This window comes from Pituophis catenifer, unplaced genomic scaffold (assembly GCF_029215685.1).
Source record: "Pituophis catenifer annectens isolate HBS135680 unplaced genomic scaffold, rPitCat1.0.hap2 SCAF_1, whole genome shotgun sequence".
NCBI lineage: Eukaryota > Metazoa > Chordata > Lepidosauria > Squamata > Colubridae > Pituophis > Pituophis catenifer.
Genome location: NW_027256881.1, coordinates 118,387,299 through 118,652,390, shown reverse-complemented (window position 1 = coordinate 118,652,390; position 265,092 = coordinate 118,387,299). Strand labels below are relative to the sequence as shown.

The 265,092-nt window shown below is 38.6% G+C and overlaps 4 protein-coding genes across 8 annotated transcripts; 3 read left to right on the top strand and 1 right to left on the bottom strand.

Moving 5' to 3' along the window:
• The first annotated feature begins 43,763 nt into the window (after window positions 1–43,763).
• On the top strand, window positions 43,764–98,213 carry FAM135A (family with sequence similarity 135 member A). Of its 3 annotated transcripts, none has more exons than XM_070932914.1 (22): window positions 43,824–43,877; window positions 53,389–53,474; window positions 55,133–55,258; window positions 57,679–57,758; window positions 64,698–64,837; window positions 67,155–67,225; window positions 68,034–68,207; window positions 70,672–70,798; window positions 71,327–71,480; window positions 74,469–74,546; window positions 80,707–80,762; window positions 81,571–81,726; window positions 82,880–82,953; window positions 83,782–83,936; window positions 84,561–86,796; window positions 88,195–88,352; window positions 89,216–89,307; window positions 90,693–90,790; window positions 92,840–92,991; window positions 94,074–94,184; window positions 95,502–95,615; window positions 96,847–98,213. In XM_070932914.1, the coding sequence occupies exons 3-22, from the start codon at window positions 55,182–55,184 to the stop codon at window positions 97,050–97,052; spliced, it is 4,509 nt and encodes a 1,502-aa protein (XP_070789015.1). In that variant the 5' UTR covers window positions 43,824–43,877; window positions 53,389–53,474; window positions 55,133–55,181; the 3' UTR covers window positions 97,053–98,213. The 3 variants fall into 3 exon arrangements, with proteins under 3 accessions (XP_070789013.1, XP_070789015.1, XP_070789016.1); XM_070932915.1 differs by having other exon boundaries at window positions 43,829–43,897; XM_070932912.1 differs by lacking the exon at window positions 53,389–53,474 and having other exon boundaries at window positions 43,764–43,897.
• A 4,463-nt stretch (window positions 98,214–102,676) lies between these two features.
• On the top strand, window positions 102,677–109,272 carry SDHAF4 (succinate dehydrogenase complex assembly factor 4). Its single transcript, XM_070954633.1, has 3 exons — window positions 102,677–102,774; window positions 104,962–105,114; window positions 107,954–109,272. Exons 1-3 carry the CDS (start codon window positions 102,714–102,716, stop codon window positions 108,061–108,063), a joined length of 324 nt encoding a protein of 107 aa, XP_070810734.1. The 5' UTR covers window positions 102,677–102,713; the 3' UTR covers window positions 108,064–109,272.
• Window positions 109,273–122,823: 13,551 nt separating this feature from the next.
• On the top strand, window positions 122,824–183,536 carry SMAP1 (small ArfGAP 1). 3 transcript variants are annotated; one of them, XM_070932910.1, is made up of 11 exons: window positions 122,824–123,096; window positions 146,177–146,310; window positions 148,494–148,579; window positions 149,579–149,654; window positions 155,028–155,105; window positions 157,352–157,432; window positions 166,392–166,476; window positions 174,877–175,010; window positions 176,787–176,973; window positions 179,704–180,050; window positions 182,592–183,536. In XM_070932910.1, exons 1-11 carry the CDS (start codon window positions 122,979–122,981, stop codon window positions 182,724–182,726), a joined length of 1,461 nt encoding a protein of 486 aa, XP_070789011.1. In that variant the 5' UTR covers window positions 122,824–122,978; the 3' UTR covers window positions 182,727–183,536. The 3 variants fall into 3 exon arrangements, with proteins under 3 accessions (XP_070789011.1, XP_070789009.1, XP_070789010.1); XM_070932908.1 differs by having other exon boundaries at window positions 122,923–123,096; window positions 176,808–176,973; XM_070932909.1 differs by lacking the exon at window positions 155,028–155,105 and having other exon boundaries at window positions 122,924–123,096; window positions 176,808–176,973.
• A 319-nt stretch (window positions 183,537–183,855) lies between these two features.
• Window positions 183,856–202,230, bottom strand: B3GAT2 (beta-1,3-glucuronyltransferase 2). Its single transcript, XM_070932911.1, has 4 exons — window positions 201,673–202,230; window positions 188,536–188,680; window positions 184,093–184,241; window positions 183,856–183,999 (listed from the first exon to the last, which is right to left on the bottom strand). The coding sequence occupies exons 1-4, from the start codon at window positions 202,228–202,230 to the stop codon at window positions 183,913–183,915; spliced, it is 939 nt and encodes a 312-aa protein (XP_070789012.1). The 3' UTR covers window positions 183,856–183,912.
• Window positions 202,231–265,092: the final 62,862 nt, after the last annotated feature.

Here is a 265,092-nt window from a genome sequence, read left to right as displayed (position 1 = left end):
CCTCTTCACTTAAAGGAGCCTCTGGAGGTTCTGAAGGCCCTGACTGAATCCCTGCTTCTGGCACCACATCTTCTTCAGCCTCCTCACTGACCGACTCAAGCGCCGGCTGCACAGGCTGCTGGCGCAGCACCACACCAGCCTCCTCATCGTTGGGATCAGCAACAATCTGCGCAGGCCGCTGGCGGGCCACAACAACCATTCGCCTCTCCCCAATAATCACTCACATTGTTTTATTTCACTATTTAACTGCCTTTTTACTGTAAGGGTTAATCAGAAACACTAACACTTCAGCCTCAACAAGTTATCATCCAGCAAATCCTGTTTAAGGTTATTAGGCAGGAATAAATAAGATTATTTGCTTCTGGGTTCCACTTACCTTTGCTACCAGTTCGGAACTGTGAGCGTGCACAGCACTTCTGCGCAGAGCGCTCGTGATGACATCCGGGTGGGTGGGTGGAGCCTCGCACCGCTGCCACTACCAAGGCAAACCGGTAGAAACCCACCACTGCTTCAGTTACAATTGGGAATTGGAACCATTTTTTATAGGGGCTTCACTCCTTTCTCAGCAGGTGGTTCTAGTCAGTGGTACTGGGGAATGAGAGGTTGCCACCACCACCCTTGGGGTTTTCGCAGGGATGCATTTACTCATCAATGCTGCTTAACAGCTATATGAAACCATTGTGAAAGATAATCCATCAGTTTTGGGGGAAGTGTCAGTATCCAATTACAAGTTGCCATTCTGGGATGAACCATAAATGCAATGGAGGCCTTGATGGAATATCTGGAAACCATGCTGGTCTGGATGAGACAAAAGAAACTAAGATTAAGTTGCTGTTTGTCTAGAGATCAGTTGGTTCTCTTTCTGCTGTGGTTGCTACTCTAAATGGGGAGGGGGTCTTCTTGGACTCTTGTCCCCTGCCTGGAACTTGTGTCTTCTTGAACTGACAGATATTCTTTCATGGGCAAGGGGAGGTCATAGCAAGGAGATCCCCCTCACCCAGAGTCCAGCTCCAGAGCACCCTAGAAGACATAGTAGGTGTGCTCATTGCAACACCACCTAGAGTAAGAGAATCTAGCAATGACATGTGGCTCATCCCTACTTGCATAGCATATTGCAGTGTGTTGTACCCAGAACTATGTTCGATGAACACTTGGAACCAAATGAAACAATCCATATATTTACAGGTGAGGTGTATTACTGACAAGCAGAATCCATATTGCAGGCATTATACCAGCTACCAATAGATAGGTACAATTCAGAGTATTGGTTGTGATGTACATGGCAGAATACCTTCTCTGGGCAGAACCCACCCACCCAACCTGCACATTCTAGATGGGTATGTTGCAGGTTCCCAAACAAAAGGAAAGTTATTGGGTATTGGAGATCATGTTGGTGACAGACTCCAGTTCTATGAGACAACTTCCCCCATAGGTCAGACGAGCTCTGGCTCTGTTTTAAGAATCATGAAAATGGTGTCATTCTGAACTTTTGAAAGTTGATGTCACCTTTAATGTACAGGTTTTCAATCCCTTATTATAGCTTAATTATTATTTTTTATTTATGATTTATTATTAAACTTCTATGCTCCTCATCTCGCCAAGGCGACTCTATGTTTTTACTTTTTCTCCTGCATCTTTTTATTGTTATGAAAAGGTGTCTTCTGGTTTAAGGAGTATATAAATGAGAGAAATGAATAAATAAAAATGCTCACCACAGCGGTGTGATTAATGATCAGGAAGAGCCTAATGTTGCAGAAAGGGAGGGTAAAAAGGGCAGATGGTGGATGGCAGGATCCTTCTCTACCACCCAATTGTCTCTTGTTGCAGGTCAACAAATTCTTGGGAAGAAAAACACCATAAACTCCCCAAACCACAAAGCTTTTTCTAATAACTTCAGTAGGAGTATAATTCTATGGAAGCATTTCTTTTTTGTGCCAATTCTATTTTTATTTCACAGCAGATCACAAATTCTATTACCCCTATTTATAGTAAGTGTCAGCAGTTAGTAGCTTGCGGGCTGAATATAGATTTTTTTTTTATAAGATTGCCATCTGGTTTCCCCCATCCCTTCTTACACTTTCCACTCTATTTAAAACAGAAGAAGGAAAAGATGATGTAGGAGGGAAATCAGGAAATCTCTTCAGTGTGCACTTTAGCTGTGATACAACTCACCCATTGTTGCCCAAAGAATATACTCTCATTTTTGCTTTCTTTCAAACAGATGCTTGAACTATGGGTTTTGCAGTTGTTGTTTTTTCAATTTTAAAACATGCATAAAATCGTGATTGTGTCCTTCTAGAGACCATACACAGCACCGCAGGGGGAAAATGTATTTTAATTTAAAAATGGATCTGTCAAACATTTCCATAGCAATGGGCCCTTGGCTCTGACCCATTTTCCTCTTCACTTCTCAAGTAAAGACAAACGGAAGGTACTGAGAACAAGATAAGTTATATGGAGACATAAGGTTCAGTTAATGACTACAAAAATTACATAGCTACTTAGTTATGATAAAAATTCATCTTGACTTTAATTCTAATTTCTAATTTCACCCTTTCAGATTTGATGATTTTCTCTTATTTATGCTACCTCCAGTGGTGTCATCTCATGCAGTGTGTTTCTTCTTTTATTGTTCTCTCTACATTTTGTAAATATGTGCACTATTTTTTTAAAAAAACTTATTAATAAAATATTGGAACCTTCCTCTGTTTTTTAGCATAGGAATTCATCTTTTATGGCAGTGTGGTGGCCTAGTGGTGGGAGACGTTTGGCTCCCATTCAGAAGGTTGAGAGTTTAATCCTAGGTAGTGATAGATGTTTATCTCTTAGGGTGCAAAGAAAAAAATATCTGTTGTGAACTCTGCGTGGAATCAGGAAGGGCATCCGGCCAGTGAACACTCATCTCCATTCAGCCGCCCTGACTCTATCCCGAATTAAGGGATTACAGAGTCGTAAAAGGGAGTTTTATACATCTTTTATTTAGGTATTAGTGATTGAATAATTTTCCAATATTTGTTCTTGTTGATGTCACTTTGCCTTCCTCAGCCTGATTTTGATTTGTTTATTTATTGACCCTGTACATAACTTGGAGGCAGATGATATTTTTAAACCAAGGGTGAAATGCTACTGGTTTGCACCGGTTCAAGTGAATCGGTAGTGACAAAAGCTATTGGTTCAGTGAACCGGTAGTAAAAAAAAGCTACCGGTTGGTCCAAACAGGTATTTCCGATGATCAGCTGTGCCGCGCAATTTAGATTCGCTAGAAAGCAGGAAATCCTACTTTCTAGCGAATCTAAATTGTGCGGCACAGCTGTTCCGCCCCCTCACTGTTCTACTTACCTTCAAGTGGCTCCTTTTTCCATGCGAAGCACGCATTTGGTGCGCACTGTGTATGCGCATGTGCAGCCTGCATTTGGTGCGCACTGTGTATGTGCATGCGCAGCCTGCATTTGGTGTGCAATGTGCATGAATGCATGCAGCATGCATTTGGCATGCACTGCGCATGTGCACACAGCATGCGTCAGGCAAACACTGCACATGCACATGTGCACAGCATGTGTCAGGCATGCACTGTACATGTGCACATGTAGCGCATGTCTTGCGCACACCGCACATGTGCGGGCAGCGAATCGGTGGCAAACCACGGAGGATTTCATCACTGTTTTAAAACCCTTCAACTTCCCCACCCCACCTCACACCAAGACCTGCTATGTTGCCTCATCATGGCAGGGGGAATGAGTGAAGAATGAGACCGTATACCAAGAGTACATATTCTCAGTAGGGTCACCCAAGGCATTGCGTCATCCCAGCTTCCCAACTAAAGCAAGTAGGTACCTACATTGGGCAATGAAGGAAGATGCTGGAGGCAGGTGATCACTTTGGTGACAATAGCAAAGGCATTAATTAATACGGCATGCGAGAGGACAATAATAAAGTTCTATATGTACACCAAGAAAATCACATGGATAGAAAATACAAAATGATTGGTGATATAGTACTAGACAATGGGCCCCTCAGTTCAGATGGCATTAAATATGCTAATAAGGAAGAGCAAAGGCTCTTTCAGAACATTAACGATGCTTATGTCACATCTAGATTAAAGCTCTTGGGATATTTAGTTGCTGATGTTGCTATCAAGGAGAGACAGAATTTCAATGGGAAGAGGGAACATAAAAAGCATGAACATGGGAAAGCTCAAACATAGTGAAAAACGAAATGAAACAACTACAAATTGACATCTTAGGCATCAGAGAATGGAGATGGATTGGAATTGGACATGTTCAGTCAGAGGATCATACTGCTTAATGCTTGAAAAACCAAGAAGGAACAGTATTGCTTTTATATTTAAGAGTATAGAAAGAACAGTACATGTAGTCCTCAAATTACAACAGTTTGTTTAGTGACCATCCAAAGTTACAATGGCACTGAAAAAAGTGACATGATCATTTTTCACATTTATGACCATTGCAGCATCCCCATGGGCACATGATCAAGATTTGAACACTTGGCAATTGGTTCATATTTATGACAGTTGCAGTGTCCTGGCATCATGTGATCATCTTTTGCAACCTTCTGAGAAGCAAAGTCAATGGGGAAGCCAGATTCATTTAACAACCGTGTTACTAACTGAACAACTGCAGTCATTCACTTAACAACTGTAGTAAGAAAGGTTGGGAAATGGGGCAAACCTCACTTGACAAATGTCTCACTTAACATCTGAAATTTTGAACACAATTGTGGTCGTAAGTTGAGGGCCATCTGTACTTGGTTACAATGCAAAATTAGACTTCATGGACAACTCTTAATATCCCATCAAGTCATCCTCAAGTCTGTGCTCCAACATTGATGCAAAAGAGGAGGAACTTGATGAGTTTTATGATAAAGTTCAGTTTGAAATTGACAAGCATGCAAGCAAGATTGTGCTACTTATGATTAGAGACTGTGATTCCAAAGTTGAAAACATTGAGGAAAATGTAATTGGCTTAAGAAATTAAAATGAAGTAAGAGAATTTTTACCACTGACACTTTTGAACTTTGGTGTTGGAGAAAACCCCTAAAAATACCATGAACAGCTCTAGAAAACAAACAAATGGATCATCCAATGAATCAACCCAGAGTTGTCACTCAAGGCAAAAGTCATCAGGCCCAAATTATCCTACCTCAGATATATCATATGAAGACTCAGCTTCCTGGGGAAAAGTCTAATGTTGGGAAAAGTAGAAGGAAAGAGAAGAGGTTCACCAGCAGCAAAGTGGATAGCCTCAATAGCAATAGCAATAGAACGTAGACTTATATACCGTTTCATAGTGCTTTACAGCCTCTCTAAGCGGTTTACAGAATCAGCATATTGCCCCTCCAACTATCTGGGTCCTCATTTTACTCACCTAGGAAGAATGGAAGGCTGAGTCAACCTTGAGCCTGGTGAGATTCAAACTGCCAAACTGCTGGCAGCTGGTGATCAGCAGAAGTAGCCTGCACTACTGCACTCTAACCACTGCACCACTGTGGCTCATACATACAATACAGAGGCAATGAGTACAATTTAGAAAACCTGAAGGACCAGGTTAGGGATAGATGGTCATGAGGAAAATCTATCTATGCAGTTGCTAGGAGTTGACACCAACTTGATAGCACATCCAACCAACTGAATATTTTTATACAGCTGAAATTGAAATATTTAACATGGGAAGCTCAAAATATATTGTTTCCTATCTCCTTTATCTATCCTTGACTATTAATTATTATCCAGATAAAATGACTGCAATGTCTTTTGGAAAAAAAATAGTTCAAACATTGACAAATCCAAGGAAGAATACAGTTCTAAAACTGGAAAGTACTCACCGAAGCATATGCAGTATTTTCATAAACAGTGCCTTTATCACTTACGTTTCATTTCATATTTAGACTTCACTTCAATTTGTTAATAAGTTAGGCTGATTAAAAATGATAGTGGAAAATGTCAGATGTCATTCAAATTTTGTTTTCATCTGATTGCAAACATTTTTTTTTCATTATGGCCCTATAGCAAATTTCGGGTTTTTTTTTTCCTTAATGAGGGGTTAACATGAAGCATTAGAGTCTAAACTAAGTCTAAGCCAGGGGTGAAATCCAGCAGGTTCTGACAGGTTCTGGAGAACCAGTAGTGGAGATTTTGAGTAGTTCGGAGAACCGGTAGTGGAAATTTTGAGTAGTTCGGAGAACCGGCAAATGCCACCTCTGGCTGGCCCCAGAGTGGGATGGGAATGGAGATTTTGCAGTATCCTTCCCCTGCCACACCCACCAAGCCACACCCACAGAACCAGTAGGAAAAAAAATTGGATTTCACCACTGGTCTAAGCCTTATTGGTAGAGTTATCACTCCTTGCTTTTCTTTCTTCTTGAATATTTAGAAAAGGTAACAAGATCTATGAAAGAAGAACAAAACCTGGGCAAATCAGTTGCATCTAAGGATGTTGAATGAACTCAGCAGGGAGAGTCATAAAATAATATTTCAACCCTGAAAACTTCAAAACGAACTTTGGTGCTAGTGTTACTTAAGACATGTACTTTACACTATTCTCCCAAAATGAAGCAAATGCTGTCCAAGATAGGGGATATTTGGAGAACTCTGAAGACCACAATAATAGGACTAGGAAGGATAGGCTGCCAATCCCCAGTTTAGGAGATGGTAATTTCTTCCCTTTTTACATGCTTAGAACAAAACCAGCTACAAATGCAAGCAAATGGAGGCTATACTCCTTGCTGAAAACATACAATAGATGTAAATAATTTTGCAGGGGATTGAACTATGCCTTAATATTGTTTGAGAGATTAAGAGACTTTCTTTTCAATAAGATACCTGGATATACTGAGCTCTTTTAGGACAAATTCGCATGCGGTTTAGTGCTCAAATAAAAATCGGGGGAGGCAAGGAAAGGGTTTCACAGATACCATGTGGGAAGCCACTTATACCAACACAGGTCTATCATTAGCTGAGGGGTGGATGGAGAGTGCCTTTTAGCGGCATTAATATCATTAAATGGTGCACTTTAATGGCCGATATTACTTATGCTGATACCTTTTCAGTGTATCCTTCAATCTGTTTTTTTTTTAATAGAAAAGGAAAGTAAATGAAAATGACTATGCCCCATTGTGTACCTAAAATTGTTGCCTATGGTCAACCCTATTGAAATTTTTTGGTTAATTATAACAAGGGTGAAGTGTTGTGTGTTTTGTGGGTGGGGGTTTACCTGTATTATTTTTACTAAAAGCCATAATCCAGTTAAAAGATTCTGAAACAAAAATTAAAGGAAAAGCAGTTTAAACTAGCCATCTAGTAGGAGTACAAATGAGAGTTTTCTCAGGAGCAAAATAAAATAAAATAAAATAAAATAAAAATTCCGGAATGTTTGAAGGTTGAAAGTCTATCTGAAAAGAACATGCTTAAAAGTCAGCATTAAAGAATCATCTGGGAAATGTTTTGGTGTGCTTGTATGTTTTTCTAAGTGCTACAGCCAATTATGCCTAAAAGAAAGAAAACTCAGAGCAACTCATCATTGCCAAGTATGATGCCTTTTGCAATATTGGCATTATATACCTTTGGTAAATACTGACCACATTCTGATCCATTCTGAAGTCCCCAAGTGTCTCTGGTATTAGGTCTCCTTACAACACTCAATGGTCCTGTTGAAAGTTTCAAGGGAAAACTAAACTATGACAGGTATGAAATGCCGGAGTAGATCTAGATGCCAGAGAATCAACAAACTGTAAATCTTCTCTTTTAAGAGGTGAAACATTGCTAACCTCGAACTCCCACCGTTTCTACAATTAAGCTTATTTTATGATCTCTCAACCTGAGTCATTCCTTCTCGTCTTGTTTCTTGATACAAGTGTTTCTTCATGCCATCAAACTTAGTCATTCAAAAAGGTAACATCTGATTCAGTTGGAAAAGAAAAATAATGCTGAGTGCATTATTTTACCAATAACAATCTACGCCATAATTCTAGACAACTTACTCCAGCAATTTCATTTATGGACTAAGAAGCAAAAGAGAAAGAATGAACATGTGTGGCACATCGCAAGAAATATAGTTGGTTTATAACAACGGCTGCCAACAATTGCTCTTGTTCTCAGTGGATGTTCTGTAATACTGGTATAATCACATTGCACAACTGCCAAAAAAAAGATAATCTATGCAAGCTTCTGCTGTTACATCACCCCCTGAGAATCTTTTCAGAAACAGAGCACCACAAAACCTTTTGACTACAGCATTGAAAAATGGTTCCCACAAAATCAATCTTTAAAATACTTCAGGAAATAAAATGGTGGGAAATAATTTTTTCCCCAAACTAGTTATAGAAATAGAAATGCGATAAATTAAATTAAATTAAATTAGTTCTCTTTTGTCATGTCATTGGAAATGAAAGGGATCGAAATGAAAATATAGTTAAGTGATTTGTTAATGGAGGCCATTTCTATCAAGGAAATGGTTTCATTTCCTTATTTTTGTTTGAGTTTTAACATTGGATACATCACCTATGACTCCACCGGAATAATGCAGAGGATGCTAATCATTTTGAAAAAATAATCTGTCAGGATATAATTGGTGATGGATTATACCAGAGAAATGAGGTCATTCAGTAGGTGGTGAATAAGCAGGCAGTTTGTCTCAGGTCTTGTTCTTAATTGAAAGAAGTTGGAGGTTTCAATCAGATCACAGCTACTAATTATAGTTGCGTTAAAATCTTTTTTGTAAGGGGAAAAAAACCATACACCTTCCATCCTACCAACAGTCCTGATATATTTATTTTTCATTGCTTAAACTGAAGATCACTTCCACATACATGAATGAGCCAGAGTTTCAGATCTCAGTCAACTCTAACATGCATATATTAGTGTCCTGTTAACTTATATATATTTTTCTACCTGCCTTTCCTGATAATACATGAAAATGGATACAAATGAACTGGCAGTTTTAGGATTTACTCACTGACAAGGTTTGTTTAGGGAAAGAAGCAAACCTTCCTATAATTTTAGAAGGTAAATATGACAATTACTGTTTTTGGAATTGCTGCAAAGAGGATGGAAAGTCACTTCTTTATATTTCTTTCTCTCCCTTTTTTGCTACCTTTTATCTTTTTTTTTTTTGTTTTCCTACATTTTCTTTTGTATTTCTGTAGTTTATTTAAAATCTATGTAAAATCTTCTTATAATAAAAACTACTTGCCAAAAAAAGAAGTGAATAAATGAATCTACCAGTCTTCTATCAGGTGATCAACGAAGATCGCCAACAAATCCTCATGTAGGCTCTAGGACAGGGCTTTCTAACTCCTGGCCCATGGGCCGGATGCATCACGCACTGGCCACGGCCACGCTCGGTTTAGCGAAGGGGAAAAAAGTCCTGATACATCACATGACGCCAGCATAATGCTGTGAGTTTGACACCCCTGGTCTAGGACCACTCACTGCTGCCACTTTGCCGCTGCCATCTTGCCGCAGCTACCTCCCAACAGCCATCGCTGTGAAGGCTCTTAGTCATAGACTTAGAATAACTTTACTTTATTGTCACTTTGAATGTACACTAATCGGCATACATTAAAATGAAATTTCATTGCATAAAGCTCTCAAAGGGTCTCCATCTCCAATATACACTACATATACATGACTAAATAAATAAGTAAATAAATAAATACAAAATTATGCATATACCCACATATACTATATGACATGGAGAAACAACACAGTTTAGTTTGGATGTGTACATGCACATGGCAAGAGAAACAAATCTTGCAAGTTTGCCAGACGGATGGCATAGGGAACAAAGCTGTTAAGGAATCTGGTAGTCCTGTTAGAAATACTTTGAAACCTCCTCCCAGAGGGGAGCAACAGAAACAGACTATGAAGTGGGTTTGTGGGGTCTCTGACAATGTTTTAAGCTGTAAGCACATAGCGCTTATAAGCAGTATCCTGAATGACAGGAAGGGAGCTTCCTATAATCTTCTCGGCTGCCCTTACCACTCTCTGAATGGACTTTCTATCTAACTGCAGCCACCAAACCAAACAGTGATGCAGTTTGTTAAAACGCTCTCAATCGTGCCTCTGTAAAAAGTTGCCAGGATAAAAGGAGAAAGATGTGCTCTCTTCCTGCTGGAGTAACCAGCCCGGAACTTAGCCTGCTTTTTGCGATTGGGAGCGAGTCACCCTGTCACCATCCCTGCTTGCCTCTCTCCCCGCCCACCCAGGGTCCAGTGCAGCCCAAGATTGGCAGCTTGCCAGCTCAGATGCAGATACAAGTCCCCAAGTTGAGAATGGTGTGTGTGTGTGTGTGTGTGTGTGTGTGTGTGTGTGTGTGTGTGTTCTAAAGATATTCGGCTGTATGTTTCAAAACTTAAAGTATTATACATCTGATATTTTATGTTAATCCACACTCAGAATTTCTAGATGACCAAAACAAACCTTGCTTCGGTAAAAGGATAATCCACGGAAATTAGCCTTTTATAGTGGGAAGAGAAACATTATTCTACAACATGATCTGCAGATAAACTCCTCTTAAAAACTCAGAAGCCAGATTGACTATATCATTTGTCAGTTTTATCCATAAATGAGGTAAATGATATGTGTTTATTATTTTGATATTGTTAACCAACTAAGTGGGAGAAGGATTAAGAGTTCACTGTGTTTCCCAATCCCAATTATGTACACAGAATACATGCTTATACTAATTGTATTAGTATTTCAAAACAAGTTAAACTTGCTAATCTAATCTAAATTAAAGGCACGGTGGCCTGCAGGTGTTTTGAGTACGTAAATGCACCATGAACAATCCTTTGAATCTCAGAGCAATTAAAATGATACTTCTGTCAAACCCTGAAAATATTAAATTCAGGAAATTATGAGTCAGAGATCAGAAATAGATTAACACAGCATTATACAGTTGGGAACAATGGGAGAGAAGAATGAAAGAAGGCTCCCAACAAAATCAAGTAAAGAGAAGCTAATGAATGTGTGATACTCAAAGGCCAAACCTGTAGACTATTGAGAAATGATTCCACGCCCTTCTCCGGAGACTCAGGGCGGCTTACAATGTGCTAAGCAATAGCCTTCATCCTTTTGTATATTTATACAAAGTCAGCTTATTGCCCCCACAACTGGGTCCTCAATTTACCTACCTTAGAAAGGATGGAAGGCTGAGTCAACCTTGAGCCTGGCGAGATTCGAACCTGCAGTAATTGCAGGCAGCTGGTCTTAATAACAGGGTGCTTTAGACCACTGTACTACCAAGGCGCTTATTTATTTATTTAATTTATTTGTCAAGTATGTATTAGATAATATATATAAGTATAAGCATGAATTGAATACATAAAATGAATACAAATAAAGGGAACATTAGGACAGGGATGGTAGGCATGCTGTGCGCTTATGCACACTCCTTACAGACCTCTTAGGAATGGGGTGAGGTCCACGGTAGACAGTTTTAGGTTAAAATTTTTTGGGGGGGTTGGGATGAAATCACAGAGTCAGGTAGTGCATTCCAGGCATTGACCATTCTGTTGCTGAAGTCATATTTTCTGCAATCGAGTTTGGAACGGTTCACTTTTTATTTTATTTTTAATTATTTTTATTTATTTATATTTTCCATATAAATCATTTCTGCCAAAAGCCAAAACCAAGGGACACCTCATGGTGTACATTTAAAATGTTTCAGTTTGATGCTGCAACCAGAGGCTTTGTCCGAGTGAGGCATTTGTCCGAGTGAGGTATTGACAGATATGCTTCTTTTACTCTGATACTCTTTGGAGGCCTTGACAGTGGCGTGTATCAGACAAATCACAGAGAATCTAAATTATTCCAGCAAAAACCCATATGGGGATCAAAACACTGTCAGCATTCCAGAAAACCCCCCAACTCCCAGTAAAGACGCGGAAGCAGGCATTTTCCAAAGTTCTCTTTACTAGAATAGGTAAACTGGCACATCTGGCAAATCCCGAATCTGAAAAGCCCGGGCTTTCCTTCAGTAATTCAAAGCTCCCAAAACCATCCCCTTTCTCCCCAGTTGATCACATGCTCCAACCAACATCCATTCCACCTCGACCCAGCCCCTGACCACTCCTCCTCCAGATCGCCCTGACCTTGACCGATAGGAAGAATGCTATTATGTCTACTAACTCCCCTCTCCTAAATCCCCCCTCCTACTTTCCCACACATGAGGAGGTGGCAGCATTGAAGCTTCCGGCCTAATATGGCTTCCAAGGCTGACAAACACATTATAGATAGGATGGGGATTTCTTCTGTCACTGGTTCAATTATTCATCTTTTCTTTTATTCCAACTAACTTCCAAACATTCTCAAGTTTAGTATTGCTGTATGTCTTTATCACCTAGTTTTCATATCACCGGTTCTAGATACTACCCAAAACAGATGACACTGCCTGGAATGCATTGTAGGTCCCCATCTCCTTTGTCTTGCTTTTGTGTTGCTTTAGTAAAGGTTGCTGCCTCATTAAATGGGTAAATGATAATTGGGTAATACTTTTTCTTCTCTAATCCTTGCATCTGTATTACAAAATACTTACTGAGGTCTTTGTAGGTTATTCTACTTCATATGGTATTTATTAGCTCAGGGGTCAGTAAGCATAATTCATATTTTGAGATCATGTCATTTGGCTTTAAAAATAAGGGTATTTTGGCTATATAAACACTAATGCTGAAGTTTAAACATTAGAAATATAGGAAATTATTTAAAAAGAGAGAAACCTTTAAAATGTTGAAATTGAGTTGTGTATAAAAAGCAGCACAACAGACATATCTTTCTTCAAGGGAACACTTGAATATATAATTCAATATTTGACAATGATGGAAAGTGTTATATTATTCTTCTATTCATTCCTTGATCGTTGTAATTTTTTTTTCAATTCCAAACCTTTTAAATGAGAATGAACACACCTTGGTGACAGTCCAAGTAGAGGGCATTCAAATTTTAAAACTTTGCAGCACTAAATATCAGGGCCATATATTTAATTAAGAAATTGACTTTCTGCAATGTATCACCGCTATCCTTTATTTCTAAGTTAAGGTAAAACATATACTTTGTGAGGTTATCAACAAGGGCCAAACTAGACAAATTCCATTTTCATTTTCTACATTTGTCTTGGTACTTATTTATTTAACTTTACAAATAACTCAAGGTGGCAAATATATCCAACACCCCTTCCTCTTCCTATGTCCCCCACAACAGCAACTCTGAGATCCAATTTGGTCTAGTGGTTAAGGCACCAGGCTAAAAAGTGGGAAATCGAGAGTTCAAATCCCACCTTAGCCAGGTGGGTGATTTTGGGCCAGGCACTGTCTCTCAGCCTCACAGGATTGTTGTTGTTGTGTGAAGGGTAGGAGGAAGAAGGTGTGTTTGGATATGTTCACCGCTTGAATTATTTGTGAAGGGCATGATCAAAATTAATAAATAAACTCTTAGACTGTCCCAGGAGACAGCTTTATGAGGGAAATCTACTCTCTTTATTTTTCCAGGGAGAACACAATCTGTTTCATTTTCCATGTCATATCTTTGAGCTTTTTTTCCTTTTTAGCTGTTAATAAGGCTTGTGTTAGTGCTGCTCTTGTCTTTTTAAACATGCTTTGCATTTTTGCCAAGTTTAATTCTTTTTTTAAAAAAACATACGAAGATTATTTGATTTAATTGCTCCTCTAATCACATGAGTCATTGATCGGATGCCCACAGTGAATTTAATATATGTGCTGATTAGTTTCCAAAACCATGAGATAACTCTTCATACTTGAGAATTCTCCAGAAATACTGGCTGTTCTTTTGATGTTCTTTTGATGAGGCAATGCCATGGGAAATAGCTATGAATGAAAAAAAAAATCATGTGAAATATACTAGCTTACCCACCACAGTTTTTGTTGGGCCTCCAACTGTGCTGGGCCTAAATTCTCATAAATCTCAGTCAATCTTTGACATGCATCCTTGGAATTAAGGAGTTAAGGAGTTAATTTGGGAATTAATATAGTGTTTAATACCCCTAGAGGGCACCAGATTGGAGACAGTTATTCTATTCTGACTGCCTGAAGTGAATTACAAGGTCTCTAAATGCAAGGATTTTATTGTGTTTTTCAGCCATCCATTCCTCAGAGTTTTATCTTTCTTTAAAATATTCATACTTTCTAGGAGGTTTCAAAAATGTTTCAGAAGCTGAAGAGACTTCATATTTAGTGCTCCAGCTTTGGTTTGGGCTTTGAATGATGTAATCAGAAGTCTGAAAAGATTTTCAATAATGTAGATCTGTCTATCTACAAAGAAAATGGGAATTGGGAAAACACCCATTTACAAATGGAAATTGCTCTTTGGATTTGGCCTATAAATTATCTTCCCACTGATGTAACCTCTAACTGATGCAGCATACAAATTCTTTAACAACAGTTTGGTGCTAGAATTCAATATTTTTTGCCTTTCTTAAACTATAGTCTCCATTGTCTCTTTGCAAGTAAATCAATAAATAATTTGAGCTGGCTTTTTTATTCCACGGAGCACACACTTTTGATACTTACTTAATCTACTAGAATGCCTGATAGTCAAATTGAATTTTTAAAAAAACCGAACTCTTACAGTAAAATTATATATCCTATATTGAGATCTGGCCAAGCACTTCAGATGGATTCTTACAGCTGTGGCAAGTAGCATGAAATAAATAATGTATTGCCTGACACCCTTCTCTTAAAAGATATGATGGAGTAGAAGGGCTAGATCATAATGTTATGGTGCATTTAATGTATAATAAATTTAAAGCATTGTAAATAATACTTGGGTCTTACTGCAGGTAAGTGTTGAGTGGGTTAAATTGTGACAAACAGTAATGGCAAAAGATTGCTAGTGACTTTCCCCTACCATGCCAATAACATAATACAAAAATAGAAGAAATGTAATTGATTGCCCTTGCTTAATAGAAATTTCTCTATTAATTTCTCTATTAAAGTTAGGAGTGCAATATGGCTTTTAAATTATATTTATTCCATTAAACTGTACTAAAAATTTTAAACTGGGCCTTCCCATATCCTTAAGTTCAGGGAATAAAATAAAACTAGTGTTGTTAAAGATTTATGTGTTAGCTCACTTGGATTCACTGGATGAGCTTGAGCAAGTTGGTATTTCTCAACCTAATTGTCCATTCCTGCAGTGGGAATAATTGCGACCAACATCATTGAAGTGTTGTAAGCATATAATGAGAAGCAATACACACTGCAGAAAGTGCTCAGATTTATGAGTGATTATATTAATAATAATAAGTCATGGTACACATTAGGGAGACCATAAACAAAAAGAAATTCTGAGAACTGTACATAAATTGTACTACCAATGTATTGTTATGGATTACGTTTTACTTATGGGTGGTAAATTAGCATCGTATATAATTACAAGTTAAGTATCCTATACATATTGCTTCATACTTTAATTTTAATCTCCAATCATGATACCTGTGAGACAAGTTCAGACGCAAAGAGAACACGTTCTGAAATTCACATATGGAAATATTACTTAGGATGCAAGCATATACATTTACCTAGAAATGAAGGAAATGAAGATTTTTCACTGAAACCAATAGGATTTTGTTGCACCTAGACCTGCGTAGGTTTCCCTTTTAAATTTTAAAACAGTTTTATTTAAAAAGCAAGCTCTATTTATTTCAACAGATATTAAATGTTTGGAATCCCAAGTTTCATCATTGCTGCTTCTGGGTTTATTATTATTGCTTTCATACTGGGCTAATTTCTTGATTTGACTTGACTTACGTTGTAAAATATTGTCATTTCTTAGAATGTTTTTAGGACGTTTCTCTTGAGTATTAACTATTACAAAAGATAAACTGTAATGAAGTTTCACTTTCTAATTTGTGTCAGGAACATCATAGTTGTAAACAATACATCCAAGAGAATACCAATTTATAGGCAGCAAATATTAAGACTTTAAGACAAATTATTATTTTTTTTTTAATTTGATTTATATGCTGCCCTTCTCCGGAGACTCAGGGCGGCTTACAATGCGCTAAGCAATAGCCTTCATTCTTTTGTATATTTTTACAAAGTCAGCTTATTGCCCCCACAACTGGGTCCTCAATTTACCTACCTTAGAAACGATGGAAGGCTGAGTCAACCTTGAGCCTTGGCGAGATTCGAACCTGCAGTAATTGCAGGCAGCTGGTCTTAATAACCAGTTTAATAACAGGGTGCCTTAGACCACTGTACTATCAAGGCTCTTTTTTATGTCCTCAAAGTGTTTTATATGTCTTTAGAACTGAGATATTAAACAACCAGAATGAGTGCATATTAAATAGGTTTGTTTTCTCCTTAATTCTGACACCTGCATGAATTTGCATGAAGGATCTAGAAATAATGTTTTGTGTTGCATTCTGAACACCATAAAGACAACCTGGATAGATACAAATAACTTCTAGGAATGTGCATTTTTTAGGATTACTTAATGGTAAAGAAATGGCTGCAGGGTTTGTTTATGCTAATGATGCTCAGGCAGGTTCTAATTATTAGGCTGCCACCCTGGAAATCAGCAGTGTGAAAATGTGCAGAAGCCACAGTTAGGCATAATGATATAGGATAACAGCCAATATGAATTAAGCTATTATTGCTCTACTGAGATCTCTCAAACTAGTCAGCCTAATGATGATATAATTTGCAGTTGAGTTGGCCTATCATTAGTTTATTTTTGTTTTAGAAAGTTGAGCAAGGGATTATATGTGACTAATTATAAAAAAATATTACTGCTTACCTGCTTCTAAAACTGCCAGAAGAAAAGAATGGTTATTTTGAATGTAATTACTCGACTGGCAGACTGTATCGTGGCAAAGAGATTGTAGAAAGCAAAGCCCTTTGAAGGAAGAATGGGAGGCGGGAGGGAAGAAAAGAAGGAAAACAAAAGGATTTTGCTTGGAATTGTGTTTCATTAGATCAAGGTGTAGCTTGGAATGCTTTGAACCGTATGATGAAATTATCTATGGATCTCTTTTAAGTGATTTGGTTTCCCACATAAAACTGTAACTGACCTACTTTGATTTGTGTTTGCTTGAACACTGCTGATAATAAAATTGTGCAGTGTCAGTAACATAGTGAGTTTCTAAATAAAATGTACTGATTGTGTCTAAGCCTAGCAAAAATAGGAGCAATTGAGAAGTGACTAAGAAAAATGCTCGAAGGCATATGAAGATTTCATTATGAAGAGAGATTGTTTAAAAATATAGTTGATGTGTAATAAGGATAAAAAAAAAAAAACACGAAGAGAAATGGAGAGTTCCTTATTATAGCCTTCTAATCTCATGCAGTTTTCTTTTTTCTTTCTTTCAGTTGCTATAAAACATTTTTCAGACTTTATATTTTCTTCCTCATGTCTTCCCACTTTGTCCTATTTATAAATGGAAGCAAGGTCTTACAAGGATAGAAAGGTATAGAAAATTGTTAGGGAATGTTGTTGATGCAAACTAGATTTGACCAGATTTCCTTTTCTACACTCTTATCTCATGTGTTTAACCTTTTTGCTTACTATTTCTTACTCCTTTTCTGCCCTTCACATAAGGACACCAGCTCCAGATAGATATGATGGAGATGTGTGGGTGTGTGGCTATGATATAACATTTATATTTACAAATGCAAATGCAAATGTTTTGCAGCTCAACATTGCTCCATTTTTCTTCCATAGGAAAGGAAACTGAGATAAACACCTGCATGGGTTAACATCTGATGTACTAGCTCCACTTTAAAACCAGTGGAAATATTTAAAAGCCCAGCAAAACTAGTATTTATCCATTTATTCATGTGTTAAATTCATTAAAGGTTTATTTATACCTTTCTGATATTGACTTTCCCTTTTAGTTATACTAATTTTTATGACCACAGACCCACTGTTTAGCTGTTTATTGGAAGCAAATATTGCACACCTGAATACACAGAGAGAGAGAGAGAGAGAGAGACGCAAATAGTAGAAGGGATACATTCCCAAGGTGCTATGTGATTATTTCACACCATACTCTAGAATAGTGCATAAGGAGCAAGGAAATAATTTTTGATGCCAACAAAAATGAAATAATTAAAATACTATAATGTTAAGGAAGGGACGTGGTGGCTCAATGGCTAAGACACTGAGCTTGTCGATCGAAAGGTTGGCAGCTCAGTGGTTCGAATCCCTAGTGCCACGTAATGGGTTGAGCTCCCATTACTTGTCCCAGCTTCTGCCAACCTAGCAGTTTGAAAGCACGTAAAAATGCAAGTAGAAAAATAGGGACCACCTTTGGTGGGAAAGTAACAGTGTTCCATGCGCCTTTGGCATTTAGTCATGCCGGCTACATGAGCATGGACACGTCTTCAGACAACACTGGCTCTTTGGCTTTGAAACTGAGATGAGCACCACCCCCTAGAGTCGGGAATGACTAGCACATATGTGCGAGGAGAACCTTTACCTTTACCTTAATGTTAAAAAGACAGCAATTTCTACTGCGTGGCTCTAACTAAAAACCATAAAAATGTTGTCCCCACTATCATCTCATCTCAATTGCTACTAAAGTCAAAGAGTACACTAGTAGTAGCCACAACTTGGGGTTCTACCATCACATTCTTCTACAGAGACCAGTTCAAATAGCTTTATTGTTTCATTAAAAATGGATGTTATCATTTACAGCAGGATGTATATATCAAAATGCCCAGTCAATAGTGCTTTTTTCAGGGGTGGGGAACAGGAATTCTGTCAGTCTCATTACTAGCAATTTATTGATACATTTGTGTTGGAATTTATATGTCAGGATAAAGAATTTTCTTTTATTGAAAGTGACTTTAGGAAATACTGTATATACCTTTAACATATTCCTCCAACCTTAACCTGATTGAAGTTGAGAATTCTGAACGCTGCTGAAAGCCTTCTGGATTTCCATGGTGTCACTGAAAGTCAACATTAGTGGTGTGTTACACAAGGACTCAGTTCCAGGCTGAATTGTATGCTGAGTGCCTGTGCAAAAATCGTGGCCATCAGTTTTGTAAGCCTTTGTGTTTTTTTTTTTTTGTTTTTTTTTTAATTTGATTTATATGCCGCCCTTCTCCGGAGACTCAGGGCGGCTTACAGTGCGTTAAGCAATAGCCTTCATACTTTTGTATATTTATACAAAGTCAGCTTATTGCCCCCACAAACTGGGTCCTCATTTAACCTACCTTAGAAAGGATGGAAGGCTGAGTCAACCTTGAGCCTTGGAGAGATTCGAACCAGCAGTAAATTGCAGGCAGCTGTGTTAATAACAGGGTGCTTTAAACCACTGTAGTACCAAGGCTCTGGTTAAGATCAGAATTTCATAAAGTGGGGCTACTGAAATTCAGGGGCTGCCAGAACATAATGTAGATAGTATAATTCAATATGTGTGGTTATCTTATGCCATCTTTTCAACTGCAAACAACATTTCAAATTCTCTGATTGATTCCCAGTTCAAGCAGACCTAAAGCCAAGAAAAGTTTAAAACAAAGGGTGCTGGGTGATGTTGACCTAATATCTCTTAACCGTGATAAGACCTTGAAGTGGCTGGTACAATATAAATCAGGTTTTCAGATACAAATACAAATTAAAGATTTACATGCTCCAACATCTTGGAAGAGCTCTCTCTAGAGTTGGTTTGAACAACCAGTTCTGTGGTAAGGCACAAGATGTTTGTTTGGTTTTTTTGCAAAAAAAAATTGAATGTATGAGCCTTGGTGGTGCAGTGGTTAGAATGCAGTACTGCAGGCTACTTCTGCTGATCACCGGCTGCCAGCAGTTTGGCAGTTCAGGTCTCACCGGTTCAAGGCTGACTCAGCTGTCCATCCTTCTGAGGTCGGTAAAATGAGGACCCAGATTGTTGGGGGCAGTATGCTGACTCTGTAAACCACTTAGAGAGGGCTGTATATTATGAAGCGGTATATAAGTCTAAGTGCTATTGCTATTGCTATGTGGTGCTCCCAATGCTGAAAACATTGTACGTATTGATTGTGCTCTGAATTAAAGAGTGATTGCCTAGGTCCATCCTACATCTAAGATATTCTTGGATCCTCAGAATTGGTGTAGAAAGTAAATTATTTTACTTTTTTTTTTGCAGTAAATGAATTTGCACATTATTAGGACAACTGGGTCTTTTGTATCAAAAGAACATCCTGAAGAGAACGGATCACCTAGAAAAGATTGGGGTTGATCATAAAAGCAATGATATAATATGAATATATTCTATAAAATTTCAGTTCTGCTTATAGTTTCCTAATATGGCAAATTATTCATCAATGAATTAATTGTTGTTCTGTCATTTTTTCACATGCTTCAGTCATTTAGACTGGCAGATTGCATTAACATGGCAACTATATTTTCCTATTAGAAACAGGAATTCTAGAAACTACTGTTGCTGCTTTTCTTGCCATGTTCATACTCACTATGGAGCAAAATACGGAAAAAAAATACAAAACCCAATTTCAGTACCCATGCAAGATATTATCAACTAAATTTTCCTGCACTTTCATAAAAGCTTGTTTATAGAGAACTTATACAAAGTGTAATATTTTCAATAGAAGAGAATATAGTAGCTCAGGGTTGAAAATGTGAAGTCCTTGGTGCTCTCTGAGCTTGCAAACATTTCATTACCCAGCCAGCATCCTAACCAAACCAAATCCCAAAACACAAGGGAATTCCTGACTGTTTGGTATTCAGACAAATCAGCTATCAATAGACACATAGAAATAAGCCATATATAAACACTATTCAAAGGAGATAAAAAAAAGATAAGGAAACAAAAAGACCAAATCACATCCTCTTCAATAGCCAACAATCACATAAGCAATGATTAACACCAAACAAACAATCGAGGAGAAAACAATACCCTAATCAAGGAAACACCAAGGAGAAAAATACACTCCCAACAACACTGGCTGGGCAAACTTTTTGTCAGGCCTAAGCCCAAAGACCATACAGTGAAATCCAATCTCCCCAGATGAAAGCTATAACCTTCTAACCTAATAGCTATACTCTGGGAGACTCTAACGTGGGACTACCACAAACGTTTTCCTCCTTTCCCAATCCAGTTCATGACTGAATAGTCTCTTATTTTGAGCCTCTCTCTGGAATATGTTGCCTCTTCTCTAGGATGCAATTGTGGAATTGCCGAGATTCCTACACACACACACACACACACACACACACACACACACACACCTTCTCCAGCTGCACATTCCACCACACTACTGTGTATAAACAAGGAGAAGATCTCACACTCACTCAAACTGATGACAATACCTACAGTAGTTGGGTAATAAAATATCTGCAAGCAAACAACCAAGCTCAAAGAACACCAAGGATTCCACAATGTAAGAATTTTTATTACAATAAATTATAATAAAATAAATTGTAATCAAAACGTGGGAGTGGGAGTATTCATTATATTCATTTGTCTTTGTAGAACATTTTTTGTTTGTTTGTTTCAGTTAAAGTTAGTCTCTGGGCTATCAGTATCATACTGCTTTCCTTCTAATATTAATTTGCAAAATATTTCAAACATTGTTGAGAATAGGTTATGATATTAAGAGATTAGCTGTTATATGCTACACACCCACTCAATTTGAGAGGATGGAAAATTCCCTATAACCCGCCGTCCCTCATTAATACTGATTATACATTGTTAGCTTCCCTAGAAATTCCACCTAAACCAAATGTCAAAGACTATACTGGTAGAAATGTCTACCTGTGGACTACCTTCAGTGGGAATTAATAAACTTATCATAGTGAGGACACAACATGAGCATACAAACCTAAACGGTAATAAACACAACATCTAACATGTCCAAATTTATCTCAATCATCTCTAGAGGCACTAGATTCTACTACAACTCTATCAGTCCCCAGTTATCATTCCATGGTCCATCTAGAAATCGTGAACTCCTTTTGTACCTCAAAACATTATTTTGGGAGGTACAAGAGATCTGTAATGGGCAGTAGAAATAACTCTGAGAAACAGGAGGAAGACCCAGACACTGGCCAGATAAATGAAATTTGAGTACAGTGCAGAAATGTAATTTGCAAAAGCATCTCAGATGTGACTCTCCCTAGCTCTAATGAAAATAAAGGGAGGGGGAGCCCACTGCAAGATTCTGTTGCTGTCATCTTATAAGAGAAGTAGAATAATTACCCATAACTCTGGTTCTTAGGTCTGGCCTACTTTGAATGACTAACAAGACTACACAATGCATCAGGCTACAAAAGACTTGTAGAAAGCCCATGCAGCCTTTTTTGTGACAAAGATTCAGACCTGAATAACTCCTTTGCCAAGTAATCTGAGAGAAGAGGTAGAATGCACAATAGGAGGGATTGTAGGCACACATTCTACATCAGTAGACACACTTAAACCTTTCCACAGGCCAAGAATCTTGTGATTGTTCATAAGCTATTGTTTGCCTGCAGATTCCTCTTGAATTAATACTGTTAATTGCCTGTTCTACTCTTCTACTCTTCTCAATTAACATCTTCACTGTGTGCTGGATCTTCAAGGTCAACATTGCTGATTTTATCATGTAAAACAGATGTAATTTGATTTCTATTATGGTTACACAGCAAAATATTCAGGTAAGAAATATTTCAAAAGACTGAATTTTGAAAAGATTGGTTCTCCTGAAAGATATATCTGCATTATTACTGCATTTGTTTCATATTAGTTATCTTGCCACATTTATTTTAGTTCTTGTCTAACATGTTAATTTTGTTACTAGGCAACAATTCTGATCACACTTCATATTCAGTGGCATTTATTTGAGTAAACATATTTTAGGATGTTCTTAATAGAAGTTTGTGATTTCTTCAAATTCTGTTTCTGCTTAATTCAGATTACAAATTAAAATCAGAATACATATAGTCATCCCTTATTTATTTTCTTATGTTTATGATGATTTGATAGACTGTATTGTTATGGAATTATTTTAGGGAAATCATGGGAATAAGAGACCTTGGAGGTCTTCCAACCCCTTACTCAAGACAGGAAACCTTATACCATCCTGGACAAATGTTTGTCCAATTATTCTTGAAAATCTCCAGCTCAGAGCACTCACAACTCCAGGAGCCAAGTTGTTGCATTGATTAATTGTTACTGTAAGGAAATTTTTCCTTAGTTTTAGATTGGATTTCTTTAACAAGCTTCCATCCATTGCTTCTTGTCCTATCCTTAGGCGCTTTGGGAATAAGTCAACACCCTCTTCTTTGTGACATCCCCTTAAGTACTGGAAGACAACTATCATGTCACTTCTAATCATTCTCTTCATAAGGCTAGACATACCTAGATCCCTTAACTGATAATCGTTTGATTTAGCCTCCAGATCCTTATCATTTTTATTACTCGTCTCTGCATACTCTTGGCAATTTTTTTTTTTTTGTATTATGGAGACCAGAACTGGACACAGTATTCCAAGTGTGACCTCACTAGTGCCAATAGAGCAGTACTATCACTTCTCATCTTGACGCTATCCTTCTGTTGATGCAGCCTGGGACTGCATTGTTTTTTTTGGTAGCTACAGCACAGTGCTGGCTCATACTTAAATCGTGGTCCACTAGTTCAATATCAATAATACTTTGAACAGTGGTGGGTTTCAAATTTTTTTAATACCGGTTCTGTGGGTGTGTCTTGGTGGGCGTGGCATGGCTTGGTGGGCATGGTTTGGTGGGCGTGGCAGGGGAAGGATACTGTAAAATCTCCATTCCCACCCCACTCCAGGGGAAAGATACTGTAAAATCTCCATTCCCACCCCACTCCAGGGGAAAGATACTGTAAAATCTCCATTCTGTCCCCAGTCCAGGGGAAGGTTACTGCAAAATCCCCATTTCCTCCCAATCAGCTGGCACTTGGGAGGCAGAGAATAGATGGGGATGGGGCCAATCAGAATTTTTACTACCGGTTCTCCAAACTACTCAAAATTTCCACTACCAGTTCTCCAGAACTGGTCAGGACCTGCTGGAACCACCTCTGACTTTGAATTAACAACAATATTAGAAAGTTTTTTTTGAAATGTTTTCCACACAAAGAAGAAAAACAAAAGTCTGCAGCATCAAGATTCAGGGTTTGTGTTTTTTTAAAGTGGTGATCCTCAGAATGATGGCGCAGAATATTGCTTTATTTATTACTATAAATGTTCCATTAAGCCAGTCAAAGAATATTAAGAAGTGTTGGAACAAAACTGAACACATTTAAAATCACAGTCAGGGACTGGTATGGATGATACTGTATCTCCTACAGAGACTTTTTCTCTGTAGGTAGGTATCGTGTACCACTCTACAGACAATAAGATATTATTCTCTGATTTTACAGCATGTATGCCAACATTGTCTCCATCATTGAATGATGCTCATATAAACAGCAATATAGAATAGAAATACTGCAATAGAGATATTAAAATGCATGAAGAGGCTAAGTGCAATATTTAAGATAATGGGCTAGGGAATCATTGTTTGCACATTTTCTAAAATATAAGCACTCTACTGACTTGAGGGCAGAGAGGTTATGGGACCAGACTACCTAAACAATCTGCTATTGAAAGCAGGCACAACTGTTTATATTAATAGGAATGGTTAATCAGCTTTACAGATAGTTCTTTTCTCATTATTTATATTTTCCTGAAATACATATAGCTGTACTTCGTTTAGCAAAACTTAATTAATTATGGTAGAGATATGACTGCTTGAATTCTTTTAAAATGGAGTTACAAGTGCTGAATTATAAAGAATGTATCCTTTCTTCGTTTTTGCCTGTTTAAGAAAAAGGGGCAGATAAAAGTTAATGTTGGTGAAAAAAAGAAACCAGTAAGACTATAATCAGGTAACAATGTGTATCTTGATAAACATTTACTACTTCTACTATGTCAGAGAGCTACAGAAAACAGTAATGTTCAGGGGAGAAATATTAAGAATAAACATTTTGTCACAGAAAATGCCTAATCCATCTTTTACCAAACCTAAAATATTACCAGCAGTTTCTAATTCTGATCTTTGATTTTCTGATCATTTTCCTGGACTTCTAAACACTGAAAGTTTCCTATATTGAGATAACTATTCTATTCTGTTTCCTACACAGTCTACTGGGAAAGCTGTAACTAAGTGATACGGTCACATGCAGTCACATTTTATGAGCACACCGTTTAGCAACAGAATTTCCTGTCCCAATTGCCATGGTAACTTGAAGATTACCTGTGTTGGATCTTGCACAAATATCATAGACTATCATCTCCTGAAAAGCGTGATGGGGAAAAGGAAAAGGATACTTGCCCTTTCCTTCTACTTAAAATATTAGAGGGCTTCCAACATGAAACCTGAACATTTACTCCAGTGGTGGGTTGCTACCGGTTCACCCTGGATTGGGCAAACTGGTAGCGGCAGTGGCGGAAAGCTCTGCCCATCTGCCTGGATGTCTCTGCGCATGCGCCCAAAAATGAACCGATAGCGAACAAAATTGAAACCCACTACTGATTTACTCATTTATTTATTTTATCAAATGTATATATGGCTGTCTATCTTACACAAGATTTTTCTGGGAAGTGTACAATAAAACCAATGATGTACACATATTATAGAACCAATTAAGCAATTCAACTAATTATTAAAACCAAATTACAAGAGGATTAAAATCATAATGTTACACGCGATGGAGCCACTGTGTGGGGTCCCTGCTATTGAGGGATCCTCAGGCCTGATTAAACAACATATCTTGAAAACTTCCTGGAAGGCCAAGAAGGTTGGGGCTAACATCCTTCTCAGTGAGGATACTGTACCAAAAGGCAGGTATTGTGGCAAAAAAGGCTTGTCTCCTAGCTCCCATCAGATGGAATTCTTTGGCAGATGGGACCTATAATATGCGTCTCCTGCTGGATCTGATGGGTTATAATTTCTTATATAGCAGGAAGGCCCTCTTTCCTTTGTTTTATCCTAAAATATTTGAATATTCTTCAAACGAAGTTGCTGCCATCTCCTTCAACTGATGAAAAGAATTTTTAAAATGTAGAGATAATTCTATCATGTATTTATAATTAGTTTAATCTCTTCAAAAGAGCGCCAATTTTTTCACTGGAGTAGAAGGATTTGAAAGAGACATCAAGCTAAATTTATATGCTGCTAGAGAGTCAATAGGATCTGGTCAACATCTAGATTCATCCATCCCCTTTCTCATTTTGTAGGTGGTGGCAAAATCCTGCCAAGAAAACTGCAGGGATTTGTTCAGGCAGTCACAAAGGGTCCACGCTGACCTGAAGGCATCAAAGCAGAAGATGAAGATGGAGATTTGGCCTAATGCTTGGCAATATTTCAACAGTTTCTGCAATTCTAAGGAATGTATGAATGGATACAAAGATGATTACTGAAATTAGATATTTTAATTTTTTTGTTTTAAAAAAGCTCAGAACAAAAAAGCTACAGTACTATAATGTTAATTTATCTTGTTTTGTGCCCTGAAGCCAGGTAATTAGACTCTGGCTCTGATGCCAGAGGAATTCGGAGAAGGGAGGGTAGACTTAATAGAGAAAGCCATGACATAAAAATAGTCCGCAATCAAGAATCTCATAACTGAATTTAAAACAATGTCAGGACAAAGTTTCTCCATCAATAATCATTTTCTTTTCCTTTTCTTTCTTACTTTAAAAACTACCATATTTTTTGGACTATAAGATGCACTGGTGTATAAGACGCACCAAGATTTCAAGAGGTAAGCAAGAAAAAAAAAGTTTTTCCCCTCCTCGGCCCCCTGCATGCCCTGTTTTTGCAAAAGACCGGTCCATTTTTTGCCTGTTTTTTTCAAAAACAGGGGCGGTTCCCCCCCCCACAGCCCACAGGAGCACTCTGCAGGCCTCCCAAAGCCTCTGCATGCCCTGCTTTTGCGAAAAACGGGCTTGTTTTTCACAAACACGGGACACGCGGGGCGGGGCTTCGGGAGGCCAAAAATGGCTGTATTCGGTGTATAAGATGCACCAACATTTCCACCCTATTTTTGGGGGAGGGGAAGTGTGTCTTATACTCCAAAAAGTACGGTAGCCATTTTTCCACAGTAGATCAAATTAATTGGATTTGTGACTGATATTACTGAAGTAGTGGCAAACCTTCATAAATTTTAGCATTCACTTTTGGATTTAATAACCAGTTATAGATGTTCAATGGCTTCAACATATTCATAGATTCTTTTTTTTTTTTTTTTTTTTTTGCTGTTATGCACCTTATGAGTCACATCAGTCTTTTGAACTAGTGTAGTTAGTTATAATAAAGCCATGGTTTCACCCTTCTATCTATTCCAGAGACATTGCACAAATAGACTTGTTTAAACAAGAACAGCAACATCCAACTCTGGTAATCAAAATATGACCCTTCTTTTCGTGTTGGGCACTTCTTTTTTGCACAATTTTCATCCCCTTCTCTCTGATCAACTATTTGGAAGCCAGTCTCCAAATGTCTTCACTGTTGCTGAAGCCGGCCTGAGAACAGCAGTAGTCAGTCAATGCTCCCATCAAGTAACCATTAAGAGAAATTTAAAAAAAAAAAAAATCCAAAAAACCCCAGGACTCATACAATATATGGACCCCTGAGTCATAGTTCCTGATGTAGTAGAAAACTGCTGCAGTTCTGCTCCAGATAGACGAAAACTAAAATAAAACGTTAGCAGACACCACATAGAAGCATTTTTAGCTAACTGGGGGAGACCCAGTTTCTATAAAACCCTTTGTTTTTTCTGTTTTTGATTAAGACGCTGGAAGGAAAACATAGCATTATTTTTGTAGGCAAGTACAATTTATAATAGTTTCAATCATGGTGGCAATTTAGAGCCACTGTATTCTGTGTGCATTGAAGGAAGTAATTGCTAGCTTCAGCCTAGACTAGTGCCTGGGTAGTGAAACAACTGTTCAGTGAACATTGCTTACATAAGGAGGGAAAATCAAGCTGGACAGGTTTGGATACATTTGTTTGTTTTTCAAACAGGGACTGTGAAACTGACTAGAAGGATTGTTATTAATGCTTGTCTATACAAACCACCAAAAAACTAAGTTTGTTTATTTTTTTTAACGGAGATATGAAGCTGACTATACTCTAAGAATCATTAAGATCCAGCTGGCTGACAGCATTGGCTTTATTCTTTCACAGGATAATTAAAACGCAGCAGATATACAATAAGGTTTTGTTTACACCCAGAAGCTGGGAGGCATTGTGATACAAGACTAAAGCTGATCCAGAAACAGACTGTTCACAAGACTTAGTGTTGTAAAGCAAACACACAAAGCCAACTTTGCTCTCATTTCAGATGAACTGGCAAGGAAACAGAGAAATGCCAATTCAGCCCTCAGAATGACCTGATGTCATGGAACAAGCTGGCCTAGAGCTGATATGGAAACAGCAGAAACAGTATGTGCAACGAGATCTTTCATCCGTTATCAAGAATACAGGTTATTCAAATTGAGAAAAAATAAAATGGTTTAAAATGTTCCACGATTGGATAATGAAAGGCTTCTTTAATAAACATTACTGTATTGGAAAGTTAAAAAATTTCTTCCCGTGATTATGCCCTTTATAAGATCCAGAAGCTCCAAGTTTGAATTACTGCTATGGTACACATACTTAACTGGGAGTAATTCCCATTTGCACACAACAGGAGGCCTTAATTTGAATCAAAATGCATAGTATCGCACTGTAGTTCTTTTAAAGTTATGGAGCCAAGTGCATTTCTGAAGGGAGAATTCTAGAAATCCTTTATTTCTAGTCATTTCTAATCTCCATAATAACATGAAATAGTTATGCTGGTCCTCCTCTTGCTCTCTACTGAATACAGAAGTGTGAGATGGCATGTTATAATCTATTGAAGGGCACCTATAGAGGGGCCTTAACTACCTTCTTATGTGTGTCTTCATGTAGCATTTTGATCAAGCTGTTGCGCTTGCCATTTTGGCCCCTAATCTCAAACACAGATACTCTGAACAGTCCAAAGAATATGAATGAATGTTTACTCTGATCAATGAGATATACTTCATGGCCTACTATTTTCATGGAAATTGAAATCATTACACACTGTTAAAAATAAATTCATCAAAGAATAAAGATAAATGGGAAACAGTAAAAATCCAAAGCATGTGCACTTCATTTGCACACTAATAAGAAATGCTTAATAACGCTTAATAATGCTTTATAACACAAGATTGGCTCTATTAGGAGCTAGAACAGAGACAGAAACAAGAAATAGGGAATTATTATTATGCATATATCTATAAAATATACTAAAAGCAGCAGCTAGATTTAAAGATTAGATGTTGAAAGATGGTGTCACAATGTATGTTTTAATGATATTGTTATTGTCATTAGAATGGAGTTCCAAAATACTGAACAACTAAATAATGAAGGCCTATATTTTAACTAAATATGTATAATAACATTACAATTACATGAATATGATTAAAGTAACAAATACTAATATTAATATTATTACTTGTATCCAAATGAATGATACCCAGATGCCTCACTGTTCATGTATTGATATTGATGTATATTCTAAGATAAAATTTATAAAACATAAAAAGAAAAAAGAAATGCTTAAGATTTTGCAATCCAGACTTCAACAGATTTATATAAACCAAACAAATAAATGAAATATGTAAATAAACAAATACTGTAAAAAGAACAAGCTGGTTTCAGAAGATGCAGTAGCTGCAATGCAGATCACATTGTAAACCTCCAGTGGGTAATGGAGAAAGCAAGAGACTTACAAAAAAAAAATTAATCTTGTATTAATTACACTATGGATTTTGATTCTGTAAATCATAATACATTGTGAATCACTCTTAAAAATGGATGTACCAGAGCAACTTACCTACATTCTGAACAATTTGTATACTATCTAGAATGGGAAAGTTAGAATGGAAAAAAGAGAGTCAAAGCTGAATAACATCATCCTATTTAACTTTTATGCAGAACATATCATGAGTTAGAAGAAAGAGAAACTGAAATTAAAATTGCAGGAAGAAATCTGAAGAATGTCCGATATGCTGCAATCTCTTGGTGAAGGTGAAAAAAGTAAGAATGCTGATTTGGGGGTGAATATTAAAAACCCAAGATTACGTCAAATGGAAATATTACAGTACTAACCCACTACAAATAGGTGAAGATAAACAGTAGTAGACTTTATCTTCTTGTGCTAAAAAAACTTTAACTATAATTATTACATGTTAAAAAACTGCTCTTTGGGTGAAAGAGAAATCAAATAGTAAATCTAGACAAAATATTAAAGAGCAGAGACATAGTTACAAAAAGGTACTTATTGTGAAGGCTATGTACTTCCAGTTGTTACAAATGTTTGGGAAAGCCAAACTATCAGAAAGTTTGAAAGAGGAAAAATTAATGCTTTTGAACCATAGTGCCAGAGAATATAATTGAGAATCTCTTGTATTATATTAACAACAAATAATTTATTAGATTAAATGAGCACAAACAGTTACTAGAAGCACTAATAATGAAGTTAAAGCTTAAATATCTCAGACAATTAATACAGAGCCAAACATTTTTCATTAAGACATAACGGTGATGCTTAGAAAAATCAAAGACATAATAAAAAACCAGTTGGCAGAAGATAAGATAGTTACAACCACTGTTATCATATATAAAAAAGCTTATAAAATCTCAGAGAAGTTGTTACTGACAAATTATTCTGTGAATGAGGTCACAAGAACCAGAAGTGGCTTTGATGACTAAAAAGCAGGTTATTCATTAAAATCAGCACATGTCAGCTTGTGAATACTGTTTGACATACAGAAATTTTATAAATTATTTGAAAGAAAAATGTTTACCTGCATTGTACTGATTTCACTTGGGTCAATGCAATCCTAAACCCATTCACTATGGAATAAGTCTTACTCAATAAAGTAGAACATGTTTTCAATTTTCATAAGATGCACTGTTCGATACTGAGAATTCTATTCTGGGTTTTTTCTTCTTTCCCCCTTTTTTTAAAGAGCTGACAAAATCCTATACCATTTGAGTGACTCATTTTCAAAACTATTAATCGTTTCTAAAGATTTTGGCATTGATGTTGTCTTTGCTAGAGAAGTTCAATGCCCTATTCCCTCTGGAAAAGAAAAGGAGGGTGGGAGATGAAAAAAGGCAACACAGCATTATCAGAAGTAATATAGCTCGAAAAAAAATAGCTCACAAATGAATTCTCCTAGTTCGTATTATTTTTGTCAGATTATTTTTTTGTGTTATAGCACTTGAGACTGAGTTCACATTATCTGCTTCCGCTGTTCTATTTTTGTTTTACTATTAAATATAAACAGTGGATGGAATCAGGGGGAATGATGGGAGCAAAATTTTATGGAGATAGAACTGTGCAGCATTCAGTAGTATGATTTTCACCATGGAGCTTGAGAAGAACCAGTGCAATTCATCACAAATATGAATGCATATGAAATATCTCCTTCTACCTCCCTCTCTTCCTCCGTCTCTCTCTCTGTCTCTCTTTCTCTCTCTGACAAGGTAGATAAATGTGGACATTGTGGTTTAATGGAATTTTAACTGCTTAATCAATTAACCCAAAATGTGCTTGTAAATTGTTCTGAATCATTATGGAACAGTTTCAAGTGGGATCACCCAGGGCTTTATTCTGATCCCAACAGTATTCAAAATCTGCAAAAGCAATTTATAGGATAGTATGGGAAGGACTTTTTATGGTTAAACATACTTAGACTATATGGTCTAAAATTTGTGTTTATATTTATGATTGTTACTATTTATTTATTTATTTATTTATTTATTATATTTCTATACCGCCTTTCTCCCGTAGGACTCAAGGCGGTGTACAGTCAAGAAAAATATAGACACACAAACATCATAAAATTGCTAATTAAAATTGTTACTTAGTTTGGTCAATTAAATAAAACCCAGAATTAGATAACATTTAAAAAATCATTTGCATGTTTGTATGTTTAGCCCTGCCTGTTGGAACATCAGGGTCTTGAGGGCACGGCGGAAAGCACGGAGATCAGGGATATTCCGTATCTCCGGGGGCAGTTCATTCCAAAGGGTTGGAGCCCCCACAGAGAAGGCCCTCCCCCTGGGAGTCGCCAGTCGACATAATTTGACTGACGGTACCCTGAGTAGTCCCTCCCTATGAGAACGAACTGGTCGGTGGGAGGCTATTGGTGGCAAAAGACGGTCTCGTAGGTACCCAGGTCCTAAGCCATGGAGCGCTTTAAAGGTGATAACTAACACCTTGAATCGCACCCGGAAGACCACCGGGAACCAGTGCAGCTCGCGTAGGAGAGGTGTTACATGGGCGTAATGAGCTGCGCCCATAATCACCCGCGCGGCTACGTTCTGGACCAGTTGGAGCCTCCGGGTGCTTTTCAAGGGGAGCCCCATGTAGAGAGCATTACAGTAGTCCATACGGGAGGTAACTAGGGCATGAGTGACCGTGCGCAAGGCGTCCCGATCCAGAAAGGGACGCAACTGGCGGATCAGGCGAACCTGATAAAAGGCACCCCTGGCCACGGCCGTCAAATGATCTTCTAAAGATAACCGTGAATCCAGGAGGACACCCAAGTTGCGGGCCCTCTCTGTGGGGAGCAAGATCTCATCCCCTATTGTCAGTGATGGTACCAGCTGACTATACCGGGACGCCGGAAGCCACAGCCAATCGGTCTTGGAGGGATTGAGTCTGAGCTTGTTTCTCCCCATCCAGATCCGCACGGCCTCCAGGCAACGGGACATCACAGCAAGGGCATCATTGGGGTGGTCTGGGGTGGAGATGTATAGCTGTGTGTCATCAGCATACTGATGAACACTCACCCCAAAACCACGGATGATCTCACCTAGCGGTTTTACATAAATGTTGAACAGAAGGGGTGAGAGGACTGACCCTTGCGGCACCCCACAAATAAGGTGCCTCGAGGTCGACCTCTGCCCCCCTGCCAACACAAACTGCGAACGGTCAGAGAGGAAGGAGGAGAACCACCGAAGAACAGTGCCCCCTATTCCTAACCCCTCCAGCCGGTGCAGTAAGATACCATGGTCGATGGTATCAAAAGCCGCTGAGAGATCTAATAGGACCAGGATAGAGGAGCAACCTCTGTCCCGAGCCCTCCAGAGATCATCCACCAATGCGACCAAAGCCGTTTCTGTGCTGTATCGTGACCTGAAGCCCGACTGGAACGGATCCAGATAGACAACTTCATCCAGGTATCGGGGTAGTTGTCGCGCCACCACACTCTCAACAACCTTCGCAACAAAGTGAAGATTGGAGACTGGACGATAATTTGATAATATAGCCGGGTCCAGGGAAGGCTTCTTGAGGAGGGGCTTCACAACCGCCTCTTTCAAGGTGGCGGGAAAGACACCCTCACTCAGGGAAGCATTTATAATCCCCTGGAGCCAGCCTCGTGTAACCTCCCGGGAGGCCAGTACCAACCAGGAGGGACACGGGTCCAATAAACATGTGGCAGCATTAAGCTTGCCCAGAATCCTGTCCACGTCCTCAGGAGCCACAGAGTCAAACTCTTCCCAGATAACGCTCTCAAGACCTGCCCCCGTCTCCTCCCCTGGATCTACCCAATCGGAGTCCAGGCCTTCCCGAATCTGAGCGACTTTATCATGCAGGAATTGTACAAAATCCTCAGCTCGACCCTTTAAGGGATCTTCCCGTACCCCCACCTGAAGTAGGGAGCGGGTCACCCTAAACAGCGCAGCTGGGCGGTTCTCTGCAGATGCAATAAGAGCGGAGAAGTAGCTAGACTTCGCTGCTCTTATCGCCACTAGGTAGATCTTAATATAAGATCTCACCTGTGTTCGGTCAGATTCAGATCGGCTTGTCCTCCAATCACTCTCCAGGCGTCTTTTCCGACGCTTCATCTCTCTCAGCTCCTCGGAAAACCAAGGAGCTAGACGAGATCGGCATCGGGTCAGAGGCCGCAAAGGCACGATGCGGTCCAAGGCCCCAGTAGCCGCCCTGTCCCAGGCGACCACCAGGTCCTCAGTCGAGTCGTGAGCCAGAGTCTCAGGAAATGGCCCAAGCTCCATCAGGAACCTTTCGGGGTCCATCAGGCGCCTGGGACGGAACCATTTGGTTGGTTCCGTCTCCCTGCGGTGGGTGGAAGTGACTTGAAAGTCCATGTGAAGGAGAGAATGATCAGACCATGACAAGGGCTTGATGTCTATATCCCCTATTCTTAGATCATTCAGCCACTGATCAGAGATAAAAATCAAGTCCAGAGTGTGATTCCCCAAGTGGGTGGGGCCTTGAACTACCTGGGTCAGGCCCATGGCCGTCATGGAAGCCATGAACTCCCGAGCCATCTCCGACATCTCACCAGCAGATGGCAGGTTAAAATCCCCCATAACAATAAGTCTGGGGGTTTCCACCGCCACCCCGGCTATAATGTCGAGCAGCTCAGGCAGGACCGCTGTTACGTGGCAGGGAGCCAGGTATGCAATCAGTAGGCCCATCTGAATCCCCTGACCCCACTTCACAAGGAGGGACTCACATCCAGCTATCTGAGGAACAGTGGCCTCCCTCGGGCAAAGACTTTCTCTAAAGATTGCTGCCACTCCCCCACCCCTTCCCTGAGCCCTTGGCTGATGGAATGCACGGAAACCTGGCGGGCACATTTCCACAAGGGGAACTCCTCCCTCCTGGCCTAACCAGGTCTCCGTAATCCCTGCCAGGTCAGCACCCCCCTCTGAAATAAGATCATGAATGAGGGGGGCTTTATTTACCACTGACCTGGCATTACATAACATCAGCCATAGACCCAGGGTCTGAGACTCTGAACAACCCGGGAAACGAGCAGTGCTTTGGGGGTCGGAGTGGGCAATCGCTCGTAAACATCGAGTGCGCACTCCCGAAACATAATATGGCCCCCTGCAGCCGTCATATCTGCCCCTCCCACTTACTATACTAATGCCCATTGCTTCATCCCCCTGCATCCTTGTCAGATTTCTGTCCCCATCCTCCCCACCATGATTATCAGACCCATTACCCCTTTCAGTGGATTTATGGATCCCCCCAGATCCATTCCCACAATCCCTCCCAGAACCCCTTAAAATAGAACTTAAAGATTTATCTAAAAACCCCCAAAGCCGTCGGTTTTTTGCAAACCACCTCTCAGGGTTCCAAAACCCGTCCTCAAGGGCGGCCCTTGATAACTGAGAGGGCCAGACATGCGAGAGGGGGGAATCTCACAGTGCAAGGAGCTCCGCAGTTGAATACATCAAAGATAGGAGCGAGTTGAAGGAGATGAAGGATCATTTTCTTCTAAGAGTGTTAGAGATGGTTAAGACAGGTAATTTAAAATAAGGGAGGAAATAGATGTAAAAGGGAGACCAGTAAGTTACAAATGTCAATACATCGGAACATCATCGCCCTCTCACGACGATGGGAAGTCTTGTGGTTGTAGTAAGTCCATCCAAAGGAGGTGGGGGTAGAGGTCTCAAAAGGTCGTCCTCTCACAGCGACCAAACCATTTGAAACAAACAAAGAGAAGGTGGTCTATCTCCCCATAATCCAAGACTCTCGATGTCTGTATCTCCTCCAGTCCTGATACCAGCGATGGCCGAGGATTAGATCAAAAAAGTAAGGCAGAGCCACTGGACAAAGTATTTAGGGTTAAATAATCAGGGTAATCTTGGGGGAACAGGTGGTAAATAAAGCTGCAGATCGATCTAAGATTGCAAGTTAACGCTGAGTGGTCGTAATAGACCTAGATCTGATAAAGGAGAGAGGGACAGTTGAGGGGGAGAGTAAGTCATCATCTCCAGTTTGTAATCCTCAGTCCCTATCCATCACCTTGCTCAGGCTACTTAGTTCAATTAGTTTAATAAGTCCTCAGAGTTTCAAGAAAGAGGAGTGCAACAGATCCCTAGAGGTTGAAGGGATCTAATTTACTGTTGAAAAGGAATAATATAAAGAATTTAGCAAATATGAATAAGATTTTAACAAAGTATTCTTTTGAGCAAAAAAATTAAAGTTATAATTAAAATGATGCAAAACATGCTTGGCAGAAAACCAAAAAGATGCAGAGTAGTTGTTTCTAATATAGACGTTTTACAGAAATTTCCAAGCAATAAAAATTAGGATATAAGCCATGAAAGTTCCAAAACAGGTTTTATAGCTGTTGAAAATAGATATACTCTATATTCTAAAATTACATATAAGAAAGCTTTATTATAAATGACAATTCATTTGAATTCAAATTATTTCAATTATGTGACTCATAAACTCAGAACACAATTTATATAAGCAAAACAAGTATTTTTAAAAAAAATTTAAACAGACATGTTTAAAACAGATATATTTTTCAGGGTAAATTTTACTACTTTTTTACATTTACAGGTAGTCCTTGTGTTATGACCATTCATTCAGCAACTATTCAAAGTTGCAATGGTGCTAACAAATGGTACTTATGATGGGTCCTCATAGTTCGGGCTGACAGTCATGTGATCACAATATGTGACATTCCCTATAGGTACTGTTCTGCCCCAGCTCCAGATTTCCGAGGATATTATTAAGTAGCAAGAAGTAGCAAGAATAAACAAGACTGACAAAGGTTGGCAGCCAGCCCAGAAAACAAGATATGATAAACCAAAAATACTCTGATAATAATATGAGTTGTTTCCAGCAAGAACACACTAGCTGCATGCGACTTAAATAGGCTAAGGGAGTGGCCAATTATCCTCAAGCCCTACTCTCGAGTAGGCCTTCTCCTCCTGAGTAGCCACTCCTGCCTTTTGGCAGCCCTGCGTGCTCGAGCATTGAGGAGAGGCTCCTCCACTTCGCTATCTCCACTTGAAGGAACCTCTGGAGGTTCTGAAGGCCCTGGCTGAGTCTCTGCCTCTGGCACCACATCCTCTTCAGCTTCCTCACTGTCCGACGCGAGCGCTGGCTGTGCGGGCTGCTGCCACGACACCACACCAGCCTCCTCTTCATCGGGATCAGCCACGATCTGCACAGGCTGCTGGCGGGCCACAACAGCTACCCCACAAGCAGTGTTAGGGGGAAGCCAACAGGAAAACAGAAGTCACAGTCAAGCACTTGTTTAGTGATTTGTGTTGTCACCACTTAATGATGGGAACAAGGGCTATTGAAATTGCTGTTGCTAAGTGATGTGATATGATCATGTGATTTCATGCTTTATGACCATGTTATTTAGTTGTGGCAATTCTGGTCACAATAACTGTTGTAAGCCAAGAACGGCCTATATAGAGATAGCTACATCAAACACATATATTAAACCATATAGGAGCTGCAGTTTAAGACTTTCAATTCAGGATGCATATTCGCTACCACAAAATGCAGAGCAGCCAGCACTTGTCTGCAGAATCCACCACTTTAATAAAAATAGTGAAATCATTATACTGTTGCAAGACACATTCTGTCCCTTTAGTATCTACAAACAATGAATGTACAAAAGAGGTAGGGCTTGGACTGTGCCGCTGCAACACTGTTTTCTTCATTTTCCTCTTCCCCCTGCAGATGCGGATTCATATGTCATGACTTTTAGAAGCTAAGACTAGACAACCAATGATCTCCTGGGTCATCCTTTCAGAGATATTTCCTTACCTAAACAAAAAAAGAATGATCAAAGGTGGGCAAAAAAGCAAAGGGAGCAGAAGTTATTTCCTGCTAGTTTCCTTGTGGGAAGCTGGCAGAGAGTATCAGAAACCTTCCTTCCTTCCTTCCTTCCTTCCTTCCTTCCTTCCTTCCTTCCTTCCTTCCGTCCCTCCTACCCTCCTTTCGCCTGACTTTCTTTCCTCCATGTCATTCTGTCATTACTTCCCTTTCCTTCTTAGTAGGCAGGTAAGTAGCTGCTGCTGGGTAGGGGGAAGGAACAAGGGATTGTGCAAGTGGCTGGGAAACTGTCATGGGATGTTCAAAATGAGCATCACATAACCACAGCAGTGACAACCTGGCAGCAGTGAAGCAGCCACAACTTTGCTAAACACGTGTTAATCAAATGCATAAAATAAAAAAACAAAGAAAAAGCCAGCATTTCAAAGTTCCGCTGATTGGGGGCGGGGGGAGAAATGGCTAATATTACACTACTAGCTGGATACCTGTGCTTCGCTACAAAACTATGTGATGGGACTCGATAAATTGACACTTAGAGTTTGAAAATTAATGAGTAGTTATGATCGACCTTTCCTCTCCCATTCTCTCCCTCAGGCTTGCCCCATAGATCCTCTCCTCTCCCCTTCTCTCCCTCAGGCTGGCCCCACAGAAGCCTCTCCTGTCCTCTCCTTTCCTCTTCTCTCCCTCAGGCTGGCCCCATAGATCCTCTCCTATCCCCCTTCTCTCCCTCAGGCTGGCCCCACAGAAGCCTCTCCTGTCCTCTCCTTTCCTCTTCTCTCCCTCAGGCTGGCCCCATAGATCCTCTCCTATCCCCCTTCTCTCCCGCAGGTTGGCCCCACAGAAGCTTCTCCTATCCCCCTTTTCTCCCTCAGGCTGGCCCCATAGATCCTCTCCTATCCCGCTTCTGTCTCTCAGGCTTTCTAGCCCCTTCTCTCCATGAGGCTTGCCCCACAGAAGCCTGTCCTATGCTATCTCATTCTCTCCAGAATTATTTTCAAGTTGGGAGGGGGAGTAGTAACTAATTAGCATCAGAGCGTGTTATAATAATATAGGAAATACTAATGCTCTGATGGTCATTTTGAAAAATCCTTTCTTAGGGGGCACCTAGAAGCCAAGAGGAACATACGTGGCAATTTTCAAGTTTGTAGGCTTTAAGGTTCTGGAGATTTCGTGATTAATGCGTGAGTGGTTTTCACTTTTATATATATAGATTGTATTAAATAGAATAAGGAGAGAATATAATAAGAGTATGAGATTGCCATCAAAGGCAGAGGGCAGAGACTGAGGAAATGGGTGTACCTCACAGAGCACATTTCAGCCAATTGGAACAAGAATATTTACGTTAGATAGAATTAAGTAAGCAAACCAGACTTCCCTGCTTCTAGCAACAAAGACGAAAAACAATGCTGTATGTTTGATGCAGAGCTAGAAAACTCAGAAGGTCACCTTCCCAGCAAATTACAGGTGGACTGAGGACAATGTAATTCATTCCTCACAAATTCCTCATCCATTCAGTTCTTGCAAAATAATAGGTGGCTCATTCTCATGCTGGGTCATGTATGGAACAGTGTCCTAAATTAGGATCCAGAGAAAGATAATGTCTGCATTAGGTGTTTTCACTGGAAGAGTAAAAAAAATATTTAAACATTAGGAGAAACATTAATTTTTATTACACAAAGTGTATTTAGATCTTTAATTGCTTTGTTACTTAATACAAAGGCAAATAAAGTTACAGTCCTAATTCGGGAGAAGTCAACAGAGATATATTAGTAGGATCATATTTATACAGTGTGAAATTCTATGTAGTCTTGCAAGAAATATTTTTATATTGGATTGTTATTTTGTTCACACTGATGATATTAAAAGCATTATCATGGTGACATTGATATGCAGGATTACTTGTAATACTCTTCTATACATTGAGCATACTTGAACGAAGGAACCAAATAAGAACAGATAGCAAAGAAAAATAGAGCTATTTAGTTATTTTTTTTCAGTCTTTTTCAGCAAAAGAGTAAACATTCCACCACAAAGTTGTGAAGAACAGGATAAAAAGATAAGTTTGAAACTTGAAATTGGTAAAAAAAACAAAGCCAGATAATCATCTTTACTTTAAAGAAGTTCAAAAATCCAGAACTAGAATAAATTACATTCTAAAGTACTGAAAGAATTAGTTGGTGGTCTGACAAAACCCTTTTGTCTGAGAAATCCTGGAGAAAGGGACTGAGAGATAAAGGAAAAAGAATGCTGTCCTTATCTTTAAAGAAGGTACATAGAGGAAGAGCATCCGGGGAGGAACACCCAGCAAATTATACACCAGTCAGCTTAATACTGAAATCTAGGAAGATTCCAGAGCACTTAATAATTGATTTGTAAGCACCTTGAAAACAATACAGAAAGGAACAGAAGTCAGCATGGCTTTGTCAATGTATCATAAAGACTTGGTAGGATGTCATACAGAAGACTCGCTGTCTCTTGCTTTAGAAGGCAGGGCATAGAATAACAGATTTAACTTACAGCAGTACAGATTCCAGAGGAATGTCAGGAAATACTTCTTAACAGCAAGAAGAGTTTGATAATGAAATGTCACTCAGAGACATAGTGAGCTCCTATTCACTGAATGCATGGAAGCAGCAGAAGCTGGACAATCATTTTTATGAAATGCTTTGATGTGGATTCCTGTATTGAGTGACCAATTGGATTTGATGGTCAAAATGGCCTCTTCAGCTCTTATATTTGCTTAGAAATAAACTTCATTGACACCTTGAATATCAATTTCACATAAATATGCATAATATTGCAGATATGTCAATATTTTATCGTATGAAAAGTGGCTATGAAAAGGCAAATAGATTCTATTTTGGAGAATTAATGATGAAAAGGTAATCTAAATAGGAATTATTATTTATCACAATGTTTATCACATATACTTTTTTTTTTAATGAGCTGAGCTAGATCCAGAATTTGTCATCGCAAAATTAAAGTGGTTTTTCCATCCATGAAGGAATAACACGGTGCAATAGTTTATGCTGTAATTCTTAGCAGTCTGGTGTTTCCATAACTGTTTTGGAAGATAAAAGGATTTTCCAACCACTGAAGTAGATTATACTGGTAATCAAAAAAAGAGGAGAAAATCAACGATCACATTCACCTTTTAGTCAGCAGGAATATTCTAGGTGTAACACTGCTTTGATATCATTCCTTCTAGTGGAAGGAGAAAAAAAAACAGAATCTGACATGAATTTAACAATGAGAGTCAACAGTTATTCTGAAATTAGCTTTTTAAAAAATGAAACAAGCATATTAATTATGTACATTTAATTTGAAACAAGCAATTTGTTTCAAGTTAGTTTGCAAAAAATGCTGTATTTTCAGGATTAATTTGTTGTAATTAAGATATGTTTTATTATGTTTCTTATTTCTAATGTTAAAGTTAATATGTCACTTTTAAATTTATTGTAACCAAAATTCATTTTATTTTTATTATCTCACCTTTTAGATACAAAGCTGTAGTTCACAATAACAAACTACAGCTAGTCCCTGACTCACAACAGTTTGTTTAGTGACTGTTCGAAGTTACAATGGCACTGAAAAAAGTGTCTTATGACCATTTTTCACACTTATGACCATTGTAGTCCCCACATGGGTGATTTATATTAGGATGCTTGACAACTGAGTCATGTGTGACAATGAAACATGGGTATCACAGGGTAGATAAAAACTCAGTGTTCCAGTATCTACTATGGTTCAATTCAGATCAGGTTACTGCCTTTGCTTTGATTTTCTATATGTCACAAACAGGAAGTATATGTCAATGGTGACCAAAGTAAGAGATGACTGGTAAACCATTGAAAAAATAGTGTATCATGAGACTTCCCACATGATAAGCAATACATTAGGCATGAACCACAAGCTGAATACACACCACAACACACCAAACCTGAAATTATAAAATACATTGGCTGAGTTCACACAGCACATAGATATTTAATGTGCACAAGTTTTTTTTAACAGAATCCAACACTAGATGACTGATTATTTTGTATGGAGACAAAAACTCTAATTGAGGCCAATGCTACTTTTTGAACTAAACCAAAAGCCGAGTGGTGTTATTCAAACTCATTTTTTTGTATGAAGATCTCCATTTAGTCCACATTTTTTTCATTTAAAAAAAAACTATGCATGTTTGGTCCAAACTGGTGGTAGCTAATTACAACATATAACAAAGATCTTGGAACCAGGAAAAAAAAAATCCCATTTACAGTATTTACATCAGAATTGGAAAACATTTATATTTCCAAGTCATAAAAAAAATGAAGAAGTGAAATATAGGAATTGAGGGAACCTACAATGTGTTGTTTAAACTGAAGTGCAAATTCACTGAAACACCTTGATTGGGTTTTCCAGAGTGTCTTTGGATTGGCTTTCTAAAATGACACTACTATAAAATCTATCACACTTTGAACACACTTTGAAGACCAATAAGTACAACCTCCTAAACTTATTCCATCTCAATTATTCACTTCAGGTTACGTCATTCCCAAGGAATCAATTCACAATTGGAACAAATTTACACTGGTCATCACAAATCTTTTTCAATAAAAGCTCCAGTTTCTTTGATGACCTTCCGTTTGCATAATTTTCAGCTCAACGTGGTGCTTATCATTTTCACTCCATTGCTTTTTCCTATGTTATTTTAGCTACTTAGGAGAAATGCTAAAGTAAGTCACTATTTCTCCGCTTATTGGTAATATACACGGTTTCTGAAATAATGTACTTGATGCGCTATGAACAGGCTAAAGGATCACATAACACACCCATATTATTAACATAACTAGAATTACTGTGCGGTACTCTTTTATAATGATGTGCAATGCAACTAATGTCCTATTTTTTTAAAAAAACTGTATGCAAGCCATGTGAACAGCTCGAAATATACACATATGCCAGAACTTGTTTTGGAAGCTGAAGTTTAATTGTTCCCATTAAAAAAATATGAGGTAATACCGCACTCTTTATCTGCCACAGGGCTTTTTTTCTTTTTCTTTTTTTGGTACTACATCTTGATTAGATAAACTGCTGGTTATTTGAGGGCCACATTCCTCAAGGTTGTTTTTTTTTTTAATTCAAGATAATAAGCCTTTGAAGAAAGAGCTGGACTCTTGTTCCTGAGATTAGCTGGCTTTCTATCGATACCCAGAGAAATCGTCCTGCCTCCTTTGAAATTCACCTTTTGAGAATCCACCTTCTGGTTTTCGCACGACCGCGATTCCCAGGAGAACTTGGGGATTCGCTTTAAGGCTGGATTGTTCTACTTATATTTAATTTACGTCGCTTTCAGGGACTTTTCACGTCCCTGAGGCTCCAAGGAGAGACCGCTCTCTCTGGAAAGACTCGGCAGAGGCAAATATTTCTCTGTAAACTGGGAGTGTAAACCGGCCTAGAGAGGTGCGGCGCCTGACCGCTTCTCGAAGCCGCGGCAGCAACTGGCTTGCTTCTTCCATCCCTTCCCAGGAATTCACCGGGAGGAGAAACTCTTTTCGGGCCAGGTAGCATCGCACGTAAGTCAACGCCCCACCCCCACCCCGTTCGTCCTTCAGCATCCCCACAGCGGCGGTAGCGGTGGAAGGAAAACGTGCCTCCAGAGGGTCCCTCAAAAAGCGGCGGCCTGCCACCTTTTATTTTTTATTATTATTATTTGCTTCCCCCGCTTTTTTTCCCCCGTTTTGCTGGCCGGCCAGAGGCAGCAGCAGCAGCAGCAGCAGCAGCAGCCGTTCGGCTAGTTCCAGCGGTCCCGCGCACGGCCCAGCAGGGGGCGCTCCAGCCGAGAAGCGAAAGGTGCGGGGTGGGTGAGGGGGGGGGGGGAAGGCCGCTGCGGTGAGCTCTCTTATTCCAGCTCGAGCTCCGGGAAAGCGGGAGCGGCGGCGAGGGCAGTCGCGAGCCCGGCGCCCAGGGAGACACACACTCTCTCTCCCCCCCCCACGGGATGCCGCACTGCCTGCGGAGCGTCGGCCGCGGGGCATAACTCCCCTGCCAGCCCTTCACGGCACACGCCGCCTCTGGTCGTTGGTGGCGGCGACGACGACGACGGCGGTGGCGGCGGCTCGTACTCGCTTCCCCAACACACGGGCCGCTCGGCCGGGAAAGCGGGAGTGGAGTGAGAGGAGGGGTGGGGGGGGGGAGAGCCGGCGTCGGATGTTCTCGTTACGCCACTCCGGTGCTGCGGTTGAGGCCTGGGCTCGTCTTCGAGGGGGAAGCCAGCGAGCAGCTCCGGAAGAGGTGAGGTGGAGACGGGCAAGGTGGGTGCCGCTCCCGGCGAGCGGGCAAGCCTGTTTTTCTGCCGCTCTCTCTCTCTCTCTCGAGTCAGTGGGAAACCCGAAGGGAAAGGCTTGTTATTGCTGAGGAAGAGGGCCGTCCCTTTTTTCCTCTTCTTGCGCGAAGGCAAGAAGCAGCTTGAGGAAGACATCGGGGGCTTCTCCAAGGGGGTCCCCAAAACGTTTAAAAAAAAAACCCAATTAAAAAATAATAATGATCTGGGCTCTCGAGTGGAAAGTCAGAAGTCAAGCCTGGTGGTTCAGTCTAGCTGGGTCGAATTACCTTTAGTTTTTCCTCAAACTAAGGAAGGAAAGCTGGCGTTTCTCTCTCTCTCACTGTGTCCCCCCCTTTTCGTTTCTGGCTGTATTTTATTTGTAAATCTCCCCCTCCCCAAAAAAAAAAATCCTAAGGAAAACCCTTCCCCGTATTTCCCTCCCTCCCATCCTGTGTGTACGAACTCGAGAGTACCGAAAGGTCCCTTTGGCTTTTTGCCCTCTTCGAAATAGTTTCCTCTCGTTTCTCTGTAGTTCAAGCAGAGGCAACCGAGCTTGCCCGTGAATTACAGCTTTTCCGTTGTCTTAGAAAACCTGGTTGTTTCTAACTAAAAGGCTCTTTTCCCTTCGATTTCACGGGGTTTCGGGGTTGTTTCTGTTCTGCGGTTATTGGTGCGTTTGGTTCTCTTATTTTTAAGGCTAGAATAGAAGGAAAAAAACCTCTCCCGCCTAATTTCATTGTGCTATATAGCCAGATGTAACTTTGGTATTGCTTGGTATTTGCTTTCCTTCCAGGGACATCTACTATTTTTTCCCCCAGACTTTAGAAATATACATTCTTCACATTCCTAGGATAATAGTGTGACCTGGTTTAACTCTACCAAAGCCACCTAATACCTTATAAAAACAGTTATTTTACTGGCTTTTAGGTACTGTACCTTAAAGCCTACCCTAACATATAAGAGTGGGTATACTTAGTTATTATTATCTTGATTTGTTTTATCTACCAAAGCATATAATTTATTTATTTAGAAAATTTATATGGCTGCCCAACTCGTGATGTCTCCTGGTGGCTTACAGATAAACTTCCTACAGTATGACCTTAAAATGCCATTCTCATGATATATAAATTATTTAAATTAATTTAAACCTTTTACCATTTTTCTTCAATGTATTGGTTACATTGATTGACAATGACCTTAAAAGGATCCTTTCCAGAAGTCTTTAGAAATGATCTCCCTATAATTTTGGTATTTGCTACCTGTTTTCTTACAACTATATATATTTATTTTAATGAACTATAACACTGAGGTTTTACAGTGGCTTTGAATGAAGTTTCCTTACCTCAAATTAAAATGTATTCACTCAATTAAAAGTTCTGAGCAAAGATTTGTTGTGGATGTAACTTGTAGAGTAATAAAGTGGATTCCCCCCCCCCTCTCTCTCTCACACACACACACAGAATGTTTTCAAAAAGATGGCTATGTGACATCTTGTGATATTTTAGACTAACTGTTTTATTGTAGCATAAGCTTTTGTTGAATATTTTTTCTTCCTCATGTTTTCCTGCAAATACAAGGTTCTTATTCATTTCAAGGTTTCACAGTGGTATACGATTGTTGCACATACTTTTTTTGATAATATAATCTAGTTAATTTTGATATAAGTCATTATTATATCTACACCATTATATATGAGTGATCATCAAATCAGAATTGTAAACAGGGCTAGGAACTGATTTCCATCCACTGCTTAGACTTGTTGTGGCTTTGTTCATCCAAACAGTCGGTTATTATTAATAATAATAATCAGCACACTGAGTGCCATACTGAAAAATCTTGGACATCACTTAGAAAATCTGCACATTGACAAATTTCTATCTGTTATTGCAAAAGGCCACCTTGCTTGGATCCTCACATATATTATGCTGATATGTTACGACATCCTAGGTTCTTGGGAAGAACTTGATATGTATAAACACCAACACCAGCTAAAGAACTGGGATCTGTGACGTCACATTGTCTTGAACAGTAATTTGTTTATTTAGCGTATGGCACGTTAGCCAGGTATCACCGAGGCTGCTGGCCGCCTCTGTGAAAGGAATTTTTTCATCTTTTTTTTTCTTTACCTGCGGGACACCTGAATGCCGGTAGACAATTGGGGGAGGTTCTTTTCTTGTCCCTTCAGTTGTTTGTTTGCTCATGGGAATTGAACCGCTGAGCTGCCGACCTCAGCGGTGTACAGGTCCAGCATCTTAACACGTGAGCCATATAATATAATAATATATTAAATTTATATGCCATACTTCTTGCTTTCAGGTCACTGCTTAGAATAAAGAAAAAGCAAACCATAATCTGATATTAAGCATAAGACAACCATAATACCTTATAAGAAATGACTTCCAACTTCATCACAACAAGCAAAAATAATTTTAGTAAAAAAGAAATACAGTAAAAAAAATATTTTAAAATACAGTAAATGATCTCATATCTATAAACAAATCCTTAAAGCCTCTTTGTTCAGTCCTAATCAGAAAAAAACCATTAAGGATTATCAGAAATAACATAACTGTTTTAACTTTGATCAAATAAACTTTATATTTCTTTCACTTACAACAATCTTGATCTTTAATGTCCAGTGTAGCACATTTTGCCATATCATTCTTGTAGCTTGTCATTTTTAAAACCATTTTCAATTCAGTCTCAGTCTTATTCTTCTTCCATAATGTCTTTTAAACTATTTATTTGCGCATTAAACTATCTATTATGGCAAACATCCTTAAAATTTACTTCAAGATCCATTGTTCACAAATAACTCTCAATATGTCCAATGTTAAGGACAATTTTACTCCATTCTTTATGAATAAATCAAATTTGATTGTTCTTTAATTGTAATCTTTAATTCCTTGTAGTTCCCTCTAGTGTTCAGCCTTCAAAGTCTTACCTTTTTTTTATTTTAACAACAGCATTTCCCCAGAGAAATAATTCTTATAATTAATTTCAAATCCTATTTCAAATTTTCTTTTTTTCCTTTTTATGAATTTAAATCATAACTTTGTTTTTAGTAGCATCAAATGATCCAGCCAAAATTTAAGGTCAGAGAAATATATTTCCATGTAGGGAAGTATTTAGTCGTACATAGAGAGTTGAAGAAACTGCTGATAATTGTTTACATTAACTAAATCCTCAAACATAAAACATTAAAACAATAAAGGTTAAGATTATTAATATTTCATTAATCATTAAAGTTGACTTAAAAAGAACAAACATGGCAAGTGAGGGAGCATATACACACAGGATGGAGGTGGTGTCTTATCTCAGTCCATTAACTACTTTCAGTATGATATGTTCCTATCAGAGTCCCAGGCCATTTGGCAAAGCCAGGTTTCCAGGCTCTTTTGGAAGGCCAAGAACGTGCTACGTGAGAAGGCACAATGTTCCAGAGGACAGGAGCCATGGCAGAAAAAACTCTTCTCTTAGACCCTGCCAGCCAAAATTCCTTGACTGGTGGGGTCCTTCAGCATGCTCTTCCTCCTGCCCCATGTAGGTGGGGCGGGCCAATTTATTGGGGAAGACACTTATTTAGGTTACCTGGATCCATGCCATAAAGGGCTTTAAAGGTAATCACCACACCTTGAACATGAAAGCAAACTGGCAACCAGTGCAGCTTGCGCAACAGCAATGTACATCATCCTAGTAGTCCTAAGAACTGTCCTTGCAGCTGCATTCTGTATCAGTTATAGCTTTCCAAATCTTCAAGAGTACCCTCATGTAGGGAGTGGTGCGTAGTCCATAATATATAAAAACATCAGAAATTCAATTAACCCTTGTCTGTTAAAACATCCAGGTTTTTAATGTCTTTTGGGGCTACTGTCAGTGTGTATAGATCTTGGGGAGACCTCATTTCAGAGAGCAGGTCCTACCACAGAGAAGGATACTTTTTTCCTCCTGAAAGATGTCACTATTTAATCAAGGGGACTCAGAGCACACCCACTGTGCCAGATCATATTGGCCAGACAGAAACTTTGAGGAAAATCCCTGGGCCTAGTTAGTTCCAAAAGCCACAACTACTCAGTTTTGGTAGGATTGAGATGTTTTTCCTGGCCTTCCTTAGGAAAAGCATAGTAATTTTTCTGGGATTTGTGGCCTATGGTGAATAGCTGTAAAGATGGCTCTTCCTCTTGAGTAAAGCTGGCCAAGCACCATCAAATACTTGTCCCCAGCTAATATTTCTCTTTGCTAGAAGTGACATAACAAACTAGAGATTGTATGGACTGGCTGTTTGGGTCCTGTAGCATGCCTCTAGATCAAGGTCCCCAACCTCCAGTCCGCGGACCGGTGCCAGCAACTGGGCTGCACAAACAAACAAAGCCCCATCCATGGGATGCAGGCAGCATGCAAAACCACACACTCTCCAGTTCATGGAAAAACTTTCTCCATAGAACTGGTCCCTTGTGCCTAAAATGTTGGGGGCCCCGGCTCTAAATTTCAGGGGATCTTTGCGTGACAGTGCTGATGTCATACTCCAAAAAATAGGTACAGCTAGAAACATAAAAAGAAAATTGGAAATGCATGTTAAAACTTTTTTTAATTAAATAGTTAATGTGATAGTCCCAGCTCTCTGGAACCAGTTACCTCCTGAGGTCCGGACCATCCCCATCCTATTGGCCTTCCGAAAAGCGGTGAAGACCTGGCTTTTCTGGCAGGCCTGGGGCCGTTGATCTTGCTCTTGTGATCTGGCGAGATCTGGCCATGAATGGCGTGAATGAGTTTTTAATGTTTTTAATGTTTTTAATTTTTAAATGTTTTTTATAATGATTTTTAAAAATGTATTGTGAGCCGCCCTGAGTCTTCGGAGAGGGGCCGCATATAAATTGAATTAATTAAATTAAATTAAATTAAATTAAATTAAATTAAATTAAATTAAATTATTGTTGATTTATTAAACAATTTACGGCTCAATAATTTAACAGTTATTACATTAAGAATTACAGAAACTTGGTAGCTTATAAAAGGTCTTTGGGAATTACGGTATATAAAAGGTTTTCAGGAATTGCATGTAGCCATGGGCCTCGGTTTTGTCTATATATTTTCACAGACATACCTAGGAAAGATGAATGATATATTTAGGATCTGCCTTTCCCTCTCCATCCATCCATCTATCCATCCATCCATCTATCTTTCTATTTGCTCATGTTTCTAATTTTGTTTTAATGGATAATGCTTTCAGAATGTAAATTGAGAAATCTGGAGATCTGCTTAGAAGATGAGTGGCTATATAAATGTTTTAAATAAGTAAATAAATACTCAGGGATTATTCAAGGAGAAAATAATGGTGAATAAACTTTCCTTTAGAAATACCCTTTGGTGTTACCAATTTTATTCTGCCACTCATAGTCATTGAAGTAGAATTAAATGTCTTTTGAACTGTATACTTAGTTTATGAAGAAGTAATCATGGTATTAATGTATTTCTTAGAACATATTAGAAAATCATCTGGGATGCATTAGATTTCAATGACAGAACACGGGAGTTTCATAGTGAAGAATCATAGACTAGGATGCTATGAACACATAATTTGCCAAAGTTACTGCGTTTATCCATGTTCACATAGTTGGCCAAGGCTATCAAATTCTATATTAGACTGTAAACTATCAAACTGTAGAGTCTGGATAAGCTAATATAGTTTTTTTCAGATTCAATAAGTAAATAGCTGGTTATATTTTTAATCAACCATGTGAAGATTCTAATGCAAAAATTTTGTTCATTTATTCCTGATTCACATATCATATTTTTTTTTGTTTCCTAATAGCCATTACCTCTCTAATTAAATGAGATGTTCCTGTTTACAGCACAAATATTTGCACAATGACCCTATACTCTTTGATCCTTATGTGAGAATTTATAGCAGTAGCTAGTGTATTTTGGTATAAGATCAGAATTGTACAAGCAGTGGTATTCTCTGTGAGTCTCTATGGAAGCAAAAGTTAGTCTTTGAAGAACCAGAATACAAAGGGGCTTGAGGCTTTTGAATTTTGTTGTTGGGAAGACTCCTAAGTATACCACGGAGAGCCATGAAAGCAAACAAATGCAGTGGGAAGAAAGAGATTCTATAGCATAGCTAGTTTAATGCTGGTGTGTATGATTTGAGTGCCCTATTATATGGACCTGAGACTGTCTTCCACACAGCTATTTTTCAAAGACTGTATAATGCTACTAGGCTTATTTTCTTTAAAAAGAGTTCCTATCAATGCTGAAGTAAATTTTAGACAGAGTTTGATATGACTTTGGGGGCAGGATTGTATATATATCTTAGGTCTTTAAGTGATATAAATCTGTTAGTATGATGCAAGCCTCTTGCAGGAGCCTAAGCATTTCTTTGTATCCTGCTTTTCTTCTATACCCGTTAAGCTTTTTACCTTTCAGAAGCAATGCCAGTACAGGTAATCTGAAATTTACCACAATTTCTTTAGTAACTGTCAAAGTTACAAGAGCGCTGAAAAAACTTACGACCAGTCGCCATGTTTAATGATCATCGCAGTGTCCCAGCGGTCACATGATTGTGATCCAGATGCTTGGCAATTCTCATGCATTTGCATCAGTTGCAGCATTCTAGGGTCACTTGATTGCCATTTGCAGCGGCTTCTAACAAGCAAAGTCAATGGGGAGGTCAGCAGGGAAGATCACAAATGGCAATAAAATGAAATTTCACTTAATGACCATGGTGATTTAGTTAAAAACCACAGGAAAATGATCGTAAAATTGGGTGGAGTCAGGCTCACTTAATGACCATACCATTTAACAACAATTTTTTCAGCCCCTATTGTGGTTGCAAGTCAAGGACTACTTGTATTCAAATAAAAAGACTGAGTACATAGATCCTAGGAATAGCTTGTTTGAACTCACAGAGAAGGAGATTCTTTCTTTATATACACTACCACATAAAACCTGGGGAAAATTTCATCCTATTTATAATAAAGGACATTAAATTTAGTCATCTACTTCCATTAATATGCATTCTGGAATAAAACTAATGATTTTGCCTCTATAACTGTAAAAACATAAGCATGATATGTCATACAGTATGCATCACCCTTCAAATATAGTTTAGTACATTTGAAAAATTAAAAAAATTATAAATACCCCCTTTTACTTATTTTTTATATGTAGTAAATATTTGCAGAAGGGCAAATCTATATGGTTGTGTTTAACGATTTTAAATGTATTTTAAAATATAATTGCTGCTCAATTAATGCTTGCTATATAATTTCAAACACCACTCTTGATTCTTTACATTCCTTGATTGTCTTCTTTACTTTTTTAATAATATAGTCTTTATATTTACAGTTTTAATTTTATTTTTTGTTCAAAAAAATAGGCCATTTTATCTACCTATTCCGAACATTTAAATGCATGCAGTGTTTATTTTAATTACTTAATTAAGACACACAGTGGTGGAAAGGTTACCTGCGTATAGGGTTCCTGTCAGTCAGGGTCTAACAATCGAGAACGGAACTGAATTAAAATAATTTTTACATAATATTCCATTAGCACAATTACACTGTGATTAATTTTACTGGTTCATAGATGAGAATGAGAATTATGTAGTTATACGGCAGGTAATAAGCAACAACAACTTTTAGGATAACTTCTTTGAGACCAGCCATACTTTTCATCATAGAAATTTATTGAATGGGAAAAAGGACCAACCTGTTTCTATCTATGATGCTATGTATTGTCACCGGGAGGGGGAGGGATTGTTTTTTATTCTTTTATATTGGATTTTTATTGTTTGTAAGCCTCCCAGAATCATCAAGAATGAATGGGCAGCCATATAAATCTTATAAATAAATAAATTAAACCAAATGACAGATTATGACCTCATCTCAACACTAACTGCAGCAATTTATTTTCCAGCGCAGAAGCAAATTTGTGTGTATTGAAATAAAGAGGGTTATTTAATAAGCAGTAGACATCCTGTTTATCATAACTATGAGGTGTTAGATCTTTGCTTGTTAGCTTCTTGTTTATTTGTAGTTGTTAGCACTCTTGGAACTGTACAGTAAAGCAATATTTGTATCACTGCTCTCCAGTGGAGACTGCAGAATGCTGTATAAATCATAAAATTATTTGTATCAAATATTTATATACCACCTTTCAGTTTTCAGAAAAGCAGTTTATACCATTAACATTTACAACTTAAAAATCACTTTCTATGCCTTCTTTTTTCCATACTCACAAATACCCCAACATAGCTTCTTCTTAAGTTATTAAATATAAGGAATATTATTTAATAAATTCCTAGAATTCTATCCGAAAGCACTATAGAGTTATTCTCTAAAGCCATACAATTATTTTGTTTTCAATAGAATCCTGATTAACGTATGATGTGACCCAGTCATTCATTTCTTAAAAGCCCTGAAACTGCTGCATTAGTATGCTGATGTTGGAGAAGTTGAAGGAGAAAAATGTTTGCCTTAAAGTTGAATATGGTCATTTTGCTCCTTAACTCCCCCTTAAGGGCTAAAAAATTCCCATTCTACCCCGTGACCTCTTGCCACCAGCAGCCCCAGGTGGAGCACAAAGATTATATAGTCCCTAGGCTAGAAAAAAGGTTATTTATCCCTGTCTTGCTCTCTGCTTATCTTAATTAGGCAACCTTGCAAATGCTAGTTGCTTTTCTCTCATAATGAACTGAAAATGTACCTTAAATATCTTATTGTGCATTTAGTAATTGAAAAACAGAATATAGATGTTCTAAATAAATTAAAATAGTGTAACAATTAAAATGTTCAGACTATATTCCAAAATGCCTCTCTTGTAAATTTGTTAATAGTTACAATACTGTTTCTCTTACAGATGAAAATATTTTTTTCCTTGAGAAAGCACAATATGAAAAGAATCAATTGCATGGAATTCATAGAATACATATATAACAGAGATGCATTTTCTTTGTGACAAGGGAACAGAAACCAGCCTAAACCAATTTAATAGTTGCACATTGCTCTAAATCGTAGGGCGTTTCAAGTCAACATATAAATGAACCTAAGATTTAGATAAATAAAAAGCTATAATAAAGATACAGCACTAAAACATATTTTTAATATAATAGATTTTTAATTTTCTCCAAAATTAAGTATCACTTACTATTACTGTAGATTATTTTTTTCTTCCTGCATTTAATCACAATAAAATAATGCAGTTTTTACCAAACATTTCCAAACTTGTTGGTTTCATTTCAAATGTTATTTTTTCTTTAGGCATTCACTTTCAAAGTAAAGGTGACACTTTCCCCTCCATTTCTTAGCTGAGGGAGCCAGCGTTGTTGGATGACTCTTCCATGCTCATGAGGCCAGCATGACTATACACCTAGGCACACGGAATACTGTTAATATTTTGTTTTATTCTGATGAAAAAACTCAGAAATAGATTGGATTTAGATTGAATTTAGATATTCCATAATTTGCTTTCTTTTCCATGCAGAGTAAGCAGAATGGTTTTGATTGCAAAAATGAGGAACTGGAAGACTGCTTGTTGCCTTCATTAAAATGGATTATTTATTATTAGAGGTAAAGATGAAGCTTACTCATTTAGAAATACCGTAAATGCATACTTGTAAGGTTTTTTTGTGTTAAGTTTCACTCTTACCGTATTAATAAAGAGTTAGAAAATCTATATTAACTACCAAGATGATGGATTTATGAAGGAGACATAAGACAGTTGTTCTGTCTTCTTGTTGGATCTTTAACACTTCATACTAGATGAACTGAATTAAACAAAATATTAAGTATTGTGGGGAGAAGTAAATGTTGTGTTATTGACCAAAGGGAATTGCAGATATACAGCTTTGATTAGACTGATTACTAACAAAGGCCTAAAGCTTGACACTAGCACTCTGATACATTTGAACATGACCAAACATGCTTGGTCTTGACTGGACTGTGCTTTGGAAAGTATTTCTTTATAACTTTACTTTTTAATTCTATGCATTTGTGGATACAACAGTGTCTGACTGACCCTACTTTGGCTCTAATGCGATTGTCATTGCATTATTTGAATTATTGGAAAGGATTATATCAAATGCTCATTAGTAAGCAAAAAAAAGTGTGCTTTGGGTTGCTATGTTAATTGACAGCATTCTGATTCAGCTTATTTTAAAGCATAGTAAACAAAAGGCCAGTGTCTACTTTGGGCATTACATTAAATTATGTTGTAAGATCATATACAATATGAGTAATAGAGAGCCTTGAACTTACACACTCGCCTTCTTTCCCCTGGCTCAGACAAGAAGAACTTGAGAGAATTTTGGTTTATTAAGAAGCCAGAATTATAACTCATTGACTAATGGTTTGTTTGAACAAAACATAGTTTAAATGAAAAATCCTTCTTAGTTTGGATGTGATGAAAAATCCTGAAATACTTCTGCTTAAAAATTGATCAATCTTTTCATCATAACTACACTAGAATAAAAGAGGAGATGAAGAGCCAAAAGGTAGATCCTGATGAAACCTTGATTGCTAAATTGGGTTTTACTGCTACATCCAAAATAGATTAAAATAAGGAGTCCTCATTATCTGCATTCAGAAAATCAGAGCACACATCAAGTGAATGTACAAGTTAACATAATTTCTGCTGACATTGCTAAATTACTTTTCTGCAGATATTTACTTGTTCAGCATAATTGTATTTAGAAGCTCTGCCTCACACGAAAGCTAAAACCTACAGATGTAGTATGCATGACAGTTTTCTTCTGCAGACATTCACAAAAATGTCAACAGAAGAAAGATGTTGTTTGGTGGGGTGTCTTAATCAGAATGTTTCTGTGGCGATGTAGTTTTCAGACCACCCTAATAGGTCCTTGTGGAATTGCAACTCCGTTTTAAAGTTTGTATATCTGTCACTAAAAAGAAATCTACATTTTCTTTGCTACAGAATCTAATACAGCAGACTTTTCTATTTTAAGAATAATTAAAGATTGAACACAATTTTTTGTAGCCAAATTCATTAAATTTGCCACTTTAGATAAAGAGATATTTTCTTTCACCTGCTTCCCTCTCCCCTCTGTAACATTAAAAAGTCGTTCTAAAATGGACGCGAAGATTAAGAATTTAGTTTTTTTATTACAAAAAACAGATAGTGAATTAGTAGAAAATCATGTTTATGAGTGATATTTATGAGTATGAAAGTCATTTATAGGTCACGTCAATTGTCTTCTTTTCCTTTTTAGTAATTTAAATTCCTTACAACTGTACTGCAGCTCCTCCATCTACATAAAAATGAGCGAAGTACAAGCAATGGTAGAATTCTCTGTGGAGCTCCACAAATTTTATAATGTGGATTTGTTTCAAAGAGGGTGAGTTATTTTTCCTACCATACAATAAATGCTATAAATTCTGATGGTTTTATTGCAAAAGTCTTTGTATAGAGAGATTTATTGTGTGTTTCAATGCATATCTTGAGATAAAAAGTAGTTGAGGTCATGGATCTTACCCTGATAAATATTACTTACCTTATATAAGAAAAGCTAAGTAGTTTGAATCATCTTTTTGAATTGATAGATGAGAGAGCAGGATTGAAAATATTACCATTTTAAAAAGTATATTGACATGTGACATTTGTAACTTTAAATCTGTGAGGATTTTAAATTACAATGATAAGGAACATAAACACACCTTGATATTTAGGTTTCTGTGACATTTATAAATATAAATCTAATAAAGTTGTGGCTTAGAGTTTTCTCAAAAGCCTTTAAAGTTTTTTGTTTATGGTTTCTGTTGTTTATGGTACAGCAGTTTTGTGATCAGTATCTTCATTCCTGAATCTCATTTGTGTGCATGTTGCTATTCTTTTTCATGTCCCAAATAAAGAAATTTCTTTATGGCTGTTGCTTTCTTGCAAAATGAAATAAATATTCATTACATCACACTAAAGCATTGAAAATTAACATATATTTACATGTCCTTTCCTTGTATTTGAGTGCAGAAATTTCCATGTTAAAATTTATTAGATTCTAAAGATGACTTAGACTCAGTTTGGTGTCATGGTTAAAAGTACTAGACTAGGAATGGGGAAATTTAAATTCTAATCCTCTCTTGGCAATAAAGGCAGGTGAATGATTTTGGACCAGTTAATCTCTTTCAGCATAGGAAGAATGTATTAGCAAACCAGTTCTAAAATGTTGGCAAAAGCACTTGGATACCCAGAAGCGAGGGTTGATATCTAAATTTTTTTGCTACTGGTTCTGTGGGCGTGGCTTAATTAGTGGACGGGGCTTGGTGGTAAGGTGACTGGGTGGGCGTGACCAAGTCAATGTCACTTCTTTGCCCTTTTTTAACCTACAAAACACAACACAACACAACTGGCTCACGCACAATGTAAAAGCAGCTGTGTTAGACCCAAAATGGCCCTGCAACAAGCAGGAACCTCACACAGCCACAAAAAGCCCAAAAAAACAACTTTCACACTTTACACACACACAGCAAAACACAACACAACTGGCTCACCCACAATGTAAACGCAGCTGTGCTAAACCCAAAATGGCCCCTGCAACAAGCAGGAACCTCACACAGCCACAAAAAGCCCAAAAAAACAACTTTCACACTTTACACACACAAAATTCCACATACAGTTTTGTGAGATTTTCTGTGTTTGTGTAGTTAGAGTGAAACACTACAAAAACACACTAAATCTCAGAAAGCTGCACAAATATTATTTTATTTTTTTTATTTTTATTTTTATATAAAAGCAGCTAAATTTAAAACTTCCTAAACTTTAAATGGCTAGGTCTAAAAAAAGAACAACTAAAAAAAACCCAATTAACTATTTTTTTTAAAGCTCCCAAAGGGGAAAAAACTTACCCAATAGAACAGGGGTCTCCAACCTTGGCAACTTTAAGACTTGTGGACTTCAACTCCCAGAATTCCTCAGCCAGCTTTGCTGGGAGTTGAAATCCACAAGTCTTAAAGTTGCAGATAGAGCTGCTCACCGATGAGCTTGATTGCAGGCAGGGAGATTCAGTTGCTTGCTGATGCAATGGATTGCAGGTATTACAGCAAGCGAAGCAAGCCAGGCTTTGCGACCAGCAGCTAAGGTAAGCAAGCTGGGGGGGGGACTTTTTTTCTTTTAAATGGGTCTGACAATCCAGGCTGAGTTGCCTGATTAGCAGGCAACTCAGCTGAGATCGTCAGAGCTTGGATCATCAGAGCTTGGCTCGTCAGGGCCATGTAAAAGAAAATAAAAGGCTCTGATGATTGCGCGGCTCAGCTGGGCATGGGGGCGGGGGCAGGGATTTTTGCTACCAGTTCTCCGAACTGCCCGCCGCCATCGCTACCTACTCGCCCGAGCCGGTCCGAACCGGGAGCATTTCACCCCTGATATATATATATACCTATTTTCGCTTTGCTTTCAAAGTTACAATCTACTTGAAGGAGGGAATTTATGACCTGGACCTGAAATACTGCGATCTTGTGACTGCACTTTGGGTGCTTGGCAACATAGCTGCATTTACAGCCATTTGCAGCATTCCATAGTCACATAACTGTGTTTACTTTTGGTTTCTGGCAAAATTGTACCATAGTGAACAATGGTTCACTTAACGTCCATGGCATTTTCAGCAGCAATCTCTGTACTCTCCATGTGTAAATTGTTGACTTTTGTAATTTTTACATTATGGTTACATATTGAAAACCATATTAGCATAAAGTTTTGATAAAGTGTTTAAAAGGTGAACATCATAAATAGAATAATTCTAGAAATATTCTTTCTGTCTTGTAGATTCTATCAAATTCGTGCATCTATGAAAATTCCTCCAAGAATACCGCACAAAATTGAAGCAAGCTTATTACGTGCAACTAGTAAGTATAAATATTTCATTAGTATTTAAGCTTTATTATTACTGTTTAATAGTACTTTTATTAGAAAGTTATTATCTTATTAACGTTACATTATATATTAAATATTTTTAGTGAATTGATCTTAATATTTATGAGAAATCTGAGCATATGTGCATTTTAAGGCTTCTGAAGAAATGGGGGAAAAAAAACCCAGAGAAAAACAGCCAAAATTGTATTTGCAGTTATTGTTTTGTAATTGTCTATTGTGAAATTGTATAGAAGATTGATTAGATTTTATTAAAAATTCATAAACCTCAAAGGAATTTTTACAATTATATGAAAGTTACTCTCAGGTTGACTGTGCGAGACGCAATCAAAACACAGCAGCACCCTTTTCAGCTCTTTTTGGCACGCTGGTTTATTCGCGTCCGTGGACGGCTACACTCTTTGACTCGTAAACACAAATGAAATCGGCGCTACAGTGTACTAGAAACGGGTGTTTATATAGCCCTCCCTTCTTATTAACGCTTTTAAACCGCGCCCGTTTATTACCACACCCTTGTTAGCACGTAAATGTCCGTAGCTTGTTCTCGAAGGTGCTGGTTGCAGCGTCATCTTGGAGACGTCCTAAACCCGTCACACCCGATACCACCTCCCCTCGCCCCGCATACGGCCGCCTACACCCAGTGCCACCACCACCAAGTATGTATAAATCCTGCGATGCTTTCATCACGCGTTAGCGGTGTCGAGCAGGTTGCTAGGCTCGACAGGTGGCTCCCCTTTCACCAAGTGTCCTTCTGTAAGAGACAAATTACATATATTATCAGATTGTTGTGGTTTGTGAGGATATAGTGTATGGAATCGTCGAATTATACGACTCGCTTTCATATTGCTCTGCAGTATCCAGGAAGCCTCCTCTATTGGATAGCCCTTCCCTTTAACCAGGTAATGGAGAACCCCCCCGTTTCCATCTAGAGTCTAGGATGTCATCAACCTCGTAATGACCCTTTGTAATCGGATCAGGACGTGTAAATGTTGGGGTATGGGTAGCGGGTTTGAGAAGACTACTATGAAACACGGGGTGAATCTTCCCCAGTAATGGAGGTAACTTTAACACCACAGTCACAGGATTTATTGTCCTCAACACTGGGAACGGGCCTAAATATTTTGGTCCCAGTTTCCTACTAGGCAGTCGTAGTTTGATGTACTTGGTGGAAAGATATACCATGTCCCCCACCTGAAAAGGTTGGACTGGTGCACGTTTTCTATCTGCTTGGGTTTTATATGCGATAACAGATTTATCCAATGCTTCCCTAACCTGGGGCCATACTGTCCTTATTCTGTCGGACCACTCTTGGGGCATTGTGGTAGCTGTTGATGAATGATTCAATTCAGGTATCGCTACGAAGTCTCGTCCCATCGCCACCCGGAAAGGGGTAAGACCCGTACTGCTATGAACCGTGTTGTTATAGGCAACCTCTGCAAAGGATAAGAGTGACGACCACTCGGTCTGTTGATATGAAACATAGCAACGGAGGTATCGCTCTATCATTGCGTTTGCTCTTTCTGCAGCCCCGTTGGTACTGGGGTGGAACGCTGAACTAAGTCCTTGTGTTGACCCAATAGCTGAGAGGAAGTTTCTCCAAAAGTGAGCCGTAAACTGCATCTCTCTATCAGATATGATACGGCGGGGCACCCCATGTAGCCTGTATATGTGCTGTATAAACCATTTAGATAACCTACGAGCTGACGGCAACCCTCAGCAAGGAATGAAATGAGCTTGTTTAGAGAACAAATCAATAACAGTCCAGATAACTGTGTTCCCATTGCTGTCTGGTAGGTCAACTATAAAATCCATCCCTAACTCCTCCCACGGTTGGGTAGGGGTGGCTACAGTTTGTAACAAACCTAATGGTTTTCCAGGGCGGGACTTGGCTTTGGCACACACAGAACAGTTCTGTGTATATGTTTCTATATCTTTCCTCATATGGGGCCACCAAAACTGACGCCTTGTTAAGTGTAGTGTTTTAAGAAAACCATAATGGCCAGCCATTTTATTGTCATGGCATTGGTGTAACACTAAGCCCCGAACCTCCTCAGGCACATATATCTTGTCCCCTTTCCATGAGACCCCGTCTCTGTGCGTGAGCAGATGTTTGTTTTCTCCAAACCACTTATCAGTATTTAACTCTCTTTGCATCAACTCTTTCCAATCTGTCGAAGACTCCGTTGTTACGGCTGCTACAGTCCCCTTATCCTTGCCAGGTATCATAACTTGCACTACCTCGTCCCTTTTGCTTTGGAACTGGGGCATTCGAGACAGAGCATCGGCCAAGAAATTCTTGCCTCCGGGCATGTGTTTTAATGTGAATCGGAACCGCTGAAAGTGATGAGCCCAACGGACCTGTTTGGGGGACAGTCCTCTGGGTGTTTGCAATGCTATAAGGTTGCGGTGATCCGTCCACACCTCGAACGGCACCTGCGCTCCCTCCAACAGATGTCTCCAGGTGAGGAGAGCCCAACGGACAGCAAACGCCTCCTTTTCCCAGATAACCCAGCCCCTCTCCGTGGAACTGAACTTTTTGGAGGTGTATGCACAAGGGTGTAACTGACCTTGGACATCTGTCTGCAGTAACACGGCACCTACCACAACGTCGCTGGCGTCTACCTGGACTATGAATTGTTTCACTTGGTCAGGATGCTGTAATATGGGTGCCTCTGCGAACTGGCGCTTCAGGGTTTCGAACGCCGTTTGACATTCCATTGTCCAATCCAAACGACGGCCCGGTCGCTGAGGCCCCTCCCCCTTTGTCCGTAGTAAGTTTGTTAAGGGCAAAGCGATTTGCGCGAATGTTGGGATGAACTGACGATAAAAGTTGGCGAAGCCAAGGAAGCTTTGTAATTGCTTTCTAGTCGTCGGGGCCACCCAGTCTAATACTGTTTTTACTTTTGCAGGATCCATAGCTATGCCATCCTTAGATATTCTATAGCCCAAATAGTCTAGTTCTGTGCGATGGAATTCGCACCTGGATACCTTAACGTACAGATGAGCTTGTAACAACCGTTCCAACACCTGATGGACCAACATTATATGTTCCTCCATAGACTTGGTGTATATCAAAATATCGTCTAAATACACCAATACCCCTTGGTATAAATAATCGTGTAACACCTCATTGATTAGTTGCATAAAGACTGTGGGAGCGCCTTGTAACCCAAAAGGCATAACACTAAACTTTTAACTACCCAACGGGCAGTTAAATGTGGTCTTCCACTCATCGCCTTGTTTTACTCGTACCCTATAGTAGGCCTCCCGCAAGTCCAACTTTGGAAAATATTTGCCGGTCGCCAAAGCAGCAAGTAGATCTTTCATTAAAGGTAACGGATACACCGGTTCTACACTCACTGCGTTTAATCTCCGGTAGTCCACACATAAACGAAGGCCCCCATCTTTCTTGTCCCTGAACAGAACTGGAGCAGCCATACGTGACCGACTGGGCTGTATGAATCCCCGAGCTAAGTTTTTATCAATGTATCTCTGTAACTCTTCCACCTCCTGTGGAGTCATGGCGTACATGCGTGGCTTTGGGAGCTTCACCCCGGGTATTAGTTCGATTGCACAATCAGTGGGCCGGTGTGGGGGTAGCGAGTCACACTCTTTCTCATCAAACACTGCTGCTAAGTCCCCATAAACGGCAGGTACACCAACAGGACATGTATTGCTCTCTATCCCCAAAGCCACCCCTTGCTCTTTTGGGATCTTCTGGATATCCGGATTCGGACCTAGCGGCAAATGGAGTTTTCTGAATTCCCCCTCCCACCAGATCGTGGGTTCCATTTGTCTAGCCAGGCCAGACCCAGAATCACGGGGTCGATCTTCGTATCCACCACCACAAACCGTATATACTCCCAATGGGCCCCTATTTCCATCCTTACCAACTTCGTGACCTGGGTTACCAGGGCCCCCCCTAATGTGGACACATCCATTTGCTCGAATGTTATCGGGGGTTTTAGTGATCGTAACCAGATACCCAACCGGGTGGCTACAGTACGTCTCATCAAGGATTGTGTACATCCAGAATCGATAAGGGCCTCATGTTGTACCCGTCCCGCCCCGTTTAATGGGACTAGTATGATGGGTATGAGGAAGGGACGAATGGGCTCACTTACCATCGGGTCGCTGGTTTCCTCTTCCTCATCGCTATCAGCCACTACCACTGGGACTACACCAGGGAGTATAGCAGGACCCGGTCCCCCAGTGGTGGTTCCCGTGGGACTCTGTCCTTGCTGCGACAGGGCCCTGGTTCTCTCCGGAGTTGGTCGCCCACGGAGCTTCCCACTGGTTGTCGGAACGTTTGGCCCAGGTGGTTGAACCGGTGGCAACAGGCATTCCAGAGCCCTGTGGCCGGGCTGGTTGCATCGGAAACAGCGCAATGTTCCGCGTGTGGAGTCAGCCACATGGGAATCGAGCTCCCCTCTTCCCACTGCTCTGACGGGACCCGGTCGGTCTGGCTGGCGTAGGATGGGGATCGCGCTCACAGCACCCTTCACCCAAAATTCTCTCAGTCCCACGTCTAGATCAATAGCTGCTTTACACCACTCGGACAGGCAGGGTGGCATGCCCCGATATATGCAGGCTTGTCTTAGTTCACGATCCAAGCCAAAATGGAATTGATGAACAAGCATGCGTTCGGGCCAACCCCTCACCCTCCCTGCGAGCCGACGGAACTCCTTTACATATTCCTTTGCTGGACGTCCCGTTGTTTCAGGGCTACGAGCTCCCCCTCAGCCACCTGGGTTCGTGTATCATCCTCAAACCGTACCCTGAGTCCTTCCAGGAACAGCCCAACATCAGTGAGCTCTCGAGCGTGATCATTGTGAAGGTCCGCTACCCAGTCTGCAGCTTCCCCTGTTGTTGTTATGGTGACTACCATGGACCACTGGGTTGGATACAAACGCCCATAGAGGTTGAGGTAGCTAAGTACCTGGCTCAGGAAAAGGTTCACATGGTCTGGGTTGCCATCGAACGTGGTCTGCAAGGGGGGGCGGTCCTCAGACCGGTTGGGGCCCCCACACCCCAGCCTGCCCAACCGGCACAGCTAGATAAGCCATCGGTCCAGCGGTTGGAGCCGTACCCGGTCCAGAAGGGCCCCGCAATGATCCAGACGCTATCCCCGTAGCCACGCCTCCCAATGGCCCAAATGACTGGGTTGTAGCAGAATGCGTAGCCGGGAGTCGGGTATTGCTTTGAGAGGGACCCAACCGTAACTTGGGGCTAGCCAATCGAAACCTAGTCTCGGTCCCTGCGGAAGACGCTGGCCAGCTTGAGTTGGGCTCCGCCCCTGCCATCCATGGTTGCCAGGACTGCGCATCCCGGAAGCTAGCTTCCCCAAACCGCTCTCAAAGGACTTCTATAGTTGAGTGGCCCAAACCTGTTGAGTAACTCCACTCCCCGTCGTCATCATCCACCCAACAACGCTCTCTCCAGCGGTGGAAACGTTCGCTGTAAGGGGGCAATGCTTGGCCCTTCGGGGCTCCTGTCGGGGCTGCCAAGGCAGGACTCTGCCACCACTCCCCCAATTCTGTTGGGGAGGGGGGCCTCCTCTTTGCCTTGACAGCATCCTTCCCCTCCTCTCCCTGGCTGCGACTTCGGCAGCGCTCTTTCGGATGAACCGAAGGTGGATCCTCAGCTGGGCTTTCTCCCGATGCCAGCAAGTCCTCCTCCTCTGAGGGTGGCGTTGCAGTAGCGGTCGGGTCCACCCCCTCCGCCATCCCGCTGAAGCAAGTAGTAAGAGTAGCGCCGATTTCCTCTCAGGTTGACCGTGCGAGATGCAATCAAAACACAGCAGCACCCTTTTCAGCTCTTTTTGGCACGCTGGTTTATTCGCGTCCGTGGACGGCTACACTCTGTGACTCGTAAACACGAATGAAATCGGCACTACAGTGTACTAGAAACGGGCGTTTATATAGCCCTCCCTTCTTATTAACGCTTTTAAACCGCGCCTCTGTTTATTACCACACCCTTGTTTATTACCACACCCTTGTTTATTACCACACCCTTGTTAGCGCGTAAGTGTCCTTAGCTTGTTCTCGAAGGTGCTGGTTGCAGCATCATCTTGGAGACATCCTAAGCCCGTCGCACCCGATACCCCCTCCCCTCGCCCCGCATACGGCCGCCTACACCCAGTGCCACCACCACCAAGTATGTATAAGTCCTGCGATGCTTTCAACACGCGTTAGCGGTGTCGAGCAGGTTGCTAGGCTCAACAGTTACTTTGAATTCAAAATGTTTATACATGTTTTAGACTTTAGAAACATGTTTCATCTACAGTATTCCATTCTGGTAATATTTTAAAATTACTGATGTAAGTTTGAACAATCTTTTTTGATGTCAAAACAGTAAGCTATTTCAAATTTGGAACATTTTGAATTCAAAATACTTTGCATGTTTCTAGGATTTCTCTTCAGATCAAATCAGAAATACTAATATATTGCTGAATTTAACAATGGTTTAAGAAATTCCTAAAAATATTATGGACACTTGCCATGCACACATACATGCACACATACATTCACACAAACACTTACAACAATGGCTGCATTGATTTTAAAGGTACGGTCTCGTTCTGCTACACTTTCCTTTTATTAATGTTACTAGTTATTGACATCACCGGTTTTATGTATTCTTTAGATTTTTATTCTGGAAAGTGGAATTAATTCACAAATATTAAATAATCATGAAGTTAACTAAGCATTCTGTTCCGTAATGCATCAACATCCGATTTTTATGTTTTTGAATGGCTGTATATTAACTATATTATATGATCATGGTAAAAAAAAAATATTACAATATATCTAGTTGTTTGGAAAAAAAGTCTTTTAAAAACTGTCAGTTATCAGTTTGTGAATAGCAATAAATTTTGAGCCACAATGAATACTTGTCAATTCTCTTGTTTTCAGGTGCTGATCTTGCCTTCCCAGCTTGTGTCCATGACAATGTAGTCTGCAGTAAAACATTTCAGATTCTCTACAAAAATGAAGAGGTCTGTGTGAATGATGCAATGATCTTCAAAATTAAAATGCTATTGGATGAAAGAAAGGTAACCCTGGCATCTGCTTAACTAATAATGGATGGATGGATGGATGGATGGATGGATGGATGGATGGATGGATAGATATAGTAGTTCTGTATGGGTGACTGCCATATAATGTAAAAAAAACCCTGGTAAATGAAGACTAACCTATTCCAAAATTCTGTGTAAGTCAGTAGACAACCAGAGCATTCAGGAAACTCAGAGCCATTAGAAGAGTGGGAAGAAGGCAAATATTTCAAATCAATAAATAAGCAGTTCAGTGCTATTTCTGTGCAAAGACGTAACAAGCCAAGATACTATACGATATCTTCTTACCTAGTATGCACTCTGTGTGTGTGTGTCTGTGTGTGTGTGTGTCTGTGTGTGTGTGTGTGTGTAAATGTAAGTATAGTTTGGGGAATAGACAATGATTTATAATTCACCAGAATATCAAAATCTTGCTGGATCCTTTCAGAGTTATTTATCAAACTTAATGAAAAAGAATTAGATTAGGATAAGAAATGTGAATTGTTTTTTTCCATGGCGATGCTACACAATTCATTGGTGGATTCTATCATTCTTGCTTGATAGGGACTGAGAGTGTACTGTGCCTTTAAATTTTCCTCTGGGCACTTGACTTATAACCACAGTTGCTTTCAGAGTTTTGATAACAAAGCAATGCAGTCATAAAGTGAGATGTCACATGACTGCATCACTTAGCAACTGCAATGTGGGCAATCCCCATTGCTATTGTTAAGTGATTCTTACTGCTTGCTAGCCGAGTACCTACCTTAATCCAAACCATTCCAGGCTTGGTCCCTCTCAGCTCCAAGCATTAGAAAAGGCAGGGACTACCTCCAATTCCCCCTACCCACCTACCTCCTCCCCATTTATACCCTTTTGGCCCCCTGTAAACACTGATTTTTGCCGAAACGTCCTACCTCATGGTAATAACTGGAAAATTATAAATGACCCTAAATGCAGACAAGTTGCTAAGTGCCTGAAATACAGTCAACTGACTGCTGGGGGCCTGTCCACTGGAAATTCAGACCATGTCATAAGTATCTTTGAGGAGCGGGGTCCATCATAACTTTGAATGGTCACTAAGCAACAAGACATAAGTCAAGGTCTACCTATATAGTTAATAAAAAACTTCATTGATATAAATAGCATAGGTAAATGTATTCTCTTTATATGGTTGAGGAGTTAAACAGAGGAATGTTTAGCTATGACACAGTCATATTTGTGGGGAGTAAAGGTAAAGATTCCTCACGCACATATGTGTAGTCATTCCCAATTCTAGGGGGCAGTGCTCATCTCCGTTTCAAAGCCGAAGAGCCAGCGCATCCGAAGACGTCTCCATGGTCTTGAGGCTGCCATGACTAAACGCCAAAGGCGCATGGAATGCTGTTACCTTCCCACCAAAGGTGGTCCCTATTTTTCTACTTGCATTTTTTACATGCTTTCGAACTGCTAGGTTGGCAGAAGCTGGGACAAGTAACGAAAGCTCGCCCTGTTATACGGCACTAAGGATTTGAACCGCCGAACTGCCGACCTTTCAGTTGACAAGCTCAGCATCTTAGCCACTGAACCACTGCGTCCCTTTGTGGGGAGAATACACCTACTATTTTTTTCCTTTGGAAACCTGAGAAGGCAAAATCCAAAAGTGCAAATTGGCCTGTAGAGCATGGCTTCCCAGCTATTTATTGGAGCCATTCCTTTCATTATCTCTAGAGAATATTTTATCTTTGCAGTCACAGCTCTGTGAGAAGAATAGGGATATTTGGTACATGTCATTTCAGATCCACTTATCAAGACAATAATTCGTCTGCCCTTTATTTTTCTTTTGTATTCTCGATTGTTTATTCAATGGGCCAAATTACCTACCGGTATTGTCAATTTGACTCTGTCAGCATGGAATGAGAATGCCATGCCATGCATCTTGGTTGTAAATGATTTATGTTCCCTGGCAAGCTAGGAAAAAAAAAAAGCCCTGGATTCCTGAAGCAGACTGAGTAGCATATTACGTGTGTGTGTGTGTGTGTGTGTGTGTGTGTGTGTGTGTGTGTGTAACTTTAAAACACATAGGTCCATTTTGTACAAATAATGGATTTACTGTCCAGTATTTTATTCACTCAATATTTTAAATTGCACTAGTAACATTTAAAAGCATTGTTGTTTGCTTTTCTATCTGCTGCTTTGTCATGCATAGTAATAAAGTATTTTAATTTATTGTAAACAAGTTGGTAACTGAGCAAATGAAGAGAAATATATAAATATTGTGTCTTTCAACACAAGAATGCATGGCAAATCATAGTTTGTGTAACTTATTTTATTTTCCTAGATTGAAGAGTCTCTTAATGAAATGAATTTCCTACTGTCTTTAGATCTGCACTTCACAGATACAGATTATTCGTAAGTTTAAAGTTCAGTTACATATTGGTCTTGATACAATTACACTGAGTATTTATATTTTTCAGCTGGAGTTCTATGTGTCACATTATACACACTAGTTCTGTATGCATCAATGTATACATTTTTGATCAGTGTTCATCTACTGTAAAGTTTTAAGCACTGAACTCATTCTTGTATTAACCTGCCCTTAATATTGAAATAAGAGGAAAGTCAATGGTGGTGTATTTTTTGATGTATTATGGATTTTTAAAAACTTTTAATTTTTTCATTCAAAAATACTTTCTAGATTGGGCTATATAAAATATAAATTGTAAAAATTATTGTGATTAAATAAATGTATCAAAACTAAATTAAAGATTTTCTAGTTATTAGTTTTGGGATTGCCTTTTTTGCTTATGTTTGAATTTGTTATTATATACTTTGTGTGTCTGTATGTAAATATAGTTCCACATGTTTTATATTTGATATTCCAGTATACTTTATAATTGTGTATTTGCATATATGATGTCATATTGCTTTCATTGAAGGTTACATCTGGTTATTCAATGTAATATTTTCTTTACTCTTCCTTATACTTGGCACCTTCTAATCATTTCATCAGAAGATTATTGTAATTATTGTCCTCATATTAAACAAATTATCAAATGAGAATGAATACCAAAACTATAAAAGACTTCAGTCATTGCTTTGTATTCTTGGATTCTTAATCCTAGTATTAAATTATTTTAAAAATAATTTATGTTGTATACTTGTTCTTTTAAGCTAATAACACACTTTTTTGCCTGTGTTTATGCTCTTTTTCATTTAGACCAGAGGACCTGAACACTTTGCAGCTAATTAGCAGCCGAACGCTAAAGTTGCACTTTACTTTACACCGAGGCCTTCATCACTACGTTAATGTTATGTTTGATTACTTTCACCTTTCTGTCATCTCTGTTATAGTGCATGCCTCTTTAGTTGCTCTTCATCAGCCATTGATAAGGTAATGACTAGAAATGTTCTGTTTTTCAATACTTTAATGTTATGAAATTCATTTCTATTTTGTTAGTTTCATTGATAAACCTCTTGGGCAGATAATTAGATAGAGTAGCTACCCTGCTAAAATTATCAGATTATTAGATTTTTGTAGAACCAGAATATTATTTCAACCTAAACACTAAAAATAATAATTGTAATTGTGTTAACTATTGTTATGGGAAGAAAACACTATAAAAAAAAGGATGCCATAATTGTTTCCATTGTCTGAAATATTGTGTGAATTGGTTTCTTTGATGCTTTAGCTAAAAATGAAAACTTAAAACATTCATTTAGTACGCTATATAATTGATTTATGTCTTATTCAGAAATTAGAACTAAATTATTCTCTTAATAAAATGGTCACATCAATTTTTTAAAATTTTCCCTTCTCTGTCAGTCCCTTACACTACAGGTTATTCTGTTTAATAAGATCTCTGATTTCCAGGGCATCATTTTTAAGAACTGGGGAACTGCCCTGGGAAAGACTATTTTGGGTAACTCTATTATGCAACTATAACTCTATAACTCTTTTGACAATACTTCTCAACAGACTGTTTTTCGTTTGAATTTCCAAATACTATGTACATATTTTGGACAGGGAACATCTACTGATGCCTGTCAAATATCAGTTCTTAATAGCTTTAGCTAGCATGGTCATCTGCAGGGAATCATGGGTAGTTAATATGAAAGACCCTACTTGCTAGTGTAAATATTTCTCTGGGACAAAAGATATTACCTAAATTGATCATTGTTTGAATATATGATATATTTCTCTTGCATTGAGTGTGTTGCTGCAACCTTATTTTTTTATCTAATGTGAAACCGCTTCTAATAGAAATATTATAGACATAAGATATCTGAAGAAAGTTTAGTTCTCTGTAAGCAACGGAATGTGAAATTATTCCTAAATTAGCATAGTAGAATAGGACTGGCAAAGGGAGAAAATATAGAAAAATTACACAGGCTATGTATGGAGTTATAGCTTGAAACATCTTGTTAAACTTTTTGTTCAGCTTATGAACTTGCATTTATCCTACCAACAACAAACACTTATGAGTTATGTTTTTGATAGTGTGGCATCCATAGGTATCCTTTGTACTGCTATCCTAGCAATTTTATTCATTAAAAAGGTTAAACTTTGCAGTAGGGCTATGCAAAGCATTTGAAATAAGTGCTTTGCAAAGTGCATTTGCATGAACAGCACACTTCTGTTCAAAGAGTTAAAGAAATTGCATAATTTGCAAGATTCCTTTAGCTGCTTCAGAGATGTCATCTGCTGCTGGAACAAGAGAGTGCGTGCACAGATAGTGCTTCCACTAGATCATAATGCTGTAGTATTCATTATTCATGAAATGCACTTCCCATGTTACATTTGTTAAGTTTGTACAAACCCTTGCTTTTTACTTAACTAAGCACATTTGAAAGAGACCTAATTTTGGACCTACAAGCAAAGGAAAGAAAGCAGAACAAACTTTTTTTTTTTTTTAATTTGATTTATATGCCGCCCTTCTCCAGAGACTCAGGGCGGCTTACAATGCGTTAAGCAATAGCCTTCATTCTTTTGTATATTTTATACAAAGTCAGCTTATTGCCCCCACAAACTGGGTCCTCATTTCACCTACCTTAGAAAGGATGGAAGGCTGAGTCAACCTTGAGCCTTGGAGAGATTCCAACCAGCAGAAATTGCAGGCAGCTGTATTAATAACAGGGTGCACTAAACCCCTGTACTATCAAGGCTCTTTGTTCTCTTAATGAAAAATATGATCAACTACCTTGGGTTTTTTTTTTTAAGACCCTGGAATATTTTAATACTCTCTTTTGTTTTTTCTTATACCATTTCAAAATTATAACATTACAATTGAATTAACTTGTGTATCTTCTCTCAAATGTGCAAAAATGCATACTTTTTATTTTGGCAAAAAATAATAGTTTTCTCTACATCGAGTTATTCAGATGTAGTTATTTTTTAGATATGCTAGTTATAAGCTTATAATGTGATCATTTACTTTTTTAATTAGCAAAAATTATTAAAAGTAAAAAAACAGGTTGAATTGGTAAAATTATAGTGAAAAAGATAATTACTGTAACTTCAATATATTATCTCCCTTTCTTACTTAAAATTACGTTCCTCAGTCGAATGAAAACTTACAAAAGTACTTTTAAAAGTCGCAGCATTCACTTAACAGTTGTCTTGGTTAGTAACAAAGATTTGGGGCTCAATTGTGGTTGTAAGGACAGCTGTATTTACAATAATTTAAATAATGTTTAATTTTATATTCTGTGCAGAATAGTCGCCTTGTACACTAGTTGCAACAAATACTGAACTAGTAGTTTGTATCAAGTTTTAATTGTCTACTATTGATTTTTCCTGCACACTTCGCACTTTTGTATTTGTTTTGATGTTTAATCCTGCCTTCATTTGTTTTTAGCTTTCCTCGCCCTATAAAGAATACTTGGTTAAACAGAAATGCACCAGCACAGAGCAGGGATTCTGTGATTCCTTCTCTTGAAAGTGTTGTCTTTGGCAACAATTACACCAAGCAATTATCAGCTGATGTAAGATTGGAATTATTTTGTCTTCTTCATAGATTGAACAGTACAAACCATTTACAGAATAATTTGTTAAGAAGCAAAACATTACATGGAGTAGATATTGACAAATATCTGCTGTATTAAAATATTGCTTACTAGAAATAAAATATGTATCTTACTAAAATATTGTTTACTGGTCATGATGCTATGTAACAGATAATTTTTTGTTGTACTGCAGCTATTTTTGTTGATTTATTTGACTGAGAAATATATCCTAAAAAGTAAACTCTTTAACAAAGAAATTCAGTGAAATTCAGTTCATAGGAAGCCTTCCTCCCTCCCTTGGTCCCTTCCTTCCTTCCTCCCCCCCCCCCCCTTTTTCTGGAATGCCCTTAACTTTGGGTGTTTGTTTGCATATACATTTGTAGGTAGGTGACGGGGAAAAGCTTATATAAAAAGAATGCCTTGGGTAATATCTTAAGCATTGTCTTTAAACTTGAAATAAAATGTTGATGTTTCCTTATGACTTATAAATTATAAATCCATTTTTAGGGTTGCAGTTTTGTAATAGCAGAACCTTTCTTGAATCATGCTTACAGTCTTCACCATACACTTTGTGCCAGTTTGCTGCTCGCTTTCAAAGGATTACACAGTTATTTTACCAATTTATCAAATGAACTGCCTTCCTGTCACAAATTAGATGCAGGTATGTCAAAATCTTTTTCCTTCGATGGCACTGTACTGCTAAGATAGACCTTAGGATATAGATAATACAAGAAAAAATGCTGCCCATAGAGTTAATTACATAGCCTATTTTTTATTAAATATTTTGACTATTTCTTCAAAATGTAAAATTTACCCTATTTTCTCATATAATGTCAGAGCACCCACATATTTATACTAAGTAGACTTATATTAATATTATAATTATACAATATATTAATAAAAATATCCTGTGCTCCTCAAAATAAACTGCAATTACTGCAAAACATTTTATTTCAAATGTATTTGCATTAATAACAATAAGAATTAAAAGCTGAAACTTTCTACATAATATAATAGGATATACACTTAGAAAACAGTTTTCTTTCAAATTAAGGGCTTATCAATCTTTCTGGGGCCATGTCGTATGGTGATTTACAATCCCTTAACACTGTATATTGTATACAGTGGTGATATAGTATTGTATAACTTCGATATTACTAATACAGGATAAGCCTAAAATTTAGAGACATGGAGATAAATACATAGTCAGTAGTAAAAGTAAAATAGATTCACTTAAACCAACTGTTTAAAAAATGAGACAGAAGGAGTATTCATCTGGTTTTTAGTGTGACAATCATTGTGTGCTCTCCTTAGTAGTGGGCGCAATAGCAAGTTAATCTTTATTGATATAATGGTTAAAATGACAAAGACAGACCCAGTTGTATTTGCAGTTTTATATGCATCTACAGTAAGTTGCTTTTTGGAACTTCAGTTATTAAAGATTTAATGTAGTTGACAGAATTAGAAAGTTAGCAGCTGTGTTGAGATTCAATATTATGCTACATTTCTGGACAATCTAGTTTACCATGAATGAGCTGCATGTTGGTTCATGCTTGTCTCTGCTGACATAGCAGCTGGGGTCACACTATCTTCCTTATTGACTAAGGGCTACAAATTAACCAATGACTATCTTGAAAAATATCAGCTTTAAAATAGAGAGTTCTTAATACATTATGCTTTTATTGATGATATTTCTCTATTTAATATTTTATTTAGATTTTTAGATTTATTTATAAAGTAGATTGAAGCCAGAACACTTAGAAGCCATATCTCCAGTGAGTCCTAACCATGCTTCTAAAGTTCAATGGTGTGATTTTAAGGAACTTCAGAAATGAGGAAATGCTAGTGTGGCTCCGTATAGTAATTAAACATTTATGACGTTTTAGCTAAGAAAATCTACTTTTGCCATTTTGATGTGTAAAATGATACAGCAATACAAAGACCCAGATATGGACAAAATAATATGCATTTTATTCTTGGTTAATTTATCTGATCATGCTCTTGGAAGGGTTAGAGTTAGCATGTACAAAGTATTATATTTATAACAGGTTTATGCATAGATGTACAGGCTGATCACAACAAACTAGTAGTCTCCATAAATCTAGTTTTATATGCTATAGCATATAGATACAGCTAAAATCTATTATTGTGCATTAAGACTCCAGCAATTATCCGCAGATACTTGAATCTGACATGGAAAAATATTTCAGAGAGAACATGGAAACATATATATCAATACCTTCTTCAAAAAGCCACACCTATTCCTGGATTTGCACTGCAGCCACCTCATCCCTCAAAAATGTTTATTTTAGTTGAGGAATCAAGATTCAACCAAATTCTTATATTCTGTGGTCATCTTTAAGCTGTCAACAAATGCAGTAGCATGTACCTATTTTCTCTGAAGCACTTTTTCCACTGAAGATGCAAATCCCTGCATCTTCCTAGACTATAAGTTGTTGTCCTCATCTAACATTTCATTAGAATAGCAAAATATACCCCTGAATTGATACATAAATTGGGATATGGCATTTGGTTGTGTTATTAATAAAATCCTTGTATTCTGTAATGAATTGTTTCTGTCCATCTACACAGTAATAATTTGTAAGGTGATATATTTTGGTCATTTAGTTGTAAATACATTTATCAAGTTTTATGAATTATTTAAGGAAAATATCTAAATACTTTCCTTAAAATTAAAAGTTATGTTTCAATAATAAGTTACCCCAGAGAAAATTATTTAAATGAACCCACTCTAATCTTTGCAGGAATTAAATGGAGTTATCCAATTATTGTTTTTTTAAAAAGGTTTAGAATTGAAAAGAGGATTTTTCAATACATTATGTTTTATTGCTGACATTTTCTGTAGATATTATATTTTGATTTTTAAGTTCATTTATTCAGTATTTTAATTTGGCCTGTGCCTATGAAGAAAACTTGTTGTGTCTAGGACATTTACTGGGTTGGTGATGTGTACTAATACTACTAACATGAACTTATAAAACTTATTGCTAAACATATTGAGTGCAAATCAAGGTTGCATGTATGTAAGTTTGGATGAGATACTGGCTTACTTACCTGCATTGGGCATTCAGATTATAAACAGAAAAATGTAGTATTTTGAATTATTATCATAAAATAATGGGGTATTTGTTGTACACTATCTAGAATTTTGATTCAAATGGGATTCTAGTAAAAAGAATCTGAAATAATTCTGTTATTTTAAATTGCATTGCACTGTATACTTTCTTTTTGCCTTCTGTTTTCTTATTTTTCTGATGTACATTTTTATTTTCATAATTGGCTCCCCCCCCTTTTTTTTTCTTTTGGTCTTACAAAAAGAGAGAAGTTTTGAACAAATCATGTTACACCCTACTATATTTAAATAACAAAAAATGTTAGCATCTTGAACAATCTTGCATTAACAGATTAAACTCCAAATAAATTATAAGCCCAAAGCAGCCATAATGTACATCTAGAAATCAGATCTAGAAATCTACTAAATTCTATTCTTTAATTTTCTTATCTAATTTCACTAATTAGTAGGCAAACTATAAGCTTTCTTATTAACTTTAAAGCTAATAATAATAGTAATAATAAGCACAAATGGAAGAGTGTAGTAACTAGTCATGTGTACAATCCCTATAACTAGCCAAGTCCAGCATGCAGGTCCTTTATGAACGTCTTCTCAGAAGAAAATATCTACGAATCCAGGGAGACGCCTATCTAGGTATGTTCTTTAAAAAGTGGGTTATATTTATAACCCATTAGGATTTATTATAGTAAAATTATATTACTGTTTGTAAATAATACCTATTATTTCATGTTTGCAGAAGAGCAATTCAACCCCAGGGGCAAAGGATTAATTACCATAATAAATACATTAAATTAAGGCTCTGTCCAGTTTTGTCTGAAGTTACAGTATTAATGAAATGAGATACTTTCACTGGAAGTTCAGTTTCTCCTACCTATTTGTCCTTCTGATAGCATGCTTTGTAATAATAACTGGTTCTACTTCCAGGCATGAGATTAAATAATAACACATGCTTATGCTGTAAGTGCAAATATTCAATGAGTTGAATTCAGATTCCCCGTACATGATATTTTGATCCCAGGATGTTCTGTTAAAAAGAAAAGGGCAGGAGGATTTGGAGATAATATTCTCCTAAACAGCATATGCTAGAAATGTCAAAGGAAAAATAAAATCAAATAACCACTGCATCTCCTTTAGTAGGAGTGTCCATTGAATTGGAATGTCTTCTGTCAAAGCGATACCAACTGCAAAAACATTTCTGTTCATGAAAAAGATCCAATTCAAGATACTCCTTTAGATATTATTTGGAATCCCATTGTTGCCTTCATATACAGTGCATTTAGAAAATATTAGGACCCCTTCACTTTTGTCAATTTGTTCTGCAGCAGCCTGATTCTACAGTTGTTGCAATTCATTTTTTTCTCTCATTAATCTACATTCAGTACCTCATAATGACAAAGTGAAAACAGAATTTTAGAAATGTCTGTATATTTATTAAAAAGAAAAAATTAAAATATCACATTGGCATAAAATTCAGACCCTTCACTAGGTACTTTGTTGAAGCACCTTTGACAGCCTCGAGTCTTTTTGGGTATGACACGACAAACTTTTCACACCTGGATTGGGGGATTTTCTGCCATTCTTCCTTGCAAATCCTCTCAAGCTCAGTCAGGTTGGATGGCAATCGTTGGTGGACAGCCATTTTCAGGTCCCTCCAGAGATGTTCAATAGAGTTCAAGTCAGGGCTCTGGCTTGGCCACTCTAGGACATTCATAGAGTTGTCCCTAAGCCACTCCTGTGTTTCTTGGCTGGGTGCTTAGAATCATTCTCATGTTAGAAAGTGAACCTTCAGCCCAGTCTGAGGTCCTGAGCACTGCGGAACAGGTTTTCATTGAGGATATCCATGTACTTTGCTCCATTCACTTTCCCTCAACCCTGACCAGTCTCCCATACCCTGCTGCTGAAAAACACCCCCACAGCATGTCTATGGAGATTCTCAGTCATCTAGGTCATGGTTTTCCTAGATGCTTTTTCAAGATGCAACTGGACTTTCTTCTTTTTCTTCAAAGACATTTCGCTTCTCATCCAAAAAGCTTCTTCAGCTCTGACTGGATGGTGGGGAATGGAAGGATTTCTATTCCTTGCAGACAGCTGGTCATTTGCATTTTTTTAGAGAGTCATTGAGGCCACTTGGAGGTTTGTCTGTCTCCTCAGGTTCACCTGAGTTTGGAGCAAATGGGTGTGGAGCCTTCTTGTAACTGCTGAAAGGACGGTGTTGTGGAACTTTTTTTTTGCAGGATGTTTTCTGCCCTGTGTCCCTTCACTGTTCCTTCAACAGCACAGGCTGTTGGGGATGAGTCTGTGTTGTCTGCATCTCAAACTGAAGTGCGAAAATGCATAGCTAAATGTCTGTGGAGATTCTCAGTCATCCAAATCATGGTTGTCCCAAAGGTTGTTCAAGTGGCAACTGGACTTTTTTGTTTTTCTTTTCTTTCGCATCCAAGAAGCTTCTTCAGCTCTGACTGGATCGTGAGGAATGGTGCATTTTGGGATGAACACATTTCGAATGGTGTGGGAGTATGAACGGATTTCCAGAAAAAATTGCAGACTACAAGAACCATTTGCGCTTTGGTTTGAGAGGCAGACCACACTCATACCTAACAGCCTGTGCCTGTGTTCAATAGTGAAGACATAGGGCATCTTTATAACCCCCACAGTACGATGCTACCACCACCATGCTTCACTGTTGGGTTGATATTGGGTAGGTGATGAGCAGGGCCTGGTGTCCTTCAGACATAATGTTTAGAATTGAGACCAAACAGTTCATCAGACCAGAGAATTTCCTCACAGTCTGAGAGTCCTTCAGGTGCTTTTTTTGCAGACTCCAAGTGGGCTTTCATGTGTTTTACACTGAGGAGAGGCTTCCGTCTAGCACTCTGCAATAAAGCCTAGATTAGGGGAGAGCTGTAGTGATGGTTATCCTTTAGGCAGTTCCTTTGACCTCATGGCTTTTGCTCTGCTACAGTATGCATTGTCAACTATAAGGCCTTCTATAGAGAGGTGTGTGCCTTTCCAAATCATGTCCAATCAATTTAATTTACCCCAGATTGACTCCAATCAAGGTGTGTCAGCAACGAGCAAGAGAAATGGGGAGCTAAATTTCAAGTGTTGTTGCAAAGGGTCTGAATACTTATGCCAATGTGATATTTGTTTTTTCTTTTTAATAAATTTATAGACATTTCTAAAATTATATTTTCACTTTGTCATTATGGGGTACCAAGTGTAGATTAATGAGAGAAGAAATGAATTGAAACAACTGTAGAATCAGGCTGCAGCATAACAAAATTGTCAAAAGGGGTCTGAATACTTTCTGAATGCACTGCATATTTACAATTTATTAATAAATAAACAGTGGCTTTCTTGTACATTTTAAACTTCTTAATTAGAAAGATAAAGGAAGAATATTTTCTTGATTGTCTTAAATTACAGAAGGCCAAAAAACCTTTTAATTGAGTTGTAGTTCTGTGTTAGTCTGCTTAGGAACATAATTGTACTTTTAAGATACAATTCATTTGCTGTAAGTGGAAAAAGCGCTGCATTTTTGGTATCTGTTTGCCTTAAACTGGAATAATCACGGATGAATATCCTGATTTGTTCATTCAACTGGCTCTAGTTGTTTTAAAAATAAAATAATTATTCAGCAAATTCTTCAATTTGTATCATATGTCCTTTAGCAGTAGCATCTGCGGAAACTAATGACATCAAAATGACAACACATGCCGTGATGTGACAACATCATCCAAATGCCTTGACTACATACTTGCATCCTGACATCTAACATAAATACATAAAATCACATGCATTTGCATGTCAATGTCACACAGATTTCATTATCTTTCCTCATTCCCCTGCAGATGTTGGTGATCCTTAGCCTAGTTGCCTGGAGGGCTTTCTAACATTTTGATATCATCTCCAGTTGCTGTATCTTGAAGGAATTCACATGCATATTGAAGAAAACGTGCCACTGTAAATCATTAATTCCATATGATTTGTAATATGGATTGTGACTCTGTTGATTCATAGTTTAAAACCAGCCCATTCCTTCATATTTTACACCTAATACATGCTCCATACTTTTGTCTTGAAATTACTATCTTAAAACATATGTTAATACATAGCATTATTTACAAGTATAGAACATACAAGATATGCAAGAAGCTATCCAACTTATCAATGGCAACTTCACAATGCTTGTCCAGCTGCTTGCCTAGAAATCAGGAAAGGGTAGATTCTAGGTCTGCCTTAGGCATGAAAGCCAGCTGGGTCACTTTGGGCTAGTCATGCTTTCTCAGGAGAAAATAGGAGGCTGGATTATTAGGTATCTTTGCTGCCTTGAGTTATGTATAAAAAAGGTAGGCGATAAAAAATTAATAATAACAAACAATGAAAGCAACAACTTAAGTGCACTTTTTCCAGCCTTCTTGATTGGACAGATACACAACTGAACCCAGTGAAGAATCAACTACAACATTGTGCTTCTTGAACACAGTCTATGAAAAGCCTGAGAGCAACATAAATAACATTTCTCAGGCTGTTGGTTGGAAGCTTTTTTCCAAAGTGTAGTTTAATGTTCACTCTTCCAATTGGTGACGTACAAGAAAGTGCAGGACACGAAAATATAGAGGGACATTGCATTACAAACAGTAACAACTCCCCCATAGCAAATAATTAAAAACAAAATGAAAGCTACTTATCATGTAGGCAGCAATATACGATGGCTCTGGCTCACACTAAATGACCCCCTTTTCCCTCTTTTATCTCACTCAAGTCAATGTCAACAAAGTAAACCTGCTCTTGTTGTTTTTGGTTAACACAGACTCTAAGCTTCATCGCTTGGGGAAATTTACAGAAAACACAAGGCAATTATGGGACATCAGAACATTTTGTTCTGTGCTTCTGACAAAATTCTGGTTTATGGGAAAATTTGGTCCGAGCTCTGGATGGTAAAAGACTTGCTTCAAGTTCAGATCTTTCTGCCCATTCCTGGAACTTATGAATTCCGAGTTTGTTTAAACACTTAGCTGAGCCTATAAAACTCTCCATATCCTGGGCCAAAACAAAGGAATGCTACATTTCAGAAAAATGAAGGGTGAATGCTAACTTTATTCTGTTCCTACAAGGGTCTCATGTCAAACTCCCAATATTTAGCAGCTTGAGGCACTTTTTGCTGAATGCAGCGGTGGCACTTTCAATAGAACAGTAAGCCTTGGAAAAATAGGTTCTCTTCTATGCAGACCGCTACCTTATCCTCAAATTATACTCTGGATCTGTGGGAGAATCTCCAGAGCATTTTTGACAAGGAAATGCTAATAAAATACCTCTCAGGTTGCAATTCTAATTGATCTATATAAAAACCTTTGTTTCAAAATTTAAATAACTACCCTAGAAAAACTTACTCTGTTTTTGGAAAGTTATTTTACATATTTTTTTTAAAAAAAATCAAAGCTTATGCTGTTATATCTTTTTGTATCTTAATATTTTGTCCAAATGTTCTTTATTTTCTCATGCAACATTACCAATTCAGTCCTTATGAAAACTTCAAAGACTTTTAAGGAAGTTAATACTTCAAATGTATAGATGTGTCCAAAATATTTTTAAGTAACATCCTAGTTTAAAGGCATTTTTATGAATACATTTTTAAAAAAAATTCTGTGTAATATAGGGGTTGTGGAGAATGATTTTAAGATAAGAATCTTCAAATCAAGCTTGATTCCCAGTGACTTCAAGAATTGATTTGCAATTCCGAATACTACGTACAGCCTTGGTATATCCAGGAGCTCTTCCATCCAGATAGTAACCATATCTAGCCCTGTATAGTTTCTGAGATTAGCTAAATTTGATTATTGGTCTTTATTCTCCAATTCTAAAATGGGTCATCATAATCCTAGTTACACGATTTTAAAAGATAGTTGTGAGAACATTTGGTTAGAAAAAGATTTAAGCTATATTTCATTTGAGGACAAATACATCTGCAGTATAATTAGTCTGAAAAATGCCCTAGTAGATTTAAATTGATAGAGATTTTTATCAATGAGACTACTGAATTATTAAAAAAAGATTAGAAATTAACTTTACTTATATGAAAACACTTTACAATTCCTGTATTTTTTTTCACTTGGTTCAGTCACTTAGGTGTTTGATTTATGAGTATAACAACTTGTGACCAGAAATCTGGTCTCAATTGTGATCATAAGTCAAGGACTACCTGTAAGGGATTTTTATTCTGAATAAATTTATAAATAAATGGAGAATCCCAGAAAATGACAACCTACTCCTTTATTAAATCAAGGGCATATGATAAATGGAATTCCAAAATAATGTTTGTTAAACTTTTCCATTAGCCTCTATGTATATTCCTTATTCTCCAACCAAGTTTCTGACATTTTTAAAATACAACTCCATTTAGATTTTCAGCACACATTCTTCCAAACTTGTTTTTCTAGTGATAATTTTCATGAGCTCATGATTGTGTCAATCTTAATAAAATTTTCACATTTCATCTTAATGCATTAAAATACATAATCAAAAGAGGTCTAAAGGAAAAATCTGTATTATGCGTGTTTAATATTTAAAAAGCATAATTAGTGAAAATATTGCAGAAAGAAGGGCTCTAAATAAAATGGCTTAAGTCACTTTAGGAATTACTAGATTTCATACGATATTTATAATATTTTAAAACTGTCAAAATAGATTCCTTGTTTTTATATCTCTAATGCATTCAAATGTGGTTTAGCTTGTAATTTACATATTATTTAGAATTTAGGAATATTAATTTTACATACACTGGTCTTTTCAGAGAACGTAGATGTAGATGTAGAAGCACGCCTTTTGGAACTCTGTGAAGAAATAAAGGTATTGTCCCCTAATTAACATATGTCCAGCTTCAAAAACCCACTGAGCATTAGGAAGAAGAGGGTGTTCAAAACAGATATCAACAACACTGGAAAAAAGGAAAAGGCAAATGCTAAAAGTAAAAGTACAACATTATAATGCATTTTACAAACCTAGTCAATCATCTTTGATAGGATATTTAGAGAAGCACAAAATTTACTGAAGCGAACACTTAAAATTATTAAAGGAACAGAACTCTTTCTTTTTGAAGAAAGATGATAATGTGTTAAGGACTGATTAATTTAAGAAAAAAGATAATGATATCCAATTAACAACTTCTACCAATTGTAAAGTGGCACATAGAGTGAATGGAAAAAGTCTATGTGCTGGAGAGGTAGCTTGTTTGTCTGTGTACAGAGGATATGGTGGTAATCATAAGCACTAAAAGGGATTCAGAAATTTTTCAAAGATTATTAGGCTTTATTCCTAAGTGGAAATGTAAATTCAAAATCAATGTTCATTGGAATCCATGAGCAAACAATACATACAAGGGAGGGTTATTGTCTCCTTGCCCATTCTCTTGTATTTCAGAAGCCTCATCTGATTAGCCACTGTTGAAAATGAATTCCTAGATGCAGTCTCATTCACATATGGTTCTTAATGTAGAAATTACCTGAGATGTTGAAAGTATATATTGTAATTCAAACAAAGATAGAAGTTAATTATATTAAAGTTTCAGTGTGGCCACTTGGAAAAAGAATTCTTATAAGTTTTTCAGATAATAGCCATTCTACTAGGATTATAGGCTTGTTGGTTTCTGTTGGTGCAGAAAATGGAAAATCCTGATGAACTGGCAGAACTTATAAACATGAATCTTGCACAGCTGTGCTCTCTCTTGATGGCTTTATGGGGACAATTTCTGGAATCTGTTAACTTCCAAGAAGATGTCATTGCACTATTATCACAAGAGCATCATATAATGCGTGTATGTATTTATCTTTTGTATTTATTACAATTCATAAAAGTAAAATCATATATTTTTAGCTCAGTTCTAGTAAAACTGAAAGTATTATATCAGTTTAGGTCATTAAACTGTTATCTCCTTAAATTTATAAATTATTTTCTAAAAGATTAAAGTTATTAAGAGAGGATTAAAGCTACTAAAGTTGTGTCAAGCTATTTAACTTTATAAATATCTAACATATTAATAATTAATTCTTAACCACAAAGTTGTCTGGCTAACTAAAATTTAAAAACATAAATCTTAGAAAATACCATATATAAAGACTGGCAACAGACTTTATGATCAATCTAAATTCTTCATCTGTGATCTGGATAATATTGGAATTAAGTATTGATCAAGTTAAATTAGATGCTTTAACATTCCCTCAGTTATCCGACAGATCTTTTTAATTTGTAGATCTTGATTCCATGTAAATGAATTCTAGTGGCATCTGAGTCAGCTATTTCAACAAAGCAGTGAATTGCACTATAAAGTTCCTGCACAATAGATGAATAATTAATTTTAACTGCTACAAAAGGAGACAGGATAAGAAGCAGTTGAATATTTACTTATAGGATAATGGAATAGTTAAATTAATATGCATTTTAGGTCAGGGACTGGGAATAGAAATATAAGCTGATCTTCAATAAATCAGTTTCAGATGTATAGAAAGTCCCATGGAGAAGTTAGTATTTATTATATATGGATATCTATGATGTTTGGAAATGTACTGAGGGTTAGGATGTTGAATTTAGATGACTAAGAATAATGGATAATATTTTGTTAAATAAAACTAGCACATTTACTAAAAATAAACTTTTCAGACTGGAGACATTGAGTAGAATGTGTAGCCTTTAAGTGTAAACCAATGGTTTTTCTTTGAATGCTCTCCCATTACATATATCTCTGGTTGACAATAAAGAAAAAAAATAGCAGCCAAATATTACTTATTTTTTAAAAATCCCTATAATTTTTTACATAAGCATTACTATATAAGGATAAGCATTGTATATATATCATTTTTTAAAAAAAAAAATTAATTAACCACCATTATTTTAAAATGATATAAGTACACTTTGTGTGTTTTTTTGGAAAAGTAAAGCAAATTCAAAATATATTATCTCAAAACATTTAGGTACGCAGATTTTCTGAAGCTTTTTTTTGTTTTGAACATCCTCGGGAGGCAGCCCTTGCGTATCAAGAGCTTCAGTAAGTAACTTTAAAAAGAAACGATTGAATCAAAATTCATAAATTGCTTGTCTTTATGTTCTGTATTGATTTAAATTAATTAATTCTGTAAACTAGTAAAACATATTCTGTAATGTGTATCTTCAGTCTTCTTATATTAGTGACTTTTATCAAATGCTATCTTAGCATTCTCTGAAATCTTACATCATTGGAGTCTTCTGTGAACAGTTGTGGGAAGCAGTTCTTTTGGTACAGTTCCCTTCTTTTCCTACAATGCCCTGTCTCCCTCCTGCTCCGATGTATAGAAATTCTTCCAGATTCAGGGATAAAGAGGAAACTGTCAGAAAAGAAGGCCAGTCTGTTTTTACTCCTTTCATATCTTAGAACCTTCTATTGGATCAAATAGCCTTCCCTGGAAAAAGAAGTAACTAAATTTAGTAGATTCAATAATAATATTAAGTACCATTCTCAATCAGTGATATAATGAGAGACTGTTAGGACCAATTTTTCAAGGCCCTCTTTGGGTAACTGGCAAAATAAAATATGCTGTTTACATTATCTAAGCTACAAGTTCAAAAAGTGTTTACATGAAGAAATACATGAATTACACTGTGCTTAACTGCTTCCATTTCTGTTGGTGATGCAGATTTCCTTCATAAAATGTAATACAGTTGTATGCATGTATAATTATATACATGTATAAATGTAATACAGTTAAATATGATTTCCATAAGTAATGCAAAATACATATGGTTAGTGTTCACAATTTATTGAGTACATGAATACAACTACATTTTAATTGCACTGTAAGTTGCATGTTTACTTTTTGTGGCTACTTTAACATTTCAGTGCCCAGAGTTACCTTCAGATGTGTACTGCAATAAAAAGCACTTCCTTCTGTAGTTCTCTCCCACCCCTCCCAATTGAATGCAGTGAATTAGATGGAGATCTGAATTCCTTACCTATAATCTTTGAAGATCGGTATCTAGATTCTGTCACTGAAGGTAAGTCAAAAATGTTGGAGTTAACTTCGCTGGAATTAAATAAAATTTTGACTTTTTACCTTACAAGATTCTTATTGAAAGCAAGGATTGAATGCATTTTATAAACTGAAACTAAGCAAGACCAGAATAAATTAATGCAACTGATTTTTTTTTCACATAAAGGCATAATGTCTTAAGATTGGGAGTTATTTGAGTAATTGTATATAGCATTAAGAGGGGGAAGATAGGCATCTAAAATCTTACTGACATTTGAAAATTTTGTAACGTGCCACATAACATTTCCCTTGCTTTGTTTTATAACCTGATATCAGGGAATTTGCTAAAGATCTATAATTCCAAAGTACTTTGTATATTTTATGTATAAGGAATTCTGGGTCATTCGATTGTATCTAGATAAAATCAGAAAAGCTTTCTGCTTTTGGTTACATAGACTAAATACTATTCTAATATGATGATGAAGTCATGAACAGTCAGGCTTTATCTCAAAGATACCTGATCTTGAAAGAATTGCTTCTTTCATATATATTTGAAATCTTTACCATAATATAATAAAATGTCTTTTGCTATTAGTTTCATGAGCTTATTCTAATTTTATTTTTAATATTTTGTCTCTTAAATAAAAAGACGTGGATGTTCCCTGGCTAACTATTCAGCCGAAGTCTGATTCCAAGAAACAAGATAAACAAGATACTGAAGAAAATTTCACAACTACCTTTTTGAGTCCAGAGTTGAAAAATAAACATTTGGTTGCCTCAGAAAGTGAAAAGCAGTTTACAAAGTCTACAAAAGGAAAATGTGAAGACATCAATAAGTCCAAAGTTAAGGTCACCAAATTAATGAAAACAATTAAACCCGAAAATCCAAAAAAAGTAGTAAAACAAAATTCTAAAGATTCTGTTGTGCTAGTAGGCTATAAATGTTTGAAAACTGCAGCACCAGAGGACATTGCCAAGTGTTTTGAAGGAACTTCTTCATACGAGAAAGAAGGACTGGATGTTAATGTTGGTGAACATGCCTGTGAAGCAAAAATCTCCCCACAAGAAGTTGGTCAAAAAGAATTTAAAGTTGAACAAAAAATTATTAAACTAGAAGGGAATGAGGAAAGCCTGCATACTTCTGTCACCTCTCCCTGTGCAGATTCACTCAGTTTGGGTAAATTTTGTACTTCCCAGACTGGAATTGATGACAGTCATGAAGATAGCAGTTTGACATCCAGAACTGTTGCTGAAAATTATATTAGTTCCTCCGGAGTTACAAAAATAGAAGTGAAACCATACTGTAGGAAATCACATGGAGGAGATAAAGTGTTTGTTCGAATTGGATTAGGGACAGAAGATTTACCAGGGAAAGCATTAGCAGAACTTATATTTGAAGATTCAGAATCAGAAAAAAGATCTAAATCAGAAGAGGAACTAATACTTGAAACAAAAGTTGTGCAAGAAACAGGCTTCCAACATGCTGCAGATTCTTTGACGAGGGTCACAGCTAATCAATCAACAAAAGAAATTCCCACTACAGTTTTAAGTGGAGAGACTCTTAAATTGCCTGATGTTAATAAAACCTATGCATCATCTAGGTTCTCAGATTCTGGTGTAGAAAGTGAACCAAGTTCTTTTGCAATGCACCCAAGTGCAGATACAGCTTTTGAAATTCCTCAAAGCCAAAGCACATGCAACAGTGAAAAAACATTTCCTCAACTTGTGCAAAAACCAGATGTCATGATTAAAACTCTGATGGAAAGTCACTGTACTGAGAGCACAAGTGAAATACAATCTTCTCTGACATCTATAAACTCTCTCCCTTCTGATGACGATCTTTCCCCTGAGGAAAATTCAAAGATATCCATTTTACACGAATGTCAATTAAGGGACAGTAAAACGGTATTAGACTTGGGAGCAATTGATTTGACAAAATGTGATGATATTGATGAGCCCGATATTTTGCCACCTCACTGTATAACATATTTTGAACAATCAGACAATGAAACTACATGTTTGCCTTCCTTGATGTCCAAAATCAAGGATCAACAGCTAGTTTGTGATGAAGATACATCTACAGCTATGAACGCTCACGGCCCACAATTCAGTTTAGACAATACATGTAAAGATTCCCAAAGATTAGAGAAAGACTTTTACACTATAGAAAAATCAAGTGATATTCTTTCAGGAGTTGTTTATCCAGGAAACTCCTGTGTTGTTTCAGGTTCCGTAAGTTCCTGTGCTGATAGTGTGAGACAGACAAGTGAAAGGAATATTGATAAAAAGTTAGAGCAAAAAGAAATGACTGATAAGTTATTAATTACAAAAAATCAAAATCTTGCAAACTTGAATGTCCCCTCGTCAGAAGGTAGTACTGATATATTAAAACAAGGACTTGTTGAAAACTACTTTGGTTATCAGAATAGTACAGAGATTTCCAATGTACATTCTATTGACAGCAGCAATCTTGTTGGCCCTCAAAGGGGAACCATATGTTCTGCTTCCCCACAGGAGGAGGAAGAGGAGAATGAGGAGGATCAAGATCAAAGCATGGTGGAAAATGGTTATTTTGAGGAAGCAGAAGATGGTCTTTTGTACAAAACTATAAATGATTGTCTCGAGAACTTTGATCTAACAAGTGAAAGAGGTTTAAGAATAGAAAGTTTGTCTAATGAACTGTTGGGAAATGAGACAAATACAGCTCCATTATGCAAGCCAGATAGTTTGATTTTTCCTCCAGGCTTGAAAGGATATCCAAGTAGCAATTTATGGTCCACACATGATAAATCCAGTTCTTTTTCCAAGCAGTCTAGCACCTCGTCCTGTAGTGCAATTTTATCTGTTCCCTGGTATGAATATTCTCCCAAATCACAAATGCTAGCGTAAGTGGATATTTTATTGTTTTGATATTGATTTGTAAGATTCCATGAGTCTGAATGGAGTTGATGACATATATATCCATCTGTTGACTCAGTCAATCAATACTTTAAAAAATGGGCCCAGAAGAGATTTTAAAACAAAGATGCACATTTTTGAATTGCAATTCAGAAATAGAAATTGCATATTGTGTCTGATAGTTGCTATTTTCTTCATTTTGGTCAGGAATTAGGATTATTTATTAAAATAGTAAGCATTTTCCTGTTTGTTCATAAGGACTATGACTGATGCACCCTACTTTAAAAACTGGGAAAGCAGAATTTAGCTACAGTTTACCAGTTTAGTAGATAGAATTAGGATATGCTAAAATCACAATCTTAAGCATTTCCTAGAAGAACCTAGATATTTTATTGTATGCGGATAACTTGACCATCCTTTTTAAAAAATGTATTTGTGTGTGTAAAAGGAAGGTTGAATTCTTGTTTTTAAACGGATGAAGTTGTTTTCAGTTGAAGTTGTTGAAGTTGAAGTTGTTTACTAAGATTAGTTTTTGGGGTTGCAGTTTTTCCCAATTATGGGTAAAACTGGATGGCTGGTAAGATACATATGAATATCTTATTTTGAAATTGTATACCTTGGTTTATGCTGGAAATGAAATTGGGATAGCCTGAAAGGGAGCCAGCACAAGTGAAGGTGAAGAAATACAGCTTCTTTTAAATACAGTGCATGCAAAAAGATTGGTAGGTTGTTGTTGTTGTTAGGATGGTGGTGATGATGATGATGGTGATTTAATCTTCAATTCAATTCACAGTCTGGGGCTGGTAAAAACTTAACAGTTCAAGTCCTAACCAAGGACCTAAGAGCTGTTAAGGTAATGTATATGGGCAATTCCCAGTAAGGTGGTGGTTTTTCTTGTTTTTTTTGTTTTTTGTTTTTTTGCAAAGTCAGAAAATTCAGGTCTGATAAATTCAAAATTTCCATGTATCTAGGCAACCCTTTGGGTATTGCTCCAAGGACTCCTATTAGTATTGGTACAACCATTGATTTCTTCCAACATAATTATTCATTGCATAGTCATCTAGATGCTCAGATTGGAGTTGGCATTTTTATTCACCTATTTAGTCCTTCTTATCTCTTTGATGTTTGATGGTGTTACTATTATTAAACATAGAAAACTGAGTGCAGAAAGAGACCTAGTGGTCCATCAAACCTGTCCTTTTGAGTTTTTTCTTTTCTTTTTAGTTTATGTATTTATTATTTTTTATTTTATTTGTATTCAGATACAAGTAAATAATTGTATTCCAGTCAATTGTATTTAATTAATACATGAAAGTTAAACACCTATAATTTTCTTATTTTAATTTCTATGCTGAATGATAAAAAAAAAAATCTATTAATTACAGATTCCTTCATGCTAAAGAAGAATTGAAGCAACTTCAGCTTCCTGGATTCATGTACAGTGATGTTTCCAGTCTAGCATCTTCAATGCCTTATTTCAGCACAGAAGAAGAAAATTCGGAAGATGGAATACATCTCATTATCTGTGTGCATGGTCTAGATGGTATGCTGTGGCAGTTGATAATAAATTCGTAAATATTTGAAATGCTGGATTTCAAATTTAGTTTAAATATAAGAACATTTATTCCGTATATTACAAAATATAAGCAAATCCATAATTAACAGTAATTAAACCAAAATGCTAATTTGAAAACAGTCAAATTAGCATTTCCATCTAGTTATTGCTAATTAGGAAACTGCTTATGTTTGATATTATCCTTGCGTTGCATAAAATACCAAGTATTTTCTTTTTAAATAAACACATGCAGTTATCTAAATTTCTTGTTCTCAGCATGATGCTTAACGTAGTAAATAATCTAGGTAAAATACAGTGTTAATAAAACAAGGCAGCTGCCCAAATGTTTATGGAAAGTTATTACCATAAAATATTGTTAAATTGCATTGTGCATGTTCTATTTTAGGTTCCATTTAGGTCCCTTAAATATTTAGTTGAATAGGAAACTGTGATACAAATCAGATAAATGAGCAAAGGACTAATAAGTTTAGCTTTCAAGTGTTTATATTTTAAATGTATATTTGTGCCACAAGCAATTATTAACTGAAACAAACCGCAGAGTTCAATTCCTTTAAAATGAAACCATTCATCCTTTTTGGAACAAAGGATACTTTTTGGTGAAGAGCTTATTAAAACTATGAATTAAAAGATAATATTTCTGTTTTGTTCTGTTATATAAACGAATAGAAAATACTGTCTTTTAATTCATAGAATTTTAACTGTAATGTGAGTCTCAAACCAAATGAACTTTGATTAACATTTCTACAGTATGAGACATCATTATTTTAATTTAAATGTGTTATTTTTGCCAAGTAAACCTTTCTAATATCTGAAATTTTCCTTTATTTTAGGTAATAGTGCAGATTTAAGATTAGTAAAAACTTACATTGAACTTGGTCTTCCGGGAGGTCGTATAGATTTTCTGATGTCTGAGAGAAATCAGGTAGTAGCACCCAAGAATTACTGATTAATTTTTAATACCTCATCTAAAGATATCTTATTTAAATTAATTTATATGTGAATCTTGCTGGATGACCTCTCCGAGTGATCTCATACAGATATTAGAGAGGAGGGAAGAAAGATCTAAGCCCTGAGTTACCCCACATTAAAAGGTTCTATTCCCATTCCCCATTGGAACTGACCACTGAGAAAGGAAACACTGCCCCACACTCTCAGCCCCCAAAGTCAGTCCAGAAGGATATATGGTCAGTGATATCAAAAGCAGCCAAGGAATCCAGGCAGGATAAGATGTACATCCCCAACCCTCCACCAGCATCTCAGTGCTGGATCCTGCCCTGAACCTTGACTGAAAAGGTTCCGGTATCCCACATTCCTTCCAGGCTGGCTAGAAGTTGTACTTTGCCATATTTTTGAGTGTCAGAATCCTTACTTTTTGGCAATACAATCATTTGGCTGGGATCAAGTCAAACATTTGCTTTTTAAACATCAAACATTAAATAAGCTATGGTCAGCTATGGCTGATTTAACTTTGAATTATTGAACAAACTTAAGTTTGACTAACATTATGGTTTGTATAGTTACACATGCTATGTCTTCCAGGCTTCAGTCTTTTAAAGCAGTTGTTATGGTTCTGCTGTATATAGTGGTTTAGTGTGGTTCCATTCAGTTCCACTCCACTCTACTTTGGTGTTATCTAGTGCCAGATCAGCTCTGGGTGGCTCACAATATTAGAAGAAAATATAAAAAGATAATGAAACAAGGGACATAAGCAGGAATTAACAGAATGGCAATCCAAACAACTCACATCAAAACGTACAAAATATGATGAATGCTTCTAACATGGGAGGGGTGGGGGGGTCCATCTCCCAAGGCCAGGGAAAGAAGCAAAATCTTTTAGGCTTTATGAAATGGTGTCATGGTGGGAGCTGTCTTGATGTCAGGACATTTTGTCTTGCCGTTGTTTTGTTCTGTGTACTCTAAAGCTTTCTTGGGAATTACTGCTATTACTTTTTATTGTTCTTTTCCATATTCCTGTAATTTTTTTTTTTTAATTTGATTTATATGCCGCCCTTCTCCGGAGACTCCGGAGACAATGCGCTAAGCAATAGCCTTCATTCTTTTGTATATTTATACAAAGTCAGCTTATTGCCCACACAACTGGGTCCTCAATTTACCTACCTTAGAAAGGATGAAGGCTGAGTCAACCTTGAGCCTTGGCGAGATTCGAACCTGCAGTAATTGCAGGCAGCTGATCTTAATAACAGGGTGCCTTAGACCACTGTACTACCAAGGCTCTTTTCCTTTGCTAAGGATGCATGCTTATCGCAAAACAGTTTTGTATAAGGAGCCTGAATTTTTTTCCCACAGAATGACACATTTGCTGATTTTGATTCAATGACAGATCGCCTTTTGGATGAAATAATCCAATATATTCAAATTTACAATCTAACAATTTCAAAAATCAGGTAATTTATTTTGTTGTAGAATAAATAACATCAGCTTGAAATGTAACCATAATTGTGGATTTTTTAAAAAAAACAACTATAATTAACAAATGTTATCAAATTATAAAATAGTTAATACATAAAGCATTATATATATATACAGGTAGTCCTCAACTTTTTTTAATGGAACTGAAAAAAGTGACTCATGAACATTTTTTCACACTTACGACCATTACAGCATCCCCCTGGTCACATCATCAGAATTCAGATGCTTGGCATCTGACTCATATTTATGACAGTTGCAGTGTCCTGAGGTCATGTGATCATCTTTTGTGACTTTCTAATAAGTCAATGATGAAACCAGATACACTTAACAACGGTATTATTAACTTAACAACTGCAGTGATTCACTTAACAACTGTGGCAAGAAAGGTTGTAAAATGGGCAAAACTCTCTTAACAACTGTCCTGATTAGCAGCAGAAATTTTGCCTCAGTTGTGGTCATAAGTTGAGGACTACTTGTAGAAAATATAAAAAGTTTACCAAGTGATAAGTAACGAGGCAGGTATTACATGCATACAAATTTACTATATATCTAAAATATTACCATATTATAGTTCATTATTGAGATAAACTACAAAATCCATCCAAATTTGACAGAATTTTAATTCCTGCCTCTGATGCTTTATTAAACTTTGATGTTTTTTCTATTGAAGCAAGTGAAGAGGTCTTTTCTAACCCACTTCTCAATTTTATGTTACGTGGAGTTTTCAAGTATTTGGTCATTATTATTTTAGTTGCTAATAATTGTGGATTTTCTGAGAATAAATAAAAAGCATGAGCAGAAATTACTACACTAGCAGTTATCCAGTGGCTTGTATCTACATCTTTAAAAATACATCTGGATTGCAATTTAGAGGTGTCCAAAACATTTTGGACAAAACAATTTAGAGGTGTCCAAAACATTTTGAGTTATTCCCAGGGTACCCAAAGTGGCCAACTTCAAAATACTTGGAATATGGCTTGCAGAATGTTATGAATACTGCATTGCTGGTCCACCAAGCACTGGAGACCTTGTCCCTCTATCAGTGGATTCTTCATGGCTTTGGGCAATCTGTATACAACTCCTTGGGTGGCATTGCTTGGCTATTGGGAGGCTCTGAAAAGATGTTTCAGGAGTGAAATCAAAATGTTAGGCCCCTTAGATATGCCAGCTTTTTTTTATGTTATCCTGGATTAAAAGATGCACTAGGATTTGGCTAAATTGCAAAAATGAGCCTGCTTGTTAAGTTAGATTTCATTCCTTAATATGTCAATATTAAATTTTTATTTCAAAAAGTGGGACTAAAATTTCTAAATAAGTAAAGATCAGTTGAAATCAGGGCACATTCTTTCCTAAAAAGAAAAAAAAATATTTTGTACCCATCAGTAAAGATATTCACCAAAGGAAGCTTGGGATTTCTTAAAATGAAATGTGTTGAACAAGGATAGGCAGTTTCTGTGTCACCTACAATTTATTGCTCTAGTGCCTTCCCAAACAAAGTTCCATAATTTGTAATGGAAACTACAGAAGTGAAGTAGAGGAATGACAGAAATAAATAGAGTATTGTGGAAAGTTTGGAAGCCAGTGATAGACAAAAGATGCTCTGCAGTTTTATTCATACCTCCTCATTGATGGTGATTATAGTAAGCATAATGAAAACCCTTTCATAAATTGCATGATTGTTTTAGGCATGTGCAGAAAGTATAACATTTGCAGTACTACAAAACAAAGTTAAGAGCTAGTTTGGTGTAATGGTTAAGGCATCAGGCTAGAAACTGGGAGATTGTGAGTTGTAGTCCCACCTTAGGCACAAAGTCGGCCGTTTTCTCTCAGCCCTAGGAGACAGTGGCAAACCATTGTTGAAAAACCTTGCCAAGAAGACAGCAGCGACTTGACAAGGCAGCCTCCAAGATTTGGACACAGTAAAATGAAAGAAAAACTAACAGTTAAAGTTCAAGGTTTCAATTGATAATGTATTAAAAAATATTTTTCTAAATTTCACACTTTTTTTTTCTTTTTTTATTCAGTTTTATTGGACATTCACTGGGTAATTTAATAATCCGTTCAGTACTCACAAGACCTAGGTTTAGGTATTACCTCAATAAACTTTATACCTTCCTCTCTCTGTCTGGACCACATCTTGGTACGCTCTACAACAGCAGTGCTCTTGTTAATACAGGTAAAAAAACCCTAGATTTGATGTCCACTTTAAAGTCTCAGAACTATAAAAAAGGGTGGCTTATTTTAATCTTTTTAAACAGTGTAATTATGTTCTTCAAATTGTCAAAGTTTGAGCAAGTATTTCTAGTATCCATTAAAATGGACAGGATGCTCACTATTTAAATAATCAGAGCGGTATAATGAAGTAGGAAGAAGGAACCAGATATGTTAAAGCACAAGTGCTGTAATTCTGAGCTATTAAGGTCATTGGTAGGAGTAACATGAATCATTGTTCAAATATCTGGAATATAATATAGAGATTACCTATCTCTATATTAAATAATCTACAATAATATCGAGTAAAATTAAGTACTGTAATATTACTAAATTAAGGGAGCTAAAACATTTCATTTCAGGTTTCTGTATCATCTTTGTATGCTAAGTGAGATTTTTATGTTTATATTGTCAGTTTTTAAAATAATGTAAGGGGAAAGGCCAATAAAATCAACACAGGTGTATATAAACAGATACAACATAAAGAAAAATGCTAATACTTCTATGGAACAAGATTAATTTGTTAAAAGAAGAAGGAGCAATAAAAAGGGATCACCAGGATCACACTGCTTTTCCTGGAAGTCACTTTGATTACTATATGAAGTAGAGCTTCATTGATACATTCCCCAAATTTCAGAGCATTTTATATGGGATGAACTGTTTTCTGAGATACTCAGAACCATTGGACACCAACACTTTCTAGGAAGTATTAAGAATAATTGCCATTCTGTTTTGTCAAAGAGGATTTGCTTTTCAGGCTACAGAGCACATCATTTAATCAATTGGCTGAAGAACACAAGACTGATGCACTAAAGAACATTAAAATTGTGTTTAGCATATATATGCTATATTCATTCAGTAAGCATTTCGGCTATTGACATATATTCATTTGATATGTGTGCTTATAATTTTAATTCTTACATATGAGATAAGCAAATAGAGTAGAACCTTCTTAGGATGTATAGAATGAACACTAATTAGAAAATTATTCAAAGATTTGTATAATTGTGCTCTGTGTATTCACATGTGATATATGCAAAAATATAGGCCTCTGGTTTATGCAGAAGTGGAAGAAATCAGGATCTTTGCTACAGTTGACCTGTCGAGATCATTCAGACCCCCGGCAAACGTTCTTATACAAACTTAGTAGAAAAGCAGGTAAGCTATATCAACTTCATTGAAAGCATTAACTTTTAATGAAACTTGTTTTCATTTATACATTAGTATATTTTGGAGAAACTGGAATAGCAAATAAATATGATACCAGTGATCTCAGACATTCAGATTTAGATAGTTTTCCTACAAAATGTCAGAGGTTTTCTGTTAATAATATACTACATGATGCTTTTTTAAAAAAGCATAATTATTGTATTGATACAGGACTTGCTAGTTTACTTTATTTTGGAAATCAGAACCATGTAGCTCAGTTTCACAAGCACAGTGAAATATTATTTCTTGCCAAATATTTCCACTGTTAAAATATTAAATGAAAAGGCATTGATGAAACCATAAGGTTAAACCTAGCTAAGATGATAATAAAGGAAATGCTGTTAAGATTAACCAGGCAAGGATTATAGTTTTGACTGCAATATCAAGTTTCATAGAAACTATAAATGAGTCAGTTGCTTTAGCAGTACCCCAAAAAGCTAAATTATATTACATTACATTACATACATACATTACTGTCAGAGTTTAGGCAGCATGACTAGTATTATGAGAAACCCAGGAGCAAAACACAACACACAGCACACACAGCCTTTAGATAATTAATTATGGTTTTGTCTACAGCTAAATATATACAGACTTATACATGGTAAATACCTTATCATATAGCTACTGACACAAGGAGAGCAATGAGATACATGACGAGAGAGAACATGAGAAGGGAGACGCCCTCTAATAGCTTCCCTTATATAGGCAGCTTTTTACCCAGCTTCTTAAAGTGGCAGTAACCCTGCTGCCTCATTCCCATTGCATCAGCTTTCAGTTGCATCCACTTACAACCTTCCATCAGTTTACAGCTATTAAATCTACATTCCCTGACAATTACAACTATCAGTGGAAATTTAAGAAACTTATTTTACCATTTCTCTATAAATTAATTAGTCATAAAATCTATTTTACCACATATGATCATATTTTTTTTTACAAATATCATGATTATATTTGCATATAGTTATATTTCTGGATCTCTACTTAGCTATATGAATGCAGAATTCTTCAAAGAGCTTTTCTCACAGTTAAAGTTCATAACCTTGGTATTGATGAGTGCTAGAAAAGTATAATTTTCCTTATTCTCCTTTCCTATGTATGCTTTAGTCGTAGAAAGGGAGTAATAGGATCCTAGCATTTGTTACATCCCTAATATCTATTAATTCAAGAGGTTTTGTTGGGTGGGATTGAATTTCTCCAAGCTTGTAACTGTTGATATGTTTGTGTGTGTTCTTAATATTTATAATTGCTGTCTTTTCACAGGTCTTCAGTATTTCAAAAATATAATATTAGTAGGTTCCCTGCAAGATCGTTACGTCCCTTATCATTCTGCCCGCATTGAGATGTGCAAAACGGCTTTGAAGGATAAACAGACAGGTATTAGCTAAAACATAGATATTTGTGAAACAACAGCTGTTCATCATTTAGAAAATATTCAGGAGAATATGTACTTGAAACTTGAATAATGTTATTCTAGGGCAACAACTTACTTTTTTTCTTATGAGGGAGAGATCAATTTTAATGAAACGTATGAGAAAGAAATTACACATAGACAGTGTCTGGATTATATAAAATGAAAACTATAAAACCTACACATGTCAGATGGCACCCTCTTGGCATGTGTACATTTTATTTATATATATTCTTTATATGGTGGCCATTTTGCAATAGCAATTATGGCAGCTAAACATAAATTAAAAACCGCAAATACAATAATCAGTTACACAGCATTACACAAATATGGAAACTTCTATTTGCATACATGCTTCTGTAGCATTGCTTTTGCTAAATTAGGCCTTGATTTGGGGGCTGCCTGTATTTAAAAAGCCAGTGCTTTCGAGTTCATTTAATGAAAAATAATGTGAGGGGCTGATTTTTTTTAAAGAAAGAAGTTGGTTTGGTCAACAAAATATTTTTAGGAGGACTTGTCATTATTTTTTCAAAGTATCATTAATGCTGTTTTTTAAATGCTCTCATATTTGTTTGCATGGACATTGTAGTTAGGACTAAAAACTAACAGACAAGCAATCTTGGTCCATTAAAAACAGTAAATTTAAAAAGAATTTTTTTGCAATGTTTTGTAAATTTGCCATTAATGAACCCAAAATTGTAAAATAGCTATCAATGTTCACCTTATTTGGATCAGCCATCATATTTCTTTACCTTGGAAGTTATTTTATGCTTAAAATAATAGTTATTTTAAAAGCATCAGTGGTCTTTCTTTATGTACACATGTATAAATCTGCCTTCTATACAACTCTTCTTAGGTGCTTGCTCAACTCCTGAAGCCCTGCTTGCTGTCCTTTGACTGAAATGCAGCAAGTATTTGGCAGCTGATTTTTTGAGTTTTTTAGTATGGCACTTTATGGGATTTCCTTTTTAGGCACACTCTTAACTTCTCTGCCAGAACAAACAGGGCTTTTAAAGCTAAAGGAAGTAGTTCATATAGTTGTTGACTAATTATAGGCTGAGACTTTTTTGCTTGGAGTATTACAAATGGGTTTCAGTTGAGAACATTTAAACGTGGTATTTGCTCTGTTAATTGATGATAGAAAGGAAATACATGTAGTGCTTACTTAAATAAGTAATGCAGGTTCTTCTTTTACAGGACCAATATATGCTGAAATGATCCAGAATATGCTTCTGCCTGTTCTTCAAAGCAAGGACTGCAATTTAATTCGATACAATGTGCATTGTGCACTGCCAAACACAGCTGATTCTCTGATAGGAAGAGCTGCACATATTGCTGTTTTGGATTCAGACATATTTTTGGAAAAGTTTTTTCTGGTTGCTGCCCTAAAATATTTCCAGTAGGAATAAAAACATTGTAACAGACTTGGTTATTACCTCATTAACAGATAAATAATGTGTGATATTAAACTGTAGTTACTGCGGTATTTTAAGAGATATTTATACTTTTTTATATGGAAGATAATTTATATCATCCATGTGAAGAGCTTTTTTAACATCAACTTTACTTTCTAGGTATGTGGCTGTGCAATATTTTTTAATGTTTTTTTTTTCTATTTTTCCTATTTTGGGTACCTAATTATTTCAGAACAGATTTAAGCACAGTTATGTGCAATTGATGGATTTAGACTGCAAATGTTATATGACTACATTTTTATGTGTCTTTAGATGCCAAACACTCTGAATTTCAATGTCTAAGAAGGTATTAATTTGATAGATCTCTTTAGAACTCTAAAAAGCTGAACTGGAAAACAAACTGCTGGCTGCTAAAATAACTATAATAAGTATATAGGTTTGTTCAAGACCACTCTTTTGAGTCACCTGTTTGTTACGTCACTACATTCAAGCTGAACTACTTTTTACAGAAGCATTATTGAACATACTCTGCCTGTGGAAACTACATTTTTCTACTGATCTCAATAGGACATTAGTTTACATTTTCACCTTTATTACTGGAACATTAGTTTTCATAAGCAAGCAATTAAGGATTTTTGAATGTTGAAATGTGAGCTGCCTTCAAGTGGAGTTTTGCAAAATTTAATAAAATGGCTCTTTATATTGGTTCAGTTCTTCAGTGAACCTTTTACATGGGACTTCCTTGTATGTACATTTTTAAAAAAGTAAACATAAATTTCTGCAACACTTTTATGAATGTAAATTTTTGAATATTAAAATTTATTGATAAATTATTGTAAATAGAAATCAGTTACATCTTGAAATGGAAAAAAATGCTAAATTTTTGTGATAACTTAGCTTTTTTAAAAAAATATCCAAGAATGCTAAAAGTCTTACTGGGGTTGAAAAGTAGTGAGTTCAATATTCATCCCTTTTCACCTTTTTTCAGGCAGAATGCTTTTAAAAGGGGAAAAAAATCTTGTCATTATGCAATTGTAACCAATAGTTTTTCAGAGAATACAGTTTTGTAGTATATCTAATGCATGTTTATTTTCTAACATTGTGTTATTGCATCTTGTGTTAATAAACTAAAAAAAAATATTAGAGAAAGCAAGATTTTGCTTTTTCCACATCCTGAGGATAATATATAACCCCACAGAGCTTGATAACAGATTGAATATTATTTAATTTGACAGTTTTTCACTGCAAACTGTCCATATGTGCTATTGGTTTAAAATCTTGCATTTTCTAATTTGAATAGTGTTTAAGAATAATTTAATTCTGTGGATGTGCAATGGTTTGCAATCGTGTGTTACTGAATTTTATTGAGCAAGACTTAGAAATAATTACTGCTACTTGGCCATTTCACCGATTGCACTAATAGCCCAATCTGTGGTTATTTCTCTGAAGAAAACCCCTGAGTTTTAAAGGAGTTAGTTTTTGAGTACAGATACAACAATTTTATGAATGACAATATTTACTAACAAACATACATTCACAGAAATACCTAGTTTTTTATGCAATATATAAATAATTCTAAGATTGCAATATTTTTACTGCTTGCTTCTCAAAGAGGTAACACCAACAATTCTCATTTTGAAAACATATTAAAAAAAGACTAATCAGGCTTTGGCCTAATTAATATATAAGAATGGAAAAGTAATTTAGAAGCAGTGGAAAGGTCTTAATAGTGTATGTTAATGAATTCTTGAATATGTTTTTTTTTTCTGCTTGCATTCTTGAAACTAAAAGAATGTACTTAGAAGAAAAAGAAGATGAATCAATGATTGACTCATATTCCGTTTTTTCCATTATATTGTTAATTTTAAATTGATAGATGGGTTAATAGTGAGTGTGCAGCTGTAATGGAAAATGTTATTTGCCATGTTTCAAAAGATTAATTAACAATCTGTCAATGTTTTAATATTATGCCTGCAGCTATTACTGTTTTATGACTTGAGACAGAAAAACAAATTTAATATAATTGAAACAATATAGCATGCTGCTTACAACTATATAAACATGAATACTCTTTGCACTTAACTTTCTAATTAAGTGAGGTAGTTCAAAACTTCCCATTTTGCCTGTGGCTCACTAAATCTGAAATTTGACTTAAGTATTTGTCTAACCAAGGCTATGAGAAATTGTCCAACATTTTTTCAGACTCTGAAATAGATTGAATTTGTGTTATTATTGGTTTTATTAATTCTAGATACACATCAGTTTTAGAAATGCCAGCTGGTTTGGAGAGAAATGATAAGCTTGTAATGTAACTTGTGCTATGTGCCTGGTCATGATTAACAGCATCCACAGCAAAGTGGATTAATCCCAAATCACAGCATGTGTGCAATGACATTGCATAAATATAGGTAGTACTCGACTTACAACACACTTGGGATCAGAATTTCCATTGCTAAGCAAAGCAGTTGTTAACTCACATCTGATTTCACAACCTTTTTTGTCGTGGTTGTTAAGTGGTGGTGGTTAAGCAAATCCAGCTCCCCTGATTGACTTTGCTCGTCAGGACCTAGCTAGAAAGATGACAAATGGCAATCATGTGACCTTGGGATGCTGCAATCATTGTAAATACATGCAAGTTGCCAAGTGCCCAAATTCTGATCACATGACTGTGGAGATGCAGTGGTTGTAAGTATAAGGATTGGTTCTAAGACACAGTTTTCAGTGCCATTGTAACTTTGAATTGCTAAGGTTGTTAGTTACCTTTATGTACTTGGGCCCCTATGATTGATGCAACTTGGGTTGCTATGATTGCTGTCCTGTCCTGCTCCTGGCTTTAGTATAGGTTTTTTTTTAACTGAAAAGTAATTTAGATAGAGTAATATATTTGCATCTACCATTAAAATATTTTAAAATATTTGTATGGGTTCAAAAAAAAATAAATTTAAAATATGTGTTTGGACATATGGACTATGGTGTCCAAATTGAAAATACTTTATATAAAATGCCATGTTTCAAATTTATTTTCGGATTCAATAAATAGGGAAGTGATATAAAGAACTCCAGTAGTTGCAATCTGAACCATCTCCCATGGTTACTATTAATTTTTTATAAGTGTTCAAATTACTTGGTTGATTGTTACCATAGGATTGTAATCAGGGTTTTTTGTACTTGATTTATGTAGCTTGAATGATCAAACTTAATTAATATTCCATTGACTCTTCAATTATATTTTCAAGCCAAATGCAATCACTTCAGCAATTGTTACGGATTTCTAACTTTATTTCTGTTTTTTCAGTCTGAACTATTATTCATCCACCTGTTTTCTTTCTTAGAATTTTTAAACCGGTCTTCTTTCTTGTAAAACTAAGGGTTATTCACAAAACCATCAGCAGAAAAAGTCTCAATGTTTAGGGAATTCAATAAATTTCTGTAGTCCACCCAGTATATCCTAGACATTTATTTAAATAAGATGCTGTTTTATAAGTTCTGATAGGAATATAAGTCTTAGTCATGCTGTAGATCATGTTTCTATACCAGTAATTTTATTATAGTCCAACATTACAAATAAGCAAAATAAAGTGAAATGAAATGAAAAAGACAAGATAATATTTAACAATGGTGATGGATTGCACAAAGTCTGCCTAATTTTGCGGACACTATAACAAAATTTGGCTACATTGAAAGAGACTGCTCCAATAACAGCAATTGTACATAAAAGATTGGTGTTTCCACAATATTTTATCAGGTGAGGTGTTATGAGATGGGTCGATGAGTCTTTATAGAAGGTACAGTACATTAGGACATGAGCTATAGAATGGGTGAAGTAAAAGCAGCACTAGACTCTGCTGTTCTAGTTTCTTTTTAAAAATCCCTTGGCTTCAACTGGATTGACTGGCACTCAGAAAGTAATTCCACCTGCAAATTGGTAAAGAAGATTCTTCTCAAAGCCAAATCCTATCTTGGTAAATCCGATGGCCAGGCCACTGAATCAACATTTCCAGAACTGTAAACTTGTTTCCAATAATTTACTTTCGTTTGTTCGTGCATGCATGATTTTAATTGTACAAAATCTGCAATTTTAGGAACAATCATGCTAGTATTTGTGCTGTTTTAAATATTAGGAGCCCCAAATCTTTGCCAGTATATGCTTTCCTCCATTCCACTGGGGTTTCAAGAAATGGTCCCTAAAGACTGGCTTCTTTCCAAAACAAAAACTGCAATGCACTGAAGGCCAGTTGTTATGCAGTCAGGTCCCCCAAATTTAATCTCTCGTGTCTCCTGGCAGGACTGATAAAAATATAGCCATAAAAGCTGATGTGCTCATGCCAATTTGTCTGCATTTATTTATTTATTTATTATTCAAATTTCTATACCGCCCGTCTCCTTTCGGACTCAGGGCGGTGAACAGCCAAAATAAAACATTTATACATAAAGTATGATTAAAAATAGATTTAAAATAATTAAATTTGGCCCATAGTTTAAAATTTATCAATTTAAAATCCATATCAAAATTTAAAATCAACCATAAAATCATAAAATCAAGAGAGACCGGCTAACTGAAAGAGATGAGTTTTTAGGGCCCGACGAAAAGTCCGGAGGTCAGAAATCACTCGTATCTCTGGGGGTAGATTGTTCCAAAGGGTAGGTGCCACCACAGAGAAGGCTCTCCTCCTGGGGGTCGCCAGCCAGCATTGTCTAGCCGACGACACCCTGAGGAGGCCCTCTCTGTGGGAGCGAACTGGCCGGTGGGAGGCTATTGGTGGCAGAAGGCGGTCCCGTAAGTACCCAACACACTTGCCCAACACAGGGCCTCAGATTGGGTTACTCTACCGCAGTTCAGTCATGCCCCGAATTTGACCATCGACTTAAAAGCATAATATGGTTGCTTAGGTTTTGCATGTGTGAATTCAGCAAACTACATGTTTGCATTTCTGAGCCAAAATAGCGTGTTATGGGTGATGTCACACAAGTGTTTAGATGAAAAACCGAGAGAGAATCCGAAGTCTCTGAAAAATGATTAGGATGTTAAAAAAAAAAAAAAACCAGCCTTGAAGAAAAGCATTGCAAAACCGATCTGTAATGTTGCGAAAAGGAGCGCATCCAGGTATTGATGTAGCCACTAAGAGCCAAAGTAGACTTCCAAGAGCCTTAACCGCCTAATTCGCTCATGAAGAACCTACCCCTATAGAATCGATCAAAGCGATGTCCCCCCAAAAAAGCGGTTTCCCGTATAGTTCCAATATAGTTTGCAGAGGTTGTCAAAAAATAGGAAAGGACGTCGCTAAAAAATACTGTACTATACTACTAATTGCTTACTTAGACCGAATGGGATGTTGCAGGGATCGATCGCGATCCAATACCGCTTTTTTACCCTGGCGAAAAATTCCCGCCGGGTCCCACGATTCAGTCTATGTGGCCTCGTTTAAACCACAGCAGGCTCCCGCCTCCTCCTCTGTATCTACTCTAAATAAAACGCAACGTTCCTTGACAAAAGCTGCAAAGAGAGCCCGAGACGCAGCTCTTCCTCCATCGGGAAGCCAGAGGCAAAGAGGCGGCCGGGGGGTGGGGTTTCCTTGACAAGCGCCGCCCACTTCGCTGGGGCAGTAGAAGCGCAGCAAGGAGGGGAGGGGCGCTGGGTCCTGGCAGGAAATGGCTCTGCGGCTGTCGCTCCGGCAGGGCCGTTCTTTCGTCTCAGCTGGCGGACAAGCCAGTAAGCGGGGAGCGGAGTTTGGCGGCCGGGTGTGTGTGTGGGGGGGGGGGGGGGGTTGTCTGCGGCTGAGTACGGGGAGGTGGTAGGACAACCCCGAGTCTTTCTCAAGGGGGCAAATGCTGCAGGGGCCAGTCCTAGACTGCAGCCTCTGCCTGCTCATCCACCCCCCGCCCAGGCACCTTGTTCGCTCGGATCACTCATAAAGGGGACAGTGTGGTTTCTTTCACGTTGTTTCCCTTCTTTGGCTGAAGTCTCAATTTCTGCCCTTCGTTTGCCCAGTACAGGTAGCCCTCAACTTATGACCACAATTGAGCCCAAAATTCATGTGGCTAAGTGAGAACTTTGTTGAGTTTTGCCCCATTTTACGACCTTTTCTTGCCACGTGTGTTAAGTGAAACACTGCAGTTCTTAAATTAGTAACTATTAAAATTAAATTAAATTAAAATTAAAAAAAACTATTAGTATACTATTTTTAGTGAACAGTCACTAAATGAACGGTTGTAAGTCGAGGACTACCTGTACTTCAGAGTAGTGTTAAGTCCCAGGTATTTAATAAGACTTATTCTAAGGTACATGGGTAGGTACAACCTCTTCCACTATTTTTGCTTCTCTATCTTGGCCCAGCTAAGCTTTTCAGGATTTTCAGATTCATTTCTTGTAAGTAGCTACTCAAGAATTTCTTCCTCTCCCTCTCCCAATAAAATGCTAATGCTTGTTCTGTTGTAAGCTGCTCAGAGTCGCTTGGATAGTGAGATGTGTGTTACATAAATTTAATAAATAATTATTAAACAAATATTTGCTACCCACCTTTGTTCCACCAAGCTGGTTAAAGGGTTATTCTGTAAATTGTGTTGTGAAAGAGGTTGGATTTTTTTTGTAAAAAATGGAGCGAGAAGTGATGGATTTGTACTTAAAAATTCTTAACTTACGTCTCCTTCGGTAAGAAAGGTGTGTCTAAAGAAGAAAGAGTTGTAGAATATATACTTGTTGACTCTGGGCAGTTGATAGGTAACAGGAAAATCATACATATAAATGCTTCATTTTGGAAGAAAAATGTATTATGTGTAGCGGAACAGAATTCTGAACACTCTGTTCGATTTAAGCATACCACATGCACCATTATATGGGATTCTCACCTGCATGACCCTGTAAATCATGATACCGTATGGGACTTCTGTCATACTAAAGATGTCCAAATCTGGAGTAGTTTCCATTTTTAATTAGCGCTAACAGGATTTGAAAACGGCAATGACAGCAGTTACCCTGCTCCAAATGCGGTCTTGTAAACTGCACAACAAAGAGAGGCACTTCAGAGTATATCTGTCTTGGAGATTATGATCACAATGAAAACCTTACTGTATTTACTGTAGAGAGAGGTTGGTCACAGGTGATCATTAATGCGATCCTGCGCATGCTCATATAGCAGTCTCTTCAGTGCACATCCTGTTTCTGACTCTGGGCCTCTTCCTTCTTAAATTGGCCTCTGACACAGACAGGAAACTGTCCATATGTGTTCTGTATGCATCCATATTTATATTATACTTTTTTTACATGATAACCATTTTTGGTTTTATCCATTTCCATGGGCCATTTAAAATCTCTAGGCCAGTGATGGCTAACCTTTTTGCTGTCGCGTGCCAAAAGCGGGGGGAGTGCGGGGGGTCACTTGCGTGCCCACACCCATAATTCAATGAGCCCTGACTCCCGTGCATGCGCACATGTCCCCCACGCTCCCCCCACTTTTGGCACACAATGGCACAGTGGGCCAGGTAGGCCCATTTTTCGCCATCCCCAGGCTCCAGAGGCTTTCTTGGAGCCTGGGGAGGGTGAAAATGGCCTCCCCCCGGAGGCCTTCCGGAGGCAGGAAACAGCCCATTCCCCAACTTCCAGTGGGACCGGAAGGTCCGTTTTTCACCCTCCCCAAGCTCCAGAGGCTTTCTAGGAGCCTGGGGAAGGCAAAACGGCCTTCTCCCCCTCCCAGAGGCCCTCCGGAGGCAGGAAACAGCCCATTTCCCAATTTCTGGTGGGCCCAGAAGGCCCGAAAATCAGCTGGCCGCTGGAGCTGAGCTAGGGCAATGCTCGCGTGCCCACAGATATGGCTCCACGTGCCACCTGTGTCACACATGCCAGAGGTTCACCATCACGGCTCTAGGCCTATAACATACATCTTATGTTTATATATAACAGGCTCAGCTTTTCTGCACAGTTCTTTGGGAAGTAATACCTTTAGTGCAAAACGAAGTACTGAACCCACCAAACAACCACTTAAGAAGCCAGTAACACCAGTAGGTCGTTTTGATACACCAGAAGAATCCAATGTAGAAAAGGAGTCACTAGAAAGTAAGTGTGGTTGTGTAAAATATAAATATAATAAATGGTGTTAAAACAGGTACGGTCTTGATATACTATAAATATCTTCAGAGAAGTATTAAAGGAAATTAATACATAGAATTATGTCTAAAAGATTGTTTAATGTTCTGGAAAAAGATGTTGAGGGGAAAATCGAAAATATTTCTGCCCCATTGATTCTCTATTACATTTCTCATGTGAACTCTGAGCCAATTTTTTCTTTTTATGTCCATCTCTTCAGAAAATATAATTCCTACATGATGTTTTATTAAATCTTTAGTTACTTTACATTTTTTCTTTGGCTTTCCGAATACCTTTTATTGTTTAAATATGAATGTACAGCTAAATAATTATTTTGTGATATATAATGTTTTAGACAATATATCATTAACTTCAAGTTTTTCAAAGTTTTTCATTTCAAAGAAACTATATATGCATGCCATGAAGCTATAGGTAGGTAGCTTCATATGTACTTAAATCACGTAGCATAACTTTGCATTCTCTAATATAATTTACTTTAAAAAATGCTCCTCTATTGAAGTACAACAATGTTGGCTCATATTTATCTCTGACCCTTGAGTCATGGGCAAATGTGCCATGCAAGTACGGTGTCACAAGATATTAGGAATGAACATAATTCATAAAGTATACACATTATTTTTAAGTGTGCTTGTCATCTGCTACCCATGGATACTTCTTTCCATTACTTGTCCTAAAAAAGCTGTAATTAAGTAACTGCATAACATGGGAACCATTCCCAAAGTGGTTTATTCCCAAATGCTATTGCTTGTAGAACTTCCTATAAATTTATAATATCCAATCATGCTGAAACTAAAATCCAACAGGTGTGTCAGTGTGGGTGTGTGTATTCATATTCATTGAGCTCAAGGCAGGAAACATACATAATATTCCTGCATCTGATTTTCCCCTCAACAATAAGGGGTGGTGGGTTGGACTGAAGAGAGTGACAGGTCAAAAGTCACCCAGCTGGCTTTTATGCCTAAGAGAAACCTCAAATCCCGTATAACACCAAATTACTATGTCATTTGAGTTCTACTTGGGTGTATCATGGTAGTTTTAATCCCATTGATAAAGCTAGAACAAGTAAACAGTCAATTAATTTGGCTTATATAATAAATAAGGCTGTGTAAAGTCTGACTTCCCATTTTGCAAAAATGACCTTTCTATGATATAAATTTGTATTTTCTAATTTTGGAGTACTGTGGCATTCCTTTCAAATTCCAGTGGTGGTGTTATGCTTACTTTATTACTGGTGGCAGCCAACTATTCTTTTTTCCCTCTACTCTGGATTCTCCCTGGGTGGCCCTATGTTTCACTTTGAAGAAACCCAATACAAGCATTTCTCATGGATATACAGGTAGTCCTCAATTTAACAGCAGTTTGTATAGTGACCAAATTTACAATGGCACTGGAAAAAAGTGACTTATGACTGTTTTTCACACTTATGACCATTCCGGCATCCCCATTGTTAAGGAATAACCCTTGAATAGCAAGGGTGTGCACATGAAAGTGGTTGAGAGTAGCTATGAACAAGCACAGTCACCACACAGATATACTGAGTTGTATTACAGTTTACATTCAAGAAAAATAAAGCACAGTCCAATAAACAAAGTCTTCATACCAGTCGTAGTAATCATACACAGTAAACAGTTCTTCTGGAGTTGCAAACAGTAATACAGTAAGTCAGATAGAGATATCAGAGAGCAAGAACAACAAAGAGAACAAGCCATGTTTCTAGCTCCCTCTTAAGGACATTGGCAACAAAGCTAATCAATCAGGACACAGTATGATGCAATAGAGCAGTCTTAAGTCTTAAAGCTATACAATACAATTGCACTACACTGCAAACATACATTGATGGTCTATATATTACAAGTTAGGTAATAGTCTTATTCCTAACACATGGTCATATGATCAAAATTCAGACACTTGGCAACTGACTCATATTTGTAATGGTTGCAGTACCCTAGGGACAAGTTTATCACCTTTTGCCACCTCTGTCAAGCAAAGTCAATGGGGAAGTCAGATTCACTTAACAAATGTGTTACTAACTTAACAACTGTGGTGACTCACTTAACAACTGCGGTAAGAAAGGTCGTCAAATGGAGCAAAACTCACTTGAATGTTTTGCTTTGCAAAAGAAATTTTGGGCTCAATTGTGGTCATAAGTTGAGGACTACCTGTAAGTAAAACATGGAAAGCCGGGGAGATGGCAAATAAACCGTAGAGATTATTGTATAGTATCAGACAGGATATTCACAACTATTCTTTGGCTACCCCGGAAGTTTGTAAATGCAAGAATAGCAATAGCACAGACTTATATATCGCTTCACAGTGCTTTGCAGCCCTCTCAAAGCGGTTTGCAGAGTCAGCATATTGCCCCCAACAATTTGGTTCCTCATTTTACCCACCTCAGAAGGAGGGAAGGCTGAGTCAACCTTGAGCTGGTGAGATTCAAACTGCCGAACTGCAGTCAGCTGGCAGTCAGCAGAAGTAACCTGAAGTACTGCATTCTGACCACTGCGCCACCATGGCTCATAAAACCTGCATGCATAAAAACATTGACAAAATTCTTTTATTTGAAATGCATTTGAAAAGCAGATTCTCTTTCATTGTATTGACTGAAAACTAGGAGACAGAAGTGCTGAGTAATTTTTGCCATTGTGCTAGTAATGAACTGAGTGCTAAAAATAAGAAAGACTCTCCAATTGAATCAAGGAACAGCACATACAGTCAAACTATGGATGATATTTGAATGCATCTGCTATTCATCAGGATTTTTGCATATTTTTCTCTCTCTTTTTTTTAGAATTTCCCAATGATATCAATCCAACGACAAAAGAGAAGGGTGGTCCCAGAGGCCCTGAACCAACTCGTTATGGAGACTGGGAAAGAAAAGGACGCTGCATTGATTTTTAACTCCTTTTATTTTTTGGGATAATGACATTTGAGTGAAAATAAAACCAAAAAGAGTGAGGGAGGGGAAACCACTTTACCTACATAAACCAAAATCTTTGCATTTATCTGTAACAAAGTGTCATATTCGTAGTATTTAACTAGAATCTTTGTGGATGTTTATGGTTAAATATAGTGAAATGGCATTTTAATAAACTAATGTGGATAGGTTCTCCACTGTTGATTTGGGTGATGCTACGACATTAAGAAAAGATGTAAAACTCTGCATGAGAAAATCTAGTAAAACTAGAGTTTAATTTATAGGTTTTCAAATCGACATTTTGGTGAAGTTCCATAGTGGCAATAGGAATGCAATAGGATTTTATTACTGTTGAAATATTAAACATACTTATTGGGAAAAAAATTGTTGAATTTATTTTTCTTATTGAATTTATTTCACTTTCAAAGAACACTTCTATATTGGATTTAGTATGACAAAAACAGTTCATTATTCAGAGTTTGCAGAATATCTTCCGACTTTATTACATACAGGCCAAAGTATGGCAGAGCAAGGGATTTCTAATATTTCTTGATTTCTACATAAAGTAATGAAGCAAGTAATTTTTCCACATGTATGAACATAGTTTAATCATGATGGAGGAGACTGCTGAACCTTTAACTGTAAAATGTACCAAAATTAGCACACTGTTTAGGCCATTTATCTATATTTAAACCAAATACACAATGTAATTCCTAATCATTGCAAGAAAATTGTTAATTATTACCTATTAGGTTTATGTATTTTTCTTTTTAGACATGTGAAAAACTGTGAAAGTGACTTTATTCCAATCTATTTCATTTATTGTTCCTCTGCACTTAATGAATTGTTTATCCCTATCTTTAGAAGAAGTGGCAATCTTGATTATGCTATCATTTATCTGTCTGATCAGCTGCTTTTATTTAAATAAAGGTTTCTTTATAAAACTATTAGCTTATTTATAAATAGCTAGAAATGTGAATTCTCAAGTGGAAGTACATTCAGGTTTTCTGAATATGAATGTATTTTCATTTGTATCTACAATGCTTTAAAACAGCATATTAATATTGATATAAATGTCCATAGAAACTTATTGAAATAAATCTAGTGACAATGAGTACTTTGTTTTGAATATTCAAAACAATTTCTCCAATTTAACTGCTTTTTTATACGGTTGGGTAAATATTTCATGTTTGGAAATCTTGAGATTGTGTGGGATCATATTCCTAGTTTTTTTCCAGTATTGACAATAAAATAACTACATTTTCCACATTTTCTCTTCTTAAGATTATAATTTATATACATGACCACATTACACATGATACAGGTTTAGTTAAAATTCTGTCATTTTATAAACAAAGTTAAAATTGACAGTAGAAAAGATATAAACAGAAGTATGTTTTCTTTTCGCTATGGTAATGAAGTGGAAAATGAAAGTCAATGCAAGCAACTTTTATTTGTACTGAGTAGCTATTTTGCAATATGGTAAATAAAACTTCATCTGTCACAAATACTTAAGTATACACCATTTCTATGATATAACTTGCTTGGTATCTGATTATGTACTTCATAACCACAACGGAAAACAAAAAAATACATTTTTGTTCTTCACAAAAAATGCAATAAATATTATTTGTGATGCACCATACTGTATTTAATACAATAGAGATTTACTAAGATAAAATGTGTTTTGTGATAAAGAAGTATTTATGCTTAAAGCATTAAAGAGGAAAATACCTCCACCTGATGTTAAAAGTACACTCTTTTTGACAGTGAAAAGACAACGTGGATCTGGGTATAATATATTTGTCTATGTTGCATAAATTTATTGGTTTGTTTTGTACTTCAGGTAGTCCTCACTTACTTATGGTGATTGGGAATGGTTTTGCTAAGTGATGAGATCATAAAGTGCAATATCATATGACCTTGGTGACTTACGAAGGTGATTCCCTGTGATTAGGTGAATCCCATATGGTTGCAGCGTTCCATGGTCATGTGATCACCGTTTATGAACTCCTGCCAACTTCCCTATTGACTTTGCTTATCAGAAGCCAATAGTGAAAGTCAGAAATGGTGATCACCTGACTGGGATGCTGGCTGTCATAATTGCGAGCTGGTTGCTGAGTACCCAAATCTCGACCACATGATCATGGGGATGCAACAACTGCCACAACTACGAGAATCCGTCATACATACATACCAGTGGTGGGTTTCAAAATTTTTTACAACTGGTTCTGTAGGCATGGCTTGGGTGTGGCATTGCTTGGTGGCCGTGGCTCGGTGGGCATAGCAGGGGAAGGATACTGTAAAATCTCCATTCCCTCCCCAATCCAGGGGAAGGTTACTGCAAAATCCCCATTTCCTCCCAATCAGCTGGGACTTGAGAGGCAGAGAATAGATGGAGGCAGGGCCAGTCAGAATTTTTACTACCGGTTCTCTGAACTACTCAAAATTTCTGCTACCGGTTCTCCAGAACTGGTCAGAACCTGCTGAAACCCACCTCTGTTACATACGTTTTGGAAAGAAAGAGACTTTCCATAATTTATTTTTATAACATTACCCTAATAAAGCTACAATGATTGGATCCTTACTCTTGCTCTGGGTCCTAGTCTTCCTTCCTGGGTTTTATTCTCTATAACCAAGAGCAGAGCATGTTTAGTTTAGTTTATTTTTAAAAAAAATTCACAAAAATCTGTAAAGAATCAAAACTTCCCAGATTATCCCAACTATAAATTTAAACTTAAAATGTTAATTAGTCATACTTCAGAAATGTAGGCAGGCTGAATCACCATTTCAATAATCTTAAAATTAGAAGACTAGAGAAAGAATACTGTACAACTTCTAATGTTAGCCTAATGATTTTAAATTTTGACATTTTATTACCAGAAAAACCCCTAAGAGGAAAAAATAAAATTTGAGACAATTAACCAATTTATAAAATTCATATAATATGTTACTTCAGAGATATTCAGAGACGTCTTGGTTTTTTCTGCAGATAAACATGAACTCTATTTGTTTTCTGAAGTGTTTTCCAGATTTTTTTCTCCCATAGGGATAGATCAGCATGGAAGATGCTATTTAGTCTGTAGAGTATAAATACCTGCCTGCTGTTTAAAACTTGCCTCACCGATGGATATAATCATAGAAACATGATGCTTGCTTCTTTTGAACAGCCAGAATCTTTCCTCAAGAAGATTATGTCTTAAAAAACGACATTGTTTTGCATTGTGCAGTATACTGACAGAAATCCTACCATAAATGAATATGTGGAAGATTACAGTAATTAAGCATTTTTTGGTCTCAGAAGTCAAAAATACAGAGTCCAGCCATGTTTGGTCTCTTTGGAACAGTCCATTCCTCTCTTGTCACTGACATACTCTCAATATAGCATCTCTCGCTTCTCCCACTACCATCCAGCCTGCTGGAGTAAATGGTAACTTCACTCCAGTTTTGGAGTGGAGGGGCAGCAGGTTGATGCTGTCACGGGGACTCTGTCCTGCAGTTGACCAAAATTGCTGCTGTGGGTGTTACCTACTGAACAGTGGTGGGTTCCTCCTGATTCGGTCCGGTTCAGCCGAGCCGGTAGCGGTGATGATATGACATCACCGAACCGGTTCTCCCCCCCCTCGCCCTCCCACCCCCCACGTTATTCTTACCTTTTATTTGGTCCCACCCCCAATCTATTGCTGCCTCCTGAGTCCCAGCTGATGACTAGAGGGAAAAAAACTGTTTAAACTCTTGCCGCGGGGCTTCAAAGGGCCGTCCTACAGCTGATCACTGTTAAAAGCAAACAAATGAGTCGGGTCGTAAGTGCGAGGACTGGTCGTAAGTGCGAGGACCTTCCAGAAATGACTCTGACCAGCTAGCCACGCCCACCTAGTAACATGACCTCCAAGCCACACCCACAAAATAAGTCACGTCCACAGAACCGGTAGTAAAAAAATTTAGAACCCACCCCCGCTACTGAAAGCGGGAAATGTTACTATCATTGTGCCTGCCCATTTTGGTGGTGACTGTTCCCAATCAGCTTCAGTCTTCTAATGTCTTCCTGTAACTGGCCACTCCAAGTGAGTCTTCTTGTTGACTTGGGAGCAGGGAGGCACAGCAATAAGAGCCCTTGGTCCTCCTACTCCACTGTAGTTGGGACAATTTTATTTTGATAAAGGGGCTCCATCTTGATTGCTACTACTACTCAATTTGATTCTCGAAGCTGTTTCCCTGGTCAGATGTTTCCCTTACCATCACCACCCTTCTGCTAGCTTGGCTACTATAGGGAATATAACTTGGGGCGATACCACAGAAGATGAAAACTGCAAATGTGGGGAATTGCAGAGTCCTGAGCATTGACTGAAATGCCATAATCTTGATAGACTCCATACAATTGACTATTTGTTCCTGGCCAATGATAAAGCTATTCAGGCAGCTACTTTCTGAGCCTCAAATGTTATATAATGTCACATAAGTGTTTTAAATTCAAATTACTTTTGTAATAGTGAAAGTTTTCTTCCTAAAGTATTCCTAAAAAAATACTTTAGATTGTTATATTGGATTTAATTTTTTTTTTAATTTAAGATGTTCTGGACTCAAAAAATGAATAAATACATAAGCTTGGCCTCATGAGCTCTTGCTGTACCTCCTGACAAAAGTGCTGAGCAGTTTGTACACAGGTACCACGAGGTGCTTGCACACTTTTCCTTCCTTCTTTCCTTGAGGAGCAGAAGAAATGGGGGTTTCTTCCACAGACAGGGAAACATCTTAAGGCCTCCTGTTCTGGTTAGTAGAAGGTGTAGAATTAATTATTTCTTGTCAGTTCTGTCTCAGCATCCTTTGGAAGGCAAACAGAAGTCCATTCTTTGCATGTCAGTTAAAGCCTTTTTCCCTGCAGTTAATTTATAAACTGTTTATCATGGAGTAATATGCAAATTTGAATAGACAGTTGCACAAAGGCTTAGTGAAATTCTAACTGGAGTTGGATGTGATTTTGTTTTCAAACCTGATCTATGTCGATTGATAAATGCCATATGCATAGTCTATAAATACATCAGTATTCCTAAAAAAAATACTGCCCTAAGTTAATGAAACCTTTATAATGATCTTAGAATTACATAATGGAATCTGCAACATGGAAAAAAAGGGTTATAATCTGAATAAAGGAAAATAAAATTAAAATTAGACAAGCTCATTAGCCTTGATGAGAGAATAAAGAAAGATTAATTCCAGGAAGTATTTTCAAAGGTATTATAAATCTTATGGCATAAGAATAAACTTCCAGTTTAATTTATTTTAGCCCTGAAGAAAAAAAGTGGTTTTCTAAAGAAATGTCAGATCTATATAAAGAAGAAACAGTCTGCCTCAGAGGAATGCAAAAATGCTGCAGGATTGATGAGATTTGTCAGAACATTGTACATCAGGCTAATTATGTCAATCATAACAAAGGACAATTGAATCTCACAGCAAATAAATTATGCACAGTTGGCTCTAAATAGTTTGTTTTCAAACCAAATTATGATGCAACAGCATAAAAAAGATGGTCTTATTGCTACAGCAATTAGCTTTGGGCAGAACAGAAATGTTGTAAAGAAATGAAAAGACACAAAGAAGATGCTAGATGTTATGGTGGCTTTTAAAAATGCATCATTTATGTGTGCAAATACAGGAAGATTTGTTGTTGTGCAGTAGTGAATCACAGGAAAGGAATGGAATACAGGACAGAGCCTGGGGTGTAATAGTAGTATTATTTATATGTTTCTACAACAAAAATATTTTATTCTGAGCTTGATTTCTAAAAAAAGAAAAGCAGAAGAGACATCTATGGATCGCAACATCACTAAGAATTGTTAATCACTAATTATGATTGTAAGATCCAATGGTTCCTCAGGTTGAGAGAGAACTGAACCAAAGTATTGCTTCGATAATTGCTGGTGAACAGGAAGTTCTTCATCAGCTTTAGTTTTACAATTCAGGAAACTATTATGAGCATTTCATTTATTTATTAAATTTATATATTGCTCATCTCATTGTTGCAGCGACTCCGGGCAGCTGATTTTCATCACTCTGTTTACTAGTTATTTAAACAAACAAACAAAAAAACTCCTGCTACCTTGTTTTCCCCAAAATAAGACATCCCCTGATAATAAGCCCAATCGGGCTTTTGAGCGCATGGCAATAAGGCCAAGTGCTTATTTCAGGATTCAAAAAAATATAAGACAGGGTCTTATTTTTGGGGAAACACGGTAATAAAAATTACTTTTATATAATCAAAGCATATGAAATAATAAAGTAGGAAAACAAGCAAAGGACATCACAGTTCTCTCAGGAAAGTGCTCAATAAAACAAAATATAAACTAAAAGGTAAAGATATTAATCTAATGCAATCAACTCTTGCCACATTTTAAATGCAACCAAACAGTATTTGGCTACAATCCTGGCTATATCTTCAATTGAAATTTCCCTAGTAAACAAAAAAAAAAGTTTCACATAAAGAGACTGGGAAAACCAAGCAAGCTGGAAAGAGAGCAGATGTGTCCCACAACTAATGAAAAGACACAGATTATACTTTCCTGCCAATTTCCTATAGCTACCGCATTATTAACACCTTTCTGTGGATTATCTTAATCAATTTTAAGGGGATCCGGGAGGAGGGTGGTTTTTAATAACAAAAATGAGGCTGGGGGGTCTCTTAAGGATCAGCAGCCATGCCAGTCTGACAGTCCCGGGGGGTTGGGAGTTGTAGGGGATGCTCGGAGGAGGGTGGGACATTCTATATGTTATGAAATGGGGTTGAGGGGTACCCCGGACTGTGAACCAGCTCATGAGTAAACACACTGAGACTGAAATAATTCTGACAGAGGCGTCTTGTGTAAAAATATAATTTACTTTAAAACATTTAAAAAGCACTATGTCTTTAAGAAAGCACATTAAAACAAAGTCTTATCTGGGTATGTGAAGCAAGGCTATCTCCCTAGATCCCTCTCCACAATACCGAAACAGTTCACAAGAGAATAAAGCTCGCATGAAGGTAAGCAGCTTCGGTGTCGATACATCATCAAGGCAATCAAAATGGGGGCAGCACAAACATCACAGCTCAAAGTCACCTGAAGTAAAAACAGTTCAAACAGCAAACATTGCTTGAAGCTTGTGGGAGGAAAAAGGTCCAGCAACAGCAGTCCCGATGATAGCTTGCGTGCTACAAAACAGCAAAAGGCAAGCATCCGTGGGAGTTTCTCTGCAACAGCATCTGGAGTCCTTATCTGCATTCTTCTCCCATCTGCGGCGTTGCATCTGCTCCTGCTTCCTGCAGGAGCTGTGCATTTAGGCCTAAACCAGGAGTCTAGGCCCGAGTAGCAAGCGAAAAGGTCCTTGCTTATATGGGGAGTTAACCTGCAATTAACTAGGGCAGGGAAGGCTTGCAGGTAATTACAAACAGGAGATGGCTTGATTGAAACCATACTTGTTTGTGAGTAGGCAAGTAGCCACAGCAATCCTGGAAACACTCGTGACACTATACCTGTGATGGTGGGAGGGGGCAGAAGAAATCGAAGTAGGAGTGGGGAGCATCACACCAGATGCATTCAGATGGTGGCTTGCTCCCATACCTCCTGCTCACCCTGCTTTCCTGGGGATATGAGAGCGAGGGACCCTGGTCTCCGTCTGGTATATGTGAATGCCAGGTCCGTGATGAATAAGGCCCTCCTCATACGAGATCTTACTGATGAGGAGGGTGCGGACCTGGCCTGTATCACAGAGACCTGGTTGGGGCAAGAGGGGGAAATCCCTCTCTCTGATTTATGCCCCCCAGGCTTTCGTGTCCTGCACCAGCCGTGACACCAGGGAAGGGGCGGGGGAGTGGCAGTGATTGTTAGAGAAAGTCTGAGTCCTAAGGAGGTCACTGTCCCTCAGATAAGAGGATGTGAGTCTCTTCTATTGAAGTGGGACCCTGGAGTTCAGTCGGGCTTGTTGGTCACATACCTATCTCCCAGCTATGTTGCCACAGCCCTGCCCGCGCTGCTCGATGTCTTGACTGAAGTGGCACTCGAACTCCCCAGCCTTTTGGTTGTGGGAGATTTTAATCTGCCTTCGATCGGCGAGTCATCTGAGACAGTCTGGGAGTTCATGACCTCCATGGCAGCCATGGACCTGACTCAGGTTATTCAGGGCCCAACTCATAGGGGAGGACACACACTCAACCTGGTTTTTCTCTCTGGGCAGTGGATAAATGGTCATGGTAAGGGGGAACTTTCCATCACTCCCCTGTCATGGACTGACCATTCCCTCCTTAGACTGGACTTTCAATCTGCCAACCCTTGCTGCTGGGAGACGGGACCCATAAAATGGTTCCGCCCCAGGCCTGATGGACCCAGAAAGGTTCTTGAAGGAGCTTGGGACATTCCCCACCTCTCAATCCTGCGATTCAGCTGAGGCTCTGGTGGCATCCTGGGAACGGGTGGCTACCGACGCCTTGGACAGAATTGCACCTTTGCGGCCTCTAACCCGACGCAGATCCCGGATCGCTCCTTGGTTTTCCATGGAGCTCCTGGAAATGAAACTTCGGAAAAGACACCTAGAGGAGAGTTGGAGGTCCTCCCGATCTGAATCTGACTGAACACAGTTAAGAACCCATATTAGGTCTTATCTAGTGGCGATGGAAGTGACAAAATGAGATTACTTCACTGCTCTCATTGCATCTGTAGAAAAACACCCAGTGGCCCTGTTTCGTGTGACCTGCTCCCTCCTCAATCAGGGAACGAGGGAAGACCCTTTACAGGGCAGAGCTGAGGATTTTGTACAGTTTCTGCATGATAAAATCGCTCAGATTCGGATCAGATTGGACTCTGACTGGGCAGAATCCAATCGGGAGACTAGGGTGGGTCTTGAGAATAATATCTGGATTGAGTTTGACCCTGTTTCTGTCAAGGAAGTGGACAGGATTATGGGCAAATTTAGTTCCTCCACTTGCTTATTGGACCCTTGTCCCTCCTGGTTGGTTTCGGCTGCCAGGGAGGTGACTAGAGACTGGATCCAGGCAATTGTCAACACTTCGTTGAGAAAGGGGAACTTCCCTGCCTCTCTTAAGGAGGCGGTGGTTCGACTTCTCCTCAAGAAGCCTTCCCTGGATCCAGAGTCACTTAATAACTATCTTCCTGTCTCCAATCTTCGCTTCATCACGAAGGTTGTTGAGACTGTAGTGGCGCAACAGCTCCCACAATTCCTGGAGGAAATGGGATACCTTGACCCATACCAATCGGGCTTCCGACACGGACACAGCAGGGAAATGGCATTGGTCGCTCTGGTAAATGATCTCTGGCAGGCTTGGGATGGTGGTTGTTCCTCCATCCTAGTCCTACTTGACCTCTCAGCGGCTTTTGATACCATCAACCATGGTATCCTACTGCAGCAACTTGTGGGGTTGGGGGTGGGAGACACTGTCTTACAGTGGTTCTCCTCCTACTTCTCGGGTTGCTTTCAGTTTGTATGGGTGGGAGGGCGGAGATCCACCCCGAGGCCCCTAAATTGTGGGGTGCCTCAGGGGTCGGTTCTCTCCCCCTACTCTTTAACATCTATATGAAGTCACTGGGTGAGATCATTCGTGGCTTTGGGTTGAGATATCATCAATATGCTGATGATACCCAATTATACATCTCCACCCAGACCACCCCAGAGATGCCCTTTCCATGATGTCCCATTGCCTGGAGGCTGTACGGGCCCGGATGGGCAGAAACAGACTCAAACTCAATCCCTCCAAGACTGAGTGGCTGTGGATGCTGGCATCTTGGGTTTCAGAGGCCCCATCACTTTTGATGGATGGGGAAAAACTTGCCCTCGTTGATAGGGCTCGCAATTTGGGTGTCCTCCTGGATGCTCAGCTGTCCCTAGAAGACCATCTAATGGCCGTGACCAGGGGGGCCTTCGCACAGGTTTGCCTGGTGCGCCAGTTGCACCCTTTCCTGGACCGAGATGACCTTCGCACAGTCACTCATGCCCTGGTTACTTCCCACTTGGATTACTGCAATTCCCTCTACATGGGCCTGCCCCTGAGATGCACCCAGACACTCCAGCTGATCCAGAATGCAGCCGCACGGGTTGTTACGGGAGCCCCTCGTTACTCCCATATAACACCCCTCCTGTGTGAGCTGCACTGGTTACCAGTGGTTCTCTGGGTCCGCTTCAATGTGCTGGTTCTCACCTATAAGGCCCTACATGACTTAGGTCTGGGATATTTGCAGGACCTTCTCCTGCCTGCCTCTCACTGTCCTGTTCGCTCACATAGGGCCGCTCTTTTCAGGGTTCCAACGGCGAGCCAATGTCATCTAGCGGTGCCCAGGGGTAGGGCGTTCTCTGTGGGTGCTCTCACCCTCTGGAATGAGTTACCTACCGAGCTCCGGACAGTTCCTGATCTCCGCTCCTTCCGTCGGGACCTGAAGACTTGGCTGTTCAAGCAAATAGGCTGACTCTGATTCCGGGTTTTATTATTTATTATTAATTAGTAATTTGATTTAAAATGGGATTTTATTGTACATGCTTCTTAACTTGTGTTCGCCGCCCTGAGTCCTTCGGGAGAAGGGCGGCATATAAATACATGTAATAAATAAATAAATAATAAATCTTATTGCCGTGATGCCAGCAGTATCACATTTACACAAGAAATAAATGAAGAGTTTATAAATAAATTTCAAAATAAAAGACAGCTATATTTTTGTTGATATTACAGTATTCTAAGACTGTATTATACATCTGGAATAAAAATGGTATGCTTCCTGCTAAGAAAGAAAATTCCTGAATTTATCTACTTAAAAAAATCTGATCTTTGAAATAAACTGAGATATCACACAAATTTAAGTTCTAATCTCTATAACAGTTTCTGGATTTATCAGAATTTCACAGTTGGGCTGTCAAGGCTCTTACATAGGTATAATGTTTGTCGCCTCTGGATGAATTGGGTGACACATAAATAAAATAAATGTATTTATTTATTTGTTGGTTTTTTTATTTTCAGAGAATCAGAGTGTAATTCATCTAAATTTATTTTAAAGTAGATATTAATAGATGTATGGAATTATGATCTATGAATAAAGCACCTGTGAAATAATTTTAAAAAATTAAAAAATATGAATAGGCAGTTTATTCAACATTCTCTATCACTGTACTTAATTCTGGTGTTTCCTTTCAATTTAGAATCGACGTAACTTGTTAAATGTTTCAAAAAATTAAATTGTGTTTATTCTACAAGTGTGCATCAATAGTACCTTTAAAATGGCATCATCTTCTACTTAGGTTTAATGGGGCTTCTTAAGATTTAAGAAAGTACTTTGGAAGTTTGGAGGTAGTGCTTGCAAAACCATTCATGGACCAGATTACACAATAAATAAATAAATAAAAATCAGTGATGTACCGGTAACTATAAATACTTTATCTTCTGCTTTTATTGTTTGCTGACTTTGTCTGCTGATAAATCCAGTGCCCTGTCAAGTAACATATGCTTTTTAAAAGACACTCATCCCATGCTGATTGATGATTCAACCTCATTTCCTTATGGTTGCTTAGAATCCTTCAGAAACTACTGATGTTCTTTTGGGATTTATTAGTGACTAGATTCTTCACTACTGGTAGAGCCAGTCTTGCAGGCTGGTGAGATGTTAGATTTCTCCATATGAGTTTGTTGATCCCCAGAGCAAGAAATACAAAGAAGTTTATACTCCTGGATATTGTCCCAAGGTTAAGTATTATTTTAATTAATGCAGAATACATAATAAACTTGAAATATTTGCTCCAGTGTTTTAACAGTTACATAACTCCCCTCATAGAAGAAACAGCAAGAATATATGCAAGTTCTGGACTGCATATCATATAATTAAGATTTAAGTTTATACTTTTTGTGTTCCGGGGCCCTTTCATCAATTTCATAGCAAATCTGGTCAGTATCTGCTTTACTATTCTTCAAAGTCAGGGATGAAGCAGGGGTTTTTTGAGTTTTTAAATTAATTTCTTGTTGCAGCAGAACCTATAGTGCTCTATACTGAAATATACCCATCTCACCTCATAACCTCATAATTTTATTCTCAGAGGATAGTTGAAAGGATAGTGCCAACTTCATCTTCCATTCTTCAAATACCATTTTTCATCTGATTATGTGGAAAAATCTATTAATCTTTGCTTGTGGTTACAGAAAACCGATTTCCTATGATTTATTATGTAGAAATGGCTAAAGAATAACCCAAACATTAATTTTGGATCAGATTTTAAATTCAAGTAAATGACTTGTACAAATACTCAACAGTGATATTCAGTATGGTATTTCATTCTGGCTTAAGAATACCATTCCATGGCAATAAATATATACATAAATAAGGATTTAGGCTGTATGTTGCAAAGTAAGGAGTGAAATATACTCTTTATATCCTGTTGGATGACACAGAATGGCATCCATAGCAATGGCTGATTTGGACAAAGATACTATCTAACATACAATGTTAGAAAATAAATGGGCCATGTACCCCAAGTTAATTATTGGATCCCTCCAAATAAAAACATCTGTATCTCCCAAAATATCCTTTATGACATGATAAAGAATTTAATCCATCCCAGCATTTCAGAGATTCAAGATATTGTTAAAATTATGGATAAAATTAATGGAGTATGAAAGAAAAATGACATGATCATGGGAGTTTATTTCAACCAGCTGATGTCTTTCTACATCAACTAAATTCTCAAGAGGGCAAGCTATAGCAATAATGTAAAAATTCCAGATGCTCTGTCAGAGAATTAAGCTAGGAGTGGAAGATCCAACAGGAGTGGAAGGTTTTGATTTCTTACAATCTCATTTTTCAGGAGACAACAGAATCAGCTATCTTAAATGTAATCCTGACCAACAGAGAGGATTTAGAAGATGGACTGTAAGTGTCAGGACCTTCAGCAAAGCAACCTCATGTTGGATTTCAAGGTAACTAGAAGAAAAGCTGAGCCAAATCAATACAGTGTACTCAACTACTTTGAAACTCATTGAATTTGGTACTAAACACATTTTGATGTGAAAATTTTGTCCCGGTACTCGTTTGGTACTCAACACACAAACTAGAACTTATCAGTGTCGGCTGCCTTGTGACTCACTATAGTATTCCTTGTGAGAAAAATTTTTGTACTCATCATTTTTGGTACTCATCGTGCTTCCCAGAACCAATTAACGGTAAGTACCGAGGTACCACTCTACCTTTTAGATTTCCAGAAGGCTGATTTTAATGAAGTCAGGTGAAAGGTAGACAGTGCACTTGGCTTGAAAGCCTACAAAATAACCAGTGACAGTATAATGATAAGCAAGATATTGAAAAACAATACTGTAGGATTGTGTTATTGGGTGGCAACAAAGACAGAGTCAGTTCCTTTGTAAATGAGATTTTTACTATAATAGATTTCTTTGTAATAAAGTTTTATAAATGTTATAAATATTTCTATAAATTGTATTTTGATAGCATTACAACTTTCAGTACATTGTTTCTTCAGCGTTTTTGTAATTATATTGAAGTGTACCATCATCTTTACTGGACCCTAGTATTTTTACACACAAATTTGGGGAAAAGCAACTAAGGCAGCAATATTCCAACAGCAATGGCAACAAGGTTCATTTCTTCTTGATAAACACATCCTGCTAGAAAGTGGAGAGAGGTTGCTTGCTGACAAGTTTAGCACTTGGAAGTATGCCTAAAACTATAGAGTCCCTCCCTGCTCTAAAGCTGAATGTTGGACCTTCAGTGGAGAAATCACTTGATTTCCTCACAGAGATCTCCGTGTGGGAAACCAGCTACAAGGATGGAAGGCGAGGAAATAGCTGCTCCATCTCCACTATGCTTCCAAACTTTCATAAGCAGATGTCTGTGGAAATTCTCAGTCATCCAGGTCACAGTTGTCTCATAAGTATTGCTGAGCACATTGTAAGCCGCCCTGAGTCTCCGGAGAAGGGCGGCATATAAATCAAATTTTTAAAAAAGTGCTTTTTCAAAAGGCAACTGATTTTTTCCAGGGGGAAGAAGAGGGGGAAGGGGGAAGGGGGAAGAGAGAAGAAGAAGAAGAAGAAGAAGAAGAAGAAGAAGAAGAAGAAGAAGAAGAAGAAGAAGAAGAAGAAGAAGAAGAAGAAGAAGAAGAAGAAGAAGAAGTTGTTTCTCATCCAAGAAACTTCATCAGTTGCAAGCAGATTCATCATTCGTAAGCGGATGAATACGCGGTCTTGGAATGTTTGACATCTAATAGGGAAATTATTTTCTGGGTGGGCGACTGCGCTCTTTGCATAGCGAGATGCAAGGAAGAGCCGTCTTTTCTCCTTCGCCTATTTTACTCAGAAAGGGGGAGGATGTCTTCCGAGTGCCAAGAAATGTCTCCTTTTTACATCTGTCTCTCGAACTCCGAACCCTTCAGAACTACTTTGTCACGGGGAGAGACGACGGGAGGGGAGGGGCGGGGGGGCGAGCGACAGAGCCGCGTCACCCCGCTGAGAAAAGATGTCAGGAACGGCTTTTGCGCAAGCGGATGAGGGGCGTTTGCCAGTAATAGTTCCGGTTGAGAAACGCCGACGCCGCTCCGCCTTACCTGGCTTGGCATGCCGGCGGCCGCTGATTGGCTGAGCTGGCACGCCCGCCTCGCCCAGTCTCCGTGACGGAGGAGGAGGGAGGAGAGCGAAAGAGCGAGCCAGCTAAGGAGCGGCAGGAGGGGAAATAGGAAGCGCTGCTGACGTTGCCGCCGCCGCTGCCGCTCTCGGGTTGCCGGCTCAAGTTCTTCCTCTAGGTCCTCCGAGCGCGCCGGCCGCCTCCGGCCCTGCTCCTCTCTCTCTCTCTCGTCGCCTCTCTCTCCTCCTCCCCGCTTGCTCTTTCCCCCCCACCCCTTCCCCTCCCGTCCATTCGCCCTTCTCCCCTTCGCCATGTCCACCCGCTCCTGCCGGGAAAAGGCGCAGAAGCAGAACGAGCAGCACCAGGCCATCCTGGCCAAGCTCTTGCGAGAGGAGGACAACAAGTACTGCGCGGACTGTGAAGCCAAAGGTGCGGGGAGGAAGGGGCGGGGGGCGCTGGTTTGGGGTTGGGGAGGGGAAGGAGGCGTGGCTTCCGAGGCTCCCGGGCGGTGTGGTGGGGGGGAAGAGAGAGACAGGTGAATGGAGGTGATGGGTGAGCCAGGTGAATGTGTGGGGGGGGGGGCCGGCATCTCTGTTCCACGCGAGACGCCAAGGCACGAGATGGGTATCTTTGGCTTGGGTGAAGCGTGGGTTAGGTGGGTCTAAGCGTCGGGTGGTGTAGAAATCGTGCTTGGTGGCTTCGCTTATTTTAGGGAACACCCCCCCCCCCATCTTGATCGTGGTTGTTGAGTAAGCCACGATGAGCAAGAGGGAAGCGTGGGCACCGTTTTTGGTTTTAGGGGTGCTTAGCAGCTGTTAAGGGTTCTGGCTTTGTTGCGAGCATGTGGCAATCTCAGTTTTCGTTGGTCATTTCATGGTACTGTTGTGTTGATTTCTTTCTGATTTCTGGCGTTTCTAATTATGAGCTGATTTTTATTGGTTTTTAATGAACCCGGTCCATTTTATTGCGTTCATTAGTGTAACGACAATAAAATCAGTAGATTACTTATGGGGTGTGTTGTGGGGGGGAGGATGATATATAAACTAGAAATCTGTCTTAAGCTTTCATGAATGGATTAGATCATTCCATTATTTCAGAGTCGGGGAAAAGCTTTGTGGTTTTATATTGTACAGTGGTGTTTGCCCTAGAGCTTTCTCAGTTTGTCTTCTTTTGCTCAATCCTCAGTTCTGGCTAAAGAAAGATATGAGTCATATCAGAAGGCTAATATTGCTTTTCCTGAGTGCACAAAAGGAAGTGGCTACCTTTATAAATACTGAATTACTTCTGGGAAACATTGGCACACAGAATAAGAGAGTCCTGGTTGCAAAACTTAGGGGAATGTATTTCTGTAGATTGCTATGATTGAATTAATAAAATGTCATTTGTTGATTTTTCCAAATTCAGTCTGTTTCTCTTATGTCTAATTTTCAAATCTGTGACTTTTTCAAATAGAATTTAAGTTTTCTATTATAAAAAAAACCCTGTACAATCAAATGTAAAACAGTCCATTCCAAACTCCTTTGAAATACGGTATTCTTTAATGTAGCTATGGTAATTAAACCGTTTATATTAAACAAATCTTAGATAACAAACTAAAGGATAGGAAAGTATTCCAAACCATTTGTCCAGTTTTTTTTTCTTTGAGATTGAGATTGAATTTTTACTTGTTTCCAAGATGAGGCGCACTTTTAAGGTTGATTTAGTTTTGATTTTTCTTACCTTTCCTCTTGTTTTCTTAATCTGCTTTAGAATATAACATTTTTGCAGTTTGCGAAGATGTCATATTTTCTCTAAATTATTTTATGAGAAAAATGTAGGGAATGTGATTTGTGGAAGAAATTGGGATATGCACAGCACACATTTATCAAATTAAATTTATAGTATATACATATGTGCATGTATGTAATCTGTATATAAAAATATGTATTGATATTTTATGAGGTATAAAAAAAGTTTTATTTCAATATTTGTAGGATAGGTTTTACAATAAAGGTCTACTTTATTTTTTTAGCAGAATCTTTCCTGTATAGATGGGAGTAGGTTTGTAGCTTGCTAGTATATAAGCAAAATTGCAAAACTAGAAAGTGTTTTAAAAATATTTTAATTGCCATTAGGAAAGCTTTAAAATAAAAAAAGTGTTCTCAGTAAGAAAAATATTATTTAAACGAAAAGAATCTGATTAAGGCCAAACAGAGCTGTTATGAATAAACTTTGCAACACTTGAAATATTGGGTGAAATCCAATGGATTTTGAATGGGCTTAAATTATTTCTCTCTGTAACTTCCTATGACATTAAAAAAAAATTGCTCTGGTATTGTAAAGCTCTCCAGGACAGATTCTGAAGCCACAGCACCCTTTTTCCAGCTTCACCAATGAGAATTGTGCTTGTTGGCAAAACTAAACAATTTGGATTACATATTAAGATAAGGGGCTCCGTGGTTAAAGATGCTGAGTTTATTAGTTGGAAAGTTGACAGCCGGGTTCAAGACCCGAGTGCCGTGCAATGGGGTGAGCTTCCATTTCTGTCCCACCTCCTGCCCACCTAGCAGTTCCAAAAGCATGCAAACGCAAGTAGACTAATAGGTACTACTTCAGTGGAAAAGTAACAGTGCTCCATGTGTCTTTGGCATATAGCCATGCTGACCACATGCCCATGGAAAATGTCTTCTTTGGTGAAGAAATTGAGATGAGTACCACACCTTAGAGTCAGACACGACCAGACAGGGAAACCTTTTTACTTTTATTAAGAGCATAATATATAAACATAATATATAAACATAAGCAGTCCACAACTATCTATCTGGACTATTGATGTATATTAATATATATACTGTATATATATATATATATATATATATATGTATATATATATATATATATATATATATATATATATTAATGAATCACTTTTATATATATCTGTATTTTGTGTGTATGTATTTCAATGTGATTCATTATTGACATACTTAAAGAGTTTTTGAAATATGTCAAAAATAGTTTTTAGAACATGTGTTTCCTGGGAGTTTGTGTACTTAATTTATCTTAGAATAATTTTTTCTAAGAGAAAAACTCTTTATCTATTTTCATTGGTTAAAAGCAAACCTATACAGAATGAGTCTATAAATGTATAATTTATTTAAAACACATATCTAGGGCTCTCCAACTCCAGAATAATTTAACTGCTTTACAAAAAACAAAGAAAATTACAGTATCACAAAAGTTGATAGTTGCCCAAAAAGGAGCAATAAAATCCTCTTTCCAATACAGTGCCCAACCTAAAGGGGTCCATCAGCTATCCTATTCCAGGGCTTGGGCTAAGATCCAGGGGTCCAACACATTTTTAAAAAATTGGGAGGTTACATACAATTTAAACCTCCTAGGAGATGCTGTTCCAGAGGGCAGATGTTCCATCAGAACACTCACACTTCCTGGGTCCTGCTAGATAACACTATTCTATTAATGGGACCAAGAGCCAACTCTTTCTAATTGTGTAAGATGGATAGAAGCCAAAGCAGACTGTTGGTCTCTCAGATAACTACCCCCTACTATGTAGGACTTTATAAGTGATAGCCAGTACCTTGAATTGCACCCAGAATCTATTGATAATCAATACAGCTTGCAGAAAAGAGGTATTTACAGGGACATTGTGAGAGCTGCCTGTAATTGTTCTCTGTGTTGCATTTTGGACCAGGTAGCCCACAAGCAAAATGACTAAGGCATGAGTAAATATAAACAAGGTCTCTTGATCCAGAAGCTAATGCAGATGGTACATAAGATGGATCTCTATAAAGGTTTTCCTGGCCACAGCTGCTGTCTGTTCCTTGAACAGGAAGTGAAAGTCCAGGAAGATTCTCAAATTGCACACCAGCCTTACGTGGATAAGTACAGGCCCATTCAGAAAGCCTCCTGAGCTAGATAGCCCAGATATTTGATTTTGCTTGAGTCGGTTCTTCCCCATACAAGCTCCAAAGCCTCCAGGCATTGAGCAAGAGAATGACGGCATCACTTGGCTGGTCCAAGGTCAAGATGATACAGCTGAATATCGTCAACATACTGATAATGTCAATCTGATGTTATCCTAAGTATGAGGTTGAGATTTACTCTTCAGCTTCCTGCAATGGTATTCTAGGTGTCTGTTCTAACATTTCATTTCCTGGAGAAAATGAAAACCAGGAAATTCCCTGAAATCAACAAACAGCAAGAGGCCACTTAAGAGTGATCTGATCTTAGATCTTCATCATCTACCTGTTTCAGATAGAGAGTCCTTTGATAAATATCAATCAAATTGTCAGGGAAAGTCCTAAGCTTACCCTGGAAGCCTCACAGATTTCTTAGAAGCCTGGAACAGACCAGTCTAATAGGTCCTTCCTTCCTGGGAGGTGATTGGAAAGTGATACAGCCATAACAAAGGACTATTAATATCCTGACTTGTAGATCACATTGCAACTGCCCCAAGATGAAAATCAGATCTAGCATGGGACCCCTGGTATGCACCTGACACATAATCATTTGAGTCAGGTCCATGGTTGATATAGTGGCCATGAACACCTTAGCTGCCCTAGACTCTTCCCACCAGAAGCTGGTTCAAGTCTTCAACTCCTCTCCAGTGAAAGACTAGCAATTCAGGGATGTAGCTAAGCAGCAGGGAGACTAATATAGCAACAACAAGCCCAATTGCTTCCTAGAGCCCAGTTTCCAACACAAGGTGTCATATCCAGTTATCTTCAATGCAAAGTCTCTGAAAGCCATCAAGTCTTCCACGATGACAACTGCTCTTCAACCTCCCTTGTTTCAGAGTACAGCTGATGCTGTACACATGAAACCTAGACAGGCACAACAACTACAAGAGGGAAATACTCCCCTCTGGGCCAGTCAGGCTTGTATAACTAAGCTGCCTGCTTCTTTCATCATCAATCTGGGTAAAGATGGTCTTACTGCAAACTCAGTTGGCATTTAATAGCCAAAACCAGCACCACCAAGGTTCCAATGACTTACGTGAATTCTGATCTGAGGGCTGAAATGCAGGATCAATTAGAGCCGTCAATCCTATCTTATCAATATCAGATTCCCATCATATCTCCCTCTTCCTATCACCATGCTGATGTTATCACCTGCCTATTACTCACCTAATGTTATCACCCGCCTTCATTTCTCCTCCTGTTCCAGCCCTGCCTTTAGTCTCCCTAACTTGAAATTCATCCAGTCAATTTTCTATACATAACACACCCAAGCCTAGCTGTTCCTGCCCTTGGCACTAGGTCCGTGATGGCGAACCTATGGCACGCGTGCCACAGATGGCACACAGAGCCATATTTGTGGGCACGCAAGAGCATTGCCCTAGCTCAGCTCTAGCATGCATGCATGGCACTGGCCAACTGATTTTTGGGCCTTCTGGGCCCCCCGGAAGTCTAGAAATGGGCTGTTTCCAGACTCCGGAGGCCCTCCAGGGGATGGGGAAGGCCGTTTTCGCCCTCCCCAGGCTCCAAGAAAGCCTCTGGAGCCTGGGGAGGGCAAAAAATGGGCCTACCAGGCCCACTGTGCCATCGTGTGCCAAAAGTGGGGGGAGCGCAGGGGGTTACGTGTGCATGCACGGGGGGTGGGCTGCATTGAATTATGGGTGTGCGCACACGTGCTCCCCCTGCTTTTGGCACACAACGGCAAAAAGGTTAGCCATCACTGCACTAGGTAAACAAAGAGACCAAACTAAGTGAATCAACCAACCAAACATTCCAGCAACCACTTGTTCCCTTCACAATTACCCCATCCCTCCAGTCCAGAATAGATTTCATATTAAACATAGGCTATGCAGGGGGCAGGGAACATGTAACAGAATAATCTCAAAAAATTCAGACTTGGAAATCTGTAGCTGCAGGGCCTGGGCAATATGCTCCTCACCTCAGCCTTGTTCCCACTGCCGCAGTCAAACCCATCATATCAGAATTACTATTAAAGGATTAGGACAGAAGCTCACTTGAACGTTTAAAAGTAACCTATTTCTACTCCAATCTACCAATATGCCAATATTTCTTAAACAATTTTCTCTCAGGATCCCTTTTAAAAATTATGGAGGACTGCAAGAGATCTTTTATTTGTATGGGTTATACTTATTGATATGTACTATATTAAATATTAAAATTGACACATTTTCGGCCACCAATGCTTCTCACAGTTGTTTTATCATTTACAGAGATAAAATTCTGTTAGGATACACTAATTGGTTGTAAAGTTTAAGTTTAAACATAGTGATAAAACTTTATTAAGAGAAAACACCATTTACATTAAATATCTGGAAGCTGCAAAGTTCAGGCTTCCTTCAGGTGTGAAAAATGTTCCTATCTTTAAAAAGCTTCAAATCTATTTTGGCTTTGAAATGAATCACTGTGAGATCAGATGATATATGAAATGCATGGAGATATCCTGAGATGAAACAAATTTATACACTTGTCTTTACAAATCTTCTCTTGTTTCCATGTTCTTGTCCTAAGATTTACTGGAAACATTGGACTATGGATTCTACCTCATTGCATTGTATCTTGCTTCCTTCCTTAGACATCTTTGTTAATTTTAATGTTTATCATTTTAATATTATAATGTTTTATATTGTTTTTATCTTCTTTGCTTAGAGTTGCCTCATGGTGAGATTGACAGCATATAAATTTAATAAATAAAAAAATAAAACAACTGTGTCCAGATAGTTTGGTTCTGGATTAAGATAAGCAAATAAAAATGTTTACCAAGAAAGAAAGGAAGTGGCATTGATTAAGGATTCTGTACCTATGGCTGCAGTTATGCAGTGTATTCTAAATGATGTTGCAATCTTTTGTAAGATAAACTATAGTTGAGTGGTCTTTTGGATCTTGTTTTTGTCTTTGGCTTACTTGTTACAGCAGTGTCTGACTTTCCTAAATGTTATTTCAACGCTAGAGTGGTTTGATATCTTTTATTGTATTGCCTTTAAAACTAGCCCTTGCAAAATGTGACCATTGGAAGAATGGCAAAAACAAAGTACATTATATAGGGGAAGTGTGTTTCATTTTATATATGAAAAAAAATATTGTGGCTCAGAAATTCAGCTGAATTATTCTGGGAAGGTAGTTATTCCTGAAACAAAATTTGGAGAAGTCTTACCTGGCAAGTAAGGAAGGTTGATGTGCTTCACCCTTCTCTTTTTCTTCATGGCCTGTGCACCAGCTGTTTATGATCTTCAAAGTGACTTTCTATCAATTATAGCATGCTCAGCATCTCTTAAAAGCTTCATTTTTCTTACCTTCTCTTACTTTCTATTATAGGTGGTTCTCATTTAGCTACCACTATTGGGACTAGCAACTTGATTATTAACCAAAGTGGTTTCTAAGTGGAAAATCACATAACCAGGACTGGCCTTACGATTTTATTTCAGCTTCCCTTTGTTTTACAGTGTCAGAAGCCGGGTGAACCCAAATGGCAGGAAACCTTTCTCAAATTCAGCTCACAAACTCAGCTTAGTAAAAATTATGTCACAATGTATAAATTTAGCAATTGCTAAAAAGCTATCTGTAGTGAAGTAAAGGAAGGGCCATTGTTAGCATTCTGTCATCCTGGAGTACTTTTTTCCCATTGTTTTTCCTTGATTCAGCTTAAAATAACGATGCTAGCCTAATTCTGTGTGGTTTAGACTTCTTAATATGTTCCATAAATTGGGGGATATTTCCTTTAATCTGTATTTAATACACATTTCATTGGCAGTCACCAAAATTGAGACATCTTAACAGTGTAACTACAGTTTTGTATTACTGTTGCTAGGGATGTCTTACCCATTTTTAGACAAATGCTGAAATCTTTAGAACATTCTGGTCGGTATTTTTTTTATTGAATTTATTAGATCATTTGGTTATTTTCTTAATTTTATGGCTACTTACTTTGACATTGTCCTTAATAGTAATTCCTTATACGTAAGGCTTTTTAATTTTTTTAAAAAAATTGAATTTTTATTTTTCAATATATAATCATGAAACATTCATACTTTGCTTTTTTATATTAACATATGTTAAGATAAATTGTGCTGTTTTATTATCCTTCTGCCTATCTCTGATAAAATTATCTTAAAAAGAACAAATTAAATACTATTTGGATATTCATTATGGTACAGAAGTTGATGAAACTTTAAAATGTAAAAAAAAAAAATCTACTTCTATTCGATAAGATACCAGATTTATTTTGCAAGTGCTAATTCTGTCCAACCTGCATCAGTCCTTATGTCTTGTGGTTCAGACTATGATTTTTTAAAAATAAGATCTGTCATTGTTCCCATCCTTGTACTTCATTTTCACATTGAGAATTTGTTTCATTCTGTGTAATGTTAAATTTAGAAACCTTAATAAACCATTTTTAATAAGACAATTATTATTTATTTTAAATGCTCTGAAGCTTGCAGCTTCCTTCTGGATGTAGTTTTTCCAGGATAAGAAGACAACTTCATCTCTAAATGTTAGATCAAGGTTGATAATTACTATATAAAAAATCTAGGGTTTGAGAATAGTAGACTCTAGAGAATATATTCAATTAGTTATCAAAATAAGAATTTAATGATATTTTTATTTAAAATATTATAAATATTTTTACAGTTTAATTAAGATTCACACATATTTACATTATCATTTATATCTTCTAACTCAAAGGTTCTTGGAATTCATCTGCTGATAAATTATACTCAAACTTTTGGTCATGGTTGATCAAAAAGATTTTGGGAAGGTATATGCTGCCTTGTTAATTATTCTGAAAGATCTGAAAGTTTCTTTTTTAGTGTGAAATACTGAAGTTTCATCTAGATGTGCTGTATAGAATTGGAATCATGATGTTACTTAAGAAAAAAGAGGAAAAGATTATTAACCTTTAAAAACCACATTTGGAATACTGCGTCTAAATTTGGTCACCAAGGTATAAAAAAGATGTTGAGACTCTGGAAAGGGCAGAGAAGAACAACAAAGATGATTAGTGGACCGGAGGGTAAAATATAACAATGATCAGTTGCTGGAACTGGGTATGTCTAGTCTAACAAAGAGGACAAGGGGTGACTTGATAGCAGTTTTAAGTTTAAGTTTTAAGTTTATTGTCATTGCACCTCGTACAACGAAATTAAATGCCATCTTCAGTGTACATCATGCATGAGAAAACTATAAAAAAATAAAACAAAAACACACATCCTTCACATTTTACACAATTGAATTGAAAACTCCTGATACTGCATTAATATTGCACTATACAGTAGAATTCAGCATAGTTACTGCTCTGGGATAGAAGCTGTTTTCAGTCTATTTGTCCTTGTTTTCATTGTCCTGTACAGTCTGCCAGATGGCAATAGTTAAAAAAAAAAAAAAAAAAGGGTGCCCAGGATTAGATTGATCTTTAAGAACGTTTTGAACTTCCTTAAGGCAGCGGGAGCTATAAAGCTCTTCCAAGGAGGGGAGAGGGCAACCAATGATCCTCTGGACAATGACGTTAACCCTCTGGAGCGCTGTCCTATCTGCCACTGTGCAATTAGCAAACTATACACAGGTGCAGTAAGTTAAGATACTCTGTATAGTGCAGCGGTAGAAGGTCAGCAGCAGCTTTTCATTCAGTTGTTTCCTGAGGAGTCTCAGGTAGTATAATCTTTGCTGGGTCCTTTTGACCAGTGCTGCAATGTGAACGCCCCAGGTCAGGTCTTCTTTTATGATAACACTCAAAAAACTTAAAATTGGCCACTTGTACCATTTGGTCTCCATTGATAACCAGGGCTGGATATCTGATCTATTCCTTCTCTATAGTCCACTATAAGCTCCATGGTCTTATTGGTGTTAAGGACCAAATTATTATCTCCACACCATGAAAGAAACCTCGACAGGCAGACTCATCCCCCCCGGAGATGAGTCCTACCACTGTTGTATCATCTGCAAATTTAATAATAGTATTACTGGCTTGAGTGGAAATGCAGTCATGTACATAAAGAGTATAGAGTAAGGGACTCAATACACAACGCTGTGGTATACCAGTGTTAAGAATAAGGGCCGATGAGATATGATTACCTAATCTGACCCTCTGAGAGCGGCCAGACAGGAAATCCATAATCCAAAGGCAGATTGAATGAGAAAGCCCAAGGTCCATAAATTTAGACACTAGTCTATGTGGAAGAATTGTATTAAATGCAGAACTAAAATCTACAAAAATCATCCTTACAGAGCTGTTCCCCCCCACCCCCGCTGTTCCAGATGAGTCAGAGCAGTGTGAAGAGTGATGGCTGTAGCGTCCTCTGTAGACCTATTTATGCAAACTGTATGCAAACTGGTGTTTATCAAATGTATGCGGAAGACCAGAAGTGATGTGCCGGCAGACCAATTTCTCAAAGCATTTCATGATGATAGGAGTGAGTGCCACTGGTCTATAATCGTTGAGGTTATTGATAGGGAACAATGGTGGAAGCCTTCAAACAAGATGGAATAGTGGACTGGGATAAAGACCGATTGAAGATCCTGGTAAAGACTCCAACCAACTGATCAGCACAGTCTTTAAGCACTCGGCCAGGAATACTGTCAGGACCGGCAGCCTTTCTAGGGTCCACTGCCCTCAAAATGCTCTTCACCTTCTGTTCCTCCACAATGAGGTGTGGGCTACAATGGTCTGGTAGCTGTATTTTAGCTGTCTCTGATGTCTCCACTTCAAAGCGAGCAAAGAATATTTTTTTATTTATTTAGTCTTCCAATATTTGGATATTTGCTGTCACAGAGAGGAAGGGGTCGACCTATTCTCCAAAGCAGCTGAGGGCAGGACTAGAAGTAATGATTGGAAACTTATCAAGGAGAGATCCAATTTAAGAACTAAGGAGAAATTTCCTGACAGTGAGAACAATTAATCAATGGAATGGCTTGCCCCCAGAACTTGTGGATGCTCCACCAGTGGAAGTTTTTAAGAAGAGATTAGACAGCCATTTGTCAGAATGGAATAGACTTTTCTGAGCTGGGGGTTGGACTAGAAAACCTCCAAAGTCCCTTCCAACTCTGTTACTGTTACGTTACCTTTTCCTTCATTGCATTTTTTCCCCAATGAAAGTTCTTTACCATTTCCCAGATATGTGTTATCTGACGATAGAAGTCGCTTGTGAAATGCCAGTGGAGAATTACTTTTCTTAATTAATAATAATTAATTATTAATTAATAATAATTAACCTGTGCACATGGTTTTGCCCTTCATTTTCAGCACCATTTATTACTTTTAAAGGGATGTTTCTTTGATCCGTATGTGCAGTCTCAAATTTATGCCTGCAGCTGTATTAGATTAGCAACAACATATAAATCTTGGTGAGTATCTCATTTATTTAGGCAAGTAACACTTCTTTGGGGGGAAATTTTAGATTTTTGTCATAAATGCTTCCTTGAATGTTTTCTCACTGTATGTTCAGGGTGATTCAGTATTCATTTATACTGTGTTTTGTGTTTTCATTTCTAGCTTGATAATACATGTATAAATTATTAAGGAAGATGCAAGTCATGTTTGCCTTATATTCAAATTTGTGCTCTCAGTAGAATTAGACAAATTACTAAGGGTACATTATTGCTCAGTGTTGTTTGTGTGTGTGTATACATATATACTGTAGAACTGCATGTTTAAACAATACAATAGAACTGGAAATATTTGAATCTTTTTTCAGTTCTAATATGTTAGATAAATTAAGTCCTACAGTAGACTAAACAAGAGAAGAATGTTTCAGATGCACTGTTTCAAGGTTGTTTTTTATGCCTAGGGTTTCTACAAAAAATTAATAGTAATATGTCATTCTCTTAACATTACCTTAATGTGCTCGAGATAACCATGAGAAAAAATTAAAGATTGGAATTGTGAAACAGGGAGTGAGCAGGGGCTCTGGAAATATTTGGACATCCTTTAAGGGGACCATAAGTGCAACATGAGTAATTTAGCAAAGTTGACCATGTTAGTAGTACACTAAAGAGTTTGTGAGTCTTAAGCTAACTTTCAGTTGTGGGAGAAAACAAAGGAAATAAAGTAATTCAGAGCATATATCTTTTATTTCAGAGAAGAATAACAAGCATGTCATTTTAAGCCCGATCATGTTATTTAAATGCTTATCAGCTCTTTACATATTAATTATATGAAGTGAAACCTGTAGTCATTTTCTGGACCTTCAGACCAGATAGATGTGATAATAAGCCACCTATCCTTAGGGAATTCATAGCCACATATAGTATATATAGTTCAAAAATAACATCTAGAATGGGAAGTCCCACATTATCCCTAACCCACAGAAATAAAATGGCTGATTATGGAGAGGGACGCTAATTTAGGGGACGGGGAAAAAGGGCATCTTAAATTATGGAAGTATGTATATTAAAGTTTGTAAAGCTTCAGTGCAATTCCTTTTTTTAAACCATAAAAGGCAGGAAAAAAACCCACACTAGAAGTTTAGAGCCTGCAGCTTCAACAGCCTTATTACAGCATAGCAAGACATTTGTGCAAAGGGTTTGACAAGAATGTGTCTGACAATCAAGAATGTGTATATACTGTCATTTGTTCAGTGCATCCTGTTTGACTTTAATTAGCCCCAGCCCTAAAGAAATTGAAGCAGTCAAAACATAGCACTTGACATTTCAAAGTTCTACTTTGGCATGAAAAAAATGCAAAGTAACAAAGCATAGGGCTAAAAAAAATAGTAAAAAGTACAGTGGAATCAACTCTGTGGTTAAAGGAAAAAAATCAACAGTTGGGCTTTCAGAATTTCCTGTCAGTTGAATTTTAGCTAGCTTTCCAAAGATGATTGATTCCGAGAAGCAATAAAGCAATGATGCATAGAATAAAAGGACCAGAAGGGATATCCAGGTCTTGCATTATCTACTGATAAATTTTCAGGTTGGAATACTTAAAGATCGGATTGCTTTTTCACCAAGGGTTTATTTAGGCAGCCAATTTTAGATTGTGACTTAAAAGTCGTCATTTACAGCTGTCCAAAATTTCTTTGCTTTGTGTACTAGAAAGATACACAGAATAAAATATAACAAGTCATTAATTTTCATTTCTATAAATTCAGGTAGCACAGCATGCTGCCATGGACCTATTTCTAATGGAGCCTTTCCCCTAAAAAAAAAAAATGTATGCTTTTTACCACTGATGAAAACCTGCTTAAATTGATTTTTCTTATCAGCTGACCTAATCATGTGCTGTGAGTGACGAAAGCATTTTACTACTTTTATTATGCATTTCACTGTATTTATTAGAACAGAAATAATTTTTAACAAAAATACTGCATATAAATCAATAAAATATCTTTAACCTCATATTACTTCAGAATAAATGTCAAGTCATGACCATTTTAATTTTTTAAAAAAATGACAGTGCGCCTGTGTCAGCTCTTTGAGGTAGACCAGATCAGGAAAAATAAATAGTAGAACTCCCTTTGATTGATATAGGCTATATAATAACGGAATCTTGAAAACCTGACATTTATTCTTCTCACCTACTAATAACAAAAAGAACCAATCTTGAGTTGATTTCCAACATTTTCTGATTTTCCTGGACTAAACTAACTACTAATAATTGCCACGTATTTTTTTAACGCTGTATCTGTGTAGACTTCTACAGCCTTCAACCAGAAATATTACCACTCATATAAATGTGGATCATACTTGAAAGCTGATGCTTTCATTTGTAATTGCCAGCTTCCTGTTTTATGTGTTTATGTTTGTGTGTATGGATGAGTGCATGCATGCATAAATTTGGCTGAGTCAGAAGATCTTGTGGATACCAAAATATCTGTGGTGCCCATAAGCATCATATCGCTTTTTCGTCCTTGAAATAAGTGCAACAATAATGTTACTTTTTCTATATGAACTTGATAGTTTTGTGCATTTAAGAGATGAATCGTATTTCTTTTATACGTTCATTCAGTGTGCACTTTTGCTAGTCATATTTTTATTATCTTTGGTTTCAAATAATGATAAGAACAGAACCCCACCCTTTTAATGGCTCATTGTGTGCATACATAGACTTTGCCACTAGGTGGAACCATTAACCAAGTAAATTGGCCTGGTAATCAGTTTGATTTGCTTTAAGTTACAATTCCTTGAATATCAGGAAAGGCTAGCTAATAGAGAAACTATAGAACCCTCTGGGATTAACAGATGTCAAGAAAGCTATTTTCCAGCTTCCTACACGAGGAGAAGCACAGGGAACATTGTGGTCATCATCACCCTGGATTTTATCTTGTAGCTAAATCAATATAATAAAGATAATCTGAACTACAGAAAGATGAGTAATATTCAAAGTTATCCTTTTTATAATATAGAAATACATTTTGGCTCACTGACAAGGATATTAAAATTATTAAGCATTCAGAGTAAATATTAATAGTAATTTTTGTTTACTTCAATTGAAATTCTGAAAACTCATTGTTGCCTTCTATCTATATGCAGTAATGTAGAAAATGTAAAGGAACAAGGGGAGAGGAAAAATAGAAAGAGAAGAAACCACTATCTTCAGAAAGAAGAAAAGCTTCTAGTGTTTTTTTTTAATCAATTATATTGTTCTCACATACAGCCTCTTATACCAGAAGCCTGAGATCCGTTAATAAAAACTCTCTGCACAAATTCCAGCACAAATGTTTGAAGAAAGAAAAAAACAGTAGTAACAACTTTTTATATTTTACTAGGGTTTTTTTTTGGTTGGATCTGTATACATAAGACTAACTTGGTTCTTTTCTTTTATTTCCAAACATTGAGCAAAATACCTAATTTGAGAGGGAACGGTATTTTTAAAATTCAGAGATAATCTTTAATATTGTGGCTTTCATTTATTAGAAATCCTTTTGAATAATCTAGTCTCCTTAACTATAACACACTTTATGTATTAAACAAATATAAATTACATCAAAATTACCAATGATAGAAAGATGTACTGTATTTCAAAGGATGTTTTCAATGGTTTATTATATTACAGAGCACGCTATTTAAAATGTTGTAATGCTTATGTTCTATAACATAGCATGTTCAACAATCCCAAAAATCTGCCTTTCTTTATCCAACTCTTGGACTCGCATCGGGGCATGGTATTCCTGTCCGAGGACCAGTGTCTCAGCATTCGCTCCTTGGTGTCTCAGGTGTTGTCGCTCCCGACGGTGTCCCTGCTCCTCCTGTCAACGTTGCTCGGGAAAATGATATCCTGTATTTCCATAATCCCGTGGGCGAGATTTCATTCCAAACCGCTGCAGTGGTATCTTCTACCCTTCCAAAAAGCTCGCCGCATCAACTCCAGATCTCGAGTCCGCATCCCGACGGAGGTACGTAGCTCCCTCCACTGGTGGGTCTCGCCAGCCATGCTCAGCGGCTGTCCCAGGAGCCGCCTCGGCTAACGGTCACCACAGATGCGAGTCTGCTGGGGTGGGGTGCCCATCTTCTATCTCACATGGCACAGGGATGCTGGTCCCCTGTGGAGTTAGCCAATGACATCAACTGGCTTGAGCTTCGTGCCATCAGGCTTGCCCTACTTCACTTCCAGCCCCTCGTGGAGGGTTGCCATGTCCGGATACTCGAGGACAATGTGACAGCGAAGGCGCATGTCAATCGCGAAGGAGGAACGCAGTCCGCACCACTGATGGAAGAGGCAACCACGCTACTTACCTGGGCGGAGCAACACACGAGGTCCTTGACAGCGGAGCATATATCCGGAACCGACAATCTTCGAGCGGACTGGCTCAGCAGACAACAAATTGATCATGTGGAATGAAGGGTTCACCCATCGATCTTCCATGAACTGTCAACCAGATTCGGTCATCCGGTGTTGGACCTGTTCGCGCACCCGAACAACGCCCAACTGCCGAGATACTTCTCCCGCTTCCAGTGTCCCACGGCAGAGGACGTTGACACCCTCCACTGCCCCTGGCCACAGGGTCTGCTTTATGCCTTCCCTCCCCACTCCTTCCGAGGGTAATTCGAAAGATTCTTCTAGAGAAGGCAGACGTTCTCCTTGTCGCTCCTTACTGGCCTCGCAGACCATGGTTTGCGGACCTGCTGAGCCTCTCAGTTGACCCTCCCTGGAGGATTCCAGGAGACAGGATCTCTCTCAGCCAGGGGGTCATACTGCATCCAGAGCCCCAATGGCTGCAGTTGACTGTCTGGCACTTGAGAGGATCTTCCTGCCCAGGGACAGCCTCTCGGGGGGGGGTGATCTCCGTCATCCAGGCCTCCAGGTGGCCTTCTATGACAAGGATATACAACGCTACCTGGCACTCCTTCTGCTCCTGGTGCACGTCCAAACATACTGACCCGACTTCTGCCTCCGTCTCAGAGGTCTTGGACTTCCTCCATACTGGCTTCAATAAAGGTCTGGCTCCTAGCACCTTGCGCAGACATGTGGCAGCCCTGGACACTGTCCTTTCTGATAACCATGATGATTCTCTCTCGCAATCCGCGAATCAGGAGTTTCCTGCGGAACGCATCCAACCTGTGCCCTCCTGTGGTGCACAGATACCCCATGTGGGACCTTCCACTTGTGCTCCAGGCACTGACATCACCACCTTTCGAACTGTTGGCATCCATTTGGCTCCGTTTCCTGACACTCAGGGTGGCTTTCCTGATCGCGATAACATCTGCATGCCAAATTTTGGAGCTAGCTGCCTTGTCGGTCAGAGACGATCTGTGTGCATTCCACTCTAATAGGGTCGTACTGCGGATGGACCCTTCCTTTCTGCCCAAAGTCAACTCCCTATTCCACCGGGCACAGGAGTTGGTCCTCCCGGATTTTTGCCCCAACCCGAGCCATCCTTCTGAGGTGCTGTGGCATACCCTGGACGTTCAGAGGGCCCTCCGTTGGTATATCAGACGCACAGCTCCTTTTCGTCGCTCCAAAGCCTTATTTGTTTCCTTCCTCCCGGCTTCATTGGGAAAGAAGGTCTCCTCTACTACCATAGGGAGATGGCTGAAGGCATGCATCTGTAAGGCCTACGTCTTGAAGGGCAAACCGCTACCCGGACGGATTCTACCGCACTCGACAAGGAGCGCATCTACTACCGCAGCTTGGGCAACTCAAGCCTCTGTCTTAGAGATCTGCAGAGCAGCCATCTGGACGACATTGTCTCCATTCATTAGACACTATAAGGTCGACTCCTTCGCATCGGCGGAAGCATCCTTTGGTCACCGTGTCCTCCAATCTGTTATATCTTCAGCGGCTTCCCTGGACCTTCCTTCTGTCCCTCCCTAATGGAACTTGCTTGGGTATATCCCATGCTTTGGATTCTCCAAGCAGCGCGCTGGAGAACAGACATTGCTTACCTGAACGTCCCTTCTGGGCGCGCTGCTGAAGAATCCAACCCAACCCAGTTGGCTCTGTATTCCAGGTCTGGTTGCTTCCGATTATGGCTTACAGTTGATCTACTTCTTCCATCTTCGTGAACAAAACTGACACCAGCTGAGCGAAGGAGGCGGAACCAAGACAACAATTTAAAGGAACATACACTCAGTTTCTGGCTAACAGACTATTGATAACTCACGCTTTGGATTCTCCAGCAGCGCGCCCAGAAGGGACGTTCAGGTAAGCAACGTCCGTTCCAACTGTTATTCTGAAGCTGGCAGGGAGTGCTGAGACTGATGATTGCATGACCCCGGCTGATTTGTCTTAATTTCAATCCCATGGGAGCCATTGGTTCCAGATTTTGGACACTTTCTGTAAGATAGTCCATTTCGAGTATGTTGATTCCGGAATTGTTATCCTGGGATGCACTGTTTCACCCAGTTGAAGGTTATGAACAATAAAACAGACACAAGTTTAATCTGTGTAGTTAATGCTACATAGATTAAAACCATAAAAAGCATTTAAAAATATGTGACAGTGCCCATCTTACTAACAGTGTAGCCACCTAGCAAGATCCTCATCACTGCATTTGGATTTCCAGACAAGATGGCAAAAGGCAAGCGTTAAAGCTCTTTGTAAAGGCCAAAAGGGTAGGTGCCAATCTTAGTTTGGGGACAATGATGTTTCAAAGAGCAGGTGCCATGGCAGAAAACATTCTTTTCCTGGGTCCTGTCAGATGACATTACTGAGTAGATGGGACCCATTTTATGCTTCTACTGGATCTCATGGAATGGGTAGATATAACTGGAGAGAGGCGGTTCCTTAAATATCCTAGCTTACTTTCAATTAAGAGAATAGCTAGCCTTCCTGGACATACAGGAAGCAGATACTCTTTTGCCTCTCACCAGAGATTCCTGAGATTTCAATATCTGGGCTGCCTAGATAATGCTTTCCTCTTTAGACTGTAAGGCATGTCTAATATCCAGTCAGCTATCAAGTAATTTCTGAATCATAGTTTTCTATATCATTCAGCGTAGAAATATTTCTTTCTTTTACAGTATCTGTAATAAAGGGAAATTATTCTGAAACCACAGCAGATCTGAATTTCTCACTTTACTAGCACAGCTTCTGCCAGTGCAGCAAGAGGATCTGATATATAATAGCCACAGTTCTTCAGATACATCTTTTTTGCAACCCAATAAATTAAAGTGCCAGATTCCATTGCAGATTCCCTGGGATCATCCATCTCTACACATTCACATGTCAAAAATTTCCTGCATGGAGCTTAACTTCTGAAGCCTCCACCTATTTGTATGAACTCCCCCTCATTTCCTCCCAGGAATTTCCATCTGATCCTAAAAGATTTTGTGTTATTTTTTCAACTTGATCAATCAGCAATAAACTGTGTGTGATCTTTCTATATGTAGCTGTCTTCCACCACACCTGAATATAGGTCTGTCCTTCTACCCACATCCAGCCATAATCCTAGAGATGCTAGTGGGACAACTTGGACATTTGGGGAGCCAGCAAATTCTACCTCAAAAGAATCAAAGACTGATATTGGTCAGATTACCTACTTACCTCATCCCCCCAGGGTCTTTTATGCATAGCTCATTGCTTCAAGAACCAGACTGCAGCTACTGTGGTAGGTAAAATAGACCAAGTCACCAAAGAGAACAGTCTTCTTAGCTACCATTTCCACCAGTTTTCCCTTGAGCACTATTTGAAGGACAACAGTATGGCCCTCTATTCCTTAGTGAGAAACCACAAACTTAACTGGCAGGTCTCGGATAATGCTGTAACAAGTAATGTTTTATAATCTGCTCAACAGCTTCTCATCCTATTTGGACTGCTCAAGTTAAGCATGCCTATGAGCCACAGTAAATAGAAAATGAGCCATTGGACTTACTATGAAGATTCATCCACCCAAGAAGACAATTCTTCGCTGAATAGGGAGGAAGGTGTAATATTTGTCACTTGTATCTTTTTCTCTTCTGTTTTTAATTGTACAAAACTGATAAAGTTTCCTTGGATTTTTAGTTTAGTTTACTTTATTGTCATTGCACCTCATACAATGAAATTAAATGCCATCTTCAGTATACATTATAACTATAAAAATAAAACACAAACACACATCCTTCACATTCTATGCAATTAAATTGAAAACCTGATATTACATTAATATTGCATTATACAGTAGAATTCAATATAGTTACTGCCATGGGATAGAAGCTGTTTTTCAGCCTATTTGTCCTTGTTTTTATTATCCTGTACCGTCTGCCAGATGGTAATAGTTCAAAAAAAGGGTGCCCAGGATGAGATGGATCTTTAAGAATGTTTTGAACTTTCTGAAGGCAGGGGGAGCTATAAAGCTCTTCCAAAGAGGGGAGAGGGCAACCAATGAGCCCTGGCACATTGATTGCTCTCTGGAGTGCTGTCCTATCTGCCGCTGTACAATTGGCAAATCATACACAGGTGCAATAATTTAAAATACTCTCTATGATGCAGCGGTAGAAGGTCACCAGCAGTTTTTCATTCAGTTGTTTCCTGAGAAATCTTATTTGCTTTACAAATGATGTATACTTACATAAATTATTATTGTGCTCTTTGTATGCAGAATTTGGGAGAAAAAAGTTTTTTATGTATTTATTTTGATATATCATATTTAAACATTGACCATCTCCCTCGAGAGACTAATTAAACATCCAATTAAACATTGGCCATCTTCCTAGACTAGAGAGACTCTAGGCTTTTAGGACCTAACTGTAACTTCCATTCTTGACTAGATCATATTGTCAAAACAAATTGATTTATCTTTAACGTGAGGGGGGGAGACTGTCTAATAACAATTATTTCTTCTTGTACAATACATATGCTGATATATATTTTTTGAATCATTCTTAAGTTGAAATAGTTGAATGGTAGCCATAAAAATGTCTAAAAAAAAGTATAAGTTAAAGACAAGGAGAATCTAAGTCTCTGATTTTGTGTTCTGGTTCAGAGTAGTTCCTTCTGCTTGACTGCAGAGAAACCAGCTCCATTTTGTGGTCTTATCCCTTGGTTTTTCTCATAAGAGTTTTAATTTTAAAAATTGGTCTTGCGGTTGTTTTTCTGCCTTTGTCCTAATCTCCCTTTTCCTTTACCTCATGTCGTTTCAATGATATGATTAGGTACGTCTTGCATTATGGTTTATTAATGTTCTGTTAGCTTCTCTGGGAGCCTTCTGGATTGATTGGTAGAAACACTTTAAACAGATAAGCAACTTCAATTCTAGCAATGTCTGAATAAACCTCTTAAAACCCACTTGAGAAGATAGAAAGTTTGCCTTAACCAAACAAGCAGCTCTCTACCAGGATAACAACATAATCATCAGAAGTATTTTTATCCCATTCTTCAACTGGAGAAAACTCTTAGAGCAGCTTACAAAAATCAATAACAGGGGAGTGTGCTGACTGAAGAGCTTTCACACATATTAACTGTAAATCCTAAGGAGCTATAGAAAAAAAAATAGCTGGAGGGTTAGACACAAAAGCCGCTTTACTTTGAAATGGACAATTTATAATTGTTTGCTGGTGCAACATTGTATGTTTCGGTCTTGATTCAAGATTCTTCAGCCTTACTATGTCCAGTAGGACTCAAAAATTCTGAATTAAGACTTGAAATAAAACTGCTTGGAAAAAATCAGGACATGTACAGGCTACCTACAATTTCCAACAGATTGTATATTGTCTACTTCTACAGTTTTGACAGCACTTCATCTACAGACTTCTCTTCTACTAGACAATACAGCTTAAATCTTTCCATTTGAACTAATGTTTCTGGTGACATTTTGTCTATAATTGATCTTGACAGAAAGATGGAGATGGGGCTCATTTAATCCATGAATCCTTGTCTGCTGTACATGTGGAAATGGACTAACTAGGTCAAAAAGGTTTTTTTTTTTTGGCTGAGTGCAACACTTGTCTTCCTTGCAGGTGTCCCATAAATGGGGTGATGTCATCAGGTGGCAGTTCTGAAAATCTTAAAACATTTTGCATTTTTAGTAGGCTTGGGTGGGTTTCCAAATGGAAATGGATGTACTTTCATTTACAGATCCTTATCATATTTATTTCTACATTTATTTCATTACAATTTTTTTCCTAAACGCTTTCTGCTGATGGTGTTATCCAAAATGGATGTAGCTGAGCACTGTAAGAGTTTGTCTTTAAGTCTATAAAACACCAATAAGAGCAGAACTCTTCACTGTGCTTATTGTTTGCAGATTACCACTTGGCAGGCCTGTTCAGGATTACCTGGACCTTTATAAAGAAGGATGCCTGGATGATTCTGTTAGTCTCTTGGCAGATAAAGTTAATGGGATGAGCGAAACAGGGTCTAATATAATTATCTGGATCCGTTTGAGCTTCCTAAGCCAAAGATAATAGATAAAATCGTCCGTGATGTGAGTTATGCCACTTGTAGGCTTGATCGTCTCTCCTTGGTTCCATCTGGTAGTTGGGGTGGAGATGGTTAGCAGCTGGATCTGGGAAATGTTCAGTGCTTTTTTAAAAATGTGTGTGTGTGTGTGTGTGTGTGATGCCATCTATTTTAAAAGATGTATTTGTGCCTCTTTCTCCCTTGGACATGCTCCTTTGACCCAACTGTTTTTGATACATTTTAACAATGGTTTTTGAAAAGATGGTAGACTAGGCTCAGCAACTGTGATGGAAAACCTAGATGGAAAAACCAGGAGAGTCAGGGCTGTTTTCAAAAAGATTCTTGAATCCAGGGGAGGGGGGAATTTAAGAGAGTAATTCCACCTTAATCATACTAGGTATACAGTATGTTGTGTGGGAGAATTATTTTTGGTAGGCTTTTAGATTTCATTTTACATTACCCTACTAGCAACAAAGAACTTTCTAGAAAGCGTTTCCTTAGGTTGCCAAGGGTCTAACAACTACAGACAATTCTAGGAAAAAAATGGTTTATCTAGATTCCTGCCAGTCAAGATTCAGACCCAGTGATGAAATGTCCATCTGGACCTTGATCCAAGGAGTGCAGCTCTGTTGGTTCTATTAGTCCTCTCAGCAACATTTGAAACTGGCAATAGCAATAGCATTTAGACTTATATACCGCTTCACAGTGCTTTACAGCCCTCTCTAAGCGGTTTTACAGAGTCAGCATATTGCCCCCAACAATCTGGGTCCTCATTTTACCCATCTCGGAAGGATGGAAGGCTGAGTCAACCTTGAGCCTGGTGAGATTTGAACTGCCAAATTGCAGTCGGCTGGCAATCAGCAGAAGTAGCCTGTAGTACTGCACTCTAACCCCCTGCGCCACATAGCTCATCAAGCATAGTATCTTCCTACACAGCCTACAGGGGCTGGGAAGCAAGGCCCTTGTACCTCTGTTCTATGTGAGTGGGCAGTTGTGGTCTGTAATCAGGATAGGAAGGACAGTGTTTAAGGCCATGAATGTTTCAGTAAAGAGTACGATAGGGTTCAATGCCCCCCCCCCCCCGTCACTTAACATCTATATTATGTTGCTTAACATAATCTGCTGGGATAAATCATTTGGAGATTTGGGGGTGGTGTCATCATTATATGAATATTACATAAGCTCAATTCAGACTGCTGTTGATGGCCTACAAAGATTAATTATTGCATAGTGATGGTTGCCATATTTAAATATGCCTGTCTGGCAAGAACATAGCAAAAAAATTAACTCTAAATCCCTATTCTACTGAAGCTGTGGGCAATAGCTGTTGCAGTCAATGTATGGACCTCCTTGCTTCCAGATGTTCAAGTAGCCCCTTCCTTTTTGGCATTGCATAAAGCTGTTAAAACAGCCCTGTTGTACCCTGCTCTTATGCAGGATTAAAATTTTCTGGTTGCCATTTGCATGATTTGTGTCAATTGTGTGTTCCTTTTGCTTTTGTTTTTATTTGATATTTTTTTCGATTCTATACTGCCAAAAGGTTAGATGTTGAGGTGATTTGTAAAAAATAAAAGTAGAAAGATCTCACAGTGCAACAGAGTGGGTATTATACTACTGAATTTCAGGGATATGATCCAGGGGTGCTCTGGGGACTTTACACTGATTGTTAATTAATCTAGAAAAGGCTGAAAAAAAGTTTTCTTTTTTTTACAGGATGGATGGAAAGATAGATATTTAAATACTTTTGGTATTATACAGTTGTTTAATTTTCATACATTTCTCTTAGGTCCACGATGGGCTTCCTGGAATACAGGTGTCTTTATTTGTATCAGATGTGCTGGAATACATCGAAATCTGGGAGTGCATATATCCAGAGTCAAGTCTGTCAATTTGGACCAATGGACACCAGAACAAATACAGGTTAAAAAGTTTCATCCAAGTTGTATTATGAGAAACTTTGTATTATGAGAGTTTGTTTCAAAATATATGTTAATAAAAAGGAATACTCTTGCTCATTTGAAAGAATTTTAAAAATAACAAACCAACCAAGGATATTAGCAAAAGATAGGTTGTGCAAAAGGTTCTGACTCACAACAGGTTGTTCTTATTTTAGTCAATTCCAAACATTCCAGAAATTTTCTGACTTTCTATTGGTCTGTTTCAAGTGTTCTGGCAGGTCAGAATAGCACATTCTGAACTTGATTACTTCTAGAAAATTTGGAGCACTTTAGCGTCTGAATGTTTAGTTTTTCAAGCTTGCAGTTTAATGTTCCAGGTAGTAAAATACTTATCCATCAATTTTTAATGTTCAGAAAATGGTGACCTAATATTAGGTTTTTTTTTTGTCTCCAAGCTTGTATAATTTTTGTAAAATGTTTATGTCTGTTTTCAGTTCTATTGCTTTTACAAGCAGAAAGAATAATATGCAGTAAGATCATCCTTATTTGCTACCATATGGTTTGATATTTATGCAGATGTTTCTAATCTGGGTATAGAATTATTTATTTTTTATTATGTGGCTTTCAAACAAAATTGAAAATTCACTGAGCCTGAAAAACCAATTTTAATCATTATGCCTATGAAAAGTTTTAAAAACAGAAATTCTAATTATTAACTTATTAAAATGGATGAAAATGACAGTAAAAGATATTAAAATAAATATTTCTAAATTATAAAATCAAGACATTCTAAAGTGTGTGCTAAAATAAGATTACAGATATGTTGCTGAAATAGATTTTAAAAATGTTATAGCATTAAATGTTTCTGTTGCTGAAAGCATTCAACCTTGCTACTTTGTTATAGTGGGTAGCTGAGGCTATATTAGAATGCTGAGGGGCTCTCAAACTTTGCCTCCAAGAAGACTTGGAATCTTTACCTGCTGGCCCTGCCTTCTGCTTTGGATAGTGTCTTGGTAATTCCTATTGTTGTCATCTCTTTTCCAGCAGGATACCGAACAAACTTCATTTGCCTAATCTTCCTATGAGAGATATAGCACACTCATATCCACTGATGTCCTTCTGGGGATTAAAAGATCAAACTATAAGAATTGAAATAATTTTAGCAGTCTAGCCTTCTAGTCAAATAGCATAGATCTGTGTTGCTAAAAGATTCTGCCCTTCCTTGAAAACAGACCAATCTCGCAAGAGATAAACAAAAATGAATTTTATTGAAAAAGAAAAAAGGATAACATTTATGAACACCTTTTAATTTAAAATACAAATACAGATGGTAGAATAGATAAATCACCAAAAATCATTCCCATCACAGGATAACAGCTGCTGAAAAGAAATTTACAAAAGAAAATACAGTGCCCCAAGTAGACCCAAGATGTCCAACACCATTACTGTAAAGAAAAACTGCTTATAAAGACATTAGACTGAGATTCAAATTGTAACATTAAATTATTCAGTCATACTCAGCCTTAGTTATGAACACAGACTGACATTGCACAGAGTTCGGTAGTTGGTACAAACAAACAATAATAATATAGGACAGTAACAATTTAGTTTAAAAACAAGCCATTAAGCCATATGTAATTCCCCACAAGATGCATTACCAATTTCTACAGAAATAGTACTACCTAAAGCATCTGGTTCTGTGTTTTACTTCTGGACATCCCAGCTTCTTGGAAATGCCAAAATTTAATCAGAGTCTATGGATAATGAATTTAGTCTCATGCTTTTCCCAGTGTGATTAACAGCAACTGGAGCTGTTCCCACAGTTTTAAAACAACCAGGTTTTTTTGTCTCCACAGAGGGATGATTTCATTCTTTGCACAAATCTGTGCCTGCGTTGCCCCTCATGGGGATATTGATGGAGTGAGAGGCTGCTCTGTCTATCATGGATGTCTCAGACTGAGCAAAGAGGCTTACATTCATAATAACCTTTGAAGAAGACTATTAAAAAGTTACAATAACTGCTATCATATTAGGGGAATTATCATTAGCTTGAAAGTAGTAACCTGGACATTTATACATGTTTACTCATGAATATGTCCCATTCTGCCTTATTATAATGATTTTTATGTAAAATGGTTATTATAGCAGCAAGTTTATCCTAACATGCATTAAACTAAACTGAACTTTTTTTGTCATTGCTTTTAGTGCATGCAGGAAATGGGAAATACCAAGGCAAGATTACTTTATGAAGCTAATTTACCAGAAAACTTTCGAAGACCTCAAACAGATCAGTATCCTTTTTTGCATTTCCTCTTTTCAGGGAAATTGGAGTAGTTATATATGATGATGATGTTAAAATGGATGTATGCATATTGCACAAATATAAATGTCAAGATTCTCAAAGGTGTAAAAGTAATTTTTTAAAAGAACTTAGGAGGCTTGCTTCAAGAATACTGAAGACAGGAAAAAGTGCCCCATTGCTTAAATATAAAGTTACTAAAGATGTCTGTTGTACATGTGGCCTATTTAAAATAAAGAGCTAAAATTATCATATTAATAGCACATTAGAATGTAACCATGGTGCTGGATTTTGGAAATGGAAAGTTCGGAAACTTAAGTTTCATGCAGAAAAATTTATATTGAGGAAATTGGTTGAACTCAAACTAAATTTGTCTTGTCTTATAAAACAATCTTTCTGATCCGCCAGTATTCCAGCCTCATGCCTCTAGTTTTCCAAACCAGTTGAGAAGGAGTGAATCCAATAAGTAAGAAGTTGAAATAAAGCTTTAGACCCATCATAAATTCTAATTCCCATTAGTGAAATTTACTGAATATACTTGGAATGATAAAAAGAATTTATTTTATTTTAGCCCCTTGACGCGAAATGGTAAAATACTAGTTTTGTAAAGGTTATATGTGCAAGTGAGGCTATATTAGTAAATATATATGTAAATTTATATTGAATAAAAATATTGGAGAAAGTATGATGTAGTATTTGTCTTATGTATCAAGATGATTATACTAAGGTTATAAAAGTATTAAAAGGTGCTTTTACAAAATCAAACATGTAAAAGAACATTCTAGAATGCTAATGAAAATTGAATAGGCATCCTAAATTTGAAGCAATTCAGTTCTGGCTTTAGAAATACTATATAAAATTGCAGTTTCTGCACTGAAAAAATCTGTTGTTTTATGCTGGCTTGTGTGTGTGCACGCATGCACGTATTCATGCAATATATGCATTTTTTTTGTTTTCTTATTTTGTCTTTTCCTTAAACTAACTTATTCAGAGCTGTGGAGTTTTTTATCAGGGATAAATATGAGAAGAAAAAATACTATGACAAAAATGCAACTCATGTCACCAGTGTAAGTAAATATTACTCTTCTCTGAATTACTTGAAGCATATGAAAAAATAATTATATAATTAATATAATATATTTATATTATTCATACTATGAGGTATTAGATATATTATTACTATAATTACTATAATATAATATTTTATTAATAATATTAATACTATAAATAGATACATTCAAGAAGAGGTATTAAATATATACCAGAAATGTAATCCCATGATAAGAAAAACAGATTTTAGTATGGCGCTTAACTCCATTGCTACTAACAGTATACTTGATATTACTTATATAGAACATTAACTACCTTGATGGATATATGAGGGCTTAATTCACCTCTAAATATACAGGATTGTATATTGTCAAACATGAACACTATTTCTAAGTGCTTTACTTTTGTTAGACAGTTTATAGAACCTGAAATAGTATCTAGCTTTAAATCTTAATCCTTAAGAAAAATACATTAGGTACTTACATTAGTTTAAGGGCTATAAGAAGAGTGGAAAAAATTGGAATAGGGCATGGCAATAGGGTATGGAAACACAATGCAGAAGAATGACAGGATAGACGTGCTATTGGTAATGCAAAATGAAAGAAATATTTCAATTAATTCATAGTGGAAATCTGATAATTTATCAGAGAAAATCAATAGGAAATTAGTTACAGGCAGCTTGTCAAAATTGTATGAATGAAATGAAATAGTGAAAGTTTGTCACATCCATTGCTGCTGAAAGAATTTGAGGAAGTAAAATAATTACTTCAGATCAGAATAAATGTTTGTCTAGCCCTAGTTTTGTCTCTTATTAACCAACCAAAAACACAGTTGAGGTTGGTATGTCCTGTTGTTGCTAGGGTTATAAGCTTTGGTTTAAAATCAACTATGAAAGAAATTACAGGTAGTCCTCAACGTATGACCACAATTGAGCCCAAAATTTCTATTGCTAAGCAAGATAGTTAAGTAAGATTTGCCCCCTTTTACAACCTTTCCCCCACACAATTGTTAAGTGAATCTCTGCATTTGTTTAGTAACAAGGTTAAGTGAATGTGGCTTCCCCATTGACTTTGCTTGTCAGAAGATGATCACATGCTGGACACAGCAACAGTCATAAATATGAACCAGTTGCCAAGCATCTGAATTTTGATCACATGATCATGGGGACATTACAAAAATTATAACGGTGAAAAACGGTCATAAATAACTTTTTTCAGTTCTGTTATAATTTTGAATGGTCACTAAACAAATGATTGTAAGTTGAGGACTACCTGTATGTAGCTTGCATTTGAAGTGGGAACTTAATACCTAATTTTCTGCATTATAGTTCCTTAGTATTGTTCTATTCAGAATACCGGTAGATGTATACATTAGATTTTCCTTGTAGGATTGCAACTTGCCTTTATTAAAAATAGTGTGTAGTCAAAGGATATAAGCTGTAGTAGAACAGTTTCAGGAAACTTTTGAGGTTTTTGTAATTCAAAGAGCATGCTATAGATCAGTGATGGCTAATCTTTTCTGGACCGAGTGCCCAAAGTTTGCGTGGATACACGCGAATGCATAAGCGTGTGCCCAAACCCCCAAAATGCAATGCGTGTGCGGCCCTGCGCACATTCCACACACACAAGCGCAGCAGAGACCCAAAAACCAGCTGGCCGGTGGGAGGCGCGCATGCATGTGCGACAGAGCTGAACTGGGGAGATGGCTCGCGTGCCCACCGAGAGGGCACTGTGTGCCATAGGTTCGCCATCACGGCTATAGATGGTCTCATCATGGAAGCAGGAAAACTTCTCTCCTTATAAAATGGTTATCATAGTGAATATGATTGATCACAAGACACTCATTTATCAGGGGAAAAAATGATAAGAGGTCCTTGTTAGCCTGCAAACACTCCCACTCCTTTTACCTCAAATCCTTTCAATTTCTGTTTTTTTCCTGAACAAGGAGTCTCACTTCCACATAAAAGTACTGGTCTGCACTACTCACCAGTTTGTTTTTCAAAAATTCCTCTGAGCTCTGCACAAACTCCAGCAGCATTATTCTAGATAAATATGATGCTAATGTCTTTGCTTTATAGTGCACTTATCTGCCGTTTATTAATTAAATGGACTCTTTAAGAAAATAAATTGAGGCAGATAGCCCTGTGAGGCAGTATTAGTAGAACTGTCTGCATGCATACTGATAGTATTGCTTATCTCTGGTATAGGGTGTCCAGTGATGCTGGAAACGAGGAAAAAAAGTTAGAAAAGTTAGATATGGCCTTTCTGTGAGCCATATGGGAAGAATAAATTGAGAAGGCTGGCATACCTAAAGCAGCCTTCCTCACACTAACAGACTTTCAGATGACTAAATTTCAATGACAAGTAGTTCTTGACTTACGACCATTTATTTAACGGCCATTTGGAAGTTACAGTAGCACTGAAAAAAGTGACTTGTGATTAGTCCTTGCACTTACGGCTGTCACGATTTCTCCTTGGTTATGTGATCGCCATTGCAACCTTCCCAGGGACTTTCTGACAAGCAACGTCAATGGGGGGAAACCTGATTCACTTCTTAATGAATGTGTGATTTGCTTCATGATCATGGCAAATAGAGCTTTTTAACATCAGGCGTGTCTCATTTAACAACTACATCACAGTTCCAGTCACAAGTTGAGGACTGCCTATTTCAACTTAAACAGTCTCAGCAATAACCATGTTGACTGAATAATCCTGAGAGTTGATGTTCACAGTATCAGTGCTCATATTGAGTAAGCCTGCTTTAGAGTAAGTCTTAAAAAAATGTTTCCTATTGTCATAGTATAGCAATTGTGGCATAGATGTCTCTGCAGCCACCTTGTCCTGACTGAGATAGGACTCTTTAGAACAGGAGTGGGGAGCTATGGCTCCTTTATGACTTGTGGACTTCAAGTCCCAGAATTCCTGAGCCAGCCAGTCCAGTCCTAACATTATATTTGATAAATAAGGTGACAGCAAGCCTATGAAAATGTTTAGCTCATTTCTGAAGGAGCTACTGCCAGTCAAAGTAGATCCAGTATTTGGCTAAGTAATCATTCTTCTGGTACAATATAGGGTTATTGCTATTGCTGTTTTTAATATAACAACAACAACAATAATAATGTAATAATAATATCCTATGCAAAGAAGCTTTAAGAAACAGTGGACCATCTGGTAAACTGTTGCAAGAAGATCGCACAGACTGACTACAAGCAGCAGCATGACAAAGTAGCAACAATGGTGCATTGGAAGATCTGCAAGAAATATTATTTGCCTGCAAGCAAGAACTGATGGGACCGTAAAATAGAGAAAGTCATAGAAAATGAAGTTAAATTGCTCTGGGACTTTAGAATTCAGACAGGCACCTGCCACATAACACCCCAGACTTAACAACTGTCAATAAAAAGGACAAAAAAGTCTGGATAGTGGATGTAGCAGAGCCTGGGGACAGCAGAAGAGAAGAGAAAGAACCGGAGAAGATAACAAAATACAAAGACCTACAAATAGAAATAGAACAACTGTGGCAAAGGCAAGCAAGGATAGTATCAGTAGTCATAGGTGCCTTGGGTGCAATACCAAAACAACTGGAACACCACTTGAACAGCATTGGCATTGACAAATTCGCCATCAGTCAATTGCAAAAGGTGGCTTTACTGAGAACATCTTCCATCCTGTGACGATATCTGTAATACCCCATCAAACATTCATCCTGCCTATAGTAGTTCCTTGTAAGGACTCGATAGGTAGACAAAAATGCCAAACCCAGTCTGAATATCTAACTGACGGTGCAATGAACAACAACAATAATAATAATAGGGTTTTTTTTATTCCACCTTTTAATATCACTCAAGGTGGCAAATACATCTAATACTCCTGCATTTTATTTTTCCCCCAACAATTCATCCTGTGAGTTTAGAGAGAGAGAGTCTGGCCCAAAGTCACTCAGCTGGCTGTCATGCCTAAAAGAGACCTGGGACTCACAGTCTTCTGTTTCTAGGCCAGTCTCTTACCACTGCCCCAGCTATATTGTTAGCACCAGAAACAGCTGTCACATTTCTAAATCATTTTGTACTTTAATTTTTCTGAATGCCTTTTCTGTATTGGGAAAAGTAAAGCTACTTATGAACTCATTGTAAATGGTAGTGTAAGGTTTAAGGTCTGTTGTTACAAAATTAATTTTCCATTTCTTGTAACAATATCTTTGCTCCTTGAAGTATAAAAGTATATGATCCTGTTATTATCAATAAGAGAAAGTGTAAGATCCATAAGAATCCTATGTCCCAAGACCTGCATGAGTTGCTACAATTCTAGTTGGACTGAATAGGAGGCAACGCAGTAGGGAGACAACAAATGGAATATACTTAGAATATGTATATCAGAAGAAATCATTTTGAAGTTGTCTTTCCTGTCTAATTTCTGAGATAACGAATTTTGGAAGAAATTAAACTTCATTGCTACCCAGAGAAGTCTTCTGATTGTGCTTTTGTATATTGTATCATGAACATCAGCCGCCTTGAGTCTTCGGAGAAAAGTGGCATACAAGTTGAACAAACAAACAAACAAACAAACAAATAAATAAATAATTGATCACTTGCATTCCTACCCTGACTGAGTAATACTGTGGATAAAGCAGAAAATAGTCAACAGATTGTGGATTATGTAGACATGCTCACAAAATTACAAAATTCCTTATAATATGCTTGTTAGTTTATGATTAAAAGGCTCTTGTTGATTAACAACATTTTCTCCTTGCTTTCAAAAGAGAAGGCTCTGTTTGGTAGTTATATATTTCATTTAGTGTTATTAATTTTTTCCTTTATAAAATAAATCTGTTAGAATGAGCAAAAATAAAGATTCCTTTGCCTGTTTCCCTACTCCTATAGGAGAGTAGTCTTTTTTTAGTTCAGAACATTAATAATTCATGAATCATGCTGGATAAAACTGAACAATGGGATGAGAGGCTTAATTATTTTCTCTTGTGATAGTGATGTGATCTTATCCGACTTCATTTCTTTCTTTATATTCTAGCAGATTCATCTGTTGAGCATTTACTATACCCTGATCGGATTTTAACCTTTAAAAATGTCTTTAGTAAATTTTGAAAAGGCAGTTGACTCTGTACCATTCTATATAATAATTAATTTTTGTATCTACAATTAAATCCTAGGTTGAACTGTGGAAGTCATTGACTCTCATTTATCTTGTTTGAAACAGATTTTTTTAAAAATATTTTCAGTAGCAAAATTAGCGTAAACTTAGTTTTGTGTCTTCTCTTCTCTTATCCTCTCTCTTTTCTCTTCTCTCTTTTCTCAAAAATTGAAAGCAATAAAATATGCTGGTGGCTTTCCTGTTGCCTGTCATATTGTCTTTTCTCCTTTCATCTGCTTTGTACAGATGTCTTCCTCTGATGCTGCTCAACCTCAAACATCTTCTCCTTCTCTGCAAGCTGCCTCTGAGCAAAGCAAAATGGAGGTATTCCCTCTTCTTGGTGTTTGTGTTGTTTGGTGCAGATGTGTTCTACTTTTGTTCTGAATAGCTATAGTACAGGCTAATACATTTGTTTATGGCTTACTGTGTGTGAATTCAGCTCTAGTTGTTCATTGTGGTTTCTGTGATACATGGCTTACATAATGCAAATTCAGCCAATATGGAATTATCTTCTGATATATTTCTGAGATATATTGGTAATTTGCCTTAGGTAGGTATTAGGTAGGTATTTAAGCCAAATTCTAAATGTTATTATATTGCATTTTTTAAATCCATCCCAAAAGAATTTCTTCCTAGACTTTTACATGTCAGCTTGAACTATTTCACAATAGCATACAAGTCTGACCTAGATTTGTAACTTAAATTGTATGTTAGATTTCCTCAAAATAAATATTGTTATGGGGATAATGGATTCCAAGCAGAATTGGCGAGTTACTGGCATAATTTTGAAAATGAATTATTAATTAGTAGAATGCATTTCTCATTTTCAGTCGTCTGTGTACTCATTTAGTAATCCTCCATCCTGAACATGTTTTCTTTGAAATAAGATCCTCTAATTTCAGTAACACCTATTTCCAAGTGATTTGATTTGGGATTTCTAGACCTGTCTTTTTGTAAATATCCACATAATAAAATTGCCAATTCCACATGACTTCCAAAATGAGAGCCAGCTGCAATATCTTGACTACCTCTTTATTGCTTTGTTAGTCTTGAACACGGTTTAAATTACATCCACTGGGGTTTGCATATAGAGCTTGAATTGGAATTGTAGGCTTTTAGTTATTTGTTTGCTTGTTTAGAGTATTTGCAGGCCACTCACTTCTTTAAGGTTTGGGGGAGGGGAAGAAACCTACAGAAACAATCAAAATGACTGAAGACTAATAATCCCTTGTCAGACTAACACAATCATAGGCAAATGTATTGTTATGTAGTCATTTTTTGAATCACCCTTGTGCTTGTTAAGACATTCAACACAATTTTTTAAAAAATCTTAACAAAATAATAGTATAGTAAAATAAGGGCAAAAATAAAAACCTCTCTATAACAGATAGTTATTATTAAAATGGCTGGAATTGGTGAGGTGCCACAAAAAGGGTTCTATTATATATACTATCCAACCTGTCCTTTTTACATCATGAGACATACATGAATCTCTGATGGAAACGTAGATTCTGAGCTTATTCCTAAATCAGGGGTGTCAAACGCGCAACGACACATCGTCACATGACGTATCGCAACTTTTTCCCCCTTCGCTAAACCGGGGGTGGATGTGGCCAGCACGTGATGCATCCTGCCCGTGGGCCGTGAGTTTGACACCCCTGTCCTAAAGAAAGAGGAAGCCTTGCAATGCAGAAGCCAGAATTATGTGCTCATTGATATAGAAGCCTTTGTTGATCAATATTAACATTATCAATTGTATTGGAAACAAATTAGAAGCCAGGACAATAGGTTCAAAAACAGTGATATGGGGATCCTAAGGTACACATCAGGTAAGCATGTGGATGAAGTTTTTGAACTCTTTAAAGTGACATCCTGTATAGAATATGTTATAATAATCCGTATGACATGTATCCCAATCACCAAATCACAGATAATGCTGTATTATCAGCATTACCATGAGACCTAGTTTCAGTGCTCTAGGTGTTTTTCTGATGATATCTTATAGAAGATATAAGAATGCGATATACAGATTTTTAGAAGTGTTGTAGTGTAATGACATTGAGACTGAGCAGTGATTCCCATACCATCTCTGATCATTTTCAGCTAAATAAACCATTAAACTATGCTATCAATTCCATATTAGCCAAACATCTCAGAATAAGATGATCTATAAGTCTGCAAAATCCCACAAAAGCAATAGCAGTGGAAAAGATGACTATGATGAGACTATGGAGAAAGCCGATGGAAAACAGCCATACATATTCAATTTTCTAGTCTTTCTGCTGTATATTAAGGACGATATGTTTAATATACTAGATATTTGAAGTGCATGTAGATGTAGTATATGGTCAAGTCAGCCTTGTAATATAATTCTTAAGATAACGTATACATATATAATACATATACAGACCCACATATACATAATATATGAAGCCATTGCAGTTCTGATAGAAATAAATGTCTTTCTGAAATAGAAGTTTAAATTAACTTTTAGAAGTTAATACAACTGATATTTTATTTTAAAGATTTATTATATACAATATAATGCTTAATGGAACATCTTTCCACAGAAGGAAAAAGAAAAGAAGAAAGAAGAGAGAAAAAGGGACAAAGAACCAGAAAAACCTTTGAAAAACTTAGGAATTGAAAAAGTAAGATTGGTTTACTTGTATATTTTAAGATTATATCAATATTCATAATTAATAGTACATAGTGCTACAAATTCATTGCAGTTTTTATATTTAATTCTTTGACTATTACAAGTCTTGGTTTTTTGGCTAAAATCAATTTTATGGTTTTAGTTATGATCACTTGACTTGACTAGTTTCAGAAGCATTACATCTGAATATTTTGTACAATTGTGCTTTAAAATATGAATTGTCTTAACATCTGAAAAATACTTTCAGGAAATGCCTGGGCCAATGATGGCTAACCTTTTTGCCATTGTGTGTCAAAAGTGGGGGGGAGCACAGGGGGGGGTCAGTGGGACCGGAAGTCAGCAAACAGACTGTTTCCGGCCTCCAGAGGGCCTCCGGGGAGGGGGAGGCCATTTCCACCCTCCCCAGGCTCCTAGAAAGCCTCTGGAGCCTGGGGAGAGCGAAAAACGGGCCTATCCCACCCCCACAGAGGCCTTCTGGAGGCCGTAGACAGTCTGTTTCCCAACTTCCTGTGGGACCAGAAGGCCTGAAAATCAGCTGGCTGGCGCGCGCATGTGCGCTGCAGCTGAGCTAGAGCAACGCTTGCGTGCCCACTGATATGGCTCCGTGTGCCACCTGTGGCACGGGTGCCATAGGTTCGCCATCATGGGCCTGGGCTTATATTGGAAAGTAGGAAAAAAATTGGAAAATTGAAGCAAGTGATATGGAGTTGTGTATATAGTCATCAGGAATTGAGATTAGCTGGAGGGAGACTATTTTTTCCCTAATAGCATGAATTGCATGGACATTGCAGCTGGAAATGTTAACAACGTAAAAAGTTTGTGATGGTTCCTCTAAAAAATGAATTCACAAGGAAAATAATAACTTTTTCATTATTTCAGTCTGAGTAGGGTGTTAGTTGTCTTCTTGCAGTTTTCTTTCTGTAGTAATAATAGCTGATAATTTATCTGATCGTTCATCTCTCTCTCACATATATATACACATATACATATACATCACATAATCGTGATTTGGCAACTAGCTCACACTTAAAACATTTGCAGCATCCAGTGGTCACATTATTGCTGTTTGTGTTCTTCCCTGCCAGTTTCCTACAAGCAAAGTCAGTCAGGAAACTGACAGAGAATATTGCAAGTTGCTCCTGGAAGTTACTTGAGTTTGTACCAATACTCAAATAACTTCAATACCTAATACTCTACTGTTTCATTTCCTAGAGCTTCTTAGTAAATCAAAAGGTTCTTTGGGATCTGAGATCAGGCATACGTTGCAAGGGTGCAGTCTTATCCCAAACCCTAACAGCTAACCAGCGTCAGGGAAGAGCAGCCCATCCTGCTTCCAGGTGCTTGTTAAAATCTGAGCAAATCTGTATGGTGTCTGGAGCATACCATCTTAAATTGATTAATCATCCTGAAGGAGTCAGTTCTGGTAACTAGGCTCAGACTAGTTCATTGGAATAAAGGCGGCCCTTGGGCCAAATACATCACATGCAGGCCACGCCCACCCCAGCTCCGCGAAGGCAATAAACTAGAGGTGGGTTCTACTTACCTTCACTACCGGTTCGCAACAGGATCGCGCATGCGCAGATCACTTCTGATGACGTCAGGGTCAGTGGGCGGAGCCTCCCACCGGTTTTACTACCGGTTCTATAGAACTGGTCTGAACCGGGGGCAACCCACCACTGCAATAAACATTGCGCTACATCAGAATCCAGCCCAGGATGTGATTGAGTTTGACACCCATGGAATAAAGCGTAAAACCAAAAGATGCAGGCTTGCATTGCAATGCTGCTGCTACCATTTTATCTGTTTTCCTCCACCTGTTGACCCAGATGATCTTGCAGTCTGCCCAATTACACTTCATGCCACCACACTATCCTCCTTACCTTTAATATTCTCTGTTGTTCTTTTTATTCTTTCTTCGCCTCCCTTGTCACATTCTCTTTTCTATATCCCATTCTTTTCCGTGTATTCTCTTTTCATTATCTCCACTTTCCACATTTATAATTATCCATGCAGTTCCCTTTCACGAAGGACTGCTGGCCTCTTGTCTCAAACCAATCCTTCCTCAGCATACCTGGCTTCTTTCTATTTCTAACCATGAAGATTGATAAATAGTCTATAATTGGCCAAAGTGGGGGGAGGGGGCACTGGGGCAACCATTCTGGTCTAAATTGGAGAGAGGAGGAGGGACTCCATTCTGTTAAACTTTCACCTCAATAACCTACATTTCTTTAAATCTAACACAGAACACAGTACTTTCATTTATTAATGGACCAGCATTGATTCTAGTGTAAAATCATTGCCTTTCATCCCACTCTAGCTCTCAAGGTGCTCATCACATAAATGATGATAATTTTAGCTCCCTCTCTCTTTTTTTTTTTTTACTTTGGGTTAGCAGTCAGCCATTATATATTGACCATTAGTTGTTGATTGCTTCCACCCAAATTATTTCTTCTGTTACAACAGAATTATGCCGGTTCATCTCACTTTGAATGTGAACTGAGAAGAGATTTAAATTTCTTGGGATACATCATTTCCTCTGCCTCTGTTTGCAGTGCAACGTGAATAGAGCCTGATTTCTCTGCTTCTGTGCTTTAGATTCACAAGGAAAGAAAGGCTATGTCTGGGCCTCTTTTTCTGTTTGTGATCCTTTTGTTCGCTTCCTAACATATACCAAAAAAACACTGACTTTTCCCTGACGATAATATTCTTTAAATAATCTGTCATTCCTGGCTTTTGCTCCGTTCCTGACTTTTTTAAAAAAACCAAAAGAATGTTTCTTTTATCTGCTGGTTGAACACATGGTTGGATTGTGTGCCTGTATTTCAGTGACTGCACTTCTGTGTTACACTCAGTTATAGTCCAGCCTTAATGACACTATGAATCATTAGTTTAGAAAGAACAAGTAAATAAAAAGTATGAACAATAAAATAAGTAACGGACATTATTATTGATACTCGAGGTCTTTTGCTTGTGCTTGGTACAACTAACATACATCTGATGTTCACTTTTTTCATACTGCAGTGCCTGATAATTACATTAGTTGAAAATCACAATTCTGATTATTGTTGTTTCAATTCAGCTGATACTAAGAACACATTTAGTGAAGCCAGCTGCTGTATTTGTTACTCCCTGTTTGTTATTTTTGCTTGTATGAGTTTGCATAATTTTGAAAAGTGGCAATTTTCAGAGTTCAGGACATGCTTTTTGCCTGGCTTAATTATTCATTGGCTGCTCTGCTGAATAACATGCAGTAGCATTAAGTGCTCTTTTGTACGCTGTTCCAGTGAGCCTTGGAAGGCTTATTTGATTCAACTTCAGAAGCACTGTGGAATTAAATTTTTGCTTCCTTTTATGATTGGAAAACCTATAGAGAGGTTTCCAGGCAGATTCATTTGATGCAAGCTGAGCATTGTCTGTACAGTCTGTTTACATTTAGAACGTGCCATATATTTTATATTTTCACTATGTAACGCTGTCTTGGATCAACGAACACATTAGAAGCAGCTTTAAATATCTGCTGTAGTAACAAGGAAATGCTAAGCCGAAAAGAGATGACACGTACTTTGAAAATGATCCTGGAATATGCCTTAGTAGAGGAGCATGACATTTAGCCACATTCTACTGGTTTTAAGAATTGTTTTTCTATTTCTTGCTGTGTTAAAACCCACATGAGAAAAATCCATTTGGATTAACTTCTGTTAATGTGATGTTCAATGCTTTGCTCAGGAAGAATTGCATCCTAATAAATTTAAACTCCGCATCCAACCTATATACAAATAATATCTCTCATTACTGGTATATCTTATGTTACAGCATACCAAATAATTGCTTATGATCCTTGCAGAAAATGTTCAGTCTGAAATATTGCTTTTCCTTATTTTTCCATTGTTTTATGGGAAACCTTTTCCCTAGAATTGTAAGCCATTTCAAGTATTATCTCTTTCTTTCATTTCTGCATGAGGTGTTAAGATTAGAGCCTAATGGAAGTGGACAGAAGTCTAAAACTATAAGAACTGAAACACCCCAACCAGTTTAGCCCATTTGGCTGCGATTAGTCAAAGCAGTGTGATTTATTGTATCAAATTAAAAATGAATATTTGATTTTGCAAACATGCTTGGAAAATGGCTAATCCTTTAAAGTGTCATGGAATTTGGTTTTAGTTATTGTAAAATAGGAATTATTCAAACATGTATCTGTAAGCAGAGGTGGGCTTCACATAATTTAGCAACTGGTTCGCCCAGCACCGAAAATGTGAGCATGCATGCGACCTTCCGCACATGAGCTTTGCTTGCACATGGGGTTTGCACGCATGCGCGCAGCTTAGAAAACGTGGCTAAATAGAACGGAATAGTAGGTGTCGCTACTACAGCTTCATCCGAACTGGTTGAATCTCATCACTGTCTGTAAGCAAGTAACTATTTGGGATCCTGTAATTTTGTAAGGTTTTCTCAGTGATTGGTAGAGAATTTCAAGTAAAAAGAATTAGCTATTTGTATTATTTTAATACCTTTTGAAACATTTGAACTGCTCAACTAGATCAAATGGCAAAACTGGCACAACTAAGATCTTGCACAGTATTTTGTTTATATTGAATAGCTGTTAATTCAAAAAAATCTATACTGTTAGAGTTTCTATTAATAAAATGGTTATTAATTTGAATGAAACATCTGTCCTACTGAACTCCAGAAATTACATCTATATGATTTCTGCCTACATGTTAAAACTATTTAGAACATTATACAAGGACTAAGTTACTGCAAGATTATTTTTATATATTTAAGAACACCAGGATCCATATTACATTCACTGATTTCCATGTAGAAAAACCTTTATGTTAAATAATATCTGTTCACTGCCTTTAGGGAATAAGACATCGATCAGATCCATTTGTATTACATTTAAATTCCCCCTCGAATTAATTTCATAGATATCCATTGCAGCTCATTCTTATTTTAGAACTTCGTTAAAATATGCTGTCAATTTTATAAAGCATTTGATCCATTTTCTGTCCAAAAACATGGCAGAGACGTGTTCAAAAACTTGCAACAAGGATTTCTACTCCATTTTCTTTATCCTCTGGCTCTAATGTCCAGCCTTCATGGTCCTTTATCATAAGAAAATCCAAACTAATCTTCAATTTCCATGAGAAAATATGTAATTCAAAATTGAAATTCCAAATTCTCCACTTCCTTAATCCATTATCTAATACCTTCCAAATCTATATATTTGCTGCATGGTCTAAAAAAAAAAATCATACATCTTTAAAATAAATAAATAAATAAATTCTGTGTGAAAACTAGTACTCAATGTTTCTTTACATTTCCAGGGGACAGTTTTTGAAAGATTCCCGAGGATGCATACTTAGAAACTTGTTACTGCTTGGAAACATTCCACAAAGATTTGCTCCAGGCTAAAATATGGAGATTGGCTTAGCTTTGCAGGAATGATTTGACATGGAGAGTATTTAATCAGATACATCAACTATAGTACTATGATTAAAGAAAATGACGTTTTAAAATTTGCAGGATTTTTAGGGTACTGCAGTAACTTTTTTATTCCATGTATCAGTTTTCTGGTGCAATCTGGGATTTTAAAATATAATTTCAAGTGACATATGATAAAGTGCATTAATCTACTTGCTAATTAATCCTTAATTCCATTTATTAACTTTTTCTAGTCTTGGATTTTTCATACATGTCAGCTTTGAATCCCTGGAGGAAGAATGTGTTAATTTGTTATAAAGCATGCCATATACACAAACCCCACTCACAGGCATCCAGGAAGGAGGGGACAGCAAAAAAGTCAGGATGATAGTTACAGCTGGTACAGAAATGGCAGAATTTAATTTGCACTGTCATGACCATTGTCTGTTTTTTTGACCCCATCTGGGATGGGGGCAGGGGTGAAATGCTCCCGGTTCGGACCGGATCGCCCGATCCAGTAGCGATGGTGGCGGGTGCTTAGCTGACCCGCGCAATCATCAGAGGCTTTTTTTTTTATTTTTAAAAGCATTTTTTCTACAATTTCTTCAGCCCAAAAAAAATGCTTTTAAAAGTAAAAAAAAAAAGCCTCTGCTGATCGCGCAGCTCAGCTGGGATCGTCAGAGGCTTTTGAAAGCCTCTGACAATCCCAGCTGAGTTGCCTGATCAGCAGAGGCTTTTTTTTCTTTTAAAAGCCTCTGACGATCCCAGCTGAGTTGCCTGATCGTCAGAGGCTTTTAAAAGCATTTTTTTACAACCTCTTCAGCCGAAGAGGTTGTAGAAAAAAATGTTTTTAAAAGAAAAAAAAGCCTCTGCCGATCAGGCAACTCAGCTGGGGTCATCAGAGGCTTTTAAAAACATTTTTTTAACAATCTCTTTGGCTGAAGAGATTGTAGAAAAAAATGGTTTTAAAAGTTAAAAAAAAAAGTTGGCCGCGCCCACCCAGTCACATTACTCCACCACCACCAAGCCATGCCCACAGAACTGGTAGTAACAAATTTTACATTTCACCACTGGATGGGGGACTTGCATTTCAAATATATCTTAAGCTTGATTATTTAATTTTGAAGCATGTCCCTAAAACAATAGCACCCAAAAAAAAAAAAAAAACATGCACCTAGAGCGAGAGATTGTCTGACAATGTGGGCTCATGCTAGGAAAAGAAAATTCTTCAAATACTAATAAATGAAATGTTCAGTGTTGGTAACTGTTTGCAAAATCCATTTTATAGAAGTCTGTGATTTCATAGTTTTTCTTTCTAGTAATGAATAAATTATTGATGTGCTAGATTTACAGTAGAACTTTCCTCAAGAAACTCAGTGTATTTGGCTTATGTTCCAAGTTTTTTTTTTTTTTTAATCTTTGCAGCAACTGCAACTTTACCTATTAAGAATAGCTAGTAAATTGAATGGCTTAACTGAGTGGAGATTTTAATCATAGTTAGCCTGTATGCTGACTATATATTGAGGAAGCCTGATTAGAAGAAGATGAGCGTGTGTTTAAAATTCAAGGAATAAATATCAGAATCTGCACTATGCTGATAATAGTAAAGGTAGTCCTTGACTTACGACCACAATTGAGTCCAAAATTTCTGTTGTTAAGTGAGATATTTGTTAAGTGAGTTTTGTCCCATTTTACAATCTTTCTTGCCACAGTTGTTAAGTGAATCACTGCAGTTGGTAATTTAGCAACCCAGTTGTTAAATTAATCTGGCTTCCCCACTGAAGGTCACAAAAGATGATCACATGACCTTGGGACACAGCAACGGTCATAAATATGAACCAGTTGCCAAGCATTTGAATTTTGATCACATGATGATGGGGATGCTGCAAAAGTCGTAACTGTGAAAAATGGTCATAAGTCATATTTTTTCAGTGCCGTTGTAACTTTGACCAGTCACTAAACAGATTGTTGTAAGTCGAGGATTACCTGTACTCTGATAGGCGAAAATGGAAATAATTGGTAAGCTCTAGAAATGATAGTCAAGGAGCATAGAGACAAAGGTGCAGCAAACAGCCCTAGAACAGCTGTGAGATGGGTGGCTATACTAAGATGGATGGATGGATGGATGGATGGATGGATGGATGGATGGATGGATGGGTAGGTAGGTAGATAGGTAGGTATCTGGTGGATAGCTTCTGCATTTTATGATTATCAACAACAAAGGAAAAGTCAAGAATTATTCTGTGGTGTAGCACTTAGTAGTATAATTTTCCCACTGACACTTTATACCGTGTTTCCCCAAAAATAAGATCCTGTCTTATATTTTTTTTTTGAACCCTGAAATAAGCGCTTGGCCTTATTGCCCTGCGTTCAAAAGCCCGATTGGGCTTATTATCAGGGGATGTTTTATTTTGGGGAAAACAGGGTAGAAACCAAGTTGGAATTTAAAGAAACATAGTGTACTGAAAAGACTGTTAAAACTTTTGAACTTTAGTATTGGAGAAGAATATTGGCCAGCTAAGTAAACAAAAGGATCATAGAACAAATCCATTCAGAGTTCTCACTCAAGGCACAGAAAGCCAGGTTCATATTATTACATTTTAGACACATTATGCAAAGACCCAATTCTCTTGAGAAAACCATATTGCTGTAAAGATGGAAAGAAAGTTGGAAGAGGGGGAGATCAGTGATGACGGGTACAGCACCGGGAGACCTGAAGAACCAGGTTGGGGTGAAATCATCCTGGATATCCATCTACATGGTCACTAAGAGTTGATGGCACATAATCATTCAATTTTCTCCGCATTATTTGACATTCAAAAAGCTACATGTTAGTAAATTATTATATGCAAGTGATGTTGGTGTTGTGTTGTAGCAAAGCAAATGAGAAATAACCTTGAGAGTCTTTGTTTCAAAGGACACTTCAGATCGGCACAACTCTTTAGTTGGCATTGGGTAATCAAGTTGTTGATTCCTACTCATGGTCAGATCAGCACCCTGTTTAGATTTGCAAAAGCTGCCCAGGGATTACTGTTTCAGAAAGTCTTCAGGGTCTGATAGAACGGCATGTTACCACTTTGCAATAGCTGATCATTTTATTGAGAATGGTATTTCTTGGCAGGACGGTATTATTGCTTCTTTTACATTATATTATAATGTGTTGTTACAATCTTTTTTTCCCTGTATTGGAAATGTGTGCTGCTTACAATTGTCTGTGATTGAGACAGACCGTAAGAATGAATGAATAAATGAATGAGTATTCTTTCTGTCTCAGCTCCCCTATTGGCCTTTTCCAGAGAAGAGTTATTTTCCAAAGAGTTATTGCGAAGTAGTGTATGCAAATGTCTCTGACCAGTAGGAAATGAATTCTGTCATACTTCTTTTGCCAATTTGCCTTTTCTATGTGTTCTAGTACACACAATAATAATCGTCTTTCCAATTTAAAGTAAGACTGCATGGAGGCTCTTGTTTGTGGTATTTCACATGTGTATATGTATTGTCACAATCTCTATTCATTTTTAATAAAGCCTCAGAAGAAAGAAGATCAGCAACTTGAGCTTAAAACAAGTCCTAAGAAAGTACCAGAATCAACTGTTGATCTTCTGGGACTTGGTAAGTAATTATCTATAATTTTGAATAGAATAAATGGAAGCTATCTGTATATTTGAATTGAGAAAAATATATACTTAAAAGTAATTAGAGTTCCTTTTGGAAGAGAAATTTATCACAAGATTCTGATGAGAGAATGCAATATTCACAGAGAAAATTCAATATTCACATAGCTCTGTGAATATTGCATTTTTTTGTTTGTTTAATGTCCCATCCTAAGGAATCATCATTAATCCTGTGTGAATTTGAATTTAGTTTCTCAGGACACCAATCTTCAGCTTAATTGTCATGCTAACTTAAAGAAGGGTTTTTTCCCCAATCGGGCCAGCGATCCTGAAAAAACATACATGCCAGAGAAGGAATAGATTATTCCATCCTTTCTCCTGCAATTAATTCGGCTTTTAACTTTTATTCTGGACACCTCCTCACACACCCTTTTCAGGAATATTCCTGTGCATTGAGGATAGCAATAGCACTTAGATTTATATACCGCTTCGTAGTGCTTTACAGCACTCTAAAGTGGTTTACAGTGTCAGCATATTGCCTCCAACAATCTGGGTCTCATTTTACCAACCTCGGAAAGATGGAAGACTGAGTCACCCTTAAGCCGGTGAGGATCGAACTGTGGCAGTGAGCTAAATTAGCCTGCAATACTGCATTCTAACCACTGTATGACCACGGCTCCAAGGAACATAGGAACCAAGCTTCTCATGATAGCAGGACAGAGTGATTCAGGCCTCTTTACCAACTTGTGGAACCAGTGTACATCCAGATTCTTTGCTTGGTTTCCCCCCAAACATCTTGCCCACTTATTTATTTATTTTTCATTTAAAATATTAGTACTTTAATTAAAATCATGGCTTCAGGTCTGAGTGTGAAATAGAACTTATTTTTATTACTTTGGCAAATTCTTTTTTGTCTGAGTGGATGATGCATTCCTGAATCATCTTTCAGAACTTTGGTACACTTCTAACGTGCTGTGCTGGTATGTTTAGACATTAATTTATATTAGTTCTGATTCCTTAGAAGGTGCTGGAGTATCATGATCAGTAGTGTGACCATTAGCCTATTAATTCTCCCATGCTATTCAATTTTTGGGAAGCAGCTGTGATACATATATAATAGCAGTATACCTGCTATACTAATGAAGATGCTAATTGCAACTTCCCTTCCCATTTTGCCCATGCTGCTGCCCCAGCCTTGCTTCTGCTATCCCCACCTCCTCCATCTTGTCTGTAATATCACCAATGCCAAAGAAGCATCTTTTCATCCTTAACAGCACACCCCATCATAACTTCATACTTGCACCTGTGTTGCTATCCCATTAGGCTTTGCTAGTATTGTATCGCTAGTCAGTTGTACTTGCAACCATCAGCAAGTCAGTATTTTAATTAGCAATAGCACTTAGTCTTATATACTGCTTTACAGACCTCTCTAAGCAGTTTACAGAATCAGCATATATCCCCCCCCCAAAAAAAAAAAAATCTGGGTCCTCATTTTGCCAACCTTGAGAGGATGGAAAGTTGAGTCAACCTTGAGCCGGTCAGGATCGAACTCTGGCAATGAGCAGAGTTAGTCTGCAGTACTGCATTCTAACCATTTTAGCCACTACACCACCATGTCTCATAAGTGTAAAGCCACTTCTTTCCTAGCCTATCAGTAAACTGAACCAGTAAGAATGCGTCCTTTCAGTGCAAAGCCAGTGGCAACAATTTACAACTTTAGCTCACTTCTAAGCGAGGAAAGTAGATTCTTAATGTTTTAAGATTGGCACAAACATGGCGGTATTAATTTTCAATATTCTGTAGTCAGTTTAAGAAAAGAGCCTTTAGAGATATGATTGCAGGGTATTATAATAGGCTTTAAGTAAGACTTTGATTCTACTGTTCCAGAATGCCACAGCCATGTATCAATTTAGACCAGTTATGGAGAGCATATAATTCACTCATTACAACAGCTTTACGGGAAACGGAATCTGTTTCTGAGGATAGATATTAAATCCTGGATTGTCCTACTAAAAAAAAAATTCCCCCATATGAATATTCCTAGATTTTAAGATCCTCACGAGATCAAAAATATTAGTTTTAGTTATTAGAATAATTACCACTTTAGGACAGTATTATTATCCACCTGACTGAAGGCCACCGAATAGTGTGCTTGCTTTTGACTTCTCCAAAACTCTTCAGATAGTAAAATGTATATAGAACAAAACACCCACCATCCTAACTCCTAGAGTTAGGATGGTGGGTGTTGTTTAAGTAACAATTTCAAGGGTTACATACAGATTTAGATAAAATATGGGTGTTGTCTACAGGCATTCAGTTAGGCTGCTGTTGATTTAATTAATCAAAATGATTTATTGTGATTTTTATTGTCACAACTTTGCTGACCCAGTTCATTGAGAAAGAATATCATTTTATTACTAGTATTGTAGTGTTGTTGTTGTTATGCTCCCCCAATAACAAGCAGTTGTCTTAGTTGCTATTTCTGTTCATTCTTTCACATTTTACATATTTTTTATATAAAAAAGGAGATTCTTAGTCACTGTATATTTAAAAATATTCAGAAAATTACTGGATTATTTTACTGTGGCATCAGTGCAAAAAATACTCTTAGCACCTCTGGAGCTCTACAAATATTTAACGTGTGATTGAATATAGGTTATCATAAAGTACTAATGGTTTAAAATGATTTGCAAATATGTCATGGATCGACTTTCCCTTCTTATATTTCCTGTTTATGTCTGGAAAACAATTAAAATATATGCAATAGAATTGGAGAAGCACTGGAAAAAGGGAAGCCATTCTATCAGTTAATTCCCTTCTCCATGTATGTGAATATAGCGAGACAAACATTTTTACTCTCATCCTCTTAAAATGTACACTATGTACTCTTTTGATCTTCACCAGTGTATTTCAGATTGAAGAGCAATATTACCAACAGTTCACATGGTTCATGAATACTTGTAAAATATTGTAGGTTTTGCTAGTAATGTAATGTTATTTTTCCCCAACTGATTTCCCAACCTTTTATAATACTGCAGATAATACTTGTCTTTTAGCTTTACAGATTTGTTTGTGTGTGTGTGTGTGTGTGTGTGTGTGTGTGTGTGTGTGTGTGTAAATTCACCATGCTAGAGATTTAAATTCAAAGTAACTGACATCACTTTTTAAATTTGGAAACAGGCATTTCCTTTAAAATAATGCTGTTACAAAACTACTCCTTTTCTTGCATGTCTTGCAAAACCATGCCATGTTACAGCATTACCACTTCTATCAAGTTGAAAGGTTGAATTTGCCAAAAGAAGCAAAACTCATTTTCTGTTTGGTGTACCATTTACCAGTTAAATGTTCCATTAGAAAACAAATGAAAATGTATAGTTGCAGGCTTTAAAGTAACCAACCATCTCAGCATATTATTACTTAAAAACAGATAATCACAATCTTCTTGTGAGGGCATCAGTGAATTGTTACGTTCATTTATTTTAGATTGATTTTAAAATAACAGACATTAAGGAAGAGATTTACCAAAAACACGAAGAAACTAAATTTCCACCTTGTAAACAATATTTTGCCTAGAGAATTTTCTGTATAACCAATGCTCCCTTTGAGGTTTTAAAATTCTACTTTGTGATTCTGGAGATCCAGTATTGATCATAGAATAGTAAATTTTCCCCTTTGGTTTGTTGCAGAGATAAGTGATAATAAAATAGGAAAGGAATTGTGTTCCTTCTTTTCATTCTTGGGAATATGGTTTCATTAGCAAACGTATGGCATGATCTTCATATTGTCCTGCCACCAATAACTATAGGCTAGTGGCAGAGACAGGAAAGCATGCCAGAATGAAAATACTATATAGTACCCTGTTTCCCCAAAAATAAGACATCCCCTTATAATAAACCCAATCGGGCTTTTGAGCGCATGTGTTAAAATAAGCCTCCCCTGAAAATAAGCCCTCCCCAAACATATTTAAACACAGAGCGGGAAATCAGGTAAGGCGGCAAAAGGAGACCCATCTTGCTCCATGCACCCCAAAATAATAAGATCTTCCCAAAAATAAGGCCAAGTGCTTATTTTGGGGTTCAAAAAAATATAAGAGGATCTTCTTTTCGGGGAAACATGGTATGTAAATCTTGGTTCAATTTTACAGTACTCAAAAACCTAGGTTTATTGTTTTTACTCAATTCTCTCATAAGCATACTTCCATTTTTTCTTAAAAACAACTTTTTTCTGTTTCAGTAAAGCCTGGATGTAAGAGACCGATCGGGGGGAAAGTATATCCATCAAGTTAGAATATCTGTTAAATCCGAATTTATGCATAGATTTCATTTACATCATTTGCATAATCATCCAAATGATGTAAATTAATATAAAAACCGTCAAGAGCCTGAATAGCGCTGCAGACTAAAAGCACTGTAATTTAACACCAGCTGCCTGCTATTAAAGTAAGTTCGAATCTTGCCAGGCTCAAGGTTGACTCAGCCTTCCATCCTTTCTAAGGTAGGTAAATTGAGGATCCAGTTTGTGGGGGCAATAAGCTGACTTTGTATAAAATATACAAAAGTATGAAGGCTATTGCTTAACGCACTGTAAACCGCCCTGAGTCTCCGGAGAAGGGCGACATATAAATCAATTTTTTTTAAAAAAAACTACGTAATGATATAAATTGATATAAATGACAAATACAGACTGCCAATTGCTTCAGAAACAGTGGTCTGGTCCTTTGAGATTAAAATCCAAATCAAATGTCCTTGGAATCTAAAGTTCGTTAAGTAGAGGTCCAGAGGATCATGGTTTTAGAAGCCATGGAAGAGGCTTTTAGAGCTAGGAAGAGGAAACTTTTCACTTGAGCATGAATAGTTCAAAACAGATGTCAGTTTTCATATTCAACCTATTGATTATTCCAAGGACTAATTGGAATTTCTTCTCCTTAACCTCATTTATTCCAACATCTGACTAGGTTTTGTTTTTTTTAACATGGCCAGACTTTTCTATTTATGTACCACCTTTTTCTGAACACAGGGAGAAAAGAAAGTTGTGTGGCTGTAGATGGAATTGTTTATCTTTACACTAAGAAGTGATATATGAATGGAATATGTTTGAGATCAGTCTACTAATGTCAAAGTGTCATGTAGAGTCAGCAATTACTGCAGAAGGTAGTTTGCCCTTTAACCTCCCTCCTCCATTCCAATTCTCCCTCTGAAAATCAGAGTTCTTGAGGGTCAACTTAGTTATATGGCTAGGAGTATCAATTGACAAGTTTTGTTTGCAGATAACCTTTCCTGGGTAGAGGCAATCTAACTATAGTGAAACCACATTAAAGGTTTTCTGTTATTCCTGATTGTCTGTTTTATTTACACATATGTCACTTTGTCAATTTGAGTCATTTGTGTAATGTTAAAATTCTATAAACTGCCATGGATATTGTAAGGTAAAGTAAGCTAAAATAAAACAATGTAACTTAATTGCTTTATCCAGGTTACCTTGGATGCAACAGACTTTGTTGTTTTGAAGGCTGTCTTTATTTTTTATTTTATTTTTTTGCTTTAATTTATATGCCTTAACAGAACTTGCATCCCATGTCTGCTAAGTAGAGGTTCATTAAATTGAGGCTTCACTGTTCGATGGCATGTATGTCCTTAAAACAATTTGGTGAATCAGAATGCTTGACACAGTGCCCTTTTCATAATGCAGGGGATAAGCTTAGATAAACTTAGATGATCACTAAGTTAATTCACAAAGACTTTGCTATAAGCAACACAGTATAATCTTCACTTATAATAATTGCAGTTTACTCTCTTGTTTTCCCACTGAAATCCACAAGATGACTACTGTTGTTTCATTCAAATCTATAGTCCCCAAACTCTACATTGTGGCACCCCAGGGCATCTCATGTACAAGGTCACTGAGGGGTTATTAATTACAATTTTAGTCAAAGGTTTCTGTGAAAAACATACTGAGACACTAAGGAAATTTTGGAACCTTTCTAAGTGCCTCTCTTCATCCTGGCTTTTTTTGGATGAGTATCATGGGAAAATTATTTCATTTGTTTTTCTTCTCTCTTTTATAAATCTGCAGTGTTTTAATGCATTGGTTTCATCTGGGTATATGTGTGTACATATGTGTATGTGTAATATATATATGCATGTAAAGCATGTATTGAACTTTTGTGATGACTACACAGAAAATGGTATAAAAATACACTTAGCAGATCCAGTAGAAATTAAATAGGCCAAATAGACTATTTTCATCTTTCCATTAATTATGTTTACAACCCACTGTCTCAAAATTCTGAAGTTTTGGAAACTAACTCGTTAAAAAAGCATCTTCATAGAAGATGTTGCCAAGCTTCTCCAATTTCTGTGAATCCACTGCACCTACATGCTAAGCTTTTGAGCCGATTTAAAACATATTTTAATGTAGGTACTGCAGGGACACAAGAAAACCTATGCTGTCTTTTGCTAGTTGAATAAACAGAGAAATAATTGGGGCAAAAAAACCAACAACACAGTTGTATTTTTTCAAGCAAAGTAGAATAATTAGATCAACTATGTTTTTTAAACAACTTTCTTCTGGAATTTTCTGGATGCGATAAGCTTATTTTTAAGTAATGTAAAGTGGATAAATATCCATCTACCATAGTAGTGTTACTTGAAATTTACTGAAGAATCTGATTCCTGAAAGGCTACTTTAATATATTTCCCAAAAGCGAATGCCTTTAGGACCACCAAGAGAAAAATTACTTTTATTTTGTTGAAATTGTGTTTTCATAATTTCGGAGATGATATTCTGTCTGCCTAAATGTATTAACCTCCTAAAGAATTTTGCTCTAATACAGAGAGTGATCAAAGAGAGAGATTTGGCAGGTCCTCTTGGAGATGTCCTACATTCACTATACTTTATTTTATTTATGAATTTTTCCGGACCAACATTAAATGCCAGAATGTATATATTTGGTGTTGGCCTACATCTAGGATATTGCCGTAGAGCACTAATATAGATATTTAGATGGTCCTTCCCTCTGAGGGGTTTTTTCCAAGAATGTTACCTTCAGACTCAGTGCAGGAAGAAGTACATCCCAAAGGGAAGAAGACTAAAAAAACGAGAAACTCATGTTTATAGTGGAAATGTGTGATATGTTATAATAAATGCATAAATTACAGAGCTGTACTCCTTTGGAACTAAAAGCAAACTTCAAAGCGTAATTTGTGATATTAGTTTACAGTTTTGTAAATCTATAAAGCGTAGATGAATATGTTAAAAATAGTTCAATAGTCTGCTGCAGATTTCATGCTGAGGGAAAAAAATAACATGGATATCTAGAGGGATTTAATTTCATATTTATCAAATTGAGACTTTATGCTGAGGCTGTTTCTAACTTTGGACTTGTAGGAGGATGGAACTTACGGCTATCAAAGAAATTTCACTCATAACATCTAGAAAAAAAAATAAATGAAAAATTGCATTATTTTTTAGTCAGCTACCACTTATTTTTCAAACTAGTGGTTTATCTCCCTTTTGAATTACCTAGGTAGACAGGAATAACATTTCCTATGCGTTTGGAATAGGTTGGGCATCTGTTTTGGCCACTGCGCATATTGTGATTACAGCTTGGGATCCTGTAAACCAAAAACCTCTTTACTTTTCTTCCACCCAAAAATTGTTTTGAGTCTGTGTAACTTTGACCTCAAACTCACAGTATCTTAAGACAGACCTTGCCTCAAGCGGGCTATTATTGAATCTGTAAAATACAGATGAGGAATCTTTAGCAACTGCAGTCTAATTTTACAAGCTCTGAATTAAGTGCTACATTCTGTCCTGTTTATTATTTTCCAAGAGACTATGGAAAGATTGCACCTCTACTGTTGTAAACTTGAATGGTAAGGTGTTGGCTTAGTATTGGTGGAGCCTAAATACAATTTATGAAACACTTGGTGATTTCTGCCAACATGCAGGTAGTCCTTGATTTACAACCATAATGGAACCAACCTGCCCATCATAAGACATGACAGTCATGAAGCAGGTCAGTCATATGACCAATCTGATTTTACAACCTTTTTTGCCGTGGTTGTTAAGCAATCCAGTTGTTTGCTATATAAGGTGCTTTTTCCCAAAAATGAAGTAAATGCTGGTTTTCAACAAAAACATTAGAAATTGCGGTCACATGACTGCAGGATGCTACAAATAGCCAGAAAGGTGGCCCAGTTGCCGAGCACCTGAAATGCGGGTGGGGGGGGGATAGCCATTGGAACTTCAGAACCAGGTCAAATTACTTTTTTGGGACAAGGGGGGTTTCGAGAACTACCTGTATGGTGCCTTGTATCAGTGTACTTCCCTGCTATGTGTATATGCTTCACAATTATCAATCTGGCTTAATATTTTTTTTTAATCCAAAAAATGTAAGATGGTCCTGCTGACTCCTCTGTTACAAATGGAAGTACTATCGCTCCTGCCCCAGTTCTGAATGATGATGATCTGGATATATTTGGCCCAATGATCTCTAATCCTTTGCCAGCCGCATCTATACCAACTGCCCAGGTAAGGTGCAAAAACTATTAATTTAACATGGTAGTTGACTTTGGGATTTGTAATAGAAGCAACAGAAGGACAAAATATTTATGTCAGTGTTTGGCACGCTATCAAGGTTACATTGGGAGCTAGGGATACAATACAGAATACATGGTTAAAGTAGCATATTGCAATGTCAGTGTCCAGGTAATCCTCAAGTTACGGCAGTAATTGGAAATTCCATTGCTATACAATGAAGTTGTAAAGCATTAGATCACATGGCAGCATGACTTAGCAATGATAATCATGGCTGTGCCCGACTCCATCATTAACAGAATACAACTGGTCATTCGGTAAGGGCCCATCCTGATCCATGCCCCAGGCCTCTACTTCAACCCCAACATTGGATTTGCTGAGTACTGTTGTGCAGAGCAGCCAAAAGGGCAGTCATGGAGAGGGGTAGATATAGACATGAGAGGAGAGTTGTGTGCTCCTCTGGTCATAAGTGTGGGTGAGCTGCCTACTACCCAAATTTTGATCATGTGACTATGCAGCCTCCATAATTTTAGGAACCAGGTGTATGGATCATTCTCTCAGTGCTGTCTTTAACTTCGAACAGTTGCTAAACAAATTATTATTAAGTGAGGATATCTGCATGTTAATGTTAAGATGTAATATCTGTTGCAATTTACAATACCTCTCTCCCTCTACAGCAGCACTAAAGAAAAATTCAATAGCTCATTGGAAAGAGGTTAAGAATGTTTGCCCTTGATACTTCAATCAAGGCTCCCCAAAATTAGTGGTTACCAATGAAACACATTATATTTTTATCTTGTATTATAAAATTAATGTAAGGTCAAACATAGCTCCTTACATCAGAAGAACAACTGGAGATTATTTGAAGAAGCCTTTATTTCACTCATCCTTGGCTAGATTGGGAATAATGAGCTATTAAGCTAGGTGCCAGTTTACACCTTACAAATTGAAGAAAAGATGAACATATCATTAAATTGTAATAATTTCTAATTTTCAAACTATTTGAACTGTTACTTTTTCATCGTTCCTGTGCAGGGGGCAAAGCAAAACTGATTGTGATTATGATAGGGATGTGTGTCTCCTTTTTTTAAATACACCTACAGACTTTGGGAATCCAACCTTTATAAACTATTTGAGACTTTATTTCCATGAATTTTATTAATTAAGAATAAGTAGCAGTTTACTTACTTAGAAGCTAGTCCAGTTCATTTAATTACAATTGCGAAAAACTGACACATGGTGAAAATTTTGTTCAGTATTTCAGTCGTAAATTCCTTTTTTCAAATATTTCTTTAAATCACTTGAAGAAAAGGGCAGAATTGAATTTTCACTTAATGATAATTTCTTCTGAAGAAGTAAGGCATTGTAAAGCGGATCCCAAAAAGAATTCTAGCGGTGACATAGAAGTAAGTTAGGGACTTTTTAAGAAAGCCACAAAATATTGATGAAAGAGTATAAACTGACATAAAGATGCCCATGTGATCATAATCTAGCCAGTTTCCAGATATACACACATAGAAAATATAGCTTTTATATTTTTATTGCAAATAATACTCTTGCTGCATAAAATATGGAACTATTCTTATTTTTATATTCTTAGCTCTTGTGACATGCAAAGAATATATAACTTAAATGCATTGATGCTGGTGTTATTTATGTAGTGTAAATAAATTTGTGATACAAATATTTGGGAAATTTGCTACTTGTCTCTGAAGTTGCTATATAATTTTGAACAACATACTTCTATCTCCACTGGTTGATTTTCATCAGTCTTTGACTTTTATTTCCCAGAATGCTTCCACCAACCCAGCGGCTGCCACGTTATCTGCTGCATCTGGAGATCTTGATCTGTTTACCGAACAAACAAAATCAGAAGAGTCAGCAAAGAAACTACTCTCCAAGGATTCCATCTTGTCCTTGTATGGCACGGGCACTCTTCCCCAGCAGAATGTCCCAGGTAAATTACCTGTCTGATCTACTTCCAGCGTGCATTATTTAAAAGATTACTAACAAACCTGTAGTTATGTCTTCTCCCTAGGGAAAAAGATGCTGCTGTAGAAATGAGTCTGGGTTTATATTTTAAAAGTTATTATGAAACACCAATCTAAAACAAATGTCCAGTCTTGAATATGTATTTGCATGTGTTTAAAGCAACTGAACCACGTAGTCCTGAGCATTAAGTGCTCAGTAGCATGGGGAGATGAGGTATTTCATTGTCCTTAACTTTAGTCTCTTTTCCTTAGTGCTGCCTTCTTTTCATGTAGAGCTTAATTCAGAGACGTGCTTAATGGAAATTACAGCCTCCCATCTGGGAAGACTTCTCCAATGAATAGATACTGATTAAAATTCCTCACATTAGCACATTAAAATGAGCCACGGTGGTGCAGTGGTTAGAGTGCAGTACTGCAAGCTATTTCTGATGACCGCCGGCTGACTGCAATTTGGCAGTTCAAATCTCACCAGGCTCAAGGTTGACTCAGCCTTCCATCTTTCTGAGGTTGGTAGAATGAGGACCCAGATTGTTGGGGGGCAATATGCTGACTCTGTAAACTGCTTAGAGAGGGCTGTAAAGCACTATGAAGCAGTATATAAGTCTAAGTGCTATTGCTGTTAAAAGGACATTGCTAGTCACTATTGTTGTATTGCTACTGCAATACTATTGCATTAAATTACTATTACTATAATAACGTCCACTAGTATAGTTCTGTCATTTAAAAAGTGATATTGGAATTAAATTCAGGATGTCCTAAATCAGATGTAATATACTGCTGCATTTTGATATAATTAATCCCCAAAACAGTGGAGGAAGGGATGGAGAAGAAAAGAGATTTCTATAGAAAAAAAAAACCATTAAGTAAGCCGCAAAACCATGCACCATAAAAGAACTGTGTGAGTGTGTAAAAATATTGAGAAACAGAAACGAGCACTGCACCCTAAAGTCAGCTACAACTAGTAGAGTAAAACCTGCAGGGACTCCTTTATCTTTACCTTTTATTCTGAAACAAAACATGATGAACAAATAGACAGCTTAACGACAAATAAATGTCAATCAAGAAAATAAAGGAATTAAGAGAGATGACATGACTCTTGAAATAAAAGCTTCTGCTTGTAAAGTAAAATTGATTTAAGAAGCTGCTGTTTCTTAACAGCAGAAAAAAATCTACATCCAGACATTTCCCTAACAGACTAAATTTGTTGTATTAACAATTCACTTAAATGTACACTATTTGCACGAGCTTCCATTTGTACAGTAATGCAAATTACATCATTACACAATGATGTAAATTAACATGGGTTACATGGAGGATTTGTATTTAACAGACATTTGAGACTTGGGACTAAATGGACATCCCTCTCCCCCCCTCCCCCCTTTAGGCTAATTGTGTCAAAGTTACTATGTTAGGAAATGTTTTCACCTTTAAAAATATAAATTGTTGGAAATTGTTCTGATTTCATTAGAACAGAAAAACAGTGTAACTACATAGAATGTAAGGTAACTTTACAATTGAAGTGATCAACTATTGCTTTTTTGGTTTGGTCTAGACCACACACACAATGACATGCCAATCGGGGGGGGGGCAAGGAAAGTAGAGCCAAACAGAAGTGGGGCTGCCACGTTTTTTCCTGATAAGTTCTTTTGCCACTTATTACTGTAGGTAGAAATCTTCTGCTTTGGCCAGAACTACTGACTGATTTTTTTCTCCAAAAAGTTGAAGTTTGATTTAGACTCAATTAAAATTAAGCTAAGATTTTCAATCACTGCTTTAGAAAAACCGTAGGTAATTAAAATAGTTCACCACTAAGGTGTTTGAGGGAAGTTGTTCCTTAAAATTCACTAATTGCCCAGTAAATTGATTTTCTCTATCTCATCTGGTATTAATAAGATGAAGCTAACCTGCTAAAGGGCAGAAATGGAGGCTATTGTTGGTTTGTCTATTAATTCCCCTCTGCCTTGGCTTGAAAATAATGTAGTTGCAAGGCTTTTACTATCCACAGTTCCATTATCCCTGGTCTCCCAGATCTGTGCTTGGTAAATAAGATGATACCTCATTATTATCTCTGGAGAAGGGCGGCATATAAATCAAGTTAAAAAAAAATAAAAAAAATATTCATGGTTAAGGGCTCATGTTCCAGCAGTTTTTGTAAGTTTCGATCAGTATATCTTGCATGTTTTTTTGCATATAAAGTAATAGATGTGCATGTAAAGTAATAGAAAAAAATGTGTGTTTTTCCCCCAAAAAACTCTGAGCTTGTTAGAGTGGAAAAGAAGCTCTACAAATAATAAAGCCTACCCACCTCCGGGCCACATTATAGAGTTAACCTTATATAGTGAGAGAATGAGCAAAGGATCAAAGGAAACATGAAAGCTGGCCAGAGGAAGAGGAAAATTGTTTTCCTATCCTGTTAATGAGTGCAATATCTCCAAACTCACACTGTACATCACCATACTCTTCCCTAATTGTTTATTAACAATTTTATAGTCTTCCTCAATCTGAAAACTTTACACTCAGATTGCAACATGCATGGAAGATAAATATGGCTTTTTAAAACATCTTATAATGAGCCACCTCGGGGCAAGTTTTCCCCATCCCTCCTTAGCCTTATTTGGATAGCCATGTTGGACAAATGTGAGCTTTGACTGGCGTAAACCTCCTCTTTTCCTTTCTACTCCTTTTGCCCCAAATAGGAGTCTTCATGGGGGCCCAACCGCTGCCCTTTGCTGGCCAGCCCTCGGCTCATTTTCCAGCGTTTCCAGCCATGGGAGGTCCTGTGCCTGTGCCTGTACCGGTGCCAACGGCCCCCCCAATGATGGGAAACATGATGGCCCCACCAGTGCCTGTAATTGGACAGAATGTAGGCATGATGGTGGGCATGGGAATGCCAAACGGCTTTTCAGTCACTACACAAACTGCTGGTTTGGGACTCCCTCAAAGCATTGGTGGGCCCCAAGGAACAGTATTGGGACAGATACCCCAGCCACAGAAATACGGCATGCAGCCGCAAACACAGCAAACTCAGTGGAACCTTTCACAGGTGAGTATGCGCTTTTGCTGTTCGTTTGGGAGAGAACATGGATGGCTGGAGAATTTAGGGGTAGGATTCAAATGTCAGTAGTTGGGATTAATTAAATGGGGAAAAATTAATCGAAGCATTATATTAAAATAAGAAAATTAGCTACCAAAGATATTTGAAAAATCTTGATTTTTTCCCCCCCTTTTAGTTGAGAAATAGTAACCGTGTTACTACTACTACTTTTTCTACTTCAGAAAACTAAGTGCAGATCCATGCTTTCTTCTTGGTCCATCATTCACTGCTAGCCTCGCATTCCCAGCCCACTGGAAACACATCCTGCACTGTTTATTTCAAATAAAAAAACAGTGTTGTTGTTTTTAATCGGAACTGTCTTGAGCCCTTCAGAGCAGATGGGAGGCTGCAGCGCCTGGCCCACCCTCTCTCTCTAGCATCTGGTTGCTGCCCTGGGAAGCTGTTTCATCTTGGGCTGTTGCTAGGCAATTGCTGACTTTTTAAAAATCTTTTTTAGACTTTTTTTGTGTGTGTGGATGACCCAGTGATGTAATGCCAAGCTTGTGCACTTTCCTAAAAGCTTATAATTCATTCAAACCTTACATTTCTGAGAAGGAACCCTTTCAATTTCTACCCAGCCTTGCTTTCCCGTTCCCTGCCAATAGTAGCTTTGTTTTTCCCCCCAACGTTTTAAAATTACAACCTAGCAACAGCTACTTCTTTTCTGTAAAGCCTACTTACAGGTAGTCCTCCACTTATGACCACAATTGAGCCCAAAATTTCTGTTGCTAAGTGAGACATTTGTTAAGTGAGTTTTGTCCCATTTTACGACCTTGTTTGCTACAGTTGTTAAGTGGATCGCTGCAGAAATTAAGTTAGTAACAACGGTTTGTTAAGTGAATCTGGCTTCCGCGTTGACTTTGCTCCTGTCACAAAAAGTGATCACATGATCCCGGGACGCTGCATAAATATGAGTCAATTGCCAAACATCTGAATTTTGATCACGTAACCATAGGATCACGTACAACAGCCGTAAAAATGGTCATAAGTCACTTTTTCCAGTGCTTCTGTAACTTTGAAAGTAAGTCAAGGACTACCTGCACAAATTACGAATATTAATATGGCCTGTGATGATTTCCCTTTTCTTTTTCTTTTTCTTACATTGGTTCCTGGATTGGGTCTTTTCATTGTGCTTTTTCACCTTGATTCTAACAGCCAGCTTCTCGTCCCTAACACAGTTGTAATTTAAGAGAACGGAGGACCGAATATGACATACAAACCCTTTGAAGATGCAGGTGGCTAATGTCCTGTCTCTTCCATGCTCCAAGTCCATATATCCTGAAGATGGGCTATGCTGACTGGAGCTAATAAGGTTTTCAAGTCAAACATCCTTTCTGGTGGATACTTTTGGGAAAGGCCTCTAGAGGGATGGGAAAGCAAGATCTGATTCAAGAATGCTAATAGGTTTTCAGAGCAAGAGAGGCCTTGCAGTATGATGTGCTTTCTCAGCATCCAGTCATTTGCACTCCATTCTAATCCTGATCTTTTGGTTTTGTGTTTCCCCTCATTCTCTTAAATTCAACAAGATTCGGTCCCTGTTTTTCCAACTCTTGATAGGGTAGATAGTTTTTGAACAATTTACATTTTGAATAATTTTTTACATTTTTTAAATTTTAAATTTTTGCACCACCTGACTCCCAGCAACTGGTGCAATTTACTTTGCCTTGGCATCTGTATAACTTCAGTCTCTTCAATCTTTACTGCTACCCCAGCAATGATCCGTTAAAACTAGTTAAGACTTGAACAAATCCTTTTACTCATGATTACATTTGACAGTGAAGTAAAAATTATGGCACGCCATGGGGTTTTACTTTGGATACAACTCAGGCATTTTTATAAGAGGCATTTAAAATGCATAGTAACCAGATTTCATCTTTTTATCTGGAATGTAACTATTAAGTAAGTGTTGGAAAGGCAGAATATAATTATCTATATTTATCTTTTAATTGAAAGTCATTCCACTTGCTGCCAGAGTGTTACTTCAGTGCTTTGATAAACTGGGCAGGAAACAGTTCCCCGAGTATGATTCCATGCCAGCATTGCTATTGAAACTGCAACATTGATCACTAAACCATGATTATTTCCTATGGGCATTAATGGAAAAACATGATATGCCCATGGATTGCAATATGTACATTACCCCTATATTTTCCTAGTATATAAAAGTAGTAGTATTCTGCCAAATCTCAGATATTTTTAAAAGGTTATATTTAGGATGCATTTCTTAGATAAAATTATAAAAAAACCTTTAGCTGTGAGAAATTAATGTAAGCAAATACACCAGTATCTATCTATCTGTCTGCCTATCTGTACTTATCCTGTCTTATATCTGTACCAATCTGTCTATCTGTACCAATCTGTCTATCTGTATCTATCCATCCTGTCTGTCTATCTTATCTATCTATCTTTCATGAAGTAATGGGCTTAAGTATAAAATTCGAATGTTCTGATACATGCACCTAACCACAGTCTTGTGTGTGTCTTTCACAGATGAATCAGCAAATGGCTGGAATGACTCTGAATAGTTCCAATAATATGATGGGCTTTGGCCAACCACCCAACACAGTGGCAGGATGGACTGGAAGTTCCTCGGGCCAAACCCTCAGTACACAACTCTGGAAGTGAAAAGGCAATAGAAGTTTAAATCAGAGACCTGACATTCCATGCCCAAATACATCTAGTTTCCCTGTTCTATCCATGTACACTACCCCTTCCTCCAATTTCAAACATTCATTTTAAAAGTAATCTTAACTGACCGTGTTGTGGTCTGTACTGACTTCAATTCTGATGTAGTGAAAAGCAAGTTGAATACATTGGCAGCTTTTTTCATTCCACAATAAGTTTTGATTTTGCAAATCTTACTTTTTCAGAAGAGCTAAGTGACCAACTGCATACTCAAAATTATTTTATCTTGTAGAGCAAATGTTTCCATATAAGGGAAATAGGTATCATGTTAGTGCTATCTCTAAAATGTAAATTCCACCTTGCAAATTACCCAGTAATCCTGTAGAAGGTACTGTATGAACCAAACGTTCATTATATAAATAAGAATGTACCTTGTATCATTGAAATATGCATTTCCTTGTGTGATAATGATTTTGTTTCATCATACATTTCACTGTGATATTATAATGATGTGATGAACAGGGAAAATGGTTCGCAAGAGAGAGATTAACCTGGTCGGTCCTATGGCTCCATCAATTTTCTTTCCACTGTTTGAGTTACCTGTATCAAAAGAAACTGATCTGACCGACAGAGATCTGTACAGGATTAATCAGCAGTAAACTGCACAGCAACTATACAGGGTAACTCAAATTGTATATTTAATTTTGTCTTTGCAGTTGTATCCAGGTTTCTGCCAGTAAATTGTGTTTACATTTTATGGTGCCTCATATTGATAAACGGTTGCTTCCCTATATTAAAGAAATCCATAAACATTGTGTAATTATTTTATTCTATAAGAATTGTGTCTATTCTTTAAAAACAATACTTTTTAAATTCAGGAATAAACCTGGAAGCCACGGCGTAAAAGCTTCTCTTTTTTTTAGACTAATAACTTTTCAGTGCATTACCACCTCTTCACTGAACCATGTGTAAAGGAAATGGGAACAGTTAGAAAATTAAAGCAGGACAGAGAAATGCATGCAAAGTAAGTGAAGCCTAAGTAGACACGTCTTCAGCTATCTGCCAGTAGTCTTCCATTAGGCTGCCAAAGGCTGCAGTTGTACAATAGCAATTTGTACAGTCTGAATATGGTAAGCATGTCTTGACGCATCCGTTAATTATGGCATGTCCCATTTAGGCCGACGGGTTACACTTCAATTCTGATATTGTCCAGGTGATACTTTGGCTCATTAGCTAGATTTACCTTTTCTGTTCTGGTATGCCATACGAGAACCTGGAAAAAGTTGAACAAAAACATTAGTTGGCATTGATTCTCCACACGTTGACTTCTGGGGACTAACGTCCATTGTGGAAATAACACTGATACCTTTGTGCAGTTGCTGGCTTTGGGCTCCAGTTCCTCCATTGTGGTAATCTGCCTCAGAAAGTCAGATTCCTGCATCCCAGGTTGTGAGCCGTGGCGTCTAAATACAGCTTTGGGGTTGGATAAAATCACCTGAAGGCTTACAGCAAACCCTTCGGAAATCAAATATCAAGAATTAAAATCATTTCATAAACCTTGTATTGAACTCTAGAATTAATTGTGAGGGTGTGTTTAACCCTACCATTTCAAATAAGTTCCCAAGTATTTACTTGGTATCATGCAATGGTCTATCTATCATGTTGTTACGTATGCAAACTGACTGGTGTGCTATAGGCCACGTTTATTCTGAAAAGTCACGAGCTGTGTCCATATCTGTTTAACAACTTTACATGGTTTGTTAAAGTGTAAATAGTGACAGTCATCATAAAACAGAGTTTCCATATGAGCAAAAGGAGAAATGTGAATTTTAAAAAGATGAAACCAACCAATGATTCTTCCCTGAAACCATCTTTGTAATTAATTTAAAATTTAAGCCGAAGGCAAATGTAAATTGTTAAAACAAAAATAAATGTGACCGACTGAATTTACAGACCTTTTTTTTTTTTCATTTTCATTAAAACCAAAACCCATATTATCACTATTTTTAATATGTGAAATAACCTATCCTTAAATGATGTAATTCTTAAGTGATGCAAAACCAGGTTCTTAAAAATTAATGCTCCAACACTGGAGGTTCTTAAGAGGAGTTTGGACAACCCTTTGTCTGAATTAGTGTAGAGATTCGTGCTTGACCAGGGAGTTGGACTAGAAGACCTTCCTTCCAACTCTTGTTATTCCGTAATTCTGTTAATGCTTATTACAGAGTACCTCTGGTTTTATTAGCCTTGCCTTTCAATAATAGCTGATCTGTTGCGAGGAGTGCCTCTCTGTACAGTCACAACTTGCAACCTTTGAGACCTTAACCAAATTATACTTTTGAATGAGACACTAAAACAAAGTATTATATGGTTGGAAAGTAATCTCATTAACTATATTCTATCTTAACTGACTTCAAATGCAAATGCAAATCTCGTTTTTGTCTTGGCTCCACTACTTTTAGAAAAGTAGCCATTTGCTTTCCATTCCCCAAAATAAGCTTAGCCCATAGTCCAGGTAATTTTGTGCAGCTCTGGAATAAAAACGGCATTTCATCCTTAACATTATTTCTGTTAAAAGCTTTTAGCTTAATTATGAGGAGTATCGCAAACATTAGTACCATTTAAATGAATATATTTTGAAAGAATGTTACATTTGAAATGGAGTAATCATATATAATGAGATCCTTGACACCCAGCAACTGTTGGTACTTAAGTTTGAAATTGGTGTGGAGGCGCTTTTAAAAGATGCTTATCACAGTTGAAGACTACAATCTTTATAAGATACCATTGCTGTTAGAAGTCAGAAAGTTCTTAAAAGATACAAGAACAAAAATAGTTGATTCCCTACATTCGTCAGTATTCTTATTCTTGCATCCATTTTGTTAGCTGTAATGGAACCCATCTACAAGAGTTATGAATTAGAAACGACCTGAAATATAAAGAAGTACTGTCATCTGAGTAACACACTGCACAATCTCTTGCGCAACATCTCAGCATCGTATGAGGCTGCAAAGTTTAGTATTGCACCATCTCTTATAGACGTTTTTCACTAGTTCTTCTGAAGTAGCACTTACTCCACTTCCAAATTAAGATCAAAGGGAGAGCTTATAGAGGAAAAGAAGGAAGGTAATTGGACTGACAAGGGAAGGAGAAAGAAAAATTAATTGGAGAACTGTTGCTCCTGACTGATGAACATTACTTTCTTTTTATCATCGAGTTATTACTGGGAGTCTTAGAATTCTGATTGAGTCTCCTATTCACTGTACACAGAACCCCTTACAGCCATTATCCAGACAAGTCGGTAGTCTGCATTCTTTCAAATAAAACTGCAGCTAGAATTAGGTATAGGATAATGGCAGCCTGAAGGCAACCAGTTGGCTTTCAAAACTTAAAAAAGAGTTAAATATACCTTTAATAGTCTTATTGGTTTTAAAAAAATAACAAGAATTAGTACCAGATATTTATGGAATAATGTAACTCTTCCCCTTGAGTGGGAAATTCGAGATGGTCTTGGGTTTCATTTATGAACAACCTACTTAATACAGAAATTAATGTGTGAAATCTGAACTACAATCTGCAACAGTTGTTTTTGCTGCACATAATATGCAGGTAATGAAAATTCTAGAGCTGTTGAAAGAAGTTGAAAAAAAAATAGTGTTATAAACATCCTGGAACATGTCTACAGGAAATCATCTTCACAACTCTGCCAAAAGGGGGGAAAAATCCCCAGGCACTGAGCTCAATTTGAGGGTGTCTTTATTTTTTAATGGGAAGCCACAACTAGTTACAGCTTCCAAAATACACATACAAAATGGCTGTATTCAACTGAGTTTAAATAATATCTTTACCTGGTTTTAGGGTAAGTAAGGTGTTATATAAAAACACCAACCTTCTACTCCATAACCTTGTTCTAGAAACTAACCTGTCAGTGTTATCCTCAAACAACCTGGGACTTTTTGGAGCTAAACTATGTCATCTGAACAAGGTAGGAATACGAATCTGCTCTTCCTACTTCCAAACACCAATAGTTTTATCAGCTTCCTTCATTGGGGCTCTAAGGACTCGGACTGCCAGTTGAGCGGGCCATCAGTTATCAAGGGCCATTAGCACAGGGGATAAATCAGCTCACCAAGGGAGCAGCTTGATCAGGGAAGTCATGCAAATTTAGTCCCTGAGGCATCTTTATGCAGGATTGATGCATATGACATCCTACATTCAATCGGGTTCCAAGTTGGCTTCCGCACAGTATCCCATCTAAGAATGTTGACAGTCACCTCTGACTGAATGCAATCTACAGACCTGATTCACTACTAATGAGGTCATAATGTGATTTGGTTAATTTTGGCATAGTGTATTACATAAATTAGACACTGTTTACAAAGCGTATTTTATGGCTTTGCACATTACTTATTTATTACGATTATTTATATCCTGTCTTTCAATGTAACCATCTTCCCAAAGCAGTTTACAAGCAATATAAACAATTTTAAATGAAGGCAAATACATTTATAGAATCCTTCCCATAGAATAATTTGTAGTAAGAGCCTGAAGAAAGAGAGAATATAAATTGGGGTAATTCAGCAAATTATGGTTTATTCAATCAATATGATTAAACGAACTAGTTTAGGGCATTGGACCATTTCAATTTCCTCACTATTATTCATAATTAAAAAGTACAGAAGCTGGAGCTGGAGTGAAGTAACCCTCAGTAATTCTCCCACTATTGTTATTTTAATTTGCTAAGCATTTTATAGAAAGTTTTTAATAAGTGAGATCATTTCACCAGCAATGCATGAATAAATTGCAAAGCAGGAAATATAAATAATTTGTCTGTATGGCCCCTTCCTCCATGCTCACCACTCTTAGCCACACTCTCACAAATCAAAATGCAAAACTTTTATAGTTGTGCAAGCATAGATTTGTGACTGTATCAAAAGCAATTCAGACAGCACTTGAAATGCCTTTAGCATACACAAGAGACTGACCAAGCATGCAGGCTAACAGATAGAACTATGCAGTCTGTGATACATCTGAAATTGACAAGATTAATTTTTGAAGTGTTCCTGCTTTCCTGGCTATTGTCAATTTCTCCCTTAAGCAAAGCGTTTTCAAGCTATTATGTGCCTACAAGTCACTCTAACCATGTTTTCTGGCAAGTTATGCAAAATTATTCATCTTTTTGATGAACTAGCAGTTTTTACACTTAAAAGTCACAGCAAGGGCCTCTTAGTTGGTGGAATATTGGCAACAATATGCTGCTTTGCAAGGCAGTTTCTAGATTAGGGATCCTAAAAAAAAAGCATCAGCATAGATAGAATAAAACTGGGCTTTGGTGAAGTATTGCGGTATGCTGGCCAAGATGTCTGATTCTTGGGGAATCAGAGAATTCTGTATATCATCTAGATACAAGTAAACCTGGTAGCCTTGGCTGTTCCTTCAGTTCTTTGCTAAAAAATGTTACATGTAGGCTTTCATTGAACAATGAGTGGCGATCTATTAAAAGAGATGGTTAAATGTTGTCGCTCCTGACAATAACAGACAGTTAAAGCTACTAAATTAAAATCCAGAATTTATTAATCCCAGCAATTTCTTCAAACTTCTGCTTGATCCTCTTGTAGATTGGAAAGGTGCCGCTGATAAATAAGCATTTTATAAAAGCTGAAGCTACCAGAATTCTAAGTGACTCTGCTTACCATAAGACCCAGGAGTTTACAGGCTTGTACTTATCACTTCAGTAACGACCATAGAAGTGTTAATATCTAGCCTGCCCGTTCTACCCTAATAGATGAGATTCTGAAGAGATACTCACCTGCCATATCAATGGCGAAAGGCCTACCTGCCCGCCAGCCAGTGTACCAGCCAACCACTTTGCCTTTTTCCACAATTGGGCGCTCATAGCGTCGGCCCCCCACTAGCCCTACGGGCCATACAGAGACTTTGCTAGTGGTACGCATCTAAAGGAAGAAAGCAGAACATCTTTATCAAAACAGGTTCTTTACAAAGACACCATGGAAAGAATAGTCACAATTTTTAATGACAGGGCTCTAAGTATCGTCTCTTTCCTTACCTAATGGCTTCCATCTATATTTTTACTATGAAGTTTCCCAACTCTGCTTCAGGAAAACGTGGTAGCTTCAAGCCTTTCTTCTAAACCAATCTTTCTCATGCTTAGCTACTTTTAAGATATAGCAGCAGGCTGAGTATTGAAATCCACACATCTTTTAAGTTGCCAAGATTCAGAAATGCTGTTCTAAACTTTAATTAGCACGATCAACAATTCTGGGAAATGGGCAAATGAGCAACTGCAGTTAGTTGCAAACAGAAGTAAAGAAGTTTTAGAGCAGGGGTGTCCAACTTTGCCAACTTTAAGACTTGTGGACTTCAACTCCCAGAATTCCCCAGCCAGCGATCTTAAAGTTGCCAAGGTTGGATACCCGTGTTTTAGAGCAGCGGCCCTCAACATTTTAGGCACCAGGGACTGGTTCCGAGGAGAGAGGTTTTCCCATGGACTGGAGGGGACGTGGTTTCACATGTGCCTGCATCCCATGTGTAGGCCTTTGCTTGTTTCCGCAGCCTGTTTCCTGGAATGCCGTGGCCCAGTACTGGTCCACGGACCGGGGATTGGAGACCCTACTTTAGGGGATGACTACAGGAAGCAAGCAGTCAAGCACAATGCTTGGGCGGTTTGTTGTTAAGCGCTAAATTGTTAGATTTATTGCAGTCGCTTTAGCATGATCAGATGGTTTTGGAAATCACATTTATGTGACTTAGATTTAGAGGGGGAAAGTTCAACTTTACTAAATTCAAGATGTGATATCTAGTCTGAAAGGGATATCATAATGGTACAAACTTTTTCTAGATAGAAGATCTCATTAAGAGTCATACTCCAAAATGTAGAGGATGAGTTTATAACAAAAAAAAAGATGTTTTTGTTCATTTCTATTTACATTTAATGATCATAGCAGCTAATTTCACCAGCTAGAAAGTGTGAGACTGAGAGTTGCAGTATCATTTTAGGCATGAAGCTAGTTGGGTGACTTTGGGCCAGTCACTTTCTCTCAGCCTGAGGAAAGAGGCAAGTACAAGCCATTTCTGAAAAACCTTGCCAAAAAAACTGTAGTCTCTGACAATTGGACGTAACTGAATGGAAGAAAAAAAATATAACATTCTATTTTTTCATAGAATTAGGGGAGATCGTTGTAAACTTTTATATTCACAAAATAATAAACGTAATCATTGGCATGAACCTTGGAGATCATGAAGTCTAATCACTTTGCCAGTGCAAGATTCATTTTAAAAACCTATCATTAAAGGATTATGCCAACAATCCATGTCTAGATGTCTTCAAGAGGACTACATTTTGTCATAACTCAGTAAACCATATGGAAGAGCACCAAGGAATATCCCAGAAGACAACAGCAAAACTTTCCTATAAAACTGCCAAGAAAATTACACGGACATGAAGTTGATTCAAAAAAGATATTTTTTAAAGGTTGGTAAACAGATACTTCTTTGTTTTAAATATTTAAGATGTAAACACTATGCCTTGGAAGTATTACCGCCACCAAGGCATTATAAAACATTATGCTAGCCTCTCGTACTTAATAAAATGCAAGAATACAAGCATTTGGGTAAACCTCTCATGCATTATTTAACCTTCCTCGAAAACCAATTTGGTACAGAGCTTTAGAAATATAAAAAAGAGAGCACCATTAAAAAAAAACCTGAATAATCAAAACCTGGTTTACTAACAAATTGAAAAGTATATTCTGCTTCAGCTGATTATATAAAACCAAGATTTTTCCTTAGCTCTTAATGCTTGCTCAGCTTTCAAAGTCCCAATGTAAAGCCATTTTCTTCATTCATTGTGAACATAGACATACTTTCCTGCAGGCCTGTGTATAACAAACATATAGTAGATTATAATAAATATGTCTATAAAAACCTTGAACCAAAGAGCCATCTGGACAATACTGTTTTTCCCCAAAAATAAAACTCTGTCTTATATTTTTTGAACCCCTAAATAAGCGCTTGGCCTTATTTTTGGGGAGGTCTTATTATTTTGGACGCGTGGAGCAAGGCGGGGCTCCTCTTGCCTTCTTACCTGATTTCCAGCTCTGTCTCCCTAACCCTAACCAGACCAGCTGCGCATACATTTAAATATTTTTGGGGGAGGTTTATTTTTGGTGGAGGTCTTATTTTCGTGGGAGGTCTTATTTTCAGGAAAACACTGTAGGTTTTTAACAAAACACCTTTTTAGGTCCCTCTGCTTGGCTTCTACTTTTTTCTATTATTTTGTATGATATTTTCTCCCAGGATTGAAAGCATGAAAGTTTCTTCTTCAGATGAAGCTCTGGACTTTTTCTGAAGAGTCACATTAAAATGAACAAATGACAACCAATTAATGTTACCTTTTGGCTCCTTTGTCATTCAAAAAGGAGCTTCCTTTAATTCAAAGCAATTATTTTCAACAATTCAAGCAATTGTTTCCAATCCAACCTATGCTAATGTTTACACGCCTGTTGCTTTCATATCACTTATTATAGGTAGTCTCCAACTTACAACCATTCTTAACGACGATTAGAAATTATGACACCACTGAAAATAGTCTTATGACTGATCCTTGTATTTATGACCATTGTAACATCCCCACAGTCTTGTGATCAAAATTTGATTGCTTGGCAACAGGCATGTATTTACAACAGTGGCAACGTCCTCTGTTCATGACCTTCCCAGGGGCTTCTAACAAACAAAATCAGTGGGGGGCAGGGAGAGCAGATTCACTTAATATAAAAATCAAATTAATATATAATAAATCAAATTAAATCAAATTAAAATTAATGACTATCAGGAGCCTGAGTGGCGTAGGAGGCTAATGCCTCCTACTAAGGCAGCATCTAACATCCAGCTGCCTGCAATTACTGCAAGTTCAATTCTCACCAGGCTCAAGGTCGACTCAGCCTTCCATCCTTTCTAAGGTAGGTAAAATGAGGACCCGGTTTGTGGGGGCAATAAGCTGACTTTGTATAAAATATACAAGAGTATGAAGGCTATTGCTTAACGCATTGTAAGCCGCCCTGAGTCTCCAGAGAAGGGCGGCATATAAAAATAAATAAATTTTAAAAAATTTCACTCACTTAACAGCTGCAGCAAAAAAATATTGTAAAAACAGGCATGATTCAATAATGCATCCCGTAGCAATAGAAATTCCAGTTCCAATTGTGGTCATAAGTCATTACCAATATACTATAGAGTGGTGCAACTCTTAACAGAAAACTCAGTATCAAGAGCACTATGACTTCATACTCTGTAATGGAATAGTGTCCAGTTCTGGCCCAGATGATTTGAAGTTTAAGGACATATTTAACAAAATGCCAGAAGGTGTACAATGTCTTTGTATCCATTATGGAATTTCTTCACTAGCTACACTCACTGACTCACAGCCTGCCTCCCACCTCAGCTTCCACTTGTACATACTAAACATAACTCCCAGGCTTTGAACTGAAGATAAAGCAGGACAGCAGGCACTGTGGCCTTATTTTTCAGTCAAATGTCTTTTCTCCATAAAAACGGTGATTGATGAGGGTGAAGCATCCATGCCACCGCTCCAATCAAACTCACAGTGCCTTAAGTCGTTTAATGGCATCTCTATGCAGGAATTTGCAACAATTCGTTAGGTATTGTCACAAGACTTGTTCCTCTGGATGATTATGGGGAGAGGGGATGGGGATTATTTGATACAATATGACATGGCACATTACCATTACAGTGTGTAAATCATGGCTTATATTTTGGTATTCCTTGTTTAATCCCAGGTCTGGTGAAAACAAAACAAAACACCATGTCTTGTCCCACAAACCATTATTAAAATAATCTATAGCTTGGTCCAAGGTGTAAATGCAGCTAGATCCTGCAAAAGCTATATTTCAAAGACTTCTTTTCAATAACACCCTTGAGAAGATGAACACTACAACTTGCTGCCTTTATGCATGGGTGTCCCTCAGTTTCTAGAACAGGGGTGTGAAACTGGCGGCCCACGGGCCGGATGAATCACGCATAGGCCACGCCCACCCCAGCTCCACAAACGTGACACAGTGAGTTTGACACCCGTGTTCTAGAGCATTTTTGATAACATTTGAAGGTATCCCAGCTCCAACAGTGGCTTTTCAGCAATAGGAGAGACTAACCACATTAACATCTAAGGTAGGTTGGTCTAATCTGCAACAGTCCTTCCCCTGCACCCACCCAAACAAGTATCAGTGGGGACAAGATAATCTCTAATGAATTCACCCTTCACAATAAATAAATAAATGGCCCTTCACAAAATCTTTTCCTCCAGGTTTCGTAAAGAGCCCTAGAATGGTATCCTGTTTATACTGCTACCTGTATTTGACTTGTAAAAGCTTGGCATTGCAGGAAGCTTGTGAGAACTGGCTTAAGGGATCATGAGTGCAGTGGCTATAAAACATCTGTTAGGCTGCTCACAGTTCTCTAATAGAGCTATTGAGACCAGAGACTGGTACTGCTTCTTAATCAGCTTGTGGGGGAGGAAAGGGAAGAGAAGAGCAACCTGACCTAGGTAACACACCGTCTTCTCTCCATTCTGACTCCAAAATATGAACTAGAAGCCAAGGCCTTTTCTTCTAAATGACTGACTACTGTCTTCTGTGGAGACTTAACAAGTTTCTTAGAGCAAAAGCTCTAATGAGGGAAGAACCAATTGTGTATACAAATGGTGCTTGCTGAATTCCTCTCTCTTTTTAAAGAATGGCTCTCTTTTTAAAGAACGTTTCCTAAGGATGAAAGTGCAACCTTATCCACTACAGAATTCTTGCGTAAAGATAAGTGACAGTAAAGGTCAGGCGAATTCTATTGTATCATCTATTACAGCAACCCTAATACTGCAGTTTTCGTTGTATCGTATTTTATGAATGATCTTAATTCATCCAAAAAAAGTCAATCCATAAGGAAAACACTGGAGATCAATATCTGACATTTTCTAAGACTTAATATGTTTTAGTCCATAAAATGCTAAGAATTTCAAATAAAAAAACTAGAATTAAAGCTTAGCAGCATTAGGTTTGTAGACTTCCTTGGCGATCCATTCCAAAAGCAGGGAGAACTTTTTAAAATATGTGTAAAACATCCTATTTAATTTAAAGCTCCAAAAATTACATTCTCAAAAGGATTTTTTTTGAAGCAAACAATGAATTGGGGGGGGGGCATAAATTAAGTAGGGAAATTTTGAAAGTTAAAATGACAATTTTGAATCAAGTGCAATTGAAGTTCTATAAACAAAAATTTTAACTTCCCAATTGAAAATACAGATAGTCCTCAACATAAAACCACATTGGGAACCAGAATTTCCATTGCTAACCAAGGTGGTTAAGTGAATTGTGCCCAATTTTACAACCTTTTTGTCACAATTGTTAAGCGGATCGTGAAGTTGTTTAGCAAATCCCTTGGTTGCTAAGTGAATCAGTGACTTTGCTTGTTGGAGGCTGGCTGGGAAGATCACAAATGGTGATTATGTGACCACTGGATGCCACAACAGTTGTAAATACAAGCTGTTTGCCAAACATTCACATTTTGTTCACATGACTATGGGGATGCTGCGATGGTAATAAGTGCAAGGATCTGGAGATAATACAAGTGTCATTACATTTTTTACAATAAGTCTCCTTCGCCAAGTAGAACTTGAGGAAATTTTAGTAGCTACTGAATTCAGTTAATTCAACTGAAGTAATACAAACAGGGACCAAAACCACTAGTTAAAAATGACTTCCATTGTGCTGAACTAAAAAATTAACATTTTCTTAAAGGAGTGAACCGATGCTTAAAGAGCAAAGGAAGTGTGAATAATTGAATAATCAGTGTTGGCCTTTACAGATCCATATCCAGCAAGGCCCAAACATGAGAAGATCCATTCATATTTTTATACTTTAAGAATCATGCAGAAATTATCTATTAGTTTTAAATATGAGGGTAGTCTGAGGAAGACTTATTTCATTTATTCTCTGGACAATATTTTATCTACTATGATCCTAAAATGTTGCTTGATCTTTTCATGTCATTGAAAATTAATAAAGTATCTCATGACCTTGTATGTTTTTAAAAACAAGCCTCCATGTTACTTCAACATAAATTTTAAAAAAACCACTGAGAAGCAAGGCAGAACTCATCTTAAGATACTTAAGTTACACTTTCTTACAAAGGGAGACAATAAAAATGAAGCCATATTGGACACCAGCATAACTTACTGCCGACCTAGAGACAAAAGGATGATGACAGGGCCACACACATGTGTGCATGTAAATATGGACCCAGGAGGAAGTTACATCAAGGAGACATCATGAATAGTATTAAAGAAAACTGAGACATGTGCTTGGGATTACCTCATAACCTCTTGGGAGTCAGACAATGCACAATAAAATAAATAATAAATGTTAGGGTCAGCACACATGCCCAGCTTCCTGACTCTCCCTTGGCTTAATTTGCAAGAACATCACCAATCTTTCAGGCCTGATTAGCAGGAAAGAACATCTTAAATGAAGTAGTTGATAAGTGAAACATCACGTTGTGCTACTTAGCAACAGCAGTTTCAGCAGTCCCTGATTATAGTTATTGAGCACCAGGTGGCCATTAAGTGAAGCTCACATGTGACTGTGACTTGCGACCTCCTGATGACTTCCACCTTGACTCTGTTTGTTGGAGGCCTACTGGGAAGGTTGCACATGGTAGTCACATCTCCCATCTCCCGAAAGCTCCCTACACAAATCCAAACCAATCTCAACTTGGTCTCTCCCACCCAGTGGTGAAATCTGAACCGGTTTGCTACTGGTTTGCTGGCCGCACATGTGCACTGCGTGCCAAGTGTGTGCTGTGTGTGTGCATGCGCAGTGCACACCAAACATGCACTGCACATGCACAGTACATGCCAAAAGGAGGCTTGAGAAGGTAAATAGAACAGTGATGGAGGGATCAGCTGTGCCGCGCGATTTAGCTTCACTAGAAAGCAGGATTTCCTGCTTTCTAGCAAAGCTAAACCGCGCGGCACAGCTGATCGCTGGAAATACTGGTTCGGAGGAACTGGTAGCTTTTTAAACCACCGGTTTGACCAAACCGGTAGTTTTTATCACTACCAGTTTGCCCGAACCAGAGTGAACCGGTAACATTTCACCCCTGCTCCCACCCCACCTCTGAGTCTCCATTCTTCCAAAGCAAGGGAAAGCATCACTGAATGTAATGGTATGTGGGAATGTGAGAAAGACCTTTGATTAATGACTTCTCACTTAACAACCGCACCCAGGATTTTTAGAATGGCCATCACTAAACAATGTGGCCATGTGACAGTATGCTTTACAACTGCATCACATCAAGAGCAATTCAGGTCCCAATTGCCATCATAAGCCTAGGACTACCTATAGTTCAGGTAACACTGAAATAATGACAGGTTCTCCATTCCTACAGTATTATATGGAACATATGGGTTCTACCTTTACCAGTAATAAAGTGATGATAGAGCCGTGGTGACACAGTGGTTAGATTGTCAGTATTGCAAGGTAACTCTGCCCATTGCCAGAAGTTCAATTCTCACTGGCTCCTAGGTTGAATCAGCCTGCCATTCTTCCAAGGTCGGTGAAATGAGGACCCACTTATAAGTCTAAGTGCTATTGCCATTGTTATGATTACTAGAAAACAGCAGTTTATCACAAAAGTTCAGTACTTAACAATCTAAAGAATCACTACAGCAATAAAGCCAAATAATCAACAGATACCTCTGGTTTTAGATCATAAATAACATCCTGGTTTTATTCCTTCTACCGTAGTCTTTTAAAATGTTATGCTAGAATTACGTTCTATAATTGGTCTTTCCTATTCTCAAAAGGCAACTTTGAGTTATGTCAGACTATTTACAGATGGTAAGACCGAGACAGAGAACTCAAATTGGAACTACGGAACTCATATTACCATGGCAACCATTCAACCCCAATTCAGGAATTGATCATTAGTATAACAAATGGATAGTGAGGTAGCACAGTCAATCTGTTGTGAACTTTTATCAAAACAAACACATGCAGAGACAAAAATATTATGTACTTTTTCAGATTTGGGGGCAGGAGCTACTATACATTCCACAGAATTCTAGAATTGGAGGGAGCCATTTTGGTTGTTGGGTTTGAGTTAAAGCACTGAAAATATCCAGTAACTAATTTCTTAGTTACTGTTTTATTGTCTTACTGTTAATGATGTTTTTTCATCTAACATTTCTTTGGAATGTGTAATTTAAATTCATTATTTTGTGTCCTGCATTCTTGAATGATTGAGAACAGCTCTTAAATTTCTTTTGTGTGGCATCTTTTCAGATACTTGAAAAGTATCATCTATAAAAATGTTAATGACTATTGATCCCAGGATCAAACCTGATGCAATTCACTTGATAACTCACTTCAGTTTTACAAGGAAGACATTATTGGTGGCTGATATTTGAATGAGCTGTGGTTCACTTGTATAAACATTATCATCCAACCCATATTTAACTAGTTTGCTCATCTGAATGTCAAGGGATACTTTATCAAATATTTTGCAGAAGTCAAGACATTTTCCTTAATTTCTCCAAGGTAATCAACAGACTTTCAACCAAGCCATAAGCAACTTGCTTCAATATCAATGAGATGAAATCCACAAAGTTCTAAACTCATTCAAAAGTCAGAAGATATTCCTAGCCTAGAATCTTAATAAGCCAGAGATAAAATTGTCCTCCATCACCTAACTCTTCACAATTTACAATTGAACCATATCCTATTCTTAAATAAATATGGATGTATAAAGAGGTGCAACATTATATATTTCAGTATTTGAAAATGATCACTAAGCTAAAAATGGTGCAGCTATAATTCTACTATAAAAAGTATGAAACTCTTTTGAGATCCCAAATTATATATTACCATTGTAGAAAACTGTGATCAGTAATACAGTAATTTTAATGTGCTTTATTTTCCAAACAGGTTTGTTAACTAGATTTTCTCCTATTTATCAAATATTCTTGTTCTCACTGGAAACCAAAAGAACTTAGAACAAAAATCTTGTTGTTTGCTTCAGAAAGATAAACTCTTGAATCATCAGAATGGGATATATAATAAAGGAAAAATACAGTATTCCACTCTGCACACTTTCATAGTGTTTTATAGATAAATGAAAATTTAAAAATGCAAAACCAGATATTGCTCCAAAAGAGATGCTCAGTCTTTGTTCCCATTTTTTTTTTAACAGACTCACAGGATAAAGACTCACAGAATTGTGGGAGAAGGTTTAACACTCTCCTCTCCTAAGCAAATTGCTGAGAAAGAGGAAAACCTAGTTAGTTTCCTGCTAAATTTAGTAGCAATAATGCATAAATGCAGGCTGGTTTTGAAGGAGTTTTTTTTTTTTTTTTACTCATTCAGCTTGAAAGCTACAGCTCATAATCCATTCACTAAGAAAAGGCAGAAAAATAGGTCATGAGAATTTAAACATCTTTTCTTTGGTAAGCCTTGATAATGGTCCTGGTGAGGATATAAACAGTCAAAATTGCTTTTGGAAGGATGGGAACATCAATTTCTTCTCATGCACCTATTTTTCAGTTTGACTGGATCCCTGCCAAAAACAGGATATACTCAGAATTTAAGGGTTTTTTTACCCTGAGAGAAAAGCAATACTGCTTTGTAAATAGATTTAGGTTTTGGAGTCAAAAAGGCAGTGACTCAGAAATCTTTACTGTTTCCCAAGCTTTCAGTAGCCAAATACAAATCCTGATGAATGATCAGTTGGAGAAAAACAATTCCCACCTTCTTTCTACTAAGGATGTAAAATGTGCCTGTGACATTCTCAAAGAATTGCCATATATTTCTTTGGAAAGGGTGCCAGATCGATATATTTTCTATATCGATCTGGCACTCTATATCTAGAACAGATCGATCGGTTCTCTTACATCTACTTCAACCTGCCTCTGAACAACAATTCCCAGAGTATCCTGCAGGGGGGAAACAGATCGATATAAAATTGCTTCTGTTCAGGAATGTTCCACAAGCTGTATGCACACTGTGCTCAAACAAACACAATCGACTAACCTGACCAACCTTGTAAGACAAAGTATAGACGTTTCATTACCCAAACTAGGTAACATCATCAGTGCTAGTACATCATTGTACTAGGAAACATCTGCAAGAAAACCACCAAGATCAGAGAAAACCTCATGTCAACCCTGAGGTACAAATGTTTTCCTTTATTGGGACAAAATACACTGAAGACAAGTAAAAAAAAAAAAAAAGCTATCTTTGGCTTTGTATCATCTCAAGTCCCCTCAGGATGGACTCTAGCCTGGAGACTCCAGGACATTCCTAATTAACACCAGGATTCTTTTTCTAGGCAACCATCCGCTGGGCTGCAGCCATCCACCATTTTTGTCTTCTAAGAAAGCCTCTTAGCCCACACGGCGCCCAGAGGCATTCTTAGATGACACCCAATGCCAACACTCGCCTTTGCAATACACCACTCTCCTCTCAAGACACTAAAAAAAAAGGACTGAGATAGAAGCCAAGTGGTCTCTCAAAGCTGTGCAAAAGTGTCCTTTCTTTTGGCAGGGGTTAGTCTTGCAATTTAGCCAATAATTAGCATGCTGAAGGAACTCTCCCTTAAACTCTTGTTTGTTTTTTTCATATAAAAGCCTTGTTGAATTGAAAAAATAAAAAAGAGGAGAGATGGTTTAACAACAGAGAAAAGGCAAGGTTCATCATCACAGATTTACTCAGCCAAGTTCTCAGTGGATCTCTATGGACTCTTTGCTGGTCTTCGCTGCATTTTCATTTATTCAGGCTTTCAAGGAGTGGAGGTTGTCTCTTCTGAGAGTTTTTAATGCCTCAGTATTACTTCAGGCAACCCAATGTGGGAGCAAATAACTGGTTCAAAAAGAAAATGCATCCAGAGGGGAAGATAACTAAGAAATGAACGCCAGAACTTTCCCTGCATTCAAGGCTTCCAAGCAGCCTCCAACAGCTTAATGGGAAAGAAATCCAAAGCAGCTAAGTGTTTTTCTTTTCAGCCACTTTCAATGAAAGCTTCAGAGCACAAAGCTGCCGCACAAGGAAGGGAAGCCAAGCTCTTGAGGGGAGGAGCAGCACCTGCCAAAAGGCAAGCCTGCTGAAAGAGACCCAAACTCATTTAGAACCCTGAACACATATCGGCAGGGTTGAGCAGCCTTCTGAAGAGGCTCTTGGGGACTCGATGTGCTCTGCATCTTTCCGCAGCGCCTAGCTTTAATCTATTGATTCTTAATGCACTTATTTGCAAAAAAAGGAGGAAACTGTTACATGCAGCTGGGGGAGAAAAAAAAAAGAAACTTCCCGCTATTTAGACTCACGAAAGCAGAAAAGAAATGCCACTCAAGGCTGTAGGACACATGAGGATTCACACATAAGGAGATGGGATTTGTAGTACAGATGAAGGAGAGAGGATTTTTTAAATATATATTACAGGGTTTTTCTTGCAATATACAATAGCTGACAAGACAACTCTTGCAAATTGCACACTTTGCTTGCTGAAGTTGATTAATCTTACTTATCCCTGCATGCGTTAAAATTCTCTCCTTTAAAAGGTTTCTTCCTGACAGAGGAAAATGGAGTGGTGGTGGTGGGATTGGTGGGGGCTGGCTAACTCCTCCCTGTTTCTTCCAACTTTTTTCCCAAATATTATTTAAAAGAATAAAACAAAACCTGCTATTGAGAAATGATGGTGAGGAGAAATCCTTTCCATCCATTGCCCTGCTTTCAAGCCTACAATACAGTTCTGTACTGTCAGGAGGTCTCTGCAGAAAAGAAAGTAATCATTCACACACGTAAAGTAAAAAAGAAAAGGATAGAAAGCAAAAATAAGTAATACTTGAAACTATTTTACAAATCTCAAACTCCTACCTTAATTTTGTTTTAATTGTTTGCTTAAATGTAAGGGTTTTTGTGGGAAGTTATGGTACTTCAGCAAGAAAAAAGAAATCAAACTTGATTCTTTAAAAACATCTAGCTGACATTGCCAACACTGCAGAAAAAATGTCTGCATAATACAGCTAAAGGCTTGGGAGATGGAAATAATAAGATGATGCTGAAGAAAAGAGATGAAAGACAATTTGGTGACAAACTGTTCCCTGACACTGCACAAAGGGTATCCCTAATGTTTGAGGCTTTGGCTTGGAGTGAGAAAAGGATACTGCAATTAAATCTAACTGATGTCTAAATTTAAGTGGAAGTTTAAATCTTCAATCTGCAAGAAGGAAGGAAGGAAGGAAGGAAGGAAGGAAGGAAGGAAGAAAGGAAGGAAGGAGGGAGAGAGGGAGGAGAGGAAGGAAGGAGGGAGGGAGGAGAGGGAGGAAAGAAGAGAGGGAGGGAGAGGGAGGGAGGGACAGAGGGAGGAAGGATCTCTGTTAGAGACTTTGTAAATAATAATTTTAAAAAACTATCCCGTTTTTTTACACCTCACAACACTGGTACTGAACTTAAGTTTTACGCCTACGATCTGGTTCCAAGGGGCTGGAGCACAAGAGGATGCGCGGGTCCCATTAGTCGCTTAAGGAAAGCTAACGGGTCAGGCCAGCTGACGAGTCTGGGAGCCTCGTGTGGAGGAAGCCCTGGCTGGACGAGAGAAAAACCACGCGGGATTCAAAGCCGCGGAAGCGCTGGCAGAAGCGCTCATCCAAGAGGCAATTTGAAGGCCGCAAAAGGGAAAGGCGAAAAAGAGTTTTGCCCGACCGGTGCGGAGTTTCTTCTGGAAAAGCGAAACGCTCCTAAACTGGGAGGAAGCACCTAACGGAGCGAGCCCCGTTGAAGTCGGGGTGAAGCGGACACGCCAAGGCGGGCGCCCTCGGTCGATGGGGGGGGACCGGTCCTTAAGCGAACCTCGCCTCTCCCGCCTCCGTTACCTCCTCGAAGAGCTCCAGGCTGTAGGTGTTATCGTCGTCGGCGAAGAAAAGCACCCCCGGCTGAGGGGCCGGCAAATGTTGGTGCCTCTGGCGGATCCAGGCCAAGCCCGCGTTGCGCTGCTCCGTGGCCCTGGGCTGCCCCGGCCGCTTGTACCTGCGCGGCGTCAGCACGTGGAGGTGGGTGCAGGGCGGGCCGCCCCCTCGGCCGAGCCCCGCGGCGAAGCGGCTGACCAGTTCGGTGCCGATCGCCGAGTCTTCCACCAGGATCCAATGCAAGCGCGCCACCTGCCGGAAGGTGTTGGCCAGGCGCGTCAGCTCGGCTTTCTGGACCGGCCGGCTGTAGGTCGGCGTGATGGCATAGATGAGAGGCAGCTGCTGCAGCTCGGCCTCCCGCCACCGAGGCGCCTCCTGGCGAAGCGCGGGCTGCTGCGGCCGCCGGGCGAGATGGGACGACGACGGACGGGGCGGCCGGTTGCCGCCGTCCATGTCCAGCATGAGGATCACCAGCAGCACCCAAGGCAGCAGCACCAAGAAGCGGCTCAAGATCAGCGACTTCATGCTGGCGCCGCCGCGCCGCCCTCCCGCCTCGCCGCCCGGGACGCCGGCGCTACAGCCCTCACAGCAATGGCAGTGGCAGCGGGGGACAGCGGACGCCGGGCTTCCCCCGCCGGCGCCGCGTCCCCCGGCGCGGAGACTCAGCCGGTGCTGCCCTCGCCATGGAGCGGGCGGCAGGGCGCAAGGCGGGAGCCCCGCTTTCCTGGCGCTGGGAAGCTCGGCGCAGCGGAGGCGGACGGGCACCTGGCGAGGAGGGGAGGGGATCGGCCGCCGTGGTCCCAACACTTTGGAGAGGGGGGTGGGTGGGTGGGGGAAGATTGCGCCGCGCTCTGCAAGCCGAATGGGACCGGTGACCACCCGCGGGCGAGGCGCCTCAAGACGGGCGGGACCCTCCCGGAACTCTCGGCTCTCTTGGCCAGAGCCCGAAGCGAGGCGGCGAAGAGGGACTGGCACTCCGGCCGTTCCAGGAGCCGCTCCGGATTTCTGCCGGCGCTGTCAGGCTTCCCGCTGTTTCCTTCTCTCTCGCTTCCCGCTCAGCATCCCTTCCCTGACGCTTTCCCCACTCCCGGAGCGGTGGGACTCTGAGAGGAACGGAAAGGCGAGGGTGCCGGGCTCTTCCAAGCGCCGCCGCCTCCTCCTCCTCCTCCCTCCTCCTCCTCCTCCGCCGGCCCTGCCAGAAGGGCGGCCCTGGAAGCGCGTCGAAGTCCCGGTGGGCACAATCGGAGCTGGGAGGCGGAGTAGCGAAGCTCCGGCGGGAGGGAGATTTCGGGGCGGCAAAGCGGCTTCTCCGGGCGGCTCTGCTGGTGTGTGCGTGTGGAGGAAGGGAAGGAGGGAGGGGGGAAGAGGGGGAGGGATCCCCTCGGGTCTGATGCGGCGCAGGGATGGGGAGTGAGTGGATGGACGCTTCCTTCTCCGGCAGAGGATTTGCAGCCGCCGCTCTTCTTATTCGCTCGTCCCTTTCTCGCTGCGGGTTCTGTGTGGAGAATCGGCAGGAGAGGAGAGCAAGAGGCTCACGTGCTGATCAACTCTGAGGGAGGAAAAGTAGCCGGCTTGTGGCGATGATTAGTCACTCCGTGAGGAAGGCAGGAAAAAGAAAAAAGAAAAGAAAAAGAAAGGCCGGTATTGATCTTCAGCCAAACAGCCGAACTATTAAAACGTTTGGCTATTGGGCTTGGAAGGACGGGGCGAAAACAGGGCAAATGTCCAAGGCGGGAAAAAAAAGAGAGAAACAAGTGGAGGGTTGGTTGCCCACAGGAGGACTTACTGCTGGGCTCCCACCGAGAACCTGCTCGCCCGCCCTCCTTCTCTCGCGGTTGTTAACGGGGGCGGCCGAGGGAGAACCAGGGAAACGATGGGAAGGGGAAAGGATGGGTGGGGGGATTGGAGTTAAGCTTCCTTCAGTCCTTCTCCCCCTCCGCCTTTGGAGTTGGAGGAGAAGCGTTTCCAGCTCTTCCCTGCAGTAGCAGCCTTGAAGAGAGAGAAAGCATTCTTTACACCTGAAATAGGAGTTTAAAAAAAAATTAAAACAACCCATCCTGCTTTCACACAAACGTAGACCTGCTTTCACACAAGCGATTCTTAATGTTTCTGGGCAAAATACTGCAGCTGTTCCGATTCCCTCCCCAACCCCTTAACATAACACCGTATGAGAAGAAATCCAGAATGCCTACAAATGGAACATGACAGCCACAGCGTTCCTTCCCTCTCCCTCTACACAATACACGTTGAGGATAACGCAAATTTGCCATAAAGGCTTCATCTGGAAGTAATCTTAACGAACCTAAATTATTCCTGTTTTTTTTTTAATTGGGATTCACTGTTGTCTGCATTTAGCAGTTTATTTGGCTTAATTGCGGCTAGCAAAATGGCACATCCTGTTTTAAAACTTACGGTAATAGCATAGGGAAGGATATTGCCTCTTCGTGGTGATTTTTTAAAAAGTTCTTCCCGTGTGCACAAACACTATTCTGACAAGGTTATGTAATGGGGGTTAGGAGTATGCCTTTAAATAAGAGACTTAACTCTGATGGACTAAATTCTTTGCACCATGGTGTGCGCGTGAAAAAAAAATAATAATTCTCTTACTTTCCGGGAGTTTTGATTAAAAAAACCTCCATTAGAAGTTGATCAGAAACACTGAGCTGGGATTTGGCTCCCAAGAAAGTCTTTTGCAAACTTTTAAGCAATTTTCCAGAGGAGGACATGGAAAACATATTATCTGTGAAGTTTTAATCTATGTATGTATGTATATGTATGTATGAATGAATATTTATAGGCAATTAATAAGCAACATGCAATTGTAATTGTAATCAAAGTTATGAAAAACTCTATACTTGGGTAAAAGAATAATCTGCATTTAAAGTACTAAAAGGTACTTTTAACCTTTTGAAATTAAAAGGTTAAAAGTATCTTTTATTAACATTATCCATTATTAAAATTATCCTGACATTTAAGTAAGTACTGGATAATTCAATGAACTGCCCCTATCTAAACAAACAAGGAAGACTGTTTTTCACTTGTGCTCCAAAAGACAAAGACAAGGCCCAGTATATCTGAGAAACTCTATTGACTGCAGATGTACTATATTTACTTGATTACATGCATTGCTCAAGTAGGCAAGGCTTGCTTCGCCTTTAGATTAAATTAGTTTAAGTAAACCTCAGTGTCTCTTTATCCATAACCCTGCTGCTTTGTAGCTTGTGGGGAACTGATGCTCCGAAACCAGAGACTGCCTTCTTAAGCCAGGATAGAATCAAAGTTCAAGCATCCATGCTGAGAGTGCTTCAGAAAACACCTTTCTGAGAAATCTTTTGTATGCCCTGCCTCCCCCGCTCCCAGTTGCATGATGCTAAGTTAGTTGAGTCTGGCACTCCTCCCAGGAACCTGATTTCAGTTGAGCCATAAAATCTTGACTGGTATCCCAGTGACTTTTTAAGATGCTGGCTCACCTGTTGTATATACTTTTTTTTTAATTCAAAGAAGAAAAATAAAATCCTAGGATAGATATGGGAAGCCATGCCATCTCATACATATTTCATGCAGGAAGGAGCTGGGAAGCAAAACCTGGCTGTTTTTATTAGAGGAATTCTAAATTCCCATGTGCTGAAGGTCTGTGCTCAGATGACATGGCAACTCTTGGGGAGGTGACTTAACTAACAGCTGCTTTTGTGGGAACAGGATCTAAGGCTATCAAGTAAAAATGGGTAAACAGGGATGACTACTATCTGATTCCAAGCAGATCTTCCCCTCTGGGTTCAAATCCCATTTCTTTTTCTTGTTCTTCAGTGTAAATAGATGGTGAACACAAAGACAAAAAGGAGTTCAGCTAGATTGGAATCTCATGGACATTTACTCAATAGCAAGCCCAAATGAAAACTATAGGGATTTTTAAGACAATATACAATATAAAAGAGAATAAATTTTAGTTTTAAAATTAATAAAATATGGTCCGAAACATATATACTGTAGTACTGATTATAAATTTGGTTAACATCTGCAGTTTTAAAACTAAAATTTCATTCATTGATTCTTATTCTCTTGTAATTGTGCTCAGACTTCACTTTGAGGCATTCTTTCGAGAGAGTTAGCACCCCTGAATCCATGTCACATTATTCTCCATGAATATGCATAGGCTTGGGCTGCAAATGAAGCCTTACAGGTTTATAGAACTTTTATCAATCTGAATTTTGCAGAAAAACAAAAGTGATTTGGGAATATTTACTTTTAAAGCCATCACTGGAAAATCCAATTGCCCAGTTCAATATTTTCCACTGTCGTTACAAAATCACATTCTTGATGGTCTCCTTTGTTTTCATTATAGAAAGAATATGCAGAATATCTATCATTTACCAGATATTGCTGTAAGTAATAATTTGATGGCAATATTTTCTTCAGGTTGGCTTTGCCAGGGAAATAAGTGTAATGTGTGCAGAATTGCAGCTCAAAGCATTAGATCGCTTCAGAACACTCCCAGCACAGTTTTATACAGGACCTATCTAGGCCACATCCATCTTTTTGGTACCCAGAGAGGACAGACTAACCCCCAAGGGCTCAGATGCAGCAAAGATATTAGAGTGATATAATCCAAACTGAAATCTATGTGAAATCAAAGTGACAAATAGCCACACACCAAACATCTAAATGAGGAAACATCTGTGCAGTGGAGAGATAATTAGAGTTCTGCAGAGAAATAGAAGACTTGTTATGTGATTAATGAAAGAACATAGGGACGGAGCAAATATAAATAGTTCAATACATCCCAATCAGAGGAACTCTGGAAATTATAGTAGCCCATTTGTGCTGAGGCAGTTTATCTGAAGGCCAATAACAGAAATAGCATCTCCCTCAAAATAGCAGAACATCCTGGAGTTTCCTCCATTTGCTACCAGTGTATATGCATATGTGCCTGTCTCTGTCCATGTGTTGCTTCCGTTTTGCAAATAACCCATGGCGGAATTCAGCATATGAATTAAGGATGCAATCGGTAAAGCTCGAATCTGTAGCACTGAGAAAAGCAAGGGCAAGAGGGAAACCATCCATGCATGCAACAGAATAAGAAAGAATAAAACAGGGCAGAAGGAAACAAGAAGTGTCAAAAGTTCAAGAATAATGAACTGAGGAAGTGGACAGCTGATTTTTTTTCTTGCACTTTAGAACAGTGTCCAGACACATCAGCCACTTCTATACAATTACAGGTTTCTTTTTTTTTCTTTTTCAATGTTACTGCTATGGCTGATAAATTATACTTAATGTTTTCTGCATCATGCATACTCAGCCAAATCGGGTTTATATCCTAACTGTTATTCTAACTCTGTTTAAGTTCCTTTTGTGTTTCAAGCCCCTTTTTAAAATGGAACTAATAAAAAGCATCAGTCATATTTGGCTTCACCTTTTTTTTAAAGCATACATTCCACAATTTGACTGAATGCTCTAAAGAACAGGTGCAAAAGGTGTGTCTTGAGGGGACACAAGAAGACCACTAGCATCATTTTGGAAATTCCCCCAACTCTCAGGTAGAGCCAAAACTAGAAGGTTTGGTTTTTTTAAGTTGAACAGGCATGATGGAGTGGAGTAAGGAAGTGTATCTCTAGGAGGGAGGAGATGAATCCAGAGGAATAAGAGGCAACTCAGCCCCCAGAGATGGAGGGTGAAGACAGCGCCTCCCTAGTAGTTTACATGGTATATTGTAGATGCAGAGAATACAGTGTTCAGTCTGGCAAGATTTTATCTATAGGTATAAAACAATGAAGAATTTAGCTTGAAATAATCACCATTTGCCATCCTTGGTTTTGGGCCTGACATCCAGTGAAAGAGTATAACGGGCACATTTAAGTTTTGAACATGTTGAAGTTTCCCTTAAAACCCCAAACCCTTTGATAAAATGAATATTAGCATTACCCATTTTTTTCAGTGTGTCCCTCAATGTGCTGCAAGCGGTCTGATGCTGTCTTTGAACCAACAGGACTGGTATACTTTTGGCCTGATACTTTAGTTCAAGTATACCAGATCTAAGACTAACTTATGTAGTGTGTGACATATACCTTTCCTAGTCTGGATGAATCCAAAGTACAGTGATCCAGGGCAAATCATCAAAAGAACTGATGTCCAAAGCAGTCTATTTGGGCAGAATCCCACCTCCCTTTTTGATGACTGGCAGGCTGTCCCTCTCTGTTCCCCCCCCCACCCCGCTGTCTCATTTTACCTCAGTGTGTACTACAGGAAGTGGGAGATCTTTGAGCTTTGGACATCAAAGCTCCAAAGCAGTCTTTGAGATTAGGACAGCCCTTTAAAAAATAACTGTTCAGCTCACTAAAGTTTGGAAAACAAATGGTTAACTGCCTAAGATTCACCCAAATTCTGAGAACCAAACACAGATAATTTATAAATAAATATAACTCTAATATATGTCCCAAGTATGTCTATGCATAGGACAATCATTTTTCTTCTGTTGAAGCAGGACATTTCTGGTGTCCAGCAACAAATCAACAAACTGGGAGTGATAGCAAAGAAATGACATCACCACCATCATCATCCCAAATGCAGGTCAGTGGCGAAAAATATTTTAGACTACTTAAAATGTAGAGCATATATTGCTACAGAGCATGACTGGAACAAAGGGATAGGAAGGCTTTTGCAGGCAACATTTGTCTCCAATGTCTCTTCCCTCATCTCAACCCTCCTTTTCCATTTTCTCTTTCCTGAAGTTGGAGCCTGATGTCAACAAGCACAAATTAAGAGATTAAATCTACTAAACAATTTGTTCATGGAATTTGTGGCATTATGGGATTGTATTAAAAAGCATGAGGGGATTGCAACATCTATTTTTTTCCAAGCTATAATTCTGAGTAGGTAGATTTATAAGTATTTGCCTGCATCTCTGTGTACAGGTTTGCTATAGTTGTTGAGTTGGAATTATTTGGTTCTGTGATAATAGGAAGGGAGGGGAGGAGAGCAAGGAAGGAAGGAAGTCACAATAATGAGAACCCTTTGAGAATTCAAACTTCCTACTTGGACTTTTTTAAAAATAAAAATAAATATTGGATTTTGGAATGAATTGGATATATAATACATATATTTTTTCTACGTTTACTCTAAAATGATCTCCATCTATCTTGAAAAATTCCCCAAATCTAGAGATGATATTCTTCTTTACTTCATCTTTTACCACTTCAGGTATCGAGGGAGATACAAAATTTGATTCTTGCATTTCTGACGGCCTCAACCATTGTTAATTGATGCTGCTGTAGAATGTCTTTTATGTTGTCTCTCCATCTTCTTCTGGGTTCCTCCTTGTGTTCTTTGGCCATCTCCTCTTTTTGTATATACCTTGTACACTGTAGAATCCCTAGACATTCTCTGCAGGTGAGCAAACTGCTTAAATTGCTGCCTTTATATGTAGTTTAAGATTGGTTCTATGCCAATTTATCCAAGAGATGGCATTTGGGGAGCCACAGTGATTAATCCATGATATTTTAGCTATCAGGTATTCCAATTTTCTCTTTCTTTGTCCTCCATATATATGAGATTTCATCCCTCATAATTTATAATCAGTGGTAAGGCTTGGCACATAGCAAGTTCAACACATTCACATCTCAAATACTCATTATTATGCCCTTTGCTTATTGTCTTCCTTATAAATTAAGGCCCTGTTAAAGAGCTCTTTAATCACCTTCTCCTCCATGCTGTGCAGAACAGCTAAAGATTTATGAAAGCTCTTCCTCTTTGCTGTACATCAAGTGGTCATTGTGAGACACAAACAATCTTGTGTCTTCTTTTACAACTCCCCCTGTTTTAATTCAAAGTCTGGCACAGGACAGTCTTCCATTCAAAAGTACTGGTATGTCCAATTGAAGTCAGAGCTAGGGAACCATAAGCTGCCTACCAACTGGTAAGTTTTTACGTGTCACCTCATCTTCCTCAGTGTGCTTGTGTACATTATATTTCTATTTCAGTTAAAATATAGTTGGTTTCCTTTGGGATTTAGTATGTTGAATGAAGCTTTCCGCTATTACTCTAAATGATACAGGGGTGAAATCTACTTACCTTACCTACCGGTTCGGAAGTGCGCGCACCATCATCACATCTGATTTTGGAACCTCTGCACAGAAAGTAATGACTTACAGGCGGCTGGGTGGAGCCTTGCGCTGTCGCCACTACCAGTTCACGCTCTACCATGCTCCACTACTGCTACCGGTTTGCCCGAACCGGAGCGAACCGGTAACATTTCACCCCTGAAATGATAGCTCTGGCTTTGCGAAGCCACATAATTGTGGTTTAGTTTATAAATCAGTCTTAAGCAGACCCATAATGACAAAACCCAAATTTGCGTATACCTAAGTGTGAGCAAATTTCATGCACCCTTCTGTCTTTTTTTTAATTTTCTGATTTGATGATGGGATGGTATAGTGGTTAAGGAGTTGGACTTTGACTGGGGCAGAGCCAGATTCAAGTTTGCTCTTAGCCATGGAAATTCTAGAGAGGCTTGAGGACTGTCAATCTCTCTCAGACCAAACCTACCTCACCGAATTTTGGGGTAGGTAAGCTGTTTGAGCTCCTGGAGGAGAGATGAGATATAAATCTATTAAATAAATATTTATCATCCTCATGGGGGTGGACAAAAGTACTCTGAAATAGCAGCAGGGGGATTCTGCGAAAGTAAATGAGATTAGATGCTAAAAGAGCCATGAAGACTTGAAGGGAATTAGTGAGCGATACAGGAAACCTGCTGACATGTCTTGCACAGTCTGAAATAGCTTCTTCTGGCAGAATCCTAAAAGTTGGCAAACAATTATTTGCTCATCAAACCAAGCACGTGAACAATCCTGGTGTCGGATTTCCATTACAAATTAAACCTTCCTAAAGATATCCCTTGATGATGAGAAGGTGGCCCCGCGAATTAACTCTTAGCTTCTGCTTTTGCCCTGGTTTTGCGGCATTAGGATTCCCGCTGTCTCTCCTTTTCTTTGGCCTGATAGTCTGGCTCTCTGAAATTATGGTTATAGATAACAGCACTGGGGAGATATAGCTATTAAAATTGATTGTTCTGTGTGAGAAAACCATTTCGCTCCTTCAGGAAATAGAAGCAGTTAGAGAAACATAAAAATGGACCATCATTCTACTGTGGATAAAACAGGGAAAAATCTATGTCAATTTCAGCAGGTAGCACTTGCAAATATTATGCTAAATATTCATTGACTGCACGGTGTTTTTGAAGCCTTTGCAGTGCAAACTGTGCCCCTTTTCTGTAGGCGTGTGACATCTCAACGCGTGTGCAAAAGGAGTGGAGCTTGTGCCAACAATGATACAATGCTGGTTTCTTCATTTCTTCCCATGAATCCCCCATGCATGGATTAACTGGATCCTCCTTGAATCTCTCTAGTATCTTTCTAAACCCCAAATTGCCTGCCACTACCATCAATGATGACAATGCCGTATGAAAAATTATTTTCTTCTGTTAGTCCTTCCTGCTGATGGTTTTTTTCAGTGGATTACTTGAAGTTCGTGAAAAAGGAGAAAGGAAAAAGGAGGGATGCTTGCATATATCTTTATCAGGTTTCCCCTTAACTTTCGTTACCAGCAGAAAAAGGTCCGGTCCTGCCACAGCAATATCAGTGGCTCCTTTTTTTTCATATTTATATCCCTATAATATCCTTTATATGCACTTGGTGTTGGGAGCAGCAAGAGCACTGTGCAAACAGCCTCGTGTATTCTCCATTGTGTACCTGTTTACTTTCTTGTCATCCTTTCCTCTCCAATCAATATAAATATAAACATCAATTCCATTCTTGCTACTATCTCAACACCAAGGAAAGCATTCCAGAGGGCTGGAGAGTGGGGAAAAGGAATAGTTGCGATTGTGTGATTTCCCATTTAGCAACCATTTTTGCTTAATGACAGAGCTGCTGGTCCCAACTGCAGTCGCTAAATGAGGATTATCTGTGCACAGGACAGGAAGCTACATCCAGACAGAGCATGGTGAAACAGATTGGCTCCAGGTCAGCAAATAAGTGAGGCAAGACTATTTTTCCTTATTTATTCAGCCTATATGCAGAATATGTATTAATCTTTCCTTATTCTTTCCTCATTTATTCAACCTACATGCAGAATATAGAATTAAGGAGCGTAGATTGGAAGAAGGTGAGTGTGGTTTTAAACTGGGAAGAAGAAACACCAGTAACCTGTGCTGTGCTGATGACACTACTCTGATAGCTGAAAAATGCAAATATTCTGTAAGTTCTAGGAATGAAAGTCAGGGAGCACATTAAAAATGATTTGCTATAAAAAATACCAAACTAATGAGAAAAGGTACAGCAAGCAGCTTTAGAAGTGACAAGATATTGAAGTGGTGAATACCTCCTGCTTTTTAACTTTGATTATCAACAGGGAAACATACTAGTAGTCAAGAAATACACTGCAGACTAGCACTTGTTATGGCACAATGAAGACCTGCTGTGAAAAGATTCAGATGCTACGACGTGTATACACCTACAAATAGTTTTCTTTGTGACATTCTATGGACGTGAAACTTGAAGAAAGAATGAAGAAGCAGGATAGATGAGTATTGAGTCTTTCAAACTTTGGTTTTGGAGAAGACTCCTGGGAATAACATGGAAACAAATGCGTCATAAATCGAATTGAAGTTCTCACTTGAGACACACATGACCATGCTCAAAGGCTCACACTTTGGACACAGTATGCAAAGACCTAATTATTTTGTACGGTCTCTAATACTGGGAAAGATGGAAGGAAAGAGAGGAAAAAGACAACCAGCAAGACAGATAGACTTGATTACAGCTGTCATGACGGGTTCACCATTGAAAGGCCAGACTGGGGACAGATCATTGTACATAAGGTCTATCTATATAGCCAGTATAAGTTGACACTGAACAATAAAATATAAGCCAACAGTGTAAACCAATCTGAATTAATGCAAGCTGCATGAAACAATTATTATTTTCTTTGTTTGTTTCAAAGTGAACAGCATTTACAATATCATTGTCTTAACTTATTTGTGGAATTTCACTGTACATCCAGACAAGATAGTCTCCCACTAGTAAATGTAGTATTCTTTCCCCATCACAACTTTGTTAATATCTATATACCATATTTCCCCAAAAATAAGACCCTGTTTTATATTTTTCTGAACCCTGAAATAAGCGCTTGGCCTTATTGCCATGCACTAAAAAGCCTGATTAGGCTTATTATCAGAGGAGGTCTTATTTTGGGGGAAACAGGGTACATACCTAGATGTATACGTATAGCCTTCTATAAAAAGACAAAACTATTGTGCAACATCTGATAACAGTAGGGAATATTCCTTGTTTCTCTGATCTCGCAGCCCTTCTTAGCTGATTCTCTTTGCCTTTTCATTGGTTTGTTTCTTAAATTCCCTTTTCAAAACTTCCATTTACGTAGTGGCTCCAAGGAAGAGCTATTCTTCAAAATCTAGACGCATCTTCCTATTGTAGCACCACCACACCCTATCGGGAATATAAAGGTCCAATTAAGGTTGCTTCAGCTCCTGAAACTCTCAAAAGTTCTCCTGCTCTTTGGCTCAAGGACAAGACCTGCATGTCCATTCTCTGATGCTGCTTGGAAGGCCACATGCCAAGGATTTTAGCCTTCAGCTCTCTGGTGTTCAGGGAAACAAGAGCAAAAAAAATCCCCAACCCAGTGTCATTATTCTTGATGCTTTATTTCCTTCTTTCTTCTTTTAAAAACATTGGTCTCTCCTGATTATCTTTGATTCGGTTAAACAAGGAGGCTATGTGCTGCATATAAATGAGACTTGCCCTGTAAATTTATAAAATAGCAGATGTGCCGGTTGAACAGAAAGCTGTTTTAGGAGTTATTTATTTTTGTCTCTGTGCTCTTGCTTTTGGCCAATGCTTCACAACAAGCTAGCTGCTTTTCACACCTCTTGCCATTCATCACCTGGCCCCAAGCAAATCTTAAACCCTCGGCACCTCATCCTTTCCTCCCTGCTCAGATGTAACTTTTCCTTTGTCCTGAAAGGAAAGAGTAACATGGAAGCAATTTAGCATTTCTGGTCAGTTCGCTCAAACAGATTATTCCCGAATAAGGTTAAGTGGTAGCAAAACCCATCACAAAATGGCAAAATGCAATCATCTGTACTGAACAGACCTATTTTAGAAGGATAATAAGAAGTTCTGAAATGAGGAATATTTCCTAGCAAACAGTTCGGTGCTATCGGTTTTACAGAGATGTAGGAAGAGCCACACTGGATCGAGACCAAATGCTAGTACCATCTTAATCCCTTTCATAAGGAACTACTATCGGGCAATATAACAAGAAATAAACATATTTATATACTGTAGATTTTAGTTAATTCTCTGCTGATCAAATTTCATAGCTGATGCTGAATCATATCCTGAAAACGTTCTATTTGTTTGATTGCCTCAAACAATGCTCATCTTAAATATTGTCCAAGGAATTGCAGATGGTTTTTTTCATCCTGTGAAAGATAATATTTTAATTATAACTGTTTTATCCTGGAAGCCCTTGGGATAAAAGTAACTCAAAATAGGTTTTCTTCTAATGAAATTTCCATTCCAGAGAGCAGAAATTCCAATGAATATTAACCTTTTTTTAAAAAAAGATCCTATTATCTGTATATAATACTGGATCTTTGAAGTCTCAGATTATGATACTGTTTATAAATAATATCTTTTTCCGTCAATTGTACCAGCAGAGTTTGCATTTAAATACTGCTTGTAAACATAGATAGCACACGTAGTCCTCAGCTTACAACAGCTCGCTTAGTGACTATTCAAATTTACAATGGATTCACGGCTGTCTTTAGAAGAGCACTTGACGGCCGTAACCGGGAAGATTTTTCATCAGGTTTGCCTGATTCGCCAGTTGCGTCCCTTTCTGGATCGGGACTCCCTACACACAGTCACTCATGCCCTCGTCACTTCCCGCCTGGACTATTGTAATGCTCTCTACATGGGGCTCCCCTTGAGGAGCACACGGAGGCTCCAACTGATGCAGAGTGCGGCCGCACGGGTGGTTATGGGAGCAACATGGCGCTCCCGTGTAACACCTCTCCTGCGCGAGCTGCACTGGCTCCCGGTGGTCTTCCATGTGCGCTTCAAGGTTTTGGTTACCACCTTTAAAGCGCTCCATGGCTTAGGACCTGGTTATTTGTGGGACCGCCTACTACCACAAATAGCCTCCCACCGGCCGGTACGCTCTCATAGAGAGGGGCTCCTCCGGGTGCTGTCAGCCAAGCAGTGTCGACTGGCGGCCCCCAGGGGGAGGGCCTTCTCTGTGGGGGCACCCACTATCTGGAACGAGCTTCCCCCAGAGATACAGAGGATCCCGGATCTGCGCACTTTCCACCGTGCTCTTAAGACCCTCTTATTCCAGCAAGCTGGCCTGTCCTAATTTTTCTCCCTTTTCTTTTAAATTTTAAATTGAAATTTTAATTTGTTTTAAATTTATTGGGATTTTAATTGGCGCAGGATAAATTATTTAATTTGGTTTTAAATTGTTTTTAACTTTTCTATTTCTGTATTTTATCTTGTGCCTGTTCACCGCCCTGAGTCCTTCGGGAGTAGGGCGGTATACAAATTTAATAAAACTAAACTAAACTAAACTAAACAATGGCACTGAAAAACGTGAGTTATGACCATTTTTTCATAGTTACAACCTTTGCAGCGTCCCTATGGCCATGTGATCAAAATTCAGATGCTTGGCAACTGGTTCATATTTATGACCGTTGCTGTGGCCCAGGGTCATATGATCCCCTTTTGCAACTTTCTGTCAAGTAAAATCAATGGGGAAGCCAGATTCACTTAACAACCATATAACTAATTTATCAACTGCAGTGATTCACTTAACATCTGTGGCAAGAATGGTCATAAAATGGGGCAAAACTCACTTAACAAATGTCTCCATTAATAACAAACATTCTGGGCTCAATTGTGATCCTAAGTTGAGGATTACCTGTATGTAAGCAAGCTACCTGGGCATTTTCTCCATATAATCTAATATCAGTCTATTGCTGACTGATAGGGACTCTCTGTTCTTATTGGATAAAAATCTTGCTTCTCATTTTTTCCCAACGTTCTAACTGGAAGTGTCAAGGATTGGACCTATTGCCTTCCGCTTGCAGAATTGTGAGTTGCTACTGAATTATGTTTGTTATATATCAGATAATTATTAATTTTAAGAAACACTCTTCTATGTAGAGCATGAACTGTATAATGGAATGACTAAACACAAGCGGAATTCTTTATTTCTGCACTGTTACGTGCTTAGATGCATCTAGATATTGTAGACAGTTTATATTTTCTTTTGCTTGGGCTGAATCCAAAACCACGTTGAAACATTCAGGAGGAAGTGAGTGAGGATGAGAGAGAGAGAGAGAGAAAAAAGTTAGTGCCAGTGGGAGGATTAATTATTTTTAAGCAGAAATCATAGTTGGGGAGAGATGACTTAAATCACCCATCCTGCATCGGCCAAAGTTATGTCCATCATTCTTCCCAATACCTGGAACTTTTTCCATTGTAGAAAACGTGCAGCTAGTCCTTTCTTCTTGTGAAGAAATCAGGAGGAGAAAAGAGTATTAGGTACGTTTGTTGCCTTGAATTATTTATAAAAAAAAATAATATAGCCGGGATAAAATAAATAATAATAAATGAATAAAAACAGTACATTTGCCCCCAAAAGAAGTTCACCTTCATCTTGAGATAATTCCTGCCAAGCTCACCTCCAGCAAAGTTGAGACAAGGAAAAAAAAAATAACAACCCTCACTTGCCTCTGTTAATATATTTTCACATGAACAGAAAAGCTAGTGTTTTGCTTAGATTAAAAACAGAGCCTCCTTTTCTGTCCTTTGAATGTCAGGAAAGATTAGCATTGGCAAGTTACACAATCGATCTGTGCATAAATCTGTCAATTCCCAACTTCCCAGTTCTTTAGGCTGCAATACAGAGAATATCCAGACAGTATTTTAAAGCAAATGTACAGTTAAATAATTTCAATTTCATAACTTTGGTGGCCACAGAGTAAGAATTCCATTCACTGCAGCCGGTCCAATGGGTCAGAAAAGCATTTTGACAGTCTCAAGAAAAGTTGAGAATTCTAATCTCAAGAACTGCCTCCAGAACTCCAGGAGAATTCCATTTAGCTGTTCACATTAGCTCTAGGAATATCTATTTAAAAAAGGCTTTTTGCTGCCTTTATGTTCCTAGCCAAGGACTAAATTGCCTTTTCTTCAGATTTTCCCCGGGGTCTGTGAGCGATTAAAATAGGCTTTGATACAGTGGTGAAATTCAAATTTTTTTACTACTAGTTCTGTGGGTGTGGCTTGGTGGGTGTGGTGTTGCTTGGTGGGCGTGGCAGGGGAAGGATATGCAAAATCCCCATTCCCTCCCCGCTCCTGGGGGAAGGATATTGCAAAAATATCTGGGACCAGCCAGAGGTGGTATTTTCCGGTTCTCCAAACTATTCAAAATTTCCGCTACCGGTTCTCCAGAACCTGTCAGAACCTGCTGGATTTCACCTCTGCTTTGACTGTGCTGATACTTTCACTGCACCGAAGTGCTGAATTTAATATTTCTGCTTACCAACTTGCTTCTCTAAAGGCAGCTGTAGGGTAGGAAGGGCAGAAGGAAAATCTGTGCCAAGGCGTCAGTTGTTTGGCTCTGTGTGCATAAAGTGGCACAAGGTGCTTTTGGGAGGTTTATTCAGTCGAAGCCAACCTGCAGTCTATAGGCCACCCATCCCTTTAATGATTCTCTGGATACCCACTTGGGCCAGGGGCATCAGATTAGCAGGGCAAGATCTTGCGGTCATGAATAATTTTCATCCGGTTCATGAGCAAGGATTATCAATATGGTGTTTGAATAGGCAAGGAGGGCAGGGTTAAAACTCCTCAAATCTGTACAACTGGTCACCTAGCGACTGAAGTTATGACAGACCCTCCAAAAGCTATTTTTGACTTGGTTTCAAAGTTCTGGCCATGCAGTGCCTATGACTACAGTGGCTTTGGCCCACTCCCAATTTGGCCACTTAGCCACCCAAGGGAGCTTAAAGCCAGGCAGCAGATGCTACTGGCATATAGTGTGTAGTCATGATTTGGAGGCCTTGGCCTACTTCCCATCCAGGGCTCAGTCAGCTCTTCAGCCAGCTCTGGGGCAAAGCAACATCCAATTCACCCAGGGGTGAAATGACCTTCCCTACCGGTTCGCAAATGTGCCTGCGCCATCGTCCATGCATGCGCAAAGCCTTCAGTGCATGCGCAGAGGCTGAAATTCATCGCAAAAAAGGGACATCATGACATCTGCACGGGTGGGTGGAGCTTCCCGCAGCCGCCGCTACCGGTTCGCCCGAGCCAGATAGAACCAACTAAATTTCACCCCTGAACTCACCTTTCTGGTTTTTGCAGAAAAATCCAGCTGCACGCAGTGCAACACAGTGCAATGTGAAGCATAGCTCTCTTACCGAAGTTGCCTCATGGCAACCTTGTGCTATTCTGCAAGTAGGTAGTATTTTTCCGGGGTTTTTTTAAGGAGGTTCCACAGACAAAGGCCTCCAAGCTGTAATTGTCCTCTATGTACCAGTAGCCTCTGCTCCCAAGCTTTAGACTCCTTTGGGTGGCTGAGTGGCTGGGTTATACACGCACATAATGCACAAAAAGCCAAGGTGGCACAGTGGTTAGAGTGCAGTACTGCAGGCTACTTCAGCTGACTGCTAGCTGCAGTTCGGCAGTTCAAATCTCACCAGGCTTAAGGTTGACTCAGCCTTCCATCCTTCCGAGGTGGGTAAAAGGAGGACCCAGATTGTTGGGGGCAATATGCTGACTCTGTAAACCGCTTAGAGAGGGCTGTAAAAGCACTATGAAGCAGTATATAAGTCTAAGTGCAATTGCAGTCTAAGACAATATAAGTCTTAGACAATTACAAACACATATACACAAATACTATACAATAGGCTATCTTTTGGCAAAGCCTATTTTACCAGTTACAGAGGATGGCACCTTGGGCAGTCCTATCTTGGCTTTGGTCTTCTTTTGGGCTTATCTTCATTTACATATGTGCCCTGGTGGCTCAGTGGTTAGAATGCAGTACTGCAGGGCTAACTCACTGCTCACTCCAGGAGTTCGATTCTGAACGGCTCAAGGTTGACTCAGCCTTCCATCTTTCTGAGGTCAGTAAAGAGGGACCCAGATTGTTGGGGAGCAATATGCTGACTCTATAAACCACTTAGTGAGGGCTGTAAAAGCACTATGAAGCAGTATATAATTCTAAGTGCTATTGCTATTGCTATTGCTATTTCAATCTGAAAATATTTGAATCAAATGCTATCTGGCCACTCCAAATTGAACCAACTGAACCATGTACAGTATTTTAGCCTGTTCAGCTGTGTGCCCACCAGAGGTTTAGTGCCCTATATACAAGCATTTTGAAGGGGAGAGATGGAAGGAGTAGTGAGGTAGAATCCAGATCACATTGACCAGAGATTTTCATGCTGTTGCTGTGTTTGCTTCCTATAAGAAGTAAAGGGAGGGACAGGAAAGAGGGGAGGATGCTGGTAACGACAGAAAGACGTGCTTCTCTCTGCATCCGGGCTACAGATGGGAGAGCTGGATATTTAAATACCTTTCCATCTCAACAATTTTTATGGGGTAGAAGGCAGGAACATGGCTCTTTGGAGGATTGCTTTGATTACTTCACAATGCAGTAAGCTACGCCTGCTGAATTGGGGAGGCTTTGCTGTTCCTTTGGCCAACCATCCTCCCCCAAAGTGTTGTGGCCCATCAGCAGTCTGTGCAGTTAGTAGCTGATTCCGACAGCTAGGAGGCTCTTGTGGTGCTGCGCCAGCAGCCTGTGCAGTTGGCACTTGAGTCGGACAATGAGGAGGCTGGAGAAGATGTGGTGCCAGAGGCGGGGATTCAGCCAGGGCCTTCAGAACCTCCAGAAGCTCCCATAAGTGAAGAGGGAGAAGAGGAGGAGCTTCTTCTCGATGCACGAGTGCGAAGAGCTGCAAAAAGGCAGGAGTGGCTCCTCAGGAGGAGGTCTCCTCGAGAGTAAGGCTTGAGGCTAATTGGCCACTCCCCTAGCCTATTTAAGGAAGGACGACGACTGATGCAATTTGCGGGAAACAACTTTGTTCAAATTCCTTCGCGTCTTGATTACAGAAAACGTTTGATTTGGCTCTTGTTTCTCTCTTATCAGTTTTCCTGCAAATTGCTTCTGGGCATTCTGCCAACCACAGTAAGATTATGGTTATCTGAAATACTGTGCTTCAGAACTGAGTTATTATTCTTTGAATTCTTGTCGGCTGTTAATGAAGTTAAATTAACAGCCCTTGTTCAGAAAAGACTGATTTATTGTACTTGTGTTCGAACAACTACTAAGAAAGCTCATTAGTAGTTTTTAATTAGTAAATTAAGGTTTGTACGGACTTTGTGTGTGCTGCGTTCTTTGGGGCCCATAGCTGGGGCAGAACACAAAGGTCTTCAATGTTGCCATACCTGGGCAGGATGCGGGGAAGGAGTAGTACCATTTCTCCTACTTCTGTTTATTACTTCTGCTGACTCTGTCCTTAGCAGACAAAGCAGCTTGTGTTTTTCTTTTGAAACATGTGGGATGGATCGGTACAGGTAGACCACAGTTGAGCCCCAAATTTTTGTCATTAAGTGAGACAGTTGTTAAGTGGGGTTTGCTTCATTTTACCCTCTTTCTTGCTTAAGTTGTTAAGTGAATCGTTGCAACTTGGTTTTTAAGTGAATCTGGACTCCCCCTTAACTTTTCTTGTCAGAAGGTCACAAAAAGGGATCACATCAGTGGCGAGTTTCAAAATTTTTTACTACCAGTTCTGTGGGTGTGGCTTGGTGGGCGTGGCATGGCTTGGTGGGCGTGGCAGGGGAAGGATACTGTAAAATCTCCATTCTCACCCCACTCCACGGTAAGGTTACTGCAAAATCCCCATTTCCTCCCAATCAGCAGGGACTCGGGTGGCAGAAACCGTACATTGATTGGAATGCTGGACTGGGAAGACAGACAGTGTTATTAATCTTTCAGGTGGGATTGATTGATTGAATAAATTAATAATAAAATATATTTTCTTGGCTCTCCTCTTCATCGCTGTCTGAATCATCTCTGTGTCAATCTATGGCTCTGTCTCTCTCCGTCTCTATCTCCCATTGACTTCATAAGGATGACAATTCAACGAATTCTTAAATTATGTGCGAAAGGTTTCTGTGCGCTCCCGCTCACTGCCCAGCTGCCATTGATTTTTGTGATGTAAATTAAAATCAATAGTTTTAAAACTGATAAGATGGGAGGCAGAGGGCAGGAGGCACTAGCTTGTGAAAGAACAAAGGGGCAAGATTGAAGACAGTTTTAATTTTGGAGACATGTGGAGTTGATCACACCCACTTCCTTTTTTGTCCTCTTCCTATCTTGCCTCTCACACGTTTTGCTAGGCTTCCAACCCAAACAATGGTGTAGCCATGGTCCATGCAGATAATTAGTGCATCCTGCAAAAATTCATCATTTTCAGCAAATTCATCCCAATACATTTCTACAAATCACCAGCTTGGAAGGGTCTGCCTTGCCTGAAATCACTCCTGCAATTATTTGCATAGGAGGCAGCCCCCTTTTACTCTGTGGATCTTACTGCTGAATAAACTTCTGTAGGATTACAGTGTTTGCTCTACTCATTGTATCCCACTCATTGTTTCTGTGATAATGACAGGTTGTTTGGCCATCTCTTTCGAAATAGGCTGAAGTAGCCCCCAGCATTGTGATTCTTATTTCCAATTAAGAAAGGACTCTTGGGACAATTGGATAATCCTTTCTATTTCTTAAAATTAAAAGAAAAACAAAGGCAGGATTTGGAGCAAAGAGAACTCTTAAGCGAAGGATTAAAGGTGTATTGTCTGCAATAATCCATTATTGTAAAGTGCAAAGCAATCAATATACGGTACTTGTAATAAACTCGTAGAAAGTTTGTTGGTCTTTTCTTCAATAGTCTAAGGCATGGGTCCTCAAACTACAGCCAGCAGGCCGCATGTGGCGCACTGAAGCCATTAATCCGGCCCGCGCAGGACCACGAGATTGCCCTGCCCACATCTTCCCACCCACCCTTCAGCAGAGTGCAGGACTTGCCTTCGGGAGCCTTGCGGGCTGGAACTGAAAGGTAATCCCAACTATTTTGGCCTGCAGAATGCTGCCGGAGGAGGGAGGGGTGAAAGGAGGCTAGAACGAATTGTTTTTGCCTGTTTTTGGTCTGCAGAATGCTTCTGGAGGTGGGGGATGAAAAACGGGGTGCACAGACACCCCAGGAGGCCAAAAAATGGCCCGTTTTTCACCTCCCCCACATCCAGAAGATAGATACTGTAGATGGAGAGAGACAGAGGGAAAGAGACAGAAAGAGAGGGGAAGCGGGGGGAGAGAGACAGAAAGAGAGAGAGAGGGAGAGAGAGAAAGAAAGGCAAAGAGAAAGAAAGAGAGAGGGAGAAAGAGAAAGACAGAGAAAGATTTCTCAAGCTCCTTGGGGCTGAGAAGAATTGCTGCAAAACCGAGTTTCCTGAAATAGACCACTAGACTCCTAAACAACTGAAAAAAATGATCTAGTAAAAAGAAAAGGCAACCAAAAGAGCAGCATGCAAACAAAAGCAAATAAAACACCCAAGAGCAAAACAAAGTTTAATTTGTGTGTATTGTTAAATGGACTGTTAAATTGGCCACGCCCGCCTAGTCACATGACCTAGCCACGCCCGTCTAGCCGATCCGGGACCCCAACAGTCTGAAGGACCGTGAATTGGCCCCCTTTTTAAAAAGTTTGAGGACCCCTGTTCTAAGGTGTCCCTCAATATATGGAGTGGTGTTTTCTTATTGCTGTTCTCAGCTTCTTTTTTTTTAAGGAAAAAAGAAAATAACACCCTTTGGTTTTTAATGAACTTCCCTCTCCTGCCAATACCAAATGGATGGTGCTATCATTTACTTTCAAGTTTTCAAAAAACTGGAAATTTTGTTTTCCTTCATTAAGGGTCTGAGTTGATGATTAACCTGATGTCTGACTTGATTTTGTGGAGTCTTTAGTGCTTTATGAGCTTGGTTACTTGCTTCAGACATTTCATTACCCAACTAGGTTACATCATCAGTTTAAGAGAGAATGGAATTATATACTGTAACTTACCCTGATCAGTTTTGGTGGATGTGGGGTTTTCCCCTGGTAATTCCTTGATTCTGTTTTGTTTTTATTCTGCATGATTGTTTGTCTGCTATTAATCCTTGCTTATCTGGGCAGTTGCTAAATAGGATAAGTTCTAGTCTTTTTGTTTCCTTCTTAGCTTTTTAATTCTCTCTTTTGAATGGTGTATAAATATGGTTTATTTCTATGTGTCCATTGCTGGCTGATTTATCCAAATACCAAGCTTCCCAGAATTCCCTAATGTTTTTGGATTTAGCTTGGTCTGGGATGCTCACAGTTTTCTAGTTGAAATTATGGTTGAGTTTTTTTCTGTTGTGAGATTGTTTTCATTGAGTCTTCTGACTATTTGTTGGTGTTTATGGATGCACTCTGCTAGTCTTCTTCATGCCTGTCCTACATAGTGCCTGTTTCAGTCCTTATACTGTATTTATTTATTCATTTGTTTATTTACATCCCATCTTTATTATTTTCACAAATAACTCAAGGTGGCAAACATAACCAACACACCTTTCTCTTCCTATTTTCCCTGTAGATAATGTCTGTTTTTTTCTTCTCAGAGTTTCTGAGTCTTTTAGTTTATGTAAGATGTTCTAGAGGGCTTCAGATGATTTTTGAGCTATGGTAATACCATAATAGTCTGTTCTAATAGTCTATTGGTTGTTTCTAAGATGTCTTTGATATATGATAACATTATTTTTTACCAAGCCTGTGTTGGTTGTACTATAGTGGACTGAGTGGTCAGACATTTTTTGATAAAGTCACATGGGTATCCATTTTGTTTTAGGTTGTTGTATCGGCGGTCTGTTTGTGCTTGTCCAACTAATGTTCTTACATAGCTTCTCTTGTGGGAGGTTGAATAGCTGCATTAGTAGTAGAGCACTTTGGCCATGGAGTTTGGTAATCAATTTGATTCTGAACAGTGTTCTACTGTGGATCTATAACAGGATTTCCATCTCTCTGTTATGCAAGTTCAACCATGTACTAATAGCTGGCATTTTCCAACTAACAGAGTGGACAACAATTGCTGCTGGCAAAAGAGATTGTAGCAGTATCCTCAATAGCAATTTATCATATCTTCTGGATTATCCAACCATTGAAGAGGAGCTATAAAGACTGACCTCGTTACTGTTATTTTGGCATGATAATAACCAGTAAAAAACACTAGTCATCAATGTTTTGCAATTCTCTTCATGTGCTACTTTTGCAGTGGGAGAGGCCATTTTACTATCTCTAATTTTAATACATCAATTTCTCCTTTGTAAACTAGATGTAGAGCAGATGTAGAGCTCTACAATCCAGCAGGTTCTGGAGAACCAGTAGCGGAAATTTTGAGTAGTTCAGAGAACTGGCAAATACCATCTTTGGCTGGCCCCAGAGCTGGGTGGGAATGGAGATTTTACAATATCCTTCCCCCAGGAGTGGGGAGGGAATGGGGATTTTAGCAGTATCCTTCCCCTGCCATGCTTACCAAGCCACGCCCACCAAGCCATACCAAGCCCACCAAGCCATGCCCACAGAACCAGTAGTAAAAAAATTTGGATTTTACCACTGATGTAGAGTAGAGCTGTGAAAACAGTCTGGGCATAAAGCATTCTATGCACATAACAATGGTTTGGGATATACTGGCAAGGACTTTGAAAATGACACACAGCTGTAATAGCTAAAAAGAGGCATGGAAAGGAAGATGCAGAGCCGACTGGGGAAGTAAGCTGGTTGGAAATATTGCACTTGAAGCCAAGTGAACTACCAGCAATGTCCTTGGCTACACAAATGACACATCCAATCAGCCTAGCTACTGCCTGAATTTCCCAGCACTTTTCATTTACTACCTACTGCAATGCTCTCTACATGGGGCTCCCCTTGAGGAGCACCCGGAGGCTCCAACTGGCGCAGAGTGTGGCCGCGCGGGTGGTTATGGGAGCAACATGGCACTCCCGTGTGACACCTCTCCTGCGCGAGCTGCACTGGCTCCCGGTGGTTTTCCAGGTGCGCTTCAAGGTTTTGGTCACCACCTTTAGAGCGCTCCATGGCTTAGGACCTGGTTATTTACGGGACCGCCTACTACCACAAGCAGCCTCCCACCGGCTGGTACGCTCTCATAGAGAGGGGCTCCTCCAGGTGCCATCAGCTAAACAATGTCGACTGGCAGCCCCCAGGGGGAGGGTCTTCTCTGTGGGGGCACCCAGTATCTGGAACGAGCTCCCCCCAGAGATACGGAGGATCCCGGATCTGCGCACTTTCCGCCGTGTTCTTAAGACTCTCCTATTCCAGCAAGCCGGCCTGGCCTAATTTTCTCCCCTGTTTTAAAATTCTTTTAAATCGAAATTTTAATCTGTTTTAAATTATTGGGATTTTTTAATTGTCTCGGGCTAAATTATTTAATCTGGTTTTAATTATGTCTTTTAACTTTTGTATCTATGTATTTTATTTTGTGCCTGTTCACCGCCCTGAGTCTTTCGGGAGTAGGACGGTATATAAATCTAATAAAACAAACAAACAATAAAACAATCTACCTCACCTTAGCTACTGTCACTGCATCCTTTAGGGCAGGGGTGTCAAACTCGTGTCATCACAGCAGCGTCAGGTGATGTATGGGGACTTTCCCCCCTTTGCTAAACTGGGTGGGGGAGGGGCCAGCATTTGATGCATCCGGCCCAGGGGCCACAAGTTTGACACCCCTGCTTTAGGGAGCTAGAAAGATTGGAGGCTGATGGGTTGGCTGGATTTGCCTTACAAGGATATCTGCAGATATATTGCAGATGATGGAAAGGTACTGTAGTTCTGATGACTGGCTGGCACACAGGACAAGCAAAAGTGGGGAGGAGGACATCGGTAAGCCTTGCTTATCTTTCAAGCAGCCTCTGGATTTTATTTCAGCCCAAATTCAGAAGAATCAAAATGCTCTGACCTTTAGCTCTTCTGAACATTTTGACTACTGGCACAATTCAGCAGAACATCCAAAATAAAATGTTTTCTTTGTTTCATGAACATCTCTAAAATGGAGACCTTACTGTCAGCTAACATACTAGATAATTTATTTTAACATAAAAATCAATGGCACTTTAGAATGTAGATGGGGGACCTATAGTTATCCAGATAGGTTGAAGTAGATAATCTGCAGCATTCAATTCACTGTTGAACTACAACTGCCAGTCAGAATGGCCAGTGGTAATGGATGCTGGATGCTGAAGAATAGTAACAAGTCCATTGGCATGCCAGATTATGGTTTTTATTGTCAAACTCAGTCAGCCCCAAAATTGATTATGTCTTGTTGTAATGCCTAAACTCTTTGGACCATGTGTGTACACTAAGTTCGCCTCTTGTTACTAAACCACAAACCTTGGTTTACAAACTTGCTTTATATAATACCTGAAACCCAAACCAAAGAAACTACTTAATGGGTTGTTACCCTAAATTATGAGATTTGCTTATTGATGAATTAGTGGGTTATATGAGTCTTGCCATTGAGGCTTGTTATTTTGTGGATGCATGCATTATAAAAACTTAACCAATTGACTTGTTTGATTCTGGATAGGCAAAGTATAGTTAATTTGTTACAAACCTATGTTTATCTTACGACTGACAGAAAGAGGAATCTTCTATATAAGAGAAAAACATACCATGAAAATTTGTTAGATAAAATACAGCAACTGCTTCTTCCTGAGAAGGATACACTTCCCAAACTAGGAATCAAACTAGGCCAGTGGTGGGTTGCCCCCGGTTCAGACCGGTTTGCAAGAACCGGTAGTAAAACTGGCAGGAAGCTCCACCCACCAACCCGGATGTCGTCATAGATGATCTGCGCATGCTGTGAAGCTTCTGCGCAGAAGCGTATGTGCATGCTCCTGATGCGAACCGGTAGTAAAGGTAAGTAGAACCCACCCCTGAACTAGGCATATGTAAAAGAAACAATCTGTGTAGTTTCAGACAGTTTTACTGGACAAACTGATCGTTCTGGTCCATAGAATGAAGAACAGCAAAGGAATATTAAAATTGAAAACAGGCTGAGCAGCTTTGACTGATACCAACGCCAGGGTCCAAAACACAAAATAGCCCTGGAGAACGTCAATGTATCAGATCAATACTTCCCCAGAATTATTAGAGAGGCAGGACAAATCAAGAGCCTTGATAGTACAGTGGTCTAAGCACCCTGTTATTAACACAGCTGCCTGCAATTACTGCTGTTTCGAATCTCCCCAAGGCTCAAGGTTGACTCAGCCTTCCATCCTTTCAAAGGTAGGTGAAATGAGGACCCAGATTGTGGGGGCAATAAGCTGACTTTGTATAAATATACAAAAGTATGAAGGCTATTGCTTAACGCATTGTAAGCCGCCCTGAGTCTCCAGAGAAGGGCGGCATATAAATCAAATTAAAAAAAAAAATCTATGAACCCCCAAATAAGGTAACTAGAGAAGAAGGCTATCAACTGTCCTCCATGGAGTCGCCAGCACCGGAGGGCATTCTGCTCTCCCTAACACAGACAAAATAAAAGAAGGTGACATTTGTTGCTAAGTTTAAGTTGACCTCTGCTAAGAAGGAGCTAATATCACAGCTAGCAAACCATCAGTGTATATTTACTGTATCCTGTGGCATTATTCAGAAGCTATTTCATCAAGGCATTATTACGGTTGTATTATTAATATTATCACTATTAAAATAACATGTTTGTATGGGATGTTGCAAAACAAAGGGCTGAGTAATGGGAAAGATTTAAAGTCTCCCTCATCTAAGTGCAGGGTTTTTTATTAGTCTGAACCTTTTAACGCATGTACTTGGTTCACATATGCTAAATCAGGCATGTCCAACCGGCAGTACATGGAACATGGGAGGGCAAAAAACGTGGCCCAGTGGTGGGTTTCAAATTTTTTTACTACCGGTTCTGTGGGTATGGCTTGGTGGGCATGGCATGGCTTAGTGGGCATGGCTTGGTGGGCGTGGCAGGGAAGGATACTGTAAAATTTCCATTCCCACCCCACTCCAGGGGAAGGATACTGTAAAATCTCCATTTCCTCCCGATCACCTGGGACTTGGGAGACAGAGAATAGATGGGGGTGGAGCCAATCAGAATTTTTACTACCAGTTCTCCGAACTACTCAAAATTTCCGCTACCGGTTCTCCAGAACTGGTCAGAACCTATTGAAACCCATCTCTGATGTGGCCCCATAAGATCATAAACTTTTAACATGTGATTTATCTACATTATTAAACATTTTATATGCGGCCCAAGACAATTCCTCTTCACTCACTGTGGTCCATGCAAGCCAAAAGTTTGGACACCCATGTGCTAAATCATGGTTTGCTTCAGAAGCAGCTGTTGATTCTGATCAAACAGCCCATGGTAGTAAAACCAAATGAGCCACATTAAGGTTTAACATGTTGGATGAAACTAGGTATTTGGGGGAAGCTGTGATGCTATGAACCAGGAAAAAGGCCTTCTAAAGTCTTACCCGAGGCATTGCTGAAAGAACCATCCTCTATCTCAGCTCAAAGAAAGAAGCTTAGTCCTGGTTGAAAAAGCAGGGAAGTATCCTAGGAAACATATTGTATCCAAAATCTGGTGTCCTGTATTGAAAGCCAAAGGCATCAGATTGATAAAGTCAAATGTCCCTTTGCAATTAGATGAGGCCATGGAAACTTGTATTTTTTTTGGAATTGAAATAACACTTGTAGTGAGCGGGGGTGGGGGGGAAATGATAGAAGGCAATTGACAAAGCTATACTAGTTTTCCTTTATTTCTTTAAATTTAAAGAAATTTAATAAATTTAAATTTAAATTTAAATTGAACACAAAATAGTTTGTCGTGGAAGCGACTGCCTGCGAAGGCTCCTGGATTGTGGCTGAAAGGCAAAAACTGAAGTAGTGTACTCCGTCCCATAATTGGGTAGACCAGGTTGCCCTGATAGACCAGTCTCACCTGAAAAACATGCAATTGACAAAGCGATCTCACAAACGCAGTGAGAAATCTACTTGCATCAGACATAAGAACACAATTATATATGATGCTGGCAATTATATGTATTTTGTCATTTGGGCATCACTGATTTGCAGTGGCTGTCGCTGAGCCTTTGAATAGCTTTTCCTATTAAATGAATAATTAAAAATAGGAACGTGTTTTTCAGATTTCATATCTAGCTATGGAACAGTTCCCAATTTATTAGAATAAAAAGATTAAGAAAAAAGTTTGGTGGAGAGTCTCTCATAGTGTTTTAGTTTAAATCCATGTAGCTTTACATAACCTTTATTGTTGATATCTTTCCTTTCATTGCTATATTGGAATTTAATAGTTTGCTGAGGAGATATATGATTTTAAATATTTTATCTATTTTTACTTCTTTCAACTTAATCAATACAATTCGTCTAATGTTAAATTAAATGAACTGTAAAAAGGATTAGACATTACCATTGAATACATTTTTAAGATTTAATTTGCCATCTATTTTGCTTTTATTATTTAATAAGATTATTCCTTTAATACATTACATCTTAATTGCTTTTTTTTATTCTTTAATCATTTTCTATAACAGAGATAAGCAACGTGGTGCTGCAAGCATCTCCCTTGATGTTACAATGCTTTCTGTTTTATTTTTTTCCATATTTGTAGTATAATTTTAAAAAATTATACAGTATAATAATAAGGTATAATTTATAATTTTAAAAAATTATAGGAAGCTGGCATTAGGCAGAGCCAAAGTGTCAGCCCCTGAAATCAACTTTATTTGTAAGAAAGTCTTTAGGTCCCATAAAACTCCCACTGGGGGGTCAGACAAAACATCTAGAAGAATAATTTATTTTCCGATAATTTGTATTTTATATTTTGTATCAGGCTGAACCAGTGGTAAAATGCACTTACCTTCGCTACTGGTTCAGGAATGTGAGCGTCCGTGCCTCTTCTGCATATGCGCAGAGCTTTCTGCACATGCGCAGAGGGTCAAAAATGGGACATAATGATGTCCCATGGGTGGGCGGAGCCTCCCGCTGCCTGCACTACCGGTTCGTGCAAGCTGATCTGGATGGATTTCACCCCGGGCTGAACCCATCAAGCCCATGACTTACTCTCAAAACTCTAAATATGTTCCTAGTTTTTAAAAAAAGGTTCTTATTCAATATAAAGTTTAGTGGATTTTGTACATTTCTCACACTTTTCCTACAATTTTCCTCATTTGTCTCTGTGAGCAGACTTTGAATCAACAGACTAAATTTATGTCCAGACATTCCCCCCCACCCCCCAATTATAGGCATAATCCATTGTATCCAAAGCAGTCTAGACAATTTATGTAGATGTAAGACACTGGATCAATTTACTTCATTTGCATAATGCAAATAGCACAAATTGACACAAGTGTGTACATTTAAACTTAACAGACAGTTAGGAATAATGAAAGCCTCATCTTCCCAAATGATTTGTTAAATCATGGTTTTACTGTATTTAAATCAAAGTTAAATTGCTTTTCCTCTTGGTGTACTGCAGTTTATGGTCAATCTCTTTTAGCTCAGGTACTGGTCACTTTTCAAAAGTCACAAATATAAGCCACAGGTTGCTAAATATGTGGCATTATTTATTCCACATTTAGATTTTTATGAATTTCTAGACTTGATCACAGTAAAAAACTAGTAATTAAAACAGACAAAATTAAGAGCAAGCATTAAAGACAGTTGACAGTGAACTCCAGAGAACTATAAGAGAGATGTCTAAAAAGCTGGAGACCTGTGGGATGGTGTCAGTAATGTAAAACTTGGGGGACAATAATCTATAGTGGCCACACTAGAAAAAAAATTAGAGATTCAAAGGAGGCAAACTCCTTTGGGTGGCCATGATGTATCCCATACGGCTCTGCTCATTAAAGTTAAGCTTAGAGCAGGGGTGTGAAACTCAAGGCCCGTGGGGTGCTTATATCGGGCTCGTGGGGCTGCCCTGGAAACAGTGAAGGACCAGCCCACGGTGCCTCTGCCAGTGAAAAATGAAGCTCGGGAGGGCTGCACGCTCCGTTTTTACTGGCAGAAGGCTAGCAAAACAAACCACTAGCAAAAGTGGCATTTGATCACAAGGCAAGGAGACATTGAGAAATTCCTCCACTGGAAATAATGGATTATCCAAGCCCCGCCCGGGCCACCACACGAATGATGTCAAGCTGGCCATGCCCATCCCAGCCTCACCCACCCTGGCCACAGCCACACTCCCGGCCCCCGAGGTCAAACACAACCTTGATGCGGCCCTCAGTGAAATCAAGTTTGACACCCCTGGCTTAGAGCAAACCATTCTTTCTCTCTTGAAGTTCACACAGAAGCCAGAAAAATGATGGCTCAATTTAATTCAGAAAGCATTTCTGAATCATTTTCAAAAGTGCACAGCCCTTTGCATTGGTATCTGAAATAGGAATAATTCATATTATTAATTTTATGGCATTCCTAAATGAGGGAAGGGCAAACAATTTGTCTAATGAGGCTTGGATCACTTTGAAGCCGAATCTGATAGCCAGCTGAAAAACCATTAAGTGGTTAAATTGGTTGGCTCAAAGTGTGTGTTATTCCACTGTGGTTTATAAATCACAGTTTATAATTTAGCATGGCTTAGGCAATTCAGACAAATGTGACTTTTCAATAAGCATTGATTAAATAACCACAGTTTAGTACAAGTCACCCATAGTCCTTGAAGAATCACCTTTTTAAAAAAAAGAAAAGAAAAAAAAGAAAAACGTATATCAGGGCTGTCACCTCTCTTGTGTAAAATAAAAGCACTAACCACACTACCATCATTTTTACTCTCTTAAGTCCTCAAAAGCAATTCTATGGTGATCCGTGACTGCATTAATTAGAGAGCTCCATATCTGAGTTGCAAGAATCTGGACAACTGGTAGGGGACAGCAGATTTGAATCTGGCAAGTCTACTTATGCTGTACTTCCTTCCATTTTTTTAAAATAAGCCAGTGAATTACGGAGGCGTTTGCAGGAGCTGCTTCCAAATATTATTTCATTGTTCTGGACTTAGAAACTGTTTAACCCTTTTTTTTGCCTAGGTACCAGTTCCTGCCTATTTTCATCAAGGTCATCTTTCGTACTCTCTACAGGTATAACGGTCAAGGTACTAGGCAGTGATGGGATTCAGCCAGTTCGCACCACTTCGGGATAACCGGTTGTTAACTTTCTGAGCAGTTTGGCAAACTGGTTTTTGGAAGAAATCATTAGGGCAGAGAACCGGTTGTTAAACTACTTGAATGCCACCACTGGTACTAGGGAGCTGGCAGTAGGGAGACTAATCCATCTAATCCATCCTCAATTGCAAAAGCTTACTGGGGCAGTGTTTTTAGGCTAATTCCTGCCTCTCAGCCCAACCCACCTCACAGGATTGTTATGGGGGGGGGACCTAGAAAGGGGAGTGCTAGTCACATCTCCATGAGCTCCTGAAGAGAAGGCAGGATGGACATCTAATAAATAAATAAATAACCAATTTATCATTGCAATCATGCACGCAGAAATAAATCCCAATTTGTTCAGTGAGCTGTAATCTCTGATATGATATAGCACAGAGGTGTCAAACTCACGGCCTCATGGTGGCATCATGTGATGTATCGGGACTTTTCCCCCTTTCGCTAAACTGGGCGTGGACGTGGCCAGTGCATGACACATCTGGCCCGCAGGCTGGGTGTTTGACAGCCCTGATATAGCAAGTCAACCTCAATCTGTTATGTACATCAAATTTTAATCTTTAACATCTATCTGTTCCTAGGAAATAATTGTGCTATTGCATAATGCTAGGGTATACAGTTGTACAACTTGTACAATCAATTATGATTTTGAACCTGATTCTCATACTGTGAGCTTAATCAGATGGCAGAGTCAATAAACCTCCTAAGAAATAAACAAGATCCCCACTGTGCTTTTAAGCTTGTAAAGTCAACCACGGAGACCATAAATATTTTAAGCAGCAGGAATAAAGCATTTGTTTTTATTCAGAAGATTAATTGTTATTTCTTGAATAAATACATGCATTCGTGTTTCAGCAGGGCTTTCAACTTCTAAAAGGCCATGTCTGTGTTTCTTACGGCTAGTGACCATGTCAATACTTAGACTAATCCTTAATTTTTCATTAGGTTAAAAGAATATTGGGAAAACTGGATGAAGAAGGAAGGCTACATCTGTGTGTCACAATGGGAATGTAATCATTGCACCATTTTCTAAGTGAATTCTTAGCCATGTTTTCCTTGTGATAAGGCCTAGAGCACCATCTAGTGAGAAGGAGTGAGTTGATTTGCAAAGGGAACACAGTTTTTGCAATGCAACCTGCAGAACCCACATTGCTTTTCCTTTATAAAGTTGCAGAACTTACACTTTCAGTTTAGGAACACTTAGCATCTGTAAAAGAAGCCTTTGGAAAGATGAGGGGTCATTTTTATCTTATGTTTGAACTATTCATTTCTCCCCTCAGCAAAACTATCAACTTATCCATTGTGAATCAATGTGAGAATTTTGGTTTATGGAGTATTTATACTCCACATGCTGCTTTATACTGCACTGGTGAGACCGCACTTGGAATATTGCACCCAGTTTTGGTTGCCACGATATAAAAAAGATGCTGAGACTCTAGAAAGAGACAGTACTGGAGGCAAAAATGTACAATGAACAGTTGCAGGAACTGGGGATGTCTAGTCTAACAAAGAAAAGAACTAGGGGTAACATGACAGCAGTCTTCTAATATTTGAGGGGCTGTCACAGAGAAAAAGTGGTTGACCTATTCTCAAAAGCACTCAAGGGCAAGACTAGAAGTAACCTATGGAAGCTTAACGAAGAGAGATCCAACCTAGAATTAAGGAGAAATTTCCTGTCAATGAGAACAATTAATCAGTGGAACAGCTTGCATTGGGAAGTTGTGAGTACTCCATCACTGGAGTTTTTAAGAAGAGATTGGTCAGCCATTCATCTGCAATGGTACCGTGTCTCCTGCTTGAGCAGACAGTTGCACCAGAAAATGTCTAAGGTCCCTTCCAACTCTGATTTTCTGTAATTCTGAATTAGATGTTAATAAAACAAATTGTACTGATCCTTCAGTCCAGGAAAGAATGCAATTGTGATGAAAACCGCAGAGTTGAAAAGCTATCCGCTGCTACCAGTGGTGGGTTCCTCCCGGTTCAGCCCGGTTCTCCCGAGCCGGTAGCGGTGACGATATGATGTCACTGAACCAGTTCTGCCCCCCCCACCCGCACCCTACCCCCCTGCCCCCCCACCCCCCCGTGCCCCCCACCCCCCGCGTTATTCTTACCTTTTATTTGGCCCCACCCCAAATCTATTGCTGCCTCCTGAGTCCTAGCTGATGGCTAGAGGGAAAAAAACTGTTTAAACTCTTGCCGTGGGGCTTCAAAGGGCCACTCTACAGCTGATCAGTGTTAAAAGAAAACAAATGAGTAGACCAGTGCCTGCAAAAATACATGAGTAGATCAGTGCCTGCAAAAATAAATGGGTAGACCAGCGCCTGCAAAAATACATGAGTAGATCAGTGCCTGCAAAAATACATGAGTAGATCAGTGCCTGAAAAAATAAATGGGTAGATCAGCGCCTGCAAAAATACATGAGTAGACCAGCGCCTGCAAAAATACATGAGTAGATCAGTGCCTGCAAAAATACATGAGAAGATCAGTGCCTGCAAAAATAAATGGGTAGACCAGCGCCTGCAAAAATACATGAGTAGATCAGTGCCTGCAAAAATACATGAGTAGATCAGTGCTTGCAAAAATAAATGGGTAGACCAGCGCCTGCAAAAATACATGAGTAGACCAGTGCCTGCAAAAATACATGAGAAGATCAGTGCCTGCAAAGATAAATGGGTAGACCAGTGCCTGCAAAAAATAAATGGGTAGATCGGTACAGCTCTGCAAGCAGTTAAAAGCCTGGTAGACTAGTACCTCTGCTAAATCCTAAATAATTTTCACATGACCATCAAGCCACGCCCACAAAATAAGCTACGCCCACAAAACCGGTAGTAAAAAAAATTTAGAACCCACCCCTGGCTGCTACCCAGGCCTTTGAATTTAAAGAATATGTTTGTATTACTAGTTTTGTGGAGGAAAAAAAATCATACATTATTTAAAACTGGTATCTCAATTCATTTTGGAGCCTTTCAGATTAATTCCTAGACAATAACCAATGTATGGGAAAATATTGATATGGAGTAATTTACACTCTGATTTCAGGTAAAGAAACTCAGCAACTGGGGTGGGGGGGGGGGAAACTAGTCTTCAAGGTCTCCAGAAGTTCTACCCTAATGCCCAGTTCTGACTTAATCCTTTTCTTCTGGTATGTTTTGATTGCAATGTACTGAAAATCAGAAGGTGTTTGGCAGCAACCTTTTTTGCTAGCAGTTATTATTTGAAAGGACAAGCTTTTATGAGCTGCGGCTCACTTCATCAAAGGCCTGGCAAAAAGTTTCACAAAAGTGTTTGTCTTTTAATAAAACGTGTTAGTCAAAAAAGGGGCTATCAGACTCCTCCTGATTTTTTGCTCTGTAGACTTTTTAGGATTCTGTAATTTGGGCTAGAGTCAGGATGACTGGAGATGGAACTGAACGTTTACTGGCCGGATGCCCCTCCTGATGCCACAAGGAGTTTGCAGCAGATATTTTTCTTTGCACAGTAGGAGAGAGAAACATCTGCCGATACCTAGGATTGAACTCTCAAACTTCCAAGTGGGAGGTGAGCATCTTCACCACTAGGCCACCGTGCCACTCTTTTGCTCCATAGACTAACCAGAGATTAAGCAAGATTCTTCTCCTACCTGTACTACTCCTAATTGTAATAGAAAGGAGGTGTATTCAAGATTCAGCTATAGTTGCCACCAGATGCTCTTACTTAGCCTCCTCCGAATAATGTGTACCATTGAAGCAGGAAGGTTAGGGAAACCTCTCCATAGTAAAAACTGATTGAAGTAATAATAGCCTGTCAGAATTCTTTGCTTAGAACCAAAATAGTTATAATTATTAATAAGACATGATTAAACATACCTTAGTGCAATAGATACACTAGATCTCACTTTCTCAATAGCCATAGTGTGATAGTGGAGGTATCGAAGGGATTCAATAGGATAGTGGGGTTATCCATCAGATATAATTTTTTAAAAAGTCAAAACAATGGCAGTATGCCATCTGGGGAATTCTGGGAGTTGAAGTCCACACATCTTAAAGTTGCTGAGTTTGAAAAATGCTGATTTAGAGTGCATTTCTTAATATTGTCGCCTACCATTTTTAATACATCTTCTGTGAATATTGCCTATTGCATTAAGGCTGCTTAAAAGGAAAGGCTCAGATAATCCTTCCTAAAATATTATTGGAGTACCTTGCTAATTTGTTGGCATGATTTTGATTAAATGCTGGTTTAATGTCGGCTGGCGGCCCCCAGGGGGAGAGCCTTCTCTGTGGGGGCACCTACGATCTGGAACAAGCTCCCCCCGGAGATACGGAGGATCCTTCCGTCGCGTGCTTAAAACGTTTTATTTCATCAAGCTGGCCTGGCCTAAATCATCTCCTCTTTTAAATTTAAATTTTAAACATAAATTTTTAATCTGTTTAATTATGGGATATTTTAAAATTCAGCCTAAATTATTTAATTTGTTTTAATTTATTTTAGATTTTGTATTTCCTGTGTTTTATCTTCTGGCTGTTCACCGCCCTGAGTCCTTCGGGAGAAGGGCGGTATAGAAATTTAATAAAATAAAATAAATAAATAAATAAATAAAATTGATTTTGTATTTGATGTCAATTATCATCTTAGTTGGGACGGACCTCCTCCCAGTGGTGAAATCTAAACCGGTTTGTGCGGTGCGTGCCAAATGTGTGCTGTGTGCGCATGCGCAGTATGTGCCAAATGCGCACTTTGCACAGAAAAAGGAGGCTTGGGAAGGTAAGTAGAACAGTGGGGGGGGGGGAAACAGCTGTGCTGCATGATTTAGATTAACTAGAAAGCAGGATTTCTTGCTTTCTAGTGATTTTAAATTGCGGGGCACAGCTGATCATGGGAAATACCGGTTCGGAGGAACCGATAGCTTTTTTTTACTACCAGTTCACTCGAACTGGTAGTTTTTATCACTACCGGTTCGTGCGAACCGCTAGCATTTCACCACTGCCTCCCTATTTAAACTGCTCTCTCCAATTGTTATGATGTGGTAACATGAATGTATCACAGGTTATTAGAAATTCAGTTCTTACTTGCTGAGTATAGCAGCAACAACAATTATTTTGAAAAAAGAAAGAACTAAGGTCTAATTGCAACAAATAATGCAAGTTAGTGGAATTTAAGTGACTGAAAAATAAAAGTTGATTTTCATTTTAAATGACTGGTTTTTATATGGATTCCACATTGCAGTGAACTGTAGGGAGGCTAATATCCTAATTTAAACAAATAAAACCTTGCTCATAAAAAAATAAACCTTGTTATTCTGCTATGAATTAATTTCTAAATAAATCTGAATGTGCCTTTATTGTACCCTGATCACAGCTACAATAAATAGTCTGCTAACACAAAATTGTTTCTGCTTCCTAATTTTTGACATTCCTTGGGAAACTTTGATTGATTCAGCTGACCTCCTGCCAATGTTGCCAAACATTGTGACATGAGCAGTGACAGAGGTTTAATAAAGAATCCAGAGTCATCAGAAAGTGTATTCAGTGTCCAATAATGATAATAAAAAACCCTTGATCTACAAACCTATTGAACGGATGCTAAAGAATCGCATTTGAAGGAAAAATGCCAAGTAAAGAAAGTGCTCTTTACTGTGAGTATTGTTGCTCTCTAAATTAATTTCAGCTCCCCGCCCCCCACCCCCCATTCTGTATAATTTGGATTTGTCTATCCTGAAGTGAACAGAGAACACCTTTTAAATGCATGGCCTAGATCATGGGTTTCAAACTCATGGTATCACGTTACCATCATGTGATGTTTCGCCACAGTTTTCCCATTCACGGAGCTGGGGTGGGTGTGGCCTGCACATGACACATCTGGCCCGCGGGTGGCCAGTTTGACACCCCTGCCTGGCCCTAGATGGAATGACTGGGAAGATGTTTTCCAGATAACTATGGTTTATTTCTCTGCAAAGCAAAACACTGGTGGAAGAAGGGGTCTGAAGACAAACACAATATGAGTATTTGAAAAAAATACTTCTGTGTTATGCACAGTCAATTCTTCATGAGCAATAATCACAAGTCGCACTGTGAATTAGCCCATGAAACTATGATATGCTTATAGTTTGCTTCTTTGAAAGATCTGTATATTGTAAAACATGCGCACATATTTTTTTATTATTAATCTTTATTTGTCTCCAGTTGTTCCTTTTTTCTGTTCTGGAACTCCTTGTAAGTAACTTCCCTATTCTTCTAGAAGATGCTTCCTGGTTTTCTTGGGTTCCACATTCCAGGCCAAAGTTCCTCAGCCTAATGTTAACAGCCAGACATGTTAAATCCCAGCTCCAAGAATTTCCTAACCTAAACCTAATTTGCTTGTGAGCTACGGTGACTTGGATTACATTCTAGGTCCGTGATGGCGAACCTATGGCACGCATGCCACAGGTGGCATGCATCACCATATTGGTGGGCACGTGAGCTCAGCTTCCAGTGGGACCGGAAGTTGGCAAATGGGCCATTTCTGGTCTCCAGCGGGCCTCCGGGGGGTGGGGAAGGCCGTTTTCGCCCTCCCCAAGCTTCTAGAAAGGCTCTAGAGCCTGGGGGGGAAAGAAAAATAGGCCTACCGGGCCCACCGGGCCATCGTGTGTCAGGAGCAGGGTGGTGAGGAGAGGCACATAGAATTATGGGTGTGGGCACCCCCCCTTCTGGCACGCGATGGCAAAAAGGTTAGCCATCACTGCTCTAGGTTGTACTCTGACACATCTGGACGATATCATCCTGGAGAAAACTGTCCTGATTTTTTTTTCCTGTTTAAAACGTTGCTAAGCACTGTTAATTTCAGCAACAGAATCAAGATTTTTATGAATTAAATAAGCATGGATTCAAATCATTTAAATTTAATATAAGTAATAATTTATATAACACTATTATATAAAATTATAAAGTACAATAATTTGTATAATTTAATGTAAGTATTGCTTTTCATTTCAGTATTAATTGGAAAAGGTTTCATTTTAAAACTTTGTCAGCTATTTTCCTGCGTTACTGTAATTAAGTTTTTCCCCTCGGCACTTTCTAACCTTATAAAAGAAGTAGGCATGTTTTTTTTTTCAAGACGTTTAATATTCATCCATGCTAAACTCCCTTAGAAACAAACCTTTCCCTCCCTCTTTCTACAGAAAAATCTGGTTAATGAAGCCTATTTTGCTCTTCATGAGGCTAGTGGGACACACAGGCTCATGAACAGGTTCATGAATGTTATATTTAGCTGCTTCTCTGGGCTTTAAATGTTGTGTATGACAAACAAGAGCTGTTGACAAAAGTATGAACGTAAGCATTATCAGAATACTAACATTATTACAGCTAAACTAGCAGCGCCTGGCATTGATTTGAAAACCAAGGTTTTGTACCGAACGAAATGGCTTTGTCAAAAATCAATAACGCCACTGCAATTACCATGAACATTACTTCAAAGATATTAAGAGTCATAAATCAAATGCATCAGCTGGAGAATGATGATGACTATATGCACAAACAAGAAGCAGTGCTTGTTATCATCTTCAGCAAGCCAGGTGCATGCGGTTTCCAAAAACAATATTGTGTTTTTCTACTAGCACATACATTTTTCATACTGCAAAGAAAATTTATTAGAATCGAGGAAAAATTATACAGGGGGAGGGATGGGTTTAAGCTTGTTTACTAGTGTTACTAGTTATGAGTATATAATAGGGAAGTCTGGGGGGGGGAGGGTTAGGGAGGGTTAGGGAAGGTTTGGGGAGGGAGGTGGGGGGGTGAAAAAAGGGGTGAAAATCTAATTGTAAAACTTTTGCAATAAAAAAAAAATTCATTAGAATCAATAGGAACTCAACTGATGATAGTCATGGTTATCAAACCTTGGCTATAAAAATCTGGATAACCAGTAGATGGCAGTTTATAGATAATGTTTTCTGCAATTGTGGTATAAATAGTATGGGAAATGGGGTTGGTTGGTACCTGTTGTCTGAACTAATCAGATGTTGTAATCAGGGGAAAAAAAACCCCTCAAATGTTGGTTACTTTTAGACAGTGGTGAGATTCAAATTTTTTTTACTACCGGTTCTGAGGGCGTGGCTTGGTGGGTGTGGTATGGCTTGGTGGACGTGGCTTGGTAAGCAGGGGGAGGATACTATAAAATCTCCATTCCTACCCCACTCCAGGAGAAGGTGGTTACAAAATCCCCATTTCCTCCTGATCAGCTGTGACCCGGGAGGCAGAGAATAGATGGGGATGGGGCCAGTCAGAGGTGGTATTTACCAGTTCTCTGAACTCAAATTTCCGCTACTGGTTCTCCAGAACTGGTCAGAACCTGCTGAATACCACCTCTGCTTTTAGAAGTGTGAACCTGTTTTTGCACACCCATCTAAACCAAAGCAAGCCCATATCCTTGATTCAGTAGCCCTTCTGACCAATAAGAAATATGCATTCAGTCAGGAAGTGATCTTGATTAATAATCCAGAAACTGTCTCAGTTTCCTTGAAGTGTGGTGAGATACAAAGAGAAGAGTTTTATCAACATATTCACGCTGCAGAAATTCTGGAAGGTTACTAAATAGCAGGAGAATAGCATTCTTTGCTATCATCTAATCGTTATAAGGATGTTTGGAATCCACTTTTGATTATTCTGGTGTTCTAGAAAACTCGGGAATTCATGGAACTCTTTACCATCAGTTTCATATGGTTAAATATCATGGGGAAGACAATAACATCTTAGGGAGACATAAGTCAAAAGCCAACCGCTCCCAAACCCAACCTCCTCTATCTTCTGTTAAAGAACTTACAACCACCACAACTCAATCACACCTGACCCAACTCAAGGAGGTATTTCAGATACCATAGTATCAACAGTTCCCAATCAGTCTGGTAGAATTAGCAGGCAGGTACTCTCTTCTGCCTATTTCCTAACACACATAATCACCAACAACTTTTTTCTTGGCTCCCAACCTTACTATACAGAGACAGAAGAACTGGATTGAGATGTCGCAGTATTTTGCTCTCTACCTGGGAACTGCGGGAGAAGGATGAAATTTGGCTCGACTGTGGCAGAATTATCTGGGAAATGACATTTCATCTTTTCTACCTTCTTGATTTTCCTGATCTAAACTGCATGTATGTAGAAATGTGAAGGATAGAAAGGGCATCAGCCAAAATCTATTTTTCCATTTTTTTTCCCCTTCAGTCTGTGGCAACTTGGATCAGCAAAATATACAAAGAAACAGCCCCTTGCTTGGCAATCAAAATGGAAGCTTCTGGAATCTCTCCCTCCCTCCCTCCCTCCCCACTCTCTCCCTCCCCCCTCTCTCTCTCCCCCCCTCTCTCTCCCCCTCTCCCTCCCTCCCTCCCTCTCCTTCTCTCCCTCTCTCCCCCTCCCTCATCATGTTCAGTCTGACTCTTATTCTTTAAAGAAAAAGGTACCAGTGCAGTGCCAGAACAAAACAAAACAAAACAAAGAAAAAGCACCTCCAGAGGACATAAAACTAGAACTTATACATATTTATTATGTTTAATTATAATTATAAATATTATTAACTATGTTTGCAATACAAGATTCATCAGAGCCAATAGAAAATAAAATACCTTGTTTACTAAATGCTCTGCTGTGATCTATAAATCGTGGTTTGGAGTTCAGCAAGACCTGTGAACCAAGCCAGTTGGGCTTATTCAGCAAAATAATGGCCAAGTAAACCAGAGTGTAGCATGATGTCTGAATCCTGTTAATAAGCACAGTGCATAAAAACGGGGGCTACATCGAATCACTTAAGGATGGTAAATGCAACACTTCAGATTCTATCATTTACAAAATGTTGGTCTCTGGAGAGGCTTTCTCTTCCTCCAAAGATAACAGAACTGAGGGCCCGTAAATGATATGATTGGCAGCCTGTTCAGGACACAAATATGAGGATGTTTCTCTTAAAGCAGGCAAACGACTTCAGTTCCACAAAAGCTTACGCCACAAGAAACTGCTCATCTGTAAGATACCAGAGCTCTCTTAGAGAGAATCCGTAAATGAATCACTGCTAAAAGAGATCCACAAAAAATGATCTACCCAATACAGGAAAACATAAAATACTTTAATCATCTCCATCATTCCCTGTTTATGAGATAATGTGGCCAGTTGCCCAAAGGGGATCTGTTGGTCAATTTGCTGCAGATATCTACCAGAAAAGAAGGCCCATGCTTCAGTCCTAGTCTCACCAAGTGTTCCCACATGGATCCTTTTAGGCTGCAGGATTACAAATCACACACACACATGCTCAGCAACATAATTTCCATGGGTGGTTTTCTGGGAGATAGCTATGGACACATTTGTAGGTTAGACAATACATATAATGTTAGCCTTTTCTGATGAGGCAGAGAGAGAAAAAGATCAAAGACCTTTGGTGCATGCAGACTTTCTTGGGATTATCTAAGGCGGGGTCCCCAAGCCCTGGTCCACGGACCAGTAATGGTCATGGTCTGTTGGGAACTGGGCCACACAATCAGGCAAAGATGTTTGCGTGGCCCAGTTCCCAACAGGCCACAGACCAGTACAGGGAACTGTGGGAACTGGGCCACACAAACGAGCAAATGCATGAAGCTCCAGTTGTGCAAATGTGGGATTAGGTTGCATGTGTAAAACCAACCCCCCCCCCACTGCCACTGCTGCCAGTCCACGAAGCTGGAAAGGTTGGGGACCATGATCTAAGGAGTTAATTATTAGGGGGTTGGACTAGAAGACTTCCAAGTCTTCTAGTCTTCCAACCCTATTATTCAATGTTCTAATTCCATTTCACAGCCCAAGGAATTCTCTTGTAGGCCTTCCTAAATATTCAATCTCTTTCCAGGCTTGCAGACCTCACACTATTCTATTACATAATATCCTAGTGTTTCCTGGAAAGTGAAGTTGCTGAATTTGACTCGCCCACTCCTGGCATATGGACCAACTGGTAGATAACAGATTGCTCTGCGCAACAGAAAGCCTGCATAGAGAGGAAAACACTGAAGTTAGGAGTAGGAATTAGCAGTATAATTTTTTCAAAGAACGTGTCCTCCAGGCTAATGCGTGCAGGAAAAGATCACTTTTATTTAAGGAAGATCACAGTGATAGGAAAACCTAAGTGGCTTATCTATAGTGAAGAAACTATAGATGCTGCCCTCCATTACAGAGAAAGAAAAAGTCATGCGATAACCACAGTTCAGTGGTGGGTTGTCTCCGGTTTGGACCGGTTCGCAAGAACCGGTAGTAAAACTGGTGGGATGCTCCGCCCACCGATCCTGACATCCTCAGGAAGCTTCTGCGCATGTACGCGCATGGTCATATTGCGAACCGGTAGTAAAGGTAAGTAGAACCCACCCCTGCCACAGTTGTACCGATATTGGAAGAGAAAGAGGATTGAACGGAGAGAAAAATGTGGTGACAAAAGTCCTGAGAAGATCTGTCTCCCCAAGAGTAGGCATGTTTTGTAGAGACGTGCAAAATGAGTCACGGTGGCGCAGTGGTTAGAGTGCAGTACTGCAGGCTACTTCTGTTGGCTGCCGGCTGCCTGCAATTTGGCAGTGCAAATCTCACCAGGCTCAAGATTGACTCAGCCTTCCATCCTTCTGAGATGGGTAAAATGAGGACCCAGATTGTTGGGGGCAATATGCTGACTCTGTAAACCGCTTAGAGAAGGCTGTAAAGCACTGTAAAATGGTATATAAGTGCAATTGCTATTATACAATGGAAAGAGTTATAAGTGCAAAGAACTCCTGTTAGGCTATTGATCACTAGGCTTATAGGTGCAGAAAGTCAATACATGCAAAGTTGATTTCCACCATCCTGTTCCAACTTCTGTAGGTTGCATTTCTCTGACTCTAATCTTGGCCGCTCACCTGCTTCTCTTTTATGTAAACTGAATGTGAGAAAGGTTTCCTAAGCAAAATAATCACATCCTATCCCAGCATCCATATTAAGAATTAATTTAGGGTAAAAATGGAAAATCCTCCCCCCCTCTATTTCTACACACTGTTTGGTGTGTATGTGTTGTGTGTGCACACTTGTGTATGTCTGATTGGATAGTCCAGTTCTCAAATCCGCAAACAAATTAGGCAAACATTAGCATGATTTTTATGCATGTGCAGTTCCTTAATCCCAAGGCATTTCTGTATACCACATTTAGTTCCATGTTCATGATGAGTGAGCAGACGGCCATCGCGGCCCAAGCAAATTAAGCGTAACATTCAGAATTTAAAAGCCCGAATGAAAGGAAATCCACTGATCAACTTGTGATAATATCAATTCAAGCTGCAGGCAAGGAATAGTTTATTAGAAATAAAATTCTCTGCGTATATTGAACTCTTATGGTGTCAAAGAAAGGGACTGCTCGGCATCCTTTGCAGGAGTGAACATTCACACGTGCAAATCTCCCACCCGCACTTTAAATCAAATCTCCCAAACTTCCCTGTGCGAAATCTACAAGATGGTGTTTGGTTGCAAATAGGTTAAGGAAGGGTCACCCACACTTAGCATTTAAACTGCTCCTGTCCTAAACCTGATACTGGCTCGATTCTGAGGTTAAGAAAAGCCTGCCTGGATTAAGACACTTTGACAACAGCTGGCAGGATATTCGGTCTGGACTGCAGGGCACCATGTCCTCCCATTGGACAATTCCACTGCTGCTTGACCCTTCCACCTTTCTCCTCCAGGAAAGCAATTACCAACCATTGTCCTTCCTGTATGACTGAGTCTTAGTACTGTAGATATATGGTATGTACACTCTTGTGTATGTGTATGTATGCACCTGCACCCCTGCATGCTAGGGTAATGCGGTGGTGTGCTGAACTAGAAGGAAGAGATCAGATTCTAATTTTTAGGTGGGTAATCTTCCTTCTTTCCTTCCTTCCTTCCTTCCTTCCTTCCTTCCTTCCTTCCTTCCTTCTTTCTCTTTCCTTCCTTCCTTTCTTTTTTTCTTTCCTTCCTTCCTTCTCCCTCCTTCCCCCCTCCCTGCCTCCCTTGCTTGCTTCTTTCTTTCTTTCTTTCTTTCTTTCTTTTTCTTTCTTTCTCTTTCTTTCCTTCCTTCCTTCCTTCCTTCCTTCCTTCCTTCCTTCCTTCCTTCCTTCCTTCCTTCCTTCCTTCCTTCCTTCTCCCTCCTTCCCTCCCTCCCTTCCTCTACACCAGAAGTTTAAAAAAAATCTATCTACCATCCCTCACAGTGGACCAGCTTGGTAGGTTATACTCCATTACCTTTAATGAACAGGCTTGCATTTTGCAGTGACTTGATTCAGCCTGGTAATAATAATAATAAATGTTGTGTGCGCACATGCATGTAAATACACACACACATACATCCAAAGTTATTATATTTTTATTTAGCATGTAAAAGCATCAAAATACCAGAATGTGCAGGAAAAAAAGCAAAAACAGCTTTCTGGCATACAGTCCACTAGATTCTATTTCTATATCTGCCTTACCAGTTTTAAGTAAATGGCATAGGGGTTAGTACCATTGCTTAGCAAAAAGGACATTGCTATTTGAAGTCCAGCAGCATTTTTGAAATTTTTATTGCAATCATTCTGGAGTGGGTGATTTTCTTCTTTCCACTTAAAGAAAAGTGAGGGGAAAATATACAATATCAAGAGTTTTATCAAATTTTCATTTATTTTCCTGGAGTAGAAGTTTTTCACCCCCAGGTCCCCAATAGCTCAAAAAAAAATCTTTGGGTTATGCCAGAGGTGGGGCTGAAAGCTTTCTACTGGTATTGGAAAATGGTGATAGCAATAGCATTTAGAATTATATACAGCTTTACAGTGCTTTACAGTCCTCTCTAAGCAGTTTAGAATAGAATGGAATGGAATGGAATGGAATGGAATGGAATGGAATGGAATGGAATAGAATAGAATAGAATAGAATAGAATAGAATAGAATAGAATAGAATAGAATAGAATAGAATTCTTTATTGGCCAAGTGTGATTGGACACACAAGGAATTTGTCTTGGTGCATATGCTCTCAGTGTACATAAAAGAAAAGATATGTTCATCAAGAATCATAAGGTACAACACTAAATGATAGTCATAAGCAATCAGGAAACAATATCAATATAAATTGTAAGGATACAAGCAACAAAGTTACAGTCATACAGTCATAAGTGGAAGGAGATGGGTGGTGGGAACGATGAGAAGACTAATAGTAATAGTAATGCAGACTTAGTAAATAGTTTGACAGTGTTGAGGGAATTATTTGTTTAGCAGAGTGATGGCATTCAGGAAAAAACTGTTCTTGTGTCTAGTTGTTCTGGTGTGCAGTACTCTATAGCATCGTTTTGAGGGTAGGAGTTGAAACAGTTTATGTCCAGGATGTGAGGGGTCTGTAAATATTTTCACAGTCCTCTTTTTGACTCGTGCAGTATAACGGTCCTCAATGGAAGGCAGTTTGGTAGCAATTGTTTTTTCTGCAGTTCTAATTATCCTCTGAAGTCTGTGTCTGTCTTGCTGGGTTGCAGAACCAAACTAGACAGTTATAGAAGTGCAGATGACAGACTCAATAATTCCTCTGTAGAACTGTATCAGCAGTTTACAGAGTCAGCCTATTATCCCCAACAATCTGAGTTCCCATTTTACCAACTGCAGGAAGGTTGAGTCAATCTTGAGCCGGTCAAGATCGAATTGCTGGCAGTCGGTAGAATTAGCCTGCAATACTGCATTCTAGCCACTGAGCCACCATACCTCGTAAAACAGTAAAACACTACCATTTTAATTGTTATCTTTTTCCTTAAAAAAAGAAGGGGGGAAATACCTATTCCAGACATGCAATAATTTAAACAGGTGAAATATTTCTGACAGTTTTCACAGCAGCAACCTTTACTTGCCTAACAATGAACTTAACCACTGTGCCATTTCTTTTAATGCACCAATTAGAGGGCATGATAAGCATTGGTTTAGCTGAAGGGGCGGGGTGTCTTTCCCCTGCAAAGCAGCGAATGACTCACTGAGCTTAGCCTATTGCAAATGGGACTCTTCTGGCCCAAAGGGATGGGGCCACTCAAGCTGACCTCTTGGGACAAAGTCTACTTTTGACATGAAGCAGAACAGAGAGCATCGATTGACGGTGGTATCAGAGGTGAAATGCTACCGGTTTGGACTGGTACGGCTGAACCGGTAGAGATGGCGGCGGGTGGTTTGGAGAACCGGTAGCGACAGCAGCGCAAGGCTCCGCCCATCCACCCGGTCGTCATTACTTCCTGGTTTTAACCAGGAAGTAACCTGTTTTTTACCCTCTGCGCATGCATTTGGGTCTTGGTTTGAGTCTTGGTTTGGGTGAGGTGTGAACCCAGCCTTCCTGGGGGATTGTGGTATTGCACAAATTCAGTCACTGATCCACCCTGACTGTAGACCATGTTGCCAGCCCTGATTTCATTTTCTCCCTGCTCTAAAAGCCCAGATAATGAAGCCCACCCACACATTTTAATAGCTCCCCTGAATTCTGAAATTGCTTGCTCACACATTTAAAAGGTGGTAACTGAAAACAGCCCCAAGTTCCCACTAAAGCTGACAAAGTAAAGCAGACCAAGGCTGCACCCCCGCCCCCCCCGCGCTCACCGGGCCTTGGATGCAGCGTTTTTCTTAATATTTTCCAAAGGTGGCACTTAGCTTTTTGTTTGTTCGTTTGTTTTTCTAATAAAAGCTTCATGTTGCTGACTCAAGCTGGCTCCTTGATGGATGCATTCAAGGCTGCTGACTCTGGCTCTTTTTCCCACAGTCTTACTGCCTGGTGAGTTATCCCCAATTACCCCGCTGTTGTATGGCTGGAAGGCAGATGTCAAGGTTTCTTCTTCCACCTCAGTGAAAATATTCTAGCACCACATGGGACTATTTTGGTTATTGTAATCAATCAAATTTCTTAGCATTACCTGGGGTTCAGGCCAAAGGTTTCTGAAGGAAGCAACACAGACTTCACAGAATGAGAAATTACCCCAGAGGTGTCCAACCTCAGCAACTTTAAGACTTGTGCACTTCAACTCCCAGAATTCCCTAGACAACATGGCTGACTGGAGAAATCTGGGAGTTGAAATCCACAAATCTTAAAGGTGTCAATATTGGACATCCATGAACTGCACCAAGAGGGGGCACCAAAGACTGCAGAAGGTGGCTCACGATGCTACCTCCAATTCCAGTGCTATTTATTCCAGCTTCCCCTCCTGCCCTCCATTTTATTTGGTCTGTTGTGTGGATGTTTGGGTGGTTTAGGGGCAGGGAATTTGTGGTGGGTGGGGGTGTGTTTGGGGATTATTATGTGTGTTGGACTTGGTCTTTGGGTGTTAAATGAATTTCGTTGTATGGGTATACTGTGTATATATGTACAATGACAATAAAGTTGTTGTTGTTGTTGCTGTTGTTGTTGTTGTTGTTGTTGTTGTTATTATTATTATTATTATTATTATTATTATTATTATTATTATTATTATTATTTAGGCTACTATTCCCACTCTCTAGTAGATTGAGAAGAGCTGATTTACTCTGACATTAAGAGGACGTAATCATCATAATCATAATCATAAGTTTATTTGTCAAGCATATATAAGATAACAGGTAAAAGTATAAACATAATTTGAATACATGAAAAGAGTAAGTAAAAAGGAATATTAGGACAGGGACGGTAGGCACACTGGTGCACTTATGCATGCCCCTTACAGACCTCTTAGGAATTTGTTTATTTATTTATTTATTAGTCACATTTCTATACTGCCCATTCCCTAGGGAATGGGGTGAGGTCAACAGTAGACAGTTTAAGGTTAAAGTTTTGAGGGTTTGGGGAAGAAACTACAGAGTCAGGTAGTGCATTCCAGGCATTGACCACTCTGTTACTGAAGTCATATTTTCTGCAATCGAATTTGGAACAGTTTACCTTGAGTTTGTATCTATTATTTGCTCGTGTATTGTTGTGGTTGAAGCTGAAGTAGTCATTGAGAGGAAGGACATTGTGGCAGATAATTTTATGTACTATGCTTAGGTCAGACTGAAGTCTGAAGACTTCAAATAGTCTGGCAAAGTTTCTTCCCAAAGTTTGTTCCTACCTGAAAGCCCTTAATTGGAAGGCCTAGATAGTTTAGTACGCAGAGCTTATAATCATTCCATAATCATCCTACAACTCCCATGGTTCCTAGGGAGTCAGACAATGGGAGCTGTGATCTAACGTCTGAGGCAGCCTTTTGCAACCTGGCAACCTCCAGAAGTTGTTAGATTACAACATCCATCATCAGCCTAGCTAATGGTCAACGATAGGGTGAATTTTAGTACAACAGGGTCACATTGGAGATTTGCTATTGAGAAAGACTGCATCCTGTAGCCATCAAATTAGGAAGGTTGTAGGTTGCAAAAATGGTCAGATTATTTGGTCACCTGTATTTGCCTGACACATTCACCTGACACATTTGCCAGGGACACTTTGCTTTTGAATGGCACGTCAGGTGTTCTTGGTTTGCACCTTTGGCCTAAGTGGACTGGCCTAGCATAGAAAGTAAGGACAATGACCTTAATGGAAATATGTAAAAACTGTTACCTAGGTGATTGGGTAAAATTTTAAACCCTGTGAAAAAAAGATAGCATTTGGAAATGGTTCAGGCAGATGCTTCTCTGATTCTCCATAAAAAGAGGCCATGTCCAGGGGTGGGATTCTACCAGTTCGCGGACCGGTTCACGTGACCCGGTAGCTCCGGTTCGCTCTGACGATCAGCTGGGCCTGCCCGCCCATCCGCCCCTGCGCTTTACTTACCTTTATCTTCACAGCTGATTAGCATGGCAGAGTGGATTGCCACGCTTCAACTGTTTTAATTTCCTAGCACTAACACAGAAGGTGATTTTTTGTTGAAATGTGCACATGCGCGTAGCGCGCGTCTGGTGCGGGCATCTGCACAAAGCGAGTGATCACCGAACCAGCTGTTAAACCGGAAGGATCCCATGTCCTCCTTTTTGTCCTCACGTCCTTGGTCCAGCAGGTATAGCCCTAAAAATTAAACATTGTCCATCTTTTTGAGCAGCTTTTCTCCAAGTTGTAGCACTTCCCTACTAAGCACTAACAACAAAGCTCTCCATTCTGCAACCTTAATTAATTTATTGGAACCAGCTAGTGGGCTTGGCTACTACCTGAAACTGGCAAGACCTTAATCATTTCCATGCTGAAGGCTTTTGCCTACTAGTACTAGTACATTTCTATGATTTCTACTCTAGTACATTTCTATGACTGAAAAACAGTGGTTCTCATGCTGAAAAAGTAATTTCACATCCCTGTAGGCCTAAGTATATTTTCCCCCAGCTTTTCACTGTGATTTTTATCATAGATGCCAAGGAAATTAAAGAGTTAGTATGTCCTCTTTTGTCCCTCATTTATCCTCCTTTCCAATTGTCTGTGCCCTCCTTTGCCTGTTCAGAAGTCCGATAATCCTTAATCTAGTCAGACTTTCTTATTACATTCATTTCCTGACCGAACAGACTTCTAGCAACTACCTACAGTGGAAAAGAAGCATAAGCGCTTAAAATTACATATAGTCCTCAACGTACGACCATAACTGAGTCCAAAACTTCTGTTGCTAAGTGAGATAGTTGTTAAGTGAGTTTTGCCCTGTTTTATGACATTTCTTGCCACAGTTGTTAAGAGCATCCCTGTAGTTGTTCAGTTAATAACATGGTGGTAAAGTTAACCTGGCTTCCACATTGACTTTACTTGTCAGATCGCAAAAGGACCCTGGGACACTGCAACTGTCATAGTTGCTAAACATCAAATTTTGATCACATGACCATGGGGAGCTGCAATGGTAGCAAGTGTGAAAAATGGTCCTAAGCAGTGGTGCTATTCAGATGGTTCTATCCGGTTTGGATGAAGTGGTAGCGGCAGCTGTGGGAGGCTCCTCCCACCCTCCTGGACATCATCACGTCCCATTTTTGTGCTCTGTGCATGCACACGCTCCCTTTTGTGAACCAGTAGTGAAGTGTGGGAATGCGGTGGCCATAGTATATGTATAGACCAGTCTAACTGGTTGGACACTGTATGGAGCTTGGCACCGAAATAATCTGACTATGAAAAGCGGGTTCATATGGATACTCTCTGAAGGGCCCTGTTCGTTCTCTCTTTGTTAATAACATAGACTGTATTTGCAAAGGTAGAGACATCTCCTTATAGAACGGGGCCTCTTTGTTGGCAGGTGATGGGATGCTGGGAACAAAGCCAAATATGATAACACAGCCAGAGTTAAGTTTTGTTTTGCACCTTAAGTATTGCTTTCCTAGAATTCACGTGATTTACTGTAATTGGTAAGAATGTGAAACTTATATGGAGAATATATGGATGTTTTTCTATTTCTTGTATGTAATATGAGATGTGTAGCCATAATAACGCCTTCTGATGACGCTGTATTTGGATAACTAATAAAAGAGATGGCAGGCTTTTGTTCTCTGCTCTCTCACCACGAGAAACACCTGCGTTTGTGCTTTCTCTAATCTGGACTACTCGTGAGAAGCCCACCAGGATGAATGCAACATCTGGTGACCCCGACGTGATAACCCTGGTGGCTATATGTCTCTTGGCATCCTCATACTCATTCGGCTGGAAGAAGCCTCTGCAAACCAGGGCCGGTCGTCTGCAGATGAAGCACCCTCCCATAAATCGTGAGTATGGGGGCAGAATTGCCAAGTACCCCGACATGATAACCCTTGAGGCTATACGTCTCTTGGAACTCCTGTTCTCACCGCCTGGAATGAGGCTGCGCACCCGATTTTGCCTGAAACACGGTGATAATCATTCGTGAGAAAAGGAGAAGGTCTTTCCAAGCTACAAACGGAGCATCTGAAGAGCTTGGTGAGATATCCAAGACTAATATTATTGTTTTTAAAAGATAACGGGAAAGTCCTGCCTGTGATAAAAAAGAATCTGATTTACCTTCTAAAATACTTTTGGCAACCGGAAAAGGGCTCTTTAAAAGTGAATATGTGGAAGCAGATGGGAACATGCCTCCACGAACCTCCCCAGCCCTGAAAAAATTTTTGCACTCTGGAGATTAGTTATAGAGTGTTTAATGATACATTAAAAAAAATAATAATAAAAAGCCTTCAGGACACTGTTAATAGTTCCTTTTCAGACTTTGTTGAGAGACTGCAAATTGCGCTCTCGCGTTAAATCACCCACGCAGACGCATGGCATGAAATTAAACATCAGCTCATTCTGAAGGAGTCAGTTACACCCCCACTAAGCAGAATTTAAAGAAACAGTTAGACAAAAAGAAGGGGGATGGAATATAGAATAAATTCTTGAATTGCTTTCAGTCTGTCTACCGGCTGCAACTTTGCACGTTTATTTGGCAGATATGATTAAAGTGTGTCAGGATATAGGAACATCGTATAAAACTAATTTGTTAGCACTGCCTTATCATCAGGCAGCAAAACCTCAAGGAAAAGTGTAAAAATCCAAAAAGTGGGGGCATGTCTGTAACATCTAGCCCTCAAAACCCTGGTTATCATCGTATAGATGACATTTTAATTGGAGCACAAAAAATACAGCCTAATTGGCTTTTTGAAAATACAAAATGATTTATGTGTAAATGAATTGCACATTGCCCCAGAGAAAATACAGCTGTACACTCCTTATCTGTATTTTTTTTTTTTTATTTGATTTATATGCCGCCCTTCTCCGGAGACTCAGGGCAGCTTACAATGTGCTCAGCAATAGCCTTCATACTTTTGTATATTTTATACAAAGTCAGCTTATTGCCCCCACAAACTGGGTCCTCATTTAACCTACCTTAGAAAGGATGGAAGGCTGAGTCAACCTTGAGCCTTGGAGAGATTCGAACCAGCAGTAAATTGCAGGCAGCTGTGTTAATATGTGCAATGTGTATGTGCAATCTCTTTCTGCTCCGGCTTTTAAAGTTACCCAAAGTTAAATTTGCAACAATTACTGGGTACTATTAATTGGGACTGCTCATATTTTTCTTTACCTATGCATTTACTTAGCCCATTATTTGAGTTATTGACTAAAAGAAAAAGCCAGGAGATTTAATTCTGTTTTAGAACAGCAAAAAGTACATTGCTTTATTTGTCTCATTACCATCTAAAAATGTTTTACCCTTTATTTAAGCTATTGCTGAAATTATAAGCTTGGGGCATAATCCAGACTGTCAAAGAAATGGAACTGATATAATAAATATTATTCTTTCTATCTCAAAATCTGACTTTTACTTTTATCTTCAGAATAATTCATCTCTTCAGTGTGCTCTAACTGACTATGTAGGCTGTATTTCATATCATTTGCCTAAAGATCCTAGGTTTACTTGCTTAATGTCTTTCTCCAGAGGAGCCATTGCTTACAAGGATACTCATGACGACATCTGGAAAGAATCTTACACTATTTGTCTGCGATTATCTTAGCTTTCACACTTTTTCTCAACAAGCTTTTACTCTAATCTCTGACTCTCAGTATTTGAACTGATCAACTTGAAGTGATTTCTGTTAAAAATATTTTGTTGATGTGCATCTATAATGATAGTGTGTGGAATTGTATGTGGTTGAAATAATTTTAATTATGATATTTTTGGCTGGCCAGCAAAAATTGACTGGATTTGAACTTGAAACTGTGGAAAACCGGGCAGTGGTTATGGGCCCATGTCACCTTTTGTGATTATGACTCCTGCCTGTGTTTTTCACTGTTTTGGAGATAAATTAGTTCATTGAAATAATTTGAATGACTGATTTGCATGAAGGACGTATTATACAAAAGGTCTGATTGCAGTACAGATGTGAATGGGTGTGTATTGGATTGCATGAAATGTAATTTTGTGTATAAGCACCTTTTTTCTTTTCTCTCCCTGCCCTCCGAGGAGAAGGGAGGCTTGGTCTGTTTTAAAAATTTTTTTTTCCTTTCCCTCACCCCCTCCTTTTTTCCCTGGGAGATGAGAGGCACGAAAGAGGGGGGGGGGCTACGGTTTCTTTGTTACTTTTAACCATTTTTTTTTTCTCTCAGAGAACCAGCCAGAGAAAGGCGGGAGTGAAAGGGTGATATCTGATACCTGCCTTTGCAGTTTCGGAAAATTGACTCAAAATACTCCTTAATGTTTTTATGTCTGCGTGCATTTTGCATACTTAACAGATGGCATGTTTGTTCTTTGTTTGTCTGTTGTTTATTTGTTTGTTTGTTTGTCAGCAGCATAAACTGCTGCCATTTTTAGGAATTATCACAGAGATGAGTTAGAAATTACAATATGTAGACAGAGAGATAAAATACATAGGACATTTAATTAATGAAAGAAAATAACACCTGAAGAGTTGAGGAAATTTTTAGGATTGACTGGATATTGTAGGCTGTGAATAGATAATTGTGCTATTTTGAATAAAGACTGGTATGCAAAGAACCCAGTGTTACAGGGAATGTAAGAGAGAGTTAGTGAAGGAAAGCAGAAAGTTGACTTTTGGAAGTATGCTTGTTTTTTGTTTGAATCAAGCTCAGTTTGAGATTTAGAAGGACGATTAGATATTGGTGCAGAGAAGGAGTTGAACTGTTTAAGAGAAAGTTGGCTTGCGCAGACTTGGGCTGGCTTGGAAGTCAGAATGGCAATGGGAGAAGGACTTGAATGTTTAGTGTTATAAGGAGATTTGTTTATTGGAAGGTTATAGATGTTGTGGGTAGCGGAGACAGAGATTGGAAGAGGGAAATGACAAAGCTGCAACTGCGCTCATGGTTATATCTTCCATCACACCGTGGGACAGTCATGCCTATTTTCATCAAAATAAAAAGCATTAGCAAAACAATTTGGTCTCACGGCAGCCGAAGCGACTGCCATCATACAACAATGTCCTACCTGTAGTCAACAAGCTCATTCTATCCCTATGGGTGTAAAACCTAGAGGTCTCAAAGCTTGTGAAATCTGGCAAATGGATGTCACTCAATACCTTTCCTTTGCCCCATGGAAATATTTGCATGTTTCCATGGATACTTATTCAGGACTTATTAATGGCATTCCCAAAAAGGGGGGAAGCAACCAAACATGTAATAAATCATTGTATTCGGACTTCTGCATCGATGGGACACCCAATTGAACTTAAAACTGACAATGGACCTGCGTACACCAGTACTGCCTTTGCAGACTTTTGTAAGAAGTGGTCCATCACACACAAATTTGGCTTATAAAATTGAAAGAGGAAAAATGCCTCGGCCTCCCAGCCATGCAAAACAAACTCAATCTTTGTTTATATACTTTGAACTTCCTTAACCTGACTGGACAGCCTCCCACATCGGCTGCGACCCGTCATTTTTCTGCTTATCCATCAGCTGCCCTAAAACCGAAGGTCTATTTCCACCAACTACCTGATCCTGCTTGGAAAGGACCTGCTGACCTTATTACCTGAGGCCATGGATATGCTGCTGTCCAGGACAATGATCGCATCATTTGGATCCCCAGAAGACACGTAAGACCATTTCATTTACAACAAAAAGAAGGAGAAACCCCTGGTGCTGAGATTTAAGGAGAAAACAGCCTTGCTGAGTCCTCCTGGCAACAGATTCTTAACGCATGGTGGTGACCATCAGCTTTGCAGGACTACACCAGAAGCTAGTCCCCTGAGCACAGCGGAATATTCATCAGGAGGAAACTACCTTCACATTGTACATATACATTTTAACACTTTCTTACACATACTAATGTTAGTAGAATTGTTTTTCTAATTTTGCTAGTAATTTTGTTTCACACGTATAAGTGACTATGATTTGTTTATGGCCTTGGACATTGTTAGCTTTGGGACTCTCAAGTGACCATGTAAGGAACATCAAATCCCCACATACATACACTTCAAGTCAAGTACGCTCCCGTCAAAAACGCATTGTCTATGCACAAGGTCCTTACTTTCTACCTAAGTCTACTCCAACACCTAAGGTTCCCATATTGACATTTCCAGCTGAGGGGGGAGTGAATAAAGACAATGAGCCTCTGTAACAATTGCATAAAGGAGACTATATATCATGGATTCTGGAATTAAGTCACAATATTGCATCTATTGCCCCTACATCTCATGATCCTTCATGTCAGCAACCTCTACATTCAATCATGATGGGACAGTAATAAAAGACATTCAAATAGCTGCTAATCAGACAAACTCCACTACTCCTATTTCTCAAACCACACCCACCACTGACACTGGGTGGCTCATTAAAAACTCAGATATCCAGAGACATCTTGCCCAATCTCGGGTGGCAATGAACTATCGGGATCTTCATTTATTAAATAACTGGACAGTACATATGTTCAACGAGACTATCAAGGTGCTGAAGCTGATGAACAAAGAACTGGCTGAAATCAGGGAGGTGGTCTTACAAAACCAATATGCCTTAGATATTATGTATCTGATTATCAGTATAACATCACTCACACCATAGAACATATGGAAAACTAGATCAAAAAACAATCCCTTATCATCCAATGGATCTGGCGCCATTGACATCTGGGCTGCTCTTTGGTCATGGCTCCCGGATGGTTCTTGGTTGAAATCAATTATGCCAACTATTGTATCTATAATTGTACTGCTTGTTTTGCTTTGTTGCTGCATCCAATGTCTCCCCTCCCTTCTGCAAATGTGCAAAGGTTTTATTCCCTCCAATAGGAAGGACGTCCTGATAAGTGAAACCAAAGCCCTTCTGGAACTGGAGGAACAAATCAGGTGTGGTCAGAGAAGGTGCTCGGGACTTGCAAGATAGGGCTTCCAAGATAACTCAGAGGTTACAAACTCCTGACATGTGGTTTGCTTGGGTGCCTGAAACTGGATGGATTTACAATTTGTGTGAGCGATTTGTGGAAATGTATAACTGGAATACACCTCAGAAACATGATGGCCTACCTCGCTTGACATCTCCTGGCCACTTTTCCACTAACTTTGTTCACCATAATAAAAGGATGGGTGAGCTAAAAACATTTGCAGAAACCAGATGGCTGAAGAACATATTGTCTACTGTACTCATGATTATTGCTTTGCTTATTTCTGTATGTTGTAGTATTCAATGTATTCCTGCTTTGTTTGCTATGATGATAGACATGTTTTCCAGGCATAAAGAGAACATCATAATAACAACACAGCTGAACCCTGTTGCAAAAAAACAAAAACAGAGGAAATGTGGGAATGCGGTGGCCATAGTATATGTATAGACCAGTCTAACTGGTTGGACACTGTATGGAGCTTGGCACCGAAATAATCTGACTATGAAAAGCGGGTTCATATGGATACTCTCTGAAGGACCCTATTCGTTCTCTCTTTGTTAATAACATAGACTGTATTTGCAAAGGTAGAGACATCTCCTTATAGAACGGGACCTCTTTGTTGGCAGATGATGGGATGCTGGGAACAAAGCCAAATATGATAACACAGCCAGAGTTAAGTTTTGTTTTGCACCTTAAGTATTGCTTTCCTAGAATTCACATGATTTACTGTAATTGGTAAGAATGTGAAACTTATATGGAGAATATATGGATGTTTTTCTATTTCTTGTATGTAATATGAGATGTGTAGCCATAATAACGCCTTCTGATGACGCTGTATTTGGATAACTAATAAAAGAGATGGCAGGCTTTTGTTCTCTGCTCTCTCACCACGAGAAACACCTGCGTTTGTGCTTTCTCTAATCTGGACTACTCGTGAGAAGCCCACCAGGATGAATGCAACAGTGAAGGTAAGTGAATACTACCCCTGGTCCTAAGCTACTTTTTTCAGCATTGTTCTAACTTTGAATGGTCACTAAATTAAAGGTTGTAAGTCAAGAACTACCTGTATAAGCATGGGCCTGGTGGCTCAGCAGACTAAAAGCATTGTGATTAACACCAGCTGTCTGCAATTACTATACGTTCGAATCTCACCAGACTGAAGGTTGACTCAGCCTTCCATCCTTTCTAAGGTAGGTAAATTGAGGACCCAGTTTGTAGGGGCAATAAGCTGACTTTGTATAAATATACAAAAGTATGAAGGCTATTGCTTAACGCATTGTAGGCTGCCCTGAGTCTCCGGAGAAGGGTGGCATATAAATCAAATTTAAAAAAAAAATTTCTGGCTGTGGCCAGTATTACTGTTTTCAGCCTTGATGAATTGACTCTCATTTCTGGTAGAGCACCTGCTTAAGTGCATTAAAAATGGAGCTCATTGATGTATAAAGGTTGTTTGTGAGTTTACTTAGGATAGTTTAAGTGATTGGAGTCTATCTCTTCTTCCTGCACCTTCATCTGTCTGAGTAAGAGCAGGCAAGCACACCATTTACACTGACATCAATAGAGATCAGGGGTTACAGCGCAGGAGTGCAAAAGTGGACTGCAGAATTGTACCAAAAAATGTTAAAGCTAAATAATTAATATTTTATTGATAAGCATCAGTGGGCCTGAGAGATAAGTGATTAGCATAAGGCTGACAATGGCAGAGATGTTTATTTTAATTAGCAAGATTTAGTGGCTTCTTATGAAACAACTGGGAATTGAAAATCCTTGTCAATTTGCTGTAAATCACCCAGGGATCTGCTAATGGAGCCAGTTTAGTTTCTGTTCTTTTCTGTTTTTGAAAAGTCTATTCCTCTTGTTTATTATATGCATTTTAATGCTTTACCAGCACCATCTAGTCTGTTTGGCCTGGATTTAATTTTAATTTATTCATATCCCGCACATCACCAATGTTTCGATAGAAGTTTCATGAAGAATTTGAAAAACTTGGGAAGCTAAATAGATTGCAGTAGCATCCTCTAACTGTATCCATGCATCACCTTTTTTAACTTCTTAAAGAGGAAGGAGTAGGGCCATGCTTTAATGTGCCCTCAGGCCTATAAGAGAGTTTGAAATGGTAAGATGCTGAATGCTAATTTAAACATTTACACTAGGTTTAACTGAATAAATACCGTCTTATTGAATTCACACATTCTTCAGCCATAATGACCTTCAGCCATAAAGTGGTTAGTTTGGCTTTGCCTTTTATCATGTGAGGCATGCCGCTGTATTTTATCAGCCAAAATGTATGAACCAGAAAGAACTGTGAACCCAAACACATGCAGTTAACATAACAAACCGTCGTTAAGAAAGCTATGATGTATGATGAACTCAGTAAAGTCTCTGGGAAAACCTCATCAATTGGGTCAGCTAAAACAATGTTGATTTCTGAACAGAAACCAGATTGAAATTAATCTAAATAATTCATTTCCTTCATGAGTTTTCAGGACTTCATTTGCCTTGGTTGCCCATTTCAATTAAAACTAGGATGCTAATCTTTAATTCCTCTTGTCTTAAGTATTGAGGAAAAGCTCTATTAATGTGTTTTTAAATGTATCCCTCTGCTGAAAGAGGGGAAGGCGTAGAGTGTAATTAGTGAAAGTTGTGACATTAGGGACCTAGCCAGAAATAAAATGCAATTGCCCTTTGTCTCCACAAGTGCCCTACATACAAATGGTCACAGGAATAGGGATATTCATGAGTATCAAGAACAAATTACGTCCGAAAGAATACTGGTTCTTTACATTCTTTATACTAAGTAATGGATTCCAGATAAGGACAGAGATAGATTTTCACTCCTGAAATACTTTACAAAAATGTCACAATAGGCTGTTGAGAGTTTTAAATCTTTTATGAAATAGGGTCAGGATATTAAAGCCTTCTTTTAATTAATTTTCATGTAAACTGCTTCAGCTTGCTTAGGCATTTGGACAAAGAATGTAATATAAGAAGGTAGCACTGAAAAATGAGATGAAGGGGATAAACAGCAGAAGTTTTCCAGATTACTGGATTACTGTTGGAAACAATTTACATACATACATACATACATACATACATACATACATACCAGGGGTGGGTTTCAGCAGGTTCTGACCAGTTCTAGAGAACCGGTAGCGGAAATTTTGAGTAGTTCGGAGAACCGGTAGTAAAAATTCTGACTGGCCCCGCCCCCATCTATTCTCTGCCTCCCGAGTCCCAGCTGATCGGGAGGAAATGGGGATTTTGCAGTAACCTTCCCCTGGATTGGGGAGGGAATGGAGATTTTACAGTATCCTTCCCCTGGAGTGGGGTGGGAATGGAGATTTTGCAGTATCTTTCCCCTGCCATGCCCACCAAGCCACACCCACCAAGTCACACCATGCTCACCAAGCCACGGCCACAGAACCAGTAGTAAAAATTTTTGAAACCCAGCACTGATACATACATACACACACACACACACACACACACACACACACACACACACACACATATGCATACACATAGATATACATATTTCTCATTGGTATGTAGGCTGGGACAGCTGGGAATTGAAATTCAAAGAAGCTGGAGAGCCTCAGAATATTTAGATTTATGAAGGAGTCCTTAGATGTAATGCAACATTTCCAAAGAGAGTCTTCTCATTCTAAATGCCTAACTAGATAGCCATTCTACTAATTACTGTTCAGTAAAGGACAGTGCCTTTAATTAAAATGTGCAACTGTTCCTTCATAAGATGTCACAAAGCTACAGCATCTGTTATTTGTGACATAACATCTTTGTAAGCCATAAATATATCCTTTGTAGAATATGCAGTACTGTCGTATTTTTTTAAAAAATCCTGAAAGGATAAAGAACAAAAAACTGTTGAAAATAAAATAACGAGAAAATTATGAATATATTATGTTTCTCTCCATTATTTTTTCTGAAATAATAATAATAGCATGTCACTGTAACCAAAACCCATGTTTAAGTCCTGTGATTAAAAAAAAAGAAGAAGACAAATTAGGTGTATGGAAGGATGGATGGATTGATGGATGAATAGAGTTCATTTCACCTCCTTTCTTTCTGATCAGTAGGGCATTATCAGGAAAGAGAGAGAGTTAAGATAAGGTAGAAAAATGAAATACATTTTACAAAATTGAATACCCTATAATGGTAACTACATTACACTGAGATAATCAGCAATATGAATATAATTATTCCTTGTTCTTGCAATAGTTGTTAGGAAATGTGCTAACAATATTAAGCTCTTAAAATAGAAAAAAGACAGAAATGATTACCTATAAAGAGGTAAAGTGTGCAAAATTGTTGTACTGTTCAATATTTATTTGTTGTACTATTCAATATATTTACAAATGGATGAATATCACATCCTGATTTCAATATGTGACTACTCTATTTTATCAAAGGTCAAATTATCCTCGTCCCATCGCATACTTTTACCCATTCTTTTATTTTACCTGTCAGCCTAATATCAACTGCATGAGAAAAGATGTACTTCATGAAACACATTGTAAACAGTTCTGCTACAGGAACTTTAATTTACAGTGAGGAACAGGGAGGTCCTTGAGAATGAACTAAAGCAATGATTTCAGCCAAGATTGCTATCCCTGAAACACATATTCTCAGAGTATCTGTCAGGCTTATCTCAAGAACAATGTAGAACAATCCAGACAGTGTTCAGCTCTTTAGTTGCTTACACACAATATACAAAATCTTGCCAGACTAAAACCTTACCTAACCCTAACCCTAACCCTTATTACTCTCACCCTAATGGATGTACCCTAGGAGATTCTAGAGAGTGGCCATCCTTACTTGTCCCTCTGTCTCCTATCCAGCTCCAGGTTCTGCTGCCTCTTTTCTCTTCCTTGGAATGTGATCCCTCCTTCCTGAAGAAGCTTCTTGGATGAATAGAACAGAATAATAGAGTTGGAAAAGACCTTGGAAGTCTTCTAGTCCAACCCATTGCTTAGGCAGGAAACCCAAACCACTTCAGACAAATAGTTCTCCAATCTCATCTTAAAAACTTCCATTGTTGGAGCATTCACAACTTCTGGAGGCAATTCCTGGGAAACAGATGCTTCAACATAGTCCATCACAGCACCTCCCACTCTGTAGGCACTTCCACTCCCAGTCCTGAGATCATGGAAATGGTCTTTTCTGTTCTGTTTGATGCCACCTGATCCACGTTTGACAGCAGCGAGTGTCCCATTTTCAGAGCAGCACAGACAAGACAGAGAAAAGAAAAACTGGAAATAATTGGAAGATACTTCAAAAAGGTAGGGATGGAGAATGATGACTGTCCAAATTCAAAAGGTTAGGAGCAGTGGTGAAATCTAAAATTTGTTACTACTGGTTCTGTGGGCGTAGCTTGGGGGAGGGTAATGTGACTGGGTGGGCGTGGCCAATTTTTTTTTTACTTTTAAAACCATTTTTTCTACAATATCTTCGCAGAAGATCCCAGCTGAGTTGCCTGATTATCAGAGGCATTTAAAAGAAAAAAAGGATTTTTTTCTTTTAAAAGCCTTTGACGATCCCAGCTGAGCCACGCGATCATCAGAGGCTTTTTTTTTTTTTTACTTTTAAAAGCATTTTTTCGGCTGAAGAGGTTGTAGAAAAAATGCTTTTAAAAGTAAAAAAAAAAGCCTCTGATGATTGTGCGACTCAGCTGGGCATTGGGGAGGGGGCAGGGATTTTTGCTACCGGTTCTCCGAACCACCCGCCTCCATCGCTACCGGATCAGGCGATCCGGTCCAAACCGGGAGCATTTCACCCCTGGTCAGGAGAAACAGCAATTTGGTCACTCCAATTCTAGCCTAAACCAAAATCAGGCAAATATATAACGTTACTACAGGAAATCCCTGAGTTACGACCACAATTGAGCAAGACATTTGTTAAGTGAGTTTTGCCCTACTTTATGGCCTTTCTTGATGCAGTTGTTAAGTGCATCACTGCAGTTTTAAGTTAGCAACACATAGTTAGCGTTAATGGCTTCCCCATTGTCAGAAGGCCGCAAAAGGGACCTTCACATGATCCCGGGATGCTGCAACAGTCATAAATACATGCCAGTTGCCAAGCATCCAAATGTTGATCACATGACCATGGGGACGCTGCAATGGTTGTGAGTGTGAAAAATGTTCATAAGTCACTTTTTTTCAGTTCTGTTGTAAGTTTGAACGGTCACTAAGCATGCTGTTGTCAATCAAGGACTTCTTGTATTAACTTTGTTATATCAAACGTTTGGTGATCTAACCCTAAAGAATGTTTACTTGAGTCTATTTTAAAATCAGTTCTTGTTCCTGGTGAAAACAGCACGACTAAGAAAAAGTGAGGCAAACAGCAAGCTTATCTGTTTGCAATCCAGGGACCCAGACAGACAACTTCTAATCACCTATTGCCATTTTTCATAAAGGAAAAGCCAGGCTTTCAATAATCTACATGCCAGTGTTACTGTTTTATGACTCTTTCTCTCTGCAAATTATTCTCACTGAAGTAGTATTTATGATGTATTTTCCAGTTCATGCTAAGCAACGGAAGAACAAACGGGATTAAATGAGCAAAGTAGAAATTGTTGTAATTGTGGAAGGTATCTTTTATGAGTAAAGGAAGTTTAGAAAAGAATTAGTCTGATCAACAGGAATCAATAGAATAGAGTAGAGTAGAGTAGAGTAGAGTAGAGTAGAGTAGAGTAGAGTAGAGTAGAATAGAATAGAATAGAATAGAATAGAATAGAATAGAATAGAATAGAATAGAATAGAATAGAATAGAATAGAATTGTTTATTGGCCAAGTGTGATTGGAAAACACAAGGAATTTGTCTTTGATGCATACTGTATGCTCTCAGTGTACATAAAGGACAAGATATGTTCGTCAAGAATCATAAGGTACAACACTTAATGATAGTCATAGGGTACAAATAAGCAATCAAATCATACTAGGAAACAATCAATATCAATATAAATCGTAAGGATACAAGCAACAAAGTTACACTCATGCAGGCATAAGTGGGAGGAGATGGTTGATTTGACCTTGGCTGACTTAATGATCACTGAGGGCTCTTTCGTTGTATGGAGAAGCATATCAGTTGTCATGTTAGGAACAATAGGAGATGGGTTCAGGAAGTCATTGTAGCTTTTGAAATGGTGTACATTTTTTTGCTGTTATTATAGGCATAGTCTTCAATATATGAGAATGGATAACTGCTATTAGAATATTTTCTTTTTAATGCTGGACAACAACCATCGATATCATGAGTAAAAAAATTATAGCTCCAACATGAGTGATTATTCATCCTTCTGAACGTGAAACAGAAATGCTCTAAAGAGTTATTTGACCTCTTTTACTATTTTATCTCACGAGGCTCAAGGTTGATTCAGCCTTCCATCTTTCCGAGGTGGGTAAAATAAGGACCCAAATAGTTGGGGGCAATATGCTGACCCGGTAAACCGCTTAGAGAGGGCTGTAAAGCAGTATATAAGTCTATATGCTATTGCTATTTTACTGTATAGCATATCGTATCCTACCAATCCTTTATACTACCAACCATTTAGGACTGTATGTGCTTCAAAAAAAAATGACAAGGAAGCAGTGCTTTGGACATTCCACTTTGTAAGTGCAGCACATTTTTGCTACTCGTTAAATTAGCCTGACTTTGTTCCAGCTTGTGTGTGAAAATGAACAATTCTAGTGCTTGACTTTGAAAATTGCATTGATTTAACTCCGTTGCATTGCCTTGACTCATCCCACCTTCTAAGTGGTTTCTAGGAAATAGATAGGCCGGTGGGGATGTCCTAGGCAGACAGTTGACAGAACATCTCGCTTCTCCCTGAAGTGAAGGAAAACGCCTTGGACAAATGGGAGCACAGCACCTTCTGCTATTCTTGAAAGTAGTCTGTCCATAAGCTGTTGCTGCTTTAAAGGGTCCACTCATTAAAGTTTGTGTGATTTTTGAACGGTACCATCTTTTCCTGGCCTTGCATGACAGCTTGAAAAACATTGGGCTGCTTTAATGGAGAGCAAAGTCATTCAATGCTCATGTGAGGTATAAAGTACTTCTTTCAAGTCATTCTTGAAACAAGCCCAGCCTTGTAACTACCCTTCAGAGCCAGAGGGTGGATTTCATACTTTTATTACTCATTGATGGCTCTAAAAGTGTTATTTCATGAAACCTCAGTTCATTCACAGCATCCATTTTTCTTCATCGAAGCAATTTTAAAATCATTCATGTTATTTCACGACATAGTACTTGGAGTATCTCCAATGAATCATCTCCATTGAATCATAAAGTAATAATTATCCAAAAATGATAACCATTTGTAAAAATAAATAGGATAA

Coding starts and splice junctions, on each gene's coding strand:
- FAM135A (XM_070932912.1), top strand. CDS start 43,794: ATGTTCTCGTTACGCCACTCCGGTGCTGCGGTTGAGGCCTGGGCTCGT. Junction 57,759..64,697: donor AAGCTTATTACGTGCAACTA/GTAAGTATAAAT, acceptor TCTTGTTTTCAG/GTGCTGATCTTGCCTTCCCA. Junction 74,547..80,706: donor CCAGGGAGACGCCTATCTAG/GTATGTTCTTTA, acceptor TGGTCTTTTCAG/AGAACGTAGATGTAGATGTA.
- SDHAF4 (XM_070954633.1), top strand. CDS start 102,714: ATGGCTCTGCGGCTGTCGCTCCGGCAGGGCCGTTCTTTCGTCTCAGCT. Junction 102,775..104,961: donor CTCAGCTGGCGGACAAGCCA/GTAAGCGGGGAG, acceptor TATATATAACAG/GCTCAGCTTTTCTGCACAGT. Junction 105,115..107,953: donor AGAAAAGGAGTCACTAGAAA/GTAAGTGTGGTT, acceptor TCTTTTTTTTAG/AATTTCCCAATGATATCAAT.
- SMAP1 (XM_070932910.1), top strand. CDS start 122,979: ATGTCCACCCGCTCCTGCCGGGAAAAGGCGCAGAAGCAGAACGAGCAG. Junction 123,097..146,176: donor CGCGGACTGTGAAGCCAAAG/GTGCGGGGAGGA, acceptor CATTTCTCTTAG/GTCCACGATGGGCTTCCTGG. Junction 175,011..176,786: donor CATCTATACCAACTGCCCAG/GTAAGGTGCAAA, acceptor GATTTTCATCAG/TCTTTGACTTTTATTTCCCA.
- B3GAT2 (XM_070932911.1), bottom strand. CDS start 202,230: ATGAAGTCGCTGATCTTGAGCCGCTTCTTGGTGCTGCTGCCTTGGGTG. Junction 188,681..201,672: donor GCCTGGAGCTCTTCGAGGAG/GTAACGGAGGCG, acceptor TTCTTCCTTTAG/ATGCGTACCACTAGCAAAGT. Junction 184,000..184,092: donor AAGCCAGCAACTGCACAAAG/GTATCAGTGTTA, acceptor AACTTTTTCCAG/GTTCTCGTATGGCATACCAG.